The 288,358-nt window shown below is 40.1% G+C and overlaps 7 protein-coding genes across 18 annotated transcripts in view; 4 read left to right on the top strand and 3 right to left on the bottom strand.

The window, feature by feature from the left end:
• Positions 1 to 1,659, bottom strand: part of LOC134206085 (putative uncharacterized protein DDB_G0274535) — a 240,909-nt gene extending 239,250 nt beyond the window's left edge. The window contains exon 1 of the mRNA XM_062681783.1: positions 1,296 to 1,659. The gene's annotated coding sequence lies outside the window, so the exon portion shown is untranslated. The remainder of the gene's footprint in view (positions 1 to 1,295) is intronic.
• A 26,928-nt stretch (positions 1,660 to 28,587) lies between these two features.
• LOC134206069 (molybdopterin synthase catalytic subunit 1) lies at positions 28,588 to 29,733 on the top strand. Of its 3 annotated transcripts, none has more exons than XM_062681758.1 (3): positions 28,588 to 28,659; positions 28,747 to 29,250; positions 29,313 to 29,733. In XM_062681758.1, exons 2-3 carry the CDS (start codon positions 29,122 to 29,124, stop codon positions 29,640 to 29,642), a joined length of 459 nt encoding a protein of 152 aa, XP_062537742.1. In that variant the 5' UTR covers positions 28,588 to 28,659; positions 28,747 to 29,121; the 3' UTR covers positions 29,643 to 29,733. The 3 variants fall into 3 exon arrangements, with proteins under 3 accessions (XP_062537742.1, XP_062537749.1, XP_062537737.1); XM_062681765.1 differs by having other exon boundaries at positions 28,614 to 28,631; XM_062681753.1 differs by lacking the exon at positions 28,588 to 28,659 and having other exon boundaries at positions 28,672 to 29,250.
• Positions 29,734 to 52,817: 23,084 nt separating this feature from the next.
• On the top strand, positions 52,818 to 56,381 carry LOC134205098 (ribosome quality control complex subunit NEMF homolog). Its single transcript, XM_062680021.1, has 4 exons — positions 52,818 to 52,955; positions 53,024 to 53,096; positions 53,224 to 54,169; positions 54,225 to 56,381. Exons 2-4 carry the CDS (start codon positions 53,038 to 53,040, stop codon positions 56,295 to 56,297), a joined length of 3,078 nt encoding a protein of 1,025 aa, XP_062536005.1. The 5' UTR covers positions 52,818 to 52,955; positions 53,024 to 53,037; the 3' UTR covers positions 56,298 to 56,381.
• An 18,066-nt stretch (positions 56,382 to 74,447) lies between these two features.
• LOC134205097 (tubulin polyglutamylase TTLL5) lies at positions 74,448 to 212,906 on the top strand. 10 transcript variants are annotated; one of them, XM_062680014.1, is made up of 7 exons: positions 74,448 to 74,543; positions 75,224 to 75,509; positions 156,012 to 156,090; positions 208,518 to 208,598; positions 208,668 to 209,567; positions 210,334 to 210,547; positions 210,616 to 212,906. In XM_062680014.1, the coding sequence occupies exons 4-7, from the start codon at positions 208,558 to 208,560 to the stop codon at positions 212,488 to 212,490; spliced, it is 3,030 nt and encodes a 1,009-aa protein (XP_062535998.1). In that variant the 5' UTR covers positions 74,448 to 74,543; positions 75,224 to 75,509; positions 156,012 to 156,090; positions 208,518 to 208,557; the 3' UTR covers positions 212,491 to 212,906. The 10 variants fall into 10 exon arrangements, with proteins under 10 accessions (XP_062535998.1, XP_062535995.1, XP_062535999.1 ...); XM_062680011.1 differs by having other exon boundaries at positions 74,449 to 74,543; positions 75,168 to 75,509; XM_062680015.1 differs by having other exon boundaries at positions 74,449 to 74,625.
• Positions 212,907 to 224,173: 11,267 nt separating this feature from the next.
• On the bottom strand, positions 224,174 to 224,680 carry LOC134206518 (uncharacterized). Its single transcript, XM_062682243.1, has one exon. The coding sequence runs from the start codon at positions 224,678 to 224,680 to the stop codon at positions 224,174 to 224,176; it is 507 nt and encodes a 168-aa protein (XP_062538227.1).
• A 4,487-nt stretch (positions 224,681 to 229,167) lies between these two features.
• LOC134205096 (RWD domain-containing protein 1) lies at positions 229,168 to 230,410 on the bottom strand. Its single transcript, XM_062680009.1, has 2 exons — positions 229,900 to 230,410; positions 229,168 to 229,733 (listed from the first exon to the last, which is right to left on the bottom strand). Exons 1-2 carry the CDS (start codon positions 230,182 to 230,184, stop codon positions 229,287 to 229,289), a joined length of 732 nt encoding a protein of 243 aa, XP_062535993.1. The 5' UTR covers positions 230,185 to 230,410; the 3' UTR covers positions 229,168 to 229,286.
• Positions 230,411 to 230,767: 357 nt separating this feature from the next.
• On the top strand, positions 230,768 to 233,327 carry LOC134205094 (uncharacterized). Its single transcript, XM_062680008.1, has 3 exons — positions 230,768 to 231,095; positions 231,311 to 232,057; positions 232,133 to 233,327. Exons 1-3 carry the CDS (start codon positions 230,920 to 230,922, stop codon positions 233,253 to 233,255), a joined length of 2,046 nt encoding a protein of 681 aa, XP_062535992.1. The 5' UTR covers positions 230,768 to 230,919; the 3' UTR covers positions 233,256 to 233,327.
• The last annotated feature ends 55,031 nt before the right edge of the window (positions 233,328 to 288,358 follow it).

The following is a 288,358-nucleotide window of genomic DNA, read 5'->3' as shown; positions in this document are numbered from 1 at the left end:
CACGCCACATCGTCCCTGACGCCAAATGCCCGGATGAGAAGCTGAAATCTCCTGATCCCAAATCCTAAGCCCCGTCCATCCTTAAACATTGTAAACTAACCTCGAGTCACCACGAGTACGCTGGCTTCTATCCCTCTCTTACTAACTGTACAATAAAATGATATTGATTGTATATATCACAAAAAACCATGGCTCCGTAAAGTGTTATACACGCCTGAGTCTACCAAATAAACGAACTTGGAAAAAAAAAAAATTCATGCGACCAAATGAAAGATTCGTGGGTTCTTTGATCAATTTTGCTTGAAAGGCAGTCATGAAAGGATGTTGTGCTTTATTTTAACATTAAAATGTCTAAATTATTGACTAGAAAGAAAGAACTAAATGAATATCTAGAAAAACTCCAAAAATGTCATTATGAAATTTATTGCACTGTGGCACCAGCTAGTTGTGTTTCCCGTGATTTTCATAAAAAGCGAAAATTCCGATAAAATGTTAAGACCCATGCAGTATTGTTTTACCCAAAGCATATTTTCTACCCACTTCCCATACACTTATTGAATGTCTAACATATTACATATTCAAACCCACTTGAAAGCTATATAAAACCTTGTGTTTTTATATCGGAAGATTCTCGCAATGAGAAACATGGGATTATGCCTGTCCACTTCACCATGTAGAAGCTGACGCGTCTGCCCATCAATCTACTTAGTTTAACTGAATTGTAAGCTACACATCTATCAATTTTAAAGATAATTACTGACAGCTTTCTAGGAAAAGTTTGAAACTTCTGCCTCATTGTTCTTGAGTTTATTATGTACCTATATCGTAAATGTTCCGTTGTTGTGACACACCAAACCACAGTGTACCAGCGCACGTGTGTAAGTGGCCATTTTTCCTGTGTATGTAAGCCAACAAAACGCCTATATTTATGTAGCAGTTGAAGATTTAACACTATTGAAACTGCGCTGGCGATCGATATTTTATGTATGAAAATTTTGACATTTTCTAGGGCACATTTTTTTTTGCTTTTTCATCACAACTTTTTGCTAAAAAATCATATACGTTTCTTGGATTTATACGAAAATTATCCCACTCGCACCTCAATTAGACACGTTACGCACTTCGTTTGGTGAGCTATTTAATTGGCCATTCTTTACTGGGAAAAGGGGGCGATGTCTTCCTCGAATTATGCTCGTTGACCAGCACCACCCACTAGAAATTTCCTTCCGTCTTATCAGCGAAATACCATACAAATTCAACACTTCTTAGAAATAGATTTGGAATAAATTATTCACCTTTTTTCTGTTGTAAATAATCAATCAACCTTCAGGGAACACAGGCATTCTCAGATGGAGCGAAACCTTCCACGAAAAATAGATTGCAGAAACTTTGCATACCCATCTCACAATAACTGTTTATCAGGTTGTTTCTGCTCGATTTTCTTGAAATCACAATCCATGCCAACGATCTTCCGCAAAAACTGTCTTTCGCATATCAAGCAGCTGACAGGGTCGAAGGTCTCAAATTCCGTTCGAATTCCCGTGCGCCTCACCACTCCATCATAGCTGGCAGAAAATATTCACATCCAACATTTTCCTTTCCAAAAGCAAACACACGACGAACGACCGAGACGGAACAACAGTTGCGAATGAGGACGACCACGGCACCGACGACGGCAAACTAAGGACTGTTTGCTCCTTGTCTGCACGTTGAAGTATTTCGTGTCGCAAACGCTGGGGCTCTCGATAGAAGTGTTAGTGGGAAAATTCGTGTTAGGATAAATTGGGAAAGCAGAGCGAGGAGAGAATGTTTTCCCTACCGATATCATGGGCGAATTTTCCGTTCCGTATGTTATCCGTACTCTGTTGTGATTTCAATTGTCACGGTATTGGTGTGGAAAATCGAAGCTCTCCAAACTTTTGAATCATAGGAGTGTATCCTTACAAACACTTAAAGTGTTAGCAATACGGCGACACGTACATGTGGAATACTTCCAGCAGAGTCAAATTAAGGACCAGTTAGAAATTAACAAAATGGAATTTTCTTAGTACCTGTTGAACAAATCCTTCATTCCTCTCTTCCTAACTTTAGTGTGCTTCCTTCATCTTTCTGTTTTTTTTTTCATTCTTGAAGTAATCTTCCATATTCGTTAATCTTATTTCCTTTATTCTAAGTTTTTCTTCCTTCTTATCATTATTCTGTTGTCTTCTTATTATCTTTTGCCTTTCTCGTACACCAAGGTCTACACACCAAATTTTCTTTAAGTCATCCAGCAAAATGATTTGCTGGAATCACACCAGCAAAGTAATGTTTTGCTGTTTTACAGCATTTCCTTTATAAGTTTACTGAATTTCAGCACTTGGTTCAACAAGTGTCAGCAACAACCTTGTGTTTGCTGAAAACCAGCAAACCTATCAAAACGTCAGTTGAAAATGTCATTTGATATCCATGTACAATTTTCAATACCTCGTGTTTTATATTCAACCTACAAGGACAGTTGGATTCAAACGTTCAGTGGAAGATTTTATTTTAGGACTTGCTTGGTAAGTATGTTTAATTTCAGTGGCGCTGGGAGTGGGTGGGACAAGTAGGACATTGTGGTAATAGATACGAAATATAAATTGACAAATGAAATAATAATTATTTATAGAAGAGATTAGAGTAATTGGAACACAACCCCTTTACAGATGATACTCTATACAAACAAAATGTGATCTGGATCACTATCCTTGATAAGCTTTGGTAGAAATTTTTCCTGATTTTTATCTAGATAAGTTCTCTTTAGACCTGGTGATAGTTTAAGGGCTCTTTGGAGAGTTCTTGTAGAGTCAAAGGAAATAGAGGAAAAGATGAGTCAGTATTTTGAGGATAGCTAACAGCGACGGACGCGAAATGGAGCACCAGGAGGAACATTCGGCTGCTATGGTTTCGGCTGGTGCATACGTTAGCATGGTCAGCCATGAAGAACGTCTTCTAGTAGAAGATGGCGTCACTTTGTCCATTCAATCCGGTTCTTCGGTCGGCGGTTACGACAGACATGTCCTACGCATGAATTTTCCTGGGTAGGACAGTCAACGCATTGTCCTACCCATGATTATGATTATGAACACATAAGTCATTTGCAGGGAAAAATTTGTTTGTTAGCAAAAGGTGATTTTAAAGTTGATCAGAGTCTAATAAAAAATCACAGAATTTTCAGGGATCCTAAAGCATTAGACTACCGTCGTCGGGGGTAACAATTGGTCTGGAGGGAGAGAATGGGTCAGCGCCTACACCGAGGTCGAGGTCAAAAAACAAAATCGTTCAAAAAGTTATAATTTAGTTTTCTTGCCCTCAGATACTACAATCATTCTATGTAGTTGAAACAGTGACCCATTCTCATCCCCATTTGACCCATTGCCACCCCCGACAACGGTATTAATTATTCCTTAGGACTTCAGGCAATTTATAATCCCGAAAGCACTCGATGATGTCCAAACTTTACTTCTTTTACTTAACTATAAAGGTTTTCAGAATTGTTGACATCGGCAAATGCTAATGTTAATATGAAATCCTAGAAGTAAGCAATAATTGTACGAACCATTAAATATTTTTTTCGAATTTATTTGATCCGTGACTTTAAAATCGAGGAAATTTTCTCATATTATGTCAGTATTCGGGCCACAATCACTATTCAAGTGCTGATTATTTTCAGAATTGATTGCTTGCAATGATAACTGTCCCATACTGAAATGGATTTTATATCAAAATGGGACAGTTATACTTTATCTGTTTATTTTTGCCTTTCTCGTACACTAAGTTTTTAATTATCAACACAACACGCCCAAATCGAAAACAAGCTCGGTAGTAGGTATATTGGCTATCGTTTCTGCAGGAGGTCATGGTTTCGATCGCAGAATCGTCACTTGCCTATTTGTATGCCAGTTCTTTCTGTGTTTCACGCTCCACCCTGTTCTACCAAAACGATTCCTACTGTTATAGCTCCAAAACCTCCTGTGGCACCTATGAGAAGTCATAGATTTCTCTGCTCCTCTCCTAAGTATAGATGTCCAATTTTCACAAGAACGTGGCCAGGACAGATCTCGACTGCTGGAGAGTTCCTAAGAGATAGTGATTAGTTCAAAATCAATATCTGTGATGCTTCTGTCATACAGTAGTCTAGGGCTCTAACTAATACCAGAACTCTTGCCCAAATCAACATTTCATGTTTGTCCTACCCACGACTCGGAACGTGGATGCGCCTCTGTTTAATTTCAACAAAAAACATCTTAAAATGGCAGAAAGTGGCAGAAAATAGTTGTGTTTATGATGAATATAGACCATTATTTTCTTTCTTGATTTCAGGCGGATTGATATTGTGGATTGTGGACCAAGTCTCGGTGCTACAAAATGTTGGATATAAATAAATAAAAATTACTTAGTGATTATTGAAAAATATACATATAATAAAAGATAGACATGTAATAAAAGAGCACTTAATTTATTTTCAAGACTAAGAACTACCGATTTTTTGCAAATATTTTTTTTCAATTCTAATTTATTTATAATCCTGGAAATTGCTGAAAATACAGCTAAAAATGAACGTTAATCTTTTGCTGGTTAACCAGCAATATGATTTTTCAATTTGCTGAATATCAGCATTTGAACTGTCATTTCCGTTAAAATTAATTTTGCTGGTTAAACAGCAATTTATTTTGCTGAGTGAATTGCTGGATGAACAGGCACAAAAAAATCAGCTAAATTTTGCTGCTCTATATTGAAGAGAAGGAACTATCCCACCGACACTACTACCCAGCTTTAGCAGCATCTTCCACTCTGTGAGGGAGTAGAGACCCCACTGTCTATTAGGCTCTGTCTCAATTGGATAATTAAACTGAAATTAAACTTAAAAGTGACATCTCAATAATTACCAAATAACCCTGCTCGCAGAGCAAAATTACTTTTGACAGATATCGAATCATTTTCCATCGATGTCCTATTGGAATTGCTGGGTAGCACCAGCCATTCTTATAACGGGGTGATTTTTTAATTTTCGAACTGTCACTTTTAAGTTTAATTCTCCAAATGAGACAGACCCTTAGCTGGGCCACCCCATTCATACACCCCCAGTTCAACAATTGATAATACCCTAAAAGTAGGCAATTACCAAGGATTGAAACGCGCTGCATATGGGGTGCATGATGCATGAAAGAACTAAAATTTTCAATAGTTTAGCGTTGAGACTCAAAAGTTTCAATACTACTGACAAATTGGTGGAGAGTTTGCGAATCGATTGATATACATATACATCTTTAAAATCCATTGAAAGATAAAGGACCTTTAAGTGTTACAAATCTTACATTATTTTGTGACGGTCCCCAATTTTGAAATTTTCATTTTAAACCCTTCCCCTTAGACGTAGTTTATGGGGGCCATAATAGGAAATTGCTTCCCTATAGTCGATACTTCATGCGATTTTCATGTCCCGTTTTGGGACGTTCTTCTTCCCTATTATGGACCCCCCAAAATATTCCTATAATGGACACTCTCGTGTTTATTTTTTATAGATTTGTAAAAAAATCATCTAATTTGACTTTCCATAGCATTCCCAACGCATGTAATCAAATCATAGGACTCTAAGGTAGGTTCTCCCGATAGAATATCATAGCAAAATGTTGACATTGTGCAGTAATAATGCAAAAATGGTTGGAGGGTCCACTATTGGTTGGGGGTCAACTATTGGTCACTTTACCCTATTATACAGTAATACACCAATTATACACAATGGAAAACAAAGCCTTAGCTAGAAATGGGTAAAACGCCCATAAATTAATGAAAAAGAAACTTTTATTTATTTTAAAATCCTTCATCGGCAAAAAATAAATAAATCGAAAATGTAATTCTTACATGTGAAACAGCTGGTTGCCAGCCTACAGCCGGAGACGTTATCCTACCACGTTTATGTTAATAATAATGCTGTCCAATGAGAGCTTGAAGTAGCTCGAAGTTTCTCCCTGTCCTGCTCATGCCCATTTGTTAACAAAAAAGAACGAGCAGGACGGGAACAACTTCGAGCTGCTCATTGGACAGCACTAATGATACTGGAGTCATTCAAAGTGTTTTCCAACACATTGCTATGACTGAAACAAGTGCTGCACCTTCTTAATTCGAAAAGTCAAAAGCATTTTTAAGCGATGGCTATTACCAATGTCCAGCTTGCCTGCGGGTTAGGGTCTGTTCAAATATTACGTAACGCAATAGGGGGTGGGGGTTGTTTCATTTTTGTTACGATTTGTTACGCAAAATATAGGGGTGGGGGTCATTCGAGAAATTGTTACGCGTAACAATTGTGAAAAAATATTTTAATTTTTCAAAGAATAGTTATTGTCTTCAAAATAGCATAAAATACACAAAAATAAGTATTTATTGTATCGTGTTTCAAATTCTACCACAAACGAGATTTTTCCAAAAAAATATATTTGTTACGCGTTACGCATAGGGGAGGGGGTAGTTCTAAATTTGGTTACAGTTTGTTACGAGGAGGTGGGGGGTTCTTAAAAACAACGTTTTTCGCGTTACGTAATATTTGAACAGACCCTTAGTCTCTGATTTGACGTTTCTGGAGGTCAACTGCACGCATTTTGATCATTTTGATCAATTTGGTATACACTGAAAACCAAAACTACCCAAAAGTGGGTTGTTTGCACTCAAAACCGTGGTTTGGGCCAATAACCCAAATTTGAGTAAAATGACTTTTCTGGCACTAGGTAGTTTGCCTTTAATCCCATGTAAACAATTTACCCAAAGCTGAGTTTAATTTATCCAAAGCGGACCTTGATCAACCCAAAATAGAGAATATTGTATTTACTCAAATTTGAGTTATTGGGCTGAGCAACCTGGGTGAGGTGTTTGCATCTTGCTCTAGTTTTGATAGCAATCATGGGAAAGAAAGGAAAACTACCCAAATTTAGGTAATTTTTTCTGCGATATTCTCAATAGTGCGTATATTGAACTCAAAGTTTGGGTTGATTTATCTGTCCGTGTATAAGAGGCTTAAATTCACTAAATCAGCACCTCCTTATCTGCGACATTGGTCAGAATGATCGGAGCGGTGAGTGCAGTTGACCTCCACAAACGTCAAATCAGAGACAAACCCGCAGGCAAGCTGGCGGCCACTGGAAAACTGATCAGAAGCTACGAATGTTCATGCTGGAGCCGGGGATGGTTCTAGACCCCTCACCCCCTTTGAAAGGGGAGGACTCCCATACAATTTTCTGCATAACTCGAGAACTAGTAAACAGAACCAAATTTGGCATATGGAGATTTTTGAAAGACAGTAAATGTTTCTTTGGTATTTCTCCATTTTGGAAAATCGATCTATTAAGATGAAGGTGGGTTGAGTACCAAAACAAAGCTTTGATAGTATTGGTACAGTAAAAACTTTCATATACTGTAGTAGTATTGGTGTCGTATTTATAAAAAAAAAAAAAACAAAGAATATTAGTAGGGTGGTTCAAAAAACGCACCCAGCACCATCACGCTCACTCGATTCCGTCCCATGCTCCGAGTGTCCTAAAAAAACCGATTTGAACAAAAACTGGTTGAGTGCAAGCCGGTTCAAGTTTGTATGAAAACTAGAATGGGAAACTAAACCTTTTATTACACTGATTACGGCGCTTTCCCTCCAAACGCTGGCGAAAAGAGAACCCACATTGCTGAAAGCAACATTCCAGAGACTTCAGTGAACGAAAACCGCACCATAGGAAAGATCCATTGATTACGTAACGCAAATATAGCATTTTATACTCACCCTTATGTCACACTTTTTGTATGAAGTATCTGCCCCTGGTACGATAGTGTAGACTAGACTAGACTAGATATCACAGACAAATTCTGGGTATTTTGTTGAATTGCACGTTTCACTGATGCCTTCTGAGAAGCCTAATTATCATGCGAAAGAATCGCAACCTCGATTAAAATCGACTCCGAACTATTGGAACGACCATTCAATATGGATTGTCTATGGAGTTGAAGCTCTTAAATATTTCATCCCGTCATATGGTCTCCCCCCTCGCCATCGCCCAATGACGGAGTGCCAGAATCAGAATAATGTTAAATTCAACCTCGCCATATCAACTGTCATACAAACCTGAAACGACCTGCGCACGGTAAGCCTATTCAAACCAGCCCAAACCATTGGATGACACCCAAATTATAAATCATAATCAACTGAGCGTGGCGAATCAAAATTATTTTTTGAGCCACCCTACTTATTAGTTTGCTGCTGTCGGTGCCGGTGCACCGTGGTGTTTACATTCGCTCCGCGATCAGTTTTTAATAGTTTTTTCCGGGCAAATCATGCAGTTTATACTAAGTTTTCGGTTCAAATAAGTGACAGATTTCAAAAAGTGGTGTTTAATTTGCATTCTATCAACATTTCGGGCTGCTCATGTGCGGAGAAGTGTGTAAAAACTTGATTTTTCCAATGCCTTTTGAGAAGAAGTGAAGTGCAGTGATAAGCCCACCAAATCGCGGACGGCTGTTAAATTGGCACAAAACTGCAAATTTATGCTACAATTCGAGCCGGAATACATAGGATTCATTGAAGAAACATGTTCATTATCACGGGAAGTAAGGAAATATGCTGTTAGTAATTTGAATAATTAACTTTTGTTCGATGCTGTTCGATGCATTCGAATGTTGGTGGGAGAGGAGTGCGGGAGGTGTGGTGTTGGCCCGTGGAAGGTCCGGTGCCATATTGGCTGCCATCGTGGTACTCTTCCAACTATGTCCTTAAGACAGTGGCGTAGCCAGAAAATTGATCTGGGGGGGTTTTCTGAACATTTTTTTTTTCGAAAAAAAAATTTCTTCTAAAAATGATGTCTCTGGGGGGGGGGGGGTTTATGCCCAAAACCACCCCCTGGCTACGCCACTGCCTTAAGAGTCTTCTAAATAAATTGTAAATATAAAAAAAATCAGTAGGGGAAGTGCACCGGTTTTGGCCAACTTAGTGCCTATTTTGGCCAACCCTGAAAAATACAATTTTTCCCAAATAATCGATCAGTTAAAAGCAGCGTTGAATCGTGAAGGATATATCTCTTGTTGGAACTAATAAAACCCTCCAGAATTGCTTTATTTTTGGAGTTATACGCAAAATTGGCCAAATTAGGAACATGGCCAAAACCGGTACAGTTCCCCTATCTCCTGTAGCCTTGCGAGCAAATGCGTAGGTTTGCCAATCCGGAGATGGCGAGTTCGATTCGCAGTCCGGTCTAGGATGTTTTCTGGTGGGATACATTCTCGACTTCCTGAGCATAGTGTATCTTTGTACTTGCCCCACAAGATACATCTTCTCTTCTTCTTCAAAGCCTCTACATCCCAACTGGAACTTGACCGGCTTTTCAACTTAGTATTCTATTAGCATTTCCTCAATTCTTAATTGAAAGCTTTTCTATGCCCGCCATTGCATGAGTATGTGGCAAGTACAATGGATATACTATGCCCATGGTGTCGAGGAAGTTTCCAACCCGAAAACATCCTAGACCGGACCGAGAATCGAACTCGCCATCTCCGGATTAGCAATCCTACGTTTTTGCTCTCAAGGCTACTGGAGACAAGATACATACTCATTCAATGGCGGGCATAGAAAGCTTTCAAATAATAACTGAGGAAATGCCAATAGAATACTAAGTTGAAAAGCAGGCCAAGTTCCAGTTGGAACGTAGAGCCACAGAAGAAAAAGAAGATGTTAAAAATCAGAGAATGAATCAATTGTGGGCGAGGCGAGTTCGTAAGTAAAGATATTACGGTTCATTTTATCTTACTTGTTAGTGACAAATGCTAGTGGATTTGTGTATGTTCCATTCCTGAATGTTCTGTGTTTAGGCCTGAAGATAGGCAATTAAAATTATAAATAGAGGAATTTCCAGACACAGACTTTATATTGCTGGTGCCACATGGCACAAATTAATTCAAGGTGCCCAAATAGGATCTGAACCCTACACCAAATAAAGCTATGAATACAACTACTTGGCTGTTGTAGACTAAATGCAAAACGCAATGAAAACACATTTTCGGGATTTGAATGATGGACAAAAAACCATTAATGAAACCTCGTCATATCTTGCAATGGGCAACATGTTGGACGTTTCTCTCGGGGCACAGAGAGATCGACAGTTATTTTAATATGTTAATTTTTTGTTTATTGTCTATTTTGTATGTCTGTCAATTTTTTATTGTAATAAAGAATTGAAGACAAAAGATCCGTTAGATCAAGAAAGAAAGCAAAATTCTCCTTGGAAAGTCAAAAGAATTTTCCCAGAAATTTGGGAAAAGATCCCGTGGGATTTTCAAATATTTTTTCTTGGAATATGTAGACGAATTTTTAACGAATAGCTATATATGTGTACGAAGAATCAGAAGGAATACATTTTGGCAGTTATGCCCTATTGATCTAGAATATTGCTTGGACGCTTAGAAGTTCAGAAAAACTTCCCTTGGAAACTCAAAAATATTTCATGTGATCAGCGCATTTCTCTACTTCTTTCTGCTTTTGTTATTTCTTTTTCTAGATAATTGCGTTCTAGAGCGATTGAAAAAAAACATTGTTGTTTTGCCAAGAGTCCTTCCTTGGAATAAAAATTAAAATCAAAAATTTTGTTTTAGATTTTTTTTTGTCTTTGTTTTAGAAGTTTTCAGCCCTAGACTGGCTCATTCGATTTTTGAATTATTTCGAATCTTTTGAAAATCTTTTTAATTTTTTTTTTAATCTTTTTTTAATCTTATCAATCCCGTCTTTGAATTTTGAACAAATTTTTTTTTCAATGTGTTCCTGTGTAATCTGTCAAATCGCTGGGACGCTTGGTTGTTTGGGTTATTTGCTGCAGCATGCAGGTTGCTGCTTGCGGTAGCTGGTTATATACCTAGTTCTCGATTCCTTGGATCGATTCAGTGAATATTAATAACACTTGAAAGCGAAAAATGAAAAAAAAAATCCAACATGTCATTTTCAACGGTAAGTTGTTATATAATTTAATAATAATATAATTTGTCTCACTCGATGTCTCCATTTTAACATGGAAGACTGATTTCTGGTTATGTCCGAGGGAAACGGCATGCCTAAAAACCAGGGTGTCCATCCAGTCGGGAAAAGCGGGAAAAAAACCGAGAATAATCCGGGAAATTGTCCAACCAATCGGAAAATTGAATATAGATCAAAGTGACAAACATTCTAACATGTAACTTAAGTAAGTCACTCAACACACTTAAAATATTTCAAATTTCACCGAAATCTCAACATCAGAACTTTCGGTAAAAAGTTCGGTGATTTTTCAAATCACCGAACAATCTGTAAATTTGGAGAAAAGTCAGCTGTCAGAAGTACCGAATTGTTCTGTAACTTTTTTTTACAGATTTTCTGGATTTTTTTTGTTTTGAGCGATTCCAAGCAACAGCATCAAAATTTAAGAAAATTTTTAATTCATGATTTTCTATTGAGTTGAAACTTTGCACAGTTTTTCAATTTCATCTAAATCGTCATTTTTCGATATCAAATCTTCATATTGAGTCACGACTAACTTTTCAAAAGGGTGTATGTGAAAATGGTTCAAAAATATTTAAAAAGCTGCACAGCAAAAACGGAATGTTCGATTGTTATGATTTTTTCAGCAAAGTTAGACAACTAAATGGTGATTCTTAAGAAAATGTGCACAGTAAAAAAAATGTTTTTTGCCTTTAAAAATATCATTTTTGTCACAAAAACTCAAATATCTCAAAACCCTATATTTTTACGAACGTATTTTTTTTAGGGAGAACGGTCCATTATATTGGCTATCTACCATAAAAATTTGGTGATGGTAAACTAATAAACAAAAAAAGTTATGACATTTCAAACATTTCACAATTTCCACACTTAGTAAACAAAAAGAAATTTCCGTGTATTTTTTTTTCAAGAATCGCAGTTTGATGCTGATTTTATTGTTAAGGGCCTTGCGTGAGTTAAACAAGTTGTTTTTATGATATTCCATATTTATGTATTCATCGATATTATGTATATTATATGTATAAATATTATATGTATAAATAAATAAAATGAATTAATATTATCCTAAGTATTAAATTAAATGTGGCAGTTACACAATGTTGTTATAGAAACTCTAAGAGTTTTGGGTTTGAATTTTGGTATGGGTTATGATATCATGAAAACAGTTTATTAATACTTATTTTTTATTTATTTTTTAAAATATCGAACACTTTTGAATTATTATCAGCACAGTTTGAGTATAGTTTTGCTTTAATTTTATTTTCCGACAATGGAATGAAACAGTGAAATTTTTGGGTTCCTTGGATCGTTTTCGCGTTATTAAATTGCTCGCTGAGCTCTGAAGCCTTTATTTCGTACTCTTCAGTAGTAGTAAAACAAAATGATAATTTGGTTAAATCTTTTTCTTTTCTACGATTTGCCCAATCAAAAGTTCTTTCGCAGTTTTAATTGGATGCTCACGTTCTTTGGCTAAACTTGCTCTTGTGGCCATGCGCTTTATTGTTCCTCCAATAGCATCACAAGGACCTTTGCCATGTGATGTAGCAAAAAATGCCATTCTGCATCAATTCCGTACATTGATTTAAATTGACATAGGCTCGAAAAATTCTTACGATTTTTGTACTGCGACGCTGCTCCATTAGACATGAAATATATCTTTTGACTTCTTTATGCTTATCAACGCGTAAAAGTTAATCATTTTTCAATGAACAAGTTTACGGATACTGAATCGTGTCTTAAATCTTCGAAATTATAATAAAACTTAAGTGTTCAATTTGCGTACTTCCATTAAAATAAATAACGAATGGATGAATTGTAGCTTGTTGTACGTTCCAGTGATGGGACTGCACTTCATCTTGCAATACAAAGCTGTAATTTTCAGAAAATCACAAATGACTAAAAATTCACCATTTTGTAATGTATTTTTCGTATTTTTTAAAAAGCTGGATTGTTCTGTTTTAATGAAATCGTGAGGATTAAACTTTCTAATTTCAAGCAAAATATGTCACAAACTCATCTACAGGTTTTACAATAGTTTCTATGTCACACCTATCCGTGGTCACCCATTGCTCAAATGATAACTGATCAATATATTTTTCTTTAAACTCAGCGAATAAAGTATTTTCCAATGATGAAGAATCTGGACAATCCGAACAAGATCGTAGATAGCAATTTGATGTTGTATTTTCACACAAAAGACTACCAGTTAACATTTTAATATCCTTTGTTAAATTGATTCTTTTCAAACTATGTAAAATAAGATTAATATTCTCATGGGTTGTGCACACACACACATTATGTGTTCCTGAATTGGAAAGAAGCTTACATTGCCTTGGCCGAAGGCTTGCAAATGAGGAAAAACCTATTTTAATATTATCGTGAATTTCCTTGAAGCGTGTGTACGCTTCTTTCAAAGTCGTCATCATTAATCGTTTTTGGATTGCTTGACGCTTTCCATCTTTTTTTTACTGATACATAATCTTTTGACCAGGCATAGCTCGACTTACTTCATCATCTTCAAAATATTGAACTACTATTTCTTTTGTCTCATCTGTTAATGCAGTACTAGACCTACACAGTTAGAATTTTTGTGTAAATTTACGTTTATTTTGATGCACATATCTGGAGCATCGAAATACATCTAAAATTAAGTTCGATGTTAAATTTACATCACTTTAAAATTCAATTGAGATCGTTGAATTTTACACGTTTGGCTTGGAAAGCGCATTTAAAATTACATGAATGTAAAATCCAACGTCCGCTCCCACTGCCCACTCCCAAATACAATTAATCTTTAAAATGAATAAAGTTTCATTTCTTACTGTTTTATTTTACGCCTAAATGAAAACATAAATATTCACAATTACATCAAATATATCAATTAATTCAATATGACATTGAGTGACTCGGTAAACTCAGGGAGGAATATCTAATTATCTATCCACGAAATATGGTGTCAGACCGAAATTCCGAGCCGCAAGGTCAAACGAATAGGCTGCAAAATAAATATACAATTAGAAATTAATAAAATAAATAATTAATCAGAAATTAAATAATTTTCAACAAAACTATTCTTACCATTCACGTAGCTATTTCGTTGTTTACATTAAATTTGTTCACTAATAAGCCGTTTTCAAGACACAGTTCAGATACTCTTGATCTTAATGCGATAACGAGCTCTGCTATCATCTTATTTTCACATTCATTCTGGCATTGTTTCAACCCGTTTAAATTTGCACGATCGTGTAAAGTTAAAGTTTTATTGATGCACAATTAAATGCATATCGATGTATTTATACATCAATTGAAAAATGAATGATGATTCGTTTAATTTTATATCTTTTTCAATGCTCTTAATATGTGCATTGATTTCGATGGAAATTTCAATCAAATAACAAATTCAATTACTGTGTTTTTACGACTGGCCCTGTTTACATGTCGTTGAAATTTAAATATTTTTTGCTGTGTAGTATTTTTGGTTGAAAGACAGTTATTCTTCAATTGTTTTGCCTCTTTTACTGTATTTCTATTGGTTTTGAACTCATCAATGGCATCCTGAATAGACCACGAACTTGGCAGCATCGACAAAATCAATAATTTTTCTTTCCTTGTCGTGGCTGCATTCGAGAACCTTTCCTTCATATTTATAATTACCTCATCGTAGTCTGTATTTTCCACATCATCAGGTCCCTAATTTGAAGAGGTTTCTTCGTACAGCTTCGTTTATTTCACGGTATTTTTTCTCCGGGTAATAAACGTAGTCCATCTTACTCCATTTAATCGGAGTCACTTTTATCCCAGCTATGCCCTCGTTAAAGCGTTCGATATTGACCTTTTGGATACACTCATCTTCCGATTGATTTGTTGAAACAGATTTCGCTGATGGTACGGTGGCAAGGCTCTCAGCACTTAATACTTCTGGTAATTCCTCAGTTGTTGTCGATACATCTGGCAATTCCTCAGTTGCTGTCGTTTTCGAACTTCCTGCGCTCTGCTCAACCGATGATATACAGATTGCTCTTTTGTCAACGTTTAGACGGCAGGACGTGCAAATGCGTAAATTTGTATTCAATGTGGACATTGGAGCATAACCAGTCGCTTTCAGTTTATCTATGGTGCTTTCGGTGAGATTTCGTAACTCTTTTGAACACTTTTTTCCATCAAACGGCCTACAACAGTTGAGAAAGCGGCTACTCATGTTGTTCGTAATATTTCAATAAACAAAATCACTTTTAAGTTTTTACTGACTAGTTTGGTGTCATTTGCTTGACTGAAGAAATTTTTTTGCTTTTTCGTGAGCATTGTCATGGTATGTACCTATCATGCATTTGTTGTTGTTGAAGATACCCGTTTCCTCCCGATCATAAAGTCTATTCTCTAAGAGGTATATTTTTTGCAGGTAAACTATAGACGTACACGTGTATATAAATTTTTGATTTTGCAGCTTTTGTCTTAAAAATAACATTTCTGATATGTTTCTATCAACGTTATTATCAACAGGTTTCAACACTATTAAAAGAATTTTTCGCCAGTCACGTGCAATGAAAATTATGACACTATCAATACTTTTGATCACAACACTGGATCGTGTCTAAGTTTCTTATAGATGCTATGAATAATTAAATCAAAATATCATGAAAACAACTTGTTTAAATCACGTCCCTTAACAATAAAATCTGCATCAAACTGCAATTCTCGAAATAACTTACACAGAAAAAAATTTTTTTACTAAATGTGAAAATTGTGAAATGTTTGAAATGTCATAACTTTTTTGTTTATTAGTTTACCATCACCAAATTTTTATGGTAGATAGCTAATATAATGGACCGTTTTCCCTAACGTTCGAAAAAGATAGGGTTTTGAGATATTTGAGTTTTTGTGACAAAAATGATATTTTTAAAGGCAAAAAAAAAATTTTTTTTACTGTGCACATTTTCTTAAGAATCACCATTTAGTTGTCTAACTTTGCTGAAAAATCATAACAATCGAACATTCCGTTTTTGCTGTGCAGCTTTTTAAATATTTTTGAACCATTTTCACATACACCCTTTTGAAAAGTTAGTCGTGACTCAATATGAAGATTTGATATCGAAAAATGACGATTTAGATGAAATTGAAAAACTGTGCAGAGTTTCAAATATTTTCGAAATGGTCGCTCAGGATCGACTGACATGCCCCCGTGGAATGCCTCTTTTGAAACAAATATCACCGTACTTTGCGGTATTTTTTTCACAATTATCTGTGAATTTCTTTTAGTTTCGCAGAATAGTTTGTGATTTTTTTACAGAACAACTTGACGTTGTTGTTTCATGAGAGCAAAAATCGCAAACGTTAACAAATAACTTTTTCAACTGATTGCAGAAATAGCGTTATAGCCTATTCAAATTGTAAGCCGTGTGGCTTTAACACGTGTTAAATTGTAACTTGATGTCAATACCCATACATTAAATTCTCTTTACACTTTTTAACACGTGTTAAAGCTTACAATCTGAATAGGCTATTAGAGACCTGATGTATAATGATATTTGCTGCTGTAAAAATCAGATGATTTGTGAAAATGTGAATGTTATTCGGATTTTATGACATAAAAATATAGTATTGGAGTGTTAAGCGTTAACCTAGAGCATGCAAGAATTTGCATCCAATCGTGCTCAACTTCTCTAAGCCCATAACGGTTCCAGTAATGAATAAGTAGAACTGTTTGTCACAGGGAGTAGCAATGACATTAAAAACAGAATGATTGGCGATCAGAATGGCGAATGCTGATTTAAAATCGGGATTTAGAAGGAAAACAATGCTACCCCAAACTATTGCACACTCATCAAAACTCTCCATCATAGGACCTCTTACATACATAATTGGAGCAGTATTTTGATCATCATTTGAAAGATAATCATCTTCAGCCTGATTGACAAACAGAAAAGAATGCAGTTTAATAACAGTAAGGTGCTAGGGGATCTTTAATCTCAATATAAAAGCTAGCCTTTTAGACATCATCTCTAACCCGTTTCGATCCTCGAGATGGGGTTTTCAGACGAATGATAGCCAGCGCACAAACGAAATCTATAATGACCATTTTGTACTTTATCAGATTGATTTATCAAAAATGTGTTGTCATATTTTACTTACCATTTTTAAACTCCTTGTAGAATTCGGTATTTTTTGAAATTATGTTGTTCTCCATTGCATTCCAACTTTCCAAAAATGGCTTTGCAGATGGCTTCAATTTGTGAAAATCAAAAGATATCTAGAAAAGTTGTAATATATGTCACTGTGAAGCATTATTCTATCAATGATTTTATGCCTTACGAATTCACCATTATATGCACTAGACAATCTTTCGTGAACGTGTAGAAGTTTTCCTCGGAACGGTATTTCTGTCGTAACTCAAACGCGATGTCCCACAAATTCAATGCATGAGATTTTGTTTGCGGACTTTGAACAATGAATCGAAGTTGGCCTTCCTGTTTGGAAGAGTGTAATGAATTAAATGAAGCAATCTACCTTTCATTAATTTAAATGAAGCAATAAGAAACCTTACCGCCTTTATAAGATCGATCATCGAGAGGTTTTCCAGCTTGGTGTCATGAACTACTATATATTTTTTCTTAGTGGATGCGGCCTGCGTGACGATTTGTACCCCTGGCATGGGGATAGAATCAAAGCGCCTGTAAAAGTAGAGCATGACTAATGCTACCCTGATATTTATTTTGTACTCAGACCTGCGGAGAATCCGAGGAGTCCGCCGCCAATGCAGGATACGACCGTACAAGAGACAGCGCAATCTGGTTTTCAAAAAAGTTGCATGGATGACTGCAAAAAAAGTTGCATGGATGGGCTCACCTCTTTTGTTTTAGATTGATAAAAATAATTAAATCCATCCGCTTAAAGTGTTATTTTAACTTCTCTGATGTAGTTTTATAATTTTATAGTATACGACAAAGGCACCATCATTGCTAGGGGGATTATTCTGGATTTTCTTCTTCTTTCTTCCTTCAGTTTTTTTTCTATTTCCATATTTCATTCTGCCAATTTCACTGTCTACTTTCTCTTTTTTTCTTTTCTCCTCTCTCCTTTCTTCTTTTTTCTTTTCGATTTCTTTTTCCTTTTTCCCTTTCTTTTTTCTTTCTTCCTCTTGCCTTTTCTTTCTACTTTCTCCATTCCCTCCTTCTTTCTTGTTTCTTCTATCTTTATTTTTCATATCTCCTTTCATTTTTCTATATTTCTGCATTATTTCTTTTTCATCTTCTTTCCTTGTTTCTTTCTACTTTCTTTCTTAATTTTTTCTTCTTCATTTGTTCTTCTTTCTTTCTTCTTTTTTCCTTCTTTCTTTCTTCTTTATTTCTTCATTCTTTCTTCTTTCTTTCTTTTTTCTTTCTTCTTTCTTTCTTCTTTCTTTCTTCTTTATTTCTTCTTTCTTTCTTCTTTCTTTCTTTTTTCTTTCTTCTTTCTTTCTTCTTTCTTTCTTCTTTATTTCTTCTTTCTTTCTTCTCTCTCTCTCCACTTTCTTTTTTCTTTCTTCTTTATATCTTCTTCTTTCTTGTTTTTTTTCTTGTTTCTTTCTTGTTTTCTTCTTTCTTTCTCCTTTCTCTTCATTTTCCCTATTTCTTTTTTCTTTCTTCCTCTTGCTTTTTCTTTCTTCTTTCCTTCTTTCTTCTTTCTTTCTTCTTTTATTTTCCTTTCTTTCTCTCTTTTTACTTTCCTTTTCGTTTTTTTCTTTCATCTTTCTTCTTTCTTTTTTCTTTCACCTTTCTTTCTTCTATATTTCTTTCTCCTTTCTTCTTCATTATTTATTCTTCTTCTTTTTATCTTCTTTTTTTCTTCTTTCTTTTTTCTTTTATTCTTCTTTCTTTCTTCATTCTTTCTTCTTCATCTCTTCTTTCTTTCTTCTTTCTTTCTACTGTCTTTCTTTTTTCTTTCTTCTTTCTTTCTATTTTCTTTCTTCTTTTTATCTTCTTTCGTTGTTATGACGGACTTGGTAGCCTTATGGCTACTGCTTCTGCCCCATACGCAGGAGGTCGTGGGTTCAATCCCAGGATATCCTCATTCCCGCTAAAAATGAAAACGAACTAGAATTTAGAACAAAAATGGTACATGAACGTCTTAAGAAATACAACGTAATAGTAAACACATCTAAAGCAGAAAGAGCTGTAAATGAAACTGATTTCTTGGGGTACCACATTTCAGGATGTGGAATTACTGTTGCTCAAGATAAACTATAGGAAAGGTACCAAATTCAGATGTGGAAGAAGTGTCATGCCATAATGAGAACAATTTGAAGGTTGGCTAAGGATGAGTCGCGATTGAGGTACAGGGGATGGACAAAATAATTAGGATAGGCAAATTTTGGGTAAAATTAGATGTGTTGTAACTATCTTAGTTATCATCCGATTTTGACAATTCAGGCATGCCCGAACTAGAAAATTAAAGCAGTTTGACGGTATGTCCATGGAACCGACTATGGCCACCGGATTCCGGAGATATTCCGGGTTTTTCGGAGGTAAGTTCAAAACCGTAAATTTGAGGTGGATATTAGGAGAAGTTGTGGTTAAAAGTTGAATAATATTAGCAACCACAAATGAAGTAGGGCTCTTGCTGATTGGAACCATATATTGAGATTTGGAATCGGACCAGAATCAAGTGAGATATGGCCATTTCTTTAAAATCGGTTCCGATCGATACTTATCAAAGGGGTCAGGCCACAACTTCATTTGAATCTCGCTTTTTGATAGATCGGCCACTATGATTTTATTCTAGAAGTGCTCCAATGTGTCCCGAATAAAAAACCAATTGAATAAACGGATCCTGGAGTCGCTGGGATGTCCCCGGGGAACCTGTGAATGGGGACATTTAAGTTTTAGCACCAAAATCAGTCATTCGACGGCTCTTTTTTCATGGTTTTCGATCAGGAAGCGAAGTATGAATATAAAATGGTCCATTGACGGCTCTGATTACTTCCAGGATCTACGGATTGGCCCCGGGAAACCTGTTGAAGGGGTCATTTTAGTTTTACCACCAAAACCGGTCGTTTGACGGCTCTTTTTTCATGGTTTTCGATCAGGAAGCGAAGTATGAATATGAAATGGTTCATTGACGGTTCTGACCGATTCCAGGATCTACGGATTGGCCCCGAGGAACCTGTGGAAGGGGACATTTTAGTTTTAGCACAAAAACCAGCCATTCGACAGCTCTTCATTCATGGTTATCGATCAGGAAGCGAAGTACGAAAATAAAAAGGATCATTGACGGCTCTGACCGCTTCCAGGACCCAAGGATTGCCCCCGGGGAACCTGTGGAATGGGACATTTTAGTTTTACCACCAAAACCGGTCGTTCGACGGCTCTTTTTTATGGTTTTCGATCAGGAAGCGAAGTATGAATATAAAATCACAGACAATCAGACGTAACTCTTCATACAAACTGTTTGAAAATTATCGTCATTCGCTTTTCGGAAAACACTACTGCCATCTGTTATCAGAATCGCGAAAACACAGCCCGCCATGATTATTTACCATTTGACGTTTGCTCCTAACGCATACATCTATATCAATCATCATCATCATCGTCATCAACACAGAAAACATTCAGCAGCATATACACTAATCAAATGTCAAAGCGATTGAACACTAGCGCCTCTCTTGGCACAATCGCGTAGCACAGATGTTTTTCAAATCAACCGTTGTACACGTGTACGATGTTGAAATGAGAAGTGTTACGTCTGTTTGTCTGTGGTAAAATGGTCCATTGACAGCTTTGACCGCTTCCAGGACCTACTGGTTGCCCCCGAGGAACCTGTGGAAGGGGACATTTTAGTTTTTACACCAAAATCAATCATTCGACAGCTCTTCTTTAATATAAGCAAAGCATTAATATAAAATTGACCATTGATGACTCTCAGGCCGCTCTCAGGACCTACGGATTCCCGCCGGAAAACCAGTGGAAAGGAACATTTAAGTTGAAGCACCAAAACCTTTATCTCGACGGCTTTTTTTCGTGATTTTTGATCAGAAAGCGAAGTATGAGTATAAATTGGACCATTAATGGATCTGACCGCTTCCAGGACTTACGGATTGCCCCCGGGGAACTGTGGAAAGGGACATTTTAGTTTTAGCTCAAAAACCAATCATTGGACGGCTCTTTTTTCATGGATTTCAATCAGAATGTGGAGTATGAACAAGAAATGGACCATTGACGGCTCTGACCGTTTTCTGGACCTACGAATAGCTCACAAGGAACCTGCCTACTTCATACTTCGCTTCCTGATCAAAAGCCATGAAAACAGACCCGTTGTATGACTAGTTTTGGTGCTAACACTAAAATGTCCCCTTCCACAGGTTTCCTGGGCCAATCTGTAGGTCCAGAAAGCGGTCAGAGTTTCAATGGTCCCTTTTATATTGATTTCTCGATTCCTAATCGAAACCACTAGAAAAGAGACGTCGAATGACTGGTTATGATGCTTAAAATAAAGTCCCCTTACACAGATTCTCCAGGAGCAATCCGTGGGTCTTGGAAGCGGTTAGAGCCTTCAATGAACCATTTTATATTCATGCTTCGCTTCCTGATCAAAATCGAATGACTGGTTTTAGTCCTAAAACTAAAATGTCCTCATTCACAGAATCCTCGAAGGCAATCAGTAGGTCCTGGAAGCGGTCAGAGCCGTCAATGGTCATTTAATTAATTTTGATTTAATTCATATTTCGCTTCCTGGTCGAAATCCAAGAAAAAAGAGCCTTCGAATGACGGGGTTTGATGCTTAAACTAAAATGTCCCCTTTAACAGGTACCTCGGGGTCCAATCCGTAGGTCCTGGAAGAGGTCAGAGCCGACAATGGACCATTTTATATTCATACTTTGCTTTCTGATCGAAAACCATGGAAAAAGAGCCGTCGAATGACTGCTTTTGGTGCTAAAATTAAATGTCCTCTTCAACAGGTTCCTCGGAGGCAACCAGTAGGTCCTGGAAGCAATCAGAGCCGTCAATGGACCACTTTATATTCATACTTTGCTTCCTGATCGAAAACCATGAAAAAAGAGCCTTCGAATGACTGGTTTTGGTGCTAAAACTAAAATGTCCCCTTCCACAGGTTCCCCGGGGCCAATCCGTAGATCCTGGAAGCGGTCAGAACCGTAAATTGACCATTTTATATTCATCCTTCGCTTCCTGATCGAAAACCATGAAAAAAGAGCCGTCGAACGACTGTTTTTTTTTTGTAAAACTAAAATGTCCCCTTCCACAGGTTCCCCGGGGCCAATCCGTAGATCCTGGAAGCGGTCAGAGCCATCAATGGACCATTTTATATTCATACTTCGCTTTCTGATCGAAAACCATGGAAAAAGAGCCGTCGAATAACTGGTTTTGGTGGTAAAACTAAAATGTCCCCTTCCACAGGTTCCCCGGGGCCAATCCGTAGATCCTGGAAGCGGTCAGAACCGTGAATTGGCCATTTTATATTCAAACTTTGCTTCCTGATCGAAAACCATGAAAAAGAGCCGTCGAACGACTGTTTTTTGGTAAAATTAAAATGTCCCCTTCCACAGGTTCCCCGGGGCCAATCCGTAGATCCTGGAAGCGGTCAGAGCCGTCAATGGACCATTTTCTATTCATACTTCGCTTCCTGACCGCAAACCATGAAAAAAGAGCCATCGAACGACTGTTTTTTTGGTAAAACTAAAATGTCCCCTTCCACAGGTTCCCCGAGGCCAATCCGTAGATCCTGGAAACGGTCAGAGCCGTCAATGGACCATTTTCTATTCATACTTCGCTTCCTGATCGAAAACCATGAAAAAAGAGCCGTCGAATGACTGATTTTGGTGCTAAAACTTAAATGCCCCCATTCACAGGTTCCCCGGGGACATCCCAGCGACTCCAGGATCCGTTTATTCAATTGGTTTTTTATTCTGGACACATTGGAGCACTTCTAGAATAAAATCATAGTGGCCAATCTATCAAAAAGCGAGATTCAAATGAAGTTGTGGCCTGACCCCTTTGATAAGTATCGATCGGAACCGATTTTAAAGAAATGGCCATATCTCACTTGATTCTGGTCCGATTCCAAATCTCAATATATGGTTCCAATCAGCAAGAGCCCTACTTCATTTGTGGTTACTAATATTATTCAATTTTTAACCACAACTTCTCCTAATATCCACCTCAAATTTACGGTTTTGAACCTACCTTCGAAAAACCCGGAATATCTCCGGAATCCGGTGGCCATAGTCGGTTCCATGGACATACCGTCAAACTGCATTAATTTTCTAGTTCAAGCATGCCTGAATTGTCAAAATCGGATGATAACCAGGGTAGTTACAACACATCTAATTTTACCTAAAATTTGCCTATCCTAATTATTTTGTCCATCCCCTGTAACTCTTCATACAAACTGTTTGAAAAATTATCGTCATTCGCTTTTCGGAAAACACTACTGCCATCTGTTATTAGAATCGCGAAAAACACAGCCAGCCATGATTATTTACCATTTGACGTTTGCTCCTAAAGCATACATCTATATCAATCATCATCATCATCGTCATCAACACAGAAAACATTCAACAGCATATACACTAATCAAATGTCAAAGCGATTGAACACTATCGCCTCTCTTGGCACAATCGCGTAGCACAGATGTATATCAAATCAACCGATGTACACGTGTACGATGTTGAAATGAGAAGTGTTACGTCTGTTTGTCTGTGGTAAAATGGTCCATTGACAGCTTTGACCGCTTCCAGGACCTACTGGTTGCCCCCGAGGAACCTGTGGAAGGGGACATTTTAGTTTTTACACCAAAATCAATCATTCGACAGCTCTTCTTTAATATAAGCAAAGCATTAATATAAAATTGACCATTGATGACTCTCAGGCCGCTCTCAGGACCTACGGATTCCCGCCGGAAAACCAGTGGAAAGGAACATTTAAGTTGCAGCACCAAAACCTTTATCTCGACGGCTTTTTTTTCGTGATTTTTGATCAGAAAGCGAAGTATGAGTATAAATTGGACCATTAATGGATCTGACCGCTTCCAGGACTTACGGATTGCCCCCGGGGAACTGTGGAAAGGGACATTTTAGTTTTAGCTCAAAAACCAATCATTGGACGGCTCTTTTTCATGGATTTCAATCAGAATGTGGAGTATGAACATGAAATGGACCATTGACGGCTCTGACCGTTTTCTGGACCTACGAATAGCTCACAAGGAACCTGCCTACTTCATACTTCGCTTCCTGATCAAAAGCCATGAAAACAGACCCGTTGTATGACTAGTTTGGTGCTAACACTAAAATGTCCCCTTCCACAGGTTTCCTGGGCCAATCTGTAGGTCCAGAAAGCGGTCAGAGCCCTCAATGGTCCCTTTTATATTGATTTCTCGATTCCTAATCGAAACCACTAGAAAAGAGACGTCGAATGACTGGTTATGATGCTTAAAATAAAAAGTCCCCTTACACAGATTCTCCAGGAGCAATCCGTGGGTCTTGGAAGCGGTTAGAGCCTTCAATGAACCATTTTATATTCATACTTCGCTTCCTGATCAAAAATCGAATGACTGGTTTTAGTCCTAAAACTAAAATGTCCTCATTCACAGAATCCTCGAAGGCAATCAGTAGGTCCTGGAAGCGGTCAGAGCCGTCAATGGTCATTTAATTAATTTTGATTTAATTCATATTTCGCTTCCTGGTCGAAATCCATGAAAAAAGAGCCTTCGAATGACTGGGTTTGATGCTAAAACTAAAATGTCCCCTTTAACAGGTCCCTGGAGCCAATTCGTAGGTTCTGGAAGAGGTCAGAGCCGACAATGGACCATTTTATATTCATACTTTGCTTTCTGATCGAAAACCATGAAAAAAGAGCCGTCGAATGACTGGTTTTGGTGCTAAAAATTAAATGTCCTCTTCAACAGGTTCCTCGGAGGCAACCAGTAGGTCCTGGAAGCAATCAGAGCCGTCAATGGACCACTTTATATTCATACTTTGCTTCCTGATCGAAAACCATGAAAAAAGAGCCTTCGAATGACTGGTTTTGGTGGTAAAACTAAAATGTCCCCTTCCACAGGTTCCCCGGGGCCAATCCGTAGATCCTGGAAGCGGTCAGAACCGTAAATTGACCATTTTATATTCATCCTTCGCTTCCTGATCGAAAACCATGAAAAAAGAGCCGTCGAACGACTGTTTTTTTGATAAAACTAAAATGTCCCCTTCCACAGGTTCCCCGGGGCCAATCCGTAGATCCTGGAAGCGGTCAGAGCCATCAATGGACCATTTTATATTCATACTTCGCTTTCTGATCGAAAACCATGGAAAAAGAGCCGTCGAATAACTGGTTTTGGTGGTAAAACTAAAATGTCCCCTTCCACAGGTTCCCCGGGGCCAATCCGTAGATCCTGGAAGCGGTCAGAACCGTGAATTGGCCATTTTATATTCAAACTTTGCTTCCTGATCGAAAACCATGAAAAAAGAGCCGTCGAACGACTGTTTTTTGGTAAAATTAAATGTCCCTTCCACAGGTTCCCCTGGGCCAATCCGTAGATCCTGGAAGCGGTCAGAGCCGTCAATGGACCATTTTCTATTCATACTTCGCTTCCTGATCGAAAACCATGAAAAAAGAGCCATCGAACGACTGTTTTTTTGGTAAAACTAAAATGTCCCCTTCCACAGGTTCCCCGAGGCCAATCCGTAGATCCTGGAAACGGTCAGAGCCGTCAATGGACCATTTTCTATTCATACTTCGCTTCCTGATCGAAAACCATGAAAAAAGAGCCGTCGAATGACTGATTTTGGTGCTAAAACTTAAATGTCCCCATTCACAGGTTTCCGGGGACATCCCAGCGACTCCAGGATCCGTTTATTCAATTGGTTTTTTATTCTGGACACATTGGAGCACTTCTAGAATGAAATCATAGTGGCCAATCTATCAAAAAGCGAGATTCAAATGAAGTTGTGGCCTGACCCCTTTGATAAGTATCGATCGGAACCGATTTTAAAGAAATGGCCATATCTCACTTGATTCTGGTCCGATTCCAAATCTCAATATATGGTTCCAATCAGCAAGAGCCCTACTTCATTTGTGGTTACTAATATTATTCAATTTTTAACCACAACTTCTCCTAATATCCACCTCAAATTTACGGTTTTGAACTTACCTTCGAAAAACCCGGAATATCTCCGGAATCCGGTGGCCATAGTCGGTTCCATGGACATACCGTCAAACTGCTTTAATTTTCTAGTTCGGGCATGCCTGAATTGTCAAAATCGGATGATAACTAAGGTAGTTACAACACATCTAATTTTACCTAAAATTTGCCTATCCTAATTATTTTGTCCATCCCCTGTAGCTCGTGTGTCCAAATGCAAATTGAAAGGAAAATGAAGGTAAAGATATAATACATTTCCACGATTCTAAAATGAGTCTTGCTTTCATTGTGGAATTGTATCAGAGATTGATACGCGTGCAAATTCGAGGTTGCGTAGAAATTTGATGAAACAGATTGAATCTACGAATAAGTGTCATCTGTGGAGAATGAGACGTAACCTTGGACATACCTGTGAGACATATATACATGTTGGACTACAAGATTTAAAGAAAAAGAGGGAACTTAATTTCAGTTACAGGGTTTCAAACGATCTTACACAACGGAAGTTGAGAAAAAAAAAAGTCCGACGCCAAGGAGAAGGAGGAAGTTGCGAACATTCTAGAGAGCGAGAATGTTTCAAATGATGCTAGGTATGATATCTGTCTGTTTCTTTCTCGCTATCATTCAATTGGATGGCAGAGAGATAAATCTTCTCTCAGCTATATGTTGTCGGAGAGCTCTACTTGATGTTGTCGGAGAGCTTTTTCGTACGTAGGTGAAAACGAAAGTCTGAGAAGACATTCTCTTGACGACGCTTACAGCGAACGGCTGGAAAAAAAAGTTTTTCATCCGCGATGGAACGAGAACTCGGAAAATCGGCTGGTGTTCACCACATCATCTACATGCATTCAAATCAAGATTGACAAGAAAGGGCGGGGAGTTTACACTAGAGAGATTCATCAGACAACCGCAGTAGATACGTTTACCTTCATATAGTAGAAAGGTCGTCTGGCTTATTCTGCATGGATATGTTGAGTGAACGTTGAAACAATTGTTTAAGTAACTCAACATATTTACACGTGTTAGCATTTTCATATCAAAAGGGGGATTGTAGTATATTAGATGTGTGTTCCGTATCACCGTATGATAGAATGTAAAGGTAATTAAATGTTGTCTTGTATTTATTATATATTTTGGCAACACTGACGATGTTGGTGTATGATGTTGTGACAGTGACAGATTAGTCTTGTTTTGCCGCAGCAGCAGGCGGACGCGATCCTACAGATAAGCTTCCAGGAACATGACGAAAAGTTTATGTCGATCAAGCGAGAAGAAATGAGAAATCTAAGAACGAAGGGAAAAGGTATACTAACCGTAAAAGAAATGCAAAACCTTCGCACATAGACGTTGGAGATCACGTTGTGGTGAAAAACTCTTTCAAGCGAAACAAGCTTTCTTGCAAATTTCATCCGGATCAACATGTTGTAGTTCGCCGTGATGGAACGCACCTAGCGTTGGAAAACTTGAGAACTGGAGTTATATCAAGCCGCCACGTAAATCATGGTAAGTGCATACAAGGCCAAAAACCCTGTATCTGCGAGCAATGAAAATAATGGAGCCGTAGAAGATTCTGTAAATGATCACAAAACTGAAGTAAACAATGATACATCAAATGAAGCAGAAAATTATATTTATCCTTCACCAAAGCGTATCAGAACGAAACCTTTGTACTTGAAAGATTGGGGAAATATGTAGGATCTAGTTAGCATGAAAGAATGTAAATTACATTGAACCGATGAATGAATATCATTCTGTATCCAACCGTCGGCTTAGTTACTATACAATAGGTGCTACGCCGACAATAAAAGCTACTATAGACGTCCCAGCTACAGACATGGTAGGAAGTTTTCTCATTCCCTCACAGCTGAATCTAACCCTTCTAAATAGCCAGAGAAAGGTTGAATGTAATAAAATAAAATCGAAATGAATAAACTTGCTGTTCCGTGTATAGAGAAAGAGAGAACATCAACCGCACATATTTCAAAGCTGGTATACAGTTGTTGAGCACTGCCTGTACTCCGTACACGACGACGCAAGACCTGTCAAGGAGACCTAAATTGACGTTCGCCATAAGCCGTATTTACAAACAACGTTATGAAAAGAAGTTGATATATCGTCCGTAGATGTATGGTAAAATATGTTATATTGAATTATGGCCATCATAAATTTTCTCAAATCATAATCAATTTATTACGCATTTATTACTTTATTATGCACACAGAACTTGGACAGAAGCTCTACTACTGATTTGTAATTTTTATAAAATTGTCATAATAAAATTATCCTTGTCATTTTTCTAGAAGACTACAGAACCGTGCACAGAACAGAACATGGTAGGGAATGTTTACAACAGCGGAACATCACATTGTGAAATCATGAGAACAGTGATATCAGCTGTTCTGAAACATCTTGCAAGAAGGTTTATCGCATTTATATACATATATTGTTGCTACGTTCTGATAATAATTGATAGTTATTTGATCTCTCAGTTCGTTATCAGGAACCTTGCGGATTCAGTATATTATCTTTCTTCAACTGTGCACAATCATCGTTTCAACCTCGGTTTCATCATTATATTTATCATCCCTTATTACTCTTTGCAGCTAATAGAAACTGGTAGTGTTATGCACTTTGTAGTGAAATCAGCATACAGTTTAAATAACGTACTATGAGCCAAGGTCGAAACTCGGAGGAAGTGGTGCACGTGAATTTACTGTTCTTTGCCAAATCACGCGAATTGGTGGGGACTTCTTCATTTGCTAATTTTCCGGTGGTTACCATTGAAGGTCACCAGAGTGGATCGGTAATTATAGAAGCAATTTGTGAACGTTTTCCAGCGTTGTCTATCATCCGCGACAGTATAATCATTGCACACAACGAACAGTACTGTGAAGATTTGACTAAACCGATTAAGGTAGCGGACGGTGACGAAATTGCAGTGATTCCACCCATTGCTGGAGGATAAATCTTTGGTTAAGATGAACTATCTTAAGCTCACGTACGATAAACTGGACGTGGGAGAAATCAATGACCTGGTAGCACATGAGAGCTGTGGAGCGATATCATTATTCGTTGGAACAACCAGGGACAATTTCGATGGCAAAAAAGTATGTTGTCCAGAGAATCAAGTATAATTATGTTTAATAATTCAATGATATCTTATTCCAAGGTGGTTTTATTGGAGTATGAAGCGTATGATGCAATGGCAATTAAATCAATGAACCAAATATGCGAGGAAATGCGTGAACATTGGCCTGATATCAGAAATATTGGAATTCACCATCGCCTGGGAACGGTTCCTGTCAAAGAGGCATCAGTCGTGATAGCCGTTAGTTCGCCACATCGCAAGTCCAGTCTAGAAGCAGTTCACTTCGCCATCGATAAGCTGAAAACAGGTGTACCTGTGTGGAAAAAGGAAAAGTACGCAGATGGAGAAGGCTCTGAATGGAAGGAGAACAAAGAATGCAGCTGGTCAATAAGTCATAAAAACAAACACTGACACTGTGTACAAACCATTCAGGGTTATATGTAGATGAATGAATAGTTAAAATTGCGGAATAGTCTATTGGGAAATTTTAGCATGGAAAAAGTTGACTGTCACTCAGCAGAATGATACGGTGCAATACGCAAATATTGTTAAACAAACAAATAAATATATATTGATGTTTTTATTTGGAACATTGTAGCCTTCGATTATTGATTTAGCAAAAAAGCCGCTTGGAACATCTGATTGCGTGTTTTATTCTTAAGCTTCTTCACAGATGAGATAAATTATCTCATTTTTTCAAACTATGTACCTGGGTACTGCGGATAGAGCCGCTTTTCTGCGCTCAAGCGAGTAGAGGGATATTTTGAAATCACTCCCATAAACAAAATTATTTTGCAGTTACTTGGCTGTCAAACATTTCCCGCTCTTCGACTTTCTCTTTTCACGCTGCATGAGGACGCACAAATGCGTCAGACTCCACATGACTTTAAGATTGTTTACATACATTCCTGCCCCAATTAGCTGTTGAATATCGTGAAATTTCGTAACGAGTACTTTTTAATTGCATTCCTACTAATTTTCAACTTGAAATATAGTGTGAGAATATGTGTTACAAAGAATACAAAACTCGAACAAAGTTTATTTTTATTTTTCCCCAAATAATAACAATACTTCTCAATATTAGATCAGAAACGAACATAACCACAATCTTCAATGTTTGGCTCCGGCACAATAGAAAGTTTTGGCTTCAGTTTGACAACCAAATCGATTCTATTCGCACCACCCAGCTATCTACTAATTTTTTTCTTATTTTACTCTTAACCTTTCCGTCCCCAACGTCTGTTTTTAAGGGCTTTCAAAAATCTAAACTGCTGTTAAAATCGCATTTCTTGACCGATTCTTTCGCAACAAGTTGCATTCCATCCGGATGGATCCCAATTTTCGATTTATACTAGTTTCGAGGCTATCCACAGCACGGTTCCAGAATTATTCCAGATTCCGTTGGGGTCAGTTGTCCCCGGAATAAGTGGCCATTTACAATTTTAAGTCAAAACAGGTCGTGCGACACCTCAAACTTCATGATTTCAAAAACAAATGATGCGAATGATATTTTTAGAGTTCCTGGCCCACTCAGACTCAATCTGGCCACATCGGTCACAATCCGGGGACCTAAGGAATGGCCATTTTCTAAATTGATTCAAAATAGGTCGTGCGACACCTCAAACTTCATGCTTTCACAAACCAATGATGGGAATGATATTTTTAGGGTTCCTGGCCCACTCGGATACAATCCGGCCACAACGGTCACAATCCGGGGACCAACGGAATGGCCATTTTCAAAATTGATTCAAAATAGGTCGTGCGACACCTCAAACTTCATGATTTTACAAAGCAATGATGAGAATGATATTTTAGGGTTCCTGGCCCACTCGGATCCATTCCGGCCACAATCCGGAGGACCTACGGAATGGCCATTTTCTAAATTGATTAAAAATAGGTCGTGCGACACCTCAAACTTCATGATTTTACAAAGCAATGATGAGAATGATATTTTTAGGGTTCCTGGCCCACTCGGATTCAAACCGGCCACATCGGTCCCAATCCGGGGACCAACGGAATGGCCATTTTCTAAATTGATTCAAAATAGGTCGTGCGACACCTCAAACGTTATGATTTTACAAAGCAATAATGAGAATGATATTTTTATGTTTCCTGGCCCACCGGATTCAAACCGGCCACATCGGTCCCAATCCGGGGACCAACGGAATGGCCATTTTCTAAATTGATTCAAAATAGGTCGTGCGACACCTCAAACTTCATGATTTTACAAAGCGATGATGAGAATGATATTTTAAGGGTTCCTGGCCCACTCGAATCCAATCCGGCCACAATCCGGAGGACCTACGGAATGGCCATTTTCTAAATTGATGCAAAATAGGTCGTGCGACACCTCAAACTTCATGATTTTACAAAGCAATGATGGAAATGATATTTTTGGGGTTCCTGGTCCACTCTGATTCAATCCGGCCACATCGGTCACAATCCGGAAACCAACGAAATGGCCATTTTCAAAATTGATTCAAAATAGGTCGTGCGACACCTCAAACTTCATGATTTTCCAAGCAATGATGGGAATGATATTTTTAGGGTTCCTGACCCACTCGGATTCAATCCGGCCATATCGGTCACAATCCGGAAACCAACGGAATGGCCATTTTCTAAATTAATTCAAAATAGGTCATGTGACACCTCAAACTTCATGATTTTACAAAGCAATGATGGGAATGACACAAGGGCGTAGCCAGAGTGAGCAGGTTGGGGCAAAACAACTCGAAAAGTTTCGGGCTCAAGAATTCTCCTTGAAATCGTTCTGGAAGCTCCCCTGGGAACTTCTAAATTCATCCGGAAAGTAATCCAGAAATTCCTCTGAAAATCGTTCAAAAATTTTTCTCATGTAATTGTAATTTCTCCTTATCTAGAAACACCTAACTAAATTTGTTTTTTAGGAAATTCATGAGGAAATTCCTTGAAGATTTTTTTTCTTCTTAAATTTTTCCTTCTAGACATTTCCTTGGGTATTCTTCCAGAAAAATCCTCCGGCATTTCCTTCAGAAATACATTCGAGAGTTCCTTCAAGAATACAAACGGAATTCCCTTCCAAATTTCCGCTGAAGTTTTTCAAAATTTATGACGGAAATTCTCCGATTTCGCTCCACAATTTCACTTGTAAATCTATAAGAAATTCCTTCGGAAATTCTTCTAGGAACTTTTCCGGGCATTCCTTCAGGAACTCTTCCTTTAATTTCTCCAGGATAACTTTCAGAAGTTTTTCCGGTAATACCTCCATAAATTTAATAGCGAAATCCTCTAGGATTTCATTCTGAAATTATTTCCGCTATTACATCAGAATATCCTTCACGAATTCATCTAAAAATTTCTTCAGAAAGGAATTCGTCCATATATTTCCTCGGAAATTCTTCCAGGTATTTTCCCGGGAATTGCTTCAGGTACTTCTCCAGAAATTTCTCCCGAATTTTTTCCCCGGAATTGTCCTGGAATGCTTTCCGGACTTCACTAGAAATTCACTCCACAATTTCATTTCGATATTAATTTGAAAGTTCCTCCAAGATATCTTTCAAGAGTTCTTCCAAGTATTTCTTCAGAACTATCTTCGGGAATTCATCCGGTAATTTCTTCAGCATTTCATCTGGGAATTTCTGCAATAATTTCTCCTGGTATTTTTCCGGGAATTCCTTCAGATATTTATCCAGAAATTCCTTCATGAACTTCTCCAAGAATAATTTCAGGACTTCCTTGTGAGAATTCTTCCGGAAGTGCTTGTGGGACCTCCTCCAGGAGTTTTTCTAAGAGTTCCTCTGGGAATCCCTCCAAGAACTTCACAGGGAAATCCAGGAGGATATATGGCAGGAATTTCACGAGAAATGGGATTTCGGAAGTTCCTCTAGAAATTTAACTCCGGGTATTCCAACGACTGTTCCTCTGAAAATTTCTTCGGGTGTTCCAGCAGTAGCTCCTCCGGGAATTCATTCAGGCTTTTTGAAGATAATTTATCTACAAAATCCTCCAGAAGTTCCTAGGAGAATTTCTGTGGGAGATCTGTTCATTTGGGAGTTCATCCAAGAGCTCTTACGATAGATACTCTAGAAATTCTTTCTGTAGTTCTTTAAGAAATTCCTCCAGAAGTTCCACCGGAAGTTATTCCAAAAAATCCTCTGATAATTTCTCCGGAAATTCCTAAAGAAATTTCTCCAGGAGCTCCTCCGGAAATTACTCCAGGAGTTGCTCGAAAAAATTCTTGGATAATTCATCTTATACACAAATCTCGTCTAGCTGAAACCTTTCTAGGGGTATGTAGCTGAGCTGGATCATCAACATCATCAGAGGACCTCCCGGAAATTACCTTCAGGAGCTCCCAGAGAAATTCTCGATGGAGCTTCTGGAGGATTTTCTATATAAATTCCTGAAGAAGCCTAAATGAATTCCATAAACAAAGCTTGAATGAATTCCCGGAGGAAATTCTGGAGAAATTCCCGGAAGAGGAACCCCCGTAGGATCTGCCGATAGAACTACAGTCAAACCTCCATGAGTCGATGTTCTATGACTCGATATCGAATCAAGGAAGCAAATTATCCCTTATTAAAAAATATTTCCTGGGTTACTGTGATGGTCCCTTCAAACAGATTTCCAAAGATTTCCTATTCCACATGTCGATATTTCCATGAGTCGATGGTCCCTTCAATATCGACTCATGGAGGTTTGACTGTACCGGAATAATTCTCGGAGAAAATCCTGCAGGAACTCTTTGAGGAACTGCCGGTGGAATTCCCGGAGGAACTCCAGGAGGAATTTACAGAAAAACTCCTGGAGGATGTCCCAGTAGAAATCTTGAAGTTTCCACCGGAATTCTATCCCAAAGAAATGGGAATTAATCTAGGAATTCCTCCGAAAATTCCATTGTTGATTTCATTTACGATATAATTTCTGTATGAATTTTCGGTGGAATTCCTGGGTCCTTGGATTGTGACCGATGTGGTCGGATTAAATCCGAGTGGGCCAGGAACCCTAAAAATATCATTCTCATCATTGCTTTGTGAAATCATGAAGGTATAGGTGTCGCACGACCTATTTTGAATCAATTTAGAAAATGACCATTCCGTAGGTCCCCGGATTGTGACCGATGTGGCCGGATTGAATCCAAGTTGGCCAGGAACCCTGAAAATATCATTCTCATCATTGCTTTGTGAAATTATGAAGTTTGAGGTGTTGCACGACCTATTTTGAATCAATTCAGAAAATGGCCATTCCGTAGGTCCTCCGGATTGTGGCCGGATTGAATCCGAGTGGGCCAGGAACCCTAAAAATATCATTTCCATCATCGCTTTGTAAAAACATGAAGTTTGAGGTGTCGCACGACCTATTTTGAATCAATTTAAAAAATGGCCATTTCGTTGGTCCCCGGATTGGGACTGATGTGGCCGGATTGGATCCGAGTGGGCCAGGAACCCCAAAAATATCATTCCCATCATTGCTTTGTAAAATCATGAAGTTTGAGGTGTCGCACGACCTATTTTGAATCAATTTAGAAAATGGCCATTCCGTAGGTCCCCGGATTGGGACCTATGAGGCCGGATTGAATCCGAGTGGGCCAGGAACCCCAAAAATATCATTCCCATCATTGCTTTGTAAAATCATGAAGTTTGAGGTGTCGCACGACCTATTTTGCATCAATTTAGAAAATGGCCATTCCGTTGGTCCCCGGATTGGGACTGATGTGGCCGGATTGGATCCGAGTGGGCCAGGAACCCCAAAAATATCATTCCCATCATTGCTTTGTAAAATCATGAAGTTTGAGGTGTCGCACGACCTATTTTGCATCAATTTAGAAAATGGCCATTCCGTTGGTCCCCGGATTGGGACTGATGTGGCCGGATTGGATCCGAGTGGGCCAGGAACCTCAAAAATATCATTCCCATCATTGCTTTGTAAAATCATGAAGTTTGAGGTGTCGCACGACCTATTTTGAATCAATTCAGAAAATGGCCATTCCGTTTGTCCCCGGATTGGGACTGATGTGGCCGGATTGGATCCGAGTAGGCCAGGAACCCCAAAACTATCATTCTTATCATTGTTTTGTAAATTCATGAAGTTTGAGGTGTCGCACGACCTATTTTGAATCAATTTAGAAAATGGCCATTCCGTAGGTCCCCGGATTGGGACTGATGTGACCGGATTGGATCCGAGTGGGCCAGGAACCTCGAAAGTATCATTGCCATCGTGGCTTTGTAAAATCATGAAGTTTGAGGTGTCGCACGACCTATTTTGAATCAATTCAGAAAATGGCCATTCCGTTGGTCCCCGGATTGGGACTGATGTGGCCGGATTGAATCCGAGTGGGCCAGGAAGCCAAAAATATCATTCCCATCATTGCTTTGTAAATTAATGAAGTTTGAGGTGTCGCACGACCTATTTTGCATCAATTTAGAAAATGGCCATTCCGTTGGTCCCCGGATTGGGACTGATGGGGCCGGATTGGATCCGAGTGGGCCAGGAACCCCAAAAATATCATTCCCATCATTGCTTTGTAAAATCATGAAGTTTGAGGTGTCGCACGACCTATTTTGCATCAATTTAGAAAATGGCCATTCCGCTGGTCCCCGGATTGGGACTGATGTGGCCGGATTGGATCCGAGTGGGCCAGGAACCTCAAAATATCATTCCCATCATTGCTTTGTAAAATCATGAAGTTTGAGGTGTCGCACGACCTATTTTGAATCAATTCAGAAAATGGCCATTCCGTTTGTCCCCAATTGGGACTGATGTGGCCGGATTGGATCCGAGTGGGCCAGGAACCCCAAAACTATCATTCTTATCATTGCTTTGTAAAATCATGAAGTTTGAGGTGTCGCACGACCTATTTTGAATCAATTTAGAAAATGGCCATTCCGTAGGTCCCCGGATTGGGACTGATGTGGCCGGATTGAATCCGAGTGGGCCAGGAACCCCAAAAATATCATTCCCATCATTGCTTTGTAAAATCATGAAGTTTGAGGTGTCGCACGACCTATTTTGAATCAATTTAGAAAATGGCCATTCCGTAGGTCCCCGGATTGGGACTGATGTGGCCGGATTGAATCCGAGTGGGCCAGGAACCCCAAAAATATCATTCCCATCATTGCTTTGTAAATTCATGAAGTTTGAGGTGTCGCACGACCTATTTTGCATCAATTTAGAAAATGGCCATTCCGTTGGTCCCCGGATTGGGACTGATGTGGCCGGATTGGATCCGAGTGGGCCAGGAACCTCAAAAATATCATTCCCATCATTGCTTTGTAAAATCATGAAGTTTGAGGTGTCGCACGACCTATTTTGAATCAATTCAGAAAATGGCCATTCCGTTGGTCCCCGGATTGGGACTGATGTGGCCGGATTGGATCCGAGTGGGCCAGGAACCCCAAAACTATCATTCTTATCATTGCTTTGTAAAATCATGAAGTTTGAGGTGTCGCACGACCTATTTTGAATCAATTTAGAAAATGGCCATTCCGTAGGTCCCCGGATTGGGACTGATGTGGCAGGATTGAATCCGAGTGGGCCAGGAACCCCAAAAATATCATTCTCATCATTGCTTTGTAAAATCATGAAGTTTGAGGTGTCGCACGACCTATTTTGAATCAATTTAGAAAATGGCCATTCCGTAGGTCCCCGGATTGGGACTGATGTGGCCGGATTGAATCCGAGTGGGCCAGGAACCCCAAAAATATCATTCTCATCATTGATTTGTAAATTCATGAAGTTTGAGGTGTCGCACGACCTATTTTGAATCAATTTAGAAAATGGCCATTCTGTAGGTCCCCGGATTGGGACTGATGTGGCCGGATTGAATCCGAGTGGGCTAGGAACCCCAAAAATATCATTCTCATCATTGCTTTGTAAAATCATGAAGTTTGAGGTGTCGCACGACCTATTTTTAATCAATTTAGAAAATGGCCGTTCCGTAGGTCCTCCGGATTGTGGCCGGAATGGATCCGAGTGGGCCAGGAACCCTAAAAATATCATTCTCATCATTGCTTTGTAAAATCATGAAGTTTGAGGTGTCGCACGACCTATTTTGAATCAATTTAGAAAATGGCCATTCCGTTGGTCCCCGGATTGTGACCGTTGTGGCCGGATTGTATCCGAGTGGGCCAGGAACCCTAAAAATATCATTCCCATCATTGCTTTGTAAAATCATGAAGTTTGAGGTGTCGCACGACCTATTTTGAATCAATTTAGAAAATGGCCATTCCGTAGGTCCCCGGATTGTGACCGATGTGGCCAGATTGAGTCCGAGTTGGCCAGGAACCCCAAAAATATCATTCGCATCATTGCTTTTTAAAATCATGAAGTTTGAGGTGTCGCACGACCTGTTTTGACTTAAAATTGTAAATGGCCACTTATTCCGGGGACAACTGACCCCAACGGAATCTGGAATAATTCTGGAACCGTGCTGTGGATAGCCTCTAAACTAGTATAAATCAAAAATTGGGATCCATCCGGATGGAATGCAACTTGTTGCGAAAGAATCGGTCAAGAAATGCGGTTTTCACGGCAGTTTGGATTTTTGAAAGCCCTCAAAAACAGACGTTGGGGACGGAAAGGTTAAAGTCTTATTGTTTATTCATTTTCTCAGACTAAGGCCGGAGTGGCCAGTGCAGTCTTCTCCATTCAGCTCGGTCCATGGCTATACGTCGCCAACCACGCAGTCTCCGGGGTCCGTAAATCGTGGTTCATTCGCCTCCTCCACGTACCGTCCGCCATCTGCACCCCACCATAGATGCACATAACATATGTGTAACTCGGGTTCAAAAAGTTGTACCCAAGTACAGATTCAGATGTGGTATAGAGAACATCGTAATGTCAAAGGCATTATACCAGTTCACTTTCAAAACACGGAAAAAAATATAGTAAACACAATCAAACCTTACACGATGAGATGACTTAACCCATTAATGAGTACTGTATTTATGTTAATATTATTCCTACCGTGAAAAAGTCACTCTTTTGACGTAGAACTACGTCTGTCTTTTCTATATTGGCTTTTTCTACACGAATCGTATTTTATGGGATTTTTTTCACTCAAATTTTGGGATTTCAGCTGGTCATTCAGACATATTTTGGGATTTACGCGGATTTTACGTTGTTTTAATTTACGCGGCCCATATCCTCCGCGTTAAAACCGATTTCAGTGTGTTACATACAATATTTACGTATGATAATATTTGCTATGGAACAATTCTCGCTTAACTTTTCAAAAGGACCTAAGTAACATTTTTTTAATGAATTAATTTGAATAGCGCAATCAATAGCTTTCATGTTGTTATGTTGATTGCGCTATTCAAATTGATTCATGAAAAAAATGTTACTTAGGTCCTTTTGAAAAGTTAAGCGAGAATTGCTAATAGTTTAGCAGACGGTTTCGGTAAATTAGTCGATCTCGTAAGTGCATCGCAAGCTTCTTCTTCTATATCACTATATTCCAACTGGAAATTAGTAATTTAGCATTTCTGTGGTTGCAACTGCAACTCACGTGAAGGAATAATAACACAGGGAACAAAATATAACCTTTTGCGGGTCCTCATAACCAATTGATGAGTCTTCATTAGATTTTTTCTCGCTGAATCCGAATCTGTTCCCAGCTATGCTCTAACACTTCCAAATTTTGAGATATAGACAGATGAATGCCGCTAATTTGAATTGACAGTAATTGACATTTTTCGAAGAACTGTCATGTAGTATATATACATAAATTTAGGTCAATCAATACCCGAAACGGTAAAAGCACATCTGATCTAATGAATTTTCATCAGAATTGCACGTTACAATTGTTTTCTATTCGGTTTTCCTTGAATTTCAGTGAATTTAATTTAAAAATATTCCATGCAAGTCCGTTTCAAAAACTTGCATGCAAACGCCATCACCACCAGTTCGAAGCCACCAAAAAATCAACAACATGCGGCCAGAGGAACTGTGATATGAAAATATTGAATAAAGTATAGAGTCAAAATATGTTTCATTTGACTATATGTTTAAATATATAAATATATGTAAAAATATAAAAAAATATATGTTTTATTTGACTTTTAATAAAATATCCATTTTTTTCATTTTATGCTCAACATTTCTCCTCCTTCTAAAATATTGTTCTGCTCGATTTCTGTTTGTTTTTTTCAATCGATAAACTTCCAATAACCACACGTAATCCGTTATCATGTTGCAATTGTGTTGTGCTAGAATATAGTGCGATCATGATGATCCAGAAAGTTTCTTTCTTTTAATCAACAAGGAAACAGATCGGATTGCAATTTGAACAAATTCAATTCCGCTACAGATCCCCTACCAGAGCATTCAAGCCACATTGTCTAATAAAATACATTCCAGCACTCGGAAAATAAGTTGAAACTTGTAACTTCATCGTAAATTTTCTCATTCATGCCGTTGTTTTGTTAAGTTAGAGAAATATCAGAGTGCAGAATTGGCGGATCATCCAACCATATGCTCAGATAACTGTTACATGTTTAACAGCACACAAGTGGAGCGGAGCCTAAGTTTATTTTTCTGGTGCATAACTTTGGTTCTTAACACCTAACAAAGCTTGATAAAACTAGTAAACTTTTTCCCGTTTCACTGTTATAAGCTGACGATAGATAAAAGAAATTGCATCATTGCAATTCAACGCGAATGAAATAAAAAGTCCCCCACGCACGAGTAGGTTGTTGACGTTTTCCGGTTTCTGTTGCGTATCCGTCATTGTCGCTTCATCTTGTATGCAATCATACACAAGAACAATCGAATACAACTTATCGATTCGTTGATTGATTTTGCAAATTGATAGTTTTCCGCCCAAATTTCTATCATAGGAATATTGGAATGATCATAAATAACAGGAATAATCAAAATATATAGAACTGCGTATAGTTCTCGTACTTGCTTTATTCGAATGTTCATAATTAAAGGAGCTTCAATTGACAGTAAATACACCTTATCACTTGAGCAATTATCAAAATTTATCGCGCCATAGGAAATACAATATCATATTTACATTCAATAGAACTTACTTCAATGAAAACATAATATTTTTTTGCTTGGATAAACAATTATATTGAATTCTTTTTACTTTCCTCTCAAAATCGTTCACAGATAATTATTATATTGTATACAAGTCTTCGAAAAGGCTTGCATAAAACATATTTTTAAATAACTTTCACTTACTAAAATTGTAGATAAATCACACTTATTATGTTAAGCTTGGTCAAAATGCACCACATTTCGAAAGATTAGATGTGTGTGATCCATTTTGGACCTTGATTGACAGTAATTCTTTTTATAGGGTTAACAATGGCTGTTCCAAAATGCTCAAAATCATTGATTTTACGACATTAATTGAGGTATATCTCAAAATCTCGACGTGTTAGAGCAAATCTGAAGTTAGATTCGGATTTTCAGCGAGCCAAAATCTTCTAGGGACACGTTATTTGGTGTTAGGGACAAAATCTTGTTGAGCTGTGTAATTATTATCAATAAACTGTCAAACTTCTTTGTAGCGTCTACTCTGTCTTTCTCCATAGGATGACCACCAAACGTTGACAGCCCAGCTTCCACCATGGGCTTCTCTGTTATGAGCCACCGGGGCTCAGCCTGACTTAGTGGCAGGTGCTTAGTCAGACTGTGACGGGTGCTTTCAAACATTATAGTTATTTCAATTGATTATTTGGATATGTGATCGCTTAAGAGTGTTGTTCATCCTCGATCATTTGAAAATTAATTTTTAAATCCTTTTCAAATGTTGATATTAAAATTGCATACTTCACCAGTGTTCGTAATGCTCACTCCATCTCAAGAGCACAAGTCAAGATCAAGGTCAGATTGTATTTCTATCAACATGAACCAACTTAATAGGCCCTTGATCTGAATAAAACTCAAAAGCGTGTAACCTGCACACGTCCGACGGCCTCGCGATAGCTGCATACAGCTGACAAAGTTGCCGCACGGAATGGAAACAAAAATCTATCTCCATGTAAATCACGTCACACAGAACACAACACACCACAACAGAACAGTCGTCGCAGAAACCCCAGAAGAAAGCCAGATCTCACTCTGTCGATTGCCAAATGCTCCCCTGAGATAATCTCATTACTCTGAGATGATCTCCCGACTCTTAACCACCTATCGATAATAAGCGACGGCCGATCACCAGCTTGGGCAGTTGTAAAATCCAGTCTCCTTAGTTGTCGGTTAACTGCCAAGCAGGCATTACGCGCGAGTATTCCGTAGCGAGTGAAAGTGAGGTGTCACAATATTGAACTTGCCTGACCGACATTTATCCAGAAGTTGTGTTGGATTCAGTGGAACTCAAATAGTCGATGTGGTGCAATATAGTGGGTGTTTCATTAAGCCGTAGGGCAGATAATAGTTTCCTTGGGATGGTGAACAAATTCCTAATCTGATTCACTTAACAGAAATGGATCCCAATGTTTTGTGCCTGCACCGGTAATCTGCAATGATGGAGTAGTGTGGATTTAGCTTGGAGATCGGTAAGGGTCGAGTTGAATGTTTGAAGCAAATCCGAAATGGTTCAATAGTGGCAGAAAGTGATAACATTGGCATTCCCTTAACAGGCCTTTCGTTCGCTACATAATCATGTAGCCTGTTATGCAAGCTACATCTCAGAGCGATGGTGAACCAGAGTGGCAGTTGGTATGGACAGCTGGCATGGTGCCGGCGAGCAGTCTGGGTCTGTCCGGGCAGACACTACGGTTAGCGGTCGCCGTGGGATACACTATTTACACTGACACACACAAACACAAAATACTAAACTGCAGGTTAATAAATAAGCTTAAGTACTAAAGTACATCTTTTAATTGCATGTGAAATTTATGTTTTTATTTTTGTTGCGGTGATTCCGAGTATTGTGCTTTTGTTAATTGGTCCCTATATAGTTAGAACCTATTGTTGGCGGTTCTGGGTACGTGGGCAATGGGAGCCAGTGCCATCTTCGCCTCTTTTCTACTTTTGTCCCCGTCTCATGCGCCCCCCTCAAGGGGGAGGTGACAAGCGTTCAACAACAACATTTATGTTGCCTAATGTGGTAAAATTAATCATTTTTGATACCTTAAAAATACCATATATTTTATCTCATAATTCATTGAATTCAATGAGAAAATAAAACGAAACACGACTACGTACCGCATACAAAGTGAAATAACAGACTTTTTTTTTCGTGCGACCGAATCGCCGAATAATATGCAATTAATGTGAATCAAATTTTGGGTTAATTTATTAGACCGTGCAGGGCTTAACTTTTATACCACTTTTTAGTTCCGTGTCGCTTTTCTCAGATGACAGAACGATGTTCCCCGTACCAGTTATACAACTTTGGCGAGAAGCAAAAGGGGGCCAACTTTTTGCTACGACTTCTCTTCGAAGTTACACTTATGTTATGTGCATACAGGGTCCGGCAATTGAACTGCTATATAAACGAGTAAAAATAATTACTATATTATTTTTACTCGTTTATGTAGCAGTTCAAATATGTATTGGTTGGGCACGTTTTTTTTTTGATACCAGGGATTCAGTATCACGACTCAAAAAGTGAAGAAAATACAATTAAGAGGTTTTCAGGGTTCATTTCGAGCTTAGAACGGCCAACGAGTTCGCCGGACCTGAACCATAAGAAATTTAACTGTCTTGAGTATGTTGGAGGCCTGCTCTGAAACATTTTGTTTTCTGTGCATTACCTGAAGCGACATCTGGTGGCACCTGGTAAAATTACATAAGAGCACGTGCGGGGATCCATTCCTCGATCGTCTGCGACGAGTGGTTAAGCTCAAAGACGAAAAAGATGAATTTGACCAGTGAACTTTCAAAAAGTGATATATTTTCTTGTGAAATTGAATTAAATTTAAATGAAATACTTTTGTTTTGATCAATTTATCTATTTATTCAAATGTAGCACTTCAATTGCCGGACCCTGTAGATGGTACGCAGCACTTTCCTTTCGAAAACTCCAAGTTGGTCCTCCACGAGCATCGTCCAGGTCTCGTGTCCGTAGAGGACTACTGCTCTAATGAGCATTTTGTAGATAGTCAGTTTGGTACGGCGGCGAACTCTATTCGAACGGAGCATCTTGCGAGTCCAAATATGTATGGATTACAGCCACGATGTTTCTCTGCTGGTATCATTTTCGGCAGTCACCAGTGAGCCCAAGTACACAAATTCTTCGTTCTTTGTATCTTACAATTATTGAATTTGAGTTATACATGTTCCATAAGGGAACCATAATGGAAATCTGCAACCAAATACCTGAGGAGGTTAACTCAGGTAGTGTGGTGATTAGTGTTTATTTTTTCCGACCCACTAAAACCACAAGCATTTCACAAACCATACTGGTTATGAGTCCGTCCCGGTAAACAACCTGGCAGGCCTACGGTAACGCTCGAAACCTGTCACTGTAACTAGTGGGTATTAAGTTCAGATGTACCATTCCTGATTTACGCTGATGCGGCTCTGCACCCAGTACCATAAACAACGTACACACTAGGATCAACGCGAACAGAAGGCGCTGTGGATGAGAGCTGAAACTGCTGAGAAGGCGCTTATTGAGGCCGCCGAGACGCAGGTGGCTCCGAAGGGTCACCAAAATACACGCTCGGAAAACGAGTAAGGGATACGAGTAGAGTAGAGTGGGGCAAGAGTACGCACTTAGTTTTCAATCGACCATGTAGCTCTTATGAAGCAAGCTTCTACATATCAAATACATGTCGACGATTCGTACACTCTACCTCTACGTTACCCAGTAGAAAAAATATTGAAATTCTTGTAATTCGTTCGGCAGGAAACAAGTTGGCGTAAATAGTTAAGGTCAAAGTGGGGTGGTATGTATGCTCGTTGAGGGTCGTTCTACGAGTTTCCAAACAAATGGAGAAATACTTCAAATGCATGTGCTTCGGTCACCTAGCGCGAAATTGCACTGGTCTGGATCGATCAACGCTGTGCTAAAAATGCGGTGAAGAAGAGCACATTAACAGGACATTAACAATAATTAATGGAGATTACCCTCAATCTCAATCATTGGCAGTAAACAACGAAAACTAAGTGTGATGATGCAATTATTGCACAGCCGTATCGAGTCCCTCCCGATAACGGCAACTGGGTGGCGGATAAAGAAAGGATGGCAGCGATACAAGTTATGGGCAGAGACCCCATCCAAGAAGTTGATGATTGTTCAAGTGAAGGTTTTGTGATTGCTAAAATCAACGGTGTCTTCAGATGCAGCTGTTACGCCCCACCGAGGTGGTCTTTAGAGCAAATCGACCAAATGATAGATGTGCTTACCGACAAGCTGATCGGTCGTAGGCCGTTGGTCATTGCAGGAGATTTTAATGCATGGGCCATGGAATGGGGAAGTAGACTAACCAACGCAAGAGGTTATAGTGTGCTGGAAGCTCTAGCAAAACTGGATGTTAAGTTGTGCAACGTAGGCAACGATAGCAGATTCCGCAAAGATGGCCGAGAATCCATCATTGACGTAACATTAGGCAATTCGTCGCTAATGGGAAATATTAACTGGAGGGTCAGTGAAGATTATACCCATAGCGACCTTCAGGCGATCCAGTATAGTGTTTGCCAAAGGAGGCCTACGGCAATACATAGATCGCAAGCTTGCGAACGTATGTGGAAATTAAAGGCCCTCGATTAATCATCTTAGTTAAGGTACTTCATGCTGAAAATAATGCCCCAGGTATGGATGCAGGTCAGCTAACGGATACATTAGTAAGAGCATGTGACGCTTCAGGCGTCGTTCAGCTTATTGGTGGAACGAACAACTCAGCAATCTCCGCGCTGTTTGTCTCAGAGCCAGAAGACGCGTTAAGAGAGCACGTACCGAAGCAATCAGGGAGGAGCGTAAGGTGACGCTCCGAGAGGCCCGGGCCGCTTTCAAAAAGGAAATGAGGTTGAGCAAATCGAACTGCTACAAGCAGTTGTGCCATGTGTCGTGTATGCCAATCCATACACACCAAAATTTCATTTCTCGTTCCAGCAAAACGATTTGCTGGTTGTAAACCAGCAATGAACTTGTTTGCTGAAATACAGCAATCATCAAAATGGTTTACTGAAAATCAGCGAAAGTCATATGTAATTGCTGGAAATCCAGCAACAGTGATTACACAGACAAACAGACGTAACAGCTTGAAAATTTTTCTAAAAAATCAATGGCCCAACTTCTCTACCACCATCTTGCGAGCATGTTACACGAAACAATGTTTCGTATGACCATTGGCGTAACTAATGAAAAATTCTAGGGGGGGCTAACTTTTTTTTTAAACTTTTCTGATTTACAACAAATAAGACAGAAAGTTTACCATTTTTGCTCGATTCAACTGATGTATATTGTTGGTCTACCAGATATCAATGGAAGACTTAAATAGCTCAAATAATGTTTATCGACGCTCAGCCCTTTTTCAAAAATCTAGAAATCTCGTAAGATTCCCAAAATTCTTGATAGGTTCAAAAAACCATAGGTGTTGCGCTCGCCGTAAATATAATGTGAAGCACGATCCTGATTTTCGTATACGAAAACCATATTTTGTTAAATATCATATCAATTTGTCCATTTCGAAACATGTGCTGTGCTCGAGTCGAGTCAAGTACGAGACACTGAAGACGACCTTACTGTTGAGGTCGAAATACGTATCTGTCAAGGTACAATTAAGTGGTGGAATTAAATGGGATTGTACAAACTTGTCTTATGACAAGTGAACTTTAATTGATTAACTTGATTGCATTAACTGATACATGTCAATGGAAGTTTTCATTCTCCTAATTGATATCTTCTTAATTTAATGCGCTTTTTGGTTCATATTGAAGTGACATTTCTGTAATGAAATCGCATTGCAGGAAATACAGCAAATTATTTTGAAGGATTGCTGGTTTCACAGCTCGGCAAAATCCAGCAAAATTCTGCGAAAAAAAAAATTGGTGTGAATAGGTGTTACCCGCTAGCTCCAATCAAGCTACGAATGGGAGACAAATGAAGGGTCGTTTACCATAAATCACCACACCACACACGCTCACGGTAGTACTTACATGTAGCAGGAGCTACACACACGTGTGTCGCGAAACACGTGCCCACCTGTGTGGTACGATGGAAAAACCGACAAACAGTGCCGTACCTAAGCGGCTCAAAAGCGACTCAAGGAGAAAAATCGTAAGTGAAACACAGTAGGCGAGGCTTGATGACTCCAATCTGAGTCCGGTAAAGCGACAACAAAACCAAGGAGTTGGAGAAATCTAAAGGGCTGCGTAGTCTCAAAGAATGTGCTACATACACGGCCAAATGTTTTTACATGCTTGTTTATTTAATTGATTGTGACGTCAACAGGGCTTGAATGGGTACTTGCGGTTTGTTTGTTGGTGGTAGCATTCGGGCGGTTAGTGTCCGCCGGCGCTGATGAAGGGTGAGTCTCGATGTTGTTGCTCTTGGTCGCTCGGCATTTCCGCTGCTTGCCGTTCACTACGAGCGCTGATGATTGCTGGAATGCCGGATGATGGCCGACAATGGTCGTACGGCTGATAATGGCCGGACGATGGCGGACCGAGGGCCTGCAATTGCCGTACGATGATTGATGATAGCGTGTCGGACTATAACCGGCGATGACGGTTCGATGATGACCGACGATGAATGACGATGGCGTGCCGGACGACGGCCGGCGAGATCGGTTCGATGGCGACACGATGGCGTGCCGGACGAGAACCGGCGGTATCGTTTCGATGGTGCTACGATGGCCGATGAAGGACGATGGCGTGCCGGACGAGAGCCGGCGCTGTCGTTTCGATGGTGGGTCGATGGCGTGCCGGGCTAGAGCCGGCGATGTCGGTTCGATGGCGGATCGATGGCGTGCCGGACGAAAGCCGACGATGGAGGTGCGGGGCTTTGCGTGATGTGATGCTTCGCAATGGCGGCCGGAGAGCTTTGCGGCGAGGCGATGGTATTCAGCCGGAAGCCGGATGTTGGACTTTGGCAGGGTTTTCGAGGCAATCCGGCGCAAGGCGACGAGGTGACGGGGTTGTAGGACGATTCACTGCCGCGATGGTGTCGTGGCCGGGCCAAGGTGTGGCACTCCGGCTGTTCAGTCGTTGTTGGTCCACGTGCAAAGTCGAACTCCCCGATTCTATATACGTCTGGCCGTGCCTGTTCCGGGAAACCGATGCACCACTGTTCTGCGGAATAGAAAATGCCACTGATGATGAATAGAAAAATGCCAATGCCATGCCAAATGAATAGAAAAATGCACCGCCAAAAGGGCATACAAAAAGAAAAAGGCCCACTATGCGGACCTGTACCACTGATTAGCACCATGTGACGCCACCATTTTGCACAATACTACAATGCCATAATGTTTTCCAACACTTTTTACCTTTTTCTTGGTTTTAAAGTACAACTGCTGGTACTTCTTTTGAATAGCCTTTTATTCTCACTATAGGCTTTCACTTGTGTCGACAATTCTATAGAGAACAACACTTAACTTTAGATTCCTACAAATTCACAATTCTCGGGTACTTATTCAAAAGGACGTATGTGATTTTGTAAACAAAGATTCAAACGTCGATTTGTCCTATCTGATAGCACTCCCACGCAAACCATCACCACAGACAGATAGGGGAAGCCTTCGGCTACCTGTTGGTGGTGTTGGTTTGCGTGGGAGTGCCATCAGATTGGACAAATCGACGTTTGAATCTTTGTTTACAAAATCACATACGTCCTTTTGAATAGGTACCCGAGAATTAGTTTTTAACTTACAAATTGAAAAATCTAAAAATCTTACTTTCCGACGCGCACTGCAATTCCGACCAGCGTTTCGAAACGACTAATCTCCTTGAGATATTCACTGAGATTATAAAGGCGAATTTGGTACGACAGGACACGAAAATCTACGAGCACATGACAGTGTCTTCTATTTGGCAACCCTTCCATCCTATTTCACCTGTGGGCAGATGAAAGAACCTCGGGAGCTTTTAATGTTCTGCTCGTGCTCAAACCGCTGCAATTAAACACTACCCATGCAGCATAAATGGTGTTTTGACATGCGGTGCTCACACCTTTCTCAGCGTGAGTTCCTTGTAGGTGAGAGAAAAACACGGTGGGCTTGATGTCAATAAAATGTAACTTGCGGAGGAGCTGGCAAGTATTAATTGGAACCAACGGTTACATACACTGCCGTAAAAAACCTTTCGATGTTCATTAACTTGCCTTATGAAATTTAGCCACAAGGAATCAGTTTGAAAATCATAAGTTTGCCTTATGAAATGGGATGAACTCCTGGATGAAGCAGTATACGAATGAATGTTTAGGTTCATATTACTGTCATTGAAATCCATAGAGTAGCCTTATGAAATTTCATAAGTTTATCTAATGGAGCTTCTAAGATTGCAGTATGATATCTTCATTTAAAATATATGTATTTTCTTGGAAACATCAGAAATTAAATTAAGTTATTTGATTGGAGAAACAGTAATAGTTTTATTTTGACAATAATTTTTAATAAAATTAATTAAATTGAAATATAAACTTAAGCGTAAATGTAAAAAAAAAATAACATTAGTTCCACAAAATAAGTTTTATCATGTCGCTTCTCCTGTTCCACGAATTATCCGCCACTTCGAGTTGCCGATCTGTTTTACGTGCTCGTTGTTCCCATTTCATTTCAAAGTATACAATTTTGAGCCACTGTTGGTGCAAAATTTCGTTTGTCGATTCGCATGAAGCTTTTCTATTTTTTCTCAATTAATAATATTTAATAATCAGATTCTCTTTTACTAGTTTCTTATTTGATGAAGCGAAATCCATTTGCTTAGCTTTCTGTAACGGCGCTGTTGGCGATTTGTTTTATAATTTCGCCTGCAATTATCAGTTAATTTCGTTGGTTGATCCTTTGGGAATCCCTGGAGGATTCTTCTGGGAATCCCTGAAAGATTTCTTTAAGAATTCCAGGGAGATTCCTTTAGGAATCCCTTTAAGATTCCTCTGGGAATCCCTGGACGATTACCTGAGGGATTCTCTTTGGAATCGCTAGTTATTCCCTTTGAAATTCCTAGAGATTCCTTTTGGAATCCCTAAGGAGATTCCAAAATAGATTGGAATCCCTGAAAAGATTTCCTTTGGTATCCCTGAAGATATTCGCTTTGGAATGTCTAAAGAGATTCTTTTTGGCAATCCTAAAGAGTTCCCTTAAAAATCCCTAAAGAGTTTGGTATCCTGGAATTCCTGAAGATATTTCCTTTGGAAACCCTAAAGACATTCCATTTGGAATCCCTAAAGTTTTTTTTTGAATCCCTAAAGAGATTTCTTTTGGAATCCCTCAAGAGATTTCTTCTCTAATCCCTGAAGAGATTTTTTTTTTGGAATCTCTAAAGAGATTTCATTTGGAATCCTTGAAGAGATTCTATTTGGAATCCCTAAAGAAATTCTCTTTGGCATCCCTAAAAAGATTCACTTCGACATCCCTGGAGATATTCGCTTAGAAATCCCTGATAAGATTTCCTTTGGAATCCCTAGAGAGATTCTCCCTTTGGAATCCCTAAAGAGATTTCTATTCGAATCCCTGAAGAAATTCCTTTCGGAATCCCTAAAAAGATTCCCTTTGGAATCCCTATAGAGATTTCCATAGGAATCCTTGAAGAGATTTCCTTTGGAATCCCTATAGAAATTCGCTTTGGTATTCCGAAACGGATTTCTTTTGAAATCCCTAAAGAGATTTCTTTTGGAGTCCCTCGAGAGATTCCTTTTGGAATCCCTAAAAGATTCCCTTCCTTTAATAAAGAGAAAAAAAAAGATTCCCTTCGGAATTCCTAAATAAATCCTCTGCGGTTCCTTGTGGAATGCCCAATGAAAGCAAATCTTCTTGGAAGTATTTTACTTCCAGTTGAAAACCGAAGTGAGCTATAAAGTTTATTCCCCTTTCTTTTTTGTCGCAACTGCGTCGCGACTAGTGCGCATGATGGCGCAAGGCGGTGGCATAGACGCGCACTAGTCGCGCTGCAGTTGCGGCATCAGGAAATAAGGACAAAACTCAATCACCGCGAGAACTCACTTCGGTTTTTAACTGGAAGCATAATATCCTGGATTCAGAATGACGCGAGACTATATCTTCTCGGAAGTATCATGGATTTAGTGAAACTGGTTTTGAGTTAGTAATCGTCCAAAATTGAATCTTCTCAAGTTCATCGCAAATGGCTTTTCCAACGCTACCGCTCGTATAGAAACGAGGCAGCAGCTTCAGTGTCTTCAAAGGCCAATAAATCGATCAAGTGCTCCAATAAGAAGCTAGCAGGTGTTCGACACGCGTAGGCCCTCAACATAATTTCTAAGACACACGGTTTGATTAAAGTACCGGAAACAGAATGCAAGTGTTCATGTAAACTAGCGGAAGATCCATGTATATAGCCATTACTCCTGGAACGCGAATAGAAACTTCATCGATCGAAAAATGCATTGGTACAACTCCCACCGAAAGTTCTCGTCCTTCTAATTTAGCAGCACCCCAGAAGCTCGGAACTCTGCTCCATTCGGGCAGCGGATCCTTTTCAGTTCCAGGTCATGAAACACGTATTTACTTCAACGATTTCAGACACTTGGTCATGTACTCCTTATATCCTTCAGAATACCGCGCATCCTATCCCAAAAAAGGAACCAATCGCTTAAATTTCCACCAAGTCAATCGCTCTAGTCTTCTTCTACGGAGTCCGGAGACATCTTGGCAAGTTTCTTGGCTGCACCCTCATAAGCTTCTGCTGACTCCGGTTGAGCGCCTAAAAAACATTCCGTTTCCTTCAGAAATGATTCAAGTGCTGAAATAAAGATACTTGCATTGAAAAATATCATTCAACAAATATAATAAAACAAATATAATTTAATCTGCAATTATTTTAGTTATAAATATTACCAAAAATTATTGCAGTGTTGAGAAAGTAAAATTTCAATGGTAATTTTTTGAGAACTTACATGCAGCTTATAGACCAGATCCGCAAACTCCACTCATAATTCCTGATCTTGCTATACATCACAAGTTCTATCGTTACGCGCTACAACACGCGTCCCATAACCGATGCCGGTGCCTCATATCACCTTGCTACGGCTGTTTCCCCTGTTTCCTGGTACATCACAGAGAGCCGCTTCGATCCTTAATTGCTTAGATGCCAATACGAAGCGTTTAATTTAGATAAACTTGTCGAAGAGTTTTGGTAAATGGGAAAAAGTCGTTTGGGACGCAAAGCAAAACAATCACGTAATATTTTTCCGGTGGATGAACCGGGGATGAACATATGAAATGACATTTTGCTCCATACGATTACCTTATGATTTTTATTCATAAAGAAAAGTATTGGAATTCATAAGGTAAATGTATGTAATTAATATTAACACAGATAACAGATATTTAAGCTAGAACAAATTTTATTGAAAATCCTGTGTAAACTTTTGAATTGATATACGTTGGCCCACTAGTGCCATCTACTCAACTGATTGCGGCAGTTCATACGGATGCAGCTGATTAACAACCGTCGAACGCAGCCAATGGATTTGGCAGCCGCATTCGGGCTGCATTTTTCAATAACAATGATCATTGCGCCATCTCCAATCGATTGTTAAACGCGATCCCAATTTAAAATACATTTGAATTAACGGTTGCCGATGTTTACACACGTTTCGGATACCAGCCTCAATATCTGTTATCTGTGATATTAATGATTATGAATTTCATAAACGCCTTATGAAGCGATAATGAGATGAACTTTTGATGTTTCATAAGGCGTAACTTATGAATTTCCATATTTTATTTGGGCCAGTGTAGGGAAAAGATATTTTAGAGATAAAGATCGTCGCTTCGGTTACACTTTCCTTTGTTCTGCAGTCCGAAACATGCGTGGTACCTAACTGTCAAATCGTATGTATTTTTCCTTCATTGACATTTAGATCCCCTATCCTCGCCAGCAAAAGATGATCCGGACAGCGACGACAGCGACAATCTTTATCTGGTAAGGGTCCTTTCACAAATTACGTAACGCTGTAGGGGGAGGGGAGGGGTCAAGCCAAGCGTTACGATCCATACAAAAAAAAATAAACCTTCCATACAAAAAGTGTTGCGAGGGGGAGGGTGGGGGCCCTAAATCATTAAATTTAGCGTTACGTAATTTAAGAAAGAACCCAAACTAAAATACCTTTTTAGGGTAAAGGCCAGTATCGACTTAAAAAGTAGAGAGGTTACGGAATTTTGTTCAATATTACCAAGAGGAATTTTGACAACTGATTTGCATGGAGCAAATTGTCACTTTTACTTACGGAATAATCGAGCAGAATATTTTTCCGAAAGTAAAGTGACAGCTCCCATTACTTTGCGTGGGAACCTTACAAATGCCAATTTTGTTTTTTGTTCTTTTCATGTGGATACTGCTGTAAGAATTTTGTTTCGATTCTTTACTTTTCCGATTCAGTGAACGGAATTTAACATGTGATTGAGATAGAAAAAGAAATTTCTTTTGAACACGATACCAACCTTAAAAGGTAAAAGACGCATTTGAAAATGTCACCTGGCATCCCTGCTGCCAAACAGCAAGCAAAGAAAAACACTTCGATGCGCCCCTCGTAATCTCGTAATCAAAACAGAGCGCGTGTCATTATTTTGTCAAAAAAAGAATTTTTACGTGATTTCACGAAATCGCGAATGAAACTGTATCCAAAATTTCGCAGAAAATCGTTCAGTTAGTTGATAGGTATCATTTAGATTTTTAGCTTGAGTTGTACATTATTCATCAGAGCATTCCATTTTCCTATTTTTCAGGTCTACAAGTCAACATGACGAAAACCAGATTCAACACCTACGATGTGGTTTGCTCGGTGACGGAACTTCAAAGGTAAGTCTTTGCAGGGTGTGCTACTACGGGGAAAACCCGAAAATGCATATTCAACAATTGGATATTTTTCGTCTTAATGTATAAAATTATTGTTCGAAACTGAAATGTACTTCCTTTAAATGATCAGGCTCGTTGGGATGCGAGTGAATCAAATCTACGACATCGACAACAAAACGTATTTGATTCGGTTGGCAAGGAACGAGGAGAAGGTGGTTCTGCTTTTAGAATCGGGCAATCGGTTCCACACGACCGCTTTCGAATGGCCTAAGAATGTAGCCCCATCCGGCTTTACGATGAAGCTAAGAAAGCACTTGAAAAATAAACGACTGGAAAACATGAAGCAGCTGGGGGTGGACCGTATTGTAGATTTCCAGTTCGGAACGGGCGAAGCCGCTTATCACGTGATTCTCGAGCTTTATGACAGAGGAAACATTCTGTTGACCGATTGCGACTTAAAAATTCTAAATATTCTGCGTCCACATGTTGAGGGAGAGGAAGTACGTTTTGCCGTTAGAGAAAAATATCCAACTGATCGAGCCAAGGAGGATAAAGGCCCTCCCCCAATGGAAAAGGTCAAAGAGGCGGTCGTGAATGCCCGTCCCGGTGATGCGTTGAGAACGACATTGAATCCCATTTTAGAGTACGGTGCATCGGTAATTGATCATGTACTTCATAAGTACGGATTGTTTGGATGCCGAATTGGAGGCGAGAATCCCGAAGCCAACTCGGAGTTGCCGAAAAAGAATAAGAAAAAACAAAAAGCTATCGCGAAAGAGTTTTCGAAAGTTTTCAACGTTGAAGAAGATATGACATCGCTGATGTGTGCGATTAATGACGCAGAGACTATGCTACGGAAGGCTATGAAGGAGCCGTCCAAGGGATTCATTGTTCAGAAGAAGGATCTGAAACCTGTTAAGGATAAAGAGGGGGAAGAGTTTTATTACACCAATTTGGAGTATCATCCTTTTCTGTACAATCAATACAAGGATGAACCGGTCAAGGAGTTTGATAGTTTTACCGCTGCAGTGGATGAGTTTTATTCTACTCTAGAAGGGCAAAAAATTGATTTGAAGGTAGGTAGAAATCCTTTTATTTTAATTTGATTGCTTCAACTTAACTTTTTTTCAGGCTTTCGCCCAAGAAAGGGAAGCACTCAAAAAGCTGTCCAACGTCCGTACAGATCATGCAAAACGATTAGAAGATCTAACGAAAACGCAATTGGAGGATCGTAAAAGGGCTGAACTTATCACAAGAAATCAGAATCTTGTGGACAGTGCGATTTTGGCGGTACAGAGTGCGTTGGCCGCTCAAATGTCGTGGTCAGACATCCAGGATTTGGTCAAGGCAGCTCAAGCCAATAATGACCCCGTGGCATCCTGCGTTAAACAACTGAAGCTGGAGATTAATCACATTTCGTTGATGTTGAAGGATCCATATGCAGCGCTGGAGGATGAATGTGATGATGAGGAGGAAAGCGATCGGGAAGATGGAGAGGATAAGCTGGAACCAATGGTGGTAGATGTAGACTTAGCTATGACGGCTTTTGCCAATGCTCGACGTTATTACGATCAGCGTCGATTTGCTGCCCGGAAAGAGCAGAAAACGATTGAATCGTCATCGAAGGCTTTGAAAAATGCCGAAAAAAAGACATTGCAAACATTGAAAGACGTAAGGACACAAACAACGATTTCGAAAGTCCGCAAAGTCTATTGGTTTGAGAAGTTCTACTGGTTCATTAGTTCTGAAAATTATTTGATCATTGGTGGCAGAGACCAGCAACAGAATGAATTGATAGTCAAACGTTACATGCGACCAACAGATATTTACGTACACGCTGAGATTCAGGGCGCCTCAAGTGTCATTATAAAGAATCCCTCCGGAGAAGACATTCCACCAAAAACTCTGCTCGAGGCAGGAACCATGGCCATCTCCTACAGCGTTGCATGGGATGCCAAAGTCGTAACCAGCGCCTATTGGGTCAAAAGTGAGCAGGTTAGTAAAACTGCACCAACTGGAGAATATTTGACCACTGGAAGCTTCATGATTCGAGGAAAAAAGAACTTTTTGCCACCCTGTCATTTAGTTCTCGGTTTAAGTTTCATGTTTAAACTAGAGGACAGCTCTGTGGAACGGCATAAAGGTGAAAGAAAGGTTCGAACGTTTGATGAAGAGTCTGTGATAAGCAAGGACGACCGATCCGAAATATCCGAAGCTCCTGATCAAGAAATTCAACTCGAAGGGGATTCCGACCATGATGAGAAAGATGTTGCTGGAACACATGAGCCCAATGAAGCTATTGAAAATGAAGTGGAATCTCTTTCGTTGAAGGAGGAAGCAGACACTGCGGATCATCCAGTGGATTCGGATTCTGATACAGACGATAGTGACGGTCCAAAATTCCCTGATACACATGTGAAAGTCGAGCACGATACGGGAAAAGTATCTGTTCAAGCTGATCCTGTTCTCCAACGTCTTACTTCCGAGCCGGATCCGGAGAATGTTATCTTCTTAGGTGATAATAAGCCGTTTATTATAACTCCAGCCCCACCACGTAAAAAGCAAATTCAAAAGAGTAAGCAAAAAGCCAAGGATAAAGAAAGGGCTCGAGAGGAAGCGGCAGCCAAAAATAGGAAGGAAGAATCCCAGAAGCAAGGTCAACTGAAGCGAGGCCAGAAAGCTAAGATGCGTAAAATCAAGGAAAAATACAAAGACCAAGACGAAGAAGAGCGAAAAATGATGATGGACATTCTGAAATCGGCTGGCAATAGGAACACCCAAAATCAAAAACAGGAAGATGCAGATGGAAGTGATCAGAAAAAGTTCCCAGGTAAGAAGCCTCAACCGCACCAGAAACCGGGAGATATCGACGAGATCGGAGATGATACTCCTGCGGCAGCCGATGTGGATATGCTGGATACGTTGACTGGTCAACCGATGGATGAGGATGAGCTGTTGTTTGCAATTCCGGTTGTTGCACCGTATCAGTCGCTGCACAGCTACAAGTTCAAGGTGAAGCTGACTCCCGGAACAGGTAAGCGTGGTAAGGCAAGTAAAATGGCTTTGCAGATTTTCCTGAAAGATAAGATGTGCACAAATCGTGAAAAGGATTTATTGAAGGCAGTCAAGGATGAGACCCTGGCACGAAATATTCCAGGGAAGGTCAAACTGTCGGCACCACAAATGCAAAAATTAAGAAAGTGATTTATTGGTCACCTTTCCTCCCGATTAATGTTTCAATTTAATTATTTTAGATAGTTGAAAAACAAATATATAACAAAGAATGGAGCTACAATGTTCGCATATTTCAGTCTTCGAAAGCCTTTGTTAGTGTAAGCTTTTTATACCATGCTGTGCCCTAATTCCAATCAGAATCAGCACTTTATTTCGTTCACGCAAGACTAAATCTAGCATGATTTTTGAAAACGTTGTATGTCCTAATGAGAGAATCTCTTCCATTACGCTCTTTTCTGCAAGAAACACTAAATAATACTACAGCGTCGCTGCACCTATGACTGGCGTATTGTAGAGTTCCATATTCGTCGGTCTTGGGCGATGTTCGTCTAGTTTCCCCGAACGTTTAGGGTCCCAGGTCCGACCGCGTGCAGCCAGAGTGATCGTGGTCAACCACGAAGTCGCCGGCCTTTATCATGTTCTCTGCTGAATAATGTTTTCGCTATTATATCTTCCGACATTCGCGCTAAGTGACCAGTCCACTAAAGTCTGCCGTATTTTATACGATTCACAATGCTTTCTTCTCGTGATTCGTGCGTCTGCGCCTCACTCCATTTTCTAGTTTTCCTGCGAGTATTGTACGCAGCACTATTCGCTCGAAAACCCCGAAAGCTTTCCGGTTCGCTTCTTTTAACGTCCACGCTTCATGTCCGTAAAGGGCCACTGGTAGAAGCATAGTTTTATACAGATCAAATTTCGTTTCTGTCTGCATGCTGCGGATCCTAAGCTGGTTATGTATTCCCTAGAATGCCCATTTTCGCAGCAGCAATACTACTTTTCACTTCATAGGAATGGCATTCTCACATGTCGCAAGCGTTCCAAGATAAACAAATTCTTCAACAACTTCAAACACATCCCCATAAAGCACTACCTCATCACCAATAACACAAGGTTTTCCACTATCTTTACCTGCATCCATGTACTTTGTCTTGGAAGAGTTAATGGTTAAGCCTGTGGTACCTTGAATGAAAGACATCCGTTCTGTTGTGATGCATACAATAATCTGATTTATTATTCCATCAGCCGTCCATAGCCTACTAGAACAATCCACTAACACATCTCCTTTTTTTATATAATTTTGAATTACAATTATTAATAGTTACAATGTATTTATCCTATAATTTTTAAAACCAAACACTGTTTGTTTTTTGTATGAATATATTTTCACATTCCGGTAATGTTTTCTTTAACATTTTCAAATCCTCTGAATTCTGGTTCTTCATCTGAAGGCACTGTATCTGGAGATCCTATTGTACATTGGTTGGCTGTAGGTCTTGAGGTTGTTGGTGGATTAATCTTTTTCAAATGTGCTATGTTTCTTTGATACGTTACTCCTGTTTCTTGATTTTCTACCAGAACCCGAGTACCTGCGCGATTCAATACTTTATATTTTGTTTTTCCGAATGTTGTTCGAAGTTTGTTTCCAGGTAGAAGATTTTCCACCAAAACAGTATCTCCACTTTGAATGTCAGATTCTTAAGCATGTCGTCTGCAGTCTTCCTTATCTTTTCCCTTTTTGTTTATTCAGTTTGTCCTGATCGCGATAATCCGATGATTGTGGAATGGTTTCAATGTCATCGATCGACGGTATCTTTGATCTAATCGTACGTCCATAGCACAATTCTGTTGGAGTTTTTCCGGTCGTTGAATGCGGTGTTGTATAATACATCAACAGATAATCGTTCAAATCTTTCTTCCAATCTCTTCGCAAAACATTGCTAATCTGCAACCTCTTCAGAACCTCTATTCTGTCTCTCCCAGTATTGGAAAAGGTCGTGATCATCATAAGACAGAGAGCAAAACGCCTTTTTCTATTTCAAGCGACCAAATGAAAGAAACGTGGGCAGGGTGTCTACTACCTGGAAAAACCTGGAAAACCTGGAATTATCAGGGAATTTCTCCCCACCTGGAAAATACCTGGAATTATCAGGGAATTCCTGACATAATCAGGGAGATTTCAATACCCGGTGATCATGAGCGTAATTCTCTCAAAAGATGAGAAAAATCTTAAAAAATATTTGAATAAATATACCAATCAAATCTATTGAAAATGTAGTAAAAGTTAATGGATTGTTGTTCCGCAAAAAAAAAAACGTTTTGCCATCTTCTAAAAACTTCCTGGAGAATTTCTGAAGCTATTCTTGGTGAAATCTAGGAATTCATTCGCAAAATTAATTAAGGATTGCTTTGTAAATTCTTTTGAGTGTTCCCTTGGATTTTCTTTAGGAGTATACTAGTTAGTAAGGATTTTCAAAGCAATTCTTGGAGGAACTTCCGAAGGAATTTCAGGATCAGTTTTCCAAAGCAATTATTCGAAGAAATCACTTAAAGAGTGTCTATAAGAATGATTAGCAATTTTCTAAATTATTTCTGGAACAATTTCCAAGATAAAAACCGAAAAGAATTCCCGGAGGAATTTCAAAACGAAATTCCGAACGATTTTTCGTATGGTTTCTTTATGAAATTCCCGAAAGGGAACCTGAAGGGATTCTCAAAAAAATGTGTAGAGTGATTTGTGAAGGATTTCTGCTAAAGAAATTATCGAAAGAATAGCTGAAGGATTCCCGAATGGATTTTTTAAACGATTTTCTAAAGATATTCTCGATTACCAAAGAAAGCTTAAAAGCAAAATATCCGGAAAAACTGCTCCAGGTGTTTTCTAAAGTTTTCCTCAAGATTCTTCTGAACAAGTTCCTAAAAAATCCCAAGGAATTTGAAAAAAATATCCGAAGCATTTTTCGAAGGTTTTTACAGTAAAGCAGTAATAGAACGCTAGTGGCGCTGTAACCATTGAAATTATTCTGCCAAAAATGGGAATTTTTCATCAAATGAGAATGGCATCAGGTTGCTGTTTATCATGATATTTATGATCATAAATGGCGTACTCTGAATAGGCTATAACTTGGCCGTTTGACACTTGTAGTACCGGTACCTCGGCTGCTAGGTACAAGCAAACTAGATGTTGGTCACAAACTATAACAAACTGTTGGTCACGCGAACAGGTATAAGGACGTTAGGCATGCGTACGTACGTAAGGATGTTAAGTATAAAATGGTATTATGCCTAACGTCATGGATCCAGCAATCCTGAAGGAGTTTTCGAAAGAAGGTCTGAAGGATTTCCTGAAGAAATTCCCAAACATATTTCCGGGATATTTCCTTAAGAAGTTTTCTTAAGTTTCTTTAAAAAAAACAGCTGAAATAAAATTCAAAGAGATTTCCAAAAGGATTCTTAACCAAGTTTCCGTAGAAATTCCGAAAAAAATCAGAAGAAATCTGCAAAGTATTTTATAAAAATATTTCTGAGGGATTTTCACTAGACATTTTCGAACAAACAGCTAAAGGAATTTAAAAAAAAATCGTGAAAGAATCGCCAAATGCACCTCTTAAGGAATTTCCGAAACAATTCCTTGAGATGTTTTCTAAAGTTTTAGCAAAGAAATTTTCAAATCAAATCCTGGAGGAAGTTCTGAAGCAATTCCTAAAATCCGGAGGATTTTCCGATGGAATCTATGGAGAAATTTTCGAAGGAATAAGTACCTGGAGGAATTTCCTATGTGATTCCTGCAGGAATTTTGATTAAATGGCTGAAGTAATTGCTGGATGAACTTGCGAAGGAATTCCTGGAGGGGTTTCTTAAGTAATTTACAACATTGTTTTGTGAAGCCACCAAAATATTCTTTAAAATAATATTTTTCGCGATATTTACTTTTTTGAATTGCTTATTTTGCCTGGAAATAAATGTAATACACCTGGAAAAAACAGATGAGTAGACACCCTGGTGGGTTTTTTGATCAATTTCGTATGAAAGGCAGTCATGAAAGGACGTTGTGCTTTATTTTAAAATTAAATTTCTAAGTTATTTTAATAGATATATGCGAAGAATAGTGACTAGTCGATAAATTAATCATACTCCTTCAATTCGCCGAGTTGAAAGTGGTAATAAACACAAAAATATAGCAGATATTGCACAATTTCATGCCCTGTCACGGAACAAATATTTTTTTGAGATTTTTGTAGCATGCCATTCATCCTTCGCGTTTCTATAGATATTGAAAGGGGCAGATATGTAAACATCGCGTGACATCTCCCATTGAAAATGAGAAATTACAGTACTGGTCTCTCCACTAATCCATTTTCTTATGTTTTTTGTTAAATATCTTGGCTGTGCATATGCACAGCATATGTTTCGAAATGGACAAATTGATATGAAATTTGCGAAAAAAGAATCCACGTTTCTTGGAGGAACCCTCAACCTCCTACTCTCTAGATAGGCGTGATAACCCCTACACAACAAGACCACTTAAAGGTCACGTTTGCGGAAAAGCCATCAGAATCCGAGTACCAACCTCCACCGCGGTTAGCTCTCTTTTTGCAAATTGAATATCTTTCGGATGCTTGATTTGTCCAATCTCCACATGTGCTTTACTATTGTATATCCGCAAACGTGACCTTTAAGTGGTCTTGTTGTGTAGGGGTTATCACGCCTATCTAGAGAGTAGGAGGTTGAGGGTTCGAGTCCCTCCAAGACACGTGGATTCTTTTTCGCAAATTTCATATCAATTTGTCCATTTCGAAACATATGCTGTGCATATGCACAGCCAAGATATTTAACAAAAAAATGGTTTTCGTACGGCCGAGTTGCCGAATAATATGCAATTAATTGTCATGTTCTTGTGGCAAATACGGTGCTGCATGGTTCATGTGAATGCCATGTATTTTGCAATATTCTTCAAATTCTTTTCCAATGAACTGTTTGGCATTATCCAGAGTTATCGTCCTAGAATATCCTAAACGCGTGAATATCTTGTCCAATCTGTTTACAGTTTCTCAAGAACCAATTCTTGACATTATTTCAACCTCTTTGTATCTGCTGAAATAATCCACTATCACCAACAAGTATTCTCCGGAAGGTAGAGGTCCCATAAAGTCAATAGCTATGTCAATCCATGGTTTTGCTGGCAGTTCTCGTCTACTCATCGGAAGCGGTTTACTTGGTAGTCATATAAGCTGACATCCCTCACATTTTGAAACAAATTCTTCAGCTGCTTTGTCCATAGTAGCTGTCCACCAAGCTCGGTATCTCAATCGCTTTTTCATTATTCATTCTCCTGGATGGCCCTCATGCGCTAGTTGAAGCATTCTATTTCGTAATTCTTGCGGTACTACTAATTTATTTCTTCGTACAACTGTATCTTCGATCATGCCTAGTTCATTTCGGAAAGGTTCAAATAATTTAACGAGAGGATTATTCCAGTTTCCTGATACAAGACAATCCTTAACAGCTTTGAGTTCTGGATCCATTTTGGTAGCAGCTTCGATTTCTCCTAAATCAATCGCTACTGATTCTTGAACAGCGAGAACTAAGAAATGATTGTCCATTTCAAATTCAACTGGATTTTCGTCAACAACTAACCGTGATAGAGAATCTGCGATATTTCCTGATCCTTTCATGTACTTCACAGTAAACTTGAATGATTGAAGTCTCAACACCAATCGTTCAATTCTGGCACGAGGTGTAGAAGTTGGGGAAAATATAATTTCTAGTGGTTTATGGTCTGTTTCTAGCTCAAATTCTCGACCTATTAGGTAAACCGAAAATTTCTCAACAGCCCATACCAACGCCAACGCTTCCTTTTCTGTTTGGTAGTATCTATTCTCTGTCACAGTTAAACTCTTACTTGCATAACATATAATACGAGGGTCCACATCAGTTTTCCCTTCGAATTGGATGAGTACTGCTCCTAAAGCTACTGGTGAGGCGTCTGCGACTACACATGTTCTTAATGAATTATCGAAAAATGACAACGTTTGTACATTTGATATCAGCAATTTCAATTTTTCAAAACTTTGCTTGTGTTCTTCTGTCCAAATAAACTTGTTTTCTTTGTGAATTAATTGTCGAAGTGGTTCTCTGATTGTGGCTAAATCTGGAATTAACCGTCCGACATATGTTACAAAACCCAAGAAACTTCTTACTTCTTCTACAGAATTCGATTTCCGGAATTTTTGTAACGCTTCAATCCTACTAATAGTAGGTCGAATTCCTTCTGGGGACATTTGATGTCCTAGAAAATAAAGCTCTCTAACTTTGAAAACACATTTACCGTGACCTGCCCTAATTCCGCGCATTGCCTAATACCGTGGATTTTATCCAAATTGATGAATATAGAGGTACTGTCTGTCATACACATCACCTTATTTGGTGAAATACACAAATATATATCAGAAAATGTTAGCAAATTATTATTGTGGGTATTTGTGACGTAAATTAGGCGCTAAAAAATAAATGTGAAAATGTATGGCTCGACCAGCCAAAATTTGCATCCGCTTAGAAAAACGCTTAAAATTATGGTTATATTTCCAAGTCCTGTAACTTGATTTTTAAATGATATTTACTTCCAATATCTCATTGAACCCAGTTTTACAGGTATAAAAAATTAGTTGGGTACTGAAATGGTATTTAAGTTTCTTGTTTTTGCATTTTTATTGATCAAAACAATTGTCGCGGTATTAGGCCATCTTCTTTGCCAGTAATGCCTAATACCGTGACTTGGCTATACCGTGAAGTTGATACTCAGAAAAATAAAACGTAACTATCACATTGAATACATAGACCACTAGACAATATCGTATAGGTATTGAAACATTCATATTAAATATCTACGACATTTTATGCGTAGGATTACTAGGGAAGCATCATTCAGATGAATTACATATTGCAATACGTATTATTCCAATACTTCCCCAAAAAGAAACTTCTGTTGGAAGACTTGAAGATGGTATACATCTAATGAACATACAAATCGTCTTTATTGTGTCGTTCAGCATACGAATACAATATTGTTTGTGCGATATTTACCACAGACTATAGACGTAAATATTTTTCCTGTGCAGTTTCCTTTAGAAATGAAGGTAGTGTATTTTTCATCTGAATACAAATCCTCCAATTGTCTTCAAATCTGCTTAGATACTCGATTGGATATCATCTATCTAAAACCTAAATAAATATGAAGTAAATTATTTAAAAAATTAATGAACGCTTTTAAACCGTCAATATTGAGAAATAGCTAACTTCCCAAGGAAATGATTCTTTTCCCAGTAGGTATCTGTGTAAAATAGTAAATTTTTATGACGTTTTTAGCTGGGTACTGCGGATAGAGCCGCTTTTCTGCGCTCAAGCGAGTAGAGGGATATTTTGAAATCACTCCCATAAACAAAATTATTTTGCAGTTACTTGGCTGTCAAACATTTCCCGCTCTTCGAATTTCTCTTTCCACGCTGCATGAGGATGCACAAATGCGTTAGACTCCACATGACTTTAAGATTGTTTACATACATTCCTGCTCCAATCAGCTGCTGAATCTCGTGAAATTTCGTAACGAGTACTTTTTAATTGCATTCCTACTAATTTTCCACTTGAAATATAATGTGAGAATATGTGTTACAAAGAATACAAAACTCAAACAAAGTTTATTTTTATTTTTCCCCAAATAATAACAATACTTCTCAATATTAGATCAGAAACGAACATAACCACAATCTTCAATGTTTGGCTCCGGCACAATAGAAAATTTTGGCTTCAGTTTGACAACCAAATCGATTCTATTCGCACCACCCAGGTTTTTAGTATGTATGACCTAATAATTCAATTGAAATTTGTATATGATTCAATTATTTACATATTTTATTGTAAATGTGCTCTAAAGTTCATCATTTGAGCTTGTTTGATAGGGCACGGTATTAGGCAATCTTCTGCGCGGTATTTGAAATTGTCTTCTGAATCTACGCCCACTATTAGGCATACAGCTACAGTTCGCTAACTGGGCGTCTTTTAACTGGACTGTTTTTTAACTGGGCGTTCGCTAACTGGGCCAAAGCCCAGTTAAAAAGCAGTTATCCGTCAAAAAACAACAACAAAGACTCAGTGACGAGGGGATTCTGAATGGTATATTCTTTATGCTTCATGTAAAACACGATCACAACAATGCATCGCGAATTCCCTCGTCAGCCCAGTTAAAAAGCGGCGTTCGCTAACTGGGCTGGTGTTTTAGCCCAGTTAGCGAACGGTTGCTGTATTTATAAATCAAATGTCGAATACTATTTTCTTCATTTTCTTATGAGTTGAAGTACAAAACGTATTTTTCCCTTCAAATGTATTTAATATTGATTAAAGCGACATAGTTTTCAAGGGTGATTATTACAAATTGAATTTTACATAGCGAATTAATTGTGGACACGTCCTTAACCCCACGGTAATAGGGCATGTCACGGTATCGTGATTTAAAAAATCTCGACTTTTTAGTACTCTAAGTACATGTTTTAACGTTTCATCCATAAACCGTCTAAGACGAATTAAGTACTGTCCATTTAATTCCACTAGTTAATTTTCGTTATCTTTGCAGATACGTATTTCGACGACAACTGTGTGGTCGTCTTCAGTGTCTTGTACTTGACTCGACTCGTCGACAAGTCGAGTCAAGTACAAGACACTGAAGACGACCCTACAGTTGTGGTCGAAATACGTATCTGCAAAGATAACGAAAATTAACTGGTGGAATTAAATGGACAGTACTTAATTCGTCTTAGACGGTTTAATACATTCCACTAAAAGAGCTTAATATATTTTTCTGGTTTCATCCATGTTCCTTCTCTGATTCACCAAAAATAAATATGTCGTCGAGGTAATTAACAACATTTTCACATTCTGCAAGAATGTGCTCCATAATTTTCTGGAACATTTCTGGAGCACACGAAATGCCAAACATTTTTGTTTATTTGTTTATTTTTTAGGAAAAGGGAAAAGCCCGTTTGAGTTGAACTCTTTTTGTTCTCTCTCAAATGGGCGCAAAACCTCTTCGTCTTTTCGTACCAACAGAATACAATTTAACTCCAAATGATACATAATACAATTATTTCTTACAACTATTAACAATAATTAACTTAGTCTAGATCTAGTATCAACAATTTAAGCTAACCTTTCTAAAAGTGTGACAGGGTGAGGAAAACCTTTTCCGAAGAGTGTTACGACTCAAGTAAAAATCGAATTCATTTGAGCAGCGATTGAAAATTCTGCACATGCTCAAAAAGGTTCGTTGTGCCCCTAATTCGTTCGGACACCGCGAAGGAAAAAAAATTGTCTAGAACGAAGATTTTGTTGGCTGACGTTGAAATTCAGCTGGGACAAAAGAGGAGGCGAGTCAATGTTCAAGTAAAAGGTCTGCTACAAATAACGCACGGGCAGTATCACGACGGACGCTTAGTAAATCTAGCTCAATTAACCTACAGCGGTCCTCATAACTAGGCAAAATGTCAGGGTTTCTCCACGGGAGGTGACGTAGAGCGAACCGTACGAATTTACGCTGAACTGATTCAATACGGGAAATATTATTCTGATAGTAAGGTGCCCAAACTACAGATGAATATTCTAAAGTGGATCTTACTAAAGAACAATATAGAGCCTTTAAACAGTGGACATCATTAAAATTCCTTCCTCCAGTGTACGGGAGGCCTTAGAGACTATGAAAGCAACATGTTCATTAAACGTCAGCTTAGTGTCTAATAATACACCTAGATCCTTGACAACAGTCTCTCTACGTAGTGTGGTGGATCCAATAGTATAGTCAAAGGCAATTGCTGAATGTTTACGAGAAAACGAAATGAAGGAGCATTTATCTGGATTGAGAACCATACAATTCAGCTGACACCAGTCAGTGAAGAGATCCAACTGCGATTGCAAAAATAGTGTATCTTGTACACCGTTTACGATCCAAAATAATTTGAAGTCGTCGGCAAATGATAGTTTAAAGCACTTGAGTAGCAAGTTAATGTCGTTCAGGTAAACTATAAAAATTAAAGGACCAAGATGGCTGCCCTGGGGAACTCCTGAAGTCACAGGGAAAAACGAAGAAACACAGTCGCCAATTTTTATCGCCATTTTACGGTTTCCTAAATAAGAACTGAGCCAACAGAGAATGGAACCAGAGAATCCAAGTCGTTCAAATTTGGCGACAGCGATTTGATGATTGATTTTGTCAAAGGCTGATGAGAAGTCAGTATATATCGAATCGATTTGTTGTCCTTTCTGAAGAGCTTGCATAATAATCGAGGAGTAGATAATCAAGTTAGTATTTGTAGATCGCTTTGGAACAAAACCGTGTTGATCCTCAGAAATGTAGTTCAGGCAATTGTAGGATAGGAACTTTAGAACAACTAGTTCGAACAATTTGGACATGGCACATAGCGCTGCTATGCCACGATAGTTTTTAACCTCTTGCTTATTACCTTTCTTGAAGACAGGGAAAGTGTATGATTTTTTTCCAAAATTCCGGAAAAATTCCTGAACGTAACGATGAGTTGAATAGGATTGACAAAGGTAATGACAAACTTGTAGAACATTTTTTGAGAATAGTTGAAGGAATACCATCCGGGCCCGAACTGGTAGATGATTTCAGCGACGAGCAGCATTCATCGACGTATTCTGCCGTGACTAAAGGATGTTGACCGACTGGAGGACGGAGGGGTACGCTGGCAGCAGCTTGCTGTACTAGTTGCTCAGTAACCGACTGATTAGAAAATACACCAGAGAATTGCTTTAGGAAAAGGTCACATATTCCCTCCGTGGATGTTTGTTCGATGAGTCCATTCGTCATGACTGTTGGAAGGCCAGATTCTTTTCGTTGTTTGTTCACATAGTTCCAAAATCCTTTTGGGTTGCGACGAAGTTTTTGCTGGATTTTTCGTTGATACGTTTTGAAAAGTCTATTGTTTACACGCTTATATCGTTGGTTGGCGGAGAGATAAACTGCTTTGCTAAACCGAGATTTGTACTTGGAGTATTTCCTCAAGGCGGACTTTTTGATATTCTTCAAACGTTTCAAATAACTGTTGCTCCAGGGTGGGCTTATAGGAGAGGATGATAAGCATTTGGGGACGAATTGGTCAATAGAATACAGAACAATATTTGATACTAATGTAACGGCTGAGTTGACATCAAAGTCTGCAAGGATCTCATGCCAATTAATGTTTTCTAAAAAACGATTCATGCCACAGTAGTCGCCATTTTAAAGTCATAGTAGATGCTTTGTACTGGATCGGAGAAGATGCAAGACGTGGTGCTATTTAGTGTAATTAGCAGTGGTGGATGATGAATAGATGACGTTACAAGGGGTGAAGGGGCCTCAATTAATGTGTAACGTATGTTACCGTCCAAATTAGCGAAGCAGAGGTCAAGCATCCTACCATTATCATTCAATATATGATTCAATTGATGAATGCATGCAAGGCTGTAATTGTCTAGCAGTATGTTGCTTGCTGAACTGAGCGAAGAATGATGAGCGTCGGGATAGAGATGTATCGATGAACTTTGTTTCCATTTGATATTTGGTAAATTGAAATCGCCGAGAATCAATATACTATCACTAAGCTGCATACGAGCTGTGATCCAAGAGAGTGAGCGAACATGTTGGTCAACGACTACCTGATCAGTTGTCCTATCCGGAGGTATGTACAGAACGCAAATGTACAATGTGTGGCTTTGAAAAATAACTTCAATCCAAATCTGTTCAACAGCTTCTGAATTTGGAATTGATAACTGACGAGCTTTAAATCTATTTCTGATAGCCAGTAACACTCCTCCACCAGATTTTTTGTTACTGTTACTGCAATTACGATCTAGGCGGAACACGTTATAATCAGTACCAAAAATTTGATTTGAAATTGTTGTTTCGTTTAACCATGTCTCGGTGAGAGCAAAAGCGTCATAGGTTGAATCAGAGGAGGCGAGGAGATAATTTGAAATCCGTGTGTTCATTCCGCCAACATTTTGATAATAGATTAAAAGTTGCTTATCTATACCATTGTCGATAATACTCTGTTGATTGACGGCATTGGTTTGGGCGGAACTGGAAGTCGATTGCTCGAAATTGGATGAGATGGCATTGCTCTCCGCTGGGTGGCAAGTGGAGACATCATCTGTTGTTGACGGATTAAGGGAAGGGCTGCACGTTGTCGAGGAGAGGGGGTACTGCGAATATCGGCACGTTGGCGAACTGTTTCTAAAAAAGGTCTGGATCGTTGCACATTTCGATCATAAAACGGCTTGATAAAGACACCAACTGGCCAGAAACTTTGAGACACAATAATGGGTTCAATCGCGGTAGGGGCACCTAATTTGAAAGATACAAATGTTAGCGGCACATTTGCACTACGATTTTCGCTGACCAGTTTATGACAGGTAATTAGGAGGGGATTGCATTTTGTTTTTCCCGCAACAAATGCGACAATATTGTCCGATGTCTCGTGTGGTTGGAATCGTGTTAAATAAAACCATTTGAGTGGTGCAGATGGTGTCGCTGGTGGTGCGACTGAAAGAGTGGGTATAACGAAGGGCATAGTTTGAGTGTTTCTTCTATGGTTTACATTACCTACTGTGTCTTGTGTGCCACTAGGTACGATATTCACTTGTCTCGATTGGAATGTGTTGCTGGGTGATTGCAGAGCATTTTGATGAGCAGAAACGATTTTCGATTGAATGACGGGCGCTGGTAACACAGATTGCTGGTCGGCTGCAGCGGCGATGGTGGGACAGGTACTCAGCGAAGACGCAAAAGATCTGACTCGTTGTGGTAGAACTGCCGTAGGTATGATTGATGCCGGCGTGTTCATTGATGAAATGGCTTGAATTGGTGCTTGCGTGGCTTGATTTTCGGCGTGGATCGGTACTTGTTTGTTTGTGGCGAAGCTTGGAGGAGGGAGAGCGGCTTGATTTTGGACAGGAACAAAACTTGTGGTAGCAACGGAGTCATTAGACGTTTGTATCGAAACAGGCCTTTAATGCAAATGAATGTGAATGAACGATTATGTCTCTAGATGATTCTTCTAATTCAATCTAAACCAATAAAATAAATTTAAAGAAATATACTGCCGTCATACGCATATTTGTCCCATGTTTGCTGGGAAATCCTATATACATGGGACAATTATGCGTAGAACGGCAGTATATCCAATATTAAAATCTCATTTAAAAAAAATCGATGATACATACAATAATTATTTAAGGAAATTATTAGTTTACCTGATGAAATGCATCCTTAATATCTAAGCGGCTGAAACCCCGGGATGACTTGAACCGTAGCAAAAAAAAACTTCAAAAGTCGGCATCATATGGTGTTCTCTCTGGATTGCCTGATTTGCACGACGCATATCCACGCATAGACGTAAGTCTCCGTTATCCTTCACGATAGTCACTAATGGGGATACCCAATCTGCTGGTCCTGGTCCTAAAACTGGTTCGATTATGTCCGTGGCCAATAGTTGATTAAAATTTTCTTCGATTTTGTTGAGCAATGCGGTAGGCGGTCGACGGACTCGTTGAGCAATAGGAGTAACATTGCAATTGACTGGAATTCTCACCTGGATATTTTTCATTTTTGGAAATGGACGTTTTTCTGTATCTGTAAGGGCGTTATCAGAACTAATTCCTTGTGCTGCAAGTCCAATCCTCAGCACTCCAAGATTCTTTGCTGTTTCCTTTCCTAGTAAAGATTGCCACTCCGCTATTCGCATAAGAGTCCCATGTCGATTTTTGACGATTTTGATTTCCTTTCATTTCCTTTCAGAAATAAGCCTCAAATTATTTTATTTATTTATTATCAGACTAAGCCCGGAGTGGCCTGTGCTGCACATAAAAGCCTTCTCTATTCAGCTCGGTCCATGGCTGCACTTCGCCAACCACGCAGTCTGCGGGGGGTTCGCAAATCGTCCTCCACCTGATCAATCCACCTTGCCCGCTGTGCACCTCGCCTTCTTGTTCCCGTCGGATCGTTGTCGAGAACCATTTTCACCGAATTACTGTCCGACATTCTGGCTACGTGCCCGGCCCACCGCAGTCTTCCGATTTTCGCGGTGTGAACGATGGATGGTTCTCCCAACAGCTGATGCAACTCGTGGTTCATTCGCCGCCCCCATGTACCGTCCGCCATCTGCACAAAAGATATTTTAGTTACTAGATAAAGCTACTGTCAAATCGTATGGATTTTTCTTCTTTGACATTTAGCTCCCCTATCCTCGCCAGCAAAAGATGTTCCGGACAGCGACGACAGCGACAATCTATATCTAGTAACTAAAATATCTTTTATCTGCACCTCACAATAGATGGTACGCAACACTTTCCTTTCAAAAACTCCCAGTGCGCGTTGGTCCCCCACGAGCATCGTCGAGGTCTCGTGTCCGTAGAGAAGCTGAAGCTGGAAGCTGAAGAAGAGCTTGTTTCGTAGCAAATAAGCTTATTAAGCTAAAAAACTAGCTTGTTCAGCTTAAATTGTTTGTTGGGTACCGGTCTTATAAGCGTTTTGTAGATAGTCAGTTTGGTACGGCGGCGAATTCTATTCGATCGGAGCGTCTTGCGGAGTCCAAAGTACGAACGATTTCCAGCCACTATGCGCCTCCGAATTTCTCTGCTGGTATCGTTATCGGCGGTCACCAGTGAGCCCAAGTACACGAATTCTTCAACCACCTCGATCTCGTCACCACCGATAGAAACTCGTGGTGGGTGGCTTACATTGACCTCTCTTGAGCCTCTTCCTATCATGTACTTCGTCTTCGACGTGTTGATGACTAGTCCAATCCGTTTAGCTTCGCTTTTCAGTCTGATGTAGGCTTCCTCCATCCTCTCAAAGTTACGTGCCATGATATCAATGTCGTCGGCGAAACCAAATAACTGGACGGACTTCGTGAAAATCGTACCACTCGTGTCAATCCCTGCCCTTCGTATTACTCCCTCCAAAGCGATGTTGAATAGCAGAAACGAAAGACCATCACCTTGCCGTAACCCTCTGCGCGTTTCAAAGGGACTCGAGAATGCCCCTGAAACTCGAACTACGCACATCATCCGATCCATCGTCACCTTGATCAACCATATCAGTTTATCCGGAAATCCGTTTTCGTGCATTAGCTGCCATAGCTGGTCCCGATCGATTGTATCATATGCGGCTTTGAAGTCGATAAATAGATGATGTGTGGGCACGTTGTATTCGCGGCATTTCTGCAATACCTGACGTATGGCGAACACCTGGTCTGTTGTAGAGTGTTCACCCATAAATCCCGCCTGGTACAGCCCACGAACTCTCTTGCAATTGGTGTTAGTTTGGGAGAGTATCTTGTAGGCGGCGTTCAGCAATGTGATTGCGCGGCAGTACTCTTTCGCCTTCCTCGGAAATCGAGATCGTCCCTCAGCCCCAGCCCAAATTCTGGCTTTATTGGTCACGCATGATCAAAAAAGCGTTTGGAAACTAAGTAGATCGATTGGTGTCCAAGATGAAAGACATAAGCTATCTTTTGTGTCATTCGAAATTGGGATGAATGCCAAATTAAAAACAAGAGCGCTTCTGAGTTCGACATGGCCTTTACCGAGAATTCTGCGATGATAATTCAGGAAAAAAAAATGGCGACGAAAACCTTCACCTGTGACCAACGATCCACTAGAAATTCCTGCCGAAACAGAAATTGTGGTCATCGAGCAAGGAGAGCAGCAATTCACCGGGACGCACACTTGCCGCTAGCTACATGGAAGTCCCCAATCCCCTCAGCACAGTCGAGCCCTTCCTGCCAGCGAGCTGCAGCCGTCCCGGCCCAGTGTTTGAGACCGGAGAGGAGGTCTTCTTAAATCGTCCCCTTCAAGCAAGTACGCTTCTATTCTCAACATTTTGCTTTCTGAAACATTCCTTGTTTCCAATCGCATACCAACTGAACAACCGTCTTCAATTATAACCGTATAGACAAACGGACATGTGAACCGCAAAATCTCTACATCCACTCCCACCGATATGCACGAATGCACGGAGCCAGCTGACAAAAGAAGTACTACCGGTTACAACTAACAACGGTGGTTGCGGAATGGGATTCTCATTATTGGTCGAGCTGAATAGTCTCCGACTTCTGGTAAGTCCGCGGTGGAAATCAGCACTTTTAGAAGATTTCGGGGTGAATGAGTTTGAATTGATTAGCTTAACAAAGTTTGTTTTTATCTCCGCCTTCAATTCATCCAAAATTTTGGACTTCAAGATCTGCACAATATCGCTATGCGAATTCAAGTGCCAGCCAGGCCACCGCAACCGCGGCATGATCTGCCTAGCATCCGACGTATAACACGCGTCAATACCGAAGCTCCACCACTGCTTGAGATTCAAACAGCCATCCAAAGCATGAAATCGAATAAAGCCCCAGGTCGCATATCAGCCGAGATGCTCAAAGCTGATCCCATGACATCCGCTCAACTACTGCCTCGTTTATTTCGTATAATCTGGGACACCGCAACTTTCCCGGTCGGCTGGATGCAAGGTATCTTAGTGAAGGTGCCCAAAAAAAATGACCTGACTGTATACGATATCTGGCGAGGCATTATGTAACTGTGTACCGTCTTCAAAGTTCTATGTAAAGTTATCCTAGCCCGGATTCAGGAGAAGATCGATGCGACTCTTCGGCGGCGGTAGGCCGGATACCGTGCCGGAAGAGGCCCACGAGGCCTTGCACAATTGGGTCTTGTCCGACCCTATCCAGGTCTTAGCTGGTGTGCGGCAAGGATGTATTCCATCACCGTTACTGTTCCTTATCGTAATCGACGAGATTCTGGTAGGTGCGATTGACCGTGAACCAAACCGTGGGCTGCTATGGCAGTCTATAACCATGGAGCACCTGAACGACTTTGAATTGACTGATGACGTTGCACACAGTTACCTCTTTCAGTTTCACAGTATCCGGGCAATCAGTGGAGAATGTTGAAAGCTTCCAATTTCTTGGTAGCCAAATGGCGTCAGACGGTGGTACCAAGATCGACATAGGCGCACAAAAAAGCAAGGGCTGTCTTTGCGATATTAAAAAATATCTGAAAGAACAGGCAGATAAGTGAACGCACCAAAATACGAATTTTAAACTCCAACGTAAAATCTTTGCTGTTATACGCTAGCGAAACATGATGTGTATCAGTGGAGCACACTCAACGACTGTGCAGGTGTTCATCAACAGATGTCTGCGGTATAAGACTTTAATGACGTACATCTAGTCCGATTGCCTCTTACCGCAACACCATATCGATGCTTTCGCTAATTAGTGCTATCTATATCGACTGATAGTTAACCCGAAAAAAATGCTCGATCATAACTTTTTCTCGAACGAAACAATCGATCATCTTTAAACTCTGCTTATTCGGAGCTATTTATACTATTGAAAGAGTGCACTGTATGAAAGATCTCGGTGTTCTATTAGATTCTTAACTGAAATAACTCGGATTACATTTCATATGTTGTCGATAAAGCATCCAACAGAGTGGCGTCGATATTTGATTACCAATTCACGCGAGATGCCCTCCGCCAGATTCTCAAATTGTTTTTTATTGTAATTGTAATTTATTAACTATTCGTGGGCCTGTGGATCAGAGCAATTGACGCTCGTAGATTATACCTTGTGAATGAACTTTTAATTGTATTTGTAGGTATCTCAAACTCTTGACAATGTTTTTATTGTAGTTATGCGATAGATTTGTATTCATGTCTTTATTTATTTTTCAATCATCATTGGGACTGTAACTAGTCTGTTAGTGTAATTCAGGAAAAAAAAACAAGTAAAGTATGAAATAAGCTAAGCATCTAAAATCATCAACATATACCCTGCAGCAGCAGTATGAAAATCTGGATTGCTGTGTTCCATTTGTAATTGAAATATATGAAGCAAAATATCTTCCATCCAGTTCCAGACAAAACGCTAGGTATATTTTTAATGTTATTTCTCATCCACAGCGTATAAGGATTGCTGACGTTTCATCACCTTTCTCTTTTAAGCGCATAGGCAGAATAGATTTGTTTTCATCGTGAAACGTTCCCCGATGAAAACAAATCCTATTATGCCTATGCGCTTGAATGAGAAAGGTGATGAAACGTCAGCAAGCTCTACAGTCGAGTCGACCCGATGAATGGTTAGTTTAGGAGCCCCTGCTATTTATATGAGCTCCCTGCGTAGAGCAACTCTCAGACTATCGAATGTGTCAGCGCCAGCCAGGTACTGAGAGTGAGCGCCCATAGCTGGAGCGTGATACGAAAGCATGGCATGCTGATCCAAGAGCATTCGCAGTTTGCTTCAAACATCTGATTGTGCCGCATGTGCATTGCCGGCGAGCGTGTCTAGCAGCTAGTGTTCTTTTTGAGTGATGTTGAATCCATTTGGTGTTGGTCTTGAATCTTAATTATTTTCTCTATACGGTGTGTCCTATACGACAGACCTTTATCACGAAACGAGAAACATATACCGTGGGTGCATTTTGTGAAGTTACCAGAGCCTATCGTATTTTTCGTGCTCCGCTGTCCAAATTTAGTGTTTATTTACATTCCAATTTCAACTGTTCTGTGCTGTGCATATGAATAGTAGGTAAATCACGTTTCCTGCGTGGTCTCCCCGGTGCTTCGTATCAAACAACATTCAGGTTCAACATACACAGAGTGTAGTGCTGTTAGGCGTGTTTCATGAGGGGCAAATGCACCTGCACATAGAAGAACCCCAGTTCCAAAAAATGTAAAGCCAGTGATCGTAATGAAAACTGCCATTATCGTCACATTAAGCCAACAATAAAGGAAGTGTTCAATGTGTGCAAACAAGCACAAAGAAACGAAAATCAATGCGATAATTGCGATAATCATCTCGTGTCAACTGTGACAATCGTCAGGAAAGCAATTTCAGCAACCAGAGAGTCACACCCGGCTCCGGAATCGGTTGCTTCGTGGAAAATCGATATCACCAAATCGTGCCGCATAACAGCAGCCTCCCATCTAGAAGAGAAGAATCTTTATTGCAGTTTGCGCGTGTGTTTTGCTTTGTCGTACATTTCTGTAACATTATTCAATATTATAGAAAATTCCAAGTAAACTAATTGTGATAGTGTTGTAACTGAGAAAAAGTGCTTAAAAATCTCGGTGGAAAATTCCTATGACCGTAATAGGAGTGTGCCTAAATTCAACAAGAAAAAAATCAAGGTTGCGGGCAAATCTGCGAAGACCAAAGAGCTAATATCCGACGAAAGTGAGAAAAGCAAGAAACAAGCGAGCAAACAGAGAATATTGCTGGTGCTGGACTGGCTGGCGGCTAGCGACCTGGTCCGCGTTGCAGTGAATCGAGCCGTGTGACTCACCCAAACAAGGTAAATATTATGAAGGCTTTTTATTACATGGCCCGTGTTGTGTGTTTTCCCCTATATGTTTCTGATTATGGCATTATCAATTATTATGACATTGGTTGAGATGGATTTAAATGGGTTTAAATCGTGGTAATTGCAAGGAACTGGTTACCACTCAGTGCCCTTGAATCTGGTTTCCAGACATAATCCAGAAGGTAAAACAACGGGAGATTAAAATAATTGTATAATGAATATAATTTCACGGTCATCTTTAGCCGACTATGTTTTTCCTAATTTGGCCATACGTTGATAGCATTTGAATTCCAGCCTAAAGTTCGATTGCCAACCAGGAAACAGCGAAGAGTAACTAACCTTGCAGCTATATCTAATCTGTTCTTGGTTAGGATTAGAGCACTCTGTTTGATAAATTTAATTAAGTTTCTGCATTCGACGGGGTAATGATTTCTTGGACAAAGGACTTCAGATACTATTGATATTCGCAAATATGATATTTATATTATAAAATCGAAACATGAAGGCAAATATACTCGGACTACATCACACAAAGTCTTACATTATAAACTGAGCAGCGAGAGTTTGTCTCTCTCGTGCAGCAAGATTGCACCAAGAAACTATATCTTTCCACTCCAAAAGCATACTTTTCATAGCAAGGGTCCCTTGATTACTATTGAATTTAATATTGCGTTGCCATTGCGTTCAAAAATTATGAACTCTTTTTCATTCACTCAGTGACTTAATAAAATTACATTGACATCTCTCGTATTAGTCAGTTTCCGTAACAAAAAGGGACTACTAATATTTTTGAGCTAAGTTAAAATCAAGCCATGGGTATTCGAATCCGACGAGTTTTTACTTTTTTCGCACAGATTTTTAACACAGATGTTTTGATTATACAATTATTTTTCATATCCAACTACAGTAATATGAGTATCCCGATTTTTTATTCCACTAGAGAATTTTGGGGTGACTAAATAGGGCATTTGACAAACCGGAAATTATTTCATTCTAAATAGTTTAGTTCTTTTCTAGAAAATAAATCGCAAAATGCTTACAGAATCCTTCACAAGTACTCAGAAATGATTCATAATAAACCACAGGCGGTGAAAGTTATTTAATGAAAATCATTGTTGTTTACGGTATTATTTATGAAAAGAACAAAAAAAATTACATATAGGCGGCGCTAGTGTGCTTGCATGTGCGAAATATAGATCTAGCTTGAGATCCTGCGTACCTACATCCAGGTTGTATACAACAAAATTGATCAGGATGACCAGGACTATGCTCAGTGTAATGAACACTTCTTCCAAGAGGTGGCGCTAGTGAGCAGTTATTTTTGAGTATTACACTGAGCACCGCTTTATAGTTCTGGACAGCCTGAACAATTTTGCCGAATACAATTTGGGTGTAGGTACGAAAGATCTCAAGCTGGAGCAATATTTCACACATGCAAGAATATTGCAAGCACACTAGCACCGCATATTTGTAATATTACTAATTATTTTATCCGTCACAAGACAGCCCATTCCCACCAGATAAACTTTGCTAAAGACATAATTTTAACGAATTTCAAATTTGTCCGATAGGAATATTTACAATGTAGAAAATTCCATATATCGGAATATCTTGAGTTGATCTAAAATAATGATTTCATATATACCACCACCTAGCGGCCAAGTTATTAACTAATCATTGTCTCATGTCAAAGCACACGCCTTCCTACATAACCTTTTTGAAAAGGTGCAATGGGCCGAATTTTCACATATAAGTAAAATAAGCATAAAAAATCACAGCTTTTGCACCCTTTTTCCCTCCTTGCGAAGTACCCGCTCACCTATAATCAATCTTAGGTAACGTCCTGAAAGATTATTAAATAGTTTAATTATCAACATCATCATTTATTCAATTATTTTTTATTGTTATTTGAAGTTATTCGCACATTGACATGATTGTGCTGATAAAGCTTCTAGATCTAGACATGGAGACATTTTCAACGGAAAATATTTCAAAATTCTTTTAGAAACGTAATTCCAAAGATAAGATACTTATTATAATAGTTAAAATTAGCTTCATTAGAGGGACATATTCGAAAGAGAGAAAAATCCTTACATTGTTTCGAATATTAAAGATATTGACGGAGATGTGCTTTGATAAGAGAATTTTCCGCCGCCCCACAGGAAACTTTGCAGGTTTTAGATGCTTGTTCGATGTTTGGGTTGATGCTGTCAGCACCAATCAGGTTATGTAGATCAACAATTTCGTTTTGTTCACCGAAACAATTGGAAAGCCTATCAATAAGTATGGAAAAGTTGGCTTATTTTTACTTCAACTCGAATACATATTATTGACGTTAGGTCCTATTTTCGACTGCTCTCCCTCTCTCTCTATGTGTGAGCTCATCGAAAATCGTTCGCCGGCGTTTACATTAGTAGCATGACAGTTGTACATAATAAGTTTTTTAGGGGAGGCCTTTGTTTAGTGAGTGGAACTCAAATTTGTGCTAATAATGTTTAGCGTGCACACACAAATCCGCATCCGTGCACAGCCAAATTAAAAAAATGATATCCCGTCAAAAAAGAGGTTTGTTAGCCTGGGTCTCGGCAAATTATTTCCAGATTTTCAGCAACTTTGACAGATATCTCGGCGAAAAATATGTTTGCTAGGGCTCAGCTGTGCAAATCTGGGTAAAAGTTGAACAAATTGCTGAGATGCCGGTAAAAAAAATTGAATGTGTGCAGTTATTGAATTCAGAGAGAAATGTAAAAGTCTCTCATTTACCGTCTCTATACACACGTTTAAAGTCAACACATCGTCTTTGGGATGTCCGTAAGGGGTCACAAATTGAATTTAATTTTTATTATGATCAAATTTTGTTTCCGTTGCTGGATTTCGATTCGCAGTACAATGCGTCTTGACACTTCACGGGAAACGTCATTGCCACGTGTTATAAGCGTGTCATCGCAGAAGTGGCAGACCCATGGGCTCGTGGTAGCCTAGCTTCAACAAATTGTAACGTTATTTAGAACCCTATTTATGTTGTTCTGCTCGATTAGTGTTCATGTAGTAGTATATAGTGCAATTCACTATGAAAATCTTAAAAGGCTGTCAATATTTGAAAGTCTAGCGAAGACAGAAACCTACGATGCGCCATCTACGTAAGATGAAAATACTAATGAAATATTTCATAAATTCAAATTTATTGCGTCGTAGAGAATTAACCCGAGCTACTCTTACTTGTCTAATATTAATTGCGTCGTGGGTTTGAGATTCTCATTAAATTAGCCAACCAAAAAACGGGTTCGTACGACGTCGTACATTTTGGGTGGAAATTGCGTCGTGAAAAATAGGTTCAACCCAATCTCGGTCGCGATTGTGTTCTCACAAAAGTGGAGTGCTTGGTCGTGAATAGATCATTACCATCAGAGTGATATTTTCAAGTTATGTAAAGCTTTTCTAAGCTGTGTGAATTATCAAACTAAACTCGAAGTAAGTTCTGGAATTAATTAAATATTTTTGTAAAGATTTCTATAAAATTGTTTTATGTGATTAGGTTTCAAATTTGTTGAGTTAAATTGAATTTATTGAAATAAGTGCCTAATTTGTGATTAAATTACAATACAGACAAATTCAGGTAAGCCTAATGAAATAATGAGTGATTCGATAAAAATATTATCCGCGTTGAATAGGCCAAATCAGCCCAACCAACGTGGACGCGTAATCTGGGGTTGATCAGAAGATCGCTTCAACGGCAGGTTCACCTGAGAGTGACCCCGAGGCTGAGAGGCATGAGGCTGCGTCGCTACTTGTAACTAGGCGTGCACGAACGTGACGGATCGCTAGTCAATAAGTCGTGAGGCGTGAGCAAAGCCATTAAAAGCTCATCACTCCACTGATAAGGGACGCATATACCCTTGTACGACGCCGACGCGCGAGTCACGTGGTGACGCCAGCCCACAGGAAATTGTCAGGGCAGCGACGCTCAAATAGCCCGCCAGCAAGTCAGCAACGCAAGGCACGATTGGCCATTCGGATCGCTCCGCGCATCCGTCGAGGGATTGTCGCCGCCAAGAAGGTTAGACCGGTCCAAAAAAAAAATTGTTGATAACTGTGGATCCGAAAAGTGTATCAGAACGTAATAAATCAAAACGTGACGTCACCTAGGGAATTTAGGTCTGCCTTAATTTGTATTTTTTTCAACCATTTTTTTTTTAAGGCAAGCGATTTGAACTCGATAAATTTGAGCTGTTTCTAGATTTAATTTCGAATTATAATTGAATTAAAATAAAACTTACTTCTTTTTTAGTTAGGCTACTCCATTATTTTTCTTTCGTTACGAAATATGTTATTATTTTTAAGATTGGGTTGGTTATATTTAGCAACTAAGCATTTCCCCATTGGTTATTTTTTCGTGAATTAATTTTCTTTATTTCGTTTATTTTTTTTGTATTTGAATTTAGTTCGGTTTAATTATCGGAGACGTTTGGGTAACTGAGTGCGACATCGATTCTAATTAATTATAATAACCTGCCCTGAGAGGGTGTCTCATGTCGGGTAATTTGGACACGAGTTAACGGTCCTTTCTATTTGGAAGGTGGCGCTTAAGCCGTTTGCTTAGCGGAACGGAACGGAACGTTACAAAATTAATAAGAGAAGTCGACAGGAATCTGACCTGCGCCCAGGTCAAGGCTAGAGCGAGTAGCCGCCCAGGATAGAGATCTTTTACGTTGGCCCTATATTCCCCTGAGACGATTCTATCCATGTACTCCAGCGTACCGCTTTATTTTGCAACGGGTACCAGCCTCTAGCTCCTGGTAGCATTTTTATTGTACGGGAGTTTGGCAGAAGGAAGGTCGTGCGATATATGCCATCACAAATATTGCCCTCCGCTCGCTTTCAAATCGACTTCTATAAAAACATTCTTCATGCCTGCTGTATCCTAACGGAACTATCAATTCTATACTTTCGCCTCTAATTCTATCATGAACATGTACGTCTAAGTTTGGAAGATGATATTAGCATTTCCATATCATAAAATATAAAAATACAAGTTGACCCGGCAGACGTTGGCCTGCATAGTAGGCGAAAATGTGCGTTCTGAACTGCCTATGCGAAATTTCCATACGACTCTTTATTTTAGTTTTTCACGATTTACTCAACTTTACTACTGATTTTTAAATGAGGAAAGGCCATATAAACCCGTCGGAAATGATAATGAACAATTTCAAAAAATCTAGAATTAAATACGATTCAAACTTTTTCCTATTTTTTTCAATTATGTTATTCGATTCTTTTTTAGGTTGTCCCAATTGAACGAATTTGTTTTGTATATTCTTTCAATTTTGTATATAAATATTGCATGGTATTGATTGCTGAAAATGTTCGTTTTCAAAAATAATCTTGTTTAAGAAATTGTGAGTATTAAAAAAAGAGTGTTTCTCTAGATTTTCAAGACTTGGAAATTTGATTCACAATTCCACACGTTAATAATACATAATCAGTGTTTTAAATATACGAAGTTTGGGTTCAGCAAAGAAACACTTTTTTTTTACTTTAACCAATAGAACATTGTTGGCAATTCCTGCCAAAAAAATTGCAATGGGGGATAAGTTTCTAATTGAATTAGGTTCAGAGCTGTATAACAAATTTAGTCTCGAGAGTCAACTACTTTTAAAGACACATTGGTGGGCACCGATAATTCAGTAATTAAATAACTAATAATGCATGAGAAGATTCATGAAATATCTGGACTGAAGTAATCAAACAATGAGCATTGTTACTTTTTGAAAATCTCTGCATTATTTGATCAAAATTTCTAATGGGAATCAACATTTAAAACACATTACATTATCTTTACGTCAATTATAAAATTAAAACCAAAATTAAAAAGTCTCAATGTAGAGAAAATATAAAGATTTCAAAACTCATGCATTCCAAGAATGTACACATTGAGAACATCAGCATCGTAATTACTTAAGTACGCTAAATTCCCTTCCTTTCCTACTGTATCATTGTATTCCCTAACCTCGACCAAACCGAGAGTTTTTCGGTTTCCCAAAACTAACATTGTATAAGAATCATGAACTAGGTCTAGGTCTAGGCAGTTTTCGGATTGGAAATTATCTCGACTTCCCTGGGCATAAAAGTATCATCGTGTTAGCCTCATGATATACGAATGCAAAAATGGTAACCTGGCTTAGAAACCTCACAGTTAATAACTGTGGAAGTGCTTAATGAACACTAAGCTGCGAGGCGGCTCTGTCCCAGTGTGGGGATGTAATGCCAATAAGAAGAAGAAGAAGAATCATGAAAAATTGTATTAAAACATTATTTCGGCTCCGTAACGCTTCATGTCAAATGAGCCTTCCAAATAAACGATAGATTAAAAAAAACTCGCGATTCAAACCGAATCATGTCTGATTTGACTCATCCAGTTGTGTCGTTGCATGATTTCTGTGTTATCCGTTGCTGAAAGCAAGAATATAGAGACGAGCCAGTCCTGGGATGAAAGTCTCTCAAATTAAGAAAAAAGCCAGTATTTTACGTTCCTAGCATAGAACATGTGTGCATGTGTGAGTGTGAACAATAATGAATTGGCCGATTGATTAATTTTTAACGCCTTTGGAGAAAACTGAAACAACTTTTCTGCATTTTAATTTTGCAGTACATATGTTCATATAAAAAATATGTCGTAAAATTTTGCTAGAAGTGAACTATTTTTGATATTATACTCAGTTTTTAATCAGTTTTGTTTTAAGTATATACTTTTTGTATTGGGAAAATTTACAAAATACCGGAAGAAAACCGAGAAAAACCGGGAATTCGAAATCCAATATTCACTGGCCACCTTGTAAATGTGGCAAAATCGGGACGTGATAAAATCGCGGTAGACAAAATCGGCGCAACACTGTATACGATAATATAAAAATATAAATTATATCCAAATAGCCCTTCGCTTTAGGATTTCCGGTGAAATTTTTACAGGAATTTGCAGCAATATCTTAAAATAATAATCCCAAAAATTATTCTAGAAACTCTCACTTTTTTTCAGAAATTCCTCATGAGTTCTCTTAAAAAATTCGTCACGAATTTCCCCGGAAATTACCTCAAGAACTCCTTTAATAATTCCTTCAGAAATCCCTTTATAAGTTCCGTCGAAAATTTCTTCAAGCATTCCTCGGGAATTCGTTTCGGAATTCCCACAAAAATTTCTCAAGCTCTTCTGCCGAAAATTCCTCCAAAAACTACTCCGGGAAGTTATTTTTTCAGGAAGAATTTCCGAAGGAATGGAGAAATGGAGAAATTCTCGGAGGAATTCCTAGAAGAGAATCTGAAACAAATCTAGGAGAAATTCTAGAAAAAGATTTTTTTTAAATGAAGTTCATAAGAAATTCTCAGAGGAAAATATGTTTAAATTTCCACACAAATTTCAAGGGACACGAATGTCATTGAAGTGATAAAGTGTCTTCAATAAACTAAACTAACACAAATTTCAATGAAATAAATTTAGACTGAAATACGAAATTAGTTTTATTGTTATCATTATCTTAATGTTATGTACTAATATAACAACGGGTCATAATAAATCAAGACAAAATTTTCAAAACGACTTATCTGCTTTTGTAAACAAAGATTCAAACGACGATTTGACGAATCTGATAGCTCTCCCACGCAAACCAACACCATCAATAGGTAGGTGAAGGATTCCGCTACCTGTTCATAGTGTTGGTTTGCGTGGGAGAGCTACCAGATTCGTCAAATCGTCGTTTGAATCTTTGTTTACAAAAGCAGATAAGTCGTTTTGAAAATTTTGTCTTGAAATAAAAGTCAAATCAACGCGATGACAGTTACAATTCAGGGAAACCATACTGCTTTTCATTCCCATAAAATCTATAAGGATCATCCAATCATTTGTTTGAGAAATTGATAAGGTACACCGGGGCAAGTTGAAATGCGGGTAAGTTGAAACGGAAGCTGTAATTTGGATCGGAAATGACCCAATGCCCTGATTATTTTTACAACAAACTACTCCCTGAACACACCTTCTGACTGCCATTCCCGGAAGATTGCAGCTACAAAAACGCAATCCCTGCCTGTATTTATTTTTCGCCATTGGGAAAATTTTAACCAACTTTTTGACGTGCCAATAAAACAGGTCTTAAAATGATGTTTGGAAGAGTGCTTACCTCAAATTTTCACGGTAGGTAATCATTCAATGTTGAACAATCATAATGATTATGAAAAATCGATGGGAGATCCGTTTTAATTTTTGTATTTCGGTCGTTTGAAATTGCTCCGCAATTTAAGCCCATCGGGGCAAATAGAAATATGTCGTGCGGGCAAGTTGAAACAACGATTCAAAACGTCTCCCTCGCAATTATTTTTTTTCTAAAATTCAGATACTTGATAGTAAGCTTTTAGGGCACTGAAATGGAAAGTAGGCTTTGGAATTAAAATAACAAAAATCAAAAACAAGTCGCCACTCACCAAACGCGGAGTTTCTGCCACCATTGTTCTACAGGTAGAGCATAGTTGCACCAGAAGTGACTGTGTTTTAATTGTTAATTGCGAATCATTACATAAGATAAGTGGACTACAAATCGAAGGGATCGCTTTTCAAGGTGCGTATTGAACTATTTACAATGGTAGTTTGTTTGATCAGTCTGCTTCAATTTAAATAAGGTACACCGGGGCAAGTTGAAATGCGGGGTAAGTTGAAACGGAAGCTGTAATTTGGATCGGAAATGACCCAATGCCCTGATTATTTTTTACAACAAACTACTCCCCTGAACACACCTTCTGACTGCCATTCCCGGAAGATTGCAGCTACAAAAACGCAATCCCTGCCTGTATTTATTTTTCGCCATTGGGAAAATTTTAACCAACTTTTTGACGTGCCAATAAAACAGGTTTTAAAATGATGTTTGGAAGAGTGCTTACCTCAAATTTTCACGGTAGGTAATCATTCAATGTTGAACAATCATAATGATTATGAAAAATCGATGGGAGATCCGTTTTAATTTTTGTATTTCGGTCGTTTGAAATTGCTCCGCAATTTAAGCCCATCGGGGCAAATAGAAATATGTCGTGCGGGCAAGTTGAAACAACGATTCAAAACGTCTCCCTCGCAATTATTTTTTTTCTAAAATTCAGATACTTGATAGTAAGCTTTTAGGGCACTGAAATGGAAAGTAGGCTTTGGAATTAAAATAACAAAAATCAAAAACAAGTCGCCACTCACCAAACGCGGAGTTTCTGCCACCATTGTTCTACGGGTAGAGCATAGTTGCACCAGAAGTAACTGTGTTTTAATTGTTAATTGCGAATCATTACATAAGATAAGTGGACTACAAATCGAAGGGATCGCTTTTCAAGGTGCGTATTGAACTATTTACAATGGTAGTTTGTTTGATCAGTCTGCTTCAATTTAAATATTTAGTTTAAAAATAGCTTTACGGATTATGATCCTTTGATTCAAAATCCGTGCGCGGTGGACGGATTTCGATTCAGGAGTAGTTGATTTAATTCATAATTTTCTCATGGTTTTCGTTGTTTTTATGTGTAAAAAGTAGAAGCCTTCATGTTCCTTTGTCAATGACAAACGTTTCATTTGCATTCGATTTCTATAGTATATTGATATGAGACAATTGAATGGACCATATTTAAGTTTATTTTTTGAATAAAAGAATATAAATATCTGGAATGTGACTTTTATGCGAGTAAATATCAAGATGAGGCAACACAATTTGGGATTTGGTTTTTAAATTTTTAGAACAAAGCCTACTATATTATCAGTTTTTCTTAAACAGGAGACAATTTTAAGCTAGCTTCTAGAAAGAAAATCAAAATAATAAAAAATTACATGGGACTCTTATGCGAATTTAGTCACCTTTACAACCTCGTGCATCTTGAGTCTCACTGAGTACATATATTGTGAATTTAATACGGAAAAAATGGCTTATCTCTGTAAGTAGCGCAGTGTTTCAACTTGCCCCGGTACGCGGGGCAAGTTGAAACGATGCACATAAAAAAGTAATTTCAATATATAAAATAATTATAAAAAAGTTTTATGAGGTTGCTTATTTTTTATGTATAATCTTTGGCCCGAACTAGCAAACACCGCAAACGGATTCAAAATTTATTAAAAAGCGATTTTTTTATAGCACTTCAAAGTTCAACTTTGAAAAAACCGTTTCAACTTGCCCCGGTGTACCTTATATAGAATACAGGTGATTTATATTTTTTTACGGGCTTCATCTTTTCGACCCTAATTTTTAAGGCTAAGGTTCAAGTTAAGGAGAAAACAGTGTTTACTTTTGTGCATGCGAATTTATACAACCATTTTTCTTTTGGGATCTTGGGCATGGGTTAAGATAAGTTAGATGGTCTTTTCCTATGTAAATGTTAGAAAATCCATTTAAGAATAAAGCTTTAACTATTTGGTTTCTTGCTACTTTGTGGAATATAGCCATTTTAGAATCGTTTGCGTAGCGAAAGCAAGAGATTTTACATAAAACGCAAGGTTTTATTTGAAAAAATATGTCTTTTGACATTTTTATCTGGTTTTACACTATTGGGTGGATAGATTTATCAAAAAAAATGCATTTTCCTGCACAGTTGGCAATTATTACTTCGTCCTAGGAATATCATGCCCAAATATCCGCAAAAATAGTTTTGGCCAAGAATTGACTTATTTACTCCTATGTGAAACGGTTCAATTATGTACGATGTGTAACATATCTTCATCCATTATCTATCAGACCATTACTCCTACAAATGACACATAGTTCATGAATGTTCCGAAGCATTAAAATAAAATATTTCGTAAAAAATAGACTCACATTAAAAAAACGATGATTTTGCTACATGCAGGCGCCATTTAAAAAAAAAATCTGGATCCAGAGCCTTTTATCGAACTTTTGACTTCTGGGTGATTTTATAAACATTTTGCTACTCCTAAATAAAATAAAAGGTAATTTTTTTTTTGTTCTGATTTTTTTTGCTTCGATAGACACTAAAATAACGCAGTTACGAGAAAATATAATAAACTAGTCGACCCGGCAGACGTTGTCCTGCATAGTAGGCGAAAATGCGCGTTGTAAACGGCCCTTGCAAGATTCCCATACGGATCTTAATTTTAGTTTTTCACTATTTACTCGACTTTAGCAATGATTTTTCATGAGGAAATATCATATAAACCCGTCGGAAACGATAACGAACATATGTGCTGAAGGAATAAAGAAAATCCATCCAGCCGTTTTCGAGTTATGCGGATACGAACACAGATAGGAAGTAGGAAAAAAAAAACCCAACTTAATTCACCGAGTGGTTATTCACCGTTATCACCGTTATCAAATTCAATAGTGATCAACAAGGCTTTGTCCCCCGTCGAATGCAACTTGTTGCGGGAAAATTACTACATGAAAAAGTGGGTAAAGTTTTCCGTTTTTCGTTTGCACACACACATACACACGGACTGACAGACATTTGTTCAGTTTGACGAGCTGAGTCGATTGGTATATATCAGACTTTTATAAAAAGTTCGATTTTGGAGTGAAATGATAGCCTTTCGGTACAACTTTGTTGTACGAGAAAGGCAAAATAAGATACGGTATAAGCAAGTTAAGTTCCATTTGGAATTTAGAGCCATAGAAGAAGAAGAAGAAGTGTCTTTGAGCCTTCTATCAATATTCAATAGTAAGTTTTTGGAGTGCTCGTGTTAAGTTTACGCATACTAACTGGCAAAACAGATGAGTATCACAAAAGCCCAGTTACATCATTAGAATCTACAAAAATGGAATGAACACACCAAGCAATCCATTGAATACATGTCTTTTGAAGGTCGTCCATCAACCGAGGACAGTTTCAGCATATAAAGGGAGCAAACACCTCCAGACCTTCGCTTCGTCATAAGCAACCGGCTTTCAGAAATCACCATATAAAGGAGGAAAATATAAAACAAAAGTAAACTTGCTGCATATTTAATATACCTGTATCGATTTTTCACGGTTAGTGCCGGGCAGGACTAAATGCATTGCTATCAGATACACTACCGTACTTTTCCTAACTAGATTCCGGCCCACACACATAGTAGTGAGAGGGGCGACAAACAAGTGGCAACATTCACCCCTGCTCACTCATCGTCAACATTGCACTGAGTAATACTGCATGATAGGGCTCCACCATTATTTAGTTTGTGTGTTGTGTTGCAATTTTGAACGTTGATGGTACTCCCAGTCCTGCCAAGGTTTGTCGGGGTCGAGGTTTTCGGGCTATCCCAAACGTGGGATACGATAAAGCATGTTTTGAATTTTCCTCTTGGAGGGTGACTCCCATTATTCGGAATATGTTCATATGTTGTAGGATTGCAGGTTTCAAAGAATATGAAATATTTGTTTCTGAACTCATGCATCACAATGAAATAGTCATGAAATGTATTTTGATTTATTATCGTTTAAGAATATTTGCCAATTGCAATAAAGAACTGACACTATTAGGTGAGTTTATCTGTTTTTAGGATAGTAAAAGCGATTCTTTTTATACATTTCCATTGAGTACCGCCTGCGGAAAACTAAAAACAGCATAGCTACCACATAAAGGACTCCCCCACATATCTCCTTCTTTTGCTTATAAATAAAACATAACTCAAAAAGTCGAAATTCTTGTAATCACTTTCCGCTAGTCCAACAACCCTGTATCTTTTCTTGATACCATGAGTTCTCCATCCAGGCAACGGTGGCGGCCGCGGCACGCGATGTCTTTTATTTTCCAACTGTGACACGATGGCGCTCTGCGCCACAAACTTGGCGAAAGGGTTCGTCGGACTCGGCCCTAATTAATTAGGACACAAATAATCACATCTAAACTGCTGTTACCATTACTCGGTTTTCTACATTCGCATTTGAGTAGCATTTCTGCTGTTCGGTCCCAACCTAGCCTAACGTTGCAGGCTCAGCCGCTAAAGCGAAAAGTTTTAAGGTTGGCATTTTAAGCATTATCGCAATCAGAATCGCTGTACCTCGGTTTACGATACAACGGCGCGATGACGACGTTCTAATGGTTTCACAAACCGTTCGTGATGAAGACACATTTATTCCGTAACCCAGTGGGGATCCGGGATTGGATCGTTTCATTCACCATCAGGATGTTTACTGGGCGGATATCGTATTCTGTTTTTTTTAGGTTAATCGCACCTTCGCAATTTAACTTTTCCACGGTGATCATTGTTTGGACTTTGTTGGGTGATATACTTTATTAAAGCTTGAACTTTGTTTGAATAAATATTGACTTTTCTATTTAAAACATATTCCATTACGGGTGGCATTTAAAACTTATGTTGTAGATTCCATATTCATGGCTGTTCGGCCACATTGAGAGTTGACGTAAAGTCAATGTCAACTTCTCTCCACGAACAGCCTAGATAGCCGTGTGGTGTCGGCAGCTGGTTATCTGGCTAAGAATAACATTACGGATTGCCTGTTCCAGTGGTAAAAGTCCACCATACAGGTGACCCCTAATTTTCGGTGTGATGCGGCTTTATGCTTACCGTGCCTACGAATGAATGGTTAGGGGGGTCTAATAAGAACCTAACCGCAAACGGAGCCTGTGAAGCACCAGGGCCCCCTTCACAGTATTTGAGCCCTCGCTGCGCTAACCGGAGCTATGGCGTAGTTGACTTTTTACTTCTCCGAGATAATCGGCTACTCTTATTCAACCTCATCGTGAGGTTAAATAAGAGTAGGGTTATGAATATGTGTTTTAGTTAGTTTTCAACAAATTGTCACCTATATGGATTCGCATTATGCGTTTTTTACAATGTGCTTTGTATATGTTACCTATATGGATTCGCATTATGCGTTTTTTTCACAGTGTACTCTGTGTCTCTTCCTTGACGTTAGGCTTCGGCTACTCTTGTTCAATCTCAACGTGAGGTTAAATAAGAGTGGGGTTATGTATAAGTGTTTTACTTAGTTTTCAACAAATTGTCACCTATATGGATTCGCATTATGCGTTTTTCACAGTGTACTCTGTGTCTCGTCTTTGACGTTCGGCTTTGGCTACTCTTGTTCATCCTCAACGTGAGTGTGGGGTTATGAATATGTGTTCTACTTAGTTTTTCAACAAACTTCCACCTATATGGATTCGCATTATACATTTTTTTTACAATGTGCTTTGTGTTTGTCACCTATATGGATTCGCATTATGCGCTTTTCACAGTGTACTCTGTGTTTCGTCTTTGACGTTCGGCTTCAGCTACTTTTGTTTAATCTCAACTTGAGGTTGAATAAGGGTGGGATTATGAATATGTTTTTTACTTAGTTTTTCAACAAATTTTCACCTATATGGATTCGCATTATGCGTTTTTTTTACAACGTACTTTGTGTTTGTCACCTATATGGATTCGTATTATGCATTTTTCAAAGTGTAATCTGTGTTTCGTCTTTGATGTTTGGCTTCAGCTACTCTTGTTTAATCTCAACTTGAGGTTGATTAAGGATGGGGTTATGAAAATGTTTTTTTTTTTACTTAGTTTTTTTTTTCAACAAATTGTCACCTATATGGATTCGCATTTTGTGTCTTTTTTACAATGTACTTTGTGTATGTTACCTTTATGGATTCGCATTATGCGTTTTCACAGTGTACTCTGTGTCTCGTCCTTGACGTTCGGCTTCGGTTACTCTTGTTCAATCTCAACGTGAGGTTCAATAAGAATGGGGTTATGAATATGTATTTTCAACAAATTGTCACCTATATGGATTCGCATTATGCGTTTTCTTACAATGTACTTTGTGTATGTTACCTATATGGATTCGCATTATGCGTTTTTCACAGTGTACTCTGTGTTTCGTTCTTGACGTTCAGGTTCGGCTACTCTTGTTCTATCTCAACGTTAGGTTCAATAAGAATGGGTTATGAATATGTGTTTTACTTAGTTTTCAACAAATTGCCACCTATATGGATTCGCATTATGCGATTTTTACAATATATTTTGTGATTGTCACCTGTATGGATTCGCATTATGCGTTTTTCACAGTGCACTCTGTGTTTCGTCTTTGACGTTCGTCCATTGTTACGTCCTCTGTGTTTTTGTGACCTCTCTTTAGTCCCTAGCTGAATGCGTGTGAGTCCACATAATTGGCTTTCCTATAAATGGTTCCATTCTCCTTTCCAACTTCACTTCCTCTTCCTTTCCCCTTTTCACTTCCTTTTCCGTCAGGTAAATGATGAGAAAGGCCAGTGAAAACGATGGCACAAATCTCCCAAATTGAGGGAACGTGCCTCCTGAGCCGACGTTCTGATACCTGATACCTGATACCTGGGTGATATACTTTATTAAAGCTTGAACTTTGTTTGAATAAATATTGACTTTTCTATTTAAAACATATTCCATTACGGGTGGCATTTAAAACTTATGTTGTAGATTCCATATTCATCGTAAAATGTGAAAAGTGCTTCCCTCGTCTTATACGTGAAAGGTTACGGGTTCAACAGCAGGGCCGTACCTGTTCTACTTTACCGTTCATTGAAGAAAAGGGATAATGAACTGAGCAACAACTGCTAATATTATAACAATGAAATAAAAGCTAGGATTGGTTCAAATGTGAACTGGTAACTGTTAACACATACCATGGTGTAGTTGTACAATTATTAAAAAAAAAAACAGATTAATCCACTTAGCGGTGACGATGCCTTTCTCGATTAAATCCCTTGGTTTTGTCGTAGTGTGATATACATAGTAAATAATTTTCATTAATTCAACGTGAATTCTTTCTGGAGTTCCGCAAAAAATCTAACATGAATTACAACGGAAATTATTTTGGGAGTTCAGGAAATCCACTGTAATTGAAGCAGAAATTGAACCGGAAATTCCTTCAGGAACTCCACCGGGAATTTTATCAGGAATTGTTTTCTTTCTTCAATTTAATCAGGAGTTCCTTCAGAACTTCGCGACTGCTGAAGAAAGAAGAAGGAAGTGCTTCGGGTATGTAGGACACCGCCAATGCGGAAGTTTCCTCCACTGGTAGACCACTCTCGACGCCGGGGGAGTCAGTAGGATTTGAGGGATCGAGATAACGTGGCAGCGGAGCAGTGGATCAGCCAACCAGTCGGCGAATTAGCCTAAGCTAGGGGCCGGAATTTTAGAAGAAGTGCATAAGCACAGACACGTTATCATGTTTTCAACCCAATTTTGTCACCCCAAATTTTTTTGAATATTTTAGTCGTTCTTTTTATTTTTGCAAATGATACCGCAAACAACAATGATTTGAAATAATGAAATAACTTTCACCGCCTGTGGTTTATTATAAATCATTTCGGAGTACTTGTCAAGAATTTTGTAAGCCTTTTCGACGAGAAAAGGTTGTGTTCACGTATTTTGCCATTCCAATAGACCTGTGCGCCAATTGAAAATTTATCGACGGCAGCGTGAAGGATCATTATCAGCCAGCGGCGGCGGCGTGGCCGCACCACGCAGTTGGCAATCAACGACGGCGAAGTGGCGGCGTGAGTCGGCGTGAGCTTATTTCAAGCTTATTTCAAGCAATAGAAATTTTACGACATTTTTTTTTCAGGAAGTGCTTTGAAAGCTGCTACAGAAATTGCTCCAAAAGTTCCTCCAGGAGTTCCTCCGGAAGTTTCCCAGGAGTTCCTCTGAAGCCTCTCCAGGAATTCTTCTAGAAGTTGATCCAGGTATTCCTCCGGAAGTTGATCCAGGAGTTCCTCGGAAAGTTACTCCAGGAGTTCCTGCGAAAGTTCTTCCAGGAATTCCTCCGGAAGTTCCTCCAGGAATTCCTCCGGAAGTTCCTCCAGGAGTACCTCCGGAAGCTCCTCCAGGAGATCCTTCCGAAGTTTCTCCATAACTTCCTCCAGTTCCTTAAGTTCTTCCAGGAATTCGTCCGGAAATTCCTCCAGAAATTCCTATGGAAGTGCCTCAAGAAATTCTTCCGGTAATTCCTTAAAAAATTCCTTAACATATGAATGCTTCAGGATGTTTGCTCAGGAAACCCCCGAGAATTCCTGTAACTTCCTAAATAACCACTCATGGAATTTCTCCTGAAATTATTGCGTGGAGTAAGTACCTTCAAAAAATCCCCCAAACACTTCCTAAATTAATTCGCAAACTCTACAGAAATTATCACGAGGAATCTTCAGATACTTCTTCTAAACTCCTTCCGAAATTCTCATGATATTCCACTCACACCTCCCGGGAATTCTTCCGTCCAGGAATTCTTGATGGAATTCTTATGGAAATAAAATTGCGAAATCTACATCTAAAAAGTCTTCCGCGCATTCCTCTGTGAATTCTTCCAGAAATTCCTACCCTAAAATTCCACATACATGGCAAAACATTTGCTTTGGCTTTGTACAATTCCGCCAAAAATGGCCAAACTGCCTGCAGTTCCAACATAACACGTTATTTTCTTGATTTGGTCTATCTGTTTCCTCTGATCGAGTATTGGATACTCGATCTTGTCTATTTACTTTTGGTTTGTGAGAAGAGACTAAGTTTACTTCCTCTTCTGATTCCTCTGCATCAATTTGAGATTGCCCTTCATCTAGATTGTGAACATTAAACGTTCGCATTTTCGTGGTGTATGTCTGGTAGAATGCTTTATCGAGATCAAAACAAAGGCTGGTTAAAGCATCTAAGTTAATGTGATCCAAATCTATAAACGCGAGATGTGGTCGATAACAATCTCTCATGTTTTCTAAAATAATATTTAGAAGAGATACATTCTAGGGGTTTTGTTAATTTTTGAGCTAAACGTTCGATCTCCGCGACAAATGCAATAAAGGTCTCTTGAGCCAATTGCTTCCGTTCGCGAATCTGTTTTTCCGTCACGCGATCTGTGTTCGGCATTCCAAATCTTAATTTTAACATGTACTTGAAAATTTTCCAAGACGAAAATTTGGCACTGTATGTATAATACCACACTTCGGCTGGTGATTCTGGTCTGAGCAAAAAATTAATCTGTCCTAGCAATTCTACTTCTGATGTTTTATTATTATTCGCTAATGTTTCTACTCTTTTTAGGAATTCCTCAACTGATGGTCCTCTGGAGTCACCCCCATATCGAATAGGCCATTTCTCTACCGGTACCTTAGACTGGCGTGGTTCTCGTAAGATTTCTCTATTCCATTGATTCTGGTTCACGTTACCCCAACCTACATGATTGAATCTACCTGGAATATTAACATTGGCTTGAGTGTCCTGCCTCTGTTGTTGAAGTATTGGAGTATCTACCAAATCGAACTGACGATCTCGCTTCTGTTGTTGATCTATCGGACTATTTACCAGATCGAACGGACGATCTCGCCTGCCACTATTATCGTATGAAGCGTGAGACGCCACGGAGTTTCTGCCCGTCATTTCATTTCTGATTCTCGCCGAGAAATCCGGAGCTTGGCTCAACAGATTATTTTGACAATCTCCCTGCCTATCCTGATTGCTCAGGTGAGTTTCCTGTAACTTTTGAAGCATGCGATCCATAACTGACTCTAGTTTATTCGCCAAAACTTCTTCCACGATTTGCTCTATTCCCCGTGGATGCAAGTCCTCTTGTGGCCTCGGATTATCCTGAACTACTCTTGTCGAAGAGTGGGCTGCTTCTGTTGCTTCATTTTCAAACACTATCAGCATTGATTCTCTCGAATTAGCTCGATCGGCTTCCTCCAGTTGCCGTCTTGTTTGTTCACGTGATCGTTCTTCCTGTGGCATTACGCTTTGTCGTGGTTGAATCGGTGCAGGTAGATTGTCCTCCGGTACGCTATAGCGTTGTGGCCTGCTTGATCCTTCATGAGGATTCGTTATTTGACTCGCTGGTTCCAAATTAACCTCTGTTGATCTGTGAACCTGCCCTGAGGGTGGAAACTCATACTCTGTTATTCTTCGTACTGGTAGTCTACTTTTTCTATACGCGCCTGTAGCTGTTCCTAAAACACTTCTTTCTACGCCACTATTCCTACCCGTACGCCTAGCGTTTTCTTTTCGAATCGCATCCCTTTCACTCCCGAATATTTCTATCAATGTTTCGATTTCTTCAAGTATGTCTCTCTTCATTTGCATCTGGTATGTATTTAGTGCTGATGTTCTTTGCATCCTTAGATAAAGGTGCTTCAATCTCGAAAATAATTTCGGTTCTACTTTTACTTCCAATTCGTGTCTTATCATCATTAATTTGATTTCAATCAGGCCGACTTCTTCTAGTAGTGTTTTTCTTGGTGTTAATACTCTTGGAACTTGTGCTTCTTTACATTGTTCCGTAAAAAAAACTTGTTGCTGTTCCTCCGGTGGCATACCTGGGAAGTCAAGGCAACGAATTTTTAATTCATATTCTAGTTCATCTGGAGTAAGATGCTTTGGATCTATCCACAAAAAGCTTGTGTTGCTAACTGTTTGATTTGCCATAATTCCAAATTCCTTCGTGAACTTTTTTTTTTTAACTTATAAATTCAATTTTGTCTATATTATTAAGTTGAGCCAATTCAATAAACTATGTAAATATTAAGATAATTATGTAGCTAAGCAAAATAGGTATAAAAAAATAAATCCAAATTGTTAACCTTAATATCTCAAAAAAAATATTTTACTTAACTAAAAAAAATTTAATCCAATTTCGTATTTGCACTTAAACTAATGTAAACGTAATTCAAAAAATATATGAAAATTCGGCCAAAACCCGTTGGTTGGGCGCCAATGAAACGTGCGCGGAAGTTTTCAAACGAACTTCGCTTACGCGCCAGGCAGCGAGGCTGCCACGAAGCCGCGATGCTTTAAATGCCCGGTGAGACTCGAGGGTGGTTTACTTCCAACTCACAACGGTCAACCAACTCAAACGAAACCGAAAACTAATTCAAATTTAAGAAACCGATTTATTCGAAAAGACTAAAAATTAATGATAAGTCCCAAGACAACCCTGGTCAATGCTTTCTAGACACTCGCCTGAATGTATGCTTCATGCAAGGCTTTATTTCTGTTTACTCTACTACCGCACTTTTTATTCCTATTGGACATTCATGTTGTATGCACCGTTATGCTGCGGGAGATGGCGAGTTTACTTGACGATCGTCGGCGATGTTCGATGCGTACCGGTACGATGCTCGTATGTTGCACTGGAACTCGATGTTGCAGGGATGTCGGAATTTCACTGTTGTGTTTCCTAGTCGAGGGGCCTAAGCCGTCGGAAACTGGATTCAACTGGTATTCACCTTTCCTAGGCCAATGTAGCTTTTGGCTGATGCTGATGGTCTAGCATTAGACTGACGGTAAGGTCTCCCAGCCGGATGGATGGAAACCGAGACTGGTGCCTTTTTGTCACCTTTACAGTCCAGCAGAGAGGGGTTATGGCGTCCACGTGATGAACTGCTCGTTACTCGGGTCCGGAATAGGCTTTGACCCAACCTAACACCTTCGTTTGAAGGATTTCCTGATCTACTTTGTGCCCGTCGCACGGCACACGGCGTGGTCAAATATTGCGAGAAATTTCCAATAAGTATAATAACCGCCTTTTAAACTAAACCAGCCGTTTACAATAGTTTACTAAACTTTTTCTTTTGCTTTTCTCCAATCTCACACACTTTTAACTTCCGAGCCTTTATCCTCGTTTGTCGGGTGAAGATCACTGCGTCCAGCTTTTAGGACTATTGTGATATACCCTTTTGCTGTGAAATACGCAAGTTATCTCAGTAACATGTTTGTCACTGAGATACCTTGGTATCGACTGAACTCAAGACCATCTATTATTGATGAATAGAGATCCTGAGTTACAGTATGTGACTCCCCATTCTGGCGAGACTAGCTTTATGAAGCCAACCACGTCCTTGGGGATAAGATCCATATGTCAGCAGGCCCTAAAAGGGCTTGCTGAGAACTTTGAACCTACGTTGGGTGAGTGCACTTCAATAGCAGAGGATGTGTTCTGATGTTTCTCTCTCCTCGTCACAGAAGCGGCAATTTGAGGTTTGGATTGCTCCGATCTTTTGTAGATGGTATCTGCAGGGGCAGTGTCCAGTTATTAGACCGGTGTAGATGTTGAGATCCCTTTGTTGAGACCTAATAGTTGTTGGGTTTTCTTGGGGTTAATCGTTACGAGCCTTTTGGATTGGCTCGTATGGGGAAGTGCATTCCAGTTTGATGTGATTTGACTGACCATATATTTGTTCAGTTCCATTTTTACAGAGCAGTCTGAGATCCCGCAGAAGGGCTCAGGGCCAATGAACCTTTCATTAGATCCATTCCTGGCTAGCTCATCAGCAATCTCGTTTCCCTCTAGACCTGTATGTCCTGGGATCCAATATAGGTAGACTCGATTGCGTATGGATAAGTTTTTCAAAGCCAGAATGCATTCCCACACTAGCTTTGAGTTACAAGTGTAGTTATTAAGCGACTTAAGTGCCGCTTGGTTGTCAGAGAAAATACATATTTTTGCAAATCTATACTTTCTCCTCAGGCATAATAACACGCATTCTAATATTGCATATATTTCCGCCTGAAATACTGTGGGCCACTGTCCTAAGTGGACAGAAATTTTTGTTGTAGGGCCATAGATTCCGGATCCTGTCAGATTATTCATTTTCGAACCATCTGTAAAGAAATTTATAGAGCCTGTTGGAACGCTGGGTCCACCTCCTTCCCACTCCTGGCGGGAAGGAATGAACACATCGTAAGGTAAGTCATAATTGACTACCGTTTCCATCCAGTCACTACAAATTCCTATTGCGGGATTTATGGCAAATTCATTTAATATGCTGAGGTGACCCGTAAGGTCTCCCGACAGCAGTGTTTTTGTGCTCTTTAACCGTGGAGCACTCTTTTCCGCTTCCAGCTTGATGAATTGATCTAACCGGGGCAGGTGAAGCATTGCGTCTAGGGCCAAAGTGGGTGTACTACGAACTGCACCAGTGATGGCTATGCAAGCGGTGCGTTGGATTTTGTTGAGCTTAGCCCTTGCAGCAGCCTCATTAGTTTTAGGCCACCAGACAAGGGAAGCGTAAGTTGTCCTGGGACGGACCATGGTTTTATATATCCACATGATCATACTTGGTTTTAGGCCCCATCTTTTACCAAGGGTTTTGAACAAACCCAAAGTGTATTGAGACCTTTCTGCACAACTGATTGGAGATGAGAGTTCCAATTAAGCTTTGCGTCGAGTATGACACCTAGATATTTTACTTCACTTGAATAAACTAATTGTGTTTGATTCAAGAAAAGGGTTTCAGTTGTACCTTTCTCCGTTTGGTGAAAGGGATAATGGAAGTTTTGTAGGATTTATGCCTAGTTGATACTTTTGACACCAGGAGAAAGTGTGATTTAGGGCAGATTGCATTCTTTCCACGATAACACTTTCAAATTTGCCTCGTACAATAATGACAACGTCATCAGCATATCCAACCACTTCGAAGCCTCTTCTCTCTAAGCTGTCTAGAAGCTCATCCACCACCAGTGACCACAACAAAGGAGAAAGCACTCCGCCTTGCGGACACCCCCTTGTTGCTTTAACAGTGATGTATGAACTGCTAAGCTCAGAGGAGATTTTCCGATTAGCTAGCATAGCATGTACCCAGGTAACAATGCATGGGTCGAATTTTCTCCTCAACATTGCTGACCCTATAGACGAATAAGAAGCGTTATCGAATGCGCCCTCAATATCAAGAAATGCTACAAGAGCAATTTCTTTTGCATTAAGTGTTTTTCGATTTTTGAACTACCGTATGTAGTGCCGAGATCGTAGATTTTCCACTTTGATAAGCGAATTGGTTTTTGACAAAGGCATTGCTTTCATAAATTTGTGATTTATGTACTCGCATAGTACCTTTTCCATAATTTTGAGCATTACAGAGGATAAACTTATCGGCCTGAATGCTTTGGGGTTGGTTTTATCTCTCTTGCCTGCCTTCGGAATGAAGACAGCCCGGATTTGACGCCAATCGTTAGGTATGTGCCCCAAAATCAGACTCGCCTTAAAAATCTCAACCAAGGTGGAACCAGTGTTTTCTCCTCTTTTGGATCAACGCTGGGAATATTCCATCCATGCCAGGAGACTTAATGGCTCGAAAGATCTCACAGCCCTCTCAACCCTGGCCCGAGTGGCTTCCTTTGCAACCTTTATTGCGTCTTTTTTAGATCCAGAAACCCATGATTGGATCTCTTGTGGATCTGAGACAGCAATTCCAGTGCCTTGGTCGCCGATGCTCGACTCAGGGATTGAATCAGGAAGTGGATCTTTAACAATTCGCTCAGTGTATCGCTAGGCTCTACAGTGAGCGAACCATCCGTCTTTCGGAGGCTACCCACACCATTGGAGTGGTCTTTTGAAAGAGTTTTTGGAGTCTGGCCACTACGGGTGTATTCTCTATGCTTTCACACATTAGAATCCACGATTTCCGTTTGGCTGACCTTATTTCTTTGTTGTAGTTCGTCAGGGCCTTTCTGTATAGGCTCCAATCGCCGGTTCGCTTAGCACGATTGAACTCCCTACGCGCAGTTTTCCTAAGCTTCCCAAGAGTTTTATTCCACCATGGAACGTCTCTACTCGAACTAGTTGATTTAGTTGGACAGCTCTCTTGGTAGGCGTTAAGGATTTTGTTTTTAATGGATTTGGACGCATCTTCCAATTGTGTTATGGACTTGATGTGACTTTCTATGATGTACTCTTCGGATCGTAGGATAGCTGAGTAGGATTCCCAATCAGTTTTCTTAGGATCTTTAAACGTTTTTTCCATCGTTAGACCCCCTTCCCATTCGAAGATGATGTGTTTATTGTCTGACATTGATATTTCTTCAGAAACATGCCAGTTTTTTATTTTATCAGAGATAGACCGACTACATAGAGTCAAGTCCAAAACTTCCTGACGAATGGAGTTTTCAAACGTGGGCTTGTCACCAACATTACAAATGTCAATGTTCTTGGAAGAGAGAAACTGTAACAGGTACTCACCTCTGGTGTTTATATTGGTACTTCCCCATACGGTGTGATGTGCATTTGCGTCGCACCCTATGACGAAGGGGATGTTGTGTCGGTGGCTGTAGGCTACGAGCGCAGCTATTTCTGGAGGAGGGATTTCGTCCACGTCACCTGGGAAGTATGCCGAGACCACCAAGATCTCTCTACTCCCTCTGGCGGAAGGTACCTCCATCCTGACCGCTACGATGTCCCTTTTATGAATTCTGAAATTGGAAAGTATTTACAGTTGTTATGTAATAAAATAGCCGCTCTAGGAGAAAGCTGGCTGTCATCATATACCAACTTACATGAGTGTTGTGGAATACCTTGTATTCTGGATTTATTGACCCATGGCTCTTGAATGAGGGCCACGGTTAAATTCTCTTTGGTGAACCTCCGACAGAGCACACCCGTGGCGCTCTCAGCATGGTGGAGGTTCACTTGCAGAACTTTAGTCGCCATTTCCGGGGTTCCGCTTTTTCCGGACGACGACTGTCCGGCTTTGGATGTTGCGGATCATCAGGATGTCGTTTGGTCTTACAGTCTGGGTTTTCTCTCTTCCTGTAGCAACCTGGCCCGCCAGTTTCGCCTCTGTGGTCAAACTGTCGCTTTCTGCACCCCCTTTGCCCTGTTCAGATACCTTTGGTTTGGTACCACTAGAGCAAGGGGTCGCACGTAAGCTTCGAGCTTTTCCTTTAGAGGCGGACAGACTAGCCTTTATGGTGCTTTTGGGGTGAGATTTACTAACCTCGCCCGAACCGGGGGCCTCCTCAGATTTCTCTTGGGTTGGCCTTCCCGTTTGCCCAACCTCGCTTGAACAGGAGGCCTCCTCAGATTGCTCTTGGGTCGGCCTTCCAGTCGGATTGGCGGTAGCGGCAGTCGGTTGATCTGTAATCTTCCTTAGTTGGATTTCACCAAATCGGTAGTTGAGGGTGTATTTGGACTTCTTCAACTTTTCCATCGACGCACCCTCTACTGTGAAGATCCATTCAACATGAATATTTTTCAGAATGGATCGTTTCACAATACGCCAATTAGTTGTTGTGATGTCATTTTGGCTTTCTATGAGAGCCTTTATTCGGTCGTCATCATAGCTGGAGCTTTGTGGGAAGAATGCTCGGATCATCTCTGGACGTGGAATCGCCACTTCGTCCATTGCCATCAGCTCTGCACCTTCCCAGGGTTTCATGGATAGGGATATTCTCTTTAACCACTCAGCAGTCTCTTGATCCTTACAGATTAGAACCATGTAACCGGACTTGTAGATGAGGTTGTTGAATTTGGGTTTTATTCACTCGTTTCGCTGTTGAACTACTCTGAGCAGGAGTGTTTCTTGTAGAAGGTCTAGCTGGGCTGTAGTGAGTTGGACAGTGGGAAAGTCTTTGGGTATTATCCCGACCTTCACGCTTTTGGCCATATCACTGTAGCTGATACCAGCTGTTTTCCTCATGGGTGGGTTTTGTTGTCCAGACACGTTTTCCTGAGGCGCGCGGTTTGAGGACTGTTGGGCGCGCTCTCTCGGATCCAGATGGTGCTTCACCCTTTTTGTTTGGGGTCCTCTGTGGCGGATTTGTCTAGGTCGTTTCTCGAACGTTTTGAGGAAGTGGGCTCGCTCTCCTTATTCAGGATTATGGACAAGGCCTCATTCCGGTCTTTTCCCTTCTCCCGGAGAGTTCTAAGCTGCTTCCTCTGCGAGCGTGTGAGTGTGGGGATTTTCTTTCTCAGAGCACCCTTGGCTTCCGTAGAACCCTTGTTATCTTCGGATCCTTTGCTACTTGCTAAAGATTTTTGGGGTTGATGATGATCCTTATACCATCATCTTCGTTATCTTCCATGTCCAACAGGTTGGAGTCGGTCGATGAGGGGGGTTGTAGATCTGGATCAGCTTTGTCGAAACATGTGCTGCTCCGGGAGATAGGCGTTGAGAGTCACCTTGAGGGTTGTTTGTAGAATTTGTACTCATTTTTGGTCCCACGAGTAGCTAGGGAAATAAATGTCCGCTGCACCAGTGCCCCGCCGTAGTGCAGTAAGGGCTGCTTACTGGGGTGTTCGCCCTGGTGCACCCCAGGCTCCGTTCGCGGTTGAGCATGTTTAGAACCCCTCAACCATTCAGCCCTCGGCACGGGTCGCATGACACCTTGGCATTGGGGTTTATCCATTTTGCTTTACACGATGGCCATGAATAACAGCCATCGCAACCTTCCTCCTTTACCAGGGCTTAGGACCTGTAGCTCAAGTTCTCAATAGTTTCACAATCTTTCGGACATGCAACTACAGCGAACCATCATTGCTAGCGGAGTTAAGCCTTTACTTGGTTTTATAGTTCACCACTCCTCTCTTTAGCACTAACCAAACTGGACTATGGAATCTTATCATTGTCATATGGATCTTTACCTATTGATCCGCATATTATACATCTCCCGCGACGCGTCAGTTTCTGATTGGTTGTTTAGCCGTTAGTATGTCCATGGTAAATTTTTTTAGCGCCTGGCGCTATACTCGCCCTGTTTGACCAAGGGGTATTAAAGCATTTTTGTTTTCATTTTTGAATTCAAATGTCGCCCGCGTATTTTTACATTCGATTTAAAATATTTTTGTAACCACATAGTTATACTAGGATTTTTCCGGAAGTCATCATCAGTTAAATCATTTTTGATATTTATTTAGGAATTCTACCGAAAAAAATTCCAAGAACTCATTCACAAATTGCCCCAAGAATCTCCTTGACAACCTCTTCAGAATTTCTCCAAGAATTCGTCCAGAAAACCTTACAGGATTTTTCCAGAAAATTCCTTTGAAAACTCCTCCGAAATATAGGAGAAGGAATCTTCTACACACATAGTTTTCATTTCCGCAGCTCGGCAAAATCCAAAAATCCACAGCCGTGCGCCAGCAGAATGAAAAACTGATATTCCGGCAAAATAGACGTTTGTTAGCTGATTTTCGGCAAATTATTTGCTGATTTTCAGCAACTTTGACAGAAATCTCGGCAAAAAACATTTTTACTGGGACATGGCTGTGTGAATCTCGGTAAAAGTTCAACATATTGCTGAGATCCCGGTAAAAAATAAGTGTGTAGAAATATCTCTATACGTTCTCCTGGAAATTTCTCTAAAAAATCCTCAAAGAACTGCTTCGGGAAATTCTTCTTTCATAAAGAATTCCAGGCGGAATTTCGTGGGAATATCCGATGGAGTTGATAAAAGATTTTGATGATCAATACATGAAGTATTTATTGAAGAAATTCGCAAAGGAATTCTTGAAGTCAGAAGAAATGGTCATATAAATTCTTGGATGAATTTCATGATGATGTTACACTCAATTGTTTGATTTTGTAATTGGTAGCCCTGCCTCTACACCCTCCTCCTTTTCCCAATGATCGCTACCTACTACTTAATCGTCTTCTTAGTATTAGATTAGTATTATAGATAAGGGTCTCAAGTTAGCCTTTGTTTGCCCTCCGGAGATAGTAAATTCGATTTTCGGTCCAGTCAAGGAAGTTTTTCGGGTGGAAATCATTGTACTTGTCACACAAGATACTTCTTCTTCTTCTTTGCTTTACATCCCCCATCGGGACGTTGACGCCTTACAGCTAAGTGCTTATTACGCACTTCCACAGTTATTAACTACGAGCCAAGTTACCATTTTCGCATTCGTATATTATGAGGCTGAACACGATGCTACTTTTATGCCCAGAGAAATCGGAAAAAATCCTAACCTAAAACTTCCTAGACCGGATTTCACCCCATGGCTAAGGAAGGTCTTCACTGCACAAGATTCATTCTCATTAAATTATCAAGCTTCCAATTAATATCTGGGGAATTGTTTATCGATCACTAAGATGAAAAGTAGGCCTAGTTCCAGTTTAAATGTAGAGTCATTGAAGAAGAAGTATAGAGAGTATGTGTACCAAACTAACATCGTCATGTCTAAAGTTTAACTGCTCAAAACTTGAAGCAATTGTCCACGCACAGGTTTATTCTGACTCCGACTCACAACTTGTTTCGAGATTTTAACTATTTAGAAGTTATTATTTCCGTCTCTACCGAATACATATCTCGCGCTTAGTTTCATAGGGGCGTAATTGTATAGATCGACTTCTCTTCGTCGATTTTTTCTTTTTATTATTGTACCGAATTGCGCTAGTCTGTCGTTGATTTAATGGTTTGATGTGATAAAGGATGATTGTATCTTGCACCAGAATCAATAATAACGGTTGTAGCTTTTGAAACAATTGGGATATTAACCCTTAAATGCGCAATGTTGTTTTAAAACAACAAACCGAAAATAATTAATTGTTAATGTTTAATGTTAATAATTTTAATGGAAGTTTACGCTGAACATACTTTCGACGATTTCTCGCTTAACTTTTCAAAAGGACCTAAGTAACATATTTTGCATGAATTAGTTTGAATAGCGCAATCAACAGAACAACATGAAAGCTATTGATTGCAGAATTCAAATTAATTCATGAAAAAAATGTTACTTAGGTTCTTTTGAAAAGTTAAGCGAGATTTCTAAAAAAAATCGCCTTGCGCTTTTACCTTTCTTAGCCCAACTGCTTAGAGATTGTTATTTGGGATTTAATAGCAACCCAATTGGGGGGTCCAAAATTATAAAACATGAAAGCTACCATTGCCAGCCACGCCCATCTTCCCCGTTACTAGGGAAAGGAAAGAAATGATGATATGACATCTACATGACGAGAGGCCAGCGACTCACCGACGCCCTCATAGATGTCAGGGAGTTGGATGGTTGGAAGAGTATATAGTTTAGGAGTATCATTATAAGAAAATGAAATTGTAATTTTTAACAAGGGGAGTGAGCACGCTAAAAAAAATTGTTTGAAAAAATTTCGTTCAAAATAATAAAAAATCAACATTTTTGACTAAAAAATTGCGTCCCTTGAGCCTATTATTGCGGTAGTGCTAAGGTCCTATTCAACTACTGCAATGTACAAAAAGATAAACAGTTCATTTTGAAAGATTTTTTGAAATTAATTTTGTTTTGACGCGGTGCGTAACACCTCCATAATAGGTCATTTTACCCTATTGTTGAACGCACGTGCAAGATTTTTAGCCGTTCAACATTTAGTGATTTCCCATAAATGATAAAGATTCCTCACCTTATTCTACCCCCTCGCTGTTGATGTTGATGGCGTTGATTACTTAGTTGGGATTTCTAGTCATCTACATATTTATTCAAAATAGGAATAACTCCTACGACGTAAATTCATATTCATGTTTTCTATTTGTGTAGGGGAACTGACAGCTTTGGCAGGTTTGCTTCAATTGTTTACACAGGGACTTTTAAAGACCAATGGAGCATTCTTTGTATATCAAAGTTTTTTGACCATGGCCGAGTTTCTGACAATTTAATCGATACAAAGCAATCAGACCAATAATAGAACAAAATATTCCGAAACCTTCTAGCACCCTACACTAGTTTGTATCGATTAGGACATTATCGCCATGCTCGGAAGGATGTAACTCCTCAAACAGAGGAACAAAGCGAATGTTGACGCAGGAAACAATCTAACAAACTGACCAATATTAGCGAAGGACACAGCGCCATACGAGCTTTGACCTTTGTGCGTCACAAAGTATTTATCCACGGACTGACCAGTAGTGCCCCATTTTTCTCTTCTGATAATAATTAGAGCCTCGGACAAGAGGAACCTTTCTTACAGTGGAAATGGCAGTGTCGGTTGCGACACTAGAGGGTTGACTAATTAGACCGAACAGTTACTCAACAGTTACTGCCACAATTGTGTCTTGAGATCAGTAAGTCATTGCACTATTACGTCAGAACAATCCAAACTTCTGACGAAGATACCGGGTTATTTAAACAGCAGAATTTAGCTCTTCAACCATTATGAAAAATAAAACATACAAAAAAAAAAATCCATGCCTTGTGCCAGTCTATATGCACAAATAGGTATAGAATCCTATGCCGCTTTGGCGTCCTAAATACATTAATGGAAGCCGATAAAATCAAATGCAAACGGTACTTGGTAAGGGAACATCCTTGAATGACGCAGCATGAAAGAACGGGGTTGGTGTGTCGAGCCACACATAATGTATGGGAAAAAACTCTACGATAAAAGTTTGGTGTCGAAATAGTCCAAGTAGTTACGTTGCTACTGGACCGTCTCCAAAAATAATTAATATTATGAGGAAAGCATACGATTAGTGACTTTTTCATTATAGCTTGTGGCTATTGTGTGGCTACTAATTGAGAACATATATCAAAACACATTTTCATCGAATCGCAGTTTGTTAGTTTTTATCGTAGATTTAGTGTGTTTCCGTTTTTCTGATTGGTTCAGAATTCATTTTATCACATTATACGCTATGCGTGATGGGAAACAGTGAATCTATGACGTTCATTGGAGTCGGGCGAGAGTGTTTATAGAAATTGCCCCGACTTGTTTGTATTAAATTTAAGTTTTGTTGAAATGTTTTTCGTGTAGACTAATATTCAAATCTCCGGTGGCTTAGAATCATATTGTTCTCCAACAGGGAATATCTCCAGCTTTATCGCTAGCCATAATGTTGGACATCTACGATTAGCAGATAGTTCTCTTAAAACGATGCGTTGGTCGAATATTTGTCCATACTACAGCGACGATATATATTAAATAAAGTGGGAAGTAAGATATTCGAAGTAAGTTCGAAGTAAGAGTAGTGAGAAGTGAGTACTGAGTATTCAGATGTGTGCAGTAACAAGTGAGAAGTGAGTCTTGTAAAATAAGAAATGAGAAATTAATGGTGAGATATAAGACAGAAGAAAAAAGACAGAAGCATGAAACAGAAAGAAGAAAAATGAATAAAAAGAAGGAAGAGGAAGTATAAAAGAAAGGAGAATAGAAAGGAAGTTGAAAGGAATGAGGATTAATTCAACAATTTTCAATTCTCTTATCTCATCTCGCACTTCTCACACCTTACTTCTCATTTCTCGCTTCATACTTCTTACTTCTCACCTTTACTTCACACTACTTACTATTCACTTCACACTTTTCAGTTTATACCTTCACTTTTCTCTTCTTACTTCAAATTCTTTACTTCTTATTTTTCGCTTCTCACTTCTCACTTCTTACTCCTCACTTCTCACTTCTAACTTTTCACTTTCACTATTTATTCATGACTTCTCAATTCGAATTTCTCATTTCTAACTTCACACTTCTTATTTTTCACTTCTCCATTCGCCTTTTTCACTTCATACTTCTCCCGTCTTATTAATTATGGCTTTCGGCCAAACGGCATTCGGAAAAATGGCCTGACGTCTTTTATATCGTAATATCGAGTAATGCAGGTATTATTTTTTATCTTCTTCTATCTTTCTTTTTTCCTCCTGTCTCCCTTCTATCTTCTTCCTTTTTCTTTCGCCTTCTTGGATTCTTTAAGTTTTCTTTGTCGGTTTTCTTAGTTCTGCCTTCATTTAATAACAAAGTTGTACAAAAAAGCAGTCATTTATTTTTTCATTTTGATATATTTTTTAGGAAAAGCAAATCTTTTGATCAAGCTTTGGCGCTCTTTGGGGCAAAATTATTTTACGGCGAATGAGCGAAACGATGCGATTTTGCACAAAAGAAAAATTCAATCGCGATTCTCTCCCAGCATAATCGCAAGCGAGTTGCCTCGCGCATGAGGCCTCGATGGTTGAGATTAGAGCATGATTCTACCAACACTGTGTACGACGTAATAATCGCCTTCAGCGCGTTTCGTTTTCTTGTCTGTGGACAACGGTAGTATAGAGAAAAAGGTCATTGAGTTTTCGTAAGTGTCAATAAGTGACTGTGAAAGCCATTGAGCTACCGTGGCTTTCAGGAAGCCAATAAGTGCTTGTGAAACTAAGCTTATCTTGATTGACTGTACACTTAGTTGTTGTTAGTCGCAAATTGCCGGAACCAAATATATAGTTCGGTGAGTGATTTCTCTTGTTTCGGACTGCAGAACGATCGAAATATTGTGTTCTGCATTGCGCGGTCAGTAATAAGAGTATCCCGACTAGAAGAGCATAACAGAAACTGAACACAATTTTAACATATTCTGATATTTATAACTTATTTTGATACAATTTTGTTCTTAGCAGCATTATCTTTCAAATGTTGTAACAGGATTTTATCATAATATGATTTGAAAAAGGCTTAACACCGAATTGCCCTACAGTAGGCAATTAAAATAGATGTAGCAAAGTCCCCCAGCCATAGATATCACAACGCTGATATAATTTTAAAAGGTGGCCTAATTTGTTATATTGTTTTTAGTTTCATGTTCTCGAAAAATATCCTTGTTTAGACAAAAAAAGAATTCTGATTGTTAATCACAATCTGGAAGCCTATCACGACCTGTAAAAATTTCCAACTGCACATAAACAATATATTTTGTATATGGGTCTGTCATAAATTTTTAACAAAATATGTTATTTTTATGATAAAATTGTAACAAAATTTGATAGTTTTTTGTTTACAGTAGTGCAATTTTTGATAGAAATTTAGATATTTCAACAACATCCTGCACCATGTTTCTAACAAATTTTGTTAGCATATCATAATAACATAGGTTGATATAATTTTGATATGACCTTCTAGTCGGGTAGCCATCGAATAAGTAAGTGCAGTGCGTGTTTTAGTCGTTGGGAAAGAAATAAAATATCTATCTTGTGTTCGGTGGCCCATGTGTATGTCGCGCGCGTAGAGATGTCGTAAAATCCCGATTAATCGATTAGTTACTAATCGATTACTCTCGATTCCTGTCGATTATTGAATCGATAGATCGTTGTATAATAATAGATTCAAAATTAATCGATTATTACAACGATGAAACGATTAATCGAAGTAATCAATTAATTTGCGACATCCTTAGGATGTCGTAAAATCCTGATGAATCGATTAGTAACAAATCGATTACTCTCGATCTCTCTCGGTTATTTAATCTATTAATCGTTAGGTAATGATCTATTCAAAATTAATCGATTATTACAACGATTAATCGATTAATCGAAGTAATCGATTAATTTACGACATCTCTACGCGCGCGGTCGAAAACAGCGAGTTCTTCAATAGTTTGTTGTAGCCATCGAGCAAGTGAGTACAAAGTGCTACGCTTCAGTGCGGTCGTCCAAAACGCGAATCTTCTCAGTTTTCATATGCCACCGGGCGCGCATGTTGTAATCTTTAACTCGTATTAGTGTTATTTCTCATCCCAAAGATCGCATCGCTTACCAAAGTGAAACCAGATAAATTATCCTTTGTAACTAAAACGCTATCCTACCCCAAGACAATCGTGGAGATGCAGAGGTATACTAGGTCTCTAGTAGCAACGAGAGTCGGACTAACAATCCTTCCATTCCTATTTTTTTTTCTCTTTAACATAAAAAGACAGGAACACCGTCTTCGACCAGAGCCGTACAGACTGAACACTTAACACCTAGCATGAACACTTAACACCTAGCGTGGTCGAACTCGATCCTTTTATCGAACAAGTGGCCGCGCGAAGAACAACATGGTATCGTCGCTTTCGCGGCGTCGGTCAACCGGGCGGGTTCCGAGCCCGAGGACGGAAAGGGGTCCTCGTCAAGGCTGGGGCAGGCGTAGGCACCGCGTCGGCAAGTCCCTCTGTGTGCTGGCGAATAGGCCCTATCGCAGAAAGGTCAATTTGGGGTGCACGCGGCATCATCATTCTTGATACCAGTCGTACAGAGGGAAGCAGGCGCGAAGTCGACCCTTCCCACCTTCCGAGGACATAGGGCGTGGTAAGGCCACCTGGAATGCGCTGGCACGATACCATGGTGTTCTTCTAAAAAAGCGAGTCACGATGTTCGGTGCTGCAAGGACTAACAGCTAACCTCGAGGGTGCGTTGTGCTCTGGCCCCCTTTGAACCATTACATTCTGGTTGTACCGAAGGGACGATGGGCTTGGCGGCAATGGAAACGGTTTAGCTGGTCGGGGATGCAGTCCTGCCTCCCTCATTGGAGGTGGCCCCTAACCCAGCACTTCCTGGTCAACCCAGGATGTCTGTTGAGCAGATTCCCCCTCCATTGTTTAGGAAGAAAAAAAAACACCTAGCATGAGACAACGGACAGGACACATAACACCCAGTGGACCAGTGGAGAATTTTTCGATCACGAAAAGTTTTCTCCTTACCAGGGCGGGAATCGAACCCACACTCCATAGCACTTGCGCTTAGGCGATTGACGTCGCTAACCGCACGGCCACGAAGCCCACAATATGACCGTAAGGACGTGGCCGGCGCCGTTATTGACTTTAAATATTTGAGCTCCCGAAACGTGTACATTGAGAATGAGTAGCTAATCCCAAGCCCCATTCATTGTGTTCTCTGTACAATTTCGCAAGTTCAGTCAATCACGGAGTAGCAACTACGAATTGTGCGGTCATAATGCTCATGCTCATGCTCAATTGCCGAAACCAAATATACACAGCTCACCAAGCCTTCTTGGGATTAAAAAACTATTCTCTATACACATGCTTTGGAGTTTCAATAATTCAAGACCAATAACGATACCGAAAACGTCCTCACAGTCAATATAGGATTATGAGAGGAAAATTAATTCGACACTCATTGCTACAAAAAACCGAAGAAGACTCTGCATCTCCGTTAGCGCCACGGGAAAGGTAAAGTTGGTTAGACAAGAAAGTATTTAATCTATAGGAAGTTACCTTGACAACTAAATAATTATTTTGTACGTAGTTATATCAAAGTATTTTATTCACCCGCACAAGCAAAGCCGAGTATTTCGATGATTGCGGGATCGTTCTGCGTCCGTTTGATCGCGCACTGTTTGTTTTACTTATAGACCACATTGATTGGTTTACTTTCCAGCTGCACAGAACGGAACTAATTACCCGGATTTCGCGAAAGTTCTGCAACCGATATGAAACATGTTTGATCGTACACTCCAACGCCAATGAGTGCTTGTGAGTGCCAGTAAAGTCATATTAGTGCCGATAAGTTCTCTTGAGTACCAAGGAAAGCCCTTAAGCGCCTAAGTATTTACTTACTTACTTATGGGTCCTGTACACCTCCGGTGGTGCAAAGGGCCGACTTGAAAGATCTCCATCCTGAGCGTTGCCCGGCCATCGCTTCAACCTGTTGCCAGGTTAGATTTCGGTGGACATCTTTTTATTCTTTATTGAGGCTTCGCCGCCATGAGCCTCTGGGTCTGCCTCTGCTGCGATGTCCCGCTGGGTTCCAGTCTAATGCTTGTTTACAGATTTCGTTTCCGCCCCTACGTAGAGTGTGGCCGACCCAGCCCCACTTCCGATCCCGAATTTCTGTTGCTATCGGCCTCTGGTGACAACGACGATGGAGCTCGTTGTTTGAGATCCAGTTGTGAGGCCACCAGGCCCGAATTATATACCGCAGGCATCTGTTATTGAACACCTGCAGCCGTTGAGTGTTCTCCACTGATACACACCATGTTTCGCTAGCGTATAACAGCGCAGATTTCACGTTAGAATTGAAAATTCGTATTTTGATGCGTTCACTTATCTGTCTGTTTTTTCAGATTTATTCTTAAACTCGCAAAGGCAGCCCTTGCTTTTATGGTCCGTGCGCCTATGTCGACCTATGGTACCGCCGTCTGACGCCATTTGGCTACCAAGATATTGGAAGCTTTCAAGCGCCTAAGTATCGTTAGACATAATAAGGTTCCATAAGTTGTTTGTGAATAAGTGTCTGTGAATTGAATTGGCATTCACGGGCACTTCTGGGTAACCCAATGGATTATTAGTTATTAATTACTTCCTTTATCTGATTGTGGGTCTCCAGTAGCCTTGCGTAAGATTGCCAACCCGGAGATGGCGAATTCGATTCTCGGTCCGGTTTAAAATGTTTTTCTTGTGGGAAATTTTACATTCTTATGTACAATGGCAGGCATACAAAAGCTTTCAATTAATAACTGGGGAAATGCTCATAGAATACTAAGTTGAAAAGCAGGCCAAGTGCCAGCTGGAATGTAGAGGCATTCTAGAAGAAGAACCCAGGCTTTCTTCATGCTCTTAAAATACGCTCATTTTTTCTCTATCGAATGACAGACGCGTCGGATGGATGAACTAACCCTCGTTTAAAATGAGCATAACACCCTCTCTCCATAGAAGTGCTAAAATGTTTGTGTTCATCTGATCAATTCCTTGCTACTCTGTGAGAGCCCACACTCTTCGGTAAGCAGTTGAAGAAATTGACACTACTCCAATCAGTTTTAGAGTGAGCGGTTAATAACATCTACTCAGTTGCTAATTGAGAAATCAAAACAAACAAATTTTCGTGCTTCAACAACTGTGGCAGATTATAAAATCGTGAGTGCACATCATGAAGTAAGTGATTAATACAAAGTGTATATGCAACTATTAACTTAAATACCTTTATCAAAGCTCCACAGCAGGTCCTCCCTCAGGCCCAGATATGTCGCAGCAAGCCGGAAAGCCAAGGAAAAGGAAATCATGCAATCTAGCAGAACATTTCGACGAGGTGAGAGATACGAGCGGTGCTAAAGTCGGAATGAGATGCCGTATTCCGGAATGCAATGCCGTGTTAACTTACGTGACTGCATTCAACTTGGAAAGGCATTTGATTGGTAAGCACCAGCAAGTTGCAAAGGAAGTAGGTTTGATCGTAGAATGTCCCAAAAAGTTATTAAAACTAGTAGTTTTGGTCGATGAACAGGAATTTCTTCGAAATTGCGTAGAGATAGTTACGGTTTGCCATTTCCCTTTCAATATTTTTGCAAAGAAGTGTTTCCGTGGACTCATAGATCCAATTGCCACGAAACTTCCTATTCCTGCGTTGACACCGTCTAATGTTGCTAAGCTGTGTGTCTCAGTTGAGCAGATTTTCATTGATCTCATCAAAAAAGAAGTGTGTGATAGGTTGGTGTCATTAAAACTCGATCTTGCGACACGTCATGGGCGGTCAATGATCGGTGTGAATCTGCAACTAATTATCAACGGTGAGTTGATTACTCGAACACTTGGCTTGTTAGAAACAACGGATCGCCACACTGAAAAATACATCGAAAAGGAAATATTACAGTTGATGGAAAAATTCTCTATCAAGATCACACAACTCTACTCAACAACAACGGATTGTGGAAGTAATGTTTTGAAGTTCGTTAAACTGATGATCAGCGGGCAAGAATTGGAGTTCGATCAGATTGGATCAGAAGACTCAATCACAATGGATGTACCTAGAGAAGCGGACATTGATTCAGATGAAATTCCGGAAGACACTTCAGATGATCTACTTGTTGAATTGGATTCGATTCTCAGGTCAGTCAAGTGTGGAGCACATGCATTAAATTTGGTGGTTGTTGAAGCGATTGCAGCAGAGGACTCCAAAACAGTTATCGTTCAAGTACGATAACTGATTAAGATTTTGAGAAGTGAGCCATACAAGCAAAGTTTTAAGGCGAATAAGAAAAAGCTTCCGTTTTTCGATTACACAACCCGATGGGTTTTCACTTACTTGATGATAAACTGTATAATTGAAAATCAACAATTTATCACAGAAATGCTTCCTGGTGACATCAATAAAAATTCGATAAACTGTTTTGGGATAACTGTCGAGTTATGTGTGACACTTTGAAGCCAGTTTATATCGTGACTAAGAATGTACAAGATCATGCAATACTTTACGGAGATTTTTACATTTTGTGGAAAGAACTTAGTCTGGAAATGCAAGAAATTGATAATGATCTTGCGAAGGCACTGGCTGCAGCGATGGAGAAGCGAGAACCTAAATGCTTTGATAATGATGCCTTCTGGGCAGCAGCTTTCTTGGATCGAAGAATTAATTACAACGGTACTCCGTTTTTGTCGGAAGATCAGCAACGACGTGGCATGGTATGGATCAATTATTTTTATGTTGGCTATTTTTAAATTGTGTTTTTACAGGAACATCTTCTTAAAACGTGGAAAACATTGATTGGAATGGAGGAACGTAACGATCCAGCCAACAATCCTCCAGATAATCTATCTAGTCCGAAGGAATCATCTGGCAAGGTCAGTCGTCTTGAACAGATGCTCCAACGCAACGTTAAACCAACAACAATAAGCAGCTGTGAGACCATAACAAAACAGCTTCGGAAGTTTTGTGTAATGGAACGCCTTCCTTTGGACACCAATATCCTGAGTTGGTGGGAGGAAAATAAGCATGATCATCCTGATTTGTACCGTTTGGCTTCGGTTGCTCTTGCTGTTCCATGTACGCAAGTCAGCGTGGAGAGGGCTTTCAGTGGATTTGGCCAGGTACTGACAGCAAGTCGTACCAAATTGGGAAAGGAGAAGTTGGAAATGATTTTATTTATCAAACTCAATGCGGAGTTATTTCGGACGTATGATGTCAAAATTGAAAATTTCGGCACCGAAGACAAGAATTGATGATACCTTCATAATTACATAAATGACAAATCAGTTCAAATTGCTTTTACTGGAATAATAAAATGTTATAAATATAAAAATAAAACTCATATACAGAAACGCTAAAACACTATATAATTTTCTCAAAACATTCTCAAAATAAATATCACAAAGGGTCGAAAATCAAATACACTGGGGTGCCCTTTCACGCGGTTACATTTTATGAATTTCTCAGTCTACCTTAATTTTCACTGCTTTTTAAATATCTCTTGAGTGATTTTTTCGCGGGGTCAACTCAATGTTTTAATAAATTTAAAAACCGCGTGATAAGCGAACCCAGTGTAAGATATCAACATTATAAAATGTTCGTCATAGAGTTGTCCAATATTAATGATGTTGTTCAGTTGCTGACATCAGTATTTCTTAAAAAAGGAAACTATTGTAATTAATAACTACGCTTCTGCTTCTTCAATGGCTTTACATTCCAACTGGAACTTGGCAGATTATTCAACTTAGTGTTTCTTCAGTTTTTAATTGAAAGTTTTTTCTATGTCTCCCTTTTGTATGAATATGTATAGGGTGGGTGTACCAATTGTCGCCATACATAAGAACAACTATTTTTTTAAATAAGTAAAAGGCATGTGGGTGGACTTTATATATCAAGCGAAAGGTTTTACTTCCTGCTCCTTAGAACGGCTGTGAAAACCACAATAAAATTTGTTATGATCCTCAAAATTGATTAATTCATAATAGGGACGCATGCACCAGTTGTAGCACTATTCTTAATTTTGGTTCCTTATTTGGCAAATTCCAAATTCCATTGTTTTCTTATGGGATTGGCCAAATTGGGACCACTAATGCTACAACTGGTGCAAAGGACGTCAAAAATTAAGCAAAATCAATTTTTACAATTATGCTTTGCTTGTTTTAGAGGAGATCAAAGGTGTTATCATATCATATGAATATGCTTTATCGATATGAACTTGGTTTGCATTGATTTGATTGGCCATTTGGTATATAAACCACTAGTGCGCCAACTGGTGCTATAGCCACGACTGGTACATCTAGCCTATGTGTTGCTAGCGCAAAGGATGCACAATGTCCAGAGAGCAAAAAATGTGTCCCACCCGAAAACATCCCAGGCTGGGCCAAGTAAGGTATCGGAAGATATTCCCGACAGACTATTGTGATTCGGCACAACTCTCTTAAAACGCAATTGAATTTTCAGCTTCAATTTTAACTAGCTGCATCGAAAACAGTAAGCAGATACGATTATGGAAAAGTTAATGTTTATATCTATGGTTTTCTAGTCTGGGCTGTAAATGGGTCCCTGCCGGAAATACCATCCTAAATCCTACCCTATTCAGCATTCCCAGATTTACAATCCTACGCCTTTGCACGTAAGATTATCTGGATACCCTTATTAATAATATGCGTTTTTGTCTGTAACTTTTATGCCATTTATCAGATGATATGATGAAGCAATGCATTCAAAGTTTGACGTACAAATTTCGAACACTCACTCGCTTCTAAAAAAGTTATCAGAATTTGAATCAAAACGGGACTTAGATTGAAAATTTTAAATTGTTTACCAATGTTTGCGTTGATGATTCGAAATCGCAGCAGTGTAAACTATTACATGCTATAATGGCAATCATCACGTGATTAATTAATTTATATTGAATTGACTTCGTGTAATTTCTTAGTGAGAATCAGATGTGTATGGGAAATAGTGTGTATTCCTTAGAGAGTATCCACAAATCACGTAACGCTAAGAGGGGGAAGGGAGGTTGGGCGAAGTGTGACGATCCATACAAAATTTTCTGATGCCTGATACAAAAAGTGTGACATAGGGGGGAGCGGGGGTTGAAAATGGTCATTTTTTGCGTTTCGTAATCTATGGATCTTCCCTTAGTTTCTTTTTCAGTCAGCTATTTAATGAATCTAGAGCATGTTATTTACATTCATTTGTTCAATGTAGATTTGGTACCGTGTTTATATTTTCCATGTTATTTTATCATATAATAGTTTCTCCGTAGAGAGATAGCTCAGAGGATTACTGAGAGATTCATTTCACGTATCTTCCGTGTCAAAGATGAGGTATCTGTAGAGCCTCGCATTGGTGATGCCCATGTAAAGAAAGAGAGTTTATTCGAATGGAGAAAAAGTTCATCTTTGTGCTGTCAAAAGCGGAGCATAAAATGAACTTGCAATGGGACCTCACATTTTTTGGGAGAGCAATTTTTAACAAACACATTCCAAACAAGATGATCAAAACGAAGCCTGGATGAACCTGATTTGAACTGATTGTTACGTTACGAGATCTCCTCCGAACTCTTGGACACCCTTAAGCACCCACGAGCTCTAATGCTCTATCTAAGTTTTCAAAACAAACTTATTAGGCCAGAATGTATTTGGCTCACCATTTGAGGTATCTAAAATATGAACACTTTCAACAACTTGTTGTATCAAGTTCTATGTCACTGATGTTAAGCATTTGGATGTGTAAACTTCTGAAGGTTACAATTCTATCCAGTATGAGTAAATCCCTGCCACGTCCTACGGCGTTATGCCGCGCCGTAAGCCTTTTATTGACAAGTACGCGGTAGGCCTAGCTGACATAAATGACGATTGCACATTTATATCCTTGTTCGGTCGATTTGCTGGCATATATGCAAATAAAAATACATTTCCATTTGTATTGTATTGCTCCCAAGTAAACAAATATCCTCCCAGGACACTCAACCTGTAGTGTAGTAGATGATGCCGGAACAGCCAAACCTTGCTTGCACCCGCTTGGTTTGGCGTTAAGTGCCGTTTTCGTATGCTTCGTGGCACTATCGTTATCGTAATAAATAACACATAACCGAAAATGGCATCAGAAAAAATATGAATGAAATGGCACATATCTGGTAGACTTTTCCAGCAAGTCGTTTCCGCATAATCTCTGCATTCTGAGTTTCGTTTATTCTGAAGTCGTTGGTGGAACGTTGTCGCTTTTCGAAGCTTGAAAGATTATTGTCTCAATAGACACTGGAAGGGGTAACATTTATACGCCTTTTTGCAGACAAGACCTTTTAAAATATTTTGCCAGGTAAAAAAGTTAGTCAAAGCTTTGCATCAAGTTCGGTATTGTCGGAAGGGGGATTTTGAATGAGTGATGATGAATTTGTTGGTATATGTCATTCCATGTTGAATATCGTTTCCGATTCGAAGTAGATCAAGGATAGAAGGACCCCTTTCTATGGCTATAAAGGTCGTTTGTAACGGTGTTTGTTTCCGGATAGTTGCATTTTTATTTGTTTCCACGTTTTCATGTTTACATTGAATTACGGTTTTAAGATTTAAGACTTTCCACATCAAAACTATTCGAATAAACTAACATTTTGGACGAATTTTCGTCTAATTCTTATATTTCTTTGAATAGTGACTACACTGTTAGTGCTGTTAGCTTCTTACTTTCAATTGTATCGCAACTTGCCGAACGATATAGCGATGGATTTCTTCTCTATAAGTAGATATATATTCATTCTTAATTATTATTCCGTTCGTTATATCGTGCGCTGGAAGTCATTTCACATCCCATTCGCAAAACAGTAGGCAGCACAAAACAACTCATAATATTGGCACCATCAAGTGGACCATGTCGTAGTTGGTATTGAAGAAATGCCAAAGGTCTGAGAAATTGACTAAAATTAAATCGATCGTTTCAGTCGACTTGCTTTTATTGGGATTAACTAACACCGCATGTAATCGAAAAATTACTAAAGCGTAAACAGACGTTCGTTTTTATCAAAAGCAAAAGTCTATATAACATCATCACTTAGTCGCATGTTTAACCAACCAGTTAGATAACGTTGAGTGTTAAAATACACTGGTTAAATGGGAAGCAGTGAATGGTCGTAATCAATATTGCTTTCGAAACCAAAAAGAGAATCGGACGGATGTTCGCGTGGTAAGTGGCAAGATATGTGATGTTGCCTATCACCGCCTTCCGCCACTTTTAGGAGAAGGAGAGTGAGTAAAGCCGACACTCTCAGGTATTATGTATTGCACGGAATTGAGTTACCTTCTTAAATACCAAAAATCACGCAAAAGATATTTCATCAGTTCATTTTTTCTGTTAAGTTTTTCCAAAGTTGTTTTATTGGGAGATAAGTCGAAGCAAAACAAAATCTTCCTGACGTGTCACAGATGGCATAAAACACCACCATTGATGTCCATATTTTTGGTTATGTTGGTTTAAACCAAACTCCCCCTGCCTAAACCAAATTATTTTGACACGCGAATCAATTTTGCAATAACTGATACTTCTTCAACAGCTCACATAAACGTTTTACGTGGTATTTCCAGCCTATCACCTATTGCAAATTTTATCAATTATAATCAATTCATCTTATCAAGTTGGGCTAAGTTACTACCTCGTGTTATCATAATAATTGATGAAGTTCGAATCAAACATACTTTCATTTCTACCTAATTTTAGAACATTTTGAGAATTTCGTCGTATTATTTGTACATGGATTAAACTTTAAGTTGGATTAACGGTCTATATTTCAATTACAAAAACCCTTATCATTCCACTTAGCGTGCCTTTCTCGTGCCAAAAAATACTGAAAAATATGAGTGAGTGTTTCTTAACGTGTTGAATCAATTCGATAAAGTTTTTGAGCTTCGAACAAGTGTTATATTTTGCGATAGGAATGCTAAACACGAAGGAGATTGCATCAATGCCAGATAACATTTTTAAGATTTTGATTTATCTAAGCTTTTGATTGAATAAAGGAAATTCAAGTAAATTCTGAACTACCTGTATTGTCTTGATATTAAGTAAACATGATATTTTTGATAAGTTGTTCTAGTTTCAAATGGCATATGATGCTTACTATTGCTTAGGTTACCGTAGATTTGCTAAAAAATCCTGGTTTTGCTATTGTTAAGTAAATCAAGCGTTGGTTTTCTAACTAAAACTAATCCTAAAAGACGCATCCCATTTCAGAACAATTCATACAAACACGATGTAGCGTATTGAAAATAAACGTTAAAAGGCATTTCTTTCTGCAGATTTGTTTAGTAAAGTGTTCTAGAGATTTTGCTGCTATTATCTGAAAATTTTAAAAAAAATTCTATCATGATAGGCTTTTTGAGATTGGAGAAAGGTTCGGTAAAACTCTAAGTAAGAGACAAATAAGAAAGAACTTAGAATTCTTTCTGATGGATTTTAAAAACTTTACAGACCAAGCGACAGACTTATTTAGCTTTTCTAAGCTCAATAAGCTACAGGTAGCTACAGCAATATAACCAGTGAAAAGGTCTCAGTAGGCGTGAAAAAATGAAATTAGGCGACAACTAGTGCAAAATCTTTCTCAGGCAGTTTATTTTAAAATATGCGTTAAATTTGTTCCTATAAGGTAATAGGGGAACTAGGTTTAAAATGCGCCAGTCAGCTAATACAAGCCATTGCATTTTCTGGGTTAATAGGCTAAATTAAGTTACAAAACCGATGGCAGCTGACGCCTAAACATATTTTTAGATCAACAAATTAAAAGACATCTATGAAAAAAAATAAAAAAATAAATTTGTTTTTTCCGCCATTTGATAAAATTTAAGCTTCCGTTCCCTTAAGGATTTTCCACTAGATAAAAACATTTTTTTCGATTAGAAAATTATTTTGAGCTTTTTAGTGGAATGTCTTCACTTGTCATAAGACGAGTTTGTACAATCCCATTGAATTCCACCACTTAATTGTATCTTGACAGATACGTATTTCGACTTCAACAGTAAGGCCGTCTTCAGTGTCTCGTACTTGACTCGACTTAAGTCGTAATTATGTCGACTTAAGTCGAGTCAAGTACGAGACACTGAAGACGGCCTTACTGTTGAGGTCGAAATACGTATCTGTCAAGATACAATTAAGTGGTGGAATTCAATGGGATTGTACAAACTCGTCTTATGACAAGTGATTTTTTCGATAATCTTTGCACATGTCTGGAAAAACAAATTAGTAAAGATTGTGCCAAGTTACTAAAATTAACTTTAGTACATTTTCATAGAAAACACACATTTTATTAAAACCTCTGCATGCAGGATAACACGCGCCCATCTGATGAGCTTGACTATGGATGTCATAGTTTGAGAAGGGCGTGTGCCAATAATAATTTATTTTTAAATAATTATCAATTAAAAAGTAAAAAAGTAAGATTTGAAAAGTGAGAAAATAAACGGAAAAGTGATGAGTGAAAAGTTATGAGTGATGAAAAGTGAGAAGTGAGAAACAACAAGTGAGAAGTAGGAATGAGATCAGTGAAAAGCGAGATGCAAGTAGTAGAAGGTGAGAAGTAATAAGCGAGATACTTTGTGTGCGATATGAGCAGTAAAAAGCATGAAGAGGAATATGACAATTGATAAATGAGATTTGAGAAGTGAGAAACAAGACGTGAGAGATGCAAGGTACAAGGAGTTAAATTGCAGAATAGAGAAAAAAAAGCGAGAAGAGAGGCGAAGAGAGCGAAGTAAATAGTGTGCAGACTACTCAGCATAGAGTTTTTTTCAGCATAGATTTTTGGGCATCCAAGAAATCCCTGGAGTAAGGGCTAAAGGTCATTCAAGAAATCCCTTGACTTGAGTCTTAAGATCTACACGCGTAACTAAAGATCAATCGGACTGTTTTAAATGTGGTACGTGACCTTTTGCATGTGAAGAATAGAAAAAGTCAACGGCAGAGGTTTTCGGTCATCCAAGAAATCCCTGGAGTTAGGTCCTCAGATCTACACGCGTAACTAAAGTTCAGTCGGACTGTTTAAATTATGGCACATGTCCTTTTGGATGGTTAGAATAGAATAAGCCATCGTAAAAGATTCTGGGTCATTCAAGAAACCCCTGGAGTTAGGCCTTAAGATCTACACGCGTCACTTAAGATTTCTCGTACTATTTTAAATGTGGTACATGCCCTTTTGGATGTGTAGAATAGAATAAGTCAACGGCAGAGATTTTCGGTCATCCAAGAAATCCATGGAGTTAGGTCCTTAGATCTACACGCGTAACTAAAGTTCAGTCGGACTGTTTAAATTACGGCACAAGTCCTTTTGGATGGTTAGAATAGAATAAGCCATCGTAAGAGATTCTGGGTCGTTCAAGAAACCCCTGAGTTAGGCCTTTGTATCTACACGTGTCACTTTATGATTTATCGGACTATTCTAAATGTGGTACATGCCCTTTTGGATGTGTAGAATAGGATAAGTCAGCGGCAGAGGTTATTGATCATCCATGAAATCCCTTTGAGATTGGGCACACAAGTCTACACGAGTAACCGATCGATCGATTTTAAATGTGGTACAGGCTCATTTTTAATTATAGAATATGATGTATCTACGGCATAGATTGTCGGTTATCCAAAACATACCTAGAGCAAGGCTTTAAGATCTATTACAAAACAAAAATGAATTGCCCTTTGTGGTGCATAGGCACAGGGCATGTATCATATTTGAAATAATCCAATTGCTCTATGGCTACTTATGTACATCTAAAGGCCTTATTCCAGGAATTTCTTGGTCGACCAAAAACCTATGCTGGGAACATGTTCTATTCTATGTATCATAAAGGGCATGTGTTAGTTTTGAAACAATCCGTTTGATCTATAGTTACGCATGAAGACCTAAGGGCTTATTCCAGGAATTTCTTGGACGACCAAGAACCTATGCTTGGAACGCGTTATATTCTATGCATCACAAAGGGCATGTATCATATTTGAATCAATCCAATCAATCTATGGTTACACATGGTCGGGTTTCAGCCAAACACACCAAGCGCCAACGGAAAATTACCCATTTTCGTTTAGCAGATTTAATTGATCGCAAATCGCATCGGATATCCCTCAATCCAATTAATGACGATATCCTATTGCAAATGTACGCTTGAATTGATATGAAACGATTTCCGTTGTCCTTATACGAACAAAATATCACAAGTCAGTCGAAAAGCCACTTGGTGCGTTTTGGCTGAACTCCGACCACATGTAGATCAAAAGGCGTTATTCAGGGATTTCTTGGATGGCCAGAACCCATACTGTGAGCACATTATATTCTATGCATCACAAAGGGCAGGTGCCATATTCGAAACAATCCAAGTAATCATCAATTACGCATGTAGACCTTAGGGCTTATTCCAGTAATTTATTGGACGACCAAGAACCTGTGCTTGGAACGCGTTCTATTCTATGCATCAGAAAGGGCATGTACCATAGTTGAATCAATCCAATTGTTCTATGGTTACGCATGTAGATCTAAAGGCTTTATTTCAGGGATTTCTTGGACAGCGAAGAACAATTCTGTGAAAACATTCTATTTTATGCATCACAAAGGACATGCTTTATATTTGAAACAATTCAAGTAACCTTTGGTTACGCATGTAGACTTGAGACCTTATTCCAGGGATTTCTTGGTCGACCAAAAACCTATGCTGGGAACGCGTTCTATTCTATGTTTTATAAAGGGCATGTGCTATATTTGAAACAATCCATTTGATATATAGTTACGCATGTAGACCTAAGGGCTTATTCCTGTAATTTCTCTTTCACTACAACTCATATGTGACCAGATTTAGTCACAAAAAAGTTGCTGCAACCATTTTTGTATGACTTGTGCCGCTCGGGTGGTTCGATCGGACGGTTTGGATTTTGCGCTGCGCTGACATTCTAAAAATAATTGAACTGTTACATATTAATTCTATACAAGAAGTGAGGAGCCGTTTGAAAAATATGAGCGAATTTGAAGATCTAAGGATTTTCCCAAACACACTTCGTTGTCGCCCTTCGCATGCAGAATGGCAATAGACGATCAATACTGGATAGCTGGACCAAGAATCGTGCAAACCAAGTTTTCGGGAGAGAAAGGAGTGTGCACCGGTGCTTCAGTTTATGGTTCCATCAATCAAACATGTATCAATAACGAGCCCGTTGGATGATATAGGCCAAGAGTATATCACAGAGGACGCGTTCGAGCAATTACGTACGACTTTTAGTTTGTTTCGGCATATCGGTAAGGATACTCTACACGTGTTGGTAAGTAAGTCTACTCCTATTAGGCTTACGGCATATCCAGCAAGGTAGGTGGATTGATTTCATGTAAATCCATGAAATCCCAAACGTAATTGGTGGACGGATTTACGCAACGCAACACGTAAATCCGTCCACTAATTACTTATGGGATTTCATGGATTTCATTCTCCCCATAGTTAAAATATAATCTATACAATTCGTTTTTTTTCTGTTGATTTGGAGCGCAAAAAAGCCAGACTTCCCTATATTGCCATATGCCCTATTTTGACAAATATATTTTTAATGCACGCGTTACGTGGTAAAGCAGTATACGAGCAAAATAATACCTGTTTGCTCTTCCGTAATTTTGTAATGAAACCATAAATTCTGTGACAAAATGTGTGTTAAAAGTAAATTTTGTTACGACGATGATTCTCGAGACAATGATTCCAGGCACGAAACATATGTTGTAAGTAAAAGTTTTATATTTTCAACGTCTTATGGGTTTTAGATCGTTTTTATCGCTTTTGTTTCTATTCTTTCTCGTTCCAGAGGGCGAGTAATGGCGCTTGAACCTAGGCTGATATGTACACTGATGGACATATAAGCCTTGTCATGTTTTCATAGTAATCTGTATGAATTCATACGAATACTTTTGCCCATCAGTATATAAGCCAGAGCACTAGACTAAAAACTGTGTCCCATCCCAAGACGTCAAGGACCCATGGAGTGTACATTAATCTTCTTAGCAAGTCACTCCCAACGATTCGTCAATCATATTTCCCCCTGAATGTGAAACGGTTGGTACGGCTGTCCCCGTTTCTTCCTTTCGTAGATTCGAAACTCTTCGTTGATCATGTTATTTATTACTAAATAATCTGATTGCCGAGGAGTTATGGATTATCTCCCAAATTCAAGCCTGCGCGGTGGGCCTGTCCGTTTTAATACTTGTGTCATATTTATATGATATTAATGCAGACAAGAAAATGCTCGGGAATACAACCGACATTTCCAGGATGCTTTTCAATACTGGCTGTGCATGTGCTAAGACAAGACAAGACAAGACAAGACTTATGCCGCTCGGGTGGTTCCGCATCTAGACCTAAACGCTTATTCCAGGGATTTATTGGATGGCCAAGAACTCATACTGTGATCACATTATATTCTGTGCATCACAAAGGACAAGTCCCATATTTGAAACAACCTAATAAATCTTTGGTTCCGCGTGTACACATGAAAGTTCGCATTCTATTCTATGTGTCATAAAGGGCATGTACCATGTTTAAAGCCGTCCGATCGATTTTTTGTTGCTTCTATAGACCTTATGGCCTTAATCCAGAGATTTCTTGGACTATAAAGCACCTATGATGTGAACACCTTAGCCGGGGGCCCTCCTTAGCCATGTGGTAGGACGCACGGCTACAAAGCAAGACCATGCTAAGCGTGGCTGGGTTCGATTCCCGGTGCCGGTCTTTTCGGCAATTTTCGGATTGGAAATTGTCTCGACTTCTCTGGGCATAAAAGTATCATCGTGTTAGCCTCATGATATACGAATGCAAAAATGGTAACATGGCTTAGAAACCTCGCAGTTAATAACTGTGGAAGTGCTTAATGAACACTAAGCTGCGAGGCGGCTCTGTTCCAGTGTGTGGATGTAATGCCAATAAGAAGAAGAAGAAGAAGAAGACGAAGATGTGAACACATTCTATGGCTACGTATCACAAAGGGCATATATCACCTTCGTAGCAGTCCGAAGCAGATCGTTGGTTACTCATGTAGACCTTAAGATCTCACCTAAGTGATACATGTACCGTGCACAGAAAATCGTGATTTGGCTCCGTAATGCACAAGGTCACATGCGCCCACCAAATAAATTAATGAATGAACATATCTTGTATACACACATCAACTAGCTACACGAAAATTTAGCAAAAAAAAATTAATTAACATTTCATAAGCTTTGATTGTAGTGGAAACGAGAATAGGACTTTTCATAAATTGATACTTGATTCTTCTGTCAGTTCACTGCTGTTTGTTTACATTTTTAGGCTGGCGCGTTTTAGCCTCGGGGTGACGCGTTTCAACCCGCATGGTTTGAATTTGCAAGAAAATGCAGCGCTTCAATATAAAATCATTTTCTCGGAATATAATTGGTTTTTCGTCCAAATTTTCATTCCGTATTATAGATGGTAAGATAAATTAGTGGTTAGCACATTGGAAGTACATACTCTCGATTGTTATCATCGTTAAATTCGAAGATTTGCTTAGGGGGCGCATATTGACCGTCTCTCCCCTATGTTGCTAAATTCGTTAACTATAATGACAATTATCGACAAAGAAGCTGTATTAGGATGTAGAATTGTATTTTTAAAAATTACCCTAGAATATATTCTAACAGGAAAGAAAGGTTAGTTTGTTGTGGACAGATTGCCGTTTGAAAGCTTGTAGAAATTGTCGAGCCACTGAATTGTAAGCCGAAGAAAAGAATTTACTAATTTATCCAATATTTAATATATAATGTATTCTAGGTTTAAAGCAAATCAGTAAAACCTTCAAAGATCAGTGTCGAGCTTTACCTTCCATTTACGACGAACGCAACACCTATGGTTTTCTGAACCTATCAAGGTTTTTGGGTTGATCGTCAATTAACATTTGAAATATTCAAGTCGTCCATAGATCGTCCATATATCGAGACAAAATTACGTCCAAATCAAAAGGTCTGCAAATTGACTTGTTTAAAATGGATTTTTTAGTGAAGGACTCTATTTGGAATTTTTCCAATATTCTGATTACAACACTTTTTTGCAGGATTTTTCAATCATATTCATTAAAAAAATTGGTTAAAAAGATTTCAAAAGGTAGTTCTGATAAACTTTGAAAAACTAATTATGCATGGCTTTTTGTGACTATGTCTACATGTCCAGAAAATTTAATTGAAGTCTTAGAAGGTGAGCTTCATATACGATTTAGCGCAAAATGGGTCGAATGCTTGACGCGCTGAGCAAATATCTGTCTATACGTCTGTTTGTGGGTGCGTATTCGTGTGTGCACAAAAGCTAAGAAATCCATTAGACAACTTCTCATATACATGTAGTAATCCTTGAAGGATTTTCTCGCAACAAGACAGGGAGGGTAGAGTGTTGTTGATCACTATTAAGTTCGATGAAGATTGGCCATTGCGTTTAAAGGTTATGAAGAAAATGGTTTACCGAACGAAGGTTGCTGTCTTGTCTAAATACAGGAAAGGCTGTATCAACACTAGGTGAATTCATTTTGGGATTTAAATGTTGGATTTCTAATTCTTGTAAGGGAAAAAATATTGCTTAACATTGTACCAACATCACGGCAACATTGAGTGGAGAAACAAATGTCGCTCGTAATTAATGCACGGCTTCCGAAACAAAACGACGCAGTAGTACTTTTGCAGTTACTAAACCGATGCATATCAAATTTCAAAGTAGTTCGCGCGCTACCAAATGGCACTGGCGTAGACGGCGCGCGGCGGTTTATTTGTGCGGTTCCGCCTGATCTCTGTTTTGAGTGGGCCGTATAACAATCGACCGTTTTATGGTAGATCTGTATCAAATCTATATTAATCATCGTGAGCCGTCTTCCACCGAGTGAGGTTTCGCCGGCGATGCATAGGCAGCAGAAAACCGATGAGCCGTTGCACCTCTCTGCTGCAGATTCAATCTACGTTCTCGGCAACATTTTGTTGTTTAACGCAGTCATGCCTTACCGGCATTGAATCATGTTGATAGATGTCGTGTTGGATGGACATGTAGAGTAATTGATTGATTTCAAGGCGCGATTGTCATGAATTCATCTTCATGCTTGAGAGAATCGTTCTCTTCTACCTTTTATTGTTCTTGAATGGTTCTACGTCTCGGCAAGAACGTGGCTTGCTGGTGTTTTTAGCACTTCCACAGTAATTAATCAACAGCTTTTCAGTTGGTACTCCATGTCAGTCCCATTTGGATAATCATTAATTTCTTTGATAATGTTAATCTTTTGTATAAGCCAGCGTCGTCAGGGTGATAATGAGTCAACATTTTGTGGATAGTATGGATGTCGATTTTCGAAAGTCAAAGTTCTTTAATTCAAATGAATAATATGAATCCGTTGTATGATACTTAAAAAAGCTCTCCTTGTCTAAGCATTACAAGTAACAAACCGTGTCAAAAGCGATTCCAGCTTCAATGACCAATAAGAATTTAACATACACAGTTGGTAGAGAAATGAATGGATAAAATAACTAAAAAGAAGCAGAAGCAATGATTATATATAAAAACTGGTACACAATAAACAAATGAGAAAATATTATTTCAAACACATTTTCGAGGAAATATAAATATTATTTTCGAGGAGGTGTTATTTTTTGGGGAAATTTTCAGTTCATTTAAATTAAGGAAGTTTTCAATCCCAAAGAACCTCGTAGTCGGACACTATGAATTTGGAATTCAAGTTTATTATTCCTAACGTGAAAATAGTTTTACGAGAAGCATGGATTTGTTTATCAATGTAAACAAGGGGTTTTCAAAATTTAACAAAAGTTGAACCAATTGGTCCTCCAAACAATCAAGTCAAAACATCATCACTGCCCATGATGGCATATTTGTAACATTTTTATTCATTTTGTAAGAAGTCTGTGAAACGTTCAGAAAGTTCAATTTACTGCATCTAATCCTACAACAGTAGAATAGGCTTTACTATCTTACTTATCTGTGGTAAGCTGGAAATGATTGAGTCTGTGGGGAGGAGTGACAAACGATTTACAAATTCAACAAAAATGCAGATGTTACAAATATGCGATCATGGGGAGATCATGGAATAACTTCAGCAGAGGATGACCGACTTCATTCAAACATTATACGCTCCTCAATTGGCACGTTACAACATATTTATAAAACCCAGAATAATCCACCTAGCGGTGATGGTGGCTTTCTCGTGTATTATAAAACAAGAAAAGCACATAAGAGAGGTTAAAATTGCACTTTATGGATATATATTAAGCTATTTCCATCAATTCACATATGTTTGTGTTCATTTGAATGCATTGGAACAGCCTTTGAAAAAAAAATCGATTTTGAAAAAAAAAATTTCCCTTAGGAAAAAAAAATATAAATGTTTTTTTTTAATTAGGGTGAACTACGGCATTGGCAGGGTGCGACAGTTGTTGGCACCCTCAACAATATTGCGTTTTCCAGCAAAAATACACTATTTATGAACATAATTTTGATTCAATCACACAATTTCAAGTCTAAGCTTTCATTTAAATAAGTTGTTTGTGTAGAAGTAACAAGATTTGATGTGTTAATCACCGAAACAAATTTGCACCTACGAAATCCTTGCCATTATTGCATTGCCAAAGAAAGCAGCGCACGAAAAGCAAACTGTTACTTACTTTTTGGATCGCCTGTTTCTCCTCTTTATTGCGTATGACACGACAAATTAGGTACGTAAACTACTTTTTACACTTTATCACCACTTGATTATCACCACAAAGAGCAAATTTATGCAATATTTGCTCTATGTTTCACTAAATAAAATCGGGACTGTTCGTTTTCTTTGGCAGCAGCACACTTCGGAATAGAGCGGGAGAATGTGTTTGTGAGCATATCAAACACACGCTAAAAAGATACCACGCACAATTCTTTGTGATTTGATTTTAGGAAAAATACGAACAAAAAATCCGGCAATGGCATTTATTAAAAAAAAAAAGTGTTAAAATACAAATGTTTCTATTCAGATTTTTACGCAGACCATGAATTATATCAAAAGTGATAGCAACACCGTAGTATTTTTACCCTTATGTGGCTGACAGCACCGTTTTCCTTTTGCAACTTCAATACTTTCCAAGCTCATCCAAAAAAAATCATAGCCATCCCGTTCCTACATAGCGCATTTCAACCATAAATAATTGCCTACTTTTAGGGTTAATATTATTCAACTGTGAAACGTAGTGTAAAATGGGGTGACTCCAGTTTCTGGATAGGACAGTGCTGCCCATTATTCAACATATGAAGACTAACGAGGTGGAATATATTGTTAATATGCTATACTACGACGAGCTTCGTTTCACCTAAAACTGATTAATTATATATTTGTTACATTATTTAAAAGACGGTTAAGTATTCGAAATTCGCCAAATTTGGATTCCATTTTTTAGATTAATTTTCGATTAAAGCAGAAATTTGTACTTCATTTGTACGGGAGTCCCCCTTCCAAAAGAGTAGGGGTCTAATACCATAATAAGAATCTTCATCGTTTCCAAAAACCTCTACATACAAATGTTCATGCCGTTTCCTAGTCTATAAGGGCAGACAGACAAAAATTCATTCTTATGTGTATAGATTTGGTTTTACGTAGTTATGTCGAGCGGTCGTGTCTTGTACACAACCACCATGATTTTTTTTTGATGAAACAAACATATCATGTGAGGACCGGAAAGAGCAAGTTGTTTATTTGAAACTGGTTGATAGACTTTTGACATTACAAAACTCTAAGACTCTAAGGCATTACAAAAGACAAAAAATGTAAATCTTGGCAGCGAACAAAAAGCATATAAGTTCCCTTCTCTAAAATGGCCAACATTATTCAAATAGGTTGAAAATGGTAAATGTTATGAAACGGTCAATATCTGGGTACACGGGTACCCTATCTGCCATTCACGTCTGTTTTTTGTTGGCCGCATAAGGGTTAAATTTGTTTTACAATGTGTTTAAATGCTTTTGCCTATCTGTCTACATGACATAAAATTGATGCCAAGGCTAAAAATTCATGTTTTGCTTTAAACCAGTTTTGATAAACAATAAAGTTTGTTCCAAAATTGAATGAAGCGAGATGAGCGTGCGGCCGATTAATATGAATGAATTTTACTACTCGAGGATATAAACAACCAGCATTTGGCACCAATACATTACCAGTTTTCTACTTCCATGTCTAGTTGTTAAAGGGAGCAAACTCATTGCTGATAATAGATGCCAACAGAAGAAACGTTAACCTGTTACTTTATATTAAATTTACTGAGTTTGTGGTAAAAGCTGTTATATTTAGTGAACACCAACCATCAAAGAAAGAGCATACAAATGTATACCAGTTAAACTGGACCTGTGTTTTAGTGTAATTATTCATTATTTTTATCATTCAATTTGGCGAATGTCTTAGACTGCCAAGAATAGGTATTTTCCCCTACTCCAAAACGCAATGGTCGATTGGGCCAATTTTCAAAAGCGAAAAATTAGGAAGGATTCCGCGTCGAATGAAACCTGTTGCAAGCAAATCGGATAAGGTTAAGTACAAAAAAGTGTGTCACATATTTTTTGTACACACACATACAGACATGCATACATACATGCATACACACATACAGACATCACCTCAATTCGTCGAATTGAATCGATTGGTATATAACACTATGGGTCTCCTAGCCTTCTATCAAAAGATCAGTTTTAGAGTGATCCTATAGACTTTACGTAGGGGAGATGCGGCCAATTTGCGCCCCTAAGCTAATTCTTCTTCTTTTTCTTTTCTTATTGGCATTGCATCCCCACACTGGGACAGAGTCGCCTCACAGCTTAGTGTTCATTATGCACTTCCACATTTATTAACTGCGAGGTTTCTATGCCAATTTACCATTTTTGCATTCGTATATCATGAGGCTAACACGATTGTACTTCTATGTCCAGGGAAGTTGAGACAATTTCAGATCCGAAAATTGCCTAAACCGGCACCGGGAATCGAACCCAGCTACCATGAACATGCTTTGTAGCCGCGCATCTTACCGCACGGCTAAGGAGGGCCCATAAGCTAATTACTAAATTTAATAATTTGACTGAGTTTTTCGTTTAACGGCTCTCGAATGTTTTGCCTTTCTCGTACAACAAAGTTGTACCAGAAGGCTATAATTTCACTCCAAAAGTGTGTGTGTGTGTAGTCCATAAATATTTATTTGTTAAACGCGTTTCATATAGATATCATTCGAAGGAGCAAATTTCCTAGTTGGACACTATTGTTTTTGTTTTTCAATAAATCAAGCAGTTTGGATTATATTTTTATTTTTTAATCAACAAAAACACAAATGCACACATCGAATCATTAATCATTTTAGCCGTGGCACAACCCACGGTAAGTAATTTTAAGCAACGTACTAGGATTGCGCCAAATCTTTTTACCGCCGTGATGTAGGCAATAAGCACTGCATTTACAACATATTCGAATTCAACATATTGAATCGAGAAAGGCATCATCACCACCGGTGGATAAATTTGGGTTTTTTGGCTTCAGGTGCCTGCGATTTTGAGACAAAATTTGGGTTAAAAACCAAAAAAAGGTGGTGGTGCATTTTACCCAACTGGCGCATTTTAAACATACTTCCCCTATACTTAGTAAACGCGAAAGGCAAAAATGCTTACATACACTAAGTTACAGCAGTGCCTATTTACTGATTTTTGAAAGGTTTCTTACCAACCGATTTGGACTTGAAACCAAACCCCCAAACCCGTAGTCTAAAGAGCTATCATGTAAATCCGCTAACTGAAAAACCTACCTACTTTATCATTTTTACAACATATTTTTTTTATGTTGTGGAGTCAGTTCCGTTGTTCTCGTAGAATTTCAGCATTCACTTTTGTTTCTATTTTGTTTCTATTTCATAGACAATGAAAGCTTAAATATGGTCGAAAACTAGTGAAGTATTTTCGTGGAAATTCCATCATTAGGGAAGATCCATTAATTACGTAACGCCAAAATTGGGCATTTTCAACCCCCTCCCCCCTTGTTTTAGCTTGGATAACTCTGATGAAACGATAACTTCTGGGAGTTCGCTGTCATAAGACGAGTTTAGCACAATTCCATTTAATTCCACCACCTCGGAATTGTGCTAAACTAAATAATTTTCTTGATTCTGGGAGTTGTCTCGATGATTGTTTTGTCACTACTGTATGCCGATTTACCGATAAGTCCACTCCCGCCACCACTGGATAGTAATCCGAGCTATGCTTTTGGAAGACGGCCGGCGGTGAGACAACAGGTCGATTATATTTATTGCATAGACTCCAAAATCGACTCAGCCGAGTGAGAGAATTCGGGCTTAGGATCGTGTAGTGGTTTTTCTCCATATCGCTGCTTCAGATTGTCGTGTCGACTGCTGGTCCAGGCTTGATATTTGAAATTCAGGTCACCGGCAATGATGTTCTGACGCTGTCTGCGCTTTAGCTTGATGATGTTCATCCAAGGGCGGCCGATGTACCATCGCTAACTTTGACTTGAGTTGATTGACAACAGGAAAAAATCGTGGCTCCGTAAAGTGTTATACACGCCTGAGCCTACCAAATAAACGAACTTAACCGATTCAATACGATTTTTTTTTCATCGTATTTCAACATAAATTTTGGACATACTGTTTCAAAAACGGATGCAAACCATAAAAAAGTAGAAATATGGGGGAAAATATTTTTTTTAGATCCTTTAGTACAGAACTTGATGATCTACATAAACAACAAAGCGTTTTACGGGGTCTCAATCCTAATATGAAGTTGACAATGGTACTTGAGACACAATTAAACTATTTTTATCGAATCGTAGTGTTACCAGAACATCAACGGTACTCCAAACTATTCTTGAGTTCGGATCTTGGAGGTCTTCAAGACCAACCGAGTGTAGAAAGTGTAGAAACCCTAAGGGAAATCATTACATCAGTATTTAAAAAAATCAACATTCCCAGAATAGCTACGGTACTCCAAACCATTCTTGAGTTCAGATATTGGAGGTCTACAACACCAACAGAGTGATTCATAGGGTCCTGAGCTTGTGTGATAGTTGGAGCAACCCCACGGGACATCATTACACCAGTATACACAAATCACAACATTCTCAGAGTTCCTGCGGTACTCCAAATCATTCTTGAGTTCAGATATTGGAGGTCTACAAGACCAACAGAGTGATTCATAGGTTCCCGAGCTTGTGTGTTAGTTGGAGAAGCCCCACGGGACATCATTACATCAGTATATAAAAAAATCAACATTCCCTGGATAGCTACGGTACTCCAAACCATTCTTGAGTTCAGATATTGGAGGTCTACAACACCAACGGAGTGATTCATAGGGTCCTGAGCTTGTGTGATAGTTGGAGCAACCCCACGGGACTCCAACCTATTCTTGAGGTTTTTCAGACGCGCTTTGTGATTTTCCAAACCACAATCCGTTTTCCGCGTTCTTCGAGATGCGCTTTGTGTTTTTCCAAATCACCTTTCTGGTAATACAAACCACCTTGCTTTGTGTTTTTTTTAAACCATCCAATATTTAACTAATTGGCACATTAACCCCTTGAATGCAAATCACCTAGATCAACGTCAGGATCCGAAAAATAACCTGGCAGTATCGCCAAAATGTGTGGCCCCAAATGGCCGGAACGAAATGCGATGACAGCAGCTCTCCGTCGGTGCGTTTGCACGCCACGGAGGTCTGACAAGAAGAGGTCGAGTCATGACTTGCTGATCATCAATTGACACGCTGAGGTGTTAATGTATAATCAAACTATAACCAAACTATTCTTGAGTTCAAATATTGGGGGTCTTGTGTGTGTTAGTTGATGCAGTCCCATTTGACATCATTAAACCAGTATATACACAATAAAACATACCCAGAATATCCACGATCAAGGATGTTATCGATCATTTAGTAATCTGCGTTCGATCACTTAGTGGTTTGCCAATAACTCATTCCAGAGGCTAAATTTCAAAATGTGTTGTATGGTGGGCTTCTAGTGCGAGATTTTGCTACAACTTTGCCTAACAAGTCGATGTTTAATTTAACTCATAACAGAGCTGTAGCGCTAGTAGCAGTAACTTATACTAAATGATAACCAAATTTCGATCCTTTAGTATAAGTTACTGCAACTGGCGCTAGGACTCAGTTATTAGTGAAATTGAACAATTGTGAGGCAGAATTGTAGAACAACCTTTGCACTATAAGTCGACCATACAACACATTTTAAAATTGAGCCTCTGGAATGAGTTATTGACAAACTACTAAATGATCGAACGCAGATTACTAAATGATCGATAACATCCTTGTCCACGATACTCCAGAGCATTTTTGAGCTCATATATTGGAGGTCTACAAGACCAACAGAGTGATTCATAGGTTTCTGAGCTTGTGAGTTAGTTGGTGAAGCCTCACGGGACATCATCACACCAGTATATACAAATCATAACATTTCCAGAATATCTACGATACCATAAATGAGCTATTCCAACTCATAAAAATAGTTGAGACATCAAAGATTTTCATGTTGATCTTTTTGAATATTAGGATCTGTACTCAAGGACAGTTTGGAGTTTCGTAGATATTGAACAAATTCTGTAGTGTGTCTGTAATGGTATTTTGAACTCCCGTGGAGCAGTTCCAACTCATAAAAATAGTTAAGACATCAAAGGTCTTCATGTTGATCGATTTGAACATTAAGATTTGTACTCAATGATGGTTTGGAGTGTCGTAGATATTGATCGAATTCTGTGGTGTTTCTGTAATGGTGTTACGAGGTACCTTGGTGTTATTACTCATGGAACTAGTGAGGACATTGAAGATCTTCATGTTGATCGATTTTAATATTAAGATCTGTACTCAAGGATAGTTTGGAGTGTCGTAGATGTCGAACGAATTCTGTAGTTTGTCTGTAATGGTGTAATGAAGTCCCGCGGAGCTATTCTGACTCATAAAAAAAGTTGAGATGGATCTTCATGTTGATCGATTTGAATATTAAGATCTGTACTCAAGGATAGTTTGGAGTGTCGCAGATGTCGAACGAATTCTGTAGTTTGGTTGTAATTCTGTAATAAAGCCCGTGGAGCTATTCCAACTCATAAAAAAGTTGAGACATCAAAGACCTTCATGTTGATCGGATTGAACAAGGTCTGTACTCAAGGATGGTTTGGAGTGTCGTAGATATTGATCGAACTTTGTGGTGTGTCTGTAATGGTGTTACGAGGTAGCTTGGAGCTATTCCAACTCATAAAAATAGTGAGGACATCGTAGATCTTCTTGTTGATCGATTGGAATATTAAGATCTGAATTCAAGGACGGTTTGGAGTATCGTAGATATTAAAAAAGATCTATTATACCGCTGGGCAGGCGCAGAATTTTATCATACAGCATTTCAATTTCAATTTTTAACAAGAATATGGTAAACTATGGTTTTGATAAACATGAACATCAAAATTACAACTCAAGGATAGTTTGGAGTGGAGTGGAGCAGTTAATTTTGAACATTTTTGCTGAAGAAAGCATGGCTCTATCTCTTAAAACTGATTTTTGACAGCTGATTTTCGTCTTGGGTCATATACGACCCATCCGTATTGAATCGATTACAAAACAGGAAAAAACAGAGTTTTGTCCCAAGTAAAAAAACTATTACTACGGTACATTCAAAGTTAATTGCCTATATGCCGGGTATTAAGCCACCCGGAGTGGAAATTAATTACTATGTCTGAAACTTGATTATGCATATGTACAACATGTGATAGATTTAGTTCGGAAAAGGTATTGGAGGGTAACCGCCCCTTCGGTGGGGTTTGATCCCGCGACCCCAGTTCGCATGACAGGTGCTTTCCCTACTAAGCTACGAAGGACCTCCGTCGTCCACCGCAGCTTAGCGGGTACTGATGAAACCAAATTCCCAGCACCAGGTACCAGCCGATCTCTCGCAATACATTTTCAGAACTAACTCTCTCAAATGTATTTTTGTACACATCATGTCAACCAAGTAGGATGAGTATTTAGTATTGTCCGGCTCCTACACACTTGCTTCATCAGCAACGGCGCTCAATGAAGTAGGGTTGTGTGAGGTTGTGCCAGTTTGGTCGTCAGATCCCAACACGACCACACAAGCGAAGAGATCGCCACTCGAGATCAGTACATTCAAAGTTAATTGCCTATATGCTGGGTATTAAGCCACCCGGAGTGGAAATTAATTACTATGTCTGAAACTTGATTATGCATATGTACAACATGTGATAGATTTAGTTCGGAAAAGGTATTGGAGGGTAACCGCCCCTTCGGTGGGGTTTGATCCCACGACCCCAGTTCGCATGACAGGTGCTTTCCCTACTAAGCTACGAAGGACCTCCGTCGTCCACCGCAGCTTAGCGGGTACTGATGAAACCAAATTCCCAGCACCAGGTACCAGCCGATCTCTCGCAATACATTTTCAGAACTAACTCTCTCATTACTACGGTTCTTTCTTCTACTTATACGAACGACAATATGGAAAGATATGATTTAATTACTATAACAAAACTAAACTACCTTTGTCAAAAATTCCTTACGTTGTTATTACGCTCTAAAAAGTTACAATCATTGTCCTTGGCACAAAATGGACATAGAAAATGGTGCTGAGAGACCGTCAAGTTCATCGTAAAACTAGCACGGAACGGAATGTCCCAACATCAGTAATACCTGCTGAACATTCTCTGACGACAACAAAAGAAGACTATTCCTGCCCTCTGGTGCCGGTGGAAGAGCATACAAAAACAATGGTGCCTTGATATCGTCGCCGAAAAAATAAGCGCAGGATTTCCATCATCGTCACCATCACCACCATTATTGTTGGACTGGAGTGGGAAATCAAGAGTCATCATAACAGCTTAGCATTTTCATTACGCCTGGTACCTACCCATATCCTTAGTCACGACTTCAATAAAAACCATCTAGAGCACTGCTGTAATTTAGTGTATGTAGGTATATTCTTTTTATGGTGACTAGACTACTGAAATGAATAATTATATTAGTTGCTGGAAAATCTGCACAAGTCCATTTGAAGCCATTCGAATAAATCAAATGGAACATATCAATACTTATAGCCAGAACTCGTTGTTCAGATGTGCAATCGGATTTTTAGCACGATTATGTCATCATTCTTTAATATACATGAATTAGAATTAAAATTGGAAAATCTCTGATTTTCTAGAAGAAATAAATGTTAGATGTGTTGCTACTCATCAAAACGGTTCAATTATGCACGCTATACCGAATCGAACTTTGCGTTCTGTATTCTTTGCCAGTCATTTGTTCTTATAGCGGAACCAGTTTTTTATGATTTGGTTGGAGATAATATAGTTGAGACAGTTTTGTGACATAACTTTCATGCTAATCAGAGTGACGATGAAAAACTGTTGCATACTATTTGTCTGTGGGTGTTATTATTGTCCTCTATCGTAATGGGTAAAGTTGGACTCGCAGTTGAATGTATTTAAGATTGTCAATCCAGTATAATTTTATATATTAGATCAAATAAGCATATGAAAGTAATGCATTATAGGGTCCAAAAAGCAGATATAATGAAATTTCTTAGCTACTTAACGTATTTGTATAAGGCAAGTGGTGGCTCGGTTGTAGGCTTCCCTTGTAGGCTAACTTTGGTCCTAGTTGATATCATGCCGACATTTGTATACCTATGGGCGACTAGACGAACAACTTACTTCTAGCAAAGAAATTAGCTTGACTTCGCCGGTTTGAAAAATATATTAACAATTTCGCAAATTTCGTAATTTCTGGACATATGAGCAAAGGTGCAGGTTTGCCAATCCGGAGATGGCGAATTAGATTCGCGGTCCAGTCTAGGATGTTTTCGGGTGGGAAACATACTCAACTTCCTAGGCATATTCATTGTAGTTGTCACACAAAATACATACTCATGCAATGGTGGGCATAGAAAAAACTTCAATTAATAACTAGAGAAATGCTAACTAAATACTAATAGAATATAAATACTAACTATATAAAATAAAATACTAACAGAATACTTAGTTGAAAAAGCAGGCAATGTTTCAGTTGGAATGAAGAATCATGGAAGAAGAAGAAGAAGAAGTTCTGTGGTTGAAGCACCGGGAAATAAAGCCTGTCCACGTTAAATTTCGGACACCCATCTTCCAATGCGATTTCTTAAAATTTTCACAAACCGCAGAGAAGATCAATTTTTGCATAGCTGAATCTATCCGCTTTATGTGATGCATTTAGCACTTTTCATCTTCGTCCAAATTGATAAAATGGCTAAAAACCATTTGGATATTATCTCAGTGTCCGAATTTAACGTGGACAGGCTTTATGTAAATTAAAACTACCCAGATCAAAAGAAAATGAGTAATTTATTTATTAGAATGACCATGAGACACTAAAAATCCAGAACTTATCCACCTATCAGGAATGATGCCTTTCTCGATACAATTGATACTATCCGCCTTGTACTAAGGACACACCTGTGGTACTTCTACCATGGTACAAGAGAACAAGAAAATTATTCCAAGACTATCTTTGATAAAGACAATAATTGGTATGGTACTTATTTCAAGATTCCTGTACCATGGTACTTATACCACCCGTACACCTTGCGGCGTTTTCAAACGCTATATAGACGTAACTAAGTGGAAATTTCATCATTTTCTTCATAACTTATGTTCTCTGCCGAATGCTAATTGTTACGAAATAATCGGTTAAGGATTACTACATATATGAACAGTTTCTTATCTCGTGTGCACATACATACATACCTTCATATACACACGGACAGACATACATTTGCTCAGTGTGTCGAGCTAAATCTATTAGTATGCAAGGCTATAGATCTTCAAGCCTTCTAGAAAAAGTTCTGTTTGTAGTAAAATGATAGCCTTTCGGTACAACTTCGTTGTAGGAGAAGGCAAAAAAGACGCACAGTTCATCTTATGGAATGCCCGAAATCAATTTTGTACTAACACGGTTCTTAACTCGTCCATAATAGTTCGTTTCATTAATATTCGACCATCATCCTGACTTCCAGGATGTCACCAATGTTGATAATTTCTATGTTCTAATTACTACAACTGGCTCATTAATAATGTTCTACCAATCCCAGTGATTATGCAACTTGATTTCATAAATTCCTATTAAGAGCTGACCAAAACTAAGATCAAGCATTTGGTTGCTTCTGCTGCAGCAGTTGGCAAGCAGTTGCAATTGTACAATCTACACAACTTAGGTAGATAACAGCAGAAATCCACTCTCCCTGGTGCCTGGCACGGATCATAAAACCTAGTAATTTGTCCAACGGAAGGAAACATTTGAAAGCAGTTTGCCTAGCGTATTATGGACGAACATTTTATCGCAGTGACCTCTCGTGTTTTCGTGAGCTCCACCAGTTTGGCTTTTCCGACGACCAACAGCGGTCAGTGCTCTGCATGATAGCACCCACATCTCTCCGGTTGCCACTTTTCGGCTAGGAGCAGCCGTTAGTTTTATGTATTTTGTATATCTCCATATATCGATTGAACCTTGCTTGACAAGGACCGGATGATTGAAAAGGTAGCTAGCGAAAAGGTGAATACATACGACTTTCCGAATTCCGTGACACCGTGAAATTAGTTTGAGTACCTTTGGACACGAAGCAAGAAAAAAATGCAATCAACTCATTAGACGTTCGAAGACAACAGTTTGAAGAAAAGGAGGAGGTCCTCGCGCCGGACACCTCTCAATGCTAGACACTTTTCTTAAAATAACACTAATAAAAGTTACTCCAACATTTCACGTGAACGTAGTATACAAGGTACACGTGGATACAGATATTTGCTCAGTTCGTCGAGCAGAGTCGATTGATAGGTATATATTAGACCTCTTCATGTTTTGAAAAAGTATAAAAAATTTAACCAGTCAGCCCAGAATCAAAATTATTATGCTAAAATAAGCCTCCTGTCAAATTTTCAGCTAATTCGGATAACATTTCAAGGTGGCTCAAGTCGATTTAGTGTTTTTGGGCTTTTTCAATTTTGAAAAAAAAATCTAACGAGAGATATAAATGCCGAAAACTATCACAACTATACGGAAGCTTTAGGTGTGCTCTACAAGTCTTGTAAACAATGCGATTAGTTTCGTTCATGTTTTGACCATGTTAAAGTTATTTTCGAGCTTTTGAATGGATAAAAACATTGTTTCCCCTAAAAGTCGTTGTTCTATGAAATTCTTGAATTCATTGTTAATTTATCAAATCATTGTTAATTTATTATAATATTATTCCACTTTTTTCCCTGGACATTTGAGTAATATAATTGCCAATGTGCGATTTACCGTTAAATTCTTAAAAATCAGAAGCTAAACATTTGTCATAAATATGCACAAACAAGTTGTTCGAACAGAGAAGCTTTGATTTCACTTGTTACTACGATGTACTCAATGGTAAAGCATACAGACATATGGTGAAATGAACCAAATTTGGAAGTCGTTTGTTGTAATATGATTTGATTTATGTTTTGTTCGAATAACTTGTTTGAAGAAATCCTAACGTGCAAATTTATGACAAATGTTCAACTTCTGATTTTAAAAAATTTAACGGTAAATCGCACTTTGACAATTATATCACTCAAATTTCTAGGGAAAAAAGAGGAATAATAATATAATAAACTAGTCGACCCGGCAGACGTTGTCCTCCATAGTAGGCAAACATACGCGTTCTGAACTACCCAGCAAAATGCCCATACGAATCTCAAACGATTTACTCAACCTATCCGCGATTTTCGCATAAGGAAATATCATATAAACCCGTCGGAAAGGATAACAAACATATCTGCTGAAGGAATGAAGAAAATCCGCCCAGCCGTTTTCGAGCTATGCGGATACGTACACAGACCATTTCATTTTTATTATATAGAAGATTAACAATGATTTGTCATGAATTCAATAATTTCATAGAACAACGACTTTTAGGGGAAACAATGTTTTTATCCACTTAAAAGCTCAAAAATCACTTTAACATTTAACATATTGTATTTCATCCATAACATCATTGGGGCTGCAACAAGCCTGTTAATGTATAATAATAAATAAATAAATAAATAAATAAATAAATAAATAAATAAATAAATAAAATAAACATGGACAAAACGTGAACGAAAAGAATCGCATTGTTCACAAGACTTGTAGAGCACACCTGAAGCTTCCGTATAGAGGTTGTTGCGATAGTTTTCGGCATTTATATCTCTCATTAGATTTTTTTCAAAATTGAAAATAGCCCAAAAATACTAAATCGACTTGAGTCACCTCGAAATTTTATCCGAATTAGCTGAAAATTTGACAGGAGCCTTTTTTCAGCATAAGAATTGTGATTCTGGGCTGACCGGATGAATTTTTGATGCTTCTTAAAAACATTAAGAGGTCTAGTATACATATATATATTGATAGGCGTTTCGCAAAAATTATACAATTATGAATTTCCATAGATTTTTTTTTATTTGATCAATTTTACAATTCTCGCTTAACTTTTCAAAAGGACCTAAGTAGCATTTTTTTTCATGAATTAATTTGAGTGTTGCAATCAAAATCTTCCATGTTGTTCTGTTGATTGCGCTATTCAAATTATTTCATGAAAAAATATTACTAGGTCCTTTGAAAAGATAAACGAAATATATTTTCTTTTCCATTTCCTCAACATGCGCCCCCGTAACTTGCACACCACCAAAAATGGTCATAGGCACGCTTCGCTCTAAAATTCCGAGTGCTTGCAAGCCTCCTCGAGCATGGTTCAAGATTCATGTCCATAGAGGACCACCGGTCTTATGGGTGTTTTGTACCGTACCATAGCAGTCCCGACTTCTATAGATGATGCGCCTTCTTACTTTGCGACTAACATTCTTCTCAGCCGTTACCAACGATCCAAGGTAGACGAATTCCTTGACAACCTTGAAAGTATCCTTGTTGATTTTGCCCATTAGCTGTCTTCGAAGCATTTTACACCAGTTCAACCATCGTTGCTTCATGCTTCAGACGGGTGTACAGCTCTGCCCAGGGTTTGCAGAAATAGCTCCCGATAGATAACGAACAACGATAAAAGAATAGCTAAAACCTCTTCAAACAATAATAAGCCATGAAAACAAGTCTATCGCACTTGTGTAAAAGCTGGAAACAAACTGATTCGGATAGGTGGCCCCCACCGATGGGGTTTGATGTAACGCTTTGTTCTCGCTCATTTTATGTTGGGGACCATATTTTTTTCGCACAGCTGTGTAAAACAAGTTGAAATGCATTATCAGAACCGATGCCCCCGCAATTGGTGCTTTTTTTAAAAAAAAAAGAGGAATAGTTCATTATCATAACGTCTCTCATGGTATGCTACCTATCGATAGCGTATACAGACATGATAAATGAGAGATTTTTAAATTTTCTTTTGGATTCAAACTTCGACGTCGTTCGACGGACATTCTCCGTGTGATCTATTTATTCATTTATTCATACTAAGGTCGAAACGGCCTGTGCGGTATATAAGAGTATTCTCAATTTGGCTCGGTCCATGGCTACACGTCGCCAACCACGCAGTCTATGGAGGGTCCGCAAGTCATCTTTCACCTGATCGATTCACCTTGCCTTCTTGTGCCCGTCGGATCGTTGTCGAGAACTATTTTAACCGGGTTACTGTCCGACATTCGAGCTACGTGCCCACCGCAATCGTCCGATTTCCGCAGTGTAAATGATGGATGGTTCTCCCAGCAGCTCATGCAACTCGAGGTTTATTCGCCTCCTCCACGTACCGTCCGCCATCTGCACTCCACCATAGATGGTACGCAGCACTTTCCTTTCTCCAAACTCCAAGACTACCGGTCTAATGAGCGTTTTGTAGATTGTCAGAACTCTATTCGATCGGAGCGTCTTGCGGAGTGCAAAGTATGTACGATTTCCAGCTACTATGCGTCTGCGAATTTCTCTGCTGCTATCATCTTCGGCAGTCACCAGTGAGCCCTAGTACACGAATTCTTCTACCACCTCGTTTTCGTCACCACCGATGCAAACTCGCGGTGGGTGGCTTTCATTGTCTTCTCATGGACCTATTCCTATCATGTACTTCGTCTTCGACGTGTTGATGACTAGTCCGATCCGTTTAGCTTCCCTTTTCAGTTGATGTAGGCTTCCTTCATCTTCTTAAAGTTACGTGCTATAATATCTATGTCGTCGGCGAAGCCAAATAGCTGGACGGATTTATCGAAAATTGTACCACTCGTGTTAATGCCTGCTCTTCGTATTACCCCTTCCAAAGCGATCATGAATAGCAGGCACGATAGACCATCACCTTGCCGTAATTCTCTGCGGGTTTTGAAGGGACTCGAGAATGTCCCTGAAACTCGAACTACGCACATCATCCGATCCATCGTCGCCTTGGTCAACCGTGTCAGTTTATCCGGAAATCCGTGTTCGTGCATTAGCTGCCATAGCTGGTGCGATCGATTGTATCATATGCGGCTTTGAAGTCGATGAATAGATGATGTGTGGGCACGTTGTATTCGCGGCATTTCTGCAGTACTTGGCGAATGGCGAACACCTGGTCCGCTGCCCCATGAACTCCTTTGCAATTGGTGCTAGTCGACGGCATAAAATTTGGGAGAGTACCTTGTAGGCGGCGTTCAGCAATGTGATTGCGCGGTAGTTGCTACAATCTAGCTTATCGCCCTATCGACACCTTCCATCCACTCCTGCGGCAAAACTTCCTCCCCCTAAATCTTGGTAATGACCCAGTGCAGCGCTCTAGCCAGTGCTTCACCACCGTGTTTAAATAGCTCTCCTGGTAGTTGGTCAACTCCATTGGCTTTGATGTTCTTCAGCTGGCCGATCTCATCCTGGATTTCCTGGATATTCGGAGGCGGAAGTCGTATGTCCTGCGCGCGTGCTCCTAGGTTCATTACCATACCGCCACCGTTGTCTGCCACATCGCCCTTCAGGTGCTCTTCGTAGTGCTGCCGCCACCTTTGGATCACCTCACGCTCGTTCGTAAGAAGGTTCCCGTTGATGTCCTTACACATATCGGGCTGTGGCACGTGGCCCTTACGTGAACGGTTCAACTTCTCATAGAACTTTCGTGCGTTATTAGCGCGGTACAGTTCCTCCGTTTCATCACGGTCTCGATCTTCCTGCTGGCGCTTTTTCCTTCGGAAAATCGAGTTTTGTCTGTTCCGCGCCCGTTTGTATCGTGCCTCGTTCGCCCTCGTGCGGTGTTGCAGCACTGTCGCCCATGCTGCATTCTTCTCCTCAACTAACTGCTCACATTCGCCGTCATACCAGTCGTTTCTCTGATCCGGAGGCACCGTACCTAGTGCAGCGGTTGCGGTGCTTCAATGGCGGATCGAATATCTCTCAGGCATCTTCAAGAGATGCTGCGCCTAGCTGCTCTTCCGTTGGGAGTGCCACTTCCAGCTGCTGCGCGTAGTCTTGGGCTAGTCTACCGTCTTGTAGCCGCCCAATGTTAAGCCGCGGCGGACGACTCCGACGCGTGTTGATCACCGTCGAATGTTTTGAGCGCAGACATGCTGCGACGAGGTAGTGGTCGGATTCAATATTCGCACTGCGGTTAGTGCGTACGTTCGTGATGTCGGAGAAGAATTTACCGTCGATTAGAACGTTTTCGATTTGGTTTTCCGTTACTTGATTAGGTGATTTCCATGTGGCCTTGTGGATATTCTTGCGGGGAAGAAAGTGCTTCGGACTATCATTCCGCGGGAGGCTGCAAAGTTTATGTGTCGTTGGCCGTTGTCGTTCGATACGGTATACAGACTATCCGGTCCGATGACCGGTCTTTTTTTTTTAATCTTTCGTTTATTTTGGAGGCTCAATTGCCGTGAAGCGTTACGGAGCCGAAATCAAGTTTAACAATTTCTTAAATCTTATACATAATGTTAGTTTTAGGGAACCGAAAGACTCGCGGTTTGGTCGAGGTTAGGGAATACAATAATATAGTAAAGGAAAGGAAGGATGGGTGCTTAAGTAATTACGATGCTGATGTTCACATAGTTGACATTCTTGGCGATGTTTCACATCTGTAACGGGACAAACATTTTTTTGGGAGCCAACAATGAGAGGAAGACATACGAAAGGGGTTAACGACAGACATTGAATGAACAACAAGAGGAAGACATTCGATATGGGGAACGACAGACAAGGGGGTGGGCAGACTAAGATCACAATCTTACATCAGCAACTTTCACAAATTGGTGGACGAGGGACATGTATTCGAGATCAAGGCCCGCCAACACTTCCCTAATAGGCTTCGGTTGTTTTCCTCGGACCCGGAGATGTTCAGTTAATGCAGATCTGGGGCCGCGATTCTCCTCGCACGCCCACACGACATGATCAATGTCCTGATAATTCTCGCCGCAAACACAGAGATTGCTTTCCGAGAGCCCCACTCTGAAAAGATGTGCATTTAAAGTGTAGTGACATTAGACGACACATGGTTCGAATGAAGTCTCGTCCTATATTCAATTTTTTGAACCATGGACGCTTCGACACCTGTGAGATGACCGGTCTATACATTTCCTCCCTTCCTACCTGAGCGTTCATGTCGCCGATGACGATTTTGACGTCCCGCAGTGGGCATCCATCGTATGTCTGCTCCAGCTGCGCATAGAACGCTTCTTTCTCGTCGTCGGGTCACCCTTCGTGTGGGCAGTGCACGTTGATGATGCTATAGTTGAAGAATCGGCCTTTTATCCTCAGCTTGCACATCCTTGCGTTGATTGGCTGCCACCCATCTTGACGCATCTTTTCCAGCACTATGAAGCCCAGCTCGTTGGTGGTGTCACAGCTTTGGTAGAAGATAGCCGCTCGATGCCCGCTTTTCCACACTTTCTGTCCTGTCCAGCAGATTTCCTGCAGCGCTACGACATCGAAGTTGCGGGGATGTAATTCATCGTAGATTATCCTGTCGCAACCTGCGAAGCCTAGCGACTTGCAGTTCCATGTTCCAAGCTTCCAATCGTGATCCTTTATTCGTCGCCTAGGTCGTTGCCGATTGTATCGAGTCGTATTATCTTCTATGTCGTTCGTAATAGTCACTGTCGAACCCCACCACATCCTAGGCAGGCGCCACAACTCGCAGATGGCCTGGGGAGGGATCGTCAACCCCTTGGACATAGTCCCTGCTGCCCCCAATCTCTCTTATGTGTTATTCTTATTTTTTTAAATGCGCGAGAAAGGCACCACCAACGCTAGGTGGATTGATCTGGGTTTTTGAGAATAATGTTTCTGTGACATATTTAAGGAATAAGTTTTTCTAACAAAATTTTTTTTCATGTCCATATTGAGTGAAAATATATCAGCGTGTTTTATGCCTACAGCGCCAAATAAAGGTTCAACCAACGACACATTTTAGACGTTTAGCATAATCTAACCATAATGTGGACCAACATTTGAAAAGGGCGTATATTTTCCTAGATTTCTTATATCGATATTACACAAATAACCAGATTTACAAAATTGTGATGTTTGATGGCCTATTGTAAATTTGCCTAAACTGTAAAATCTGAAACATAAAAGAGCGTTTCGTTCACCGAGAAAATAAATCAATGAATGTGAAGATTAAAATTTGTTTAGCAAAAAAAATTGGAGGTCGATTTTTTTATCATTTTGCTTCCAAACGATGATGCTCGGTAGATAATTTCATTAGGGGGATATCGGAAAAACGCACATTCAAAAAATAATAAGTTTTTCGTATTTATTATTATTTTTTCTTCAATTTTATTTGTTACTACATTTAATTCTTATTTCTACTTGAATACTCATTAATTTGTAAATTTACTCGAACAATTCGAAAACTTTTGGTTCTTTATCTGGAATATTTTAAGCTACGATTTTATTATGAGCGATTGGTATAAAAGAATGAAACTTTTGTGTCCTAGTTATAGTTTTTGCTATTTTGAAAAGTTTATCAATCTCATCTGCTATTCGAGTACTATAATGAATTTTTTGCAATTCCTGATCATAATATCCGGTTTAGAGTTCGTCTTTGAGTGATAAAACGGCCTACTTTTCCATACCAACGAAATGGGTGCTTTAATGAACATTTTTGAACATTAATGAACTCAAATGAGTTGCATAATATTCATTATAGCACTCATTTGGGTGCTATAATGAAAAACCAACATCAGAACAGTAGTTACATGACTACATTTTGCTGAATTAGCTTCGGTAAGTGCTCAAATAGTGTATTCTATGCGCCCCGTAATAAATTAAATAGTTTGGTGGACATGACATCAAAAATTTCCAAAGTCAAGTATATCTATCGCTTCACGGCTTATCGAACTATGCAATGTGGCACGGTAACATGGAATCTGATTGTTCTCCGCAGCAACATAATTTATTGGCAAGAATGATCATGTGGAGTAAATTAGACTGTACAATTTTGGTACAGATTTATCAAATTTAAGTCCATTTTTCGTCGTTGCAAAAAATAGCGTGTGCAACTCGTTGCAAAACTCGATTTTTTCAGCACTCGTAGTATTTACGTACAACTCGTGCTGAAAAAATCATCTTTTTGCAACTTGTTGCACAAACTACTATTTTGCAATTCCTGATCATAATACCTGGTTTACAGTTCGTCTTTGAGTGATAAAACGGCCTACTTTTCCATACCAACAAAATGGGTGCTTTAATGAACATTATGCAACTCAAATGGGTTGCATAATATCCATTATAGCACTCATTTGGGTGCTATAATGAAAAACCAACATCGGAACAGTAGTTACATGACTACATTTTGCTGAATTAGCTTGGGATAGTGTTCAGATAGTGTATTCTCTGCGTCGCGTAATAAATGAAATAGTTTGATGGACATAACATCAGAATTTTCCAAAGGCGACTTCATCTATCGCTTCAAGGCATGTAGAGCTATGCGATGTGGCACGATAACAAAGAATCTGATTGTTCTCTGCAGAAACATTATTTATTGGCAAGAATTATCATGTGGAGTAAATATTCTTTACTATTTTGGTACAGATTTATCATAACAAAGCTCATTTTTCGTCATTGCAAAAAATAGCGTGTGCAACTTGTTGCAGAACTCGTACAACTCGTGCTGAAAAAATAATCTTTTTGCAACTAGTTGCACAAACTACTATTATACAACCCATTTGAGTTGCATAATGTTTATTAAAGCACCCATGTCATTGGTATGGAAAAGTAGGCCGTTTTATCACTCAAACACCAACTGTAAACCAGGTATTATGATCAGGAATTGCAAAAAATATATTTCCTCTTTCTGATGATAATTCAGTAGTGATCAAGTGTATTAGGAGGTAGGAGGTTGGAAATGTGTCTTGCCATACACCATAAAGAGGAAAAACAAACGATCCAAAACAGCAGGTAGAAGTTTACATGTCGTGTGCTGTTTTCTTTGGCAATGCAGTAATGGCAAGTATTTTGCAGGTGCACATTTCTTTCGGTTAATTCCTCAAATATTTTAACTTTTACACAAACAACTGGTTCGAATGGCTCTTTCGTTTTTTCAGTCTTTATGCCAAGCTAAATCGGGGTTTGCGTCTATTTTTCCGACGTTTCGATCTATATTACACCTTCTTCAAGGATTATAAGGCTTCGTTTTGTACTTTTTCTACTATTTGTATGCGAAAGACCGAACTTAATAGCCGAGCATGATTATCATGTGTCGGTTTGTTTTGTGAACGATATGGATATTTCGGGCTTTTAAAGGACATGAGATCTGTACCATGCTTGAGGAGTATTGTATCATTTTGTCAACGTGTACGTTGCAAAACTGCTATTCTGTAGATAGAAGATCACAAATCCGACTGGTGTAAGAAGACTCAAAGCACAGCGAGCTAATTGGGTGGACTGTTTTCTGATTACTTGGAGAATGTGGATCGGGAGCTACTGAACAAGTTCATTGGGAAACGTGTTGTTGATGAAGCTTTGTCAAGTGTGAGATCAGTTATTATTGTCACGAAACCAGGAGTACTCACTGTTATTCATTTACAAGTTACAATCCAGTTAGATTCCATCGAAATAAAGTATTCAAACAAGTATACGCCTATAATAGCAAACAACTTTATATTACTATATGCAAAAAAAACGTTTCTTCTGTCTCTGCCACAGCTGCCACAGAATACCTTAAATGCATACTTATTATTATTTATTCAGACTAAGGCCGAAGTGGCCTGTGCGGTATATAAGAGTCTTCTCCATTCGGCTCGGTCCATGGCTACACGTCGCCAACCACGCAGTCTACGGAGGGTCCGCAAGTCATCTTCCACCTGATCGATCCACCTTGCCCGCTGCGCACCTCGCCTTCTTGTGCCCGTCGGATCGTTGTCGAGAACCATTTTCACCGGGTTACTGTCCGACATTCTGGCTACGTGCCCGGCCCATCGCAGTCGTCCGATTTTCGCGGTGTGAACGATGGATGGTTCTCCCAACAGCTGATGCAATTCGTGGTTCATTCGCCTCCTCCACGTACCGTCCGCCATCTGCACCCCACCATAGATGGTACGCAGCACTTTCCTTTCGAAAACTCCAAGTGCGCGTTGGTCCTCCACGAGCATCGTCCAGGTCTCGTGTCCGTAGAGGACTACCGGTCTAATTAGCGTTTTGTAGATTGTCAGTTTGGTACGGCGGCGAACTCTATTCGATCGGAGCGTCTTGCGGAGTCCAAAGTACGTACGATTTCCAGCCACTATGCGTCTCCGAATTTCTCTACTGGTGTCATTTTCGGCAGTCACTAGTGAGCCCAAGTACACAAATTCTTCTACCACCTCGATTTCGTCACCACCGATGCAAACTCGCGGTGGGTGGCTCACATTGTCTTCTCTTGAACCTCTTCCTATCATGTACTTCGTCTTCGACGTGTTGATGACTAGTCCGATCCGCTTGGCTTCCCTCTTCAGTCTGATGTAGGCTTCCTCCATCTTCTCAAAGTTACGTGCCATAATATCTATGTCGTCAGCGAAACCAAATAGCTGGACGGACTTATTGAAAATTGTACCACTCGTGTTAATCCCTGCTCTTCGTATTACACCTTCCAAAGCGATGTTGAATAGCAAACACGAAAGACCATCACCTTGCCGTAACCCTCTGCGGGTTTCGAAGGGACTCGAGAATGCCCCTGAAACTCGAACTACGCACATCACCCGATCCATCGTCGCTTTGATCAACCGTGTCAGTTTATCCGGAAAACCGTGTTCGTGCATTAGCTGCCATAGCTGGTCCCGATCGATTGTATCATATGCGGCTTTGAAGTCGATGAATAGATGATGTGTGGGCACGTTGTATTCGCGGCATTTCTGCAGTACTTGGCGAATGGCAAACACCTGGTCCGTGGTGGAGCGTTCGCCCATAAAACCCGCCTGGTACTGCCCCACGAACTCCCTTGCAGTTGGTGCTAGTCGACGGCATAAAATTTGGGAGAGTACCTTGTAGGCGGCGTTCAGCAATGTGATTGCGCGGTAGTTGCTACAATTCAGCTGATCGCCCTTTTGTAGATGGGACACACGACACCTTCCATCCACTCCTGCGGCAAAACTTCCTCCTCCCAAATCTTGGTAATTACCCAGTGCAGCGCTCTAGCCAGTGCCTCACCACCGTGTTTAAATAGCTCTCCTGGTAGTTGGTCAACCCCAGGGGCTTTGTTGTTCTTGAGCCGGCCAATCTCCTCCTGGATTTCCTGGAGATCCGGAGCCGGTAGAATTATGTCCTGCGCGCGTTCTCCCAGGTCCATCACCATACCGCCATCTTCGTCAGCCACATCGCCATTCAGGTGTTCTTCGTAGTGCTGCCGCCACCTTTGGATCACCTCACGCTCGTTCGTAAGAAGGTTCCCGTTTATGTCCTTACACATATCGGGCTGTGGCACGTGGCCCTTACGTGATCGGTTTAACTTCTCATAGAACTTTCGTGTGTTATTAGCGCGGTACAGTTGCTCCGTTTCTTCACGGTCTCGATCTTCCTGCTGGCGCTTTTTCCTCCGGAAAATCGAGTTTTGTCTGTTCCGCGCCTGTTTATATCGTGCCTCGTTCGCCCTCGTGCGGTGTTGCAGCAATCTCGCCCATGCTGCATTCTTCTCTTCCACTAACTGCTCACATTCGCCGTCATACCAGTCGTTTCTCTGATCCGGGGCACCGTGCCAAGTGCAGCGGTTGCGGTGCTACCGATGGCGGATCGAATATCTCTCCAGCCATCTTCAAGAGACGCTGCGCCTAGCTGCTCTTCCGTTGGAAGTGCCACTTCCAACTGCTGCGCGTATTCTTGGGCTAGTCTACCGTCTTGTAGCCGCCCAATGTTAAGCCGCGGAGTCCGACTTCGACGCGTGTTGTACACCGTCGAGAGTTTTGAGCGCAGGCATACTGCAACGAGGTAGTGGTCGGATTCAATATTCGCACTGCGGTAAGTGCGGACGTTCGTGATGTCGGAGAAGAATTTACCGTCGATTAGAACGTGGTCGATTTGGTTTTCCGTTTCTTGGTTAGGTGATCTCCATGTGGCCTTGTGGATAATTTTGCGGGGGAAGAAGGTGCTTCGGACTACCATTCCGCGGGAGGCTGCGAAGTTTATGCATCGTTGGCCGTTGTCATTCGATACGGTGTGCAGACTATCCGGTCCGATGACCGGTCTATACATTTCCTCCCTTCCTACCTGTGCGTTCATGTCACCGATGACGATTTTGACGTCCCGCAGAACGCTTCTTTCTCGTCGTCGGGTCTCCCTTCGTGTGGGCAGTGCACGTTGATGATGCTATAGTTGAAGAAACGGCCTTTAATCCTCAGCTTGCATCCTTGCGTTGATTGGCTGCCACCCAATCACGCGTTGGCGCATCTTACCCAGCACTATGAAGCCGGTTCCCAGCTCGTTGGTGGTGCCACAGCTTTGGTAGAAGGTAGCCGCTCGATGCCCGCTTTTCCACACTTTCTGTCCTGTCCAGCAAATCTCCTGCAGCGCCACGACGTCGAAGTTGCGGGGATGTAATTCATCGTAGATCACCCTGTCGCAACCTGCGAAACCTAGCGACTTGCAATTCCATGTTCCAAGCTTCCAATCGTGATCCTGTATTCGTCGCCTAGGTCTTTGCCGATTATATCGAGTCGCATTATCTCTTATATTGTTCGTAATGATTGGTTTTCTAGGCGGCTTATTGGGCCTGCGCAAACCTCCTGTCTCGTCGGAGGGCCGTCGTGTCAGGGCTGTTTAGCGTCCCACCTAACACCAGGACTTGGGCTTGTGCGCTTTGAGCGGCACACGGTCGCTTTGGTGGAGCCTACTTGCGGATACATGCAGCTTTTTATAGAGGTTTAACAGGGCCCACTGTCAAACCCCACCACATCCTAGGCAAGCCCCACAACTCGCAGATGGCCTGGGGAGGGATCGTCAAGCCCTTGGACATAGTCCCTGCTGCCCGCCATACACCTTTCTTGAAAATTAGTAATGATTTATAAAAAGTATTCGCTTCTGAAAAAACTCTAATCAGCTAAATTTGTAAGTCTCATTCCAGTCGATTGAAATTTCATATATTTTAAAATCGTTCGGCTGGAAATGCTACGCAACGAACAAAGCTATCTTCGTTCAACATTGTTTCAAAAATAGATCTATTACTGCAAATGCATACAAATAGATATGCGTCGATATGTTAAAAGGAAGCATTAGACTATGGTCACACATTTCATTCATTCTTCATGTGTCATTGCGTTGAAGATTTATCAACGGGAACATGTTCACTAGGGTGTCGCATAGAACTCAATATGAAAATCTTTTCAATAGAATTGCGATAGTCTTACATAAGAATTTTCCAAAGTTTAATTCCAAAATGTATTTGAATGTACCCTTAGGAAACTGGTCGTATGGACACTATAAGACGTTCTTTCAAATTTTCGACATTAGAAAATATTTTGATTACCATGAGATTCTCTAATCTAAGAAGATACTATGCCATAAGTAGAGCTCATTAAAAGCCTATTGTGGATTTTCATTGATTCTGGAACACAATGAATATTTTCTCTATAGCAAAAAAAGCCAAAATTTTTATTTTCATTTTTCTACGACTCCCTAATACACATCAATGTTCCCGTCTCTAACGATAGGCAACAAACAATTCCACAGTTCTAGCGGGCTATTATTGGAAGATCCGTTCTATTCTAATTCGTCCCATCGTCACCGTTGTCACCGTCATTTGTTTGGGGCAGGGAATCACAAACAGCAGCGAACACCGTGATCCCACCTCGTTTTAGACTCTATTTTTTCTGCTTGACTGAACTATTTATGTACTATTTATTACGATGCTTTATTTTCGTTTAACCCTATATGTACTTCTTTTGCGGCCCATTGGGCAGTCTATGTAAAATGCGGTAAGCGGTGAACCTTTATGCATTCATTATCCAATTTAGGTTTCACGCCGCAATCAATCAAAAACTCGTGGCTATGTAGTTACATTTGACGATGATTGTGAGTTGCAGCAGCTGCATTGTGGCGCTGCCTATGGGATCGTGATTTATGTACCCCTTAGATGCAACCCACTCGCAAATTGGATCGTTATCCTGGCTTTAGTTCCACATGAAAGCGCCAAATCGAAATCACGTTGCTCTGGCATTAATCGACCTGGACCGGGCACGGTTGGGGTTGTCAGAATGACTTGTACCCAACCGACATCATTCTCGAGCCATCGTATCGCTCCACTGCGTGTCAGCTCTCAGACAGCTTTGAGGTGACCGAGATTCCACTCGTGCCGGCACCACCGCCAGCAGTAGTGCTGGGTATGGTTCATGTCTAGAAGTGATGTTTTATCAACCGATAGCTCGCCCGCGAGAAAGTGAATTATTTTGATTTCGCGAGCAGTGTGGATTCAGGTACACACATTGAAGCCAATCGATCACAAGTCAGTCAATCGTCCCGGGGCGGAAGCACTCCGTTATGTATTTCTTCCGATCGCTATTCAACTTTGCGGCGATGTTTTCTGCATAGACTATGCATGTGCATACTTGTAGGACGCGATAATAATAATGCCGCCCTTCTGTTACATGTATATTGGCTCCGAATGTTGATTATAATCAAACGGCGAATACTTTAAAGGATGGAAAACACGTCAAGTTTGTAGCTGCATTTCAAACTTTGATTGAAACTTTGGACATGGATTGGTTCCCGCTCATCAAATTGGAATCTAATAAAAATGCCTCGGTCTTTCTTGGTAGAGGGTATTAAATGGCATAATCGAAAGAAATTTCTGTATAATGATTCAGAAGGATGTAAAGGTCAAATGTTTTATATTTATCGCAATATTGAAGTAGTTTTGTACTTTGATAGTTTGGAGGTCGCGTGCGAAAGTAGTACAAAAAAAAGCTCGCGAGTCAGCAAAATAATAAATGGGAAAGATTTAATTCGAAAAGCGTATTGAAGGTAATCAATTTCCTTCGGTAGGGTTCAAACCCACAGCCCTCGGTAGATTTATGGGATAATTTGGACCACAATGGCAGTTTTCGGATGGTACTTAGAACTAGATTTGTATGTTTCTCAAAGTGAGTATAGATAATGGATAGTGAATCCCAAGCCCTATACACTGGAGTCGATTTTGAAAATAAACCGCATAAATCCCAATATCCGCGTAGAAAACGCGAAAAACTAAAAATCCGCGTAAAAAATTAACCGCGTAAAAAGTAACCCCAGTGTACACTTGGATCTTTTTGTAAGCTCCAGTCAATCATGAGATTAACAGCACATGGTTGCTACACATTTATTACCAGGTCAACTGTAATCATCCTGAAAGTGTAAAATCTGATATGCAGCAGCATTCGACAGATTACATCATTGCAAAACTATGATTAAGATTGTCTCGAACACATTGGTTGTCTCTTGCAATGGTTTCGGTAATCTGGCTGTTACGCCCTTTTCAAATGTTGGTCTAAAACTGCAACGTTGGGCATCGTCAACTGAATGTAGGCTGATGTTTATGGACTTTTTTGTTGTTATTTTATACAAAACCATAAATTTGGCGCTCTATATCTTATTTTCAGATAAGATTAATATAGGAGCGTAATATGAACAATAAGAGAGTTTCCATGAATGTTTGATTAAATAAATAGCCTCGAACACACAACAACCTCCTTTCTCTTAATATGCATGCAGATTATTATGTCGAGAATATTTTCATTGTCACTCTAAAGCTGCCGCCCACTCAATCAATAACCATCATCAAGCACTTCAATACCGTGAACGGGGAGGAAATGAAAGTCATGCTAAATTTTCACTTCGCTTCCTGTAGGTAGGAATGATTGTTATTCGGGGGAATGTGCAAACTTTTGGGATTGACACCCACAAACGCTTGTTCACTAACATTAGTCAGCGTTCAGCGGTGAAACATTTCGAACCACATAGAATTGATCAGAGCAGATAGGAAGTCGTTGCTGAATTCTGTGGATGATTTGCTGGATCATTATTAGTCCGGTGTCGTGTTGTTTGAGTGATCTAATTTGACGCTTGTTAGTACAATACACCTGCCTAGCTATGTTTTGTTCTAGTCAGTGAGCATGAAAGTGAGTGGCGGTCTTTTATGGCGAGCAAACCGATATGAAAGTGAAGCAATGCACAGCGTTGAAATTTATAACGTAACGGTTGAAACTATTTATTGGTTGTGAAACATGCAAAGCATAAATTGTTTATTTGTTGCTGTTTTATGTTTCTGTCCGACACTAGCTTCCGAACTACAAGCAATCGCATGCTTCAAACTAGTTCATAGAACCGCCTAATTGATTTTGATTTAAACGTCGAAACTGAATTACGTATTTAAGCATCTTAATAATTAGCACTCCATTAAAGTAGCCACTATCTACCGGAACTGGTTAACCTTATTAGACAACAAAAACGTGCTTGATGGCATTAGCGATCATCAACGAACTCAAAGCATGCATTTGGCTGTCAACCGTGAAGATATCCCGAGTAGAATACTAATAAGTATTACGGTTCTGTATCGTTGTTCTGCAAATGAGGTAACCCCGATGATTGGAATTTGTGTAAGCTAACTGTGAAGTGTTTAGCGAATAGTGGATGAAAATTATTTGGGCTTAACTAGCATAAACCAAGTGAGGAAATGCCGAAAAAATAAATAAATAACAGTCAGGATTTAAAAAATACTAAAACATCAAGATCTGTTTAAAAAACTTTAATAAATGAAGGTATTGAAGCGCCTTTAGGGTAAAACGATCTACTCTGTAGGAGCTACATAAGTATCATGACAGAACCGGATCGGCTTTGCGTTTTAAGAAGTCAATTAAATATTCTTCTTCCTTCATATTCACACTCGTCTTATAACAAGAATGCCACCTAAGTGTATGTACAAGTATTTAAACTTATCAGTTATGTCTAACATAGGTTTTTTGTTTTTCTTACAGAAAATCCATCGTATTCTTGAGCGAAATGTTGTGTTGCAATATTTGGATTGCTTGAACCAGAATAATTACTGCAGTGCAGGTAAGTTCTCTTTGTATTAAGATAAAATTACTGTCATGCATTTATTTTTTCCCTGTTTGAGTGTGCCACTGCAATCAGTTATTAGATCTATTATAGCGTTACTCGTATGCAGGGTTGTTACAACAGTCGCGAATTTCGCGATTCTCGCGTTTTTTGCGAATTTGTCGTGATTTGTCGTGCCAATCGCGATTTTCGCGGTTCCTTCAAATGCTGTTGCGAAAATCGCGGATTTACATTTACACACTTTCATCGGGAATTTCTTCAACATTTTTTTCTTAGAAGTTTCCGAACGAATTATTATAATAAGTCTAGGAGGAATTCCTGATGAAACTTCTGAAGAAACTTCCGATTTTTTTTTATTTCCCCAAGAATTCCTTTGCACATTCTCCCAAAATTCCTTCAGGAATTCCTTTACAAGTTCATTTGGAAATTTCTTAACGTGTCCCTGAGGAAATCCCCTTGTTTACTAAAATATTTATGCAGTAATTGCTTCAGAAATTCCTTTGTGAATTCATTCAGGGGCTACTTTGGAAATTTCTTCAAAAATGTCTTTATGAACCCTTCGATTTTTTTAGGATATCCTTCTTTGGCAATATATTCGGAAATTTGTTTGGGAAATCCTTTGAGACTTTTTTTTATGAATTCCTTTGACTTTTTTTTTCAGATATTCCTTCAGGGATACTATTGGAAATTATTTCAAGAAATCGTAAAGAAGATTACTCCAGGCATTTCTTTGCAAATTTCTTCAGTACGGAAATTCCTCCAGGCATTCCATCTAAAATTACATTACAACGTTTATAGAAATTTCTTTTGGAATTCCTTTGGGATTCCAATAAGAAATTCATTCGGAAATTCCTTTTGAAACTCCTTCGGGAATTAGAAATTCCTTTGCAAATTATTGTATTGTTCTTTCTATAAACATTTGTTTAGAAATGCTTTGGAAACTTTATCAGGAGTTCCTTCGAAAATTCATAAAACTTCGGAAGAAAAAGACAAGAAACAAGAAAAAGTTGAACAAAATAAATTACTCCCCCGAGGTGAAACGCTCCATGCAACAAATTCGCATACAAAGTTGATCGGAAAAGGTAGTGAGCCCCAATGTCATTAATTTCAGTCAATTTTAAACCCGGTATCGAATAAACCAAGTAAATTGAAGCACATCGATCCGATCGAGTCTGCATGTAGAATAGCTGGCTAAAAAACAAACGTTTACTCTACATAACTTCTAGATTGCTTTGAGAATAGGTCGTATGTGCAAACGAGAGATTCTCTTTGATCACGCTCTCTTTCGCTAATAAGGACTGTATCGAAAATAAGTTATCCACTTTCAAAGTGTTACTATTCAGAAGCTCATGAAGGTATTGGTTTGTTTTAGCCTGTAATCGATGTATTCTTTTGTTAAGTTTCAAATCAGAATGTGTTTGTTTGTTGAAAATTTGTTGCTTCCGATGTATCGCAAATTGAAAGTGATATTAAAATTCGAGTTTTGGACACATGGCTCCGTAAGAAGGGCAACGAGATGAATAATTTGATCAAGCGTTTCACTATCCACCCCGAAAGGTAAAAATTCATGGTCAACAAGCTTCGGGAATACCACACGTTCGCTAACCTGTCGGAAAAGGAAGAAAATCAATATCAAGGGAGTGGAATTTGGACCAGAAAGTAATTATGTTATAAAACGAGGCAATTTTATGCCGATTTGTGACCAGGAAGAAAAATGCTTGAATAAATGTTGGAATAGTGCAATATTTATTCAGTATTATATTTTTTCATAAAACTTAATAAACAGAATTAACATATATTGGTAGACAAATTTTAATAAATTTTTAAAATTCATCCGATTTTATTCGAATAAAATGATGTGGATAACTTATTTTCGATACAGTCCTTATATCGGCTAGTTTTGCATGTTTTGCTACATTTCCACTTCAGCAAGATAGACAAAGCTATTGTCTTTGGATATCTGCCAAGAAATTCGAAGTAAACTTCTATATAGTTTCGTAATAATCGAAAGAGAATAGATCCAAAGAGAAACTCTCTTTTGCACATACGACCTATTTTCAAAGCACTCTAGACTTTTTCATTTTCATCAGAGATTTTTTCTTCCTAGTTTTAAAACTATCTTCTTTTCTAGAGGAGTTCTCGATATTATTCGAAATGGTATTCCCAAATAAATTTTTATTGAAATTTCTGAAAAAAATCGAAGATTTCTCCAGAAGTTTTAACAAAAATGCATAAGAAATTCTTTCGTAAGTTCTCCAGAAATTAATAATATCAAAATTCGTTTTTTATACAAACTTCAAGAAAATATTCAATTTGGTGGGCCACTTGCCCCATGGGTCTGGGTCATTTGGCATAAGGTCTTTTGGTATAAAGGCCATTTGGCATAACGGACATTTGACATAATTTTGAACTACATACAACAAAAAGTGGGTCATTTGGCATAATGGAAATTTGGCATAGTTTGGGTTAGAAAGGGTTACTTGATTTGTTTTTCAACATAGTTGGAGTAGATCGAGGATATGTTCTGATAGATTTTGACTGATGATAGACATGTTTCGGAAGTACGGACAAACAATGCGGCAGAACTACTCCCGAGGAAGGGATCACATCCGTCATTGACTTGATCCCGGAAAACGCATAAACTAAAAAAAAGTGTCTTGATTCCCCTTGCTTGATTCCGGACAAATACCTACTTTTAAAGAATGGATCAAGGCCTACTATCAAAGAAGGAATCACATCCTTCATTGCCTTACCCCGGGTCAACGCCCGCGATTAAATTCACTATATTATCCCATGAAAACGTCCACATCCAAAGGACGAATCACATCTACCATTGCCGTATTCTGGATAAACTTCTATTTCCATAAAAGGGATTACTTTTACTTTTAAAGAAGGGATCAAATCCACCATTGCCTTATTGCGGGCAAACGCCTACATTTAAAGGAAAGATCACATCCATCATAGCCTTAATCCGAGCAAGCGCCTACTTGAAAAAAAGATTGTATCCACCATTTCCTCAATCCTTCCAAGAGCGCATTACTAATACGAATTGGCGCTAAAACCGGTATTACCGTTTTCGGTACTACCGGTTAGACCACCCTAGGTGTAAGAAGCAGAGTGCAAAATAATCGAAATTTCTCGGTGAAGTCCACCTTTCTTCACTTCACACATTCATAGTCGGCTCTGGATTGTCAATATTCGGTTGAATATTTAGTCATTGAATATTTACGCACATTCTACAAATTGTTAAATTATCTAAAATCTGAACACGTTTTAAATAAGTAAAGTAAAGTTCATCCGCGAGACACTTTCAACGGTAAACATCAATATAAACAATGCCAATTATGTTTTTTCTGCACATACTAAACATACTCAGTGACAGTCGAATGAATGAGTTGGTGGAGTAGTCGTCTGACTATGTCATTCTATGTTTTGAATAATCATGCGATGTTTGTCAAAATTCGGGCCGAAGTTGCTTCATGAAGATGAATATTTTAAGCTATGAGTGTGATCCCTCCTTTAAAAGTAGGCGTTTTTCCGGATTAGGGCAATGGTGGTTATGATTTTTTTTTTCAAAGTAGGCGCTTGCCCAGATTAAGGCAATGATGGATGTGATTCCTTCTTTAAAAGTAGGCATTTTCCCGGGTGAGTAAAATGGTGGATGTGATTCCTTTTTTAAAAATGGGCGCCTGCCTGGATTAAGGAGATTGGGGATGTGATACCGTAGGCGTCTGCCAGAGAGACTGTCAGGGTGTGTCAGAGGGTGTGTTAGAGAGAGCACCCAAGTAAGCCTCATACGGGATGAGCGCATGTTTGAGCGTGAATGAGCGAGTGCAGTAAGTACTGTTCATCCCCCAGAAGTAATGCTGAGCGGCAGTTCCTAAGGGAAATTATGGGTGGAGCCCAATGGAGTTTAGTCGGTATTGTTGTCGAGTCCGACACTCCGGCACACTTCCGTGTGGTTGCTTGGCAACTACTAAGCACGTGTGCGTAAATGCATGCGCCCTTGTAAAACAAGGGTAGACCGGATTATAACAAAAACGGATGCCAAGGCTTTGCCCACATTATGGCAATAGTGTAAGTAATTTTGAAATACTAGAATAAGAGATCGGCGAAGACGCCATCTTGTTTCCAATCGAACCGTCAAAAGCGGTTCCAATTCGACTTGTTTACATTTTGCATCCATGAGAAGCAAGCAAAAAGTTCAAGTGCTGCCAGTATTATTCTCGCGATTTCATGCATTTTCTTACGTTGCCATTTCGACAGTTTTTTACTCCTCCGGTCTCTGGTTATAGGGTTGCTAATGTAATTCATCCTTTAAACGTGGGCGCTTTCTCGGTGTAAGGCAATTCCGACCAGTTAGTCATAACAAAATTTTATCACAATTATATCAATATGTGTTACAAATAACAAAACTTGCAATAATTTTGTTATAAATTTTCTGCCAAAGATGGAGGAAAGAAAGTTTCATGATCGTCATAACATGATTATAACATAATGTGTTATGTTTATTTCTACCGAACAAAAAATTGCCTACCTTTTTGGTAGATAGGAATTGGAAAAAAACGAAGGTACCACCTACAGTATAACTCGAACCTACATTCAAAGTTGAGCCAGCTGGACAAAGTTAATTGCCTACATTATGGGTAATCATAATCTTTTCAAGAACATAATTTGTTATAGTACAAGCTATTTTCACCACTTTTTATGTAACTCAACGAGTTATATTTTTGTTCAATAAAAAGATTTAGTAATATTTTTGTTAAAACTAGAAGAGATTTTGTTACAATTTTTGTTATTTTAACTACTAATGGTACATGTTTTATAACAACCCCTGTTCAGAAAAACTACTGTAACAGAATAACAAGGTCTGATATAAATCTGTTACTATCTACTGGTCGGGATGCTGGATGCGATCTTTTCTTGAAAAGTAAGAGTTTGCTCAAAATAAGGCATTGGTAGAAGTGTTTCGTCCTTTGAATGTACAGGGGTTAGACAAAAAGGTTAAGATAGGCAAAATTTGGTTGAAGTTCAAATCAGCATAACTTTGCGTAGAATAATCCGATTTTGTTAAAGTTGAGACCATCGGACGCAGAAACTCATCTAGTATACTCCATGCAAAACCTAAGATTGGCTCTGGGGTACCGGAGATGTTCCAGGTTTTCCAAGGCTATGTTAAAAATGCATTTTTTCTTCTGCTTGTCATTTTATGTGACGTTTACTTCCATCGTTTTCCCCAGAAACTAGAACTAATATGCTGACCAATGCTGGCCGCAGATCAAAAATCCATTAGGTATACGCCGAAATACGGCGTGAAAACTGTACGGGATTGGCCATACACCCTGAACAAATGTCACTTTCGCAGAACACCCGGATCCTGTTACAAATTGGCCAGTGAGTCTGACGTCCTCAAAATGTATCTTTAAAATAGATTTTTCATTTATCGTCTTGTGAAAAGATGAATTTTGACACCCATAGGGTAACCGTACCCTTAGTGGAGGTAGCACCAATAGTGGAGGTAGTGGGATTTTAATGAGATTTATCATATTTATACACGTTACGATGGTTAAAGTTGATGGGTTGTGCTTTAAATATCCTGTTTAATACAACTTATCTTAAGATTTAGCTTTAAAAACTATTTAAAACAATGATTTTCCTTAACAAAATTGACTCCCTTGCACCTATAGTGGTGCAACTGTACCAATTGTGGTGAGTCTCATAAGAAACCAATGGACAGCACCACTATGGGAACCAAAATTCATTTTTACCGCCACTAAAGAAACAGTGTACCCATAGTAGTGCAAGCAATATTTAGTAATTGTTGATGTTAAATGACATCTGTCTCATTTTTGTTAGCAAATTCATTAGTTTTTCTATTGCATATTAAATTTTTAAATTTTATAAATATTAAAGCTTTAAATTTCCCATAATTGTCAATTTTTAAAGAATATTTTCTTTTGTGGATCTACTAATACCTCCATTATTGGTACCGTTACCCTATATGGTTCCAGATGGTTCAAAAATCGACCCCTCCTCGAAGGCCTTTGGAACCTGCTATAAGGGTGGCAGTGGATACTATCACCCTGGGAATGTTTCTAAGATCATCGTCTCGCAAAGCCATGAAGATAGATACCCATATTTGCATTATTCCGATCTGTTATCATTTCATCATATTCCCGGGACCGTTTCTACGGAAATAGCCATATCTCTGCGTAGTTTTTAGGGATTCTCGATCTACAGTCAGCATTGGTCGCCATATTAGTTCTAGTTTAAGGAGAAAACACGTAACGTAAAACAGTAAACGTCACATAAAATGACAAGCAGTACAAAAAATGTATTTTGAACATACCCTCGGAAAATTCGGAACATCTCCGGTGGACAAGGGCCAATCTGAGGTTCTGCATGGGGACAGTGTACAAAAAGAGTTTTCGCGTCCGATGGTCCCGGTTTTATCAAACTCGGTTTTTTCTAGTCTGATTGGAATTTCAACAAAATTATGCCTATCTCAACCTTTTTGTCTGACCCCTGTAGGTGTTTTCCTGGAATGAGACACTGGGGAATAAAATGCATTCTTTCAGAATAGGCGTTGGCCCGGAATAAGACAATGGTGGGTGTGATTATTTCTTTGAAAGTAAGCGTTTGCCCGGCAATGTTGGCTTTGATACCAACTTCAAAAGTAGGTGTATGATCGGCATCAATCAAAGGAAAATGAGATTTATTTTTTGGAGGTAGTCGTTTGTCTGGATTGAAATGCTTCGTAAAATGCCTACCATCAAACTAAATTTATCAGAACATATCCTCGTTCAACTTTATCTACGTGAAAAAAAACATCGAATAACCCTTTATCCTTCAAAGCTTCAAATTATGTGAAATGTCCGTTATGCCAAATGGCCTTTATGCCAAATGACTTAATGCCAAATGACCCAGACCCCCAAACACATTTCATTTCATTTCATTTATTTTGTTAACATCTAAGCAGATAACACTGAATCAACAATTTGACGCCACAATGCACGGTTCGAGGCCGCATCTCTCCATCCTCGGATACGCCCCACGCTCGCCAAGTCGTTCTGCACCTGGTCTGCCCATCTCGCTCGCTGCGCTCCACGCCGTCTCGTACCTGCCGGATCGGAAGCGAACACCATCTTTGCAGGGTTGCTGTCCGGCATTCTTGCAACATGTCCTGCCCATCGTACCCTTCCGGCTTGAGCTACCTTCTGGATACTGGGTTCGCCGTAGAGTTGGGCGAGCTCATGGTTCATTCTTCGCCGCCACACCCCGTCTTCTTGCACACCGCCAAAGATGGTCCTAAGCACCCGTCTCTCGAATACTCCGAGTGCTTGCAAGTCCTCCTCGAGCATTGTCCATGTTTCATGTCCGTAGAGGACTACCGGTCTTATTAACGTCTTGTACATGACACATTTGGTGCGGTGGCGAATCTTTTCGACCGCAGTTTCTTCTGGAGCCCGTAGTAGGCCCGACTTCCACAGATGATGCGCCTTCGTATTTCACGACTAACGTTGTTGTCAGCCGTTAGCAAGGATCCGAGGTAGACGAATTCCTCGACCACCTCGAAGGTATCCCCGTCTATCGTAACACTGCTTCTCAGGCGGGCCCTGTCGCGCTCGGTTCCGCCCACAAGCATGTACTTTGTCTTTGACGCATTCACCACCAGTCCAACTTTTGTTGCTTCACGTTTCAGGCGGGTGTACAGTTCTGCCACCTTTGCAAATGTTCGGCCGACAATGTCCATGTCATCCGCGAAGCAAATAAATTGACTGGATCTGTTGAAAATCGTACCCCGGCTGTTACACCCGGCTCTCCGCATGACACCTTCTAGCGCAATGTTGAACAACAGGCACGAAAGTCCATCACCTTGTCTTAGTCCCCGGCGCGATTCGAACGAACTGGAGTGTTCGCCCGAAATCTTCACACAGTTTTGCACACCATCCACCGTTGCTTTGATCAGTCTGGTAAGCTTCCCAGGAAGCTGTTCTCGTCCATAATTTTCCATAGCTCTACGCGGTCTATACTGTCGTATGCCGCCTTGAAATCAACGAACAGATGGTGCGTTGGGACCTGGTATTCACGGCATTTTTGAAGGATTTGCCGTACAGTAAAGATCTGGTCCGTTGTCGAGCGGCCGTCAACGAAGCCGGCTTGATAACTTCCCACGAACTCGTTCACTAATGGTCGACAGACGACGGAAGATGATTTGGGATATCACTTTGTAGGCGGCATTAAGGATGGTGATCGCTCGAAAGTTCTCACACTCCAGTTTGTCGCCTTTCTTGTAGATGGGGCATATAACCCCTTCCTTCCACTCCTCCGGTTGCTTCAGTCGCTCTAGGTCGTACCGCGGCGGTCGTCGGTACCGAACATTGTTGATGACGGATAGTTTTGGGCGCAGTTTAACCATCACCAGATAGTGGTCAGAGTCGATGTTAGCGCCACGATATGTCCTGACGTCGATAATGTCGGAGAAGTGCCGTCCATCAATCAGAACGTGGTCGATTTGTGATTCTGTCTGCAGTGGTGATCTCCAGGTGTACCGATACGGGAGGCTGTGTTGGAAGTAGGTGCTACGAATGGCCATATTCTTGAAGGCGGCGAAATCAATTAGTCGTAGGCCGTTTTCGTTCGTCAGCCGGTGAGCGCTGAACTTTCCAATAGTCGGTCTAAACTCCTCCTCTTGGCCAACCTGAGCGTTCAAATCTCCTATGATGATTTTGACGTCGTGTCTTGGGCAGCTGTCGTACTCACGTTCCAGCTGCGCGTAGAATGCGTCCTTATCATCATCAGTGCTCCCGGAGTGTGGGCTATGGACGTTGATTATGCTGAAGTTGAAGAACCGGCCTTTGATCCTCAACCTGCACATTCTTTCATTGATCGGCCACCACCCGATCACGCGCCTTTGCATATCGCCCATCACTATGAAAGCTGTTCCCAGCTCGTGTGTGTTGCCGCAGCTCTGGTAGATGGTATGATTACCTCTAAACGTTCGCACCATTGATCCCTTCCAACAAACCTCCTGCAGCGCTACGATGCCGAATCCACGGTCCTTGAGCACATCGGCGAGTATGCGTGTGCTCCCGATGAAGTTGAGAGATTTGCAGTTCCACGAACCGAGTTTCCAATCGCTAGTCCCTTTTCGTCGCAGTGGTCTTCGCCGATGGTTCCGGTCCGTACTCTCTTATTGATTGTTCGTTGCTTATGATTTTTTAAAGGCTGGCTTGCAGGGCCTGACACCAAACCCCCTAAATTTCCGGAGGACCATTCCTCCTTATTTCCGGTGGACCATGGTGCACAGTTTCACTTAGAGTCCCTCGCTGGCACTCGGACGATGATCAGCCGCCCCTAACATGGAGAACAGACGCTGTTGTGAGCCGATCCTGACATGGAGAACAGACGCTCAATAAGATTTGCACCTCCGGAGAGGAGCAACCCCCCCCTTCCCTGTCAGCATACGACCATAGTTCTCACCGGGGTTGGTTACCCGATCTTCCCTAAGGTTCCTCGTATCCCGGCCAGAACCGAGGGGGGTAGGGATAGGAGTTGCTGGGTAAGAGGCTAAGGACCGCGAGATGGGGTCTATTTTATTCCTTCAGGCACGCGAAGTACCAATGGTACGCTTTACCCAGCATTTGCCGTACCCCCAAACACGTTATATCCAAATAACGTTTCAATTATCGTATGAATGTTTCGGCAATCTTCACGATATTCCGTTGAACATATTGATCATATTACAATTCTGGATCTTCGGAGTGCCGAATTTCGCCAAGAACTTTTTATCTCCGAAGCTTTTGACAGTGCTTCCCTTAAATCCTATTGCGAAAATTATAGTTTATTATTACGTTTTGGTTTAAAATATCTCGTTTCTTCGTTTGCTTATGTCTACTAAGCAGGGTTCGTAATGCTCACCCAATCACAGGAGCACAGGATGCTCCCTTGCAAAAATTTTCGGAGAGAAATCACTTTTCGGGAAAGAAAAACCAGCCTGGAGAGTGAACACCATTTTTCGCTCACTTCGATTGCCGCCAAACATTGGTTTGCTTTCATATTCGAGTCGCGTATCCCTACGGCTATTATTGTTACTATTCTGGGTTCGAATCCCGGCGCGGTCATACAATTTTGTAATTGTTCAGCGATAATTCTCGCGAAAAGTTAGTAAGAGGCAAAAATAATAAAAACGAAAAAGGATTTTCATCTAACAGGCAAGATTTTCGTTTATCTTCCAAGGCTAACTCTAGAGAAAAGATTGATAGGTGAAAGATGATCATCAACATAAACATCGATTCTCCCTCGGCTCGAAAAACGTTTGCTTGGTCTCATTGAAACGAAAAGTTGAAACTCTGCTACTAAGTCATTACAGCAGTTGGGACTCCATGAGAAATCAATGTTAAAAACTACTCGCAACTCTTGCATACCATTCCGCTCCAATATTGTCCAATTCATCAAAAAACCGTTGATCTTACATTCGTTTCTGTTCGTACCTGCATCCTTTTGTCAGAGAGCTCTTCAAGCTTTGTTGGGTAGGATTTTTAATGTCTCGGGAGAATCGCAAAAGGTTTAGAAATACCTTAAAGAATTTGCACCTTTTAAATAAAATTTGAATCGCCCCACTTGAAAAAGCGTGAAAACCGGAGATTCAGGTCATAAGTCGGGAGATTGCTGTTTGTCGACAAGCAACATCCATAAATCTTCAAAGTTTTGAATGAAGTTTACACAAAGAGAAGATTCACTTTTAAATGTTTATTATTCAGTATTCTATCCGATTTACTTGATTTTGAGTGCGTTGTCTGAGGTACCCAAAATTGAGTAGATTTTTTTCTAAATCGAGTCAAGGCACGACGCTTTCTTGTCTTAGAGTTGCCCTTAGATGAGGTACAGCTATTATTTTTTGTAATTTTCAACTGTACAGAATCCACCTCGCTTGCTTTCCGAATATATGACAAAAGGATAAAAGGTCGAAAGAATAAACGATCATAAAGACAACTTCGAAAGGACAAAATGTCGAAAATGGAAAATAAGGAAGCTGGACGAAAGAAGAATAAACAAGGAAAAGGGAAGAAAGAAAACAGGAAGACGGGAGAAGCAAGAAGAAAGGAGGATAGAGGAAGAAGGAAGTTGGAAGAAGAAAAAAAGAAGACGAAACAAGGAAGAGGGTAAAGAGAAAAAATAAGAATGAAACTTATCATACTTACCTTTAGTCTCTCGACTTTTCGCCCTTTTTACCATTTCAACACCAATATTCAAAGCGACTTATCTGCTTTTGTACACAAAGATTCAAACGTCGATTCGATTAACCTGATAGCACTCCCACGCAAACCAATACCATCAACAGGTAGCCGAAGCTTTCATCTATGTATTGATGGTGTTGGTTTGCGTGGGACTGCGTAATTTGGTGATGGACGGGGTTGGGATTTAGGTTTGAGGTATTTCAGCTGCTCATCCGGGTATTTGACGTCCTGTCTGGTCTGGCGTAGCGTCGTGCTCGGGTTTTGGTTCTGCAGGGAGCATCCTCCGGATGGCCAGAGCTTCATGGTACACGGAACAATGAGATAGAGACAAAAAAAAACTGAGAAAGAAAAAATTGAAATATTAAACTTTGATGTTAGACGAGCAAAAAAAGGCATAGATGGCCTGCAAATATATCACATCGCGATCTCCCAAAACATGAATCTTTGTTTACCAAAGCAGATAAGTCGTTTTGAAAATTTGGTATTGATTTGTCTCTTTGACATTCTGTCTTTTGGCATTTTGTACCAAACCCGATTTCCCCAACGGATACATTTCAATACCAAAACGACTTATTTGCTTTTGTAGACAAATATTCAAACGTCGAATAGTATACATTTTTGCAGTTTGGTAATTCTGGATTCCAGAATTGACCCAATTTGATGAACCTGAGTGGCCACAAGAGATCCTCCGGAATATTCGGAACATTAAGTGGCCCGTTTATGACATTTATTTAACCAGGGAACACTTTTTTCAAATCTTACTTTTATTGTACTCTTAGCAATACATGATTGTTGTGAGCCTTGAAACTTTTTTTTTACTTTTTGTTGTCGAAATAATTGTCATGGATCTCTGGAAGATTTGGATCCCCGTAAAAGTGGCCATCTCGTAGAACTCACTCTAAAAGAGCGCATTTATTAAACACCTTTTCAGTGGCCACTGAAGGTCCTCCGGAAGATACACCAATTTTTGTAACACATCATAGAAGAGAAAGTTTTACAAAAAAAAGGTACCGTAACCTAAACATCAATATTATCGTCGCCGAATCTCATGGAACTGAGTAACCTTGCTGTGAAACAAAAAATGGCAAAAAATCGATTTTCAACGATCATAAAAATTTCAACTAACTCCTAGAGCAATGGTACCTACAGCAAATTTTTTGTATTGCCAAAATACACAATTTTGCAGAACGTGTATTTAGGCTTTGTACATAAATTACGTAACGCAAAACCCTCCTGCCCCCTCATGTAACATCAAGTTGAATTACGTAACGCTTACTGAGACAAAAGTCATACTCGCCCTTATTGCCCAGTTGTTATAAAAACATCACAAAAATCGTTATTTATTTTAAGCAGGATATTGTATGGCGGATTTTTTTTTAATTTTCCATTTTGCGGATTCCCCGAAGTTCTACCACAGCTCTCAAAATTCTACCGCAAGCCTGAAAATCATCAATACACTGAAACATAAATCAAGCTCTATCTGGTAAAAGGGCGAATGTCGCAAGAGAGAATTCTCTTGGTCGACTTACCCTCTTTTAAATAAAAGTGACAAGCAGAGGATTTCTTTGCAGTTTATCATCTCAGAATGCAAGTTCGCATTCTTTTCTATCGTGCTGAGGTGATAAACCACATAGAAATCCGCTGCTTGTCACAATCCTCTCTTGCGGCATCCGCCCTTATTCCAGATAGAGCTTGAAATCTAATATTTGGCGTTGTCATCGTAGAATGCCATGCCAAACAACAGAGGAAAAGTATGAAGTGACAGCTGCGGTAGTTTGAAAATTGAACTGGAAAGAGGAAAGTTTTCTCTGGAACAGCAATATTAATGTAAATTGCAAAATCAATCTTGTTTTTTTTTATTTTGGTTATTTTGTTACATAACGATAACGGTCCTCCTTAGCCGTGCGGTAAGACACGCGGCTATAAAGCAAGACCATGCTGAGGGTAGCTGGGTTCGATTCCCGGTGCCGGTCTAGGCAATGTTCGGATTGGAAATTGTCTGGACTGTCCTGGGCATAAAAGTATTATCGTGTTAGCCTCATGATATACAAATACAAAAATGGTAACATGGCTTAGAAACCTCGCAGTTAATAACTGTGGAAATGCTTAATGAACACTAAGCTGCGAGGCGGCTCTGTCCCAGTGTGGGGATGTAATGCCAATAAGAAGAAGAAGAAAAAGAAGAACGATTCATAAACTCATCCTCTTTGTGTCACAATAAGTAACGGTTGCCTCCAGCCCACTGTATTCTGCCATATTTTATTAGCCTGCCGATGTCTGCATTTTTGTACACACCATTCACCATTTTTCACCATGCTACCAGTTGAGCGCAGTTTTTTTTTCGCTAAAAAAGAAAGTAGAAAGTCTTACTTGCAGCCGTAACACGTCTTTTTACCTCGTGGCTAACCTCATTGTGTGTTCCATTGATATGTGAATATGTCGACAACCTCAAATCACATCCCATTCCATGTCCACCATTTGGACTACAACGTTATCTGTAGCCACCCCACCAGGTACTTAGTTTTGACAGGCCTTTTCTTTCAGTCTCCTGTTTAAAAGGCACGCTAGATTTGAATCCATACAGCGCTTTTCTTAGCCGTGGCTACAAAGGAAGACCATGCTGAAGGTGGCTGGGTTCGATTCCCGGACCGGTCAAGGAAATTTTCAGGTTGGAATTTTTTTCGACTTCTCTGGGCATAAAAGCCGCTATGACCATTTTGACCTGGTTTTTCTCATGTGTCGCTCTTTGACACTCCAGATCAAACCAGTTTTTCCGTTGGTTTCCTTGTACACTCTGTGGCTGCCGCCTCGTGGACTTGTTGCCACAATGCGTTCAAATTTTCTCCAGTTACACGTTTTGCTATTCAAGACCCCCTCTAGCTACACCAATGACATACATCATTCAACCTAGTTCGCACAAAATATTTCGTTCAATATTGTGTTCAATCAAATTCCTTTCCACTGGAAGGTTTTCGGATACAACACAACAATCGAGTTAGCATCCGGTTGATTAGAACGATCCGTTTCCATAATTTATTTTATTTTGATTTCCGCCCAACTTCCTCTTGTGCCATCATTTTGGCATGCTTTTACCTTCCTGTTATAGTCCTGGAAAGCAATACTCTATGTAGTGTTTATACCTCGATATGAATAGGGAAACATACATTGCTCTTGCTTGTAGTGGATATAGGTTTCCCATAAACGAAAGCGATTTTTCATTCATTCATTCATGGGCTCGTATCAAGAGAGTATACGAGTCGTATCTGGGCGCTTGTTGTAGAATCAGAAACGTGGTGCTTCCCTCGTGAACGGCACCAATTCACACTCAACGGCACTACTGTTTCCATAGTATTTCTTTCTTCGGTTGTTTTATTATCAGTGCTGGTGCGTTCTGATCGGTGCCGTTGGAAGTGTTGAATAATCTATTTCGTGTCTAACTTGGCCCAGAAACCGTGCCAGTTTTAGTAGAAATTTACAACTGTTTGCAGTTGCGAGTTCGGGTGTCACTGGAGAAGTTGCATGCGGTGCAGCTGACCCTATCGGTCGTGTTCCTGCCAGTGGATAGTAGCCAAAATCTTTGAGTCCAATCGGGGACGTTAAGTGGTCACGTGCATTCAAGTGTCTCGCTACCGATGACCTACATACACATTTGCATTTGGATTGGAATAAAACTCCGTATACCGAAGGCGAAAAGAACCGTGATGAAGTGCAGTAAGATAAGCGAAGGACAACAACGAGACGACGACGCGGTTAATGCAGGACAGGGTGTCCGCTGCAGTGGCAGCCCCTAAGCGGCGAATGTTACTGATTGAACGATCATCAGCAGCACCGCCATATTTGGGCAATATGGTGGTCACCGGGGAGGCCATCCGGTCAGTGATTTTGACCGAAAGTCACTGTGGAAGCAGTAACAGCAGCAGCTATAGCTACGGCTATAGCACAATTGGAGGGATGAATAGCTTTCAGCGGTTTGGCTTGTACAAGTAATTAATTATGATCAAGAGATTATACAGCATCGGAATTGTAGCACATATTTATTTATAATGATTTGCTTGATTTCGTGGATGTACGAAAGCTATGATATAGTCAATGACTTATTTTTGTATCTGTACGTACCACCAGCAAATTATCAATAAATATTGTTTTCTGTGGTAGTATTTCGTGCCTGTAGGAACCTTTTGTAGGCAAACTCTGAGTGAAATTGATTTTCGCATCAAAAAATTATAAAACAATTATGTTTTGCTGGTTGTCGGACGACGAACTACGTCGAACAACGAAACGAAGGTTGGAGCTTTTACCTTGGAGCTTGAAGTTTAAATGTAGTGCATAAAACCGTGTCACGTCGAATTGTTGCACTGTTATTCAATGACAATTGGCAGTCGCAAAAAAGGGTATCCAACTTTTTTGATTTTGATGTTTTTGTGGGTTATCGTTGATATCAGCAGATTGATTTTGACCTTCAAAATGCTTTAAGTAAATTCCAGCATGTCGCGAAAGCTGAGCATTAGGAATATATGTTAATTGTGTACTTGCCTCTATCGCAGTTCTTTTTTATAACTGATTTTATTTGCTAATGATCTATTACAGTGATACTCAGAAAAGAGAAGAAATCGGTTGACACGTGAGTGAGTGAGAAATCCGAACCCTGATTTATAGTGAACTAACTGGACCGTCGAACGTTGTCTCGCCAAAAATGTATCAATTTTCTGATACAATTTCTTGTGTACGCATCTAGAAAATAAATCGGTTGTTTAGAATTTTCATTCTTTTTTTAGTTTTATCATTACATCAACCTTATACTTTTTCTCGTAAATAGGAGACAAGTCTATTTTTGAGTGACTTTAAACTAGCGGGAAATCCACTACTTTCATTTTAGTTCAATGGATTTCCAAAAAATAGTCGTTTCTAAATTTATCATTGATGTGGAAAGTGGATATTTTGAGCAATTAAATAATTGTGTGACATCGAAAACGATTTAAAAGTTTTAATAAAAGCCAAAATCTGCTATTTTCATTTGCCCTTGTGTTTTTAGATTGTTGTCTAGTGAAAAATAACTCCGATGGATCTGAATCGAATGCATTTTGATATCCAGAGGGGGGCACGAGGGGGGGGGGGGGCGTCGCCACCCCCTAAATGGTGGAAAGATTGAACGGGTACTGAAAAGAATTCTCTTGAACATGTGCATTTTACGATCCAATCATATACAGAAATAGGTGGTTGAAAATCAAATGATTCTCAAAAACTTATTCGGGTATCCAGAATTCCGTGAAAAGATTGTAAGTTTTTTATGTTGCGGAAAACCCAATAGCTAGCCGGAACGGATTGTCATTCGAGAGGAATGCATTCGAGAATTCCTTCAAGAATATATACGGAACTTCCTCCAATAATTCCTACAGAAGTTTCTTCAGAAATTTATGACGAAAATCCTCGGATTCCTTAAGAAATTCTTCTAGGAACTCTTCCTTCAATTCCTTCGGGATAACTTCCAAGAATTTTTCCGGATTTCATTCTGGAATTCTTTTCGCATTTACTTCAGAATACCATTCAAGAATTCCTCTAGAAATTTCATTAGGAATTTCTCCAGGAATTCGTCCAAGTATTTCCCCGGAAATTTTTTGGAAATTCCTTCAGTTACTTCTCCAGGAATTTCTCCGGGATTTTTCCGCGGAATCGTCCTGGAATTCTTCACGGACTTCACCTGGAATTTACTCCAGAATTTTATTTTTTTCCTTCAAGAGTTCTTCCATGAATTTCTTCTGAACAAACCCCCGGTAATTCATCCGGTAATTTCATCAGCAATTCATCTAGGAATACTTTCTGGATTTCATCTGGGAATTTCTCCATTAATTCCTCCTGGTATTTTCTTCCTGGAATTTGGAATTCCTTCAGATATTTCTCTGGAAATTCCTTCAGGAGCCTCACCAATAATTATTCCAGGACCTCCTTGTGGGAATTCCTCCGAAAGTGCTTATGAGAGTTCCTCCGGGAGCTCCAGGAGTTTTTCCAAGGGCTCCTCCGTGAATCCCTCCAGGAACTTCACAGGGAATGTTCCTCTGAAAATTCCTCCGGGAGTTCCACCAGTAGTTCCTCCGGAAATTTATTCAGGCTTTATTCCAGGAATTCATTTAGGCTTTCTTTAAGAATTTATCTACAAATTCCTCCAAAAGTTCCTCCGAGAATGTTGCTGGGAGTTCCTCCGGGAAATCCTCTAAGAATTCTTCCAGGAGTTCCTTCTGGAATTCTTACAGAAGTTCATTTGGAAGTTCATCCAGGAGTTTTTTCGAGAGTTCCTCCGGAAAGGCCTCCAGAATTTTCTCCGGATATTCTTCCTTTAGTTCTTCAACAAATTCCTCCAGAGGTTCCACCGGCAGTTCTTCCGAGAATTCCTCTGAAAATTCCTCCGGTAGTTCTTCCGGAAATTACTCTCTGGAAGTTCCTCCTCAGAGGAACATCCGGAGGAACTTTGAGTGAGACTCCCGGAAGAATTCTTGTAGAAACTGCCGGTGGATCTTCCGGAGGAATTCCTGAAAGAACTACAGGAGGAACTCCCGTAAGAACTCCCGGTGGAGTTTCAGGAGGTGCTCCCAGAAGAATTTCTATAGAACCTCCCGGAGGAACTCCCAGAGAATTTATCGGAAGAACTTCGGGAAAAATTTCCAGCTATATTTCTAAAGAAAGCCTAAAGCTTAAACGATTTTCCAAAAAACGCCTGAATGATTTCCTGGAAGTACTACTGGTGGAACACCCGGAGGAATTTTCAGAGAAACACCCGGAAGAACTGCCGGAGAAATTCCCGGAGGAACTTTCAGAGGAATTCTCAAAGTAATTTCCCGGAGGAATTTGTGAAGAAACTCCCGGGAGAATTTTCATAGGAACCCCCGGAGGAACTGCCAGTGGAACTACCAAAAGAATTCTCGAAAAAAAATCTTGAAGAATTCATCGTATGGATAAATCTCGTCTAGCTGAAACCTTTGTAGGGGTATGTAGCTGGATTATCATTATCATCATCAGAGAACCTCCCGAAGACTTCTCTGAGGAGCTTCAAGAGAAACTCTTGGAGGAACTTCTGGAGGAATTTCTTTATAAATTCCTGAAGAAGCCTAAATGAATTCCAGAAAGAAAGCATGAATGAATTTCCTGAGGAAATTTTGGAGAAATTCAGAGAAACCCCAGTAGGAACTGCCGATAGAACTACCGGAATAATTCTTGGAGGAACTGCCGGTGGAATTCCTGGAAGAATTCCCAGAGGAACTCCCGAAAGAATTCACAAAGGAACTCCCGTAGGAATTCCCGGAGAAACTACTGGAGGATCACCCAGTGGAAATATTGAAGTTTCCACCGCAATTCTTTTAGGATCTCTTCGGTGATTATTCTAGGAATTCCTCTGAAAATTCCATTGAAAATTTCATTTTAGGTAAAATTTCTGTATAAATTGGATGAAATTGGTGGAGTTCCTGGAGAAATTCTTTTAAATTTTCACAAGAAATTATTTGAAGCATTTACTGTTGGTTGCGGATCTGGTATCAAAGGTTTTGGAACTTAGAAGGAAACAGAGCCAAGCACTAATATTCATGTGTTTTTATAAAACCACTGAAAAAATAGCAATTTAGAAGACCTAAAAAAGTTGCCCCCCCCTTACTCGAAATCCTGGTTACGCCCATGTTGATATCGTAGGTTTCGTTGTTAAAAAGATACAATACTTTTACCATAGAATTACCATATATGTATTTTAAATTATGAATATTATCTCCCGCATGAATAAAAAAGGCAATGAAATATGCGATATTTTTACGTTTACAGTGCAAGTGATCTGTTTATTCTACAATAGGTCAACGGATTTTGTCTTTTGTTTTGTTATTTTCAAACTTTACATCAGATTTACAGACTTTCGATAAATAAATTGTTTAACACATAAATGGAAGTTTTGTTCTATTTCAAATTAACAACAGTGCGCATCGTGTGATACAAAACGTTTCTTTTGAAGTAATAATATAATAATGTAATAATTTGTGTTCTAAACAATTGCTAAACAATCTATTCATTCAAAAAGAGAACAAACATTTGCTTATCCTTTCCACCTAAAACATTTGGTACAAAAGTAAACTGAACATTTAGTTTCGCCGACGAAATTGATATTTCGGCACGTAACTTTGAGAAGAAGAAGCCTACATTAGACTGAAAAACGAAGCTCAACGAATTGGACTAGTCATCAACACGTCGAAGACGAAGTACGAAGGCTCAAGAGGACAACGTAAGCCACCCACCACGAGTTTGTATTGGTGGTGACGAAATCGAGGTGGTTGAAGAATTCGTGCACTTGGGCTCACTGGTGACCTCCGATACCAGCAGAGAAATTCGGAGACGCATCATGGTAGGAAATTGTACGTACTTTGGACTCCGGAAAACGCTCCGATCGAATAGAGCTTGCCGCCGTACCTGATTATCTACAAAACGCTTATTAGACCGGTAGTTCTCTACGGACACAAGACCTGGACGATGCTCGAGGTCCAACGCGCGGGGAGTTTTCGAAAAGAAAGTGCTGCATACCATCTATGGTGAGGTGCACATAGCGGACGGTACGTAGAGGAGGCGGATGAACCACGAGTTGCATCAGCTGTTGGGAGAACCATACATCTTTCACACCGCAAAAATCGAAAAACTGCGGTGGGCCGGGCACGTAGTCAGAATGTCGAACAGTAATCCGGTGAAGATGGTTCTCGACAACGATCCGACGGGAACAAGAAGGCGAGATGCACAGTGAGCAAGAGGGATCGATCAAGTGGAGGATGATTTGTGGTCCGGTCCCTCCGCAGACTGCGTGAGCGTGGTTGGCGACGTGCAGCCATGGACCGAGCCTTAGTCTGAATAAATAAATAAATATTATCGACTACCCTAGTAAACTGCACTCCACCTGGAAGGACAGTAGCAGCTACAAAAGTAAACACCGTTTACCTTTGCTATGACGAAACCCTTATCATCAGGTGATGATAATATCTCCTGGATGGGATATCGCCCGCAAGTCCAGATGGCCGCCATTTTGGACTTGTCCGCAGTCCAACTGCCGTTTCCAGCAGTGATGCGGTATGGATCAGACAGCAAAGGCTACTTCAGCTTTACACTCGGTAACCAACTGTTGTAGCGGCAGTTCCCGAATAAAAAATATTATAGAAAAACAATACAATTTGTTGTAACATTACTATCAAAAACAATAAATTGACCATAGATTATACTGTAGATGAAATAATAGAAATACATTAAAATGTATTGTTATAAACCATTCAATTAATTGGGGAGGGGGGAGGCCTCCTTAGCCGTGCGGTAAGACGTGCGGCAACAAAGCAAGACCATGCTGAGGGTGGCTGGGTTCGATTCCCGGTGCCGGTCTAGGCAATTTTCGGATTGGAAATTGTCTCGACTTTCCTGGGCATACAAGTATCATCGGGTTAGCCTCACGATATACGAATGCAAAAATGGTAACCTGGCTTAGAAACCTCGCAGTTAATAACTGTGGGAGTGCTAAATGAATACTAAGCTGCGAGGCGGCTCTGTCCCAGTGTGGGGATGTAATGCCAATAAGAAGAAGAAGATTCAATTAATTGTAAATGAATTTTTCGCATTATAATCTACGGATTGTTAAGTATCGTAACTATACAAAATTTGAGATTTTTCCATACTCTTTTTTTGTCAAACAATATCTTTGTGTATCGCAAATATATTGTTGAAGTATCCAAAGAAAACCGTTCATGTTACATTAGATTGATTTGTAATTTTATTGTAAACAAAACGGTATTGGATTTTTTAATTATGACGGCTTTACCGTTCAACAATGAAATTTAGAGAAAAATAATGCATATTTTTCACAATAGGGTAAATATTATTTTCCAATTTGAACAAAGTTTTCATAAGTTATCAATGATTAAAACTTATGTACAAAAATATTCCAAAAACAATTGCAAGTATTGTTACATTACAGAACTATGTTGACATATTATATCCACGGTGTTGATACAATATGTGCAACCATCAAGAAACAATATATCCTTTTGTATACCGTAGAGCATATGGTAATTCATTTGTTTACACTATCGAGTCTATGGTACATTTTTATCCGGGTTGAGCCGCCTTGCAATGGTTTAGGTTTAGCTATGTTACCTGCCTGTCTGGATCCTTGCAGCCTGACAGGTGCAAGCTTTGTGACCTTCAGCTCCACACCTACGGCATAGCTTACTGCGATCAGGCCCTTTACAGTCATAGGATTTATGACCGTTGCCAAGACACCTGAAGCAGACCTGAAGCGGTTGACTTATGCTCAGCGGGCATACCGACCACACTGAAATCGAGTAATTCAGCTCGGTAATATTTTTTACTGATTTTATCTGGTAAAAATAATTTTGAACCGAGAGGTCAGGTAATTTCAATAGATTTATAAACTTTTGTGAAACATTATACTGACCTCTTAGTAATGCATTAAAATTTACGAGATATCGGTCAAATAGATAACCGAGGTGCTCTGTTCAACAATTTATGATTGAAGTTGTCAAAAAATATACCGATAACTCAGTGAAACAAAATATACTTTGCTGAACTTACGGTAATACTTTTACCCTGCCCAGTTTACATCAGAATCACTTGACGCATGCTGTGGCGCTATATTGTGCATGCATTTTTCTTAAGTTTTGCGCGTGGTTTGCTTGACCTAAAAATATTTTCATTGTGGTTGAAATTTCGATAAGTAGAAGCGATCCTTTTGAAGCCGAAGCCATTTGAATTTTCATAAATGTGTCTGCATTTGTCGTATTTGGTTTGATTGAGTACCTGACAGAGGAAGCCAGCATTTCGCTCAATCTCAAGCTGGAGTCGCCAACTATGCAGTACACCTGAGCACAGAATACCCGTCGGAATTCCATTAAGGTAGCCTAAAGCCCGCAGTCCACTGTTTGTCATAATGACAAATATTTGTCAAGTTTATCCGGACATCTATCAAACCGATTAGAAATCGACATGGATATCAGGTTGACTTGACAAATATTTGTCATTATGACAAAAAGTGTACTGATAGTTTAACTATCGGGCATCGAAAATTCCGACCCATTTGAATTTATACACGGGAGAAATCCGTGCGAAGATTTCATTACCTTCGATCCATTACCTTCTTTGCCTCGGCCAAAGGTACTTGGTATGTGGCAACCTGCATTCCCCCGTAGCTTTTGCGTAGTCGAACCGCTTCCCGGATTCCTGGATCTCGACATTGTACTGATCTCTCAGTGCGTCGTTATTTGGTTGGTTACTGCATCCAGGCGCTTACACTGAATATTCAAGACTGGGCATAGGGCTCGTACTTGTACCCCATCACCCAGGAACTCCTCCGTTAACTTTTTGTATCAGGCATTTTTTTTTTCATTTTTTGTGTAAAACAATGTATACATTTCAGTTCAATCAAAGGTAATTGCCTATTTCCGGGAATTAAACCACCCGACTTGGACGTTAATTTACAATGTTATGAAAACTCATATGTGAATATGTACGTTATGTGGAAGATATTGATTTGGAAAATGTATTGGAGGTAACCACTTTCCCTTCGATGGGACTCGAACCCATGACCCTACAGTACGCTAGACTGGTGCTTTAACCAACTAAGCTACGAAGGACCTCCGTCGGCCTTCGCAACCTAGCAACCTACTGAACGAGCTCGAGGTTCCCCAAATTGGACGCATAGTCAAATCACTCGCAATCCATCTCTCAAGCCAACACTTCCACATGTGTAAAGCACCAGTCTAGCGTACTGTAGGGTCATGGGTTCGAGTCCCATCGAAGGGAATGCAACCCAAACTATACCCATACAAACACCACTATAATAAAAAGAGGTCATGTTGAAACTGCAGTTTTAAGATTCTGTATCTGTTGAGCACTGACTCTCGGGAAAATAAAACATAGAGTATGTAAACATTTCGTTAACTCCACCTTTCACTTCCACAGCTGCCTATTTCTCCAATCGAAGAGTTTATGAGAGATATGCTGGCTAGTTAAACGAAAGTGCATTTATGAAGAAGCCACAACCGACCTTATCAAGTGCACAATATACAAGTGAACCAATTAATGAACCATCCTGAATAGTAATCCGAGTGGTTATCAGTAGGAGGAAATCAATTTGATTAATTTTCAGCGTAGTGTGTTCTTTGTAGTACACTGCTTTATACGCATAAGTCCCAAGTCATTTTCTCCGACATGAGTAATTTGCCGTTGAATTTCTCAAACTTGTTTTACATGGAGAAATACAAATAAATTGAAAAAAAATATATCTTTCCAAAAATTTTACATAATATTTTTTATCTGTAAGTAAATATCAAGATGCGGAACAAAACTGAGTTTTGTTTTGAAAGCTCTAGAACAAAGCCTATTTTATCAGTTTTTCTTAAACAGGAGACAATTTTAAGCTAATTTCTGAAAGAAAATCAAAGTTGTCAAAAACTTACATGAGACTTACATGGGACTATAGTCACCTTTACAACCTCGTTCTTCTTGAGTCTCACTGAGTACATACATTTTGTTGTTAGTACGGCAAAATTAGCTTAAGTCTGTATATAACGCAGTGAAGCATATAAAAAAACAATTTTAATATACAAAATATTTATAAAAAAGTTTGTTAAGGTTGCTTATTTTTTTTGTATAATCTTTGTCCCGAACTAGCAAACAGCGCAAACGGATTCAAAATATATCAAAGGGTGAGTTTTTTACAGCACTTCGAATTTCAACTTTGAAAAACCCGTTTCAACTTGCCCCGGTGTACCTTATGGGTGACTAATGGGGGATCAAGTGTCCCCATATTGAGGCAATAATTTTAAATCCAAATATCCTAAAACTTTGATGGAATGTTGACATTTTCATCAGTACAGATCATTAAGTATATTTATGGCTTTTTGCTGTGAAAAAACCAAAGCATTTGGTCATTGTTATGAAAAGTTGTTCGAATTTTGCGTGGCTAAAAAAAATCTTTGGGAAGGTCAAAACATACAAACCGCCCAGCAGAATAAATAAGGTTGTCAATCCAAAAACTCACCACATAAAGTTCATTTGTTTTGAGGATCTATACTAAAAATACGCTAGAACAAAACTACTTTAGCTCTCGATAAAACAGGGGGTGATCAAGTCTCCCCGGGGATCAAGTCTACCCACCTTCCCCTACTGCCGTGTTCCACGTTCGCCAGGTGTCCTGCTCGTTTGGAACGCGCATTTGTATGGAACTGGCAGCCGATAATGTACCAATTTGGGCACTTGATGACACTTATTATAGTCATTGTACACTATTATAACACCCAGGGAACCGAAAATGTTTCTACCAGAAAATATTCTATGCGGACCGCACGCGCCATCTCCAGAATGGTGTGGAATCTGTCGTTAACAGTCTATTTTCGCTTGCAAGATTCTGTCTATATTGCAACTGTATCGAATACCATGAATTCCAGTACTAGTTCAATATGTGAGCTCCTATCTCTGTAAAAGTAAACAAACTAGAATATCATATTTCATTTCAACATAAATAAAATGTCTTCGAACAGTGAACGGCATAGAGTTCAAAAACCTCTAAACTGATGCTCCGGAAATCGATTTTCATACGAATGTAGTTTTCCTATCTGCCATAAATATAAAATAGAGCTGCACGACAACCCATCCATCAAAGGTTAAGCAGCGGCATGGGCGTTACTATTGCTTGGATGCATAGCCAAAGTTTTATTTTAAACTCAATTCAACATGTTTTCCAAACAGAAGCTTTCACATCTCCCTACCATTCACATTGAACCAACGGATTGATACGATAGAGGCGGTGATTCCGTCACGAAAACTTGTTACTTTCAGTTGGTCCCAACTTCGTTCCCATTGCAATGTTGCACGGCAGTTAGGCATTGATGGGCTACAAAATGTGAATCTGATAGAGTAATCTGGGGTTTCTAGTAGAATGCCTTTACCTTTCTATAAGAATATTCAAATAATTTCCATTTCTTGGTTGTATCTTGAATACTACCTATTTCGTTCCTCAGGCCTGGTAGCGGGTCACTTGGTGACTTGGTCACTTTTTTCGGGCTAGTCACTAAAAAGTCTCTTTTTTCGACCTCAAGTCACTAAAGTCACTTTTTCTCGCAAAAAGTCACTATTTTCAACTATTTTGAAACTATTGACCAAGTTTTTGCCTTTCTCGTACAACAAAGTTGTACCAGAAGGCTATAATTTCACTCCAAAAGCCAAATTTTGATAGAAGGCTCGGAGACCCATAGTGTTATATACCAATCGACTCAGCTCGAAAAACTGAGCACATGTCTGACTGTGTTTTTTTTTTTTTTTTTTTATTGAGTTATGACACTTTCGTCTGCACTTCCTCGCAAAACTGCTTGGAAAAATTCACCATCTCCCCTTGCGGCCTGCTAGGGGGATTGGGCTCTGGGGATCATGCCTGCTAAGTTCCCTTCCACAATTAGGTAATCTTGCTTCTATGGAAATTTGCTTCCAACGTGGTGGGAGGAAAAACCCTCGACTGAGGGAAAAACCTCCTTTACTTGTTTTGTTACATTGCTTCCCCTCGGACCGCAAGATAACTGTCTACTTCATGGATTCTACCATTCGAATTTTCCATCTTTCCATCCTATTCGTGTCATTGCCTAAACTTATCCGGTACTACCAATATGCTTTACTTCGGAAAAGTCGGCCTGTTGTGCTGTTCAGCACCACTCCTTCATACTATCGCCTGTGTACCCAGCCTTCACCTTGAAGTGACTGGTGTCTCGGCGACTTTAGCATCTCATGCTTCACAATCTACTCGGTCTCGTGCCAACGGGGAATCTAACAGAGCCCCGGCGAAGAAGGTTCTTCCGATACCGACGCCAACCAGCCGAGTGCCAAGGTCAGTCCAGCGATTGCGTGGGAGCAGGGCGTCCGGTTCACTGGTGCCCTGACGACCCGTAACTGGTTGTATTCCATCGCGAACTACTCGGTCTAGTCCCCGGCGGCGGATCTAGCCTACGCCGACGGAGAGTTCCCCGACGAAGGAAATTCTCCCGATACCGATGCTCTTTGGTCGTTACGCCATTTCTTCTGCAAATCGGGTAAAATCCGTGTAGCTACCCTATCGACTGCATTCCACGTGCTTTCCTCTCGGCACATTTTTTCTATCACGTTCTCTTGATTTAAACCGTGTATTTCCCTTCGAACTGCCTCAAACCTGAGGCATTCAAAGATCACGTGCTCCACCGTCTCCTCGATGTTCTCACACTGCGGGCAAAATGGCGAAGCAGCATGCCCAAACCGATGTAAATACTTCCTGAAGCAGCCGTGGCCTGACAGGAACTGTGTCAGGTGGAAGTTTACTTCGCCATGCTTCCTGTTCATCCACGTTGACAGGTTTGGAATGAGTCGGTGGGTCCACCTCCCATTGTCTGTACTGTCCCATTCATGCTGCCACCTCTCCATTGAACGGATTCTCTCCATCTTTCTCACATTTCTCGTGTCTTTCCGATGATAGCACTCAATATCTTCCGCTAGGCTGATGCAGATAGGGACCATCCCGGCGATAACGCATACTGCCTCCGACGAGATCGTTCTGTAGGCGCTCGCGACTCGTATAGCCATCAGCCGGAACGCACTTTGTAGCCTTCTACGGTTCCGCTTGGTTTCCAGCGCATTACCCCAATCAGGAACTCCATACCGGAGTATCTATGACGAGACACTAGCTAGTAGACGCCTGGTGCTACTTCTTGGACCGCCAACGTTTGGCATGATCCTTGCTATTGCGCTCATAGCCTTCACCGACTTTTCGCAGACGTAATCGACGTGGCTATTGAAGTGTAGCCGGTCATCGATCATCACGCCCAGATGTTTCAGTGATCGCTTCGATGCAATCGTATGATCACCAACGACGATCTCACTCCGCTGAATCGCCTTACAGTTGCTGACTAGTAGCACCTCCGTCTTATGGTGAGCTATCTGCAGCTTCACTCCGTTCATCCAGCTCTCGATCATTGCTATCGCCTCCGTCGCCAACACCTCTACTTCTTCAAGTGTCTCGCCCATCACCGTTAGTGACACGTCGTCCGCAAAACCCACGATTTTAACTTTTCTAGGCAACCGCAGACTCAGGACTCCATCGTACATCCCGTTCCAAAGAGTTGAACCGAGAATGGAGCCTTGAGGAACGCCCGCTGTAACCCGCATCGACTTACGCCCTTCGTTGGTGTCGTACACCAACACTCTGCACTGGAAGTAGCTCTTAAGGATATGGCACAGGTAACCAGGGACCCGCATTCTATGCAGCGCTGATGCGATGGCTTCGAAGCTGGCACTATTGAACGCATTTTTTACGTCTATTGTTACCACTGCACAATATCGATCTCCTCTTCGCTTCTGTTTGGACGCTTTCTCAGCGCTCTCGAGTACTGTCCGAATAGCATCCACCGTCGATACTCCTTTGCGGAACCCAAACTGCATCTTCGACAGTCCGCGCTCGCCCTCCGTACATTTCGCAAGCCTATTCAGGATAATCCTCTCCAGGAGCTTCCCGAGTGTGTCCAACAGACATATAGGTCTGTACGAAGCCGGAATACCCGGAGGCTTTCCTGGCTTCGGCAGCAACACCAGCTTCTGAATCTTCCACATTTCTGGGAAGTTGCCTTCGTCCAGGCACTTTTGCAGCACTGTTCTGAACATATCCGGACATGCCACGAGCGCAGCTTTCAGTGCCACGTTCGGTATTCCATCCGGACCGGGGGCTTTCTTCGCCTGCAGGCGTTTCGCCGCTTCTGCAAGCTCCTCATTGGACACTTGTTGGTACCCAGCGTTTGTTTCTTCTTCTTCACCGTACGGTATTGGTGGCCACGTGGTCGGGTCGTGTTGCGGGAAAAGACCCTCTACGATCTCCTTCAACTTGATCGGACACTTTTCGGCCGGTGTCGACGGACCCTTCATCTTCGCCATCACGACTCTATAAGCATCCCCCCATGGGTTGGCGTCTGCTTCTCGACACAACTCCTTGTAGCAGTCTGACTTGCTAACTTTGATGGCCTTTTTTAAAGCGGTCCTAGCAACCCGGAACGCCGCATTGCGCTCCTCTTTCTCTAGTTCCGTCCTCGCTCTCTGTGCCCGCCTCCTGGCTCTGAGACAAGCAGCACGAAGCGTACTGAGTCCCTCGTTCCACCAGTAAGCTGGACGCCGATTGCTCCTTGGCTCCAATTTACGTGGCATTGCTGCATCACAAGCCGTTACCATTCTCCTTGTTAGCTCGACTGCATTTTACGATCTCGGTACCACTGTCCGATCGAAGTGCCTCGACGAAGAGGTCTTTATTGAAGGCTTTCGTCTTCCACTTTCTCTCGCTGGTCATCCTTCCCGCGTTCCACCATTGTTTCGTTGGCCGATACGGTAACGTATCGCCTGATGGTCGCTATGGGTGTAGTCTTCACTTACTTTCCAGTCCATGTTTGTCGTCAGTGAAGGGCTACAGAACGTGATGTCAATTATAGACTCCTCCCGTCTCTCCGAAATGTGCTCACGGAGCCTTCATTTGCATAATCGTACGTCTAGCTTCGCTAGAGCTTCCTGCAGGACATATCCTCTTGTGTTGGTCACCCTACTGCCCCACTCCACAGCCCAGGCATTAAAGTCACCTGCTATGACTACTGGCCTTCGTCCAATCAGCTTGTCGGTTAACTGATCCATTATATGGCTGAACCGTTCCACGGTCCATCGTGGAGGTGCATAGCAGCTGCATACAAAGATGCCGTTGATTTTGGCAATCACGAAGCCTTCACATGAACTCTCCACCACTTCTTGAATTGGGAAGTTGCCCATAACATGTATCGCAGCCATTCCCGAACTATCTGTCAACCAGTTGCCGTTATCAGTAGGAACTCGATACGGCTCTGCAATTATCGCGACATCGCACCTATTTTCCGTTGTTGACTGCCACAACAGTTGCTGTGCGGTTTCGCAGTGATTCAGATTAATTTGGATTATCTCCACTACTGTTGACCTGCGATCGCCCTCTTGTAGGCAGGGCATTTGTAGCCACCCGTCTGATGGTCATTCCCATCCTCTGGAGTGCAAAGCATGCACTTGGGTCTTTGCGTGCAGTCTTTCGCAAAATTACCTGTTTCCCCGCATTTCCAACACATGTTGGTTCTGCCCGGACCTTTACAAGCCCCTACCCGGTGTCCGAAGCCCAAATATTTGAAGCATCTCTCCGCTTGTTTATTCACTGGCGGGGCGACTTTCAATGGGCATTTAGACCATCCAACAGTCAGTTTGCCTACTGCTAGAGCCTAGTTAGCAGCGGTTACTGACAGACGAATTATCGCTGTTTGTGTTCCTCCGAATGTTTTCCTTACTCGGATTGCCATTTGCACCTCGCCCACGTTACACTGTGACTTTAGAGCATCATTTAGCTCTTTTTCTGGCGTGATCTCGTCTAGATCCCTGCACATAATCACCATCTCTGGGGTCAGGGATTTGACTTCCGCCTCTGCGCCCAACGATTTTGCAAGGCGCTCCTGCATAATCGAACAATCAACCGCAGGGTCCTTCCTTAACTCGAAGAGCATCTCTCCAGTTCGTGTGCGCCTGGTCCTAACTGGCGAGAATGTCTCGCCCAAGTCCCTCAGCTCCGAGTCTTCTCTAACCTTCCTGAGGAGCGCTGCATACGTCATTGCGTCATTCGCCTTGACGAGTACGGCTTCCCCCTTTGGTGGCTTCTGACGAGGCGGAGGCTTTTTCTTTCTTGTTCTGCTCCATTTTTCTTGCCTCTTTCCGTTTCTGCTGTCTGTTTCTTTTCTCCTTCTGGCCAACTACCGTACTCCATCCTGCTCCCTGTGAAGTAGCGTCTGTCACTACGACGGCGGCAGCGTCCTCCCGCGTTTGCTTCTTCAGACCACCTGGTCTCCCGTCTCCCGGCGATGTTCTGGCCAGTTTGGGAGTCATGGAGACTGATGTACTCTCCACCTCAGCCAGCTTCTCTTTCCTCTGCTTCTTAGGATATAACGGAGCAGTTGTGCCGATATATTCCTGTTCCGGCGGAGCTAAGGCAGCAGGAGCCTTAGTCAGCGCTAATGCGCGTTCCGCTGCATCGACCCTCAGCACTGCTGTATCGAATTCATTCACTGCCGATATCAGCGCCTTTCGGATCTTGAGAACCATGTCCTTAATCTCCTTATGGACGTTGTTCCTCCCATCCACGAAATTGTGGAGGTCCTCCACCAATCTCTTTGCTGTCACTATTTTCGGCTTTTGTGGAGGCTTATTTAACTCGCTCTGCCCTGGCCGTTGCTCCTGCTGCTCCTGCTGCTGTTGTAGCACTGCTACTGGTGGCGGTGATCAACAACCAACCAACCCACTACTGGCGAACGGATTCGCCGCTCCTGCTTCTGTGTGATTTGTTGAATTACTCATTCTATAGGGTCCCCCTCCAAACCGTTATCTCCACCCATCGTACGTAGTCGCTAATGATCCATGGATTGTCTTTGCAAGCAGTGAGGTCCATGCGAGGGTTGACACGGACGCACTCATATGGCCGTGTTCAGAGCCGATCGCGCAATCGGGAAAATCTCAACCGAGCCTAGTACTCACCAAAAACTTGGTGGACGAGTATTGAACGTATTCGGAGGACTGCTAGTTTTTTACCGGGACGGAGGCGGCCGTACTGTTGGCCCACTCGCCATTTCAAGCTGGTGTCACCTTTCCTTACTCAGGGAGTAGAACAGCACGACCGTCAGCCCAAAATCGTCGTTTCCAATCCGCTATCCAGATTCTGTCCGTTATCGTAAGCCATGACCAGTATATCGTAATTAGGACCTTACTGGTATCGATCCTAATGTGCCGGTTGGCACTCCTGTTGATGGGGCTGAAGTGCTTTGGAAGCGGCACGGGTCGCTTGTACAGAGCTGCTTATAGACATGTGGTTTTTTGTAGAGATTCAACAGAGCCCACTGTCAAACCTCCGCCACGTCCCCTAAGCAGATTCCGCTTGGGCTGGCTGGGAACCAGTGAACTGGTACCAGGGCCCGGTCATCTCCCGAGAGAGACGCCGATTGGTGGTTTTTCATTGGCGCTCGGGAACAAGTCCCGAGCTCCCACCTCTATGTGTGTGTGTGTGTGTGTGTGTGTGTGTGTGTAGCCCCGGGAATTTTTTATTGTTAAACACGTTTCATATAGAAGGACTTGACCGATTCGAGTGCAACTAGTTTCATTCGACGGAGAAACTTTCCTAGTTGGACACTATTGTTTTTGTTTGCTAATATCTCATGCGGTTTGAATAATATTTCTATTTTTCTTTTATCAAATACGCTGTGTACATGCACATTTTAAATCATTAATCAATTTAGCCGTGACGCAATCCATTACTCTCATAGTTGAGTTATTTTTAAGCAGCGTGATATAATCGCATCAAAGCTATTAACCGCCTAAATGTAGGCAATTTACGTTGCATTTACCATACTAGTTCGAATTCAACACATTGAATCGAGAAAGGCATAATCACCACTGGTGGATAAATTTGGGTTTTTTATAAAGCTTTATGTATCCGTCGAATGATGTTTTGTTCATGGCGGAATTTAAATTACGGATCTTGGAAAAACGATCGCTCTGAAACTTCGCCAGCCATTTAACTCGCTGCTCTTATTGGCATTTCACCAGTAGCTAATTGAAGGTGTTTTACGTCACAATTTATAAATTGGTATACAGTCATGCAAGCAGGTGACCTGTCGATTTCAAGCTTTTTTAAAACTCAATCTTTATGCAGCAGGGGAAACTTGATCCCTTGGGAGACTTGATTCTCCCATGTGTTACCAAGATCTAAAGTAGTATTGTTATACCGTATTTTTAAAACAGATCCTCTAGACAAATGTTCGTTATGTGGCGAGTTATTTTTTTGATAGACAACCTCTTAACTCTATTATTTACTGTGTTTTGTTCCTCCGAAAGATGTTTTTTAGTGGCCCGCAAAATTTGAACAATTTCTCCCGATGCTGACCAAATGCTATCATTTTTTCACAGCACAAATCCATAAATATGCTTAATGGAGAGATAAAAATGCCAACATTCCACCACAATTTCAGGATTTTTGGATTTTGAGTTATTGCCTCTCAATTTGAGGAGACTTGATCCCTCATTAGTCATCCATATATAATATAATATAAAAATTTGTCTAAAAATTTCAAGAAAATATAATTTGTTCTTAATTTTTTGTAATTGGACAGATGTAATGAAGGGTTTGCTGTAAAAAAAATTTTTTAAGTAGATATCATAGAAAGGAGATCAAGTCTCCCCAATTTTGAAGATTGCATGTGCTGTCGAATTTCATAGCAAAAATCGTTCATGAATACGCACAACAAGTCGGAAAATCTGCGTATTTTGGCAGAAAAATATTTAAAAATTCATAGAGCATGGTCCTGCATTATAAGTAGGAGATCGAGCGTTCAATCTCAGGCTCGTTGTACGTGAATCTTCATAATTTTTGTTTCGTTGTCTACCAAAACGATCCGTATTGTTCTGCCCATGATCCCATAGTTGACGTAACAATCATTCAAAATTTTCCCGAATTTGATTTACCACGCGTTAACAACGGTAATTCAACTACTGGAAAATCGATAGCATGTTTCAACCCTCATTCGAGTGTTTAATTAGATTAGTTGGATTAAAATAATTCAGGTTTGTGATATTTGTCCCTGAATCATCCTAAATATATGCGAAAGTGCAATGGTTGATACGACAACTATGAAATCATGGGCAGTGTTGTTCCCGTCGCACTAAAAATTACAAAAACTTCCGTAGCACCAGAGACAAATCGTACTCTGCATCTTTCGAAAGCAGGTGTTCAGCTAATTCAATTATCGTAAATTTCACTCAATTTTAAAGGAAGAAGAAAATACTCATTCACGCAGATTTTCGCCGGGAAATCATTTTCGGGAAAGAAAAACAGGTGTTATGAGTGATAACCATATCCCGCTCACTTCCAGTGGCGTAAAAATTTGATTTGCTTGCAAGACTACTCATAAGTTTGAGTAGTCCTGCTTTCGACTGATATTGAGTAAAATTTTTGTGGGGTTGAAAGAGAGGATAATACAATTTTTCTTAGTCACTGAGTGGATAAAAGCGTGTACGATTTTCGTTTTTCTTCTGAGTTTGTTCTAAGAGAAAAAGAGTGGTGAGTGAAAGAAGTTTTTCGCCACAAATTATTCTCCTTCGACCAAAAAACGCTTGATTTTGTCTCATTGAGCTTGAAACTGGAATTGGAAGTCACTATTTGGTCACTTTTTCTGCAACTGAAAGTCACTATTTGGTCCTTTTTTCGTCAGCTTTGGTCACTAAAGTCACTATTTTGAGTGGCTTCGGTCGCTACCAGCCCTGCGTTCTTAAGGATAGAGTAGTTTTATTGTCTCGTACATCGAGCCACGAGATATTGGCAATGGTCTCACTAATTGAGTACAGTCTTATAAACGGATGGTTATCAATATCAATTCTTTGATTTAAATTTCCAACAAATCATTCCAAAACGATTTTAGGAATCCGAGGTAGGTCAGCTAACCGTCAGTTAGGGGAAGAAGCGTCATAACGCACGTACAAAGGACGCCTTTTAGATATTCTCTAGTATTTACCGTGTTCGAGATGGTCGTAACAAAACTAGCCCCAAATTATGGAGGTTAGGCGAAAAAAGTGTCAAAATTATTATATAGGGACACGGCAGGTATTTCCGTCCATCGTCGTAGGGGCTAAAACCAATGAAAGCAACGTACATTTGCTAGAATTCCACTATAGCAGAACGTTTCTCCAGAGCTTACGATTTGGTACGTATGAGTTTTACAAAAAAAGCGTATCTTTTATTGGTTTTCGAGACTATGACGAACAGACGAAAATACCTGCCGTATCCCTATAGGAAGGCAGGAAAAACATTTTGGCGAGGCAAAACGGACTAGTGGGGCCGACCTACAATGTACTACGCGCCTCCACTTACTGTCCATACCCGAATACTAATTCGTCAACGCGAGGTGCGTTGTTCCCTAAGAGCAGTCAGCTAAAAAGCGATTTGCTGCATGAGTTTTCCGGCAACAGAATATCATCGCTTATTTTAAATGTGAATATTAACAATATTATTGAGATTTTCTACAATTTCAATCGTTACAACTAGGACATTAAAGCAGTTTTTGCTTAGCTTGGGCAAATCCGCCCCCAGACTCTCCTTCCCCTGCTCAGTGCTTGTTGGAGTTTAAAAAGAGCACGAGACAACCTATAATGTATCGTTCATGGTGGAAGTCATCTATTTCCGTGGTGATATTTTGATTAGCACTTGAAAGACTGACACAAAACTGTTTACAAACAGCTCCAGATAAGGCAGCCATTATGTTTTTTTTCTGTTAGAATCAAAAATTAGTTCCTGGAATTCGTATAGAGGAAATGAATATAACCAGGATTCAGTTCAATCTGCAGAGCATCGAGTGTGCTAAATTGCTATGACATTTTTGTTAATAGAAACTATTAATCACTTTCACTAATTTCCCTTTATCGACTTTGTGCTATTTCAAGGTTTGAGGTAAAAGATACAAAATGAAAGCGCGCATACTCCATCTATTGGTAATGATTGTACGATTCTTAGTTACCGAGTTGTCACGCCTGTCTTTAATGAACCATCAAACCGAATATGCAACCTGTTTGACATCGTTGCTTCAAAAACCATGTTGTTTGCTTCATGTCCTTTCTAGTTCATTGGTTTCGATGGTAGCGCCTTATTCGATTGCTAATCCAATAAACTAAATGGGGTGGTGCAGCATTACATTTCTTATATTCGAGAAACGATTCTACATCAAGAATCAGGCTTTTTTTATTCACTACCATCCGATGTCAAATATGCATGTCCGGTACTGAGATTTAAAATTATCAATTCAGTTTGCCATACATCTGATTACTACTACATGGCTGTCTCATTGAATGTTTTATAAAAAATGACTTACTAGCTTGATTATAATACAACTGCCAAGGCACTGCTGCATTATTACTTTGTCGTGTATCTGCAATTATTGATTGACATATAATCATACACATAGAAAACTACAAGAAGCTTCAATTCACAGTATTTTCCGGCACATGTCATTCAATTTTTCTATACTTTTCTATTCTACTCTATATCCTCAATGTATCACTTCTAGGGTGATTTGTAAGTTTTCTGCGAAGTTTAGCGTTTATTGTGACGATGCTGTCGATTCCTGATGCTCCACTTCACCTCAATCAAACTTCGTAGGGAATGTCCTGGATGGGTAGTTACCGGTATGGAAGAAGCCGCATGTTACCACCGCACCAAGTTATGTACCGTTCAAACATGTTACCCCCAAAAACCGCACAAAACAACTCAAGACTCCCCATGTCGTTGCCGGAAATTGAATAAAGGAGGCTACCTATAGTAGAATGTTCTTTTGTTCCAGTTTCCTATTCACTTCACTCCCACTACATATAGCGTTCAAAAGAATGCGTTGTTATTGCCAAGTAGGAGTCGTGTGAATTGTAACTTCCTAACCCTAGGAATTACGAGTCAGTCAGTTTTCATACGCGACCATAATCACGTCGTAGTCGTCGTCATTTCCGCCGGTTGTTGTGCGTGTACCTTCTTAATAGACTGAATAAGTTGTTAGTTTGGATTGCAAATATTTTTATTTGCAAATTACTTCGCGCTCGAAGGAATTTTATGCCACGCTCGTGTTTGCGTGTTACTTAAAAGTTAAGGTTTTGGCGTGAAATAGTTACCACCCCAGTATTCAACTTGTGATTCGAAAAAAATCTACAATAAAAAAACAGTATTATTATCTTCCATAGTGATATTTTTTCGGATGTGGTTATGGTTAAAATCCACACTGGATTAAGTGTGACCACTACAATGCGAATTCGTGAACAGCTAGCGAAGGAAATTTGTGATCCCAAGTCCTGTCTGAGTCAGAACATCATCATCAAGGAGATGGTTTTGCTGCAGAAGGAGCAGATGTAATAAAGTTGTTTCTTTGGAATAATATTATATAGTTATGGTACAAAAAGTAGATCATTTCGAAATCCATGAGATTATCATCATGAAGTAACATATCGAAAAGTCCACCAATATCCGTTATGTGAGTGAACCAGAAGCCTCATTCCACATTGCGCATTTCGAACCTCGGCCTATGTTGGGATGCGCCACAAAAATGTTATGGGATTACTAATTTGCTAATCACTTTTTTCAAAAGTTGTTTACCATTCAGATTTTAAATGAACTTGTGAGGCTTAACTCTAAAGTAAGTAGTAGTAGTAGAAACAAACAATTAAAGTTACTATAATTAATTAGGTGACTGTATTACTTCTACGTGAGTTAAAAACTTTTAACTCAGATTTGGAAGTGCTAAAATCATCTACCAAATTTAGACGTACATGTTCATAATAGGCGAAAGTACAAATTTGATAGTTTCGTTAGGACACGACAAACATGAAGAATGTTTTATAGAAGGGGATTTGAAAGCGGCCAATATTTGTGATGTTATAAATCTCACGACCTTCCTTCTGATAAACTCCCGAATGAAAAGGGAGAGGGGAAAGTATCAGTGTAGAAGCTGATATCCCAAGCAGCACGCGCAACATCTTTCGAATAGGTGTTTGTTCCTAATAAATTGCATTGAAGACACTGGCAATACATCGAGTCACATTAAAGCCACTTCCCAGTTTCAGAAAATCACAATGTTTCATTTCCGTTTAAGTGGCGTCGCAATATTCTACTCATCTGACTTCTTGGGTGGTTTAAAATTCGATGTGTTTCATATCAGAAACAAAACAGATAAGTTGCAGAATTAATAACACTTCGGTTCATTGCTGTTACGACAAAGTTTCTGATATGTTGCAAAACACTTTGAGCTCAGCTGAGCAGTATTTTAGTTTTGACAGTCCCCTACATGTTCCGTATAAGGTACAATGAAGTTACAAATGACTTTGTTGTTTATGTAGTGCACTTGTAGCAGAATCTCCAAATAGAATTGTTGGTGTGATGGTTATAGTAGAAGGTTGCAAATCTCAAGGTCCATGGTTCGATTCCCGGTTGGTTTTTGTGTTTTTATTTTCATTGTAGCCGCAAGATGTTGCAAATAGGCTCCACCTCTTGCGCTTTTTGTGTCACAAAGGAGTTCCAAATACGACGCGTTGTGCATACGTCAGACCTTTAGTAAGTCACACCAGAGTTGTTGTTACTCACTGAGAAACAAGAGGTGTTGCTTGGGATATCTTGTCAGAGGGAAGATCGTAAGTTTTATATCATCACCACTTCTATAAAACATTTTTCATGCCTGCCGTATCCTAACGGAACTATCAAATCTGTACTTTCGCCTCAAATTTCATCATGAATATGTACTAAGTTTGGAAGATGATATGAGCATTTCCATTTCATTGTAATTCAAGTTAGTTCAGCATTCATTTATTTGATTTCGCCTTTATGTCCGAATGCGCGAATCTTAGCCTTAACCCCGACCATAAGGTTCTGCACGACTTCAGAATCGACCGTTTTTTGCATATTAAGGTGGTTATACAACAAAGCCACAAATCGGCCATCTTGGAAACCACGTGCTTTTTTCAGTCTATTTTCAAGAGCACGAATTGAGAGAACCCCAACGCCCATGAGGATGAATTATCCGTAGATCGTTTGCTTACTTATGCTAAACAATCGACTTTAATTTCAGCATTGTACGAAAATCATTGCGCTAGCTTTGAACTTTTGATAATAGGAGTAGAAAACCGTGTGGTGAATTTAAAATTCACCACATGGCTTGACTGTATAATCACCTTAACCCATGCTTTCTTCAGTTCTTCTACATTCTTCACTACTTTAGGTCGTTTTAGAAGGTGATCCTTCATAATGGTCCAGTATTCTTCTATTGGGCGCAGCTCTGGACTGTTTGGGGGTTTTGATCTTTGGCACGAAATCGACATCATGCGCTTTATACCACTCTAACACGTCCGTCGTATATGGGCATGATGCCAAATTTTTCCAGAAGATCGTGGAGATACTCTTCCAAATACAACTGTCCTTACATGATCGATAACATTCCATCCACCGACTGTATCAGAAATGTTGTCCAATCGATGTCGTCAAAAATAGAATTACCAACCTGGATACCTGGTTGGCTACAGCGTCGATACACCTATACGTGGCGTATTGTGGAGCTCCAGGTCTTGGGCGATGTTCCTCAAGTTTCCCCGAAAGTTCAGGGTCCCCAGGTCCGATTCCACTGCATGTTCGTGGCCTTCCACGAAGTCACCGGCACCTATCTGGTTCTCTGTTGAATATTGTTTTCGCTATTCCAGCCCACTGAAGTCTGCCGTATTTTATATGATTCACAATATTTTCTTCTTTGTGTACTTTATACAGCCAATGATTCATGCGTCTGCGCTACACACCATTTTTTAGTTTCCCTCCGAGTATTGTACGCAGCACATTTCGCTCAAAAACCCCGAAAGCTTTCCAGTCCGCCTCTTTTAACGTCCATGTTCATGTCCATAAAGGGCCATTTTTGTATAGAGCATAGTTTTCCAAAATGGTGGTTCGTGACCCCAAAGCCTGTGTAAATCTTATGGAAGGGGGTCGCGACCCCCCAACTTTGGGAAGCTATGGTATAGAGCAAATTTCGATTCCGTCTGCATGTTGCGGAACCTACGCTATTTACGTAATCCGTAGAAGACCCTATTCAGCGGGAGCAATACGTCTTTACATTTCAAGGGAAACGTCATTGTCACATGTCACAAGTGTTCCAAGGTAAACAAATTCTTCGACAACTTCAAACACATCTCCATCAAGCACTACCTCAGTACCCACACCACGAGGTCTCCCTTTATCTCTACCTGCCACCATGTACTTTGTCTTGGTAGAGTTCAAGACAAAATTTTCAAAACGACTTATCTGCTTTTGTGAACAAAGATTCAAACGACGATTTGACGAATCTGATAGTTCTCCCACGCAAACCAACACCATCAACAGGTAGCGGAAACCTTCACCTCGTCAAATCGTCGTTTGAATCTTTGTTTACAAAAGCAGATAAGTCGTTTTGAAAATTTTGTCTTGAGTTAATGGTTAAGCATATCCTCGCCGTCTCCCTCTTCAGTGGGACAAAAGCCTCAACCACCGCTCTGCGATCGATTCCAATAAGATCGATGAGATCCGCAAAGCCCAGGAGCATATGCGACCGTGTGATGACAGTGCCGTTCCTCTGCACGCCAGATCTCCTAATAGCGCCTTTGAGTGCAATGTTGAACAATAAATTCTGAAATACATCACCCTGCTTCAATCCGTCTACGGTCACAAACGAGGTTAACACTTCGTCTGTAATATACGTGATGAACTTGTATTCCTAATATGAAAAATCACGGAAATAAGGTACATAAAAAATTAAACTTCGTCTGCAATTCGAATACTTGATTTCGAGCCATCCAGCCTTTGCACGTATCAGTCTAATCAATGGACAGATGGTGAATCTACAAGTTGTACTCCCTGAATTTATCAAGGATCATCCGCAGGCTAAACATCTGATCCGTTGTTGATCGGCCCTCACGAAAACTGGCCTGTTATTCGCCGACGAAGGACTCCTCAAGCGGTCTCAGTCTGTTAAACAGGATACGCGACAGAATTTTGTATGCCGAGTTCAGAAGGGTTATCCCTCTGTATTGGCACACTCTAGTCTGTGCCCTTTCTAATAGATTGAGCATAAGAGGCCATCGAAACAGATGGCAGGCAGTTCTTCATCCTCCCATATTTTCTGGATAATGTGGTGGATTGATTGATGCATCTGCTCACTTCCGTGTTTGAGATGCTCGACCGGGATCTCGTCCTTCCCAGCAGCTTTACTGTTTTTCAGCTCGTTTAGAGCCTTCTTCACCTCGTCTAGCATTGGTGGTTCCACAGCTTGACCGTCTCCGACTATGTCCATCCTGCTTCTTAATACGCCGATCAACAAATCTTCGAAGTGCTCCTTCCACCTGGTTGCCACCATAGTCTTGTCTGTCAGCAAATTCCCCTCTTGGTCATTGCACATGGCGGGCACAGGCGCACTTTTATGCCGCGCGCCATTGACAGTTGCGTGAAACCTCCGCATATCGTTTCTATCTATGTTCTCCTACGCTTCAGCTATCACACTCTCTTCGTGTTGCCTTTTTTTCTGCGGTGGATTCGTTTCTCTTCTACCCTTGCTACACTGTACCGCTCTCTATTGGAACGGGTACGAGCCACTAGCATTCGACTCCTAGCAACATTTTTCTCGTCCGTCACTCGTTGACACTCCTCATCAAACCGACCATTTCATTGGCGTCGCTATGCAGTGACTAACACTTCCTGCGCTGTTGTTGTCACAGCTTCGTGGATAATTTCCAACAATCTGTTGACGTCGCCAGACCCGGTGGCATCTCCTATTCGCTCGTCCAGCTTCTAGTGGTACTGTTTAGCAACTCCTTCAACTGACAAGCGTTCGATATTGAAACGCATCGTTATGTTGTTTCGTGAATTCGTGACGCTGGAAAGGCTCTCCCGAACTTTTGCAACTACAAGGTAGTGTTCCGAGTCAAGAGATATAAACGCCGGAAATCATCGCAACAACCTAAACGGAAGCTTGTGGTATGCTCTACAAGTCTTGCGAACATTGCGATTCGTTCCGTTTACGATTTGACCATGTTAAAGCGCTTCATCTTACCAACGTTTCCACCATGGACGTCTTAACTAGGGTGGAAACCCGATCAACAATGCATAACAAAATTATAACAAGGGGAGTTATTTATTTCAGAAAAATATTGTAACAAAATGTGTTATAAATTTGGCTGGTTAGTTGTTAAAATAACAAAAATTATATCAAAAATCCCTCTAGCCGTAACACAATTAAATCAGAGGTTGATACCTTCATATCAACATTATAACAAACGTTGATATAATTATCCTGTAAAAAATCTACTTTCAAGGTAATTGCCTACATCACGTATAAAAATCTGGTACGCTACAACGACGGATTTCCATCCATAATGTAGGCAATTAACTTTGTACTAGCTATTAATATCGAATATAGATTCAAGTTATACTATAGGTGATTACCTCCGCTTTTTTCCAATACAGTAGACGTTCGATAACTGCAAGACATTTTAACAATGCTTTTTAACTGCAATTCGATAGGTGCAACAATTTTGCAGTTATCGGACCGCTATCCGTCAAATCCGTTTTCGAAAAGCTCGTTTAGCGTTAAAACTTCATTCAGCGTGAGGGGAACGCGGATGGGGACTAGATGTTAAGAATTGATGTTTAAAATAATGAAATAGAATATGTGAACGAGATTTTGGGAATGCTTTTTAAAATTTAACAAATGAAGATGGTTTGCCGATGAAATAAAAGTTTATAAAAATTAATACACATTTATTTTAGCATTTATTAGCAAATTCAAATGAAATGAATACAAATGCACTTTAACAATTAGTGAAAGCAATAAAATTACTTGTTACGTTTATTCCACTCATTCTCCACCAGTTTGGATTGCAGTGATTTTAGTTTACAGGTGTCAGCAGGATCGTTTTCCTCAAATTTAAGGACCACGTCAAGTGATTTCAATGCGGTAGATAAATCTGGCATATCTGAAGCTGCTGAACATGATTTAGCTCCACCAGGAAACATATTCTCTTCTTCAAGCCCTCCTCTTCAAGCGGATCAAAATTATCGTTGAGTTTTAGCACCGAACCAATGATCTCTTCATCGGTGAAAACTTCACTCGTTGCCCATTCTGCATTACCGGGGCTGTCTCGTGTGGTACCTTGCAGCCAGTGGCGTACATCTTCTTCTGAAGTATGCGTTCCAGTATGCGGACAAGTGCAGATACTTCATTCCAACTTTCGTCTTTTTCGACTTCATCTTGTCAGCAATCCCAATTGTACCCAGGAAACTCATCAATAATTTTTTTTTCCACGAGTTCTTGATAGTGAAACAGCTGATTTCATTCCATGAATCGGCTAACCATTCAATACTCATCTGCAGTGACACAGATTTGAGACGCTCTTCTAGTTGTAGATCCGTATTTTCCATCACAAAGTATAGCATAAGTCTACGTTTATAGCGAATCTTGATAGCGTTGATGACAGCTTGATCCATCGGCTGACACTCACTGGTAATATTAGGAGGTAGATGAATAACTTGTATTCTACCATCATTGCTAACGAGAACATTGCCCCCTTCATGATGCGCAGTGCAATTATCCAGAACTAATAATGCTGTGGGTTCTATATTGCGCTGCATCCAAAAATCGCGAACAACTGGTACGAACTCGTCGTGGAACCATTCTTTAAAAAGGTTACGGGTCATCCAAGCCTTTTTCGAAAAATAGTATGAAACCGGCAAACTGGCTTCAAAATTTCTGGGAAAATCGCGCGGCTTGGCAGCTGTTCCGATGAACATAAGTTTCATTTCCATGGAGCCATCAATATTGGCGAACAGCATAAAAGTAAAGCGTGTTTTGTTCAATTTCCGACCACCAGCAACCTTCTCATCCCACAGAACAATGCTACGAGAGGCCATCAGTTTCGTAAACAATGCAGATTCATCAGCGTTGTACACTTGGCATTTCTGTAAACCCATTTCCAGGATCTTCGCCATCAAAACTGTTTTGAATTTCTATAAGCTGCCATGTCAGCGGACGCAGACCATGTCGTTGCTTGACCACCCATCCATCACTGGGCACAAAACTCTTACCAACATGTAGACCATGAGATTGTAACAAAGAAAACATTACCTCTGTTTTGGCCTTCAATATATCTGATGTTACGATAATGTTGTCCTCTCTTTGCTGAATCAACCATACGTAAATTGCTTCCTCTAGAGGTGGATACGACTGTTCTTTCAATGTTTTCCTGTCCTCGATTCCATGTTCTCTATATTTCTCCAGCTTTTCTCGTATTGCATCCTTGTGCTTTGCGTATCTGCACACTGATGACGTAGATATTCCATGGGCTCTGGCGACTGTTTCGAGGGTACTTGCGTCCGCCTCAGCTTCCTCAATTATTTGCACCTTTCTGGCCAAAATAAGGCTGGAAAGCTTCCGTTTCCCCTTGCTTTGCGACTGATCAATTGAAAAATCTATTTTCAAAATCGTAAGCTCATTAATAAGCATGATTACAGAAAAAGACCTTCTCTTCAATTATTATTTATTTATTCAGACTAAGGCCGAAGCGGCCTGTGCGGTATATAAGAGTCTTCTCCATTCGGCTCGGTCCATGGCTACACGTCGCCAACCACGCAGTCTACGGAGGGTCCGCAAGTCATCTTCCACCTGATCGATCCACCTTGCCCGCTGCGCACCTCGCCTTCTTGTGCCCGTCGGATCGTTGTCGAGAACCATTTTCACCGGGTTACTGTCCGACATTCTGGCTACGTGCCCGGCCCACCGCAGTCGTCCGATTTTCGCGGTGTGAACGATGGATGGTTCTCCCAACAGCTGATGCAACTCGTGGTTCATTCGCCTCCTCCACGTACCGTCCGCCATCTGCACCCCACCATAGATGGTGCGCAGCACTTTCCTTTCGAAAACTCCAAGTGCGCGTTGGTCCTCCACGAGCATCGTCCAGGTCTCGTGTCCGTAGAGGACTACCGGTCTAATGAGCGTTTTGTAGATTGTCAGTTTGGTACGGCGGCGAACTCTATTCGATCGGAGCGTCTTGCGGAGTCCAAAGTATGTACGATTTCCAGCCACTATACGTCTCCGAATTTCTCTGCTGGTATCATTTTCGGCAGTCACCAGTGAGCTCAAATACACAAATTCTTCTACCACCTCGATTTCGTCACCACCGATGCCAACTCGCGGTGGGTGGCTCACATTGTCTTCTCTTGAACCTCTTCCTATCATGTACTTCGTCTTCGACGTGTTGATGACTAGTCCGATCCGCTTGGCTTCCCTCTTCAGTCTGATGTAGGCTTCCTCCATCTTCTCAAAGTTACGTGCCATAATATATATGTCGTCGGCGAAGCTTATTGAAAATTGTACCACTCGTGTTAATCCCTGCTCTTCGTATTACCCCTTCCAAAGCGATGTTGGGTTTCTACGGGTTTCGAAGGGACTCGAGAATGCCCCTGAAACTCGAACTACGCACATCACCCGATCCATCGTCGCTTTGATCAACCGTGTCAGTTTATCCGGAAATCCGTGTTCGTGCATTAGCTGCCATAGCTGGTCCCGATCGATTGTATCATATGCGGCTTTGAAGTCGATGAATAGATGATGTGTGGACACGTTGTATTCGCGGCATTTCTGCAGTACTTGGCGAATGGCGAACACCTGGTCCGTGGTGGAGCGTTCCCCCAAAAATCCCGCCTGGTACTGCCCCACGAACTCCCTTGCAGTTGGTGCTAGTCGACGGCATAAAATTTGGGAGAGTATCTTGTAGGCGGCGTTCAGCAATGTGATTGCGCGGTAGTTGCTACAATCCAGCTTATCGCCCTTTTTGTAGATGGTACGCACGACACCATCCACTCCTGCGGCAAAACTTCCTCCTCCCAAATCTTGGTAATGACCCAGTGCAGCGCTCTAGCCAGTGCCTCACCACCGTGTTTAAATAGCTCTCCTGGTAGTTGGTCAACCCCAGGGGCTTTGTTGTTCTTCAGCCGGCCAATCTCCCCCTGGATTTCCTGGAGATTCGGAGCCGGTAAGATTAAGTCCTGCGCGCATTCTCCCAGGTCCATCACCATACCGCCATCTTCGTCTGCCACATCACCATTCAGGTGTTCTTCGTAGTGCTGCCGCCACCTTTGGATCACCTCACGCTCGTTTGTAAGAAGGTTCCCGTTTATGTCCTTACACATATCAGGCTGTGGCACGTAGCCCTTACGTGAACGGTTTAACTTCTCATAGAACTTTCGTGTGTTATTAGCGCGGTACAGTTGCTCCGTTTCTTCACGGTCTCGATCTTCCTGCTGGCGCTTTTTCCTCCGGAAAATCGAGTTTTGTCTGTTCCGCGCCTGTTTATATCGTGCCTCGTTCGCCCTCGTGCGGTGTTGCAGCAATCTCGCCCATGCTGCATTCTTCTATTCCACTAACTGCTCACATTCGCCGTCATACCAGTCGTTTCTCTGATCCGGGGGCACCGTGCCAAGTGCAGCGGTTGCGGTGCTACCAATGGCGGATCGAATATCTCTCCAGCCATCTTCAAGAGACGCTGCGCCTAGCTGCTCTTCCGTTGGGAGTGCCACTTCCAGCTGCTGCGCGTATTCTTGGGCTAGTCTACCGTCTTGTAGCCGCCCAATGTTAAGCCGCGGCGGACGACTCCGACGCGTGTTGTACACCGTCGAGAGTTTTGAGCGTAGGCATACTGCAACGAGGTAGTGGTCGGATTCAATATTCGCACTGCGGTAAGTGCGGACGTTCGTGATGTCGGAGAAGAATTTACCGTCGATTAGAACGTGGTCGATTTGGTTTTCCTTTTCTTGGTTAGGTGATCTCCATGTGGCCTTGTGGATATTTTTGCGGGGAAAGAAGGTGCTTCGGACTACCATTCCGCGGGAGGCTGCGAAGTTTATGCATCGTTGGCCGTTGTCATTCGATACGGTGTGCAGACTATCCGGTCCGATGACCGGTCTATACATTTCCTCCCTTCCTACCTGTGCGTTCATGTCACCGATGACGATTTTGACGTCCCGCAGTGGGCATCCATCGTATGTCTGCTCCAGCTGTGCGTAGAACACTTCTTTCTCGTCGTCGGGTCTCCCTTCGTGTGGGCAGTGCATGTTGATGACACTACAGTTGAAGAAACGGCCTTTAATCCTCAGCTTGCACATCCTTGCGTTGATTGGCTGCCACCCAATCACACGATGGCGCATCTTACCCAGCACTATGAAGCCGGTTCTCAGCTCGTTGGTGGTGCCACAGCTTTGGTAGAAGGTAGCCGCTCGATGCACGCTTTTCCACACTTTCTGTCCTGTCCAGCAAATCTCCTGCAGCGCCACGACGTCGAAGTTGCGGGGATGTAATTCATCGTAGATCATCCTGTCGCAACCTGCGAAACCTAGCGACTTGCAGTTCCATGTTCCAAGCTTCCAATCGTGATTAATTTTAATTCGTGGCATCTCTACAGCGGAGAGCCACTAAAATATAAATCAAAGCAGTCGTGGCACTTTGCCAGCAGTCAAAGACATGTTGTCAACCATCAGGGACTAGTAAGATAGTTTATCAGCCAACTCTCGCGTGCCTAGCAGCATGATAATATCCACAATTCCCATCAGCATTTGAGAAGGATTCTCATCAGAATCCGAGAGGAATTCCCATCAGAATTATCGAAGTATTTTAACCGGAATCCAGAATAATTCACACTGGATTTCTTTCGGTATCAATGAGGGATACCCTTGGAAATCTGTAACGATTTGTTTCGAAATCCCTCGACGAATTGCTTCGGAATTATTCGACGATTCACTTCAAAATTCTTCGATGATTTGCTTCGGTATCCCTCAAAGATTTTAACATCCCTGGAGGATTACCTTCGAAATCACTGGAGGATTTTTTACGGAATCCCTGGAGGATTCATTTGGAGCCCCTCGACAGATTGCTTCGGATTTCTTCGACGATTTGCTTCTACATCCCTGGAACATTCACGGATTTCCGACGGAATCTCTGTAACATTTTCGTTTTAACTCCTGGAACATTACCGTCGGAATTTTTGAATATTCCTGTCGGAGTTCCTGGAGGATTCCATTCGGAATCTTTAAAATATTTTCATTGGAATCCCTGGAACACTCGCAGAAACATTTCCGTTGGATTATCTGAAACATTCCCGCCCGAATCCCTGGAACATTCCCGTTCAAATTCTTGAAATATTCCCGTCGGAATTCCTGGAGAATATCTAGAAGATTATCATTGAAATTTCTGGGACATTCACGTCGGAATCTCTGGAAAATTTCCGTCGGAATCCCTGGAGAATGCCAATCGACATCCCTGGAGGTTGCCTTCGGTATGCTTGGAGGATTCCCGTCGAAATCTCTGGTGATTCCCGCCGGAATTCCAGGAACATTCCCGTCAGAATCACTAAGAGATTCTCATCCGTATCCCTGGATGAGTCTGCATTGTTATTTTCGTTTGAGATAGATAGAATATTTATGAAATATGCAAAAATAGCCACCGCCTATCGGTGGGAATCTGGCGATCCGTCACATATTGTCTTTTGAGAATGTCGTTGTAGCATTCATCGGCTGTAAAACAAACACACTTCGATACTGCGGGCTACAACAGAAACCACGTGCTTGATAAAAAACAATGTGGATGAGTATTATTAATCTGCAATTGCTTTAAGTAGTTGGACCGTACTTATCACATTATCACTAAGATAACTTAATGAGGTGGTAAAATGTTCGAGAATTTTTGAAAAAAAGCTGAGTCGTATGCCTTTTCGACATCCAAAAGCACCATGCCTCGCGTGCAGTTGTTGCGTATCTGCCGTACCAGACGTACGAGTTGATGGTCAGTAATAGCGCTGGAGTTTTCCAAGTGTTGTTCGATACGTTTTAGAAGCACTCATTCGAGCAGTTTGCTGAATGTGGGCAACAGAATTATTGGCCTATAGTTGGACGCGTTCGCGGAATACTTGTTTGGCTTCGGAATGTCAACTACAACAACATGTTTCGAATCGTTTGGAAAATGTCCAAGTATGATGCAAGCGGAGAAGATTTTGGCGAGCAGAATGTGCGCCTTTCCGCTGCTCGGCGGTAGGGGTGTAGGTGTGCAACTGGGTGTCTAAGTCCTGGATCGCTTTGATGATGTTATGATAACCTTCTTTTCCCACATAGTTTTTTTTTCTTCCTAAACAATGGAGGGGGAATCTGCTCATCAGACATCCTGGGTTGACCAGGAAGTGCGGGGTTAGGGATCACCGAGGGAGGCAGGACTACATCCCCGACCCGCTAAACCGTTTCCATTGCCGCCAAGCCCATAGTCCTTTCGGTACAACCAGAAAGTAATGCTTCAAAGGGAGGCCAGTGCTCAACGCACCCTCGAGGTTAGCTGCGTGTCCTTGCAGCACCGAACATCGTAACTCGCTTTTTTAAAAGAACACCATGGTATCGTTCCAGCGCGTTGCCGGCTTTCCAGGTGGCCTTACCACGCCCTATGTCCTCGGAAGGTGGGAAAGGTCGACTTCGCGCCTGCTTCCCTCTGCACGACTGGTATCAAAAATGATGATGCCGCGTGCACCCCAAATTGACCTTGCTGCGATAGGGCCTATTCGCCAGCACACAGAGCGACGCGGTGCCTACGCCTGCCCCAGCCTTGACGAGGACCCCTTTCCGTCCTCGGGCTCGGAACCCGCCCTGTTGACCGACGCCGCGAAAGCGACGATACCATGTTGTTCTTCGCGCGGCCACTTGTTCGATAAAAGGATCGAGTTCAACCACAGAGCATGACCATCGGTATGACCCATGAAGCCGACTCCGATCCCTTGAACCACCTCTTATTTGCGCCTGAACTAGCCATCCTTGAGTCCACGTGCCACCTTCTATGTAGCTCCGAGACGATTTGGGCGATAGCCGATAAAACGGCGTTCCAGCCAACTTCCTTTTTTACACATCCTCCGAACTAGGTTGTCCGGGGTAGTGTCCAGACCACATGTGGCAAGCATGTGGTCACGCATTGCGCGAAAACGTGAGCACACGAACAACACGTGTTCCGCCGTTTCCTCTAAACTTGCGCACACCAAACACTCGGGCGAGGCCGAGCAAGCCAGCTGCGTTACCTGCACTTTGATTTTGCAGCACGCTTAAACGCCGGGCACATCGAACCCCCCATGGGGTGCTTGCTGTTCACAGCTTTGATGGAACAAATCAAACAATTGGGAGGGTTCGTGCAGCATTGTGCCTTATGTCCCTCCAATCCGCAGCGTCGGCAGAGATTGCTTCTGTCAGGGCCTTTGCAGTCCCATTGCTTGTGCCCCGGTTCCAGGCACTTGAAGCAAACTTCGGGTTGCTCGTATATGCGCACAGGGCATACCGACCATCCCACTTTGACGCTCCCTAACTTGACTACCTTGGCGTCCGCTGCAGATAGCCGAACCAATGCTACCTGCGTCCCTGCCGGACCTTTCCGTAGCCGAACGGCTGCGGTGGGCGTCTCCACTTCACACTGTCGCCGCAGTGCCGTGACGAGCTCTTCGACTTCGGTGATCTCGTCCAGGTCTTTAACCCTTAGATTCACCTCCGTCGTGAGTGCCCTCACCTTGACCGTCTCGCCTAGGACTTCCTCCGCCAACTTCTTGTAGGCGGCGCCCTTTGCGAGACGCCCCGCTTCAGCTCGAGGATCATCTCGCCCATCCGGATACGTCTTATTCGACGTACATCGGCGCCGAGTTCACCGAGCTTGACGTCACTCCTCATCGCCTTCAAAACATCCGAGTACTTAGCCTCGTCCGCCGTGATGACTAGGCATCGCCCTGGAGCGATTGGCGCCTACCATAGACTTCTTGCTACCCTCATTCGCCTGGGCCTTCTTTTCGGCCCTTGACGTCTTCGGTTTCCTCTTGTTCTTGACCAGGGTCCAGGAGGCGTCATCCCCCTCTATTTCCCTGGTCTGGTGCGGCTGAGAACTTTCAGCCTGCCGTAACCTCTTGCCACCGTCTTTCCTGAGTGGACGGACCATTCCAGGTCCTTCCTCCCCCGGTTTTGGAGGTACCTGGCCGGGGTTCAGCTTCCCAGCCCCACTACCCTTGTTCGGGGTAGTAACCCCCCGCGTTTTGGAGCGGCCCCCCGGGAGCTCATCCCCTGGAGACTGTCTCCCCGTTTTTGTGTCTGCTCCGTTGGAGCAGTCACCCCAGACGTACCCGCAAATATTTGAGCCTCAGTCTAGGTAGACTTTGGTACCACCGTCTTCGCTGGCACGCCTTCGGTCGATTCGACCTTGCCCGAGTCCGCGAATCCTTGGGCCTCAGTCTGGGTAGACCTCGACTCCACCGATTTCACGGGTTTACCCTTGGCCGTCCCGACCGCCCTCTCCAGCTTGGCATCCAGCGTCGACTTTCGAAGTTTCTGCAAGCTCCTCTTGAGGTCCTTGCTGATATTATGCTTCAATGACGCAAAGTCGATGATGGCGTCCAGCTGTTCCGTCGCCACCTCGAAGGCCGAAAGCCCATCGCGTTTGCGGTTCATCGCCTCCACAAGCCATGGGCCGTCAATAACCCCTAACAGCGTTTTTCTAGCCGAGAGTAAGGTTGAGTGACCCACGCTGGCGCTGCGCACGAAGCTGCCGGCTATTGCCTCTGGCCTCCTAGGCGGAGACCTGAACAACCCACCTCTTGCGAAGGGGTTGTCGCCTACACTACTACCACTAATTGAATAATTGACTTGGTTTTCCATTTTGGTCCCACGAGTTGCTCGGGAAAAGAGGTCCACCACGCCAGAGCCCAGCATGACGCGGTAAGGGACAATTACTGTGGAGGGTGCCCAGGTACCCCACAGGCTCCGTTAAAGGCCTAGCTCATTATTTCACCCCTCGGCCATGCATCCCCTCGGCACGGGTCGCTTGACGCCTTGGGATTAGGGGTTAGGGACGATGGTCCCGGTCTAACTCGCAGTGGCCATGGGGAGGGGTCGTCAAGCCCTTGGACAAAGTCCCTGCTGTCCCCTGCTTTCCCACATAGTGTAGTTGTACAACCGTCATAATTACCTTCATTTCGCATTCGGTTTAAGCTATGCTGATTTTCAATATCAGCTCTCGTCTAATTGATAATCAAAATTGGAGGGACACGATTTTTTTTACCTTGAGCACCTTTTTTGTAATCGGACTTGGAATTAGAGTTGGCATTTCAGGTGCCATAGTCGTCGTGTTGTTACTGACTCTTACGTACGCCTCTTCAAGGCGGAGGGGTATATTTGGATCGTTGTTATCGATGTTGTGGTCGTGTGCAGGCTCTAAGCCGCGCTTCTGCCTTGTCTTGGAGTGGCCCCGGGAGGTCAACTGCGGCTTCACCGTGTGTAAATTGGATATATGCAGAATTGTGAAAATGGATAAACAAATGATTAATTTACATTAGAAATACTATAATAAGAGACCCGCAAAGACACCATCTTGTTTCAAATCGAACCGTCCAAAGCGGTACCAATTGGACTTGTTTACATTTTGCTTCCATAAGAAGCAAGCAAAAATGTCAAGTGCTGCCAGTATTATTTTCACGATTTCATGCATTTTCATACGTTGCCGTTTCGACAGTTTTTCACTCCGCCGGTCTCTGGTTATAGGGTTGCTAATTTACACGTGATGTGTTACAGCTAAATATCAAACAAACCTTAGCCTCATCCTTTTGACAATCCGTTCTGATAACTCAAGCAAGGGTTCATTCCTATTATAGAATAATATTATAATATACCTGTAACAGTTTCTGTAATAAAATATAATTAAATTTGAAGCCGGTTGTAAATCTAGCTTCTAGTTATCGCCCAATCAGTTTAGTTTCTTCAATAAGTAAACTGCTTGAAAACATTATTTTAAATAGATTGATGCTTTATGTTAATGAGACATCATTTTTTGCTGGTAAAGAGTTTGATTCGACGTAACAAATCGGAAGGATACACATAAAAGAAAGAATTGGACAGTGTTTGGCATAAAAGCTAAATTGTAAAATTGATTTATTTTACTTTTCCTCTGTACATGATATACAAAGGAAGCCAACTAAATAATAATATTACCTTACCGTTTTATTCCTAGCTCCTCAAAAACATAACCAATCATCCATCTATAGGTATTTTGAGCAAAGATAACTATCTACACAACACCACTCAACATGCTTCGAGCGGTCCTAACTGAGTTAAAAGACGACAAATCGCTGTCGTGTTGTAACCCACATGACTGCCTGGGCTTTTAACTATCTTTGCCGCATAAAACCAAGCGTGCAGCCATCACATGTCAGTTCTGACTGCAATGCTGCGGTTCGTACCCCTTCTTTTGCAATCTCCCCTGATCCAGGTTCGAATGTGCATTTTCCAGTCAATCACTTGTAGCTTCCGTGTCCGATGGGTCGGAAATATGTTTGAATGTTGGCTACAGAAAAACCATCATTTTAGTAATTGTTCAATGGAAGGGCAAAAAGAGCACTCTACCAAATTGTAGCTATTATTTCATTAGACTAGGCCTTTTATGTTGTTTGATGTACTCTAACGTAAACCACTCTATTCTTTTTCAGGCGTAAACTGAACGGCTATTCCAGTTTGGACTTTTTTATTATGCCTATATCTGACAAACCTCGACTAAATCATCCTTTGAAGTAAGTAATATTTAAGTAATCAGTTTTGAAGCACGAAGCCAATCCAACGCATCTTGCTATATTTTCTAGTGCCAAAAAACCAACCCCTATAACACCAAATCCGTGGGTAACGGGTGGTCCTCCCGGTGGAAAGGACGCCGTCCTGGTGTTCCGAACCAGCGCTCTGTCGCCGGTGAATTCCAGCACCGATGTATCCGAAAGCGGCACAGCAACGGGAGCATCCGATACGTCTGACGAAATTACTGCTCTAGCCGCTGCCTCGAGTTCAACGGGTAACTCGATTAAAGATCCTACCGGAACCCCTAGTGATAAGTTAGCCAATCACTCGAAAGTACTTGCATCACTGCCCAAAAATTTTAACGTTCAACGAAAATCAACTAGTATTAGTAGCACCACTAGCAACGACGAAGAGGAAGAGGATGATGAAGACGACGAGGATGAGGATGACGAGGACGAAGACGATGATGACGAGGCGGAAGGAGAAGCAGAAGCTGAGGAGGACGACAACGACGAAGCGGCCACTTCGCAGGACGAAGCCGGGCCGTCCGTTCCGACTACTGGTAACAGTAACAAACCCAAAAAGCGTCAACTTGAGTCGTCTTCCTCGTCTAGCTCGCTGAGCAACGCCTCAGTCACCGGTCAGGAAGGGGATGAGATCGAGCCGGATTTGCCTACGTCGAAATCGGAACCGTTGCTAGCCGTGGTGGAGAAAAAGATGTCCCGAAAGAATCAGGAGAACAAAGAAAATCAAAACGTAGTCAAAACGGAGATGCCGGCGGCGCAGTTGAACATCTTCTACAAGTTCATCAATACGGAAACGCGATTACTGCGGAAGATACTGAATGCTCATGGAATGGGCGAGAGTGGTTCCGATAGCAATGATTTCAACCTGCTGTGGACGGGAATACATCTGAAGCCGGATATCTTAAGAAATTTGGCGCCGTATCAGCGAGTTAATCATTTTCCTAGGTAAGTTTTTGTGAATATATTTTTCTAAAGTAATGTGACCAAAATTCCCGCGTTTCGCGGGAAGCTGCATTTTTCAACCTCCTTTTTACAAATTTTTTACAATATTCGTACAGCCTTACAAATATTTTTCCATTTTTTTGGGCCCAAAATCTATGCGAAATGCACTTTTGGAGGATTCATTTTCAAGCCATTGATGCAATCCAGATAGGCGTCCCGCGTTTCGCAGGACGCTTGCTGGTCACACTATTCTAAAGCTTACTTAAGGTTTCATAGATTTTGATTAATGTAAATTTCAATTCGTTCGAATTTACACGACAAACTCTTACGATATATTTTTTTATATTTCGAATCTTTGAGATACGAATTTGCTCAAGATTTTTTTTTTAGAATTTCCACGATAAATTATTTTGTATTTCCACAATCAATTCTTTCGAAGGTTCACGAGTTGTGTAATTTGTAATTTAATATTATTGGTACACGTGTCATTTATGAAAAAAAATCCTTTATCAGAGGCAAGGTCCATAAAGTACGTCTCGCAAAAATCGGCGATTTTCAATCCCCCTCCCCCCTTTGTCACACTTTTTGTATTGAACTTAAAATTTTTGTATGAATCGTCACACTGCTTGGAACCCCCTCTCCCCCTTAGAATGTGAATGGTTATAAACTCACTTAGAAACCTCTATTAAATTTTTATGAAAAATGTCATTTTTTCTACCACTATCATTCTACTGCGATATTCGTTAATTAGTGTTATTTTGAACTTCAGATCCTACGAACTAACGCGCAAAGATCGGCTCTACAAAAATATCGAAAGGATGCAGCATTTGCGGGGCTACAAGCATTTCGATATTGTACCGCAATCCTTTTTGCTGCCACAGGATTACAAAGAACTTATTGCTGCCCACAACAAATGTCGTGGTCCATGGATCGTCAAACCGGTTGCATCTAGTCGGGGTCGCGGAATTTTCATAGTCAACTCGGTAAGTTTGCAAATCAAAGCGAAATGCTTCGAGAATTACTTATTGTACATATTTTTATACAATTTTAGCCGGATCAGATAGCTTCGTACGAGCAAGTGGTGGTCGCCAAATACATTACCGATCCGCTCTGTATCGATGGTCACAAGTGCGACATCCGATTGTACGTAGCAGTGACATCTTTTGACCCGCTAATCATCTATCTCTACGAGGAAGGCTTGGTTCGCTTGGCCACGGTGAAGTATGATCGTGGTGCGGAAAATCTTTGGAACCCTTGCATGCATCTGTGTAACTATAGCATCAACAAGTATCACACGGATTACATCAAGTCGAACAATGCAGGCGATGAGGATGTGGGCCACAAGTGGACGTTGAGTGCCTTGCTGAGGCATTTGCGTAGTCAAGGGTGCAATACAGAGCAGCTGATGTTGAACATCGAGGATCTTATTATTAAGGCAATCTTTTCCTGCACGCAACCGATCGTTTCGGCTTGTCGAATGTTCGTGCCGCATGTCGGAAACTGTTTCGAACTGTATGGGTTCGATATACTGATAGATGACACGCTGAAACCGTGGTTATTGGAAATTAATCTCTCGCCTTCGCTTGGCTGTGATACTCCTTTAGATACAAAAGTAAAAGCTTGTTTGCTAACCGACCTGCTAACGATGGTAGGCATACCAGCGATTAGTCCGCTGCAGAAAGCATGTTACGATAGCAAAGGGCAGAAGATTAGGAATCTTTCGACGCCCTATCGGCGGGTAAACTCCGCAGATTTTGTGCATAGCACTGGGACCGGTGCGAAAAAAGACGGCTCTAATCAAGGGGATTCCAGTAGAAAACTCCAAACGACACTTAGTGCTTTAACGGCGGAAGAGCTAAAGATAGTACGCTTCGCGCGATCGCAGTATGAACGACGGGGAGGATTCGTACGAATCTTTCCTACCAGTGACAGTATGACTCGATATGCTTCTTTTATGGATCCGGTCACGGGAATCCCCACGTCTGCTGTTACGTCCTCTGGCAGTGGATCGTACCTGATGATCATTCCGCACAATTACAATCAAATGTTGCATACGCAAATGTTTCCGCAGGGCAGTGATTTGGAGAACCGAATAGTGCACCGTATTCAAAAGTATGAACGCGCACTAGAGAGTACGCTTCCGATAACCATCGGTCCGAAGCACACGACCCCGAAATGCGTCGACGAGGCCAAAAGATTGAGACTGCAGGTCAGAAAATTGATCGAGAATGGCCATGAGTTGAGCATTCTTCAAGCAAGACGTGCTTTTGGTCTATACTTGGAGTATATTCTCAAGCGTCTCTCCTCGGAACCGAAACATAGCCATGAGGAGTTGGTGATGAAGTTTCTGTACAGAGTGGGGGCTCATATGAAAACTCCGTTCTTTTTCCGAAATTTCGGAAACAAAGCACTGGGTAAGGACCGAGGAGCGATGGTTGCAAAACAGCTCGGAGACTACCTACACTTGTACAATAAGGAAACGGAGGCGTTTGTGGATACATTCGACATGGTCGGCATGGTGCCTATCAAGCTTTTTGACGATTTCCTGATGCAGGCCAGTGAGGTGGACGTGGAATCGGTGCTCACTCTCCACACGAACCTAACTCAAACCATGCCGTTCCTGTACAGTGGGTGCTCGTCTAGTATTCCGCCAGCACCGCCCATTCCGGTGGGGGCGCATGGTTTTCTCAAGGCACTGCCGTGCATGGCACCCGGTGGCGCAAACAAAGAACTGATTCGCTTGGACCCCTACTACAAGAGCAGTGAGGTACGGACAAGCCGAACCGGACTCACGACGGCCGGTGGGCGAGCTGAATTGCGGGGCGATAGGAGCCTGCGCCTGTCGCCGATGAAGAAAAAACCGCCGGTGGGAAATATGGTCAAATCTTCGCGGGAAAGAGACCAACGATCGAACTGGCTGTACTGAAATGGGTGTTTCGCGAAGAGCAAGAGTAACAGAAGCAATTGCGGCCATTAAGATGTGTTCTGAATTATGTTGTGCATGAAATTGTCTGTTTTCAAATTTTTATTTTATACGCGCTAAAGGTGCACTACCTTTGGTATTTTTAGATGTATTGAATTTAATTGTGTTATGAAGTATTTGATGCGATCTGCATGCGATGTTTGGGTTTACTTATTTGGCATTTTTTGGTAGCTTCTGCTCCAGTTCTTATATTCCTGGTTTGAACTTTTTGAAGTTAATCTCGGCAACTAAGTTGAATCCACCGATCTAAAACTACTTTCTTCCAAACTTTTTAATCCAAAAGTTATTTTCATAATAGGTACTATTTATTTATGCTAGCTAGAATCCTTAAATAATAAATATTTATTTATTTATGTCAATCACGCATGTACCCCCGTTCTAAAATAATTACTAAATCAACTTTAATTCTTTCTGCTTGTGTCTCTGTCGGCGCACATGTATTAATTTAACCTGGAAAAATATGGTCTAATCTACTTTGGCCAGAAGATGTGTATTCATGAATATAAGAAATCTAATGCGACTCGCTCGACTACAGTTAGGTCTCTCCCGTCACTTCTAAAAAAAATTAAATGGTCATTGTCTTATATAAGTGGCACGATAAACTTTGACTCATTTTGGAAAATGTCCATTCCGTAGGTCCTCCGGATTGTGGCCGATGTGACCGAACTGAACCCAAATGGATTAGGAACTTTAAAAAACAATATTCCCATCATTGCTTTATAAAATCATGAAGTTTGTGTGACCTGTTTTGACCTATTTTGACTGAAATTTATAGATGGCCACTTTTCCGGGGACGATTGACCCCAACGGAATTTGAAATAATTCTTGGACCATGGTACGGTTACTAATTGGGAATCAGATATGATTAAAAAAATGAATCCATCCGGAGATAATGCAACTTGTTACGAAGGAATCGACCAACTTACTGACTTACTTATGGATCCTGTACACCTCCGGTGGTGCAAAGGGCCGACTTGAAAGATCTCCATCCTGAGCGTTGCCCGGCTATCGCTTTAACCTGTTGCCATGATAGATTTCGGTCGACTTCTTTTATTTCTTTATTGAGGCTTCGCCGCCATGAGCCTCTGGGTCTGCCTCAGCTGCGATGTCCCGCTGGGTTCCATTCTAATGCTTATTTACAGACTTAGTTTCCGCCCCTACGTAGAGTGTGGCCGACCCAGCCCCACTTCCGATCCCGAATTTCTGTTGCAATCGGCCTCTGGTGACAACGACGATGGAACTCGTTGTTTGAGATCCAGTTGTGAGGCCACCAGGCCGAATTATATACCGCAGGCATCTGTTAATGAACACCTGCAGCAGTTGAGTGTTCTCCCCTGATACACACCATGTTTCGCTAGCGTATAACAGCACAGATTTCACGTTAGAGTTGAAAATTCGTATTTTGGTGCGTTCACTTATCTGCCTGTTTTTTTCAGATACTTCTTAAACTCGCAAAGGCAGCCCTTGCTTTCTTGATCCGTGCGCCTATGTCGATCTTGGTGCCGCCGTCTGACGCCATTTGGCTACCATGATATTGGAAGCTTTCAACATTCTCTACTGGTTGCCCGGCTACTGTGAAACTGGAAGGAGTCACCGTGTTTACATCCAACGATTTGGTTTTGTTGACGTTGATGACTAAGCCTGCCGAAGAGGAGCGCTCGGCAAGGTCGTTGAGCTTACTCTGCATATCAGAGCGCCGTTGAGCGAGGAGTGCAACGCCATCAGCCAATTCGAAGTCGTTTAGGTGCTCCTTGGTTATAGGCTGCCATAACAGCCCGCTGTTTGGTTCACGGTCAATCGCACCAACCAGAATCTCATCGATTACGATGATAACGGTGATAGAATACATCCTTGCCTCGCACCAGCTACGACCCGGATAGGGTTGGACAAAACCCCATTGTGCAGCACTCTACACGAAAAGGCCTCGTACTGTGCTTCGATGAGACCGATGATTTTCTCAGGAACCCCCTTGCGTCTCAGTGCGCCTCACATATTCTCGTGATTGAGACGGTCGAAAGCTTTTTGTAGTCAATAAATACCAAGTAAAGGGACTCTTGGAATTCGTTGACCTGCTCCAGAATGATGCGGAGCGTGACAATATGGTCCACACAGGATCTTCGAGCACGGAATCCGGCCTGCTGCCGCCGGGGAGTCGCATCGATCTTCTCTTGAATCCGGGCTAGGATTTCTTTGCACAGCACTTTAAGAACGGTACACAGCAACATAATGGCTCGCCAGTTAGCGCATACAGTCAGGTCACCCTTTTTAGATACCTTCACTAAGATACCTTGCATCCAGTCGACCGGGAAAGTTACGCCGTTGAAGTACAGCAAAAGATCAAGGGTCCTAGTTGGCTTTCTTTTGGTATTCCTGATGAGGCTTGAAAACCACCTGATGAGCAGGGACAGAAAAAGTCATTTTAACTACACTCAAATAGCTGACATCCAACAAACAATCAAGTTGCTAGTCCTTCCCGAATTTGAATGTGCAAATGAAAAGGACGGCATGTGTACGAACAGCAGCAAGCGTCGACTCTCGGTGTCAGCGTTAATTTTGTGCGGTGTCAAAATGAATCTTCAGTTTGGCACATTGATATTCAATTTGAAATCTCAAAATATGAATATCATTTCATACTGCGGTGCATGGATTCAACATTTTGAAGTCAGATTTCTAAAATATATGCATCTGTTTAGTATATAAAGTAAAATAATCATCATTTATCGGTGCAAATCAACCGCAATTTAAAATATTCATTTCAGCCCCGGTAGATATTCATTTTTAACGCTCGATTCGATTATCAATCGGCTATTGAGGATCGGGCGGTAAAAAGGTATGGAAATTTTACAACATGCTGCGAGATGTTCGTGCCTGTATTGCCGAGCGTCTGATCAAAACAAAAACGAATCCATGACGAAGCTGCCTATTGAGCGTTGATGCAACTGATAGTAAAACGAAGATTTCCGTCCTTGCTGATGAGCACTCGCTGATGGAAACTACCAGCTGGCGTCCAGTGAGATATAAACCGGGCTAGAAGAGTTCCAGATACTCCAAGCCTTTGAAGCTTCGCGATTGCGATAGAGTGATTTAGCTTATCGAATGCAGCAGATAAGTTAGTGTATATAGCATTGTTTTGTTCTTCTATTCATACCTTCCGTGATATACCAAGTAAGACACTTACTTGATACTTGATACTTTATGGGCTACAGCTCTTCGATGAACCTACGCCGAATGGAGTATCCTTCTCCACTGGACTCGATCCTGGGCCAATCGCTTCCAGTCGCCCTGAACATTGAGCGCCCTCAGGTCCTCTTCAACTGCAAAAAGCCATCGGGTACGCGGCCTTCCACGAAGCCTGCGGCAGGCATTGAAAGCGTGAGTGAAGCGGACGAGCATTGATCTAATTCAATCATAGCATCCAATGCCAGTGAGAGAACAGCCTTGCTCAAATGGATACCAAACAACGATTATGAGCGATCGTTGCTGCGTAAACAACGAGCGACAGGGTTCGCCAAGGCAAACTTGGTATGGTATCCAGGGAAGCTACGACTGGAGCATTTGTATTACGCTTGCTCTACTAGAATAAAACCAAAACACATCAGGTGTTCTGCTTTATTTACTCTGCTTTCAAGTTGCTGGGATGGGGGAGAGAAAGTATCGAAGCCTCCCATGCAGTGTATCCGAGTTCCATTCTCATAGCGGACTTAATTTTCCTAATGTCTGAAAAGAACACCGTGTGGTAACAACACTCATTATTAGGTTACCAAGTGATTTGTCTCGCTCAGTTGCCTCCCATTGGTGAGCGATGAAGATCTTTAAACATGGAATCAACGAACGCCAAATTTTAACGATCTAGGAAGCATCAGCGATTAGACCTCATGAGCAGGGTTCGTAAGGCTCACTCAATATCAGGAGCACATGATGCTCCCTCACGAACATTTTCAGGGAGAAATCGCTTTTCGGGAAAGAAAAACAGCCTGGAGAGTGATAACCATTTTTCGCTCACTTCGATGCCGCCACACGTTGGTTTGCTCTTTTTTCTTTGATTTTCGAGTATTTTTGTGGCACCATAAATGCAAATGTAGTAGCTCATGTGGAACAAATACCTTAACGCTTTTATACAGATAGTGTGGTGGTGTGGCTAGAGTAAGCGCATCCCCACAGCTGTTATTGTTACTATTCTGGGCTCAAATCCCGGCGCGGCCATACAATTTTGTAAATGTTCTGCGATAATTCTCGCGAAAAGTGGTGAAACGAAACGATTTTCATCTAATACGCAAGATTTTCGTTTATCTTTTAAGGCTAAATCTAGAGAAAAGATTGATGGGTGAAAGATGATCCTCAACATAAAGAAATAACGAAAAAGATTCTACCTTGGCCCGAAAAACGCTTGCTTTGGTCTCATTGAAACGAAAAGTCGAAACCCTGCTCATGAGAACATCAAGTTGGCATGAATTTAGCTGATTTTTACTCATGATCTGATTTTTTCAATGCCTGGGCGGGACAGAATTGAGGTGATAAGAGGCTTCCACCGAGCTTTCCACGTTGCTTCTGATTTGTGGTTCTGCAACGAACTGGTTGTTTATCACGGGTCTCAGTCTATGAACAAAATACTTTCAGCCCAACAACCGGAGTCCAAAGCTGCTTCTTTGAGCTCGCAAAGAATTTCGACCTTCAACGAGATAAAGTTCAATGACCTGAGGTCGACACCCTTTATCACCAGGGATATCACTTTGATTGATCCGTTCCATCCCTGTCACTTAGATGAAAGCGCGAGAAGTACATCCCGAACAAATTTGGATCGGTGTCATCTCTGCAGCGTTTAGAAGGGCATCCTATATTTAGAACGCAAGCGGCACTTACGACATTCACGAGATGTGCTACTTGATTGCTGTTTTTCACAATAACGTCGGCGACTTGCTTATTGTTTTTGGAAATCTCAACTTTCAGTTCCGATAATTCGGTCGTCTGGCTTTCTATTACCGAATTAATAACACATCCAAAGGAGGAGACCACGCTTTTGAAGCGAGTTACTTTCATCTATGTGGAACATTTATCACACATCCAGAAAAGGTTGGATCTTTCACGGATGTTTTTGATAAACGGAATATTGAGATTGTCGCATTTCATGTGAACAAAGCAGTTGGAAAATGCATTCAAAATAATCTTTATTTTTCTCAACGATGTTCGCACAGCGATCACATGTAACAGCATCTTCATATTGATAAAAGCAAATTTATCCCGTTTCAAAAGCAACCCAAATAATTTGGCGTGGCATCGGTAAATTAATCGTCAACTGAACGTCGAATCAAAAAGTGCATTGAATTCTACACTTTGCAGACAATTTCACAACTATAATGTTAGCAATTTTTATCGATTGACTACATGAAAAACGAACAAAAATTGCAACCTCTTTACAGACGCCAGGTACGTAAAAGTTTATCCAAAAAAAGGATTCATCGTTTTGCTGGATAACCTTGACAACTTACAACATATACATGAATCAAACGAAAGAAGTTAACCGTTGTAATAAAAATGTTACGATGGAATGCCATGAGATTACAAAATGTGATTTGACTCGTTTAAAAATTGTATCAAATACTTCAAACATACATACTGCCGTTCTACGCATAATTGTCCCATGTACATAGGAAATCCCAGCAAACATGGGACAAATATACGTATGACGGCAGCATACTACCATCATATCAGTCATGCTTTCAATATACTCGTTATTTAACAATCATAAAAATATATTTATTCGTTAGTTAATATTTTTTTGTTTTCCTATATTTTATTCGTATTCTAGAAAACGCAAGATTCTAAAGATTTCAACGCTAAATGGATATTAGCATTTATATTAAACGATTCTTCGAAGGTGTAAGAGAATTGATGCGAATGGTAAAGTCAGATTACAATGTTTTGATATGGAACAATCTTTAGCAAATGTAGCGAAGAGGACAACAACCTTAATTGAATCCAAGAATAAGCAAATGCAACATGAACATTGAAATGATAATTTTCTAGGTACAAACCATGAAATGCACAAATTTTGAATGATCGTTTTTTGTTCATCGGTTTCTCACCACACGTAAGTCCCAATGAATTGTCTCAGCATTTGCAGGTGATCCCATGAAGATGATTCTTACATCATCAAATCAAAAGGGCAAAAGACAATTAAGAAAAACCGATTCTGTTACATTTTCTATAACTAGTAATTACTTGAAATGCATAGAGAAAAAAGCCAAAGATTTGGTTTTATATTAAGAGCTGTATTATCAAAAAGAAAGAGAAAGCTAGAGTTATTACATAGGAGCATTTCTAGTCACCCATTGGACAATGAGTATGCATCGAAGTAAAAATCCCAATTAAAGAGTTTGTAATCAGTTTATCCGTGAGGATTATATGATGAACAATATCGAACATGGCATCGTATGTTAATCAATCCAAAAAATTGAAAAAGTTTTAAAATGATTGTCTTTGACATTCGCATGATAATGTAATTTACTCACGCATGACGGCTATTCGGAACTAAATGGTGCTTTTACGGGAGCATATCTAATTCCGTTCCGTTTAGTATCCACTCTTTTGACATGTTAGTCTTCTGTTATATTCTCGGATTTTTCCCGAAGTAAACTCTATGTATGAACTATTTTTATGAAAGAAATTTTAATCTAGTTACAAGCCAAGCGTAAACAATTGATTTACAGAAGGTACTACCTAAAACCATTTACAATTATTTTTTCAAATTGTTTGAAGTTGTGAAAAGGCATCTTTTGATTAATTATAGAACAAGGCCTAGTCTTTTCTCACCTATTTCAATTTAGTTAAAATAAGTTTTTTTAGTTGAAATTCTTGTTGTGGAAATTCCGTTAGAAGGGTAGGTATGAAAATTTGCGGTTTAGATTGATTTTCTATTATCGTCAGGGTTGATCAATTGGACTTTAGGATACTTTGATAAATGAAAAATGTTATGGCCTAAAATATCACAAAAAAGTGTGAAAAAATCCTCCTGACGGTAATATAAATACAAGCTGTCGAAATTTAAGCCTTTGGACCGTTAGATGTCAAAAATTTACTTTTATTTAGTTTAAATGTGAAATCCTGCCGAATAATCAATGATATAGAAAATATTCTCGTAAACAATGTGAACAAAGGCGTCCGTCATCGACTACGTCAGCAATTTTAAGAATCAACATTTAAAAATATCAAATTCGAATGCACATAAGCATATATTTTTGATAATAGCAGTTGCAAATTTCTTGAAAAAAAAAACGTAACAAATTTAACAAACTCATAGATATTTACTTATTACTTGGTTTAACACGCATATTTATAATTTTCCTAACAGACAAATATCTTTCCTTCATAGTTGGGATTTAAAGCTATGTAGAACCACTGCGACTTGGAATTATATATCTTCACGTAGTACTTAGATCAAGTGTATCGATCACTTGAACATAAGAAGCTTACAAAAGAATGAAACCTGCACAAAACAAATTATCTGAGAGCAAGCACAATTATAGGAACACAAACCATTCATTACGCAGTACTGCCTTCGTCCAGTCGTTGAGATGTTCTAAAATAGCAATATATATATGATCAATTTATGCAAACGTTGCTTTTTACTCACGAAAATTAAGCTTGCAACAAGCGATACCAAATGTAACGAAAAAGCAAATCAAACTTATAGGTATATTTCGTCGCTTGATTTTAAATCTCGCAAAGTTCGAAAACTAGCAATCAGAGTTTTACCGAAAAAATATATCTGCTAAAAAAATCATAGATGTAATAGTAATTCTAATGTTGATTATTGTTTTTCTTTTATTTTTCACTTTTATTGCTTTGCTATATATTGTTCTCCGCTTTGCTGGATCGATTAATCAGTATAACTAGCCTACAATAGGTTTTCTGTGCTTCGACACTGTTATACAATAACTCCCATACTAGAGATCGCTTAACTTTACTTGCTTGACTCACACACAGGGTGCAAACGTGAATTTAAATCGCACACGAAGAAATCCATAACACCACGCGACCTAATTTGTGTGGTATAACGTGGTAAATACTCTCTTTCCAGTGAAGAAAATCAACTCAATAAAATTTACTAATCTTGAGGTTCAGCCATTGTTTTATTTATGTCCGATATGTTTCCGCTTCTTTTGTTTATAGGGTAGCTCATTTGTGTTCTATCATTGTCCGAAGGTTTCCTACGATCATATGCTACTACAGATAAATCAATTCGCACTATCCACTGACTACACTTTTTCGGCTATCGTACATCCACACTGCAAGCTTAAGAGCATCTCCTTCGACGATGTCATCCAGCTTGTGAGGCCATGCATTTCAAGCTGACGACGAGGGTATTACTTGCATGGCTTTCTGCGAAAGAATGGTAAACTATAGGTGCACCAAAAAAAAACTCAACAAGTCGTTTATCAAAATCTTCCATGAGAATCAAAACCTTATGTTGATGTGTGATGAGTGTGCGAAACTTATGAAGATGGTTCGATTCAAATCCGCTGTTTCGTCGTTCAGTGATGTTATTAACACTATCACTGTGAAGCAGGAATCCGTGCATAAAAGAATCAGGATGGACCTAACAAAACATGATCAACAAATCGCTCAGCTAACCAAACGCATTGCGGCATCTACCTTGGTCCTTCATCAAAAAAGTGGCTCTACCCGACAGCCTCCGTCCAAAAGACGTCGTCAAGAACGATCGATAGGGTCACATAAACCCCTTCTTGAAGGCACGAAAATAGTTCCCGACGCTAGCGTAATAACCGTATCTGAGCCAATTCAATTGTTTTGTGTGTTTACCTTTCTCGTATCCATCCAAGCGCTAAATTGGAAAATGTTGAAAAGCTAGTAAAGGATGGTTTAAAGTGTGAGGAAGCTGTTAGAGTCATTCATCTTGTAAAACGAGGAATGAACACTAGTCGTCTGAGCTTCGTTTCCTACAAAATCGGAGGTGACCCCAAGTTACGAGACATTCAAACTTGGCCCAAAGGAATTTTATTCCGCGAATTCGAAGATAACAGCTCGAAACACATGTTCTTGCCTATGCTGAATACGCCAACCATCACGATTTCGCCCGAAGCTGGCTCGTCTCAGTTTATGACACCCTTATCCGGAATAAATCTAGAAGGTTAACAAAGCTACATCATCTTCACTACTGGGACGCACGCTAGCCATAAGTACTGAGGAAGACCCTGGCCGACTCATCACAGTCGAACCATTCCTGCCAGCAACCTACAGCCGTTCCGGTCCTGTGTTTGAGCTCGGTGAATGGGTCTTCCGCACTCCCTTTGCAGGCAAGTATGCACATGAAGGTAATACTTCTCTGCCTGAACAATGTCTGCATTCCAGCACTCTCGATAGTATCAGCCCCATATAGACCATAGACAATCAGGACTTATCATATGCTACATTGACCACCAATCCGAACTGCATGATACATGTAATACTAGGGGCAGACATACCGTTGTAAATGCGCTGTAAGCGTACAGCGCTGTAAGTGTACAGAGCATGGTGACAGACATACATTTTTGTTCTTAGCTGAGAGAATAGGAAGAAAGGCGAAGAGAGAACAACCTTCAGAACGGGTACATTTCGACTGATGCGAGTATAGTTAGGGTCTGTCTCATTTGGATAATTAAACTGAAATTAAACTTGAAAGTGACATTTGAATAATTATCAAATAACCCTGCTCGCAGAGCAAGATGACTTTTGACAGATATCGAATCATTTTGCATCGATGTCTTATTGGAATTGCTGGGTAGCACCAGCCATTCTTATGACCGGGTTATTTGCTAATTTTTGAACTGTCACTTTTAGGTTTAATTCTCCAAATGAGACAGACCCTTATTGGCATTGATTTGTGTTGTTTTTTTATTGCTATCCTGTGTGCTCACATAGGTTTTGTTTCTGATTGGAAACTCTCCCTCAACTCAACTCAACTCAATTAGAAACTGTCAAACACCACCACGTTCTCATTTCAGCCACAGATAATAGAGAGAAATGCACAAATAGAGTGAACCATATATCGCTGCGGGAAGCACGCATTTATACTGAAAATACTTATGGCTGTGCCAAACTTCAATAGGGGCAGTGAAAAAAAAATATTTTCGCGTTTTGATCAGCTGATGAATATCATTGATGGAATATAATCCTTTTCTGTCAAACCAAAATTACTTTTAATTGCATATTATTCGGCAACTCGGCCGTACGAAAACCATTTTTTGTTAAATATCTTGGCTGTGCATATGCACAGCACATGTTTCGAAATGGACAAATTGATATGAAATTTGCGAAAAAGAATCCACGTGTCTTGGAGGGACTCGAACCCTCAACCTCCTACTCTCTAGATAGGCGTGATAACCCCTACACAACAAGACCACTTAAAGGTCACGTTTGTGGAAAAGCCATCAGAATCCGAGTACCAACCTCCACCGCGGTTAGCTCTCTTTTTTGCAAATTGAATATCTTTCGGATGCTTGATTTGTCCAATCTCCACATGTGCTTTACTGTTGTATATCCACAGTCAAGCGAGTGCACATTGTTTATTAAACGAGAGGATCGCACTCCATGCCTCCCAACAACAGGCTGGGCGGGCTTGTATAGAATGCGAATCAATCGCACTCTGCTGTGCCAAAGGCTTGCTTGGCTAAAGCATTTGACGAGTTTGATTGCCTAAGCGGCCGCGTGTACTCAGACGACTAATGACGGGGAAAGACCGACACTTGATTCACCGACACTTCCATTTCGAAACATGTGCTGTGCATATGCACAGCCAAGATATTTAACAAAAAAATGGTTTTCGTACGGCCGAGTACGTGTATTTGTTAATGGACTTCTACCAAAAACATTTCCAGAAATTCTCCCGTTAATAACTCAGAAACTTCTTCCAAAACTAAGCCAGGTTCCACTTCTGGATCATCACTGGAACGCACGCTTGCCGCTAGTCCCATCAACCCGGTCGATCGATCGCGACGCCTATGGTTTACTACCAAAACGTAGGCGGTATCTACTTAGAAGTAGATAGCTATCGTCTAGCAGCATCAGCTCTGTGCCTCGATGTTTATTGTCCTGATCGAAACATGGCTTGATAATCCCACACTCTCGAGTCAAGTGTTTGATACTGAATACGAAGCGTATCGGTGTGATGGAAATCCTGACAATAGTAGAAAATCTACTCGTGGCGGTGTCAACATTACAGCATGGCGTGGTTTTATTGGAATGGCAGTAAAACGAACTACCTATATGATTGCTTAGATTACCGTTCGATGTGAATGCCTACTGTTCATTTAATTCTCCAACACTCCTCCTCGGGCAGATCCGGACGAATTCCCATTGCTTCCTTTAGTTTTTTCCAACCAAACTCGTTGAAGTGGTTCGTCATCAAATCGGCCAACATTGTTTCGGTCGGGCAATACAGCATTCTGATGATCTGCTTTTCTTTTAGGTCCCGAACGAAGAAGAATTTTGTTTCAATGTGTTTGCTGCGTCGTTCGATGCGATCTCCTTCAACCAGCTTGATACAGCTCTGATTATCTTCAAATACTGGAACGGGAACATCAGTTACTTCACCGTCACCGATCTCATCAATTAATCGTTTCGTCCAAACTTACTCTTGGCAGCCTTCAGCGAGGGCCACGAACTCCGCTTCAGTCGAGCTTAGTGCAACGCATGATTGCTTTCGTGAGCCCCAGGAAATTATTCCTCCTCCGAACATAATGAATACACCAGAGTTTGACTTCCTGTCGTGAGAATCGCCAGCCCAGTTTGCATCGACGAACATCTGCAATCCTTCATTTGAAGTACCTAGCTGTAGCTTGTTGTTGCTGGTAGTATACAAATATCGTAATACTCGCTTGGCTTCAGTCCAGTCATGCGAATTTGGGCAGCTTGATTTTTGTGCCAAAATCAATGTGCTAACGGCGATATCTGGTCGCGTGTGTACAGCTACGTACAGGAGACCTCCAATCAAGCTCATGTAGCCATGGTTGTTAGGTAGCTGATCCATCTCCATCTCCTGAATTCCTCCATTGTCTGAGTAACAATGATACGCAGCAGAACCATTTTCACGTCGTACGTACAAACACGGATCCGATTCTGTTGGCTGGAACCCCATGGCTTTGAAAACAGTATCGACTTTTCGATTCCATACGCGCGCTGATTGTTTTAGGCCGTACAGGCTTCTCCTCAATCGGCAGACTGTCCTCTCGTCAGCAATATGATAACCCTCTGGCTGACGCATATATACGGCTTCTTCCAGTACACCGTTTAAATATGCAGTTTTAACGTCGACGTGTCTTACGATGGATTTCCTTCGACTGGCAACGGTCAGTAATGAACGAAACGTCACCTGCTTTGCTACTGGTGCAAAGACCTCATCATAGTCAGTCCCGTATCGTTGTGAAAACTCTTGTGCGACAATTCTTGCTTTGTACCGAGCTACGTTGCCTTTCTCGTCATGCTTGGTTTTGAAGAGCCATTTTCAGCCAATGGCTTTCTTGTTCATAGGAAGCTGTACCAATTCCCACGTGTTGCTTGCCATCAGCGCCTGATACTCTTCATCCATGGCGGTTTGCCATCGAACGGCCGCAACGCTTCATTGCGTGTTTGGGGATCGCTGGATTTCCTCATCGAACGTTTGCTAGCCTTCAGCCCTTGTCGCGGATTGCTGTGACCCTCTGGGTCAGACTGTTGAGAATGTGGCTACGAAAAGTGTTTGCTCGGAGATACAAAATCGTGGTACTTGCCTGGAATCGCGCGCTCCCGACCGCTGCGTCTCAACACCTGGGACTCCGGTGGATTAGAAGATTGTTGCGGTGGGAGCGCCATAATTGTCACGTCATCATTGACACCATCGGAATATTCGCCTGCGCTTGTTTATGCTTGCGAAAAGAATTCTTCATCTGATCCAGATAGCTCATCGTTGGAAGATTCTTCATAGTTTTGACGAACTTGCTGAATTGGAGCATCTTGATGATTTAATTCGGCTAAATTATTTTCAACATCCAAACTCACAAACGTTCTCACTCGATTCGAATTACTCCTCGCAGCTACTGGATGTACCAACGTATTGTCACGACACGACTCGCTTACGAAAATTACATCACGGCTCTTGAAAACGTCCTTCTTCAACGGATCAAAAAGTCGATAGGCTTTGCTCTGGTCATCAAAACCAACTAGAATACACTCCTTCGATTTTACATCCCACTTCCTCCGCTTTTGCTTGGGAATATGTGCCAGTGCCTTCGTGCCAAAAATTCGCATGTGTGATAGATCAGGCTTGCGTCCAGACCAGACTTCTTGTGGTGTCAATTCATGACCTTTGCAAGGGGATCTATTGATTACGTACGTTGCAGCTGCTACCGCTTCCGCCCAGAAAGATTTCGGTAGTTTCGCCTCAAACAGCATACATCTCGCTCGTTCAACGACGGTTCGGTTGACTCGCTCCGCCAATCCATTTTGCTCCGGAGTATATTCGGTTGATTTTTGATGGATTATTCCAGCTTCGGCCAGACGTTTTTGAAATAAATGGTTACAATATTCCTTACCGTTGTCACTTCGAAGTACTTTTAGCTTGAATCCGGTCTGATTTTCAGCTAAGGCACGAACTGGTCGAATGCGTGTAAAACTTCTGTTGCAGATTTGGACTTCAGGAAGTAGATAAATATGCACCTTGTCCAATCGTCGACAAACGACACATAATACCGGCTTCCACCCAATGAGGGTTCTTCCATTGGTCCGCATATATCCGTGTGAACAAGCTCCAATGGTCCAGTAGCCCGATGTCCGTTTTTAGGAAATGGGAGACGGGTTTGCCTACCCATAGCACACACCGTACTGTGGTGTATGCGGCTCTGCTGGACGCTGTGGATCTGAATACTTTTGAAATATCTCCTGCTATGGTCATCCAAGCCGCTAAAAAGCTGAAAAATTCCTTTTCTCCTGGGCCGGATGGTATTCCTGCTGCTATACTTCGTCGCTGTGCTACTGCTGTTGCAGAACCGCTTGCCTTTGTTTTTAACAAATCATTCGAAAGTGGGGATTTTCCCATGTGCTGGAAACATTCATATATGTTTCCGGTACACAAAAGTGGAGATCGTCGTGATGTCAAAGTTACCGTGGAATCACTAGTCTGTGTGCCGCTTCAAAGCTATTTGAAGTCATGGTTAGTGACTACGTTTTGCGCGCAACGAAGGCTCTCTAACGAGCAACATGGATTCATGCCCGGCAGATCCGTTAGTACCAACTTGCTTGATTTCACGACTACTTGTATGACAGCAATGGAAGAAAAAGCGCAGGTGGACGTTATATATACGGATTTGAAAGCGGCTTTTGATAAAATTGACCACAAGATACTCCTTCGGAAATTGTCGCGATTGGGCGTTTCGGATAGACTCGTTGCATGGTTTACATCATACCTGTCTGGCAGAATACTGCGAGTTAAGTACGGAGCTGGTATTTCTTCACCGTTCACCTGTTCTTCAGGTGTCCCACAAGGAAGCAATCTGGGACCGTTACTGTTTGTCATATTTTTCAACAACGTAGCAACTTCTCTTGGATTTAGATGCAAGCTGATTTATGCCGATGATCTGAAAATATACATGGTAGTGCGCTGTATTGAAGACTGCTCTCATCTACAAACGCTGATCAATAGGTTTGCTCTCTGGTGTCAAGAAAATAAGCTTGTGATCAGCGTTCCAAAATGTGCTGTGATGACTTTCCATCGCTCTAAGGATCCGATAATATTTGATTATTACATCGATAACTGCTGCCTCAAGAGGTTAGACCACATAACAGATCTTGGCGTTGTATTGGATTCAAAGCTCAGTTTTCACGCCCATTATGCGACGATCATTTCCAAAGCCAATCGTCAAATTGGCTTTGTTACTAAAATTGCAAAGGAATTCACTGATCCTCATTGTCTAAAGGCACTGTATTGCTCCCTTGTAAGGCCTATTCTCGAAAGCTCATCCATTGTATGGGCGCCAAACGACGTAACATGGAATCTGAGAATCGAGCGTATCCAAAAACGATTCATCAGGCTCGCATTGAGACATCTTCCGTGGCGGGACCCCGCGAATTTTCCTGCCTATCCCGAACGATGACAATTGCTTGGTCTTGATACCTTGGATCGGCGACGGAAAATTCAGCAGGCTACTTTTATTGTAAAGTTGCTGAATGGAAAAATCGATTGCTCCCATCTCCTTTCGTTGATTGGATTCCGCGTACCTGGAAGAATGCTGTGACAGCGGACATTGCTGCACACTGGATTTCATCGCATTCTATTTGGTTATAACCAGCCCATATGCACCATGATTCGTTTGTTTTCATCAATTGAAGCTGCATTCGATTTCGGAATTTCCACATCCCAGTTCGTGAACAGATTAAAAAGACAGAACCTAATTTAAGCTAATATTCATGTTATTCATTAAGACTGTTGAATGTAAGATGAATTATAAATAAACAAATAAACAAATTAGATTGTAGTGGTAGCCCTCGAACCTCGAACAGCTGAGACGTACTAAATATTATACCCAACCTTCGTTGTAATTGCAGGTGTTCGTTGTGAGGATCGAGTAGAATGCTGATCCCTTCTTCTTATAGCTTTTTACTTGACAATCTCTAGCAATGTGCCCGTATTTATGACAACGTTTGCATTTTGGACCTTTTGGCTGATAAGCTGACCGGTTTTCGGTTACGCTTTGATTCAGCTTTGATTGAAATGGCTTTCTTCCGATAAACGCCGTTTTTTCCGAGGAGAACTGTACTTCCTGGAGTAGCTTCGTCTTGATGCTATCGCCGGTGATGGGGGTGCCGGAGTTCTCCAACGCCATGATCATCGGCTTATACTCCTCCGGAAGACCAGCAAGCAAAAGAGATCCAATCCACTCTTCTGAAATCTTGAACCCAACGCCTCGAAGATGATGGGCGGTGGAAACGATTTCCGTCACATACGCTTCCATATTTCCGCACGACGAAAGGGACGTGGTGATGAGCTTCCTGAGCAGCGCTACCCGACGAGTCAGACCGGAGTCTTCAAATGCTGCTTCAAGCTTCGCCCAAACCTCACTTTACCGGATCCAAAAGAAGAATAATCTTCGCTCGTGCTCTTTTGCACTTCTTCGCGTCAACCGCCGGTAGAGTTCCATCCGCATTTGGAGTCGGCTTCACAACTTCCCACAGCTCTTCCAGCCCAAGATAAGTTTCCACAGCGAACTTCCAAGTGGGCCAGCTCTCACGGCCACTCAACCGCTCGATTGAAGGGAGGCTTGAAAGGTTCTGGATTTGCTGTGGAACCGCATTTTGTTCAGCAGCTTAACATTGTTTAATAAATTACATAGAATGCAAGCTTTTTTCTTTAAAATTAATTTACTTACCTGACAGAGGAAAGCTTATTCTGTCGGTTACATACAGTCGTTTTTTCAAGAAATGCTTGCTTTAGCAGGAAATTGTCATCCAATGTTCTGATTCAATCGATCCCGAGTTACTCTGCGGCTACTCTTTTTTGCTATAAAAAGCGTTTGCGTCTCAGATTCCTTTGTTCTCGTAGTACAAGTCGAAAGCTTAGAAGGAACTTTTCTCATAAACAAAATTAACAGTATGTTTCCGACTTAAATTGTTCCTTATTCACGCGCAATAAGGTTTCTCTCGTTCGAAAGAAATTCTAAGCAAGTAAATATTTAAAAACATTCAAATAACGATCAAACAGCTCGACTCACACTTTACTTTTCGTTGGGCACATAATCTTCATCATCGTCATCGTCCGAGTCCAGTTCCAGGTCTTCAATGTTCTGAAACAGCGATTCATCGATTCGCACGCTTTCAATCGGTTCCCCTGCATCCATGAGGAACTTCAGATCGGACTCGTTCAGGGTATTATCCAGTAGGAACAGCTCTTTGCCGGTGAGCTTTCTTGTTTCGCCCAGAATCTTTTCCTTCCGCTCGGTGATACCCATGTCGCGTTCGAAACCCGTTTTCCACACCATAAACGACTCCACCGTAACGCGAGTGCCTTCAAACTTTTTCCTTTCCTCTTCCTCCAGAAGTCGCTTCGCTTCCTCTTTCTCGTTTTCGGCCTCATTCTTCAGCTCGTCATATTTGCAATTCAGCCATTCCTGTGCCGAACTTACCAACGAGAAAATCATCTCGATTCCGATGTTTTCTTGAATCTGTGGGAGGAAATGTAATTTAATAAATTGATGACACATCTAACAGCATCATATTGAGAGCATTTGATGCCAGCACCAATACATTACTTATCATTAATCTATGCATATTTCACCAGAACTACACACAACCGACCTCTTATGAATCTAGAAAGCACCAATAACTTACCGTTTGCTGAACATGCTCTAGAAGTCCTTCCTCGTACCCATCACGAAAGTTTTCCGGATCTTCAATCTCTACCAGTGGTGCTGTGTCCGGGTATTTTTCTGTGTAGCTGAACACGAGTTTACACGACAGTCCTTCCGTTTCCACTTCCTGGTCGTACTCCGTGGTTGCAATCGGAAGTTTAAACCGATGCAACGGTTCCGTTGCCAGGACCTCCAGCTCCCCACAGTAGATCGAATCGAGCGCCTCAATTTCGTTACACTGATCTTCGTGGTGATTCCGCTCCATGCTTACCAATTGTTTTGAGGAACACTAGTGGCAGTAAATTGGATGAAAAATCAAATCCGGTAGCCGGGGAAGCAACGCGATTAAGTTCCGAGCGGTATTGAACTCAATTTGTGTTCGAAGCGGCATGCGATGTCCGCTAATTTCTCGGATAATGTTCCGGAACGTAAGCAGATGCTCGTTGCACACCATACAAACTGAATGTAAACACACGACGGCACGGTGCGTCGATTGTTTTTAAAGTTTTGAAAACTGTCAAATATGTCAAAAGCATTGCGCGATCATCGATTACACGTTAATTGAAATTAATAGATTAAAAAGTATATATAATATGGATTGTATATAATATTATATAATACATGGATTAAAAAGTGTCCACTAGAAGAAATTTATTTAAAGTACTTTTTTGCTTGTTTTGCAGAAAAATTCCAGAGATGACCTAATAATTATTATCCCAAATCCGGAGCCCAAATCAGTTTTTTTTCAGCAGAGGAGAGGACACAAGGAATAATTACCTGAAACTAGGTACATTTTTCATACAGTGTAGGTATAGTTTGATATTTTTTTGACAATAAATTGTATGCCAGTTGTAGTTGTAATAAATAAATATTTTGGCATATAAACAAAACAAAACCGTAAAAATTATTCGATTTGGTAACATAAACGTTGTGTTAATTAACAGGTGCTTGCTAAAAAGAAATTATAACGGCATTGTGCTTAGAGATAAATCGGAATATCATGACAACATACTCCCATTCTACGGAGATTCGCCAAGTGCAGTTCGAGCTGGACGGCCTGGTTAGTGTTCTGGAGCATGACTGGCGTACGCTGTTCTACCTAATCCCCAGACGGATTGCCGACGTCGAACAACCAGCCGGGAGCTATCCAATAAAGTACAACGGAGCGCAAGAGAGGTGAGTCATCCGTCCAAACGATGGATTAGTTATCTTTGCTCGGCATAGTGACGTTGATAGGTGAATCCTAATATCTTCTAAAGTGAATCGTATGTTTTAATTTTAGAGATTTAATCTAGGATTATAAATCAAAATATGCTTATATGTAAGAGTGTGTTATTTCTTTGATCCTACAACATGTAATCATTGTTATCTAATAAACCACCGTATTTCAGTGAGCTGGACAATTATGGAAAAGCGCAGAACACAGGTCGAGCACGCCTTCTTCTGGAAGAGTGGGGAACATCCGGACGAAAAGAAGAACGACCTACATTGGGACATCTGTACACTCTGGCCGTTAAAGGTGGCCTGTATCGAGCCGCTGATCACATAGCAAATCTCCTGAAGATACCCGAACCCGAGCGACCCGTTTGTGGTCCAGCAGCACCAATCAATGTGGATTTGGAACTGGATCGAGAAACAAATAAGTTGTTAGAGGAGATTTCGTATCCAAACTCAACTGCCTTACAGGATGTGGATTCATCTTTAACATTAGTAAACAATTTGGATAACATTCTACTGACAAAGCGAGAAGAAGTGGTCAATCCTCCTCAGGCTGTTCCGGATTCGATTTTCGACGGATCACTGCCTTTAATTTCCAACAGTGATAACAATGATCAATTAAGTGGAGTAGTGCCGATGATTAGTGATTTGATGAAAACAGAAGAACAAAATGCTCAGCTAACTGAAACTAGTTTTTCTGACAATGATAGGACTCCTAGGCAAACTATTGAAGGCGTAACAGTTTCTTCAACATCGGACAGTGCAAGTGGTAGCAGTAGAGCATCATCAGTAGCGAGTGAATCAACGTCTCAGTTTCGAATGCTGCCAATGGTGTTACCTACCATTCATGAAGCTGGTGAAGTGCCCAACCTCTCCATCTTTGGCCCTGCAGTTCAGTCGGAAGAAAGCGTAAATGTCGAGTAAGAGATCTATTCATATATACTAAAACCCAACCTGCTTATATTTACGGTTTTACCCCTTTTCAATTCTTTCAGAATACCCGCCATTTCAGCATTACTGGACAATTTCGAGGAGTCACAATCCAGAAATGATTTACCCCGATTTTCGATCATTGGTCAATCAGAGGAGTCGATCAGTGAATCTGCTTCATCATACTCAACCCAACAAGAAAGTAGTAGCGTTGAAGAATCCAGCAGAGCAACGAACCTAATGGCATTTTCTTCGACGTCCATCCCAGCTGCACCATCATTAATCAAAGTCTCTTTCGATTTGCTCAGAAACGTCACCGCCGAATTCGATACAAAGCGTTTCACGAATCGCAATCCTCTAAATCCGGACGGTCGAGTATTGGGGATTGGTGGATTTGGTGAAGTATTTTTAGCACTGAATCTTACAACTTCTTATCCCGTGTCTGCAGTGAAGCGATTGTTTCCTACCAATTACAAATATAGAGAAAAGTTCGATCGAGAGCTCGAGATACTTTCCAAGTATCATCACCCGAATATAGTGAAACTAATTGGTTTCTCGGAAGATGCTACGTTATGCCTAATATACGAGTATCTTCCGGATGGTACTCTGGGAGCAGCTTTAGACAAAAGTCGGAAAAACCAGCTGCGGTTAGCAGTTGGCCAACGTCTTAGCTATCTCTCCGGAATAGCTGCTGCTTTGGAATATCTTCACAGTCCGCTGGTACAAGTCGTACACCGGGATGTGACACTGGCGAACATTCTCTTGCACAGAGACACAGCCAAGTTGTGCGACTTTGGATTGGTGAAACGAATAGACAGTACAACAGCCACGGAGGTGAGTGGAACGAGGCCCTACATTTCACCGGAGGCTATGCGAGGTAATATTACACCGGCTCTAGATGTCTACTCGTTCGGGGTTGTGCTGGCTGAAGTGGTGACCGGAGAGGAGGTCTTAACTGAGGTGCTACCGGACGGCGAAGGAGATTTGATTGAACGCGTTACCGCGAGAGGGGCTGACTTAAAGAGCATGGTGGATCGTAGGGTTCTAGAGAATGAGCTCCCTAAATGGATTTCAAGTGGAAAGAAATTGTTAGAACTGTCGAATTGGTGCCTTAGAGAAAGATTTAAGCGACCATCCGCTTCAGCTATGCGGGAATGTGTACAGAAAATTATTCAAGAAGAGTTTTAGTGAGAATCAGACATTAGTTAAATATGTGCAACTGTTGATGTTTTAGAATTATACTATTTTAATTACCGCAAACATTTATTTCTATTCACGTAGTAAGAGTCCCTTCCCTTGGATATAATCACGTGTCAAGTCACGTTCAAGTGTCCGGGAGGCACTGTGTAGTTTGTTCGGGGAAACATCCGATTCTCAATTTCCAACGGCTATCGGTCTCATATAGGGACAGCCTGCTGAGAACCCACAACCTCTGCCGAAACTGCTTCAGGCCGGGGCATTTGGCGCGAGAATGCCAATCCAAGTACTTGTGTAGGAACTGCAAGGGTCGTCATCACACTTTGGTCTGCTTTAAGCCGGAAAAGAGTGGTGAAAGCAAGGTCACAGTGGTTGCAAAGGGCAACATTCCATCTTCCAACAAGGAAACGCAAGGGACTCCAAATCTAAATTCCTCTCAAGTGGCTAATACGGCAGCCATCAATACAACGGTTTCTAATGCAGCACACAGGGTTATACTAATGACACACTGGTGGTATAAGTACCATGGTACAAGAATCTTGAAATGAGTACCATACCAATTATTGTCTTCATCAAAGATAGTCTTGGAATAATTTTCTTGTCCTCTTGTACCATGGTACAAGTACCACAGGTGTGTCCTTAGTATTAGTGGCAATCGCATCCAGTAACTCGCATTCACTCATATTTGGCGAAAGGAATCGAAGCAGAACGATGAACGATGCATCCCGAATGAACAGAACAATATCTATCTTCCCAAAGCGGCCGAGTTACTCCTTTATGAATATGTTTTGTTTTTATTCGTACTGCTTTAGCTTCGGTTCCGATTCATCGCAATGTGGTGAGTGACTCCGGTGTGTGAATATGTTTCGTACTCTTCGTACATCGTTTTTGCATCGGCCTCGATTCATCTCCATCAGAATTTGGAGATTTGCGATCAGATGCGATGATGATTGGCGATGAGTGGTGATAGAAAAATTTAATCATCACGATGGGCCGGCAAACGGACAGCGAGGGATGCCGACCGAGATATAACCTAGGCATGAAGTGAGGTTCAATGGGTTCGACATTGCTGCTCGTCGTGGTTTCCATGTTTTTTTTGCATATTGAAATAAGCGAAACGATTTTGCTTATAATTACATGCGGTACTCCTCTTGGAAAACGACACCCTATAATAGTTGTTTATGTGGTTGCATCAACGCACCGCGAGAAAGTTAGGATTGACAGGAGGAGGATTGACAAACGATTTACAAAATCAACCAAAATGCAAATGTTGCAAATATGCGATCATGGGCCGTACGTATTTATGAAATTTATAATGAGTTTGTTTTGCGGATATGTTAAATACCGACAAGCATGGCTTGGCATTTTACGCATTTCTTATTACGAACAAGAACATAGTGTCCATCAGCATACCACATGACGGGTTCGAATTCCCACTCCGGTAAGGAGGAAACTTTTCTTGATCGAAAAATTTTCCACTGATCCACTGGGTGTTATTATCAATTCAGTGCAAATCCGAATTATAGCCGCTAACAAAGTTGGATTTTTCTCACAATTCGTACGTTAAACGTAACTTCGGAAGTGGTGCGCTGATTTCATTTGGTGATGTGCTATACAGCGCACTACTTCCGAAATTAGGTTTAACGTATGGTTTGTGAGAAAAATCCAATTTCAATAGCGGCTATAATTCGGTTTTCTACTGAATTTATAATATGTGTCTTGTCCGTTGTCTCTCAAACTAAGTATTAAATGTTCAGTCTGTACGACCTCTGGTCGAAAACGGTGTTCCTGTCTTTTTTTAACATTGGTTTTTGCATGAAGAAATAGTAACTCATTGTGAATTAGGAAAAAAATACCCAACACATTCCAACACGATCACAAAAAATCATATTCTAGTCGATTTTTGATATGTTGGCTCCAAACGGAAGCCTTTAGGTTTCTAAAATAGGGCCCTGGAGTGATTTATTTGAAGGCTACTCTTTTGTCTTCGGAAAACCTAAAAAGGGGGCAGTAGGCAGTTAGTTGGTTTGTAGGATATGAAACATACAACATTTTCCGATATGTGTTCTGGTGATTCCAATCATGATACACACAATCATTTTTTAGCAATTACATCTACGGAGCGGTCATCGGAAATCCTCTGGAAGAGGCCAAAACTTAAAGTTTATCCTGGAGTTTTGCTATTTTTCGAGATATGTATACTGGTGTTACCCATGTCTTCAGTCAATAGTGATAGTCTTCTCAATGACAATGATCATGACCATCACCCGTATACCTCTTATCTTGCAATCTGTGAAATTAGAAACTTACCGCCTTCTCCAAAGTTATTCGGGTAAGAACCATTATATTGTCGGCGTAGCACCAAGTTAGAATTCGGAAGTCGGGACTTCCGAACCGAACTTTCTTCCGAAGTTTTATTTGTCAAACTAATTGATGCGTTGTTTAGCGCATCTTTAGGCGAATCCAGCGCACTACTTCCGAAGTTGGGAAAGTTGGCTGTATCTGGAGAAAAATCCAACTTCGGTATAAAAAGCGGTATAAATTTATTCTGGATACACAATAATGAAAGTAAGTGTAGTCTGAAATTCAATCATTTGGCGGCCCTATTGTATAGACACTGGTGAAGCTAAGCGGGTGCACGTGACCTATCAAATTGAATGTTTATTTTGATATTTTATTTTAATATATACGCCTAAACTGCACTTCTACGTAAAATAGTCTCATGTCACCTTTAAGGAAAAAAAACCGGGAGCTTGGTTCCCACTGAAAAAATGAAGTAGTCGTTTAATGATAATGGAGACTGAAAGCCGTCAAAATAAGTAGGGGAACGGTTCGGCACTTCATCCCATAGCTTCTATTTCCATCCCATCAAAAACAAAGCAATGAAAAGGAATTTGGTTTGTTTCTTATTTTTGAAATTTGTTTCACCAGTGAGCACGCTTGTTAGCAAAAAGAAGCGACAATATTAGTGCTGTATTTCTTTGTTTTACGATGAGATGAATATATGTTCAGTGAGATGGAAAACGGAGCAGTTCCCCTAGTAATTCGTTTCATAGTCTGGAGAAGTGTAGCCTACGTTCATTACACTCCAAAAATATTGGCAAAATTTTTAGATCGAAACTTGAAAAATTGTGGAAAAAATTGACGCTAATTTAATATTTTTTTTTTAACAAAGATAACATGGTACAGTTAAGCGTAGAACAGTAGTTAAGCATTCTGAAAAACAGAGATGTTCCGGCAATTTCGATTTTCCAAATAATGTCGAATGGGTTCTCCAAAGGTATTTCCGAAAGAATGTATCTCCAAATGTGTTTTCTGAAGAAATTTCCGCAATTCCTTAAAAATAATTGTTAGCTTGTATATCCCGCAGTCTGTGGGATTAAGAAATAATTCATCTTCTGCAAAGTTGTTTATTATATAAATACAATTTAGGCATTAAGGCAAGATTAGTTTGAACTTCAACCGCTAAGTGGCATTAAAGTGAATTGCGTTGAAATCATATTTCAAAACTAAATAGCACTTTTCGGGGCACGTAACTCCAAAATCAAGCGACAGGCAATAGCGAGAAGCAGTTTTTACCTATGCTCTCTTGCAGCACACACGAAAAATGGGTTTCAGATGTGCTTATTGTCTATATATTGTCGTTTGTTCAAGGAAAAACGCGAGGTGAAGGCTAGGACGGCAATTGTGGCAACCATTTTGGACTCTGTCGTGATTGTTCTTATTTTTTTTAGGTTGCATGTCTCGTAACCTGTAAGATTCAGTAAGTGTCCGTCTTCTACTAAAGTTGTTCGTGTGATCAAAATTGTGATGGAAGTTCAGTTTGAAAACCAAACGCTTATCAGTACTACACAGCCAGAAATGAAATTTAATTTTACGTTTATTTTGTTGCTCATACATATTTGGAGATTGAAAATAAACGCAAGTAGAAACGAACGTGCAGTAATTCAAAATCTATTTGAAATTAAAATTAAAACAAATTTGAATTAAAATGCAAGCTATGGTTGAAAATTACATCAAATCAGTTTATCATTACACCCAAGCGATGATTGTTAGCTTTTCTAACAGTTCCGTATACGAACCTTCCAAAACCTGTATAAAAAGTGGGCATATGCGAAATTGTTATAAAATATTGTATGAGACCTTACAATTTGCAAACTTTTCTTACAATATTTAATATGCGGTAATATGCGGTGCATCGCGCCTCCTCTGCATGTAGTATGAAGCAAATGTAAATAAACAATCCCACAATTTTTTCGTTAGTCAGCAGTAGTGTAGGCTAACCAACATCCTACAAGATTCCAGTTCGAAAAATGTTACACTTGCCAAGCGGGGTGGCCCAGGGTGGCCCGCCTTTCCCAAGCGGCGAGGCCCGGATAATAGGCCTTTTCATGTGACACTGCTGAGACTGCACTTGTTTACAACCGCTGAACAGGCCTGCAAGTCCGAAGCTGTCACTTTCATAGAAGAACTGTCAATTGACGATAAAATCAGCTGTTTTTAAACGTCTCGTGAAAAGGCCCATACATCTTAGGTAGGCTTGATTTGTTCGTGGATGACAGGCTTACTCCCCTGCTTCATTCATCGTTCGTCATTCATGGTCCAATTACTTATCGGATCATGCTTCCGATACAATTTCATGAATTTTGATACCCATATTGCCAGGGTTTCTTCAAAATGAGTTTGTTGCCACTTTAGGCCCCACGGGCACCTGTTTCCGGAGCAACCGTTCCGGGATTAATTGATAAGATGGTCCTGTAACGTAGTTAAGTTATATTCTTTAAATTTCCAACGAAGTTTATTAGTCATGACGCAAGAAATCTTCATTTGGTTGAATATATATCTTCAATTTACACATACTTTGAAACTTGGCCCAGTTAATGCGGAATTTCGATTACCAGGTAATCCGAATCGGTTCTCTGTAACATGTATCGAATAGCTGGTAAGTTCCTGCATTCGTAGCAACCAAAATCGTCAAAATCGGTGAAAAGCTGACAATGTTATGATCATTTTAATGTTCAGGGTGTGGTAACCAAACTAAAATTTGAAACCAGCCGAAACAACGAATTGAATCGGCCGAACTAAAAACTATGCTGAGTGGAAACCACTCAGCACACGTGCGTCTATCGTCGCCAAGATCTGTCGCAAGAAGAACGATGGAAGCTTTCTCGCACGCTCTCGTCGGCCTCCTTCGTTTTCGTCGAAGCTTTCGGCAAAACGAACAAACGGTTCAAGCTGTCATTTTTTACAACATTCGATGAAACTGTTTGATCGACTACACTTAAAACAAAATATACTTATAATTTATCAAAACTGTACCAAATATAAGAGAACGATAAGAAATTCAAATTACTGTTCTAATTTTTTAAAAATCTAAATCACATCCACCACAGTGAGCTTACATTTTTGTATAAGAATCTAACAATTTCAAATATGCTCAGGTTTTGCCCATTTTTTTCAGATGTTTCCAAAACTAGTTCAATTTGTAGTTCGCTATCAAAATTTATGCAAAATTGATCGTTGGGGAACAAACTTGCAGCTTGTCAAAGTAGGGCAATGTGTATGCAAAATGGCCTCCGGTGCTATTATTCTAAACACAGATGTATCATAGATCCACCCAGTGATTGAATTCAAGACTAACCTAGCTTCCATCACGTATTCACGGTTTTGATCAAACCAAATTTCTAAATCTAAAGTCTAGAGATATCAATCCCATTAAGTCGTCGCACATACGCCAGCGCTGTCAAGTACAAAATACAGGCGCACGTGCTCGCGCTTCAAAAGATCTGAAAGGCTAACGCAGTGCCTCTAGGTTTATATCCATAAAGAGAATCCCAAATACTTCCAATCATACCCAATCATCATCACTCGCGATTCGTTTTGTCGATGCATCACTCGTGATGCAATCAACAAGGAATACGATGAACACTTTACACGCAAAGCATGAATCCGTGCCGATGCGAATAACTGGTGAGTGCCATTTGTTTCCAAATAGCAGAAACTGGTAACTCAGAGATTGGCAGAAGCACGGATGAAAAGGGAAACTCAAAATTTATGGATTGGTTCATCGAATATCGTGCTCACACGTGTGACGAAGACATACGAACGAAAGCTATAGCATTCATTACTGAGCGGCATCTCAAGCGAAAGATGATGCTATATAGGGATCAGTAACCCTGCAGCACATTTTTATTATCAGACTAAGGCCGGAGTGTCCTGTGCTGCACTAAAAGTCTTCTCCATTCAGCTCGGTCCATGGTTGCACTTCGCCAACCACGCAGTCTGCGGAGGGTCCGCAAATCGTCCTCCACCTGATCGATCCACCTTGCCCGCTGTGCACCTCACCTTCTTGTTCCCGTCGGATCATTGTCGAGAACCATTTTCACCAGATTACTGTCCGACATTCTGGCTACGTGCTCGGCCCACCGCAGTCTTCCGATTTTCGCGGTGTGAACGATGGATGATTCTCCCAACAGCTGTTGCAACTCGTGATTCATTCGCCTTTTCCACGTACCGTCCGCCATCTGCACCCCACCAGAGATGGTACGCAATACTTTCCTTTCAAAAACTCCCAGTGCGCGTTGGTCCTCCACGAGCATCGTCCAGGTCTCGTGTCCGTAGAGAACTACCGGTCTTATAAGCGTTTTGTAGATAGTCAGTTTGGTTCGGCGGCGAACTCTATTCGATCGGAGCGTCTTACGGAGTCCAAAGTACGTACGATTTCCAGCCACTATGCGCCTCCGAATTTCTATGCTGGTGTCGTTATCGGCGATCACCAGTGAGCCCAAGTACACGAATTCTTCAACCAACTCGATTTCGTCACCACCGATAGAAACTCGTGGTGGGTGGCTTACATTGATCTCTCTTGACCCTCTTCTTATCATGTACTTCGCCTTCAACGTGTTGATGACCAGTCCAATCCGTTTAGCTTCGCTTTTCAGTCTGATGTAGGCTTCCTCCATCCTCTCAAAGTTACGTGCCATGATATCAATGTCGTCGGCGAAACCAAATAATTGGACGGACTTCGTGAAAATCGTACCACTCGTGTCAATCCCTGCCCTTCGTATTACTCCCTCCAAAGCGATGTTGAATAGCAGACACGAAAGACCATCACCTTGCCGTAACCCTCTACACGTTTCGAAGGGACCCGTGAATGCTCCTGAAACTCGAACTACGCACATCACCCGATCCATCGTCGCCTTGATCAACCGTATCAGTTTATCCGGAAATCCGTTTTCGTGCATTAGCTGCCATAGCTGGTCCCGATCGATTGTATCATATGCGGCTTTGAAGTCGATAAATAGATGATGTGTGGGCACGTTGTATTCGCGGCATTTCTGCAATACCTGACGTATGGCGAACACCTGGTCTGTGGTAGAGCGTTCACCCATAAATCCCGCCTGGTACTGCCCTACAAACTCTCTTGCAATTGGTGTTAGTCGGCGGCATAAAATTTGGGAGAGTACCTTGTAGGCGACGTTCAGCAATGTGATTGTGCGGTAGTTGCTACAATCCAGCTTATCGTTCTTTTTGTAGATGGGACACACGACACCTTCCATGCACTCCTGCGGCAGAACCTCATCCTCCCAAACCTTGGTAATCACCCAGTGAAGCGCTCTAGCCAGTGCCTCACCACCGTGTTTAAACAGCTCTCCTGGCAGTTGGTCAACTCCAGGGGTTTTGTTGTTTTTCAGCCGGCCAATCTCCTCCTGGATTTCCTGGAGATTCGGAGCCGGAAGTCGCATGTCCTGCGCGCGTTCTCCTAGGTTCCTTTTCATACCGCCACCATGGTCTGCAACATCGCCATTCAGGTCCTCTTCGTAGTGTTGCCGCCACCTTTGGATCACCTAACGCCCGTTTGTACGAAGGTTCCCGTTTATATCCTTACACATATCGGGCTGTGGCACGTGGCCCTTACGTGAACGGTTTATGGTCACTCCTGACAGAATCCAAGTTTCATAGTGCTCGCGTTTTCGGGGGCACACCACTCGATACGGAAGCAACGCACAACTGTCATTTTTATTTTTTCACGCATGCTGCGACGCAGCAAAGCTGAATCAACAATAATGACAGTTGTCCGCCGCCTCCGTATCGAGTGGTGTGCCCCCGAAAACGCGAGCACTTTGAAACATGGATTCTGTCAGGAGTGACCTTAACTTCTCATAGAACTTTCGTGCGTTATTAGCGCGGTACAGTTGCTCCGTCTCTTCACGGTCTCGATCTTCCTGCTGGCGCTTTTTCCTCCGGAAAACGAGTTTTGTCTGTGTGGTGTATACCACTCTCCCTATTTACAAACGATAACTAATCTTGTATTGTTCAGCGTGTGTCAAATTGGTTTCTATTGTTCATATGTACATAAGATGTTTTTGTATAGATTTCTACAAATATAATGAACATGCAGCAGCTAGCTGGCTTTACTGCGTGTGCTACGAACAAGACAACATCTCGATCCTACTTCGATGATCTATATCCGAAACAACTCAGCTAGTCGTAAACTCACAAGTGATGCATTTTCACATACATTAAAGTCTGTTCCGCGCCCGTTTGTATCGTGCCTCGTTCGCCCTCGTGCGGTGTTGCAGCAATCTCGCCCATGCTGCATTCTTCTCCTCAACTAACTGCTCACATTTGCAGTCATACCAGTCGTTTCTCTGATCCGGGGGCACCGTGCCTAGTGCAGCGATTGCAGTGCTTCCGATGGCGGATCGAATACCTCTCCAGCCATTGTAACGTTTTACGTTTATTTCGATTAAAATTTAAATAAAAATATTCGATTAGAACCGATAAAACAAAAATAAATTTTGAATTTAGTTTTAATTTATGATCGTGTGTCGTGTTTCGTTGGCGTTCGTAAAATCTGTTCGTTCCTGTATCAATTTCAAGTTTATAGTACTTGTTATAAAAGCTCAACTCATTATGGCACGCATGTGAGCTGCAAATAGGCGGCAAACAGGCGCCATGCCTCCGATCGCCATGCCAATCGGTTGGCGCAATTTTATTTGAATATGCTTTACAATCAAATTGAATGATAGCTCAGATTTGAATAGTTGAATAGTAAAATGATTTCAAAAGATTCAAAATTTCTTGGCGCAAGGCCTTCAAAAGCAGTAACAGAGCGTGTTTCGACAACTTATGCGAAAGAGCCATCGCAAATCCGTGGGGTGACGCCTACAGGATAGTGATGGCCAAGACCAAAGGGAGCTCTTCACCCCCCGAACGGTCCTCGGATAGGTTGGCGAGAATTATCGAGGTACTCTTCCCGTCCCGAGCCACAAGTTCCTGGCCTCCTGCACCGCAAGGCAATATGGGTGCGGCCGAAATGGTGGCTCCGGTGACAAACGAAGAGTTACTCACGGTGGCCAAATTCCTGGTAACGAACAAAGCTCCAGGGCCTGATGAAGCTCCGAACAGCGCTCTCAAGGCAGCAATCATAGGGAACTCGAACATGTTGAGGCTAGCTATGCCGAGATGCCTCGATGAGTGTAGATTCCCCGAAAGATGGAAAAGGCCCTAGGCCGTTCACGTTGGACGTTATTAACTCGGTGGTAAAGACCAGGGTTCGTAATGCTCACTCAATCTCAGGAGCACATGATTTTCCCTCACGAAAGATTTCGGGAAGAAATCGCTTTTCGAGAAAGAAAAACAGCTTGGATAGTGATAACAATTTTTCGCTCACTTCGATTGCCGCTAAACGTTGGTTTGCCCTTTTTCTTTCATATTCGAGTCTTTTCGTGGCATCATAAATGCAAATTGTAGTAGCTTATGTGGAACAAATAACTTAATGCTTTCATACAGATAGCGTGGTGGTGTGGCTAGAGTGAGCGCATGCCCACAGCTATTATTGTTACTATTCTGGGTTCGAATCCCGGCGTGGCCATACAATTTTGTAACTGTTCTGCGATAATTCTCGCGAAAAGTGAGTGAGAGGTAAAAGTAATAAAACGAAAAAGGGTTTTCATCTGATAGGCAAGATTTTCGTTTATCTTCCAATGCTAATTCTAGAGAAAAGATTGATGGGTGAAAAATGATCCTCAACATAAACAACGAAACAAGATTTTCCCTTGGCCCGAAAAACGCTTGCTTTGGTCTCATTGAAATGAAAAGTCGAAACCCTGGTAAAGACCACCGAGATAGCGATCCAACAGAAAAGGCGAGGTATTCGATTCGATACTATGCGTTAATGACATTTGATGTGAAGAACGCATTCAGCAGCGCAAGCTGGGATTCCATCGCGCTCTCGTTACACCGTCTTAGCTGCCGGTGGGTCTGTACCGGATTTTGGAAAGCTATTTCCAGAACCGTGTTTTATTATACGAGATCGATGCCGGTCAGAGAAGCATTCCTATAACCGCAGGAGTTCCACAAGGTTCAATACTATGCCCGGTGTCGGCGTTCTCCATTTTGTTTTTTACCACACCCGGTTTTGTGGAGCCTTATGTACGACGGGGTTCTGAAGCTAAAGTTCCCTCCTGGTGTTATGATCGTTGGCTTCGCCGACGACGTAACTTTGGAGGTCTACGGGAGTTAATTCCCGAGGTAGAACTGACCGCAGCACACGCGATCAGCATGGTGGCGGATTGGTTGAGCGCTAGAGGCCTGGAGCTCGCTCAACATAAGACGGAGGTGGTTATCGTCAACAACTGTAAGTTGGCTCAACATGCAGTGATTCATTTGGGGAAAGTTGCGATCGCATACCGGCTGATTCGTATGTCCTCGTTTCGACGCCGAAAGGAGAGCTATGCTAGACGTTTGCGGTCGGGACACAACCCCGGGTACCTTTATCTACACGGAGAAACACGTTTACTCATTAATGGGTACTTTTTCTTTGCTATCTCTTTCCCTCTGCTGAAAAATTTACCCATTTTGAGAGAATAAGTGGATCTACTCATTTAAATGAGTAAATCCACTTATTCCCCGAAATGGGTAAATTTTTCAGCAGAGAGAAAGAGATAGCAGACAAAAAGTACCCATTAATGAGTAAACGATTTTTACCGGGTAGAGGATGTGCCAAGCGGTGGAGATGTGGAACGCAGTTTCGACTGCAACCAGTCAGACTGCTTGCAGCTTGCAGAGAATCTGGCGCGCCGAGCAGCAGTCGATAAGTATGACTAACTTGTAATTGATTAGTAAGAGCGAAAACAGGCTGAGCGCGGGGAAGTGAATGAGAGGTTTGCACATGTCGAAGTAAAAGTGTCGCAGCGGGTGGCACCCGCACTCGGCACCTCGAGACATGACAGAAGAGTGAGCGCATTGGTGTGAGTATGGACTGCGCATGCCAAAGTAGGAGCGTCGTAGCGTAGAACTGTTGGTACCTATCGCTATCGACACCTCGAGGCATGGCAGAGGAGAGAAGAATTAGCATCAAGTCAGACTCACATGATATGTTAGTGGTGAGCATCCAAGTAAGACTCATATAGTGCATCAGAGAGATTGTTAGGTTGTGTCAGAGGGTGTGTTAGAGGCAGCACCCAAGTAAGATACGGGATGAGTGCCTGTGTGACCGTGAATGAGTGAGTACAGTAAGTACTGCCTATTCCCCAGAAGTAATTCTGGGAGGCAGTTCCTGGGGGAAATTATGGGTAGAGCCCAAAGGAGTTTAGTCGATATTACCTTCACTGGTTGAGTCCCACAGTCCAGTACACTTTTGTGTAGTAGCTTGGCAACTACTAAGCACGTGTGCCAGATCGTGCGTCAATGCATTCTCCCATGTAAAAAAAGACGCTTCGGCCGAATAGAGTCCGCCGCCGTATCAAACTGACTATCTAGAAAACGCTCATTAGACCGGTAGTTCACTACGGACACGAGACTTGGACGATGCTCGTTGAGGAAATACGTGCCTTGGAGTTTTCGGAAGGAAAGTGCTGCGTACCATTTATGGTGGGATGACGATGGTGGAGATGACAAGGAGACGAGGTGCGAGGCGAGCAAGGTGGATCGATCAGGAAAAGTACTATTTGCGGACCTTTCGTAGACTGCGACGTACAGCCATGGACCGTGCTGAATGGAGATGACTGTTATGTACTGCAGAGGCCACTCCAGCCTTAGGCTGAATAAATAATAATAATTAAGCAAGGAAACGTGCCCTTCTAAAAGATTTTTATTTCAGAACGATGCCCTTTTGTCGGAGTTTCACGTCTGCAAACGGGTCGAAAGAGAAGACTGAAGCACGGATCCAGACAAAGATCGTAGTTTGACCTATAGGTATAAATAGTACTGAGAAGTAACTTTAAGAAGATGGAGGAAGCCTACATCAGACTGAAAAGGGAAGCTAAACGGATTGGACTAATTTAATCAACTCGTCGAAGACGAAGTACATGATAGGATGAGGCTCAAGAGGACAATACGAGTTTCGGTTCAATCAAAGTTAATTGCCTATTTCCGGGGATTAAACCACCCGACTTGGACGTTAATTTACAATGTTATGAAAACTCATATGTGAATATGTACGTTATGTGGAAGATATTGATTTGGAAAATGTATTGGAGGTAACCACTTTCCCTTCGATGGTTACCTCCAATACATTTTCCAAATCAATATCTTCCACATAACGTACATATTCACATATGAGTTTTCATAACATTGTAAATACGAGTTTGTAAATCGAGGTGATTGAAGAATTCATGTACTTGGGGTCACTGGTGATCTCCGATAATTATACCAGTAGAGAAATTCGTAGACGCATCACGCTCCGGTCGAATAGAGTTCGCCGCCTTACCAAACTGAATATTTACAAAACACTAATTAGACCGGTAGTTCTCTACGGATAGAAGACTTGGAGGACCAACGCGCACTTGGAGCTTTAGAAAAGAAAGTACTGCTTGTCATCTATGGTGGGGTGCAGATGGCGGACGGTACGTGGAGGAGGCGAATGCATCACGAGTTGCATCTGCTTTTGAGAGAACCGTCCATCGTTCACACCGTGAAAATCGGAAGACTGCGGTGGGCCGGGCACGAAGCCAGAATGTCGGACAGTAATCTGGTGAAAATGGTTCTCGACAACGATCCGACGGGAACAAGTAGGCGAGGTGCACAGCGAGCAAGGTGGATCGATCAAGTGGAGTACGATTTGCGGAAATTCCGCAAACTGCGTGGTTGACGACGTGCAACCATGGACCGAGAAGAATGAAGAAGACTTTTATGCATTGCACAAGCTAACCCGGCATTAGTCTGAAAATAAATAAATAAATAAAGTGAATACGACACTGTTGAAATTAAAATTGTTGAAGAAATGCACAGCACGAGAGTATAATGCGGTTCGATTACTCTAACATATCTAATTCATTTCCAATATAGCTGGTACGGTTATTCACACTGGGAAGTTTGAGCCTCCACAGCATGCCCATAGATGATGGAGTCATTATCCGAAGACCCATATGATGTTTCCCTATGCAATTTGATTAGTTCTCGACAATCAACGGAGTACCGTTTTGACTCAAATTCCGAACATGACTCATATTCCGAACACTCGCTTTTAAACGGCCATTTTGACTTTATTCGTGTAATTTTCTCCACAGGAGCTTGAATTCGTTTGTAATCTTGATCCTCAGTGCGGAAAACCAATGAAAGTTTTAGTTTTAGGGCGCTAAAACGCCAGTGTTCGGAATATGAGTCATGTTCGGGATTTGAGTCAAAACGGTACCAACTACGCAACTACGGAAGAATAAAACGTCGGCTGGTTGTTCTATTTGTTTGTTCGTGATTAGTCTTAAGTCATGTTGCAGATTTACTAAGCCGAATAGTTTAAACCAATCAATGAAAAATGTCTTCATTCGTCCTGCAACATGGCTTCGAGCCACATCACAATAACTGGAATTCAATATTTTAACTGCAATCGGAACTGCGCCACAGTAGCAACACGGTCACTGTTTCCTGACGCACAAGAATTGCACCGTACGTCAATGTACGTTGGCATTGCACTTGAAAGCAACATTATCACAGCAATGAACACCGAATGCAGCCAGCCATGCAGTAGTTAGGAATGCGGATAGGTGTTGAAATAAAAAGTTTAATACAACTGGCGCTGATTAAATCGATTTTTGTCAAATAAGTTGCGAGCCATATTTCAGTCAACAATAAATCATAATTTCCATAAGAAATTCATGAGTTTGTGGATACCATGCCGATTGGATGTTGCCGTTCTATTTGCCAGACTATACTAAAAGTAACTACTAACGAATTATGGTTGATAGAATGTGCTGACCAGCTTTCAATTATCTCGCTCGTACGCATTTCAGCAACGCCTCTGTCACCTGCTCGGGATTTGCAGTTCAGCAGCGCGAACGGTGGGCGGACTTAATATGGAACGTCACCCATGACGAAAATCGCCAGGTGTTGTTCCACTACTGATCGCATTGCCAGTGCACAGTGGGAGACATATGGGGGTCAATAATCGTAACAACTACTAACGATCAACAATTTGTATTACTTGAATGGAATTGAATCCTGCAAATTACAGAGTTCAACACTAAATACTACTACTAGGTAGGTGGCCAAGAGGAACCCAGTTCGTTTGATTTGTCCTTGATGAAGGTAAAGAAGGCCGATGACCCTAAAGAAGGGAACGCACTTGGTATGTAAGTGGACTCTGAGCTTATCTTTGGCTCCATTTGATGGCACTCTGTACAATTTTACCTTTTCTTGTAAACTACGAAAAAGCAGCTCAAGTTATATTTTCGATCAACACGATTATGCACTGTGAAACACAAAAACACAAACTTATCCGTGAATGGAGTCACTGATGTATCAAAATAATATTTATTACCATTTTACCATGAGAATGTTACCACAGTGCATCGTTCTGATCGGTGTCGATGCGGTGAAATAATGTTAATCACCTGTTTCTATGTTATAAAACCTATCTACCACACACGACTTACGAACACAATTAAGCGCCAGCCACGAAGTAGCGTTTCCGCCAATAAATCAGTTTCGGATAATCAGTAGCCTACGTGCGACAGAATCAACTCGATCGGCGGCGGTGAAAAAGCCACAGCCTTGGGTCAGCTCGGGGCACTTGCGCAATCGACCGCTGCAAATGGTGTTAATATCCCACCTTAAAGCCAAACAGTGGACAAGAATTAGATCGATGAACCATAACGATCTTCATAAGCCCCCAATTCTATGAACACGATAGCCTGCACCTTGCCTTGTAGTGCTGCACTGCCAACTAGCAGAATGAATTATGGGCTCAATGGCATGGCATCAATGATCAATTTTCCAGTAGGTGACCAAGTCAACTGGACTTCACCGGACCAGCATGTTCTCAAGTGCAAACACGGAAGGTTATTCGAGCGGTGGATAGTTCGGCTACGTGCCACATTTTGTCTCCTGCATGCCACATAAACACTCAATATGTAGTGGAAGCGATCAACTGCAGGCGAATCAATTTACGAGCGGAAATAAAATTAGAATGGATAAGTTAATTTGGAAAGATTATTAAACTGGCGTAGATTTCGAACTGAGGGACGTTTGAAATTAAGAGGTGCAATGTGTTCGATATGAGAATTTTAATTTGATTTATCCAAGTTTTAGTATAATTCAATCAGTTACATCTGACTGAATGTGCCCAACTCCTAGATTTTTTTGCTTATATCGTAAAACAGGTTTGCACTGGAATTGTAGATCTCTAAAACCAAACGTCTTGGTCTTAGTTACATATGCATAGTCTAAAATAGTATGTACACTCAAACCAATTTTTACGGCACCTTTTTATATTAATACGTCGCTTTCTTTTGCGGTGCTTGCCTAGGATGTGGTGGGTTTTGACATTGTGCACTGTTAAAATGCTGTAAAAAGCTGCATCTAATGTATTTGTATACGTAAGCAGGCTCCGCCAAAGCGACCTTGTGCTGCTCAAAGACGCTAAATAGTCCTGACCCTACGGCTATCTGGCCTTTAAAAATAATCATTACGAACGGCATACAAGAATACGACCCGATATGTACAATCGGCAACGTCCTAGGCGACGAATAAAGGAACCACTATTTGAAGCTTGGAACAAGGGTCTTCACGTCACTAGGTTTCGTAGGTTGCCACAGGATAATCTAAGATAAACTACATCCACGCAACATCGACATCGTAGCGCAGCATGAAATCTGCTGGAAAGGACAGAAAGTGGGCATCGAGCGGCTATCTTCTACTAAAGCTGTGGAACCACCAACGTGCTGGGAACCGGTTTTACAGTGCTTGGCAAGATGCGCCAATGCGTGATTGAGTGGCAGTCAATTGTGCAAGCTGAGAATAAAAGGCCGTTTCTTCAACTACAGCAGCTGGTGCAGACATACGATGGATGCCAACTGCGGGATGTCAAAATGGTCATTGGCGACATGAACGCTTAGGTAGGCAGGTAGGAAATGTATAGACCAGTAACCGGACCGGATAGTCTGCATACCGCATCGAACGCCAACGGCCAACGTTGCATAAGCTTTGCAGCTTCCCGAAGAATGGTAGTCTGAAGCACTTTCACAAGAATATCCACAAGGCCACATGGAAATAACCTAATCAAGAAACGGAAAACCAAATCGACCATGTTCTAATCGACGGTAAATTTGTCTCCAACATCACGAACGTCCACAATTAAGGCAGTATGAATATTGAATCCAACCACTACCTCGTTGCAGTATGCCTGCGCTCAAAACTCTTGACGATGTACAACACGTGTTATAGTAGTTCACCGGGGTTAAAAATTGGGCGACTACAAGACGGTAGACTAGCCCAAGACTACGCGCAGCAGCTGCAAGCGGCACTTCCAACGTAAGAGCACCTAGGCGCAGCTCTCTTGATGATGGATGGAGGGTTATTTGATCCGACATTAGAAGCACCGCAACCGTTGCACTAGCCATAGGTATTCGGACATACACACACAGCAGATAGACATTTGTTCAGTTCGTCTTTTTTTTATTCTTCCTAAGCAATGGAGGAGGAATCCCCGACCCACTAAACCGTTTCCATTGCTGCCAAGCCTATTGTCCCTTCGGTACAACCAGAAAGTAATACTTCAAAGGGGGTCAGTGCACAACGCACCCTTGAGGTTAGCTGCGTATTCTTGCAGCATCGAACGTCGTGACTCGCTTTTTTAGAAGAACACCATGGTATCATGCCAGCGCATTGCCGGCTTTCCAGGTGACCTTACCACGCCCTATGTCATCGGAAGGTGGGAAGGGTCGACTTCGCGCCTGCTTCCTTCTTCACGACTGGTATCACGAATGATGATGCCGCGTGCACCCCAAATTGACCTCTCTGCGATAGGTCCTATTCGCCAGCACACAGAGGGACTTGCCGACGCGGTGCCTACGCCTGCCCCAGCCTTGACGAGGACCCCTTTCCGTCCTCGGGCTCGATTCCCGCCCGGTTGACCGACGCCGCGAAAGCGACGATACCATGTTGTTCTTCACGCGGCCACTTGTTCGATAAAGGGATCGAGTTCGACCACTTGGCACCGGTATGACCCATGAAGCCGACTCCGAACCCTTGCACCACCTCTTATTTGCGCCTGAACTAGACATTCCTCGAGTCCACGAGCCACCTTCTGTGTAGCTCCGAGACGATTTGGACGATATCCGACAAAGCCGTTCCAGCCAACATCTTTACACATCCTCCTGACTAGGTTGTCCGGGATAGTGTCCAGACCACATGTGGCAAGCATGAGGTCACGCATTGTGCGAAAACGTGGGCACACGAAAAACACGTGTTACGCCGTTTCCTCTAAACCTGCGCACACCGAACACTCGGGCGAGGCAGAGTGTCCGAACCGGTGTAGATACTGTCTGAAGCAACCATGGTCTGTAAGGACCTGGGTCAGATGGAAAATGATTACCCCATGGCGCCTCTTGACCCACGTACCTATCTCCGGTATCAACCTATGTGTCCATCTACCCTTAGTAGAACTGTCTCACGCACGGATACCTCTCGTGCCGCGCATTTCGTAGCACTCTATGTCCTCACCGATAACGATGCCAATAGGCATCATACCGGTTATGACGCAAAGTGCATCGTGCGACACAGTACGGTACGCGCTCGCAACTCTTAGGCACATGAGCCTATACGTACTTTCTAACTTCGTTCTGTAGCAGTTAATACGCAGGGCCGTGCCCCAAGCTGGCCCCCATACCTCAGTATGGTGCACAGCCTTATGTGCCGACACCTTCCTAAAACAATTTTAAATACTGATGGCAGTGAGATATTGTAAAAAAAAAAGGCCGGATATATTCAATTACTCAACGCAAAGTAATTCAAGCAATCAACATAAATTTAAAATGTTGCATGTAGGAATTGTTGGGTTAATTTACTTTCATCAATTTAAAAGTTATGTGAAATATCGCATACCCTTATCACGGTTTGGCGAAACCGTCGAAAACAGCTTAGTCAGATTTACTTAACTGGAGCGCGGTGGATTGACATGTTCAAACGTGCTCACATATTGAACAGTGTACGATATAGCGGTACATAGCCGCGATCGTCATTGATGATGATGCATTGGCGCATATGTATAGGACACTAAGGAAAAAAAATGTTTGGGTGAGGAGCGTGGAATAATAACTTAGCCAAAATGATAGAGACAATAAGAGTCTTCATTGAATCTACATACACGTATACAGGTGTATTGATATAAAGGGGTTTGTTGCCAAGTATGAAAAACAGAGAGAACATGATTTTGTTCTTACCAATATAAACTTGAAAAGAAATATTGATATTGGGGTCTTAGTGGTTCGGGAAAAGGAAGAGCCGACCCGAAGGGGTAATGATTCTTTAGGGAAAGGGAATTTAATTCAAAGCCCAGTTGAAAGAAAGAGAAAATATTGATTGATTGATTTTTAAGAGCATACTTAAAATCAAAGAGTAATACAAGCGGTAGTTGTTAATTGATCGGCGGTATGGTACGCTGTTTTACAAAGAACCCATGCTGGGTTCGAATACAGATTTTAAGTGAATGTTTTCACAACTCCGTTGGTTTAGTAGTATCATGCATTATGAAACATTTGGGACTTGTTGAACATTACTCTGTGAGACAGCAATGTTCAAGTTTAAGTGTAAAGAAAGGGGCAGGACTTAGAGATACTCATTTTATACAAAAAAAATATATGAATTAATACATTAGTAAATTGAAGTAGCCACTTGAATGTGTGCTCGAAATAAGAGAGTTTTAGAGAGTGAAAAGAGAACAGAATTTTTCCAAGAGAATTTCAAAGGGAACATCCAAAAAAGGGGGCAAAGTTTCGTAAAGTATGGAAGTCCAATATTAAGGCTGAATTAGGTAATCTATGACAAGAAATTAAATAACTGTTGAAAAAATTTGGAATAAAAAGGAAGATGTTTCGGAATTTATGGATTTTTCAAATAAGTTGATTAAGCATTTCGTGAAAAAGAACTTTAGGGAGCATCCATAAAGAATGCAAAGTTGAGTAATCAATGGATGCTAAAAAAATTGAGGATATTTACGAAGTTGAAATTAAAACCACATAGTCTGAACAGATAAATGTGGGATGAAGAAAATGATTACGTTATTTAAGGATTCTCGGATCTTTCGTGGGGTCCAAAGTCCAGTCTGATGCAATTCATGAAATCATTATGAAATTCAGAACTCGGATTGACTATATATACCGTGCGCTTTTCCAAGCTCGGGGTCAGTCCCAAATATTCAGCAGCACCTTTATTGGAATTCGGCGCTTTCTAGGTTTCCCTAGCCGGCCTACCGAATACTCCAATTGAGTCGGGGTCAGTCCCAAATATTCAGCAGCACCTTTATTGGAATTCGGCGCTTTCTAGGTTTCCCTAGCCGGCCTACCGAACACTCCAATTGAATCAGGGTTGTCCCTTAGACACCTCGACACTCGTGACTAGTGCACGAATCGAGATCTAAGTTTAAATTAATTAACTTCTTGAAAAAGATAAAAGTGAACAGTTAAATGTCCGTCGCGGTAAAATCGAGAATCGGTGTTAGAGTCTCAGAATAAGTATCGAAACAAAAAGTGTTAGAAACTTGTGAAAACTTCATACGGAAAATAGTGCGAAATCCGTTGAAATGGATAATATTTGAGTTTAATTTCTAGGGAAAAAGTGTAATTATAAGAAACAAGTGTTACATAGTAGAAGAAAAGTATTATTGTAAGAACTAAATAGTGTTACATAAATAAAAAGTTCTTATTCCAATCGTAGTTGAGTGTTTGAATTAGAAAAACCGAAAGACCAGTGCCGCGCCGTCGGCATAGAACACTTCATATATCGTGGTAGAAGCGTCTTAATATTCCACTCCATTACATTTCCACTTCGTTACATATGGTGACAGCGGAAAAAGACTGTTTTCGCAACAGAGGAACGCTAATTTTTGATTAAGTGAAAATCAGTGCCGAAGAAAATAAGAACAAACATCAGATAAGTAGAAGTGGTTTTGCGGAGAAAAAATACAAAAAAACGACCACAAGATCGAGCACCAGGTCTTAGATATGGAAACAACAATAATACATGGAATTTTAATATGGTAAGTAACAAACCTTTTTCTTTAATTTGAATGCCTTAAAACATGTTGGATATTATTTCTCATCATCAATAGTGAAAATATTTGCTGATTTTGACATTATTCAAATAAATGTCAAGTTTGGACGATTCATTTGAAAAGACTCTGAACAATTAGAACAAATTCGAGAATTCTTTTTTAAGGAATTCGATAATTTAAACAAAAATAGAACCAGAACCAGGTCTTTACAGGGTATTTTTCATAAAACAGAAATCTTAAAAGCGGCGTTAGAAGATTTCGAGAACATTGTCCAAAAATATGAACAATTAAACGAAACTGAAATTTGGAATGATTTAACAGATAAACTGGATATTGTGAAAAAGAAATATGAAAATTGTATTCAAATATTAAAAAAATACCAAAACAAAAAGAAATACGGAAAAGAACTCTGAAATTCAAGCAGGAAAATTTCATAATTTGAGGAATAGACGTGTAAGTGTTAGTGAAGATCATTTTCCAATTAGTATTGAGGATTTTTCGAATCTGAACGTGTCCATATCTGGCACAGATTTATATTTTGGACCAATACGTGATCCTAATCTTTTATCATCTACATTAAATAACGCTGATCAATCTGAAATCGATACCAAATCTTTGATATTAAACGAGCTACAAGAATTTAGTGTTAAATTTGAGCCGGTATACAAATCATTCTTGAACAAAATGGCTTACGAATTCCCCACAGAAAAAGCAATTAAATGCATTCCAGAATTTCGAGGAACAGCAGCTGAATTGGATGGCTTTTTGTTCCAAGCAGACTATTTTGCAAAATTCATTCCACCAAGGAATGATCAGAATGAGATCCATGAAACCGAAACGGAACTCATTCATGTAATATTATCCAAATTGAAAGGACCAGCAGCATTGCATTTCAAACGAATACATGCCGATACTTGGGTAGAAATTAGAGATAATTTGCAAAAGAGAATTCAAAGGAAAATTGAAATTGGAAGAATTGTTTCAAAAGATTGAAACGTTGGAACAAGGGAAAACAGAGACCTTTCAAAGTTACAAAGATAGGGTGCTTACTATGAAACAACACATTGATGAATATGAAGGGAACAGAGGGGCGGCGAAAATTCATACGCTCTCAGAAACTTACGACTCCATTTCTTAGGAGGGCTTAAAAATAGAAACTTGAAAAACTTAGCCAAAGCACATAAGGAGGATAATTTGGAAGACTTGATAACTTATCTGCAGGAGGAATGTATAGATGTGGAGCAGATAGAACAAATTGAGCATAGATTGCAGGATGCTCATATTGCAGAATCACACAGACTTGAAAAAGAAGAGCAAAAATTCAACAACCTAAGAAAAACTTCGGAAATTTCAGAAACAGAAACAATTTTACAGCAACAGAAACATTGACCATGACGACAGAAATGATCAAAGGAATAGAAATAATGACAGAAACCATTTCAATGGGCAATCTAATAACTACCAGCAAAATCAGAACTACGGATATCCGAATAATAATAGTTATCGAAATCGAAATGATAACTATTCAAGAAATGACAGACATTACAATCCCCCTCGCAACGAACGAAACAACTTTGAACAAAATTCTTACAGAAATAACGGTAACCAATATGACAACAATCATAGCCAAAACAATAGAAACAATTGGAATCAAAATTATCGGAATGAATCACCGCATCAAAACAACGGAAATAGAAATTACTTTAATACGAACGGAAATTCAAACTCTGAAAACAGAAGATTCGAACCATTACGTGAAGGAAACTGGAATAACCGAAATTTTGAATACAATCAGAAGCAAAAAAACTAAACCATGGGGTTTGGATAGGAAAAAGATAGACGGATCCCACTGTTTTTATACACAAGTATATGATACTGATGCACAATACGAAGAAGAAGAAACAGGAAAATTATTTGCAACAAGCCCTATGTATGGAGGCTTTTCAACCGGTTTTTATTGGAAACTGGCAATCACAGAAAATCCACAATACAATGAGAGATACTACTTGGATACAAGTATATGTTATAATTTCATTCATCAGAGCACCGCAATCAAAGTCGGAGCAACAAAAATAGACCCATTCAAACATGCATGGATATGCGTAAATGGTAAACAAGTGCCATCCATTGGAACAATATGGATTCATTTAACAATAGGAGAACTAATCATACCGACAAAGTTCCACGTGGTGGATAAATTAGGAGTACCAGCCAAAATTGGGTACAAATTTGCTAAGGAGCATATCGAATCAACATACATGAATTTCGAGGAAACACGTTTTAAACTAAAAAGATCAGAGAACACTTCTCTAAATGTTTACGGATTTGTAAGCAAGGATTTAATAGAATATGAAGAAAGAGATAAGTACGAGAAAAACATCGATTCGGTTATCCAACAGAATAAACAGAATTATGACTTTAAAAGCGATATAGATTCCGAATCTATCACAACAGAATCTTCGAAACCCGAAACAACTGGATCATTCTCAGAAATAATTGAACCAATAATGGATGAATCAGGTAGATTTGAACTTTTTCCAAACAACAAGAATCAATTCGGAACCCACATAATGATGGTCTAGAAAATATCAACTTCAATGTCGACACAAAAGATAATACATGGAAAACATATCCTTACGAAGAGTTTGTAAAAGCAATGCCACAGCTTAGACAGAAATCAATAAGATTGACGACAAAAATACTTGAGGAATATGAAACAGATGCTACATTTTAATAATTAACAGTCTATCAGCTTATAAAGAACTGAAGAATTTCATCGACCTTCCGTATGGTCTAAAACCACATTTAAATGGAAGAATTTTTTCATTTCCTAATAAAAGAACTTGGGGTATATTAATGAATGGTACTAAGAAAACAGATTTTAACTCGAAAGTATTTTTCAAAGGACTCATAGATGGATTCCATAACGGTCCAGAATTTGCCAAGTTGGCGAAAATTATTCAAGTATTCTCCTTTAAAGATTTACTCAACACATTAAGTTTAGACATTTTAAGATACATAGCAGACACATTCAATAAGGAATTCATAGTGTACACTGCAGATAAAGACAACAATGGAGGCTATACTTACGACAGAAAATTAGCCAAACTAAACGAGGACATGGGATTTGTATTTGTAGCAAAATCAGATAAAACGTGTGGTCATATAGAAAAGCCACAAGACATTCAAAACTCAAACATTGCAGCTCAAGTTACAACGGAATTAACTTATGATAATGATAAATATTTCATGGAGTTGGCGTCAGTGGACAAGCCCATGAATAAAGTAAAATATTTAATAGATACAGGTTCTTCAGTAAACCTATTAAGATATGATTTATTAAGCTATGTAGGCGTTAAAAGTTTTAATACGGATGAGATAATTACACTAGTGGGTATAGAAAATGGTAGTAAAGTAACACTCAGGAGAGCAGACGTAGAATTACTTATCAATGGAATAAGATTTATAACTACTTTTCACTTAGTAGACAATTTAATAATGCCAGGTATCATGGAATAGAATTCCTTAAACAATATGTATCAAACATTAGTGAAAACTTCAGAACAATTACTTTGAAAGCGGGTGCAAACCATTTCGAAGGTTCGATATCAAGTAGAAACAACAATAGGTACGTGCATACTATTAACAAAATTCAAACAAATACATTGATCAATCAAAACACGTATTTTAACCAATTCGAAAACGATTGGCAGCATAATGATGATGAGATATGTAAACCAAATCAAGTTATCAACAACATGAGTCCGGAATATGGATCGGATCATGCAGATGAATATTATTACGACGAAACTACAATGATTGAATCTTCAGAACAAAAATTGAATGATAATATGGGCGACAACGATATTGATGAATATGACGAAAACGAATATCGGGAAGAGAATTCAGAAATACAATGGAAACCTGTGGATTTGGACTCCAACCAAGACTACAGCTTGGTAGAAAACAAGAATCGAAAGCAAATAAGAGGCAATGAACGCTGTAGTAAATTACTAGAAATAATCGACTTCAAGCATTTAAAGAAACCTAACTTCAATGCGATAGAAGAAATTATGGCGAAATATAGCGACGTATTTTATTTGAAAGAAGATAAGCTTACAATAACGAATGCTGCAATGCATGAAATTGAAACCACAACAAATGTACCAATTAATAAACGACAATACAGATTTCCAGAATCTACCAAGAAGCATATTAATGAAGAAATTGATGAAATGTACAAGCAAGGCATTATTAGGCCAAGTAAAGTCCATGGAATGCACCTGTGTTATGCATTCCGAAGAAAGATTTTGATGAAGAAGGAAACAAGAAATATCGAATTGTAGTAGATTTCAGAGCGTTAAACTTGATTACGAAACCATTCGTATATCCAATTCCATTAATAGATGAAATAATGGACAATTTGGGGGATAGTGCATATTTTTCAACCATTGACTTAAAGTCAGGATTTTATCAGGTTCCAATTCACCCTAAAGATGCAGCCAAAACTGCTTTCTCAACACCAAGAGGACATTTTGAATTCACAAGGATGCCAATGGGACTAAGAAACAGTCCATCAACCTTTCAAAGATTAATGAACACAATAATTTACGAGATTAAAGATGTCAAAGCTATTGTTTATTTAGACGATATCATTGTTTTTGGAAAAACAATAGAGGAACATAACGAAAATCTTATTAAAATACTTGAAGCTCTTAGAAGGCACAATTTGAAAATTGAGCCTACGAAATGTCAAATTCTGAAAACTCAGTTAAAATTCTTAGGACACATGGTAGATAAAAATGGAAAACGACCATTAAATGATAATATTAAAGTTATTAAAGAAATGTCTGTACCCAAGACAGTGAAAGGAGTAAGATCATTTTTAGGAACTGTGAACTTCTATGGCAAATTCATACCTGGAATAGCCGAGAAACGGAAACCCTTGAATGAATTATTGAGGAAAAATGTTAAATTTGTTTGGTCGGATGACTGCCAAAAGCATTTGAGGAACTGAGAAACTTTTTAACATCGGACTCACTCTTATCCAGACCAAATTATAAAGACACGTTTGTTATTACTACCGACGCGAGTGAACATGGCATTGGTGCGGTACTTTCGAATGAAAATTCAATTGATAAACCCATAGCTTATGCTAGTAGGAGTCTTATAGGAGCAGAAAAAGGTATCATACAATCGAAAAGAATTACTCGCAATAGTGTGGGCAGTTCAGCATTTCAGACATTACATATATCATCAGAGGTTTATTGTCTATACGGATCATAGACCGCTAATTTCATTATGGCATTTAAAAGAAACTTCGCCAATTCTCACACGCTTAAGATTGAAATTACAAGGATTAGAATGTGACATTAGATACAAACAGGGAAAAGAGAATATTGTAGCAGATTTTTTATCTCGGCTTCCAACTGCCGAAAATCAATCTCTCAAAAACACAGAATCAGAGGAACAACTTATTGCTGTTGTTACACGTCAGCAACTTAAAAAACAGCAGGAACTCAACTTGTTTGAATCAGTAAATACAATAAAAGATAATAATTCGCCTAATACAAACATAGACAACGACAAAAACTTGCCTATTGTAACGGATCAAAATCAAATTAATGATGATATGACTCAATCATATGATATAGACAAAAATTATGACGTTGATGATTCCAATATGACCAACGCATACGAAGAATATTTGGAATCATCTAAAGAAAATTCAATTGACATAGAACAATTAGTAATTTCAAAATCACTAAAGGATGACTCAGCCGATATTAATATCGTTATTTTGAACAGTAGATCAAAATACAATGAAATTTCACAAATCACCAATTTACCGCATGGAATAAAAGACTTTAGCGAAAATGGAATACTATCGATTCCACAGGAAAACATATTTGGAATAATTGTTGACGGGAAAAGTAATTCAGTAATCAACAGCAGAAAGTTTTTCCAGAAATTAGATAAATGTTTAAGCGATAATGGAACTATGATTAAAGCTTCAAATAAAATTCATGTCACATCGTTTCGAAAAATAAAACAGTTTGATATATTAGAAATATTACAATTTCTAGCAACCAAATATGGCTTAGTTTTCAGCCTATATAATGCAGATTCCGAACGAATTCAAATTAATACTAATGAGATTGAAACAATACTTAGAGAATTTCATGATGCTCCCTTAGGAGGACACGTCGGGGCACGCCGAATGCGAAAAAGAATTGGATTAATTTTCGTGTGGCAAAACATGAGACGAGATATTGACAACTATGTTCGGCAGTGTGCCTCTTGTCAAAAGAATAAAATTGGTAAATCACACAAAATACCAATGAAAATTACTACCACTGCTTGTGAACCATTCGAAAAATTATACATGGATATTGTAGTTCTACCGGAATCGGAATGGGGGAACAGATATGGGCTTGTCATGCAAGATGACCTGACACGTTTTCTGGTGGTATCACCCATGAGCAACCAAGAAGCCGAAACTGTTGCAAGAACGTTTGTAGAAAATTTAATTTGCAAGTACGGGACACCCTTAGAATTGGTTACAGACCAAGGATCAAATTTTATGAGTAAATTTTTCAAACACATTTGCAAAATTTTGAAAATTAAAAAGATTAATACTAGTGCTTATCACCCACAGGCAAATTTAGTAGAAAGATCTAACAGAGAATTGAAAATGTATCTTAGACAATTTGTAGGTGGTAATCCACAATTATGGGATCAACACTTAAACTACTTCTCGTTTGAATATAATACGACAAACAACGGATCAACGAATTATACTCCGTTCGAACTCCTATATGGAAGAAAAGCAAGAATCCCGTCATCAATTTATACAATTACCGAGTCAGAATTAAACTATGATGACTACAGTAAAGAAATGAAAATAATTTTAAAAGATTGCATGAAAATGCAAGACAAAATTTAATAATATCGAAGCAAAAACGTAAGGAAATTTACGATAAGAACTCTGACGAATGGCAGCCCATGTGGGGAGATATGGTTCTCGTTCAAGCCAACCCAACGGGTGCAGGACAAAAATTACAGGCCTTATGGAAGGGCCCTATGAAATTGTCGCTTTTCCTAGCGAACAAACAACAATCATTAAAAATGGGAACAAATTGGAGAAAATACATAATAACAGATTAAAAAAATACAATAACTAATACCAAACATTTGATTGTTTTCATCTTCTCTAACCCTTTACAGGCTCTTAATAGCCAGTACACGATTGGGAGCATGCGAAAGTCCCAAATTATACATGGAAAAACTCAGCGATACTCGCATAATACAAGGAAAATTTTGCGTGAAGGTAAAATTGGACTTCCAAATGCTAAATAGTAAGATTGATTCTTTAGAAAATGCTTTCAAACTATACAATGAATCATGCAAAATGCTTGAAAAATAACAAATATGAAATGTGGTCACCTAATAACAAATATAGAAATTGAATCTGAAAAATTCATACAAAACAAATATTTATCAGAAAATTTTTCCCAAAAAAGAGCTAGTAGAGGATTTTGGACCTCACTCCGGAGCTATGGATTCAGACGATAGGACAAGAATCGACAAAAATATGGACAAATTGAGAAGCAACGAGGAAAACATCAAAATAACTTAGATCATCAAAATTATGTTGTTGATGCAATGTACAGTTTACTAAACAATGCTTCGGATAAAGTGGAACAAAAATGAAGTGGGTTTCAAAAAGTTTTAACAGTATGAAAGAGGAAATCGAAAAAGGCTTAAACTTCACTAACAATGTTAAAAAATGATTTTTATAGAATCAGAATTAATTGATTTGGGAGTATGGATAGTACATTTAATGGAAAATGTTAAACAAAATCAGAAGAATTTTGTAAATATTCTATTAGGAAACAAATTAAACGTTAATGTTCTGCTGGAAATTATAGAACCAAATCAGTTCTTAATAGAACTTGAGAAATACGAACTGAATCTAGCAAGCGACATTGGGTTCGTAAGACAAAGTAACGGAGAAATAATACCAGACATATTCAACGTAATAGAATATGAATTTGAACTTACAAACAACTTAGAAATTATAATAAAACTTTTAATCCCATTAGCACGAAAGTTGAATTACGAATCATTTATAGGCACCGTATCGCCCGGTGTACATGGTCTTATATTGACATTAATAAAAATGGACTATGATATATTGATAATGAATACAGAATACAAATTGGGCTATATTATAACATTAAACGAATATACCAAATGCAAACAACTAGGAAATATAAAGCTGTGCCATATTCGGAAGGCGCAAGAGAATTTGGAACAAAGTAAATTTTGCTTCACGGAATTATTATTTAAGAACAGTTCAACCAACTGTGAAACAAAAGTTTTAAAACCACGAATGTTGTATGGATAGCAACCCTACAGCCAAATATTTGGATGTATGTAGCACCGACTCTAACGACGCTTAACATATCACACGGAGAAAATATAACGAGCATAAATATATTAGGAACTGGAAAAATTCAGATGGAACTTGGAATGACCATTAGAACAGACCAAGTATCAATCTCGCATTTTGATATGGAAGACGCTAGTAAGGATATATTGGTGTATCAACCAGTATTAAACCTAACGGAATTTGGAATCGATCATCCATCGTATGATAAGATACCAACATTGAACGAAACTAATGTATTATATTCGTTCTATGATAAGAAAAGATTATTTGATATAGGGATAAACGTCGAACAACTTAAGAATCAACGTACTGTCCTACAAAACTTAGTTTATGCACCTTTAAAGAATCCATGGTTTACTACCACGTCCATTGCAGTCATAGGAGGGGTAATAGGTATATTTTTATGTTGTTTCAAAGGAGAAATTTCTTGTTGCGCAAGAAAACTAGAATTCAATCCTCAAGGAATTAGTAAAAAGGAGAAATATAATAAAAAGAACAGCATAGATAAAGAGCAACGTCACAGAAATAAAGGTGAGAATTTAAAAATGGGGAAATGCAAGACAAAAAGAAGTCACAGACAAAAAGAAAAATTGATATATACTAATGACATAGAAACTGGGTTGAACAACCCAAAGAATACAACAACAATCGATGGAACGTTGAACAGAAAAGACACAATTAGCCAAATAAAAGAAGAAAATGAGGTCACTCAAATAGCAACAATAAACGAAGGTACCGACACTCAAATTATTTCGAACACTATGGATAATAAGGAGAGGAAAATTACGGAAAACAAACAGAAGACGAAACAATATTTATCAGCAAATATATACTGAATATGGGAAAAGGAAATGTATTAAGCAGTTTTCACAAATATGACGAAGTAATGTTACAGTTGCACAAAAACCTTGAATGGACACCCATCAAAGCCTTAGCATGAAACAGAACGGAATTATTATCTTTGATTACTCTAAAAATATCATGGACTTTGAAAATGGAAAGTATTTCAGACATCTAATACGGAAAAAATGGAAACATTAATTCAATTAAAGGTAATTGGTAATTATTGCTTTATTATGCTATAATCAAATAATGACGAGCTCGGTGGTCTAGTGGCTACCGCTTCTGCCTTATAAGCAGGAGGTCGTGGGTTCAATTCCAGGCTCGTCCCTTTCCTACTTTGTATTTCTATCTTAGTTCTTTCTGTGTTTCACGTTCTACCAAAACGATTCCTACTGTTATACCCTTCCACGCAATCCCAAAACCTCTGGTGGCACCTATGAGAGGTCGTAGAGTTCTCTGCATCTTTCTTAAGTAGGTGTCCAACAAACCATCCTTCCCCTTCCTCAGCATTCGCAAGGACGTGGCCAGGACAGATCTCGACTATTGGAGAGTGCATTGCTTCCATCTAAGAGTTAGTGATTAGTCCCAAATCAATATCTGTGGTAACGGATGAAAGTGATGCAACTCTCATACAATAGTCTTGGCTTGTACCACCTACGAATTTGTGCGAACTGCTAAATGCTAATGCTAATGCTAATATTATGCTATAATCAAATAAATAAAAATCCAGAGTGTAAAATAATCGAAAATTTTTGGTGAAGTCCATTTTTCTTCATTTGTCAGTTCACTTCCGACACATTCATAGTCGGCTCCGGACAGTCAATATTCAGTTGAATATTAGTCATTGAATATTTATGCACATTTTACAAATTGATAAATTATCTGAAATCTGAACACGTTTCAAATGAGTAAAGTGATTTATTACACAGGACTGAAACTGATTTTCATCCGCGAGGCACTTTCAACGGTAAACATCAACATAAACAATGCTAATTATGTTTTTTCTGCACATAGTAAACACACTCAGTGACAGTCGAATGAATGAGTTCGTGGAGTAGTCGTCTGACTATGTCATTCTATGTTTTGAATATTCATGCGATGTTTGTCAAAATTCGGACTGAAGTTGCTTCATGAAGATGAATATTTCAAGCTCTGAAAATAACCATAGGATAATTTACTAAATCATAACAAATTGAGTTAGGAACTTATAATTTTGCATACTAATATACATATGTTTATAGTACAACTAATAAATTTTCATTTGTTTTTTATTTTAAAATGTTTATAAATACTATGAATTAATCGCAAGGATTGAGTATCATTTCAGAAGCACGCCTAGAGCCATGATCGATGAGGGGGGAGAGGTTGTAGCAATTTCTCAACCAAAACCGCCCTAAATACTAAAGAAGTAAGTATAACACGATAGACGTAGCAACAAGTATTTTGCAGGAAGAAATTTTTATTGAATTTATACGTCCCCAAAAACCTGCAGAAGACATTCATTGCTACAACACAAAGATAAATTTAATGGGAATAATACTGGGAAAACAAAATAATCGAAAAAATGATAATAATAGTAAGTAAGGTTCATAATAAAATGTGATAAATATAATAACTTAAGCATGTAAAAAGGTAGCAAGGAATTAATACCGAATCGAATAACTAAAGTAAGTGAAAAGTAACAAAGACTGTAGGAGCAGGTCCTTATATTTGCAAAGTCTAATAAAAATTGTAAGATAATGAACTATTCACAATAATTTGAGAAAATTTAAATATGCACAACTTACTCGAGAGACGGTCGAGATAGCATCTATTGAAGACGAACAGACGACATCGGCAGAGAAGGAAGAAATCAACGGCTCACGATATACATACCATAGTTAATTGGTATCACCGGAACGACGGGTCATACGGTGGGTTGAAGATCGAGAGTGTGGGGGATCAGGAGACGGAAGACGAAATATTCAGAGGTTATCAATGAAGGCGAACTCAACCAGGAAGTGAAAGTGTTAAATACATCATACGAAATCAACAATACGAATTAAAGTGACAATAACAGGCGAAGACGGATGTGCATCATACGAAAACAAAAAGGCGGATTCAACAAGGCGATTGGAGATAAGTGAATGGCAAGACATTATACAAAGCTGAAAGCAAGGACATATTCAGGAGCATCATCATACACAACCGAAAGTGCAAGAAGAGATTTTAATTCAACCCCTGGAGATGATTTTGGAAGAGTTAAAGTAACACAATAATGACGGATCGAGCAGATACAAGTCGCCTCACAAAGATAAAAACAACGTTAAGACGAAATTTTAGAACAATCAACAATTCAACAGTGTTCATCAATTTAACCAGACGGCCCCAAAAAGTCAAGTCAAAGCAGAGGTCCTAAAACTACAGCGGAGGCGGGTCTAACACAAAGGCAACTTATCAAGTAATCAAAATTTCCACAAGCTGAAGCCAATACACAGCGAAATCCAAAAAGCAACAACAAAGACTTCGAATCAAACACAAACAATGCGAACATCATGATAACGGTACAACATCTAAGAATTCATACATTTAAGCAGTGTGACACACGTCAATTCATCACGACTTGCTAACTAGCAACTTATCTGAACGGAAGCAGCTTAAAACTATTGAAAAAGGCACTGTAATAACGTCAAACTATTACAATGTTACATGCAAAAAAATCATTGAAATACAACTAGAGCAGAGCTACTTCCACTCCGCTGGAGATATCACGTCAGATTTATACAAGTGACCGATACAACAGCAATTTTTGCACACAACAAACAATAGACATCATTTACCAAAACATCATCATGGCTTGGCCAAAACAATTTCATCGAAGATTACAAATTTAGACGGCAGTACAAAGGAACCCACACGAGAGGAGCAGCTTAAGAGGCGAAACAAGTAAGGCATCAGAAAGCACAACGGCGATACGGAAGAATCAAACAGCAGACTAGGAACACACCCTGCACTCGAGATTTACAACCAACCAAGTGATCAACAACACGAATGATTACGAGGACGCAAGAGCAACACCAAGTAAAGGCGAGGCGATTCGAGAAGGCATCATCAGGTAAGAAACTCTCGAGAAAGTTTATGTGCAAATATGAGAATACTTAAAAGATTAGTAGAAAAAAAAGGTCACACGACGAAAAAAAAAAAGAGGATATAACAGGGTGATTTGATAGATTAGAAGAACACGTAATAGATGCAGTATGGTCAGAAAACAAACAAACAAAAAAAAAGTTTTTTTAATAATAAAATGAGTTGATATAATACTAAGATACGGGTGAAAAATAATTTTGAAATAATACAAAGAGTACGAATTAGGGCAAAATATTTGAAAAAAATGACAAACGCATACAATTATATAGCATTAAAAGATTACAAGAAAAAAAAATGATTGTTATGATAAATTAGAAGAATAATAGGGAACATGAAAATTGCTGTGGAATAATTATATATATTAACTCAGAAACGTATCAATGTATTTAAATCTTGGCCAAGAGAAGCGTTGAAGAATAACAAAAAAAAAAATGTTAGCTGAACCATATCAAAGATCCAAAAGTAAACTTTGTAAGAAATTATTATTAAAAGAATTTATAAAAACATATACAGAACGAATAACATCAAGAGATTCTAACACTAAACTCCACCGAAAGTAAAATTCAGATATGACAGATAATAGTTAATGATTGATAAACAACGGACCATTGAATGATTATATAATAGAAAAATATATATGTTTCTGGCCTACCCTAACAAGCGGAGGATCATTTTCTTAATGAACCTTCACCTCGTTTGTGTGGGAGGAGATGAACGGCCTTGAGATCCTTCATCACTCCGCATATCGGATCACAGGATATATCGTAGGAATCTTTTAAGCCAAACATAGAAGAAAGCGTAAATCTTTGAGACAGACTCAGCTGACCCATTTACTTGCGATCAGCTGATCCAAAACAAATTAAAATAAACGATCGTGCATACGAAATAATATATGTACATACAAGAGGGCAAAAACATTGCCACTGGTGAGGGACCAACGCCCGGCGATTCACATACGGAGCATCATATTTCAATTTTATTAGTGGCAATTATTGTACGCAGGGAAACGTTCATTACCTTTCCCAACGTAATGGAACGACAAGTACGTTATTAAGGGTCAATGTAGCATAAAATCACTATTGACAGTATAATTCATGTTACTTTTGACCGTTAAATTGAAATGGTCGATATATTTACTCGGATTTTCCGGCGCAAACAATTGAGCATAATCTACTATATATGCTCAACTCGATGGGATGGAAGGATATGCACAGCCTTATGTGCCGACACCTTCCTAAAACAATTTTAAATACTGATGGCAGTGAGATATTGTAAAAAAAAGGCCGAATATATTCAATTACTCAACGCAAAGTAATTTAAGCAATCAACATAAATTTAAAATGTTGCATGTAGGAATTGTTGGGTTAATTTACTTTCATCAATTTAAAAGTTATGTGAAATATCGCATACCCTTATCACGGTTTGGCGAAACCGTCGAAAACAACTTAGTCAGATTTACTTAACTGGAGCGCGGTGGATTGACATGTTCAAACGTGCTCACATATTGGACAGTGTACGATATGGCGGTACATAGCCGCGATCGTCATTGATGATGATGCATTGGCGCATATGTATAGGACAATAAGGTAAAAAAATGTTTGGGTGAGGAGCGTGGAATAATAACTTAGCCAAAATGATAGAGACAATAAGAGTCTTCATTGAATCTACATACACGTATACAGGTGTATTGATATAAAGGGGTTTGTTGCCAAGTATGAAAAACAGAGAGAACATGATTTTGTTCTTACCAATATAAACTTGAAAAGAAATATTGATATTGGGGTCTTAGTGGTTCGGGAAAAGGAAGAGCCGACCCGAAGGGGTAATGATTCTTTAGGAAAGGGAATTTAATTCAAAGCCCAGTTGAAAGAAAGAGAAAAATATTGATTGATTGATTTTTAAGAGCATACTTAAAATCAAAGAGTAATACAAGCGGTAGCTGTTAATTGATCGGCGGTATGGTACGCTGTTTTACAAAGAACCCATGCTGGGTTCGAATACAGATTTTTAAGTGAAGTAGTATCATGCATTATGAAACATTTGGGACTTGTTGAACATTACTCTGTGAGACAGCAATGTTCAAGTTTAAGTGTAAAGAAAGGGGCAGGACTTAGAGATACTCATTTTATACAAAAAAATATATGAATTAATACATTAGTAAATTGAAGTAGCCACTTGAATGTGTGCTCGAAATAAGAGAGTTTTAGAGAGTGAAAAGAGAACAGAATTTTTCCAAGAGAATTTCAAAGGGACATCCAAAAAGGGGCAAAGTTTCGTAAAGTATGGAAGTCAATATTAAGGCTGAATTAGGTAATCTATGACAAGAAATTAAATAACTATTGAAAAATTTGGAATAAAAAGGAAGATGTTTCGGAATTTATGGATTTTTCAAATAATTTGATTAAGCATTTCGTGAAAAAGAACTTTAGGGAGCATCCATAAAGAATGCAAAGTTGAGTAATCAATGGATGCTAAAAAAAAATTGAGGATATTTACGAAGTTGAAATTAAAACCACATAGTCTGAACAGATAAATGTGGGATGAACAAAATGATTACGTTATTTAAGGATTCTCGGATCTTTCGTGGGGTCCAAAGTCCAGTCTGATGCAATTCATGAAATCATTATGAAATTCAGAACTCGGATTGACTATATATACCGTGCGCTTTTCCAATTGAGTCAGGGTCAGTCCCAAATATTCAGCAGCACCTTTATTGGAATTCGGCGCTTTCTAGGTTTCCCTAGCCGGCCTACCGAATACTCCAATTGAATCAGGGGGTCAGTCCCAAATATTCAGCAGCACCTTTATTGGAATTCGGCGCTTTCTAGGTTTCCCTAGTCGGCCTACCGAACACTCCAATTGAATCAGGGTTGTCCCTTAGACACCTCGACACTCGTGACTAGTGCACGAATCGAGATCTAAGTTTAAATTAATTAACTTCTTGAAAAAGATAAAAGTGAACAGTTAAAAAGTCCGTCGCGGTAAAATCGAGAATCGGTGTTAGAGTCTCTTGATAAGTATCGAAACAAAAAGTGTTAGAAACTTGTGAAAACTTCATACGGAAAATAGTGCGAAATCCGTTGAAATGGATAATATTTGAGTTTAATTTCTAGGGAAAAAGTGTAATTATAAGAAACAAGTGTTACATAGTAGAAGAAAAGTATTATTGTAAGAACTAAATAGTGTTACATAAATAAAAAGGTCTTATTCCAATCGTGATTGAGTGTTTGAACTAAAAACCCGAAAAACCAGTGCCACGCCGTCGGCCCCGAACACTTCATATTTCGTGGTAAAAGCGTCTTAATATTCCGCTCGGGACATTTCCACTTCGCTACACCAGTGCGACAAACGAGTCAAGTGTTCCTGCTCACAGCTATAGTCGACGTTTTGGATCAGCATTCGAAGCCTCATCAATGCAGAGCCCTGCTGGATAGTGGTTCTCAGGTCAGTTTCATCACGGAATCATTGGCCAACGCAATAGGAATTCCAACAAGAGAGGTGAGTGTTCCCATAACTGGTATTGGTAGTGCTAAATCCACAATCAAGCAAATTTCTGAAGTTCAAATCCGCTCCAAATGCAATAACTTTAAGTTATCCCTGTCCTGCCTTGTGTCGCCTAAAATTACTGGTCTTCTACCTTCCTTCACAATTGACATTGAGTCTTGGAATATCCCACCTGGTACTCAACTTGCAGGATCCAAGCTTCCATAAAGCAAACCAGATCGATATGCTTATTGGAATGGATCATTTTTATGACATTATTAAACCAGGCTACATGAAGCTATCGGATGCTCTTCCCGGACTTCATGATTCCCAATTAGGCTGGCTAGTAGGAGGTACCTATCTTCAGAGTCAGAGTTCAGGCTTAGTTTTGAGATCATTGACTGCTTGTGCAGAGCCCGTCCACTACACCTCAGGGATGTTTTGGGAAATAGAAAGTGTGAACACGGAGCTAGTGCCAACAACCAAGGAGAAAGTGCGAGAGGACCGATTTTTTGCAACTCATCGTCGTGACGAAACCGGTCGTTACGTGTTTCAATTTCCATTGAACGACCGTATAGCGCAATTGTCAGATTCTCGTCATATGACATTGCGTCGTTGGTATCTTCTAAGAGCCAAATTAGTACGAAACCTTGATCTGAAAACTCAATACGCAGCATTAATTGAAGATTATGAATCGAGAGAGGTCAAGGCATCCAAAGATCCACCCGATCTAAAGAAATGGTATCTTCTTCATCATGCCAATCTTCGCCCATCGTCAGATAACCCTATTACAGTTTCTCGAGAGCAAACTGCCACTGAGTTGTTTAAGAAGGACATGTGGTGGAATAGACCCAGTACTCTACGTAGTACAGTTTATGAAGTCGATGTTGTCGACCTTCCGGGTGACAACGAGATACCAGAGTTGAAGCCAACTATATCTGTTTACACAGTAACGAGAGTTGACGAGTTTCCAATATTTTATAAGTTTGAATCTTCCCGGAAAACGCAGCGAAGTGTAACTTACACATTGCATTTCCTGTCCAACTCTCGAGAGAAAAGGGAAAAACGAGTTCTTTCATCCTATCTAACCGTTCCTGAACCTAGAGAATCCAGACTGCTTTTGAATAAGTTAGTAAAAGTGAAGACAGGTGACAAAATCATCGACTTAGAAATTTGAATCCCTTTCTCTACATCGATTTGCAACGAGTTGCAAAACAAATTCGACACTCTCTGCTCCCCAATAAGACAAAGGCCAGTACATCCAACCTAATATAAATCCAGTTACTCGGAACCTTATTGCCGCAGTCCGTAGCGAGATCTATAGAATTCTCAGCCATTTGCGAGAGCACTTTTGGAGCAGATAGTCCAGAAAATATTTAACGGAGCTTTAGGTTAGCGACCAATGGACTCAAAGGCAAATGAGTGTAAGACCTGGTTTAGTTGTCATGTTGAAGGAAGATAATATTCCACCTCAAAACTGGAGACTAGGCCACGTAGACAAGGTATATCCAGGAGCGGATGGTTTAGTTAGAGTTGTGGATGTGAAAACCAAGTCGGCAGTATATAAGCGCCCCATTCACAAGTTAGCACCACTACCAATACTTGACAACCTCACATCTGAACCGTCTGAACCAAACGTTGCGGCTACCACTCTTGCGGGGGGAGAATGTTCAGTCCGCATGGCGGACTGAAAGATGAAATTCTTAGCTACTAACAGCACGCGCCTCCAAACTATCGATTGATGCCATCGACGCTCAGAACGACGATGGGAACAAAAACAACAACAGCAGTACCGACACGACGTCTATCCAACTAGCGAAGCAGCACCCGTCGCCGACGACGCGAGAGAGTGAGTGTCAGCATATCATCGACGCGACGCCGCGGTGAGTACCACCAAAAGCGAGAGGTGTCACCGAGCAGTGGTGCGCAAGGGCAATCGTCATCATCATCATCGTCATCATCGATAACGTACGCGGCACGCCTGGAATACTCCACGTGCTGCGTGATGTTTCTGGAATGCGCGTCAAAGGGATATAAATATGCGCGCTCGTCGCGCAGTTTTTAGTATTGAATTTGAATTTGACCTGGCTAAAGGTAGTGATAAGTAGTATCAGTATTGTTATGAAATGAAGCCTGGCGAAAGGCAAGTGAAGTATTAGTATGAATTTGAATTTGACCTGGCTAAAGGTAGTGATAAGTAGTGATAGTATAATTAAGAAATGAAGCCTGGCAAAAGGCAAGTGAGTTTAAGTATTATAAGACCCGGCAAACGGTCTAATGAAGTGTAATTAGTGAAAGAGAAAATGCTAATAAATCTAGTGTAAAGTGAATTCTATCCGTGGTTTCGTTTCGAAGTCCTGAAGTCCGCCCACATAGCACCGTGGTGCTCTAGGATGAGCACTTCCCTTCCGTAAAGTGTTTAGTGTTTGAGTGATATTGAGGTGCTGCCAGTCGAGCGAGACTGGTCCAGTCCACCACCATCGAGGTGAAGTCACAGGGACTTCACAGACTGCGGGCCATCCAGGGAAGGAGTCACCTAGCACTCCTGCTCCCACCCGGCTCCGTCACTGCGGGACGCGAGCAACAATTTCTAACCCACAGATCTGCTTCCACACCATCCATGAACCACCTATACAGTCCACTTTTGAGAAATCCAACACCAGCTGTCTTCAAGACGCGTATTGTGATTTTCCAAATCACAATCCATTTCCAGCGGTCTTAAAGACGCGCTTTGTGATTTTCCAAACCAGAATCCATTTTCCAGCGGTCTTCGAGACGCGCTTTGTGATTTTCGAAACCAGAATCCATTTTCCAGTGGTCTTCGAGGCGCGCTTTGTGATTTTCCAAACCAGAATCCATTTTCCAGCGGTCTTCGAGACGCGCTTTGTGATTTTCGAAACCAGAATCCATTTTCCAGTGGTCTTCGAAGCGCGCTTTGTGATTTTCCAAATCACAATCCATTTTCCAGCGGTCTTCAAGACGCGCTTTGTGATTTTTCAAATCACAATCCATTTTCCAGCGGTCTTCCAGACGCGCTTTGTTGCAATACAAACCACGTGCCTTGTGAATTTCTTTCAATCCATTAACCACTTGAATTAAACTCACCTTTTGGAATAAGTGTCAGGATCTAAAAAATAACCTGGCAGGATCACCAAAATGTATGGCTCCAAATGGCTGGAGCGAAATGCGATGACAGCAGCTCTCCGTCGGTTCGTGTGTACGCCACCAAGATCTGACGAGAAGAGGCCAAGTCATGGCTTGCTGCTCACCGATTGACACGCTGAGGTGTTGATGTATAACCACACACTGGTGGCCACTTACTCAAACACCACAGATAGGTCAATCGTGTACTTCGTTCGGTTACGTATTGCTAAAGATCGTTGAACGAAATTTCGCAACCTCTCTACTTTGTAAGCTGATTTAAGCCAAAATATCAAACCAAATCGCATTAGCCGAATTGAACGTATATCAGAAACTGCTATTAGGTCAAATTGCGTTATCCGCAAGCATGTATTTGACCCCGAAAACGAAATATCCCTTTCAGCTGCGTAGACGTAGTTTGAAATAAAAATCGTTAGACCAAATAGTTCATTTCGGAACTTTTTTTTCAAATGGGCCAATTGATTCTTCTCTTGATTTTTAGATCGCGATTGTGCTCTGAATTCAAACCATTTTGCACATATAATACACCCAACAAGAAAGAATAGATTGCGATCTATCAGGTGTAGTCAATTGAACGGAAATATGGAGAATAGAGAGAGTATGCGTCCTTCAAATTTCATGGTCAAATACAGTTAAGCTCCAAACATTCAGTCGGAACGAGCGATGGAAACAAAAAAATAACAAAAAATATAGGGTAACTGTCAAATCTGCCGTTTCATCATGCGTTTCGACTGTTTGACCTTTTACGCCTATTTTGAAAAAAAAGTTCAAATTTGCCCAAAAAATATGCCGTTTGAGGAATGGTCATTTTGGAGAAAAATGATTTGGCCCGAAAGTCCTTTTCTGCCAAAACAACCTTTTAGCCAACGGAATTTCTTCACTCAAATGAACTACTAGACTAAAGTCTTCTTTATAAATTTAATTCTTAACAAATGTGCATTTTTGGTCAAATGATCTATTCAGTCATATTACGACTTTTCGGCGAACGGTCATTTTAGTCGAATATTCCTTTCGGCTGCTATGATCATTTGCAAACTACTTTCCGAGTCAAACAATTTCCGACCTGATATCAGTTTAGACAAACGTTCACTTCGGCTTGGCTAAATGGAAATTGGTAGAAGACTTTTTGGCCAGTAATTCGCATAAAAATGAAAAGGTTGCGGATGTGTCTAACTGATCATTACAATTTCCATAACGAGGTTGCAATTATTACCATTCTAGGAAATTTCAAATGTACCTAATTTATTCTGACCTTGATTTTTGGAATAATAATTTATGCTCATTAGAGAAGACTTTGCAATGACTTTTAGCATGAGCATGAAAGCAAGTATGAATCGTTTCAAATTTCAGTCAAATATAGTTACACCTATTTGAAAAAGTTCCAGATATTATCCATTCAGTAATTGAGTTTGCAAATAATTTTTTCGACCAAACCAATAGACATTTTGTCTAATGACTTCTGTGGAGCCAAACGATCATTTCAGCAGACCTTGTGAGGCAAGCTTCAGAACAATGCCTACGTTCAGCCAATTGTGGCTACTTCGTAATCAATTTCTAAAACAAGTATGGACAATGCAAAGAAATTGTTTAGAACATCAAAGAAAACCTTTAAAAATCGGAAACTTTTCCGTTGAGTTTTCAAGTTTTTTTTTAATTTACATTTAAATAATCTCCTGAAAAGATTTGAAGAATTTTGAAAATTCAGGAATCTCCTCGCGAATTCCGAGAATTTCTGTTGTTTAATGTTGCTATACCAAACCAAACTGTCATCTTTATTAATCAAGATTGAGAAAATCAACGTTAAAGCATCTTCCAATTCACAGGCATTATTCTAAGAATACTCAAAGAAAGAAACTTAACAAAAACTTCGGGATATTCATATATTTTTCAGTAGAAATTTCAACATCTTCTAATTTCAACAACATTCCTGATGATATTCTCCATGAAATCTGAAAAGAGCTTTTTATTTGAAATCTCCAAATAATTTCCGTTGGGAATCCAAAATCTCCACTTGTAATCCCAACAGATCTCGAACTTCAAGTTAAAAAAATATCTCGGATCTTAACGCTGGTTTTTCTTAGTTTTAGCAGGTTTTTAAAATTTCAATAAGAAATTGTATTAAACTTTAATTATTGCGTATTCTCTTCGAAAAGTCTCTGGTGTTTAACGAGATGTTGAAGAGATCAAGGAAATTTATCGACTTCTTAATATTGAATGGCGGAAAATTGTGCAGATTAACGAGCGTGACAAATTTTAAACGGCGGCGCGGGTGCAAAATTGATCGTGTTGGACGGGCGTGCCAAAAACTGCCGCGGCGGCGCTGGCGCATGACGACGCACACCTCATTTGTCGTTACATAAGATCTTCTCTTCTTTCTCATCCCCCACCGAGACGTTGACGCTTCACAGCAAAGTGTTATGCACCTTCACAATTTGTAACCCTTTCTCTCTCATTGGTATGTAGAGCTCCATCAAATTTTATGCACCTTCAACATTCATCGATGTTAGTTTCAACAACAAAAAAGCAGTATTTGGTACAACTTTGTGTTCATTAGAATGCAAAATTGTTTTCATAGATTATTCCTTCATGTGATCTTTGAAAAGAGTCTGAGGAAAAGAGAGGGCTAACCGAGCTAAATAACCATTTTTCATTCGTATTATGAGGCTGAACACGATGCTACTTTTATATCGAGATATCGAAAAAACTAACCTCAAACTTCCTGACCGGATCAGGAATCGAATCAGCTCGTTCCGCATGGTCTGTTGTCGAATGAACATTTACACTATGGCAGGAAGGCCCTTCACTGCAAAAGATCATTCTAATTGAAATAGCTTCTAATAATATCTGGGAAATGTTTATCGACCACTTAAGAATGAAAAAGCAGGCCTTAGTTTCCAGCTTAAATGTAGAGCCATTGAAGAAGACTATAGAGAGTATGTCGACCAATCATGTTCAAAGTTCACTGCTCAACATACTGAAAATTGTTCTGCTTTTACAGGTTTATTCTGACTGCGACTCACAACTTGTTTCGAATTTTAACTATTTAGAAGTTATTATTTCCGTTTCTATCAGAATACATTTCTCGCGCTTAGTTTCATAGAGGCGTAATTATACTGATTTCTCTTCTCGATGTTTTCTTTTATTATTGTAGCGAATTGCGCTAGTTTGTCGTTGATTCATGGTTTGGTATGATAAGGATAATGTATCTTGCACAGAATCAATAATCGCGCTTTTGGAACAATTGAGATAAAAAATATAAAAATCGATAGGAATGAATCAGTCAAGTAAGGGCCCCAATGAAACTAGCAATCTATATTTGAATAAAAGCGAATGTCCAGGGAAATCCTTTGCCTCAATAAGTAAAGAAGTTTCTTTGCAGTTTATCACCGGAATGCAGCACGTTGCATTGTTAGAACTTGATATAGTGCTCATTCGCGCGAAAATAACTTGTGTTCATGTCAATAATAAATAAATACACTGACCGTGATTAATTAATTTATTCGAGTTGAACGGCTATTTTCTTCACAATAAAACGTCCTATCATTGTGGTGTGTCCTAATATTGCGGTAGTCAAAATAGTCCATTCTGGATATAATAGCCCAAAAATAATTATGATCCGATAAAACTCTTCGAATAAACATCTTTTGTTAAGAAAATTTCGTTGCGTTGCGTTGTAACGGAGTATTTCAGATTGCATACTGATAGCTCTCAACTGCCTTATGGATTAGTTATTTGGGATTTAATAGCAACCCAATTGGGGTCAAATGATAAAACGAAAGCTACCGACCGTACGCCCATCCTCCCTTTTCTTGGAAAGGAAGAGCGATGATATACATCTACATGACGAGAGCCAGCGACTCACCGACGCCCTCATAGATGTCAGGAGTAGGATGGTTGAAAGATATACAGTTAAGTTGAAATTGTATTTTTAAGACGTTGAGATGAGCATGCTAGAAAATTTGTTTGAGAAAATTTCGTTCAAAATTATAAAAATCAACATTTTGATAAAAAATTGGGTCCCTTGAGCCTATTATTGCGTAGTGCTGGTTTTGAAATCAATTTTGTTTGACGCGGTGCGTAACACCTCCATAATAGGTCATTTTACCCTATTGTTGAACACATCGTACAGATTTTTTAGCCGTTCAATTAAGTGATTTCCATAAATGATAAAGATTCCTACCTTATTCTACCCCCTCGCTGTTGATGTTGATGCGTTGATTACTTAGTTGGGATTTCTAGTCATCTACTTATTTATTAAAAATAGGAATAACTCCTACGACGTAAATTCATATTCATTTTTCTATTTGTAGGGGAACTGACAGCTTTGGGTTTGCTTCAATTGTTCAAGAGGACTTTAAAGACCAATGGGACATTCTTTGTATATCAAAGTTTTTGACCATGCCGAGTTCCTGACAATGTAATCGATAAAAGCAATCAGACCAATAATAGAACAAAATATTCCGAAACCTTCTAGCACCCTACGCTAGTTTGTATCGATTAGGACATTGTCGCCATGCTCAGGAAGGATGTAACTCCTCAAACAGAGGAACAAAGCGAATTTGACGCAGGAAACAATCTAACAACTGACCAATATTAGCGAAGGACACAGCGCCATACGAGCTTTGACCTTGTGCGTCATGTATCCGACTGACCAGTAGTGCCCATTTTCTCTTCTGATAATAATTAGAGCCTCGGACAGAGAGACCTTTCTTACAGTGGAATGGCAGTGTCGGTTGCGACACTGAGTTGACTAATTGACCGAAAAGTTCTCGACAATTACTGCACTTGTTGTGTCTTGAGATATTAAGTCATTGCACTTTACATCAGAAATGCAAACTTCGCAGAAGATACCGAGGTTATTCAAACAGAAATTTAGCTCTTCACCATTATGAAAAATAAAACATGCAAGAAAAAAAATCCATGCCTTGCGCAGTCTATATGCACAAATGGTATAGAATCCTATCCGCTTTGGCGTCCTAAATACATTAATGGAAGCCGATAAAATCAAATGCAAACGGTACTTGGTAAGGAACATCCTTGAATGACGCAGCATGAAAGAACTAGGGTGGTGTGTCAGGCCACACCAATGTATGGGAAAAAAACGAGAAATAGTCAAGTAGTTCGACGTCTACTGGACCGTCTCAAAAATAATTAATATTATGAGGAAAGCATGATTGGTAACTTTTTCATTATAGCTTGTGCTTTGTGTGCTACTAATTGAGAACATATATCAAAACATTTTCATCGAATCGCAGTTTGTTAGTTTTTATCGTAGATTTTGTGTTAGTTCCGTTTTTCTGATTGGTTCAGAATTCATTTCATCACATTATCTTCTGCGTGATGAAACAGTGAATCTATGACGTTCATTGGAGTCGGACGAGAGTGTTTATGAATTCCCCGACTTGTTTGTATAAATTTAAGATTTGTTGAAATGATTTTCGTGTAGACTAATATTCAAATCTCCAGTGGCTTAGAGTCATATGTTCTCCAACAGGAAAATCTCCACTTTATCGCTTATAATGTTGGACACCTACAATTAACAGGTGGTTCTCTCAAAACGTTGCGTTGGTCGAATATTGGTCATACTACAGCGACGATATATATTAAAAAGAATGAGGAGATGTTAGAAGTAAGTTCGAAGTAAGAGTAGTGAGAAGTGAGTACTGAGTATTCAGATGTGTGCAGTAACAAGTGAAGTGAGTCTAGTGAAATAATAAATGAGAAATAAATGGTGAGATATAAGACAGAAGAAAAAGACAGAAGAATGAAACAGAAAGAAGAAAAATGAATAAAAAGAAGGAGAGGAAGTATAAGAAAAGAAGAATAGAAGAAGGAAGTTGAAAGGATGAGGATTAATTCAACCATTTTCAATTCTCTTATCTCATCTCGCATTTCTCACACCTTACTTCTCATTTCTCTTCATTCTTTTTACTTCTCTTTACTTCTCACTACTTAATATTCACTTCGCACTTTTCAGTTTATACCTTCACTTTTCTTTTCTTACTTCAAATTCATTTTCTTATTTCTCACTTTTCTCTCAATTCTTACTCCTCACTTCTTACTTCTAACTTTTCCTTTCACTATTCATTAATTATGGCGTTCAGCCACGGCTTCAGTAAAATGGCCTGACGTCGTTTATATCGTAATATCTAGTAATGGGTATTTTTATCTTCTTTTATCTTTCTTCTTTCTCCTGTCTCCCTTCTTCTTCCTTTTCTTTCGCCTTCTTGGATTCTTTAAGTTTCCTTTGTCGCTTTCAAGTTCTGCCTTCTTTAAGGTCTGAGGAAGGGTTTTCCGTTAAAAAGCAGCAGTTAGCACTCTCTGAGAGAAAATTTGCCAATTCAGCCGCCAGAATGACGCTGTCAGTGTTGCCAAAATTATTTCATCATTATAGGTTTACAATTGCTTGAGATTTTACGCAAAAGATTGAGATTTTACGGAGAACAAAAGAAATTGGCAACAATGGGGAAGAAATTTATCACTCATGCAGTGGTTCGGCGAGAACAGCAGCAAGTAGACCAATCACGCAATGAGGAATCAAAATAAACAAACTCCAGCTGGTTTTGGAAAATGAAACATAACCGTTTATAGAACAACATTAGAAAATATCGTGCGAGGATTTCTGTACAAGGTTTCCACAAGCTTTGAAAAGCATTGGATAATAACAGTGGTGCTGTTGTAAAAAGACAAATAAGACAAATAAGCAGAGCGTTAATAGATAAAGCTCAATGAATGATTAAATTTGTTATGAATAAATCATTCAACTCTGAATAATGATTAGATTAATGATTTATTCATTTTGATACTGATTAATGATTATGATCAACGATTAAATTAATTTTATACAATGATTAACGATTATGATTATTGAATAAAACTTTGAGAGTATGATTAATGATTAACGATCGATATGATTAATGATTATGAATAATCAAATTGAATGATTGTCGTATTGATCAATAATTATCAAATTGGGTTATTAAAAGGAATAAATTATATGATTATGATTAAAGATTAATGAATAAAAGCGATGTATGCAAAGATTGGAATTGATGATTAATGAATAAATTTAAACAATTCTGAATATGATTAATGATAAATGAATAATTGTAAATTATGATTAACGATTAGTGATTAAATTGAATCATATTTTTAGTGATTATGATTAATGAATAATGATTAAATAACCCATTTTCTTAATCATGATTAAATCATGATTAATCAGTAATGCTCTGCAAATAAGACAAAAGGACCAATGAGACAAATGAGACAAATAAGACTAAGAAGAAAAATAAGTAAGTTCCTCAGGAATTCTTCGAAGTTCCTCAGGGATTCGTTCAGAGTTCCTCAGCAATTCGTTCGGAAGTTCCTCAGGAATTGTCTTCGAAAGTTCCTCGAATTCCTTCAGTTCCTCAGTAATTCCTTCAGATGTTCCTCCAGGAATTCCTTGAATTCCAGGAATTCCTTCAAGTTCCTCCAGAATTCTTTCGGAAGTTCCTCCAGAATTCCTGGCAGTTTTCAGAGAAACTTTTGGAGAAATTCCGGAAAATTTTCAGGAGATTTCGGGGAACTTTCGGAGAATTCAGGGAAACTTCGGAGGAATTTTCGGGGAACTTCGGAGAATTTTCCGCGAGGAACTTCCGGAGGAATTTCGGGAACCCGGAGGAATTTTCAGACTGGGACGGGAACTCGAGAATTTTCGAACTTCGGAGGCGAACTTCGGAGGAATTCCGAACTTTGGAAGAAATCCAGGAACTTCGTCGGAGAAGCATCGGAGGATTCCGGAGGAGCATCGGAGGAATTCAGAAGGAACTTCCGAGGCATTCGAAGGAACTTCGAGGAATTGAAGGAACTTCCACAAAATTTCGAAGGAACTTCCGGAGGAATTACGAAGGAACTTCGGAGGAATTCCAGAAGGAACTGGAGGAATTCGAACTTCGAGGAATTGAAAAGACTTCCGGAGGAATTCCGAAGGAACTTCGGAGGAATTCCCGAAGGAACTTCGGAGATATTCCGAAGGAACTTCGGAGAATTCGAAGGAACTGGATTCGGGAACCGAGGAATTCCGAAGGAACTTCCGGAGGAATTCTCGAAGGAACTTCGGAGGTATTTTCAGAAGGAACTTCCGGAGGAATTTCCGGGAGGAACTTCGGAGGAATTCCGGAGGAACTTCGGAGGAATTCGGAGAACTTCGGAGGAACTTCGGAGGAATTCGGAGGAATTGCCGGAGGAATTCCGGAGGAACTGGAGACTTCTGGAAGAATTTTCTTGTTTGTCTCGTTTGTCCTATTTGTCTTATTTGCTTTATTTTGCTTATTTGTTTTATTTTCTTATTTATTTTAATTGTTTATCTCATCTCATTCCTATATTTGATTTCAATTTATATGTTTGGTATCATCGTGTTCACAAATAGGAATACGCTTTTTTGTAGTGTCACTAGATACAAAGTTGACGGACTTTCTATCATCGCTCCTTTCCTGTGCGTGCACGAAAATATGCTTTGGCTGCTCTCCGAAATGTAACTTTGTAAATTTAAAAAACTTGGTTGAAGTAAAAGAGCTTCCTGCAAAATTTATTGCGGTGACATATACTTTTATTACATCAAATGATCGTTGGAAAAATTCAAAACTTGTATCAGTTGGGTTTTGGAAATAGGTTCCTTTGTGCCTCAAATCATCGGGTGAGGTCTAAGAGTGAAATGATTGTACAATTGTTCAGTATTTAGAGCTTAATTCAAATTTGGGAAATAGTAGGTCCATGAAATTTTGTAGGAACATTCCTTGATAAATTTCAAAGAGGTTCGAGTTGGGGATAAGCGAAATTCGTTCCAATTCCGAGTTATGAACATTTTAGTACGAAAAAGCGCTCTACGCGAGAGAGCTTCCGTCACCTAATAACAAAGTTGTACAAAACAGCGTCATTTCTTTTTCATTTTGATATATTTTTTAGGAAAAGCAAATCTTTTGATCAAGGTTTGGCGCTCTTTGGGGCAAGATTTTTACGGCGAATGAGCGAAACGATGCGATTTTGTATGAAAAATTCAACGCAATGCTCTTCCTGCATAATCCAACGAGTTCGCATGATGCCTCGATGGTTGAGATTTGAGCATGATTCTACCAACACTGTGCCGACGTAATAATCGCCTTCAGCGCGTTCTGTCTTCTCATCTGAGACAACGGTAGTATAGAGAAAAAGGTCATTGAGTTTCCATAAGTGTTAATAAGTGACTGTAGAAGGCATTGGGCTCCTTGGCTTTCAGAATAGTGCTTGTGAAGCTAAGACTTATCTTGATTGACTGTACACTTGGTTGTTGTTAGTCCAAATGCCGAAACCAAATATAGAGTTCTTGAGTGATTTCTCTTGTTTCGGACTGCGAACGATCGCGCGATCGGCCGAAATATTCGTTCTGCATTGCGCGGTCGGTAATAAGAGTAGCCGTCGAACAAGAAAGTGCAGTGCGTGTTTTAGTCGTTGGGAAGAAATAAAATATCTATCTTGTGTTCAGTGGCTCATGCAAAGTACAGAGTGCTACGCTTCAGTGCGGTCGTCCAAAACGCGAATCTCCTCAGTTTTGATATGCCACCAGGCGTGCATGTTTTAACTTTTTAGCTCGTATTAGTGTTTTTCTCATCCCATAGATCGCATCGCTTACCAAAGTGAATCCAGATAAATTATCCTTGTAACTAAAACGATATCTATCCCAAGACAATCTGAGATGCAGAGGTATACTCGTCTCTAGTAACGCAGAGTCGGACTAACAATCCTTCCATTCCTATATGACCGTAAGGACGTGCCAACGCCGTTATTAACTTTAAATATTTGAGCTCCCGAAACGTGTACATTGACCTCTTCATGTTTTCAAAAGTATCTATACGGAAGCTTTTGGTGTGCTCTACAAGTCTTTGAACATTGCGATTCGTTCCGTCCACGTTTTGACCATGTTAAAGTGATTTTGTGCTTTAAGTGCATAAAACACTTTTCCCTAAAGTCGTTGTTCTATAAAATTCTTTAATTTATAACAAATTATTGTTAATTTATTTATTATTATTCTCTTTTTCCGTAAATATTTCAATGATATGATTGAATGTCGATTCATCGTTAAATTCTTAAAAATAAAGCTGAACATTTGTCATATATTTGTACGCTAGGATTTTTCAAACAAATTCAGACTTTCGATAGATTTTTTTTTTTCAAAATTGAAAATAGCCCAAAAGCATTAAATCAACTTGAGCCACCTCGAAATTTTATCCTTGCTGAAAATTTGGGAGACTTATTTTAGCATAAAATTGTGATTCTGGGCTGACGTTGAATTTTATACTTTTGAAAACATGAAGAGGTCTAGTGTACATTGAGAATGGGTAGCTAATCCCAAGCCCATTCATTGTTTCTCAGCAATTTCGCCAGTTCAGTCAATCACGGAGTAGCAACTGAATTGCGGTCATATGCTCATAGCTTAATTGCCGAAACCAAATATACACAGCTCACAGTCTTCTTGGGATTAAAAAAAACTATTCTCTCTACATGCTTTGGGTTTCATTAATTCAATCCAATAACGATACCGGCAACGCCTCACGTCAATTTAGGATTAGGAGGGAAAATTAATTCAGATCCTCTGCATCTCCGTTAGCGCCACGGGAAAGGATAGTTGGTTGAACAAGATGTAATCTAAAGGAAGTTACCTTGACAACTAAAATTATTTTGTACGAAGTTATATAAAAAACTGTTTGATGTACTTATAGACCACATTGATTGGTTTACTTTCCGGCTGCACGAACGGAACTTATTACCCAGTTTCGGAAAGTTCTGCAACCGATATGAAACATGTTTGATCGTACACTCCAACGCCAATGAGTGCTTGGGGTGCCAATAAAGTCATATTAGTGCCGATAAGTTCTCTTGAGTACCAAGGAAAGCCCTTAAGCGTCTGAGTTCGTTAGACATAATAAGGTTCCATAGTTGTTTGTGAATAAGTGTCTGTGAATTGCTTAAGTATCAGTCGAGAATTGGCATTCACGGGCACTTTGGATAACCAATGGGTTGTTATTATTACTTCCTTAACCTGATTGTGGATCTCCAGTAGCCTTGAAAGCAAAGGCGTAAGAGCCACCGGAGAGGCGAGTTCGATTCTCGGTCAGTTTAGGATGTTTTCGTGGGAAATTTTACATACTTATGTACAATGGCGGGCATAGAAAAGCTTACAATTAATAACTGAGGAAATGCTAATAGAACACTAAGTTGAAAAGCAGGTCAAGTTCCAGCTGGAATGTAGAGGCATTGAAGAAGAAGAATTTGAACTAATGCTCTATCTAAGTTTTCGAAATAAACTTATTAGGCCAGAAAATATGAACACCACTACTTGTTGTATAAGCTTCTATGTCACTGATGTTAAACACTTGGATGTGTAAGCCTCTAAGGTTACAATTCCTCAGTATGACGAAAATCCTTGCCACGTCCTACGGCTTATGCCGTAAGCCTTTTATTGACAAGTACGCGGTAGGCCTAGCTGACAAATGACGATTGCATTATATCCTTGTTCGGTCGATTTGCTGGCATATATGCAAATAAAAATACATTTCCATTTGTATTGTATTGCTCCCAATAAACAAATATCCTCCCAGGACACTCAACCTGTAGTGTAGAGATGATGCCGGAACAATAACTTGCTGCACCCTTGGTTTGGCGTTAATTCTGTTCGTATCTTCGCCACAATCGTTATCGTAATAAATAACATAACCGAAAATGGCATCAGAAAAATATAGATGAAATGGCACATATCTGGTAGACTTTTCCAGCAAGTCGTTTCCGCATAATCTCTGCATTCTGAGTTTCGTTTATTCTGAAGTTGTGGCGGAGCGTTGTCGCTTTTCGAAGCTTGAAGATTATTGTCTCAATAGACACTGGAGAGGTAACATTTATACGCCTTTTTGCAGAAGACCTATTAAAATATTTTGCTAGGTAAAAAGTTAGTCAAAGCTTTGCATCAAGTTCAGTATTGTCGGAAGGGATTTTGAATGAGTGATGATGAATTTGTTGGTATATGTCATTCCATTTGAATATCGTTTCGATTCGAAGTAGATCAAGATATGAAGGTCCCCTTTCTATGGCTATAAAGGTCGTTTGTAACGGTGTTTGTTTCCGGATAGTTGCATTTTATTTGTTTCCGTTTTCATGTTTACGTTGAATTGGTTTAAGATTAAACACTTTTCATGAAAACTATTTTAATTAACTTACATTTTGAACGAATTTTCGTCTAATTCTTATATTTCTTTGAATAGTGACTACACTTTATGCTTTAGCTTCTTACTTTCAATTGTATCACAACTTGCCGAACGATATAGCGATGGATTTCTTCTCTATAAGTGAATTATTCATTCTTAATTATTATTCCGTTCGTTATATCGTGCGCTGGAAGTCATTTCATCCCATTCGCAAAACGTAGGCAGCACAAAACAACTCATAATATTGCACCATCAAGTGGATTCAGTGTTGGTATTGAAGAAATGCCAAAGGTCTGAGAAATTGACTAAAATTAAATCGATCGTTTCAGTCGACTGCTTTTGGGATTAACTAACACCGCATGTAATCGAAAAATTCTAAAGCGTAAACAGACGTTCGTTTTTATCAAAAGCAAAAGTCTATATAACATCATCACTTAGTCGCATGTTTAACCAACCAGTTGAATAACGTTGAGTGTTAAAATACCTGGTTAAATGGGAGCAGTGAATGGTCGTAATCAATTGCTTCGAAACCAAAAGAGAATCGGACGGATGTTCGCGTGGTAAGTACAAGATATATGATGTTGCCTATCACCGCCTTCCGCCACTTTTAGGAGAAGGAGAGTGAGTCCGACACTCTCAGGTATTATGTATTGCACGGAATTGAGTTACCTTCTTAAATACCAAAATCACGCAAAAGATATTTCATCAGTTCAGTTTTCTGCTAAGTTTTCCAAAGTTGTTTTTTGGGAGATAAGTCAAACAGAAACAAAATCTTCCTGACGTGTCACAGATGGCATAAACACCACCATTGATGTCCATATTTCTGGTTATGTTTGTTTAAAACTCCCCTCATAAAATTATTTTTGACACGCGAATCAATTTTGCAGTAACAGTACTTCTTCAACAGCTCACATAAACGTTTTACGTGGTATTTCCAGCTTATCACCTATTGCAAATTTTATCAATTATAATCAATTCATCTTATCAGTTGGGTAAGATTACCTTGTGTTATCATAATAATCGATGAAGTTCGAATCAAACATCTTTCATTTCTACTTATTATTAGAACATTTTGAGAATTTCGTCGTATTATTTGTACATGGATTAAACTTTAAGTTGGATTTACGGTCTTCATTTCAATTACAAAACCCTTATCAATCCACTTAGCGGTGTTGTACCTTTCTCGTGCCAAAAATACTGAAAATATGGTGAGTGTTTCTTAACGTGTTTTGAGCATAAGAAATAGCATTTTGGCCATAACTAGCTTGTAGTCCAATCAGGCCAATTTTCAATAGCAAACAATGGGACAGGATTCCTATCGAATGGAACCTGTTGTTAATGATAACTTGGAGTGTCCACCAAATTAACCATTGGCGTAACTACAAGGGGCTAAGGATCTAGCTACCCACCTAGAAAATTTTCTACTTTACATAAGTTTTGCATAGGAACACCGTCATCGACCAATCAATGGTCGTACAGACTGAACAATTAACGCCTCATAAGACCGGATATAACACCAGTGGATCGATCATGAAAAGTTTTTTCCTTGCTGGGCGAGAATCGAACCCACACTCCATAGTATATGTGTTTAGACAATTGACGTTGCTAACTGCACCCACAAGCTCACAGTTTCATTTTCTTTTATTCCTCTCTTCTAGCACCACAGCAAGTTGAATCAATTCGATAAAGTTTTGAGCTTCGAGACATATTTTGCTAGGAATCTACTTACGAAGGATATTGCATCAATGCCAGATAACATTTTAAGATTTTAATTTATCTAAGGTTTTGATTGAATAAAGAAAATTCAAGTAAATTCTGAACTACCTGTATTGTATTGATTTAAGTAAACATGATATTTTGATAAGTTGTTCTGAGTTCAAATGGCATATGATGCTTACTATTGCTTAGGTTACCGTAGATTTACTCAAAAATCCTGATTTTGCTATTGTTAAGATAAATCAAGCGTTGGCTTTCTAACTAAAACTAATCCCAAGAGCCATCCCATTTCAGAACAATTCTTACAAATACGATGTAACGTATCGAAAATAAACGTTAAAAAGAGCATTTCTTTCTGCAGATTTGTTTAGTAAAGTGTTCTAGAGATTTTGCTACTATACTGAAAATTTAAAAAAAATCTATCATGATAGGCTTTTTGAGATTGGAGAAAGGTTTGTAAAACTCTTAGATTTCGAGGAAGGTCAGTAAAGACAAATAAGAAAGAACTTAGAATTCTTTCTGATGGATTTTAAAACTTTACAGCCAAGCCACATACTTTGTAGCTTTCTAAGCTCCTATGGTACCTACAGCAATATAACCAGTGAAAAGGTCTCAGTAGGCGTGAAAAATGTGATTAGGTGACAACAGTGCAAGAACTTTCTCAGGCAGTTAATTTTAAAATATGCTTAAATTTGTTCCTATAAAGTAATAGAACTAGGTTTAAAATGCGCAGTCAGCTAATACAACACCATTGCATTTTCTGGGTTATAGGCTAAATTAAGTTACAAAACCGATGGCAGCTGACGCCTAAACATATCGTTAGATCAACAAATTAAATACATCTATGAAAAACATTAAAAATAAATTTGTTTTTCCGCCATTTAGTAAAATTTAAGCTTCGTTCCTTAAGGATTTTCACTAGATAAAACATTTTTTCGATTAGAAAATTATTTTGAGCTTTTAGTGGAATTTTCACTTGTCATAAGACGAGTTTGTACAATCCATTGATTCACCTTAACTGTATCTTGACAGATCGTATTTTCGACTTCAACAGTATGCATCTTCAGGTACTTGACTCGACTTAAGTCTTAAGTCGACTTAGAGTCGAGTCAATACGAGACACTGAAGACGGCCTTATTTAGTCAAAATACGTATCTTTCAAGACCAATTAAGTATGGAATTCAATGGATACAACTAACTTATGAATATTTTCGAAATCTTTGCATGTCTGGAAAACAAATTAGTGAAGATTGTGCCAAGTTACTAAAAATTAACTTTACTACATTTTTCATAGAAAAACACACATTTATTAAAACCTCTGCATGCATAACACGCGCCCATCTGATGAGCTTGACTATGGATGTCATAGTTTGAGAAGGGCGTGTGCCAATAATAATTATTTTAAATAATTATCAATTAAAAGTAAAAAAGTAAGATTTGAAAAGTGAGAATAAACGGAAAAGTGATGAGTGAAAAGTTATGAGTGATGAAAGTAGAAGTGAGAAACAACAAGTGAGAAGTAGAATAGGATCAGTGAAAAGAGATGCAAGTAGTAGAAGGTGAGAAGTAATAAGGATACTGTGTGCGATATGAGCAGTAA

The sequence above is a fragment of the Armigeres subalbatus genome, chromosome 1, assembly GCF_024139115.2.
Source record: "Armigeres subalbatus isolate Guangzhou_Male chromosome 1, GZ_Asu_2, whole genome shotgun sequence".
In the NCBI taxonomy this organism is placed as follows: domain Eukaryota; kingdom Metazoa; phylum Arthropoda; class Insecta; order Diptera; family Culicidae; genus Armigeres; species Armigeres subalbatus.
Note: the sequence above shows the minus strand (reverse complement) of the source record. Positions and strands in the feature narration are given on the sequence as shown.

Coding starts and splice junctions, on each gene's coding strand:
- LOC134205096 (XM_062680009.1), bottom strand. CDS start 230,184: ATGGAGCGGAATCACCACGAAGATCAGTGTAACGAAATTGAGGCGCTC. Junction 229,734..229,899: donor TAGAGCATGTTCAGCAAACG/GTAAGTTATTGG, acceptor TTCCTCCCACAG/ATTCAAGAAAACATCGGAAT.
- LOC134205098 (XM_062680021.1), top strand. CDS start 53,038: ATGACGAAAACCAGATTCAACACCTACGATGTGGTTTGCTCGGTGACG. Junction 53,097..53,223: donor TCGGTGACGGAACTTCAAAG/GTAAGTCTTTGC, acceptor TTAAATGATCAG/GCTCGTTGGGATGCGAGTGA. Junction 54,170..54,224: donor GGCAAAAAATTGATTTGAAG/GTAGGTAGAAAT, acceptor ACTTTTTTTCAG/GCTTTCGCCCAAGAAAGGGA.
- LOC134205097 (XM_062680020.1), top strand. CDS start 171,087: ATGCAGGACAGGGTGTCCGCTGCAGTGGCAGCCCCTAAGCGGCGAATG. Junction 208,599..208,667: donor CGACTAAATCATCCTTTGAA/GTAAGTAATATT, acceptor TATATTTTCTAG/TGCCAAAAAACCAACCCCTA. Junction 209,568..210,333: donor CGAGTTAATCATTTTCCTAG/GTAAGTTTTTGT, acceptor TTTGAACTTCAG/ATCCTACGAACTAACGCGCA.
- LOC134206069 (XM_062681758.1), top strand. CDS start 29,122: ATGAACTATCTTAAGCTCACGTACGATAAACTGGACGTGGGAGAAATC. Junction 29,251..29,312: donor ACAATTTCGATGGCAAAAAA/GTATGTTGTCCA, acceptor TCTTATTCCAAG/GTGGTTTTATTGGAGTATGA.
- LOC134205094 (XM_062680008.1), top strand. CDS start 230,920: ATGACAACATACTCCCATTCTACGGAGATTCGCCAAGTGCAGTTCGAG. Junction 231,096..231,310: donor TACAACGGAGCGCAAGAGAG/GTGAGTCATCCG, acceptor ACCGTATTTCAG/TGAGCTGGACAATTATGGAA. Junction 232,058..232,132: donor GAAGAAAGCGTAAATGTCGA/GTAAGAGATCTA, acceptor CAATTCTTTCAG/AATACCCGCCATTTCAGCAT.
- LOC134206518 (XM_062682243.1), bottom strand. CDS start 224,680: ATGGGGTTCCAGCCAACAGAATCGGATCCGTGTTTGTACGTACGACGT.